Raw genomic sequence first — 283,429 nt, forward strand, 5'->3', positions numbered from 1 at the left:
TCCCAGACACACACACTCTTTGTAGTGCATATGGCAGAGAGAGAGGATTATCACACACGCACACACACTGGTTTATATGTGCAGTATAGAGGGGAGTGTGAGAGCAGACGGGCAGGTGTTGACAGATGGGGTTTGTTGGAGCCGTCCCGTGGTTGGGGTTGTCGTCACTCCCTCCTCTAGCTCATTTTGCAGCTCTGCAGTCTCTTGGGAACCCAAAACGGAGCAGGCCTGATTTTCCTGACAGCTCCCGCAGGTAAATCCCACCGCCAGCCGGCATTTTGTCTGGGCACCTGTGCCCGTCGGCTACACCCCTCCCGCGCTCCCCCCTTTGACGTACCGGGCAGAAATCCACAGGACTCTGGGTAATTATTCTAAAGTAGGGGTTAGTAATGAATTCAGACACGTGTGACCTGAGAAAAAGGTCATCGTTATCACTGCAGTGAAAGGCCCTGTCTTCGCAGTGTTCTGCTGCCTGTGTGCAAACCGGATAGAAATAATGACAGGGCTTCAGCCTGTTAATCAGAACACTTAATGCTTCATCGATGGCAGAGACAGATCTGTCAATATGAATCACTCGGAGCGTGACTGTCCAGTCAATATTTAGAAAATCTGTAATTACTATCACAAATCCGGTTTAACCGAGAGAGAGGGAGACGGGTACTTTTCTGACCGGAGTGCGCACAGTGGATTAAACCTTTCTCACTGTCTCACAGCACAACACAGCATCCCTTCTGAGCAGCCAGTTAAATTCACCTGCACCTTTTAGAAAGAGCCTTACAATAACAGGGAACATTTCTGGCTGGGAATTCTGTAGCAGCAGGGGAAAGAAGACTGGGCCAGCCACGGCGTGGGCGCCCTGCCGCTTGTGTGTAACTGGGACAGAAATAAAAGCCAGGTATCAGGTTGTGTGGTGCAAAAGGACCCATCTATTCCTGACCTGACCAGCCTGTCCAGAATTTAAATGAGTAGGCAGCTGAGTTCACCCATACATTTTAATCATAACCCTACAATAACAAGGAAGCAGTTTTTTTGGCCTGGAATTTAATCTGAGAGCACACCCCGCACGCACAGGAAGGTAGGAATTGAATTGGGAGGCGTGAGTTTGCCCACGCTGGACACCGGCCAATGCGGTCACGCCCTCGACCCCGGGCTCCGCTGTGGGATTGCCAGGGCTGTCCGGCTTGGGTTCAAGGCCGATTGTTCTCTCTGTGAGCGGAGTCAGGCCTTTGGGACTGAGCGTTCTCTGGATGGGAGGGAGCGGACTGACCCCTGTGGCCACGTCCTGTTGTAGCCACAATGATCTTCCCCCCCAAATTCCCCGGGAGTGGGCGGGGCAAGATCAGCGTTTCTGAAGGACTGCGTGAAAGGTATTGTCCTTCTGCCATGTGGTGCGCTGCCTGTTATTTTTGAAAGTGCTGACTCTGGGGCCTGACTCTGAAAGCAGGAGTGGCTCTGTGCGTGCCTGTCGGCTGGTCAGGATGAAGCATGCTGGGTTGTCTGCGCAGATACCACAGTGTTCCTGTGGTTTTCCTTTGGGGAAGAAATTGCATCTTAGCAGGCACCACTGTCCTCTTTCACTGCATGCATGGAGAAAAAAAGTTGTGCTGTCTGATCATAAAAACGTCTCATTAAACGCCCCCCCCCCCCCCCCCCTTTCTTCTTTCTGTACATTATCACATTGCTCTGATGGCTGATTATGAGGACCCATCTAATGGTCCTTATTGCCCTGTGGGAATTCCATAAGGTGCCGCTGACGATTCAGAAATGCTAAGGGACAGAAGGGATCTGTCACTGTGCGTAGTCAAACAGGAGGAGCCAGAGTAGTCCTGCTGAGCGTATTGAAATGGACTCTCAGAGAGAGGCAGAATTTGGTCCATTAAAGACTATTTTAGTCTTCTATTCAAGACTCTGTCTGTCTTCTGCTGACTCCAGATCACATCCAAATACAGGGAATGTGCAGCTGTAATCTATCATAATGAGTTATGATTACATACACAGGGGCCTAAAATATTAGTGGCCCCATAGCTGACTTTGAAATATTTTTGAAGAAGGCTCCCATGAATGTCCTCCTATAGGTGAAGAACAGAAGAGGAAGCAGGTTTGACAGTTTGCTCCGTGAAGGCAAGATGCTTAACGACATTACGGGACCCTGCGGCTGGAGCAGAAAGCTGAGTCCTGGCAAAGGCCTCCGGAGCGAATCGGTGCTGAAGCTGGAGATAACGTCCTGCGTCACCATCGACAGCCGAGGAAGACAAATTCATCTGAGCGATGCCAGGTCAGTTTCCCCCATTGCACTCTGGGAAGAGCGGCCCGTGACAGGGGAAACGATGAGCTGTGGGCTGTGGAATGTAACTGGAGATGGGATCGAACATGCCTCGCATCAGATCCTGGTAATTGCGCTCACCGTGTGACTTGCCGCGGCAGAAATGCTGTGTGAAATTGATCTGTGGAATGTTGGGACCAGCTGGTCTTGACAGGAGATGTTCCTGAATGCCAGACACAGAAGAAGCAGCTTCAGTAACAGTGTTGCGGGGGGGGGGGGGGGGGACATTAGGAGCAATAAACATGGTATGGTTCACAGTGTAATAATTAATGAAGCTGATATCTCATACCATGCTGGGCACTGAAGCTGTTTGTTCTGTTAGTTGTATACATTTTTTGAAATCCTTTCCCAGAGTGTCCCAGAGTGCAAGAGCATTCTTTCCCAAGTTTGTAGAAATCCTTTCAACAACATTCAGGAACAGCAGTAAAAAACCACTGATTGCATGTCCTCTAAACTGTCCACATCACTCTCTCCCCCACATGGCACCGGTCCAGGGCAGGACACACACACCTCTCATGATTACATTATATACTTAGCATTCTCTAGTCACTCTTATCCACAGCAGCTTAGCCAAGTCCTCAGTTTTTACATTACATTACGTTTCATTATTGTCATTTAACAGGCGCTCCTACCCAGAGCGGCTTATGTTCAGTATGTTACAATTTTATCCATTTGTACAGCTGGATATTTACTGAGGCAGTTGTGGGTTAAGTACCTTTCCCAAGGATACAGCAGCAGCACCCTAAATGGGGAATCAAACCAGCAGCCTTTTCTTTGTTACAAGCCCTGCTCCTTACCACTACGCCTCACTGCTACATGTTGTCTGTTCACAGACCTGGGTGTTTTACTGAGGTTATTCAGGTTAATCACTTTGCCCAAGGGTAAAATCAAGCTTGCTCAAAGTGTCACATTGATGACTAGCAATGTTTTCATTATGCACCTGGTGCAGATTTAGTAGGTTACAGCTGTTTTGCCCTATTCTCTGGAGCAGTTTAGATTTTTGGAGGCATGGGGAAACACTTAAGCTCACATGGTAAGCACCCAAAACATGGCCACTTTGAAGCAAAACCCTTACCTGAGACTGGGTTAAAGCCATTCCCTGAACCTGACCACCTAGCTGCTGATGTCATTAAATCCTTGATTGACATTGCACACAGTGAGGCGTATTACATTACATTACATTACATTGCGTTACATTCACTTAGCAGATGCTCTTATCCAGAGTGACTTCTGCCACAATAGAACACAAGTGCATCCATTCAAGTTGAATCAGCAACAGTGTCAGACAGGGCTAACAACACTCCCAGACCAGTGTGTGTGAGCATAACACTATTCAAGCCCTACCCTAAGTTAACTTGTGTAACCTGACTAGACAAGGGAAGCCAGGTATACTACCGTACATCAGTCCCTAGATCACAGAATCCAAAATACAACAAGTAACATAGAATTGCAATACAAAAAGTAAAATAAACAGCAAGTACTAGAGCAAATCTGAATGTAGTATGCACACATTGTCCCAGAGGAGAGTAATGGGATTATTAGTAATAATAAGCTGTGACTGATGAAGGAAGGCATCATGGGATAATTTGCTTGTGGGGGGGAAGGGAACATTGGGTTGGCGAGTTCATCTGCACCCTTTTAAAGAGCGCAGAGATCTGGCTTCCTGGATCTCCGCTTTTGGGAAGGAGACTGAGTCATGGAAAGTTTGCGGTGAGAAAATGACTGCCAGGCAGGCTCTCCAGGCCTGGATGAAAGAGAGTGGGTGTGATGCACCACACGCAATGTGTCTCTGGGGCATGGTGATAATCACTTTGTTTTCAAACTGTTTATCACCGAAGTAACAGAAAACCTCAGAGGCATTTGATCTGCGGCCATGTGGTGAAAGGGTTAACTTTTGCTCTTTGAAAAAACCTGAATGGTCTTGTTTATAGTGCCACTTAACACTGTCTGAGGAATGCCTGTGTGTGTCTTACCTGATTGATAGTCTTAGACAGGACACTTAAATGGGGTATCATCTGACCTACTGCAGTGTCCATTTAAAACAAAGTAGGATACTGAGATAGGCGTAACGACAGAGAAGGGATTTATGGTCGCTTGGAAAACCACCCAAGATTACCTCACAGCTAAAAGATGACCCGCTTAGTCCATCCCTAGAGGGCACAGTCGAGCGGTAACGTCGCCACCACGCTGCGGTAACATTATGTAAACGTTATGTGGCGGTTTCTTTTCCAGGTTGGCGTTGACAGGTGTCGTGACAGCCAGGACACAGTGAGCCGGGGCTTAGCGAGCGCTGTGGCCAGGGTCACGCAAGCTGTTATCTGGCTCTGGAGGTAAGTGCCCTTGAGGTGGACAGCCCCATTCTTCATTCTGCCTAGCAGCATTTAATTAAGGACTTCAGAGGAGTTCTGATACTCCAGGGACCAATAAACAAGGACCAACGTGGCCTGTAGATTTGCGTACTGGTGCAGTATTGGATTCGGATTTGGATTGGATTGGGTCAGATTTGAATACTGGTCCAGGATGGCTTCCTCCTTGATTCAGTCAGTTCAGATCGTAGCCTTGCTTCAGGTCTGGTAAGAGGTGGGTGGCTTCACGGTGGAACGATGTTGAAGCGATGACTCAGTTGTTTGTGTGAAAAAAACAGCTCCCATTTTGGAATATGGGTTTTTTCATCTCTGAAAGGAAGACGAGTGACATTCTGTTTTTCCCTCTTTTTTTATGTGAAGGTGTTTATGATGTCTGCATCAGGGTAGACCATGAAATGCCACATACCTTTACAAAAGCCAGCAGGTAATTACCATCTGCATCACACACTTATGCACAGCTTCTGAAAATGTGCCCCTAACTGTCTCTACCCTCACCTTTCCCAACTGTGAAATGACCTTTAGGGTTTGATGCAAGACCTTCTAGAGTATCAACAGGCAAAAAGGAGATGGACACAGGCACTCTACTCCTGTAAATAGCCCATTGAAAATGCATTTTGCCCACTTCGGAAGCGTGGCTTAGTTCCTGAGTGTCCAGCATGACTCACTTCAAAATTTCCAAAGGTGAAATGTTAACTGTCCTTATGACATTGAATGTATAGACAGTTTTCTTTTTTTATTCTCATTCATCCAGAGTCAACAGGTTTGCAGTGACTCAATTTGGGATGAGAGCCTCACTGGAAACAATGGCAGCGTGTCATCCAGGACTGAAACCCGCAAACCCCCGGCGGCCAGCACTGCCCTCTCATTACACCAGGGTGGTTTAAAACGTCACCATGCGCGGCTGAGCAACAAAGAGCATTGTTGAGAGATGGAGCCTGTCCCAGATCTGGGCCGAGACAAAGGGGACATGGTCGCCGCGGTAATGAGCGCGCTCGTGCTTTGGAACTCGAACCGCAGTTTTTCCACCGTGACTGGTTTAAGTCCAGCTCGTTTACACGTTCGTGACCTGCCGTGTTCTCATTATCTCCCACCCCCTCGCTGGGCTCGCATTGGCCATGTCTTCGCCTGCGCTGTGTGTGTGTGTGTCAGAAAGAGAGATGTGTCAAATGCATCTGTGCCATTGCAAAGACAGTTTGCTGCCCGCACGGATCATGAATCAGACAGTCACCCACCCCATCATTCAGAAAACAGCGGAGGTGCAGTTTATGCAGACATCACTCCCATTCATTCTCCAGGTCTCCTTCCAGAGAGAGAGAGAGAGAGAAAGAGATATTTGGAGAGGTGGAGGGAGAGGAGAGAGGAAGAGGGAGAGACGGAGAAAGAGATTTGGAGAGGTGGAGGGATAGTGAGAGAGGAGGAGGAGGGAGAGAAAGAGTAAGAGCGAAAAATAGAGGGAGGGAGAAAGCGAGAGAGTGGGAGATCGCTAGCGTGGGAGAGGGAAGGGGACAGGGAGAAGTGTGATGAGAGAGTGTAGGTTTTCAGACAGATCTGTCAGATCGGTTTTGCAGGGATGAGACTAGTGCTGTTGTGCCTTCCTTGCTCGCACCAGTGTAACGGTAAAAGTATATATTCCCATCTCAATTGGACCACTTGTACATTTTAGCGGTCACAGGGAAGTATAAGAGTGGAATTGTATGCTTCACCTACCGCAGGTACAATCGGCAATATCAGGAACAGGAGAACATGAGATTGTTCATTCTTTATTTTGCCGTTTTATTTCAGTACATGTCACAGCTCGCTATCCTGGGGATGAGCTCAAAATAAAGGCGAGCGTTAGCATGAGTAACGTCACACGTGAGCGTTAGAGTGCTAAATGTTAATGTTAAATGGCAACATTAGCATGAATGATGTCCTCCCTGGAAATGAATTCTCGGGCACAGGTTGTTCTGTACAGAGGGAACTTGGAGATTAGCCTTTTATGAGAACTCGGCAAAATGGTGTGGCTGGCAGCTGCGTATTACCGCGACAAACCAGGTGACGCAGCAAGAGGACTGGCAGTCATGTAACTGTTCAGTGTGTGTGTTCAGGGGAAGTGAACAGCAGGCTTGGGGAGAGCCCCACAGCAGGGAAAGCAGAACAAGGGAAAAGTGACCACACTTGTCTGATGTACCCTGATGTGTCACACCCCCTCACGTGCCACGTACACGTAAAACTATCTGTATAAACATCATGTAAGAGAGAGAATCAAAACCATAAATGTAGAGGAAAGGTTGCAGGTTCATGGTCCTGGAGGGGTACAGCCGTTGTACCATCAGAGCAAGACAGTTGGGCGCTCTGGCTCCTCTGTGGGTTTGTTCTCACGTGTGTTTATTTTGAGGAATGACGCAAAGGAAGGCCACGCCTCCGGTGAGCACGTGACTTTTGTGCAAGCTCCGGATTGGCTATATTTGTTGCTGGTGTTGGTGATGTCACTTTCACAGGTTGGCGGGGGCTGTATAAAAAGAAACTTCTCGCCTTACTTCCGTCATTCCGTACGAAAACAATATTAGGTGCGAGGAGTTGTAACGTGGCCCCTCGGGTTTCCAAAAAATAGACACCCCCCAGCATCCTGGAAGACTCACTCGCCGAAACTTTCCTTCCTGGTCAAATAAATGCCCAGTATAGGTCTCCGAGAAATAAAAGCGCCTCAAATAAGAGATCATTACCCTGCCGGGGCCAAAAAGGGCGAAAATCCCCAGATAAGGGACACGGATCCTCCTCGTTTTCTCCATGCTTCCCCTTTGTACTCGGGGCAATATGAAACCGGAGATTGTCGCCGCTGTCAGCTTTCTATCCAGATTTCTGCGGATTAACGGACATGTCAGCGACCGACAGCTGCAAATATTCGGGCAGTCTCTTCAGGAAATCCTGACAGGTAAGGTTATCCATAAAATTGCAACATGCAAATACAGAGCGATAAATCACTTTCATTGTTTAATGTAATTAAAAAGGCATATTTCAAGTTAGTTATGGCAACACGAATTTATATAATAAATCGATTTTCAGTCGCTCTCAAGACAATCGGCGTAATGAATTACGAAATAGAATCATAAAAACGACTGAGTACCATATTTCTTTTTTTAGCAAAATATTTTTCAGTCCTGTGCTCAATCATGCACAAATACACAGTGTCAGGGGTAGCACAATAACGCTTCTATGTTCACTGCTGTCATTTCAACCCCCAGGCCATAACAGAAATAATTGAAAGATTAATATTTAATCATACCATTACGTGTTATTGATTAATGACTGAACTTTGTCGACATGCTGGCTACGTGGTCGTATATGCGAGGGCACGAGCGTATTCGTCTTAGAATCTATGATTTATTTGGAAAACGAGCAAAGCCTTGGCTTTTTACACGTTTTGTGTGCCTGACATTTTAAGAAACGTGTTCAAACGCATTGATGAATCTCTCTTTTTTATGTCCATTTGTATAAACTATGTGATTTTAAGTACTCACATGATCAAGCCAGAGTATTTTTTTTTATAGCAGCTGTCGCTAGAAATAGCCTCTTCATCTTCACTACCTTCATAGTGCTCTATTTTGGAACACGACGGTTATAGATGGTACTGTCATTGTTTTCTACATTGTTGACAATATGAATAATTAGGTGCTTGAGGGTGTGCTGTATGTGCACACTTGCTGATGGTTTTTAAATCCAGAAATGGACATTCGAGCAAAAAAAATACAAGAAAATTAAGTTGATTTTATTTAAATGAGCTCCATTACAATTGATCAACAAAGGTGCTGCAGGGAAGAAGTCAAATGTACCTGTATTGTACCTGTACATAAATCATATGCTTTATCATCTCCATGAAAGTGCAGTTGGACTTGTTTCCCAGCCTTCAGAAAACACTCCCTTTTGCATATTCAACCCCTCTACTCACGCACTCATTTACACACATTTATTTGTATGTTTGACCTACTACTAGACCTAGTAGCTGAGTGCTCAAAACTGGGAAAAAAAAAAAATGCCACCACTGGACCACCTGGTACCACCACTGGTACCACCACTAGTACCCTTGAGAGCAGAGAGGTAAACTCTGAAGACGTATCAAGGACAGTTCCTTTCTAAAATGCAGCTGTAGGTCCACTCGGGGGAAAGTCTCAGCTGTGTGTGTTTGTGTTTGTGTGTGTGTGTGCGTGCATGCGCGTGTGTGTGCGTGCGTGCGCACGCTCGTGTATTTACTTGTCCATAAAGCTAGAAAATGCAGAACCGCCCTCCCTTCCCCCTCCATATCAGCTTGGACCATAAAAACAAAAATACAAAGGAATGCCTGAGGCCTGTTTTAATGCTGCAGAGTAGACCTTCGAGTTACCGGCCTGTAACCGCACACTGAATCGGATCCCTGTAATGGGTCCTTGAATTGATACGGGTTACGCAACCTTCGCAAATGCGCGAAAAGCCTGGAGCGTCTCGCTGCTCGTTTGTCCCCCTGCCTGCGTGGGAGGAGGCAGCTCCGTGACCCATCTGCAAAGTGTCCACTCAGGCGATAAACCATCTGGAGCCACTCCGCCGCTTTGGGTGCAGATTTCCTGTCTGCACGCCCTCACGTAGACTCCCATATCATGTTTACACGCAGTGAGTTCGAATGCGTTGGGACGACCATGGAAAACCCCCCCAAAAAGGCCACACGGTAAATAACCTTTATCTATGTGCCCCCACGTGGCGGTTGGTGAACAAGGCAGGGCACGCCTTGCCCGTTAAATCCCCACCCGATCTCCCCAATCCCAGTTTTAAACAAGGTGTCCTGATAAGGCTCCTTATCTTGTTGTAGGTGTGCGGTTGGCCCCTGGGCTGTGGTGTGCCTCTGTGCCTTTAAAAGTGGCCTGTTAAACAAATGTGCAGATAAGTTCTCCTGATATCTTCATTGGACTGTGGGGGCACTTAGTGGGCGTTGCAGGTCATGCTGTGAGCAGGGTCAGTTTAGCACGGAATCCTATGAAAACAGGGGGGGGGGCAGTGAAGACACAGGTGTCATCCGAAGCCGTGTCCCACTGACCTGGCTTATGCACTAAGCCTGAAGCGTGTGAACAGCGGATTGGCCCATGCCAGCACCATGTGTCTAACCCCCTGACACGGTAGAGGGTTTATCCTGAGCCGGCTGCATGTCCATTACAAAGTGGCATGTTTGCCCTGTGTAAAACGCCATGACCAGAAAAGTATAGACGGACAGGAGTAGGCGACTCTAGGAGGTACCAGAAAGGTTCTTCTCTTTGAGGTTTCCAGGAGTCAGCAGAAGTTGAACGGGCACTGAGACCTCATCAGATGAAAGTCAAACTGCCATATTGGGTCACATTGAAACAGCTCTGACACCTCCAAGGCAAGTCAATGCAGACCTGCCTTTTCTTTGCCCATGACTTCAACAACAGAAGCAGCAATGAGCTAAGTGAAAAATGCAATAACCTGCACCAAGTTTAGTTTCGGGATTGCTGAGGGCTTCGGGGACAAATTAAATCGTAATTAGCAATATGCATTGCTGTTTCTTCAATTCAGTGCTCCACAGAGCTACAGCGAAAGAGAGTCTTTACTCATGAGGCGTCGTGTGTGTGGCGTTTTTGAAGAAGAGAGGAAAGGTGAGCAGTGTCACGCGGACGTGCGGGGCGATTTCGGTCACGTGGGTGGGGTGTAACGGCTCAGTGTGTGCAGTGTGAAAGGGCCTCGCCCTGTGTGCACGTATCGCCCTCTGCCCTATTTGTCTTTGTTTCCAGTTTAAGTTGGAACTCGTGCCAAACAGATTGTGCAATCCCCCCCCCCACCGCTCTGCTGCACGTAGGCTTGTCAGAGAGGCAGTTTATGGCTGCTTATCGGAGAAGGGGGGAACGGTTATTTTTTGCAGTGTGTTTTTTTTTTTTTTTGCGTGACATCTCGCGCGCGCGCGCACGCACGCACGCACGCACGCACGCACGCACGCACACACACACACACACACACACACACACACACACACACACACACACACACACACACAGAAACACAGAAACACACAGGTTCTATAAAGCTATGCAGTGAGAGCATGGCTGTGTATGCACTGTATAATGGTACTCCAGAGAGTGGGCCATTATACAAAATATTGTAGTGAGCTGGTCTTTTTTGGCGGGGGTGATGAGCTCAACTCATGGCGCTAGGAACCGGACTCTCTCTTCTTGCTCCGCAGCACACTGACATTAACACAGAGCTAAAAGTCCAGATTTCCTGGTGGAAGTGTCCTGCTACAAGCTCTCTGGTAGCGACATCACCAGCCAGAAGAGTATTAGTACAGTTTTGTTCTGTAGTTAATATCTTTTAATATGTCTTCAAAATATTGCAGTCAGGGACACTGTAATGCACATCTGTCCTTTATTTACAAAACCCTGCTGCCTATAAATATTTCCGTTTGTAAGAGTTTATGGGTCTGAGATGAGAAGGTATTTTGCAAGTATGGTGCCTGTCCTTCTGAATAAAAATTGAACCCTATAAGGTGGTGATGACATCACAGTTCTACAGTGCTTGTTGTGGCCAGCACATCGTAACTCCAGTTCATCGCAAAACTTCAGAGTGGACGTTTGTATTACTTGCTCTGCCGTGATGGTAACCCACTCTCTGGATCTCTCCCACAGAGCAGTACAAGCACCACTGGTTCCCAGACCAGCCCTTCAAAGGATCAGGCTACCGCTGCATCCGGATCAACCACAAGATGGACCCGCTGGTGGGCGAGGCGGGCCAGCGCATCGGCCTGTCCATCCAGCAGCTGTACTGCCTGCTGCCCAGCGAGCTGACCCTGTGGGTGGACCCCTTTGAAGTGTCCTACCGCATTGGCGAGGACGGGTCCATCTGCGTGCTGTACGAGGCCCAGCCCGCCGCCCCGGGGGGCCCCCTGGTGGACAGTCACGTCAGCTGCAAGGAGGAGCTGCTCCTTGGAAGAAGCAGCCCCCCCAAAGCCTACAGCATGATGGCTGTGTCCACCTGAGGCCCCCACCCCTCCAACCCAGCCCCCCCCCGCCCAGCTACATTCAAACATTGTGCCGACCAGGAAGAGGGGAGGGGAAGGGTGTGGCCTGTTGGCTGGGCAACAGAAGTCTTGTAGGGTTCTTTTGTTCTGCTGTTCCATTTTTTTTAGTTTCGTGTTGTGATTCTGATGTTCTGAGGGCCCTGATGTGGCACACCAAGAAGTAGCCCCCTCCTGGGGGAAGGGACATGAACTGCCCCTTGCTGCTGGGAACCCAAGAGCCATCAATGGACTTGCACTTTCAAATATCATTGGTTTTTTTTTTAATTAATTTTTTTTTTTTACTACCACCTACAGTTCACACTCGAGGAACTGCTTTCAGGAGTTCCAAGATATTTGTTCTTTGTAATTGCATCTTTTTTCCATTTTTGAGGGTTTTGGAAGGTAAAGGAAGTGGGTGTAAGATCCTGGATGTATTTCCTCTTTACATTTCTTATGTCTAGACACTGCCAGCATCTCTACCAGCCACAGCCTTTTTTATACAAACAAGGTTTTTTGGACCACTGGCCACGCCTTCAGTCTGAGGCAGATTTTGGCCCCCGTTTTGATTTCAGTTCTCCAGTTTTAGCTTCCAGGAAGCTGTTTCTGTTGGGTGGGGTTGTGGGGGTTTACGTATCAGCTGTAACCTGTACCTCCCTGTAACACACTCCTTTTACTTTCCAGGGCTGACTTCCTGATAAATGAATGTCAGCCTGAATTCACAGTCTTGTTAAACATTCCTCATACCAAACAGAAGTAAGAGGTTTCCCGTCACATTAGCCTTTCAGTGCACTTTGATGTTTAGGTTGTGTGGGACGTGTTTACAATGTTATCCATTCATACAGCTGGATATTTACTGAGGTAACCTTTCAGTTACAGGCCCCGCTCCTCAACCACTATGCTACACTGCCGCCCCCGTGTTCATCACAGAAAGTCATGGGAAAGCCTTGGAAAGTGGTCAAATGTCATTGCTGTCTTTTGGGGAAAGAAATCATGGAAAACTGACCAAATCCGAAAAAGTTCTCTTTTACAGTGAGGGGAAATATGTCCATTAGTCCTCATTAGCCTTATTGCCATTTATTGTCATCAGTGTGCTGATATTGCTAACAAAAGTAAAAAATACTAAAAAATACTTAAGTATTTCCCCTACAATTCCAACCTCAGATTAGCCTACTTTGAGTACTGCAGCAATAAAAGTGATCCCTGAAAACACTGAAATGTCAGATAAATCTGTTTTGGTTTCCAATGGTTTCTATACTATCATTCCCAAGGCAGTGTCCAAGCACAGGGACTCACTCTGCTTCCTGATGAAGTCTGGCACTGTGCAGACCATCGTCTGCTCCACCACTAAATGCGCTTTTCAGTTTTGATCGCCGGTTGAACAGTTCCTGAACATTTTTGTCCTTGGACTCGCATTGAACGGGTCAGAATTGGAAGTCTGTTGTATTTGAGACAGGAAGGATGTCACAGACTGAGGCAAAAATGTGAAGGAGGGAGTTCAAGGTCACAGGTCCTGGGGTGGTGGATAAGTGTCTTTTGTTTTCTTGAAGGCCCGACAAGGCAATGGCTTTGAATCTTTGGCCATTTTTTCCACTTCATGGCACTCAAAACCGTGGCAGCGCCACTCTTGGCCAGATGAGGCACTGCAGGGCACACGGTGCCACATATCACCCTCTCCTACCCAGGCACAGGGGCCGGACACCAGTCAAGGGCAGCTAAATTCGCTCCGGCCCCTGACTCATGCCTGGCGGTAGTGAGCTGAGCCAGCACACACACTGTGCGTGCTCTGTAGTGTCCCCTCACTATGACACAGGTGGGCACAGAACATCTCCACGCCCCTCCCCTCATGCTGTCTTGGGCTGTCGATGTTGTGTGTGTATCCTCTACATTTGAGATGTAACTTTTGAGATGTAACCTTTGAGATGTAACCCCACTGTGTTTTTCTTTTTAAAAGTGACCCATCCCAAAAGGAGTTTGCTTCTACAAATCGAATGGATGTGCGTGTGGAAGGGGAGATGCACATGTTCTGCACTGATATGTGAGGGTGGTGTAGTGTGAAATCAGACAGGAGCCAGCCGGGGGACGCACTGCCAAACCCAGCCTGAGGGATCAGACCTTTAATAAACTCCTCTACAAGGGTGGAGACTGGGGAGGGTGCATTTTGCTGGATGGATGTGCTTCCCTGGTATTATTGTAGCCCTACTACAAGTTAACTTGTGCAGGGAAACGACCTGGGCCCCATTCCCAAAAGAGAAGGTTACACCTGTCTGTTACACCTGTCCGCCCCCCACCACCACCTCAGTGATTTCACACCCACACACCTCTGTGCCCCATTTCTGGAGTGTGCTGCAAGTGGGCTGCAAGCTGCTGTAAATTTGTACAGTTCATGTAAATTGATTGTGAGGAAGTTGTACAGATTTCTATATTTTGGAAGATTGTTTTTTTTCTTTCCCTCTTTTGCTGTTTCCTCTGTAATAAAAGATTTGCTATTTCTGCATGACACTGCTTTCTTTGCATTCATGTGCATGCACACACACACACACACACACACATAGTCATGTACACTCACTCTGATAGTTCAATGGAAGTGCTTACCAGTGCATGTCTTTTGCAGTTACCTTATCTAGTCACAGCTACTCGGAAAACATTTTGTTTTAAGGGTTGTTCACTAACAGAAATTGTTCTGGCGTACTGAACGTATGGGAAAATGGATGGAACTTCCTGTTCATCAAACAAGTACCCGCCTGTTCTGCCTGCAAATTTATGTGTCTGTGTTGGGCAAGCCTGTTTGAGGAGTTTTTTTTTTTTTATAAACATCAAAATACCACAGTGTTGCTTCCACCATCATCTTACAGACATACAAACAATCCTACCATGCAGGTTTCACCTAGTTGCTCAGCATGGGTAACCTGTGGTAATCACAGTCCAGCTTGTGAAGCAGAGCAGCTAGCACATTCTTCCTGCCGCTTAAATAGGGCCTCTTGTGTGTGTGTCTCAATAGGTACGTGTGATCAACAAAAAGAGACGCAATGAGACACAGCCAAAGAGGGTAAAGATGCTACCTGATAATTATGATCATGTTGACAACTTCAGAGGAAGTCAATAGTAGGAATCGTTCACCATGGTAACTATACGCAAGTAACTTCACAGGAATGCTCCATCATGTGAACTGCAAATAAAGCAAGTATGGCACTAACGGTCTTTTGCTGCCATGTTGTGAAATGTTACATCTAAGCAGAGTACATGGTTAAATGGTTGAAAGATTCTATAACAGTGTTTCTCTGCCCTGTTTCTGGAGCCCCACTGTCTTTTTTTTCTAGATCTTTTTTACTAGATCTGCTCAGAGGATGGCAACTCAAATCTCCTCTTCCAGGTGCCAATCAACTTCTGGTGGGAAGGCGTCCAAAACCCCCAGGACCCTCACAGACCAAGAGCAAAAGATCCTTTTTGAAAAGTTGCCACGAGCCCAGACACACATTCCAACTCACTGCAACCTGAGAGAAGCCAGGAAACCTGCTGCACTCAGCTGTACCTCAGGTGAATTGAATTACCAGGTAGCCACCTCCAGGTGTGGTCCTGTTACAAACTGAGCCCTGTCTTCATCCCGTCCATCAGCCTCTTGGTCTACTGCCCTCTCACCCCGCTTTACTGCCCTCTAGCTCCTGCTGTGTCCTCAGCTCTCTACTGCCCTCTGCTGCCCGTTTGGGAGCCTCCTTTGGCTATCAAATCTAATGAGAGGGCTCTTCCAGGGTTTGAACCCAGGACCTGTTGTTTGGCAGTCTGGCATTCTGTCTCTGTCCCACCTGAGAGATGTAACATGCAGCTAAGTGAACTAACCTTCTTACATGTCATCATCTAGCATGTTTTAAACAAAAAATGTGAAGATTGAACCCAGGACCCACCTGAGAGACGCGAGCGTTGGAGTTCCGATAGCCTTCTTCCGTATCATTTACCACGTGTAAAACCAAAGAAAGTGACAAGATCAGTGGAAACAAGGACAGATGAGCGGCAAGTCAGAACTCCAGCGGCTGACAGGTGGCGCTGTGGGCTTAGCCGCGTGGGTTTGGCGCGTGAGCTTTGTGGTTCAAGCCCCTGTTGTTCTCTGCTCTTTGCTCTTTGGCGGTCGTCGTTTGTTTTCCAGTCGTTCTCGCAGTTTTATATCTGAGGTCGAAACTGAGCTAATTTAATGCAAAAGGCTGTCTCTTGTCTTGTTGTTCTGCTTTATTTCTAGATATATGAGCTTTAACTACTAAAAAAAAATACCACAGCCTGACCACAGTCACATGGTACAGTGGCAAGTTCACTGCCTTATAATCAGGCCCTGACCCCAGGCACCATGTTGCTTTTGTCTTGGTCGTGGTACATGCTGAGTTAGAAGGAGGAGAAAAGATAAAGGGCACCCATGTGTCTCTCAGGTGGTGCAGAGACAGAATGCCAGACTGCAAAGCAACAGGTCCTGGGTTCAAGCCCCGTAAGAGCCTTCTCGTTGCTTTTGATAGCCAAAGGAGGCTCCCAAACAGGCAGCAGAGGGCAGCAGAGGGCTCAGGTTGTAACAGGAGCTAGAGGCCAATAGAGAGCAGTAGAGTGCTGAGGTTGTAAGAGGGGGTAGAGGGCAGTAGAGAGCTGAAGCCACAGCAGGAGGTAGAGCGCAGTAAAGCGCTGAGGCTGTAACAGGGGGCAGAGGGCAGTAGAGAGCTGAAGCCACAGCAGGAGGTAGAGCGCAGTAAAGCGCTGAGGCTGTAACAGGGGGCAGAGGGCAGCAGAGAGCTGAGGCCAGCGCAGGACTTAGAAGGTGGCAGAGAGTTGAGGGTGTAGCAAGACCACGTAAGAGGAAGCAGATGGATGGGATGACAGATGGGATGAAGACAGGGAAGGGTCTGACCCGGCCCAGTGAGGTGTCCAGAACGGGAGGCAGAGCAGAAGCGGTGTGGCGTGGAGCAGGGTGAGGGTGAGGAAGGAGGAGATGGGGAGGGGGGAAGAGGCGAGGGTGAGGATGAGGAAGGAGAGAAATGACGAAGATGCAAAAAGCCACGCCCACTTTTTCGCTAGTTAGTTCCTCAACTGTCTTAATAAGTTCCTCGTGCGTCGCAACGCGACGCTGCTGCAGCGCGCAGCAAAATTTCAGCCGGCTCTCGCGCCCGGCTGCATAACCCCCAGTTTCCATCGTCCGAAACCTCGGGGGGGTATGAGTTCCCCCCCTTTCCTCTCGCCCCGGGCCGCTGGTCGGATTCGAACCCACCACCTCACTAGTGTGAGGAGCAGATCTTCCTCCGACGCCACAGACACCTTGGCACTTTTCTCCTTTTTTTTTTTGCGCACTTGACAAGCGACTTGGTGAGCGCACAGGGAAAACGGAGAACAACGGGGGCTTGAACCGCAAACCTTCTGCACTGCCCCCTGCTGCCCTTCTGGAGACCTCCTTTGGCCTTTAAAAGGTCAAAGACGGTCGGTTTTGAACCTGGGACCTCTCGCTTCATAGTCCAGAGTTATACCTCTGCGCCGCCAGAGACTAACGCTGCCTGCTCCCCAGGCCGATTCTTTCTACCGCAGCACCTACCATGACCGACAGAAAAGAAGCGCATAGCCTGGTGTCGGGATTAAACTGGGAATCTCCAGGTTACAAGGGAGTTGATTTACCACCACACCACCCAAACATGAATGGGTTGTGAGTGAGATTCTTCTGCTACTTCATTTAATTGCTTAGGGTTTTCCATGGTTAGAAAATGCATTTGCAGCGATCATCATACAAATTGTTTCAGAAGTTAATTGTTTCATTTAATAAAAAAAAAAAAAAAATTAAAAATTTGCCGTGAAACTGTTACCTGGATCACTATGACGGTTTGATGTGCTGTGATAAATTACCCACAGTCCTCTCTGGGCCTGCGCATAATAATAAGTTCACCATCTCGTACTCTCCAGGTACTCTCCATGCACTTGGACACTGGATGCTGTTTAATACACCTCCCACCCCCCCCCTGCACTCCCCATCTGATTCTCAGATAGTGAATCAGAGACAGAGTGTAGGGGGTGCAGGGGGTGCAGGGGGTGCGGGGGGGGGGGGGGGGGGGGGGGGGGGGGGGGGGTATTAAACAATATCAATATCCTCAGCAACAAAGATGGATATTATTCACTAGGTCACTGATTGATGTTTAATACAAACCCCCCCCCCCCCCCCCAACCCCCCACACTCCCACACCCCCACACTCTGTATGATTCTCAGATAGTGAATCAGAGTGCCGGGGGTGGGGTGGGGGGGGCGGGTGCAGGGGGTGCGGGGGGGGGGGGGGGGTGGGAGGAGGTGTATTAAACAGCATCCAGTGACCAAGTGCATGGAGAGTACCTGGAGAGTACGAGATGGTGAACTTATTATTATGCGCAGGCCCATAGAGGACTGTGGGTAATTTATCACAGCACATCAAACCGTCATAGTGATCCAGGTAACAGTTTCACGGCAAATTTTTTTATTATTTTATTTTTTTTTTTTTTTAAATGAAACAATTAACTTATGAAACAATTTGTATGATGATCGCTGCAAATGCATTTTCTAACCATGGAAAACCCTAAGCAATTAAATGAAGTAGCAGAAGAATCTCACTCACAACCCATTCATGTTTGGGTGGTGTGGTGGTAAATCAACTCCCTTGTAACCTGGAGATTCCCAGTTTAATCCCGACACCAGGCACCATGTTGCTTTTGTCTTGGTCGTGGTACATGCTGAGTTAGAAGGAGGAGAAAAGATAAAGGGCACCCATGTGTCTCTCAGGTGGTGCAGAGACAGAATGCCAGACTGCAAAGCAACAGGTCCTGGGTTCAAGCCCCGTAAGAGCCTTCTCGTTGCTTTTGATAGCCAAAGGAGGCTCCCAAACAGGCAGCAGAGGGCAGCAGAGGGCTCAGGTTGTAACAGGAGCTAGAGGCCAATAGAGAGCAGTAGAGTGCTGAGGTTGTAAGAGGGGGTAGAGGGCAGTAGAGAGCTGAAGCCACAGCAGGAGGTAGAGCGCAGTAAAGCGCTGAGGCTGTAACAGGGGGCAGAGGGCAGTAGAGAGCTGAAGCCACAGCAGGAGGTAGAGCGCAGTAAAGCGCTGAGGCTGTAACAGGGGGCAGAGGGCAGCAGAGAGCTGAGGCCAGCGCAGGACTTAGAAGGTGGCAGAGAGTTGAGGGTGTAGCAAGACCACGTAAGAGGAAGCAGATGGATGGGATGACAGATGGGATGAAGACAGGGAAGGGTCTGACCCGGCCCAGTGAGGTGTCCAGAACGGGAGGCAGAGCAGAAGCGGTGTGGCGTGGAGCAGGGTGAGGGTGAGGAAGGAGGAGATGGGGAGGGGGGAAGAGGCGAGGGTGAGGATGAGGAAGGAGAGAAATGACGAAGATGCAAAAAGCCACGCCCACTTTTTCGCTAGTTAGTTCCTCAACTGTCTTAATAAGTTCCTCGTGCGTCGCAACGCGACGCTGCTGCAGCGCGCAGCAAAATTTCAGCCGGCTCTTGCGCCCGGCTGCATAACCCCCAGTTTCCATCGTCCGAAACCTCGGGGGGGTATGAGTTCCCCCCCTTTCCTCTCGCCCCGGGCCGCTGGTCGGATTCGAACCCACCACCTCACTAGTGTGAGGAGCAGATCTTCCTCCGACGCCACAGACACCTTGGCACTTTTCTCCTTTTTTTTTTGCGCACTTGACAAGCGACTTGGTGAGCGCACAGGGAAAACGGAGAACAACGGGGGCTTGAACCGCAAACCTTCTGCACTGCCCCCTGCTGCCCTTCTGGAGACCTCCTTTGGCCTTTAAAAGGTCAAAGACGGTCGGTTTTGAACCTGGGACCTCTCGCTTCATAGTCCAGAGTTATACCTCTGCGCCGCCAGAGACTAACGCTGCCTGCTCCCCAGGCCGATTCTTTCTACCGCAGCACCTACCATGACCGACAGAAAAGAAGCGCATAGCCTGGTGTCGGGATTAAACTGGGAATCTCCAGGTTACAAGGGAGTTGATTTACCACCACACCACCCAAACATGAATGGGTTGTGAGTGAGATTCTTCTGCTACTTCATTTAATTGCTTAGGGTTTTCCATGGTTAGAAAATGCATTTGCAGCGATCATCATACAAATTGTTTCAGAAGTTAATTGTTTCATTTAATAAAAAAAAAAAAAAAATTAAAAATTTGCCGTGAAACTGTTACCTGGATCACTATGACGGTTTGATGTGCTGTGATAAATTACCCACAGTCCTCTCTGGGCCTGCGCATAATAATAAGTTCACCATCTCGTACTCTCCAGGTACTCTCCATGCACTTGGACACTGGATGCTGTTTAATACACCTCCCACCCCCCCCCCCCCCTGCACTCCCCATCTGATTCTCAGATAGTGAATCAGAGACAGAGTGTAGGGGGTGCAGGGGGTGCAAGGGGTGCGGGGGGTGCAGGGGGTGCGGGGGGGGGGGGGGGTATTAAACAATATCAATATCCTCAGCAACAAAGATGGATATTATTCACTAGGTCACTGATTGATGTTTAATACAAACCCCCCCCCCCCCCCCCAACCCCCCACACTCCCACACCCCCACACTCTGTATGATTCTCAGATAGTGAATCAGAGTGCAGGGGGTGGGGTGGGGGGGGCGGGTGCAGGGGGGGGGGGGGGGGGGGGGGGGTGGGAGGAGGTGTATTAAACAGCATCCAGTGACCAAGTGCATGGAGAGTACCTGGAGAGTACGAGATGGTGAACTTATTATTATGCGCAGGCCCATAGAGGATTGTGGGTAATTTATCACAGCACATCAAACCGTCATAGTGATCCAGGTAACAGTTTCACGGCAAATTTTTTTATTATTTTATTTTTTTTTTTTTTAAATGAAACAATTAACTTATGAAACAATTTGTATGATGATCGCTGCAAATGCATTTTCTAACCATGGAAAACCCTAAGCAATTAAATGAAGTAGCAGAAGAATCTCACTCACAACCCATTCATGTTTGGGTGGTGTGGTGGTAAATCAACTCCCTTGTAACCTGGAGATTCCCAGTTTAATCCCGACACCAGGCACCATGTTGCGTTTGTCTTGGTCGTGGTACATGCTGAGTTAGAAGGAGGAGAAAAGATAAAGGGCACCCATGTGTCTCTCAGGTGGTGCAGAGACAGAATGCCAGACTGCAAAGCAACAGGTCCTGGGTTCAAGCCCCGTAAGAGCCTTCTCGTTGCTTTTGATAGCCAAAGGAGGCTCCCAAACAGGCAGCAGAGGGCAGCAGAGGGCTCAGGTTGTAACAGGAGCTAGAGGCCAATAGAGAGCAGTAGAGTGCTGAGGTTGTAAGAGGGGGTAGAGGGCAGTAGAGAGCTGAAGCCACAGCAGGAGGTAGAGCGCAGTAAAGCGCTGAGGCTGTAACAGGGGGCAGAGGGCAGTAGAGAGCTGAAGCCACAGCAGGAGGTAGAGCGCAGTAAAGCGCTGAGGCTGTAACAGGGGGCAGAGGGCAGCAGAGAGCTGAGGCCAGCGCAGGACTTAGAAGGTGGCAGAGAGTTGAGGGTGTAGCAAGACCACGTAAGAGGAAGCAGATGGATGGGATGACAGATGGGATGAAGACAGGGAAGGGTCTGACCCGGCCCAGTGAGGTGTCCAGAACGGGAGGCAGAGCAGAAGCGGTGTGGCGTGGAGCAGGGTGAGGGTGAGGAAGGAGGAGATGGGGAGGGGGGAAGAGGCGAGGGTGAGGATGAGGAAGGAGAGAAATGACGAAGATGCAAAAAGCCACGCCCACTTTTTCGCTAGTTAGTTCCTCAACTGTCTTAATAAGTTCCTCGTGCGTCGCAACGCGACGCTGCTGCAGCGCGCAGCAAAATTTCAGCCGGCTCTTGCGCCCGGCTGCATAACCCCCAGTTTCCATCGTCCGAAACCTCGGGGGGGTATGAGTTCCCCCCCTTTCCTCTCGCCCCGGGCCGCTGGTCGGATTCGAACCCACCACCTCACTAGTGTGAGGAGCAGATCTTCCTCCGACGCCACAGACACCTTGGCACTTTTCTCCTTTTTTTTTTGCGCGCTTGACAAGCGACTTGGTGAGCGCACAGGGAAAACGGACAACAACGGGGGCTTGAACCGCAAACCTTCTGCACTGCCCCCTGCTGCCCTTCTGGAGACCTCCTTTGGCCTTTAAAAGGTCAAAGACGGTCGGTTTTGAACCTGGGACCTCTCGCTTCATAGTCCAGAGTTATACCTCTGCGCCGCCAGAGACTAACGCTGCCTGCTCCCCAGGCCGATTCTTTCTACCGCAGCACCTACCATGACCGACAGAAAAGAAGCGCATAGCCTGGTGTCGGGATTAAACTGGGAATCTCCAGGTTACAAGGGAGTTGATTTACCACCACACCACCCAAACATGAATGGGTTGTGAGTGAGATTCTTCTGCTACTTCATTTAATTGCTTAGGGTTTTCCATGGTTAGAAAATGCATTTGCAGCGATCATCATACAAATTGTTTCAGAAGTTAATTGTTTCATTTAATAAAAAAAAAAAAAAAATTAAAAATTTGCCGTGAAACTGTTACCTGGATCACTATGACGGTTTGATGTGCTGTGATAAATTACCCACAGTCCTCTCTGGGCCTGCGCATAATAATAAGTTCACCATCTCGTACTCTCCAGGTACTCTCCATGCACTTGGACACTGGATGCTGTTTAATACACCTCCCACCCCCCTGCACTCCCCATCTGATTCTCAGATAGTGAATCAGAGACAGAGTGTAGGGGGTGCAGGGGGTGCAGGGGGTGCGGGGGGGTGCAGGGGGTGCGGGGGGGGGGGGGGGGTATTAAACAATATCAATATCCTCAGCAACAAAGTTGGATATTATTCACTAGGTCACTGATTGATGTTTAATACAAACCCCCCCCCCCCCCCCCAACCCCCCACACTCCCACACCCCCACACTCTGTATGATTCTCAGATAGTGAATCAGAGTGGCGGGGGGGGGGGAGGGGGTGCTGGGGGGGCGGGGGGGTGGGGGGGGGTGGGAGGAGGTGTATTAAACAGCATCCAGTGACCAAGTGCATGGAGAGTACCTGGAGAGTACGAGATGGTGAACTTATTATTATGCGCAGGCCCATAGAGGACTGTGGGTAATTTATCACAGCACATCAAACCGTCATAGTGATCCAGGTAACAGTTTCACGGCAAATTTTTTTATTATTTTATTTTTTTTTTTTTTAAATGAAACAATTAACTTATGAAACAATTTGTATGATGATCGCTGCAAATGCATTTTCTAACCATGGAAAACCCTAAGCAATTAAATGAAGTAGCAGAAGAATCTCACTCACAACCCATTCATGTTTGGGTGGTGTGGTGGTAAATCAACTCCCTTGTAACCTGGAGATTCCCAGTTTAATCCCGACACCAGGCACCATGTTGCTTTTGTCTTGGTCGTGGTACATGCTGAGTTAGAAGGAGGAGAAAAGATAAAGGGCACCCATGTGTCTCTCAGGTGGTGCAGAGACAGAATGCCAGACTGCAAAGCAACAGGTCCTGGGTTCAAGCCCCGTAAGAGCCTTCTCGTTGCTTTTGATAGCCAAAGGAGGCTCCCAAACAGGCAGCAGAGGGCAGCAGAGGGCTCAGGTTGTAACAGGAGCTAGAGGCCAATAGAGAGCAGTAGAGTGCTGAGGTTGTAAGAGGGGGTAGAGGGAGGGCAGTAGAGAGCTGAAGCCACAGCAGGAGGTAGAGCGCAGTAAAGCGCTGAGGCTGTAACAGGGGGCAGAGGGCAGCAGAGAGCTGAGGCCAGCGCAGGACTTAGAAGGTGGCAGAGAGTTGAGGGTGTAGCAAGACCACGTAAGAGGAAGCAGATGGATGGGATGAAGACAGGGAAGGGTCTGACCCGGCCCAGTGAGGTGTCCAGAACGGGAGGCAGAGCAGAAGCGGTGTGGCGTGGAGCAGGGTGAGGGTGAGGAAGGAGGAGAGGGGGCGGGGGGAAGAGGCGAGGGTGAGGATGAGGAAGGAGAGAAATGACGAAGATGCAAAAAGCCACGCCCACTTTTTCGCTAGTTAGTTCCTCAACTGTCTTAATAAGTTCCTCGTGCGTCGCAACGCGACGCTGCTGCAGCGCGCAGCAAAATTTCAGCCGGCTCTTGCGCCCGGCTGCATAACCCCCAGTTTCCATCGTCCGAAACCTCGGGGGGGTATGAGTTCCCCCCCTTTCCTCTCGCCCCGGGCCGCTGGTCGGATTCGAACCCACCACCTCACTAGTGTGAGGAGCAGATCTTCCTCCGACGCCACAGACACCTTGGCACTTTTCTCCTTTTTTTTTTGCGCGCTTGACAAGCGACTTGGTGAGCGCACAGGGAAAACGGAGAACAACGGGGGCTTGAACCGCAAACCTTCTGCACTGCCCCCTGCTGCCCTTCTGGAGACCTCCTTTGGCCTTTAAAAGGTCAAAGACGGTCGGTTTTGAACCTGGGACCTCTCGCTTCATAGTCCAGAGTTATACCTCTGCGCCGCCAGAGACTAACGCTGCCTGCTCCCCAGGCCGATTCTTTCTACCGCAGCACCTACCATGACCGACAGAAAAGAAGCGCATAGCCTGGTGTCGGGATTAAACTGGGAATCTCCAGGTTACAAGGGAGTTGATTTACCACCACACCACCCAAACATGAATGGGTTGTGAGTGAGATTCTTCTGCTACTTCATTTAATTGCTTAGGGTTTTCCATGGTTAGAAAATGCATTTGCAGCGATCATCATACAAATTGTTTCAGAAGTTAATTGTTTCATTTAATAAAAAAAAAAAAAAAATTAAAAATTTGCCGTGAAACTGTTACCTGGATCACTATGACGGTTTGATGTGCTGTGATAAATTACCCACAGTCCTCTCTGGGCCTGCGCATAATAATAAGTTCACCATCTCGTACTCTCCAGGTACTCTCCATGCACTTGGTCACTGGATGCTGTTTAATACACCTCCCACCCCCCCCTGCACTCCCCATCTGATTCTCAGATAGTGAATCAGAGACAGAGTGTAGGGGGTGCAGGGGGTGCAGGGGGTGCGGGGGGGTGCAGGGGGGTGCGGGGGGGGGGGGGGGGTATTAAACAATATCAATATCCTCAGCAACAAAGATGGATATTATTCACTAGGTCACTGATTGATGTTTAATACAAACCCCCCCCCCCCCCCCCAACCCCCCACACACCCACACCCCCACACTCTGTATGATTCTCAGATAGTGAATCAGAGTGCAGGGGGTGGGGGGGGGGGGGGGGGGGGGGTGCGGGGGGGGGGGGGGGGGGTGGGAGGAGGTGTATTAAACAGCATCCAGTGACCAAGTGCATGGAGAGTACCTGGAGAGTACGAGATGGTGAACTTATTATTATGCGCAGGCCCATAGAGGACTGTGGGTAATTTATCACAGCACATCAAACCGTCATAGTGATCCAGGTAACAGTTTCACGGCAAATTTTTTTATTATTTTATTTTTTTTTTTTTAAATGAAACAATTAACTTATGAAACAATTTGTATGATGATCGCTGCAAATGCATTTTCTAACCATGGAAAACCCTAAGCAATTAAATGAAGTAGCAGAAGAATCTCACTCACAACCCATTCATGTTTGGGTGGTGTGGTGGTAAATCAACTCCCTTGTAACCTGGAGATTCCCAGTTTAATCCCGACACCAGGCACCATGTTGCTTTTGTCTTGGTCGTGGTACATGCTGAGTTAGAAGGAGGAGAAAAGATAAAGGGCACCCATGTGTCTCTCAGGTGGTGCAGAGACAGAATGCCAGACTGCAAAGCAACAGGTCCTGGGTTCAAGCCCCGTAAGAGCCTTCTCGTTGCTTTTGATAGCCAAAGGAGGCTCCCAAACAGGCAGCAGAGGGCAGCAGAGGGCTCAGGTTGTAACAGGAGCTAGAGGCCAATAGAGAGCAGTAGAGTGCTGAGGTTGTAAGAGGGGGTAGAGGGCAGTAGAGAGCTGAAGCCACAGCAGGAGGTAGAGCGCAGTAAAGCGCTGAGGCTGTAACAGGGGGCAGAGGGCAGCAGAGAGCTGAGGCCAGCGCAGGACTTAGAAGGTGGCAGAGAGTTGAGGGTGTAGCAAGACCACGTAAGAGGAAGCAGATGGATGGGATGACAGATGGGATGAAGACAGGGAAGGGTCTGACCCGGCCCAGTGAGGTGTCCAGAACGGGAGGCAGAGCAGAAGCGGTGTGGCGTGGAGCAGGGTGAGGGTGAGGAAGGAGGAGATGGGGAGGGGGGAAGAGGCGAGGGTGAGGATGAGGAAGGAGAGAAATGACGAAGATGCAAAAAGCCACGCCCACTTTTTCGCTAGTTAGTTCCTCAACTGTCTTAATAAGTTCCTCGTGCGTCGCAACGCGACGCTGCTGCAGCGCGCAGCAAAATTTCAGCCGGCTCTCGCGCCCGGCTGCATAACCCCCAGTTTCCATCGTCCGAAACCTCGGGGGGGTATGAGTTCCCCCCCTTTCCTCTCGCCCCGGGCCGCTGGTCGGATTCGAACCCACCACCTCACTAGTGTGAGGAGCAGATCTTCCTCCGACGCCACAGACACCTTGGCACTTTTCTCCTTTTTTTTTTGCGCGCTTGACAAGCGACTTGGTGAGCGCACAGGGAAAACGGAGAACAACGGGGGCTTGAACCGCAAACCTTCTGCACTGCCCCCTGCTGCCCTTCTGGAGACCTCCTTTGGCCTTTAAAAGGTCAAAGACGGTCGGTTTTGAACCTGGGACCTCTCGCTTCATAGTCCAGAGTTATACCTCTGCGCCGCCAGAGACTAACGCTGCCTGCTCCCCAGGCCGATTCTTTCTACCGCAGCACCTACCATGACCGACAGAAAAGAAGCGCATAGCCTGGTGTCGGGATTAAACTGGGAATCTCCAGGTTACAAGGGAGTTGATTTACCACCACACCACCCAAACATGAATGGGTTGTGAGTGAGATTCTTCTGCTACTTCATTTAATTGCTTAGGGTTTTCCATGGTTAGAAAATGCATTTGCAGCGATCATCATACAAATTGTTTCAGAAGTTAATTGTTTCATTTAATAAAAAAAAAAAAAAAAATTAAAAATTTGCCGTGAAACTGTTACCTGGATCACTATGACGGTTTGATGTGCTGTGATAAATTACCCACAGTCCTCTCTGGGCCTGCGCATAATAATAAGTTCACCATCTCGTACTCTCCAGGTACTCTCCATGCACTTGGTCACTGGATGCTGTTTAATACACCTCCTCCCACCCCCCCCCCCCCCCCCCCCCCGCACCCCCTGCACCCGCCCCCCCCCCCCCACCCCCTGCACTCTGATTCACTATCTGAGAATCATACAGAGTGTGGGGGTGTGGGAGTGTGGGGGGTTGGGGGGGGGGGGTTTGTATTAAACATCAATCAGTGACCTAGTGAATAATATCCATCTTTGTTGCTGAGGATATTGATATTGTTTAATACCCCCCCCCCCCCCCCCCGCACCCCCTGCACCCCCCCGCACCCCCTGCACCCCCTGCACCCCCTACACTCTGTCTCTGATTCACTATCTGAGAATCAGATGGGGAGTGCAGGGGGGGTGGGAGGTGTATTAAACAGCATCCAGTGTCCAAGTGCATGGAGAGTACCTGGAGAGTACGAGATGGTGAACTTATTATTATGCGCAGGCCCAGAGAGGACTGTGGGTAATTTATCACAGCACATCAAACCGTCATAGTGATCCAGGTAACAGTTTCACGGCAAATTTTTAATTTTTTTTTTTTTTTTATTAAATGAAACAATTAACTTCTGAAACAATTTGTATGATGATCGCTGCAAATGCATTTTCTAACCACGGAAAACCCTAAGCAATTAAATGAAGTAGCAGAAGAATCTCACTCACAACCCATTCATGTTTGGGTGGTGTGGTGGTAAATCAACTCCCTTGTAACCTGGAGATTCCCAGTTTAATCCCGACACCAGGCTATGCGCTTCTTTTCTGTCGGTCATGGTAGGTGCTGCGGTAGAAAGAATCGGCCTGGGGAGCAGGCAGCGTTAGTCTCTGGCGGCGCAGAGGTATAACTCTGGACTATGAAGCGAGAGGTCCCAGGTTCAAAACCGACCGTCTTTGACCTTTTAAAGGCCAAAGGAGGTCTCCAGAAGGGCAGCAGGGGGCAGTGCAGAAGGTTTGCGGTTCAAGCCCCCGTTGTTCTCCGTTTTCCCTGTGCGCTCACCAAGTCGCTTGTCAAGCGCGCAAAAAAAAAAGGAGAAAAGTGCCAAGGTGTCTGTGGCGTCGGAGGAAGATCTGCTCCTCACACTAGTGAGGTGGTGGGTTCGAATCCGACCAGCGGCCCGGGGCGAGAGGAAAGGGGGGGAACTCATACCCCCCCGAGGTTTCGGACGATGGAAACTGGGGGTTATGCAGCCGGGCGTGAGAGCCGGCTGAAATTTTGCTGCGCGCTGCAGCAGCGTCGCGTTGCGACGCACGAGGAACTTATTAAGACAGTTGAGGAACTAACTAGCGAAAAAGTGGGCGTGGCTTTTTGCATCTTCGTCATTTCTCTCCTTCCTCATCCTCACCCTCGCCTCTTCCCCCCCTCCCCATCTCCTCCTTCCTCACCCTCACCCTGCTCCACGCCACACCGCTTCTGCTCTGCCTCCCGTTCTGGACACCTCACTGGGCCGGGTCAGACCCTTCCCTGTCTTCATCCCATCTGTCATCCCATCCATCTGCTTCCTCTTACGTGGTCTTGCTACACCCTCAACTCTCTGCCACCTTCTAAGTCCTGCGCTGGCCTCAGCTCTCTGCTGCCCTCTGCCCCCTGTTACAGCCTCAGCGCTTTACTGCGCTCTACCTCCTGCTGTGGCTTCAGCTCTCTACTGCCCTCTGCCCCCTGTTACAGCCTCAGCGCTTTACTGCGCTCTACCTCCTGCTGTGGCTTCAGCTCTCTACTGCCCTCTACCCCCTCTTACAACCTCAGCACTCTACTGCTCTCTATTGGCCTCTAGCTCCTGTTACAACCTGAGCCCTCTGCTGCCCTCTGCTGCCTGTTTGGGAGCCTCCTTTGGCTATCAAAAGCAACGAGAAGGCTCTTACGGGGCTTGAACCCAGGACCTGTTGCTTTGCAGTCTGGCATTCTGTCTCTGCACCACCTGAGAGACACATGGGTGCCCTTTATCTTTTCTCCTCCTTCTAACTCAGCATGTACCACGACCAAGACAAAAGCAACATGGTGCCTGGTGCGAAATGAACTGTGTGGTCTGCCAGCCAACTGAGTGCAGCAAGACCTTGCTTTTTCAGTGAAGACCCCTTGACTATTATTATTTATTATCAATAATATTGATTGAAAATGTGTTCTAAAAGAGGCAAATGCAATAAGATTCATGGCATATATCTCCAAACTAACTCATCTACAAAACTATGACATATGCTTATGACTAAAAAAGCATCCAGGTGTATGTCAGATCTTCATCCTTCAAGTTCCAAAGTAGGGCAGGGCAAAGTTGTATGATCCCAGGTGCATTCCACCACAAGGGGGCAGAAGTTGATGATTACTGGGCATAGTCGTCGGTAAGCTGTCTCACAACTAAGGGGCAGTGGTTTGAGGCGGTAAATGACACTCTTGTAGGTAGCTCATTCTACCACTGGAGGGCCAAGCGCAAGAATGAATGAGAATGAATTTTCTTGTAATTACTCAATCTGCAGTGTGTCCTTATTTCATGATGTTAACCCCACTGTATTGTTTGCCATAATCTTGTGGTGCAGTGAAACAGAAACAGAAAGGCATTGGTGTGTAGAATATTAAACCTCTCTTCTACAGTCCTTGAAGGTTTTTTGTTTCACAACCACATGACCAAGCTAGACTGAGGTCAGGAAGACAAGTGCCCACAGAGGTCCTTAGAGATGTATTTCAGAATGCCAACTGTAATGTAATACAGTAACACATCTGAAACTTTAGCAATATTGAGCATCTTTAAGCACAGCAATGGCAGATCATATTTATTAAGACACAATATTTAAGACCTCATGAAGACCCACAGTGATATATTTGACATTTAGCAAGATGGAAACAGAGTAGGACCATTGTGCTTTCCCATGTCCTCACTGCCCCTGTGGAGGGAGTCTTGTCAATGGGAGCAGTGAGATGGGTCCAACAAGATATGGCCCACAATTCAATGCAGTCTAGCACATTGTGAGTCCTTCGCCATTTGCTGGTCTTGACGTCTTTGTGGAGATGACGAAAGAGCTGCATGATGGGATACATCCCCTCCGTTCAGGGTGCCCATCTTCAAGATTTGCCCAAGTTCAGCCGATACATTTGTTTCCTACACATCATTCAACTGTAGTGCAGGATACAGTAAGTGTACTACATAAAGTGATAAAGTGTTATATACACTATATATACTACTAATATACACTGATCAGCCAAAACATTATGACCACTCACAGGTGAACCGAATAACGTTGATCATCTCCAAACAAGGGCACATGTCAAGGTCTGGGTAGATTAGATGGTAACAATCAATTACCATCTACAATCAGTTACAATCAATTCTCGTAGTCAATGTGTTGGATGCAGGAGAGAAATGGGCAGGAGTAAAGACCTGAGTGACTCATCAGTGCATGTATGTTATGGTAGTATATATATATACAGTATAGTGTATACACTGAAAAGAAAAGTGCTTCACCATAATGAGGACAGAGTATGTTTTGAAATATTTTTTGTGCGTGATATTAACATCTTAAAGTTTAGTTTTAACACACACACACACACACACACACACACACAGAGTCTCTCTTGAAATGCCTGCAGCTCCCAGCTTCCTGTCAGTCTGGGAGCAAGTGGCCGATTTTAAACAGTACTGAGGGCCGAGAGTGTCACGTGGTCAGCAGTAGCAGAGGTAGCGGATGATCCGGTTCGGCAGGCTGAGTTTGGACACGACCTCCTGCGCTCTGGTACCCAGCGCCGCCCTCAGAGCGACCCTGCTCAGGTGCTGCAAACTCAGGGGCGTTGCTATGGAGCGACAGGAAACCGCGAAAGGCTCATGGGATATGGTGACAATGACATCACGTTTTTTATGCACAGCGCTGTTCTGTACCTTTAATTATTATTAATATTAGAGAACTTACATTCATAAAACTGCAGGCAGAGGGCGGGAGGGGAGCCGTGCTTGGTGTAGTCGATGGGCTTTTTGTCGTGCTTGTCTCTGGCATACACGTTCCCCCCGAACTCCACCAACATTTCGATCAGCTCCACGTTTTTCACTTTGGCCGCGTGGTGGAGAGCAGTCTCGTGCAACCTGGCAGCATTCACTTTGGCTCCTTTTGGAATAACATTGAGAGGCGCAGCAAGCACAGTGTTGCTGTGAAAAATTTAACGACTACAATGTTAAATTAAAAACAGTTCGGACACTAATTACACTAAACAAATCGTTTTTGCAGACAATTGAACAACTTTTTTTCACTGGTAGTTGATTCATTGGTAGAATAATCAGATGTTTTGTTCTTATTTTGACTTTGGACTACATGTATTTTCCATAATACATTCCAGCACAAACGAGGTTTACAACAAAAATTAGAATTATAATAGAACTGTAAGAGATGAACTCACAGTAATTCCTTATCCATTGCCTCCAGATTCAAACCCACAACACCCTGAGTCATGTGACGCACACTGGCCAATGAGAGCCCCCTCACCCCTCTCCTCACCTGCGTTGAGCAGCGCCTTGGCACAGTCGACATGCTTGTTGGCGCACGCCACGTGTAGGGGCGTCCCGTAGTACAGGTCGTACGCCTCCAGCTCTGCGCCCTTGGAGATCACCAGCCGCACGCAGTCCGAGTTTCCTACACACACGGAAACACACGCGGTAAGAGCTACCCTGACAGAATGCTTGAAATGCAATTGTGATGAAGGCATGTTTATAACTGCAGAAGCAGCACCCATATATATCCAGTATAATATATATGTATATGTGTGTGTGTGTGTGTATATGTGTATATATAGTACATGGTGTGAGTATCTAATGTATATTATTTCCATGTCTACATATATATTTTTTCTAAACGGTGTACAGTCACGAATCTTGAAAATTACCCCCCCCCCCCGTGCTGTTTTAGTTTGCTATTGGTCTGTGTTGTATTGGTCGTTGTTGTTTCGGTGTTTGGAGGTGCGAGTGTGGCCCGTACCTCCCATGCAGGCCTCGTGGAGGGGGGAGGTGGTGCGGGAGGTGAGGGCGGGGTTCACCGTCGCTCCGCGCTCCAGCAGCAGCTGCACACACTCCAGGCTCCCCGCCGAGCAGGCGTCACACAGCGGCGTGCTGCCGTCCACGTTCCGCGCGTCCACCTGCACGCACGCACACGCACGCACACACTTATGCTGCTGTATCCCATCCAGCAGGAAAAGATGTGGATCCCCAACTTCTTATTACTGGGGTGTGGCCGTGTCATTGTAACCTGTGCTGGGGGTTCAGCCCTGTGTCTCTCATGTGGGCTGGGGGTGTGGCCCTCTCTCTCTCTCACCTGTGCTGGGGGTGTGGCCCTCTCTCTCTCACCTGTGCGCCAGCGTCCAGCAGCAGTCTGACGCACTGGGTTTGCCCCTGAATGCAGGCCTCGTGCAGTGGGGTGATGGAGTCCACAGCCACGATGTTGACGGACGCTCCACTCTGTATCAGCTCCTGTAGCCTCAGGGTGTGGCCCAGTGCAGCGGCTTCGTGCACCTCTGTCCTCTCTGACCAGCATCCTGATTGGGCATCAGAACAGCATCATTCAACACAGTTTGATATTGGGCTCATTGCTTTGCACACCCTTTACACCCCTGCAGGAGTACTGAAGTGAGGTAACCAACAGTTAAATTACAGCAATGTGATGTCAAGAACACTATCATATCTAACCACTATGCTTATCAATTCATATCATCCCAGCACGTCTTACGAATTTGCATCTTCCTCTTCCAGTACTTAGCTATATGAACAGCACTCCTTTTAATAAAATAGCTACTATCAACGGTAGTATGAGCCACAGTACAGCGTCTGCACAAATGCAACATGAAGATCATTTTCGTACTGCTACAAAATACTTTCATTTTGAATACAACAAAACGGTATCCATAACATATAGTCGTGTAATTTGCTTAATTTTGATAAGACATTCAACGCATTTATATAACTATACTATATATTTTATATGTTATATGTATTTTTAATATTATTATACTACTGACTTACGGGAACGCTGCATTTGTGTATGTCGGTAAATTCGTGCTGCTAACGTGAACGCGCTGAGCTTTATTGTGAATATATGATTTCACATCATTTACAAAAAGGGATTTCAAATGTGTGCAAAGGTAGAATACTGTAAAGGTTAATGAGGTTAATGAACACCTTGGCAGACACACTGACAATCGTAACAAGTTAGCTAGCTCATCATCCTCCATTCATCTTATATTTGCATATATGTAGCCTATGATATAGGCATGGACTTAGTAATAGCAGAGTTGCTACATTGAGTCCGTGCCGACGTGCTCCATTTTTTAAAATTAGATACCACTATCTTAATTTGATATTTATATGGTAGGAGCGCCGACATCGTCGTGCGTCTACTGCCGTAAGTGCTTGTAAACATTGCATCGAGTCGAACGAGCAGATGGATTTCTCTCTCACGCAACTCACCTATGTCACCAAAGAAGTAAGGCCTATCGGGCTCGGTATCCATCTCCATTATATATCCTTTACGCTGACCCGTTGTGCAAGACAAGGCTGCCTCATGTACAAAAACACATATGTAGCAAAAACGTGTTTATGTTCTCTGCCCGGCTACATCACGTGCTCGCCCTTGTTTTGACACAAGAGCTCAAGTCCGTGAAGAATTGTGGGAATTGAAGTTTTTTTCCCCCCAGTTGACGTTGAAGTCATTTCCCATATTGCGACACTTCTTAGAAATGTGCTACAGCTTTTACAATGTCTTTTACCAGTCTGGCTGGCTAATCTTGCCAACTCAAACGATCATTTAAAACTGCAAACACATGCAAAATTAAAATACTGTAATACAACATAAATAAGACACTCATGTTTGTGGCAACATGATGAACTGAACTGTACTGTCCACAGCCACAAAGGAAACAAATGGGTGCTTTGACAGACAAGAACAGAAGAGACAGATTTTCTCTTCAATTTCTTTTCAGTTTCTAGAACTCTAAAAAAAAAAAAAAAGCTTAATTCCACAATCACACATTCACACTACAGTATTTGATGTGCATGACATCACTGGTGAACGAAGTGATTGTTCTGTAATGGCAGGATTCAGACAGTCTCTGACACTAGAAAGTTCTGTAGCATGTATGTGTCCAGGACTCTGCAGTCCGAAGAGATGTTCTTCCTAAGACAGCTCAGGCAGGAGAGAGATGTGTGATTAACTGCTGTAGGTGAGGTAGCTGATGATGCGCGGTGATACGTTGAGTTTGGACACAACCTCCAGCGCTCTCGTACCCAACGCCACCCTCAGAGCGACTCTGCTCAGATGCTGCAAGCTCAGAGGTGTACCTATCAATAGACAGCAAACCGCAAAGGCTCATGGGACATGATGACATCACAAACACATAAATACAATCTACACAGGAGGACCTGCGAACTACTTCAGGGAGTGATAAAGTATTTTGTTATGTGTTGCAGTGTTAATATTCATACTTATTTGTAGAATCAATCATTTTTGGAAAAGCTGAATAGTGAAATATTATTTAACAGGGTTATAGGAGCAGGAATATAGGAAGTTACATTCGTAAAACTGCAGGCAGAGAGCGGGAGGGGAGCCGGGCCTGGTGTAGTCGATGGGCTTCCTGCCGAGGTTGTCTCTGGCGTAAACGTTCCCCCCGAACTCCACCAGCAGCTCGATCAGATCCACGTTCCTCACTTTGGCCGCGCAGTGGAGCGCCGTCTCGTGGAACTTGGCACCATTCACATTGGCACCTGGAGAAACAGTGGCATGCTTCATGCTAAATGTGATTTTACGTACAAAGTCAAAAAAAAAGGCAGGCAGTAGGAGCGTAGATTTGTCAGGCTCAGTGATTCACAAATGGGGTTCATGGCCTGCATTATTCTGGTAAATATCCCAAGGATAACATATAAAAATATGAGCTATGTAAGTCTCCCTGGGTAAAAGTGTCTGCTAAGCACCTGATCGTTAAGCTTAGCACACTATTACACACATCCAGAGCCTCTATAACAGTTTATACAACAGATGATTTGAACGCACACCTGTTTTAAGATTTTACCAGGACACAACAGCCCTCCTTTAGTTTAGCAGACGCTACTATATACATCCCGTGCACTTCTAACTTTTCAGTGCAGATGAAAAGATGGCTAAACAGGCATTTTCTTTCTGGGATTTGAACTCACACCGTTCTGAGTGCCTCTCACTGAAACACAGATATGCAGCAGCAGGCTGCAGCCCTCCTCACCTGCGATCAGCAGTGCCTTGGCACAGTCGACGTGTTCTTTGATGCATGCCGCATGCAGCGGGGTTCCGAAGTAGATGTCGAATGCTTCCAGCTGGGCTCCCTCTGCGATCATGAGCTTCACACAGTCTACATTACCTACAGAACCACACACAGAGTCCACATTACCTATAGAACCACACACACAGTGTCCAGATTACCTACAGAACCACACACACAGAGTTGTACTGTATGATTTCCATGGACTCAGTTACCAGCAGTACACACAAATGATTATCTGCCTATGTGGTTTAGGTAGACTGACGGCTGGACGACGTGTCCATGTGTGTGTGTCCCTCACCTCGTATGCAGGCCTCGTGCAGGGGCGTGGCTGTGAGGGCGGTGAGGGTGGGGTTGGCTGTGGCTCCGTGCTCCAGCAGGAGTTTAGCGCACTCTGGGCTCCCCGCGGCACAGGCATTACAGAGCGGGGTGCTCCCATGGACGGATCGAACGTCCACCTGCGCAGAGGACACAACCATACCACCGTGAGAGAACGAGAGGGGTGACCATGCTGTTAGCAGTGGGGATAACTGTACCATAAAAATCAGGAGCTGTGCTGAGGTATGGGTCTGGCTCCTTCACCTGTGCTGGGGGTGTGGCCCTCTCTCTCTCACCTGTGCGCCAGCGTCCAGCAGCAGCCTGGCGCACTGGGTTTGCCCCTGAATGCAGGCCTCGTGCAGTGGGGTGATGGAGTCCACAGTGGCAGTGTTGACGGACGCTCCGCTCTGTATCAGCTCCTCTAGCTTCGAGACATGGCCCAGTGCAGCAGCATTGTGCACCTCTGTCCTCTCAGACCAGCATCCTGTGTGTGGCGGCACATCAAAGCGCTTATCATTTACCATCTGATAACAGCCCATAAAACACAATCACAACTGAAATTCACTACGTGCTGACCACACACATCAGCTCGAGAGTGTACATCTCGAGCATATCAATTCACCTTTTAATTCACCTTTCTGTGAGAATGATGTTTAGTGTCAATGTTTTACAACAACTGCAATCAGTCAATGAAAAAAGGATACAAATAGGCAGTCCCCCAGGATCTGGGGTGAGCTGGTAAGCATTAGGGCAGTAGTGGCATGTATTGAAACTGACTAATGAGCTCATTCTGTGTACTATTAGGAAACAGAAGGGTTCAGACAATTTAATTTTTTTTTAAAATAAGAATAATCAATTGCTCAGGCAATTCATGTATAACACATACACTATTTACTTATAAACAGTATTATTAAACAAGTTGTATTGAATACTGACATTCTTCTATTTTACAAACCCATGAAATTCATCATGGATGTGATGTCAGACAGACATGAAGTTGTTTTTCTTTGATGTATTTTGGTATTATATCTGATTCCTAATCTTAATTTAGAACTTATATGAGATGTAGCAAAGGTCCACACTTTTAGCACTACCCTAAATCACATAGGTCAGCTGTAAGATTTTACAGTCATTACTACACTTCAGAGTAAAGTACTGGCTCAACATAATAAAGGTATATATTTATGCTTTGTTTTTCACTGCTTAATTGCACATTATTCTGTGTAATTGTATACTTATGTGCAACAAGATGCGTTGCTTCTTGGTCAGCTTCTTAGAAAAGAGTCTCGAAATTCCAACGAGAAGATTTTCTGGTTCAACTGAAGAAAAATATAATAATACAGTATAATCATAAACGCCATGGATTTTGCACGCCAGCTTTGAAAACATATGGCAAGGATATGTTTCTGCTTAATTTCACTGTATATTTATCGGAAGTCTTTTTGAACCACTGCAACACATTTTAGGTAATTCACCAAACGACGACGCCTATAAATTAAATTCAACTACAAATTTAAACAGAAGAAAGATTGAGTTCACTCTTCACATACCTCTTACCTATCAAGTACGTAACACAATCTTCATTCAAGCACTGTTAGCTAATTTATAAAACTTCCAATTAATCTCTGGTGTTTAGCAGAGCCACAAAAGTCATTTGACAAGCCACGACTCGAATTTGATATGGGCACCAAGTGCTGACGTTGAGGGACACTGCGGTGCGCCAGTCTGCGATTTCCATTTGCCGGCCATGTAACGATGCTGTAGGTAAACACCGCATCAAATCGGAGCCAGCTGGCTTTCCATTTTTAATACGACTCACCTATATCTTCAAAGAAGTAAGGTCTATCGGGGTCGATATCCATTTCCACTTGCTATACTATATGTATATATTACAGTAACATGTTGCGCAAGCAACAAGGCTTGTGTAGTCAGCAATTCGGGCCAACTGCCACTTAGAGAAGCTGTTGACGCTTCACATGTGGACCGCGGCACTCCTGTTACAACCTTACGGTTTGTGTACTAAGATCGGGTTCTGAAACGCTGCTGACGTCGTTTCCATCCTGTTTACGGTCGCAAAGCAACGTCACGTGCTTGCTGTAGTTTTGACACATGATGGGACATCGATCGAGACAGTCTTGGGAGAATTCTGGGAGTTGTTGTTTTGCTTTTGTAGTCATGACATTTGGGCTATGTCCTTAAACTGTTTGCACCTGACTCATCTGAGCTTGTGTAGCTGTACACCCATTTAAAGGGCAAATTACGGAAAAAGTAATACTGTTGATATTTGTGACCGCATTTAAAATAAACTGAACAGAACTGTCCACAATCAAAAAGGAAACAAATAAAAGAGTACTTAAACAACATGAGAGATTTTCCATTGAAAATTTTTTTGTAGTTTCTAGAACTCAAAAAAAAAAAAAAATTCCATGATCACACATATACACAGTTACAAATTTATGTACATGCCATTACTGGTTAACGAAGTGGTTGTTCTGTAATGGCGGGAGTCTGTCAGTAGTCTCTGACACTGGAACGTTCTGCAGTCTCCAAGTTCTGTCGGCCTTGTAAATCCGCTCCAAAGACATCCGGCCCCCTGGGGGGTCGGGGAGTCTGTTGTCCTAGAGGTAGTTGAGGCACCAGCAGGTATGCTGAGTTTCTCAGCAGTAGCAGAGGTAGCGGATGATCCGGTTCGGCAGGCTGAGTTTGGACACGACCTCCTGCGCTCTGGTACCCAGCGCCGCCCTCAGAGTGACCCTGCTCAGGTGCTGCAAACTCAGGGGCGTTGCTATGGAGAGACAGGAAACCGCAAAAGGCTCATGGGACATGATGACATCACAAAGCACACAACACAACATGAACACACCCTCCGGTAGGGAAGTGGTATTTTAAATAAAAATTTTTTTTTAAAAATTAAAGCATTTTAAGTAAATTCTAATTTTGCAATTTCTTGGAAAAAAAAAAAAAAGGTTGTGAACAGTCAGAGCATTACATAATATTGTAAATGGAATTTAAAAAGTGTGAACATGTGAATGCTGTTGCATGATCCAGGCTACATCAAACAAGAGAAAAAAGTCTTATCACACCCTTATCCCTGTAGGCAACCCCTGCTGTAAAGGGGAGCCGCTGCATTGTCCTGTGTGGAAACAGAGAACACCATGATTGCGCTGAGCTGCAAACAGGCCACACTATCCACTCACACTCATGACTACCTTTTCCTGGGGTCAGGGAATATCCCAGTTTTTTTCTCCAGACTGGCACTGCTTTCTTTTTTATTCCCTCTTTGAAAATAGATAAAGCTGTACGTTCACTGCTTTGTGACCATTTCTACTGTGAAAATGAGCTACCATGAATAGCATTCGATTGCTGGGATTGATTGAGCGGCGACACGAGTGTAGTAGTTTACATTCGTAAAACTGCAGGCAGAGAGCGGGAAGGGAGCCGGGCCTGGTGCAGTCGATGGGCTTCCTGCCGAGGTTGTCTCTGGCGTACACGTTCCCCCCGAACTCCACCAGCAGCTCGATCAGATCCACGTTCCTCACTTTGGCCGCATAGTGGAGCGCCGTCTCATGGAACTTGGCAGCATTCACATTGGCGCCTAAGGAAACCCGTTAAAAGTTAAATCTAATTTTACTTGCAGTGGAAAAATACAGTGCAGGCATGCAGAGTGTGGTGTTGTGGGAAATGTGCTCCAGTGAGGCCTAAAGATTCAGAAATGGGATTTGTGGCCTGGATTGTTGAAGTAAATATCCCAAGGATAACATACAAAAATGTTCCTGCCACACAAGTTAACCTGGGCAAAAGGATCTGCTAAGCACCTCATTAACGTAGCACACTGTTGTGCACATCATGTACCTCTACAACAGAGGATTTGAACTCACACCGTTCTGAGTGCCTCTCACTGAAACACAGATATGCAGCAGCAGGCTGCAGCCCTCCTCACCTGCGATCAGCAGTGCCTTGGCACATTCGACGTGTTCTTTGATGCATGCCGCATGCAGCGGGGTTCCGAAGTAGATGTCGAATGCTTCCAGCTGGGCTCCCTCTGCGATCATGAGCTTCACACAGTCTACATTACCTACAGAACCACACACAGAGTCCACATTACCTGCAAAATCATGCACACAGAATCCACATTATGTGCAAAACCAGAGTCTACATTATCTACAGAACCACAGGGACCATGTTACCTACAGAACCACACACACAGATTCCACATCCTCTGCAGAACCACACACACACAGTCTGTGTTACTTGCTGATCCACACACACAGAGGATGTTTGGCTGAGGAGGTGTTGTATTGCAATAACTCTATGGACTCTTTGTGGTAACACACACAACAGCGCACTGATGAACTGAAGTGGCACAAATGTGAGGTAGACTGACGGCTGGACAGCGTGTCCGTGTGTCCCCGTGTGTCCCTCACCTCGTATGCAGGCCTCGTGCAGGGGCGTGGCTGTGAGGGCGGTGAGGGTGGGGTTGGCTGTGGCTCCGTGCTCCAGCAGGAGTTTAGCACACTCCGGGCTCCCCGCAGCACAGGCATTACAGAGCGGGGTGCTCCCATGGACAGTTCTAATGTCCACCTGTGCACACCCATGAGATCAGGAAAGGGGTGACCATGCTGTGAAAAGCTGGGGGTAAAATCAGGAGCTGTGCTGAGGTGTTGCCCTGTCTCTCTCACCTATAATGGCTTTGGGGCCCTGTGTCTCTCACCTGTGCTGGGGGGTGCAGCCCTCTCTTTCTCATCTGTGCTGGGGGTGTGGCCCTGTCTCTCTCTCTTTCTCACCTGTGCTGGAGGTGTGGTCCTGTGTCTCTCACGTGGGCTGGGCTTGTGGCCCTCTCTCTCTCTCTCTCTCTCTCACCTGTGCTGGGGGTGTGGCCCTGTCTCTCTCTCTCTCTCACCTGTGCTGGAGGTGTGGTCCTGTGTCTCTCATGTGGGCTGGGCTTGTGGCCCTCTCTCTCTCTCTCTCACCTGTGCTGGGGGTGTGGCCCTGTCTCTCTCTCTCTCTCACCTGTGCTGGAGGTGTGGTCCTGTGTCTCTCATGTGGGCTGGGGGTGTGGCCCTCTCTCTCTCTCACCTGTGCTGGGGGTGTGGCCCTCTCTCTCTCACCTGTGCGCCAGCGTCCAGCAGCAGTCTGACGCACTGGGCCTGGCCCTGAATGCAGGCATCGTGCAGGGGTGTGATGTTGTCCAAGTTGACGATGTTGACGGGAGCGCCGCTCTCAATCAGTTGCTGCAGCAGCAGGGCGTGACCCAGGGCGGCGGCCTCGTGCACCACTGTTCGCACCGCCCAAAACCCTGGTGGGGAGAGGACTCACGGTCACGCCGCCAGTGATGGGACAGGAGCTTCTGACTACATTTAATACCACTATCTCTCTGTCAGTCATTGGAATGAAACAACCAAATTTCCATGTTGTAGTTCCATGTTGACAGTAGAGCTTCCTCCACACAAACCTATTTAGGGATAACATCATTCAACAAAATATCATCAATGTAGGGACCTCATGGATACATCTGAACAAAATGGCACCTCTCACAAACCAACCTTGGAATCATGAGTTTAAACTCCTTAAATGATTATTCAATTTGCATTAAAATCTCTTAAATTCTTTTGTTTTCATTAATCGTCAATAAATATGTAGGAGGCTCCACAGACATGCAAATGGCACTGGTGGAAAACTAAGTCACACGTGCTAAGTTACTAAATATTAACTACTAACCAATAAAATACATTTAAAACTGGAGTTAAACGCAGATAAGACGCATATTTCAGGAAAAATGGCATAACAACGATTGTTACAGGAGCACGTTTTAAAAAAAAAAAAAAAAAACTCGATTATGCCTTATATCGTTCCTGTTTATTACGAGTGCAACGTTGTTCTTAAGTCAGCTTCAGCAAGAGAAATCCGTTCTGGCTCCACCCCGTTCCTTTTGAACACCACGCGGTGGGGTGTCATATTTTGCAGTCGCGTCAGAGGGCCACTATGTAAACATGTAAACGTGTCATCAGCTAATGCCTTAGCATAAGCATAATATAAGTGCAGTTTATGCAAAACAGAATAACTCGTATTCTGTGGAACCATGTTGTTGTTTACCAAAGAAAGGTTGCGCAAACTCATTTCGCCACTGCTAGTAGCAATGAGGGGTGACATACGAGCTAAGAAAAAAAGTGTCCTCGCGTGTTTCACTGCTACTGGTGGTACTGCTTCCGCATTATTGGGTGTATAACCACAGAAAACCTCTGTGCTTGCGCAGATTAGCAATACCCCCAAAGTCCTTAGTCAATGTTTTAGTGCACGTTATGCAAATAAAACCATATCTGATGAGCCAGTGTAATTCCGGGCTAAAACCGAGGCATATATGTTACTGAAGTTTGTCGTTTATATTAAGTTGCATCTATAAAGCTTTTAGTCATAACTAAAAGCGACTAGCTCAACGGAATTCCTAAATCCGCAAGATTCACAGTCACTTATTCAGGCTTAAAGATCAATACATTGCTAATAAATATACAGAGGCAATTAATATTTTTCATAATCCGACAGACAGATCCCCGCCTGCATGGACGTTTTTGTCCACACAACAACGTGTGGTTTTAGAGGAAACGCCTGGTACCTAGAGATGCGCTCTAGTTGAACACCCGTCCATTACTAAGCACAGAACGGCTCTTGTCTTGACACGAACGCACGAATTACGAGAAAATTTCAGACCGACAAGATTCCTGATTCGGTTCCGTTTCGCAAGTACAACAACAATGTGCTCCGAGTGATGGGACAGCTTGCCAGTAACTTTCTTTGGCCAATAATAATGAGAGTCATTCATGGCACAATCTTGCCAAACTGTGTATCATACAGTGAAAAATTGGAATGGTGTATCATCTTCAGCTGGTCTTGTTTGCCATGGATGCAAATAAGGTAACTGGATAACGAGCTGCATATTAAGCCTTTGTCTGCGGTGTGACAGTATCTTAAGCCATTCTCTGAAACTTCATTTTCCAAAAAACAGGAATCCAACACAAGACATTAACCGAACGACTCCTGCTTTTTAAAGAAATACCTCATGAAAACACTTGCTGATATTTTCATGTGGAATGTGGACTCACCTAATTCTCCAAAAAACGACGGTCGATGGACTGCTATGGCCACTTCCATTCTGTTTCATTCACCCTGTGTCTTGAGGGGGGAAATATGACTGAATGCACTTGTTAAACATAAAGACATGTTTACACACTGTATTTATAGCTGATGCGCTGTGCGTAATATGTTTTGACATGCGAGGAGGGGCTGCAGGAGAAGCGGAAAATTTCTGGGCATTCCTGTAGCGTCAGCTCGGGGTATGCTGATTAATAAGATTCCATCTCTACTTTAGCTGGACCAAAATAGCTACAAGTATGTACATATACATACACAAACATACATAGCAGAAATATACTGGACTTGCATTTAACAGCCATGTTAAACATGTATATGTGTTAAAGTTTAGTAAGCCTCTTAGAGTGTAAATGCATTCAGCAACGAGGAGCAGTTTCCCCGGAGGCAGCACAGCCGTTAAGCGCTTGGGTGAGAGGAAGTTGAGGTTAACCGCTATTTTACACCCACACCGTACAACTGTACAGTTAATGATGTAGGGGAGGGGGCAGATGGGAACGTGGTCACTTTCACACCTGTTCACTGTATCACTAGATCAAACGCTTGCTTGTGGGGGTTGAGTGTTGGCATGCTTATGTGTCTGTAGGTGGAAGCAGATGACACAGAGAGGGACAAAGAAACCAATTTGATGCTTAGCTTTTTTATAATCCTGGAACTCTTTTTGATTTTTTAAAATCATTTTTATATCAGTCTAAATTTACTGATCATTAGCAGCTCTTCCTTCCACACATTGAATTTAACGGGCAATTATTTTTGGCACACTAAGACAACCCTCCGGTTGCTGTGATGGGGACACTATGTTGTGGAGTTTGTCTTTAAATGTGTTAAACCGAGGTCCTGACTCACTGTTCTAGCTAAAGATCCCACACCGCTCTCTGCAAAAAAAACAGACTTCGCTGATAACCGCAGAGTCCAGGCCAAATTAATGTACTCCTAATCACGCCCTGCTGAAGCCTAGCTGCAGCCAGTCCCCCTCACTCCCTGTATCCACCCTGATATATTAAAGAATAAATAAATGTATAATCTCTGGGTAGCAGAAGAGAGAGCTGATGATCCAGATTGGTGGACTGAATTAGGATATTACCTCCGGCGTCTCTCAAACCCAGCTCCGTCCTGAGAAGGATGCAACTCAGCTGCTGCAAGCACAGTGGTGTACCTCTGAGCAGACAGGAAACCACAACGGCAGCGACATCACCCACAAGCACACAGAGACTTTCCATCATTCAGTTAGGGAATGCTATGCTCTTTCAGCTGTTCCCCCGTGTGGGACAGGGTGTCACTTGAACCTGTGTATATAATCTACAGGGGTTATATCTGCATTCCAGCAAAACCATGGTTGTGAGGTACCACAAGAATGCATCACTCCCTCTCACATATACCTTTTGGAAGAGTCCAGACTCCATCTAGTGGTGGTTTGAATTGCTGACCTAGGTATTATCAGTGCTATGTACTCTAATAGCACAACTTAGCATATGTGTCTAAATAAGATAATATGGCTCCATGATGTCTTTGCAGTAGTTTTATGTTTTTGATTCCTGAACATCATACTTGGCTGTGTGTTTCACTGGCCATTTTCAAACACACATTCATAAAACTGCAAGCACTTGGTGTAGCCAACAGCAGCAAACTCCACCAGTATTTCAATCAGATCCACATTCTTAACTTAAGCAGTGCGGTGGAGCACTTGCGCCGTTCACATTGGTACCTTAGAGGAAACGAAAATCATGATCATCGGTGGGGGGGCTGATGGTGGTTGCAATGTGGTCTCCGCAGTGAGGCTGACCGGTCACAGTCACGGTCAGACACTGCAACTCTGCACTCCAGATGTGGAGTATACCACAACTAGTACACATTAATAATAACAGCCTTAGGAGCTACACTAACTCTAACCCTGGCTAGGGACCTCTGTGAATGATTTGCTTTGTGTCTGCCTTCATCCCAGGCGACTTACATAACTGGCATTTTAGCTATCGTTCATTTATGCATCTGAAAACCTGAATTACACAAAAGTAAAGTACCTTATGTAAAGCAAATGAAAGTGACTCCGTTTTTCTGAAGTCAGTAAAAGTTTGATGCATGAAGCACAGGATATAAAGAGGAGGATTTCTGCTTTGAGCAGTCATGGTTCCTTCCACAGAGAGGCACCATACAGTGGACTCACAGTTTACTTTTAACAGGTCATGGAACAGGGAGAGCGCTGAGCGCAGATAGGGAGGTGTGCAAAAAAAAAAATCCACTTTTTTTCCTATTCCAGCCCAGCACTGCCCTGGTGGCCCTTTGTAACTTTTCATTATAAATAATATTAAAAAAACAAAGGTAAAAAAGTGCTGTCAGGAAAAGACACAAACACACACACCTGCTTTAACAGAGCACCAGCAACTGCCAACTCTCTATGCGTGGACCATTTAAAACACGTCATATGTTATGATACGTTTATAAAGGTTATACAATGAATAATTAGTTTATACAAAATCATATTTTCAGTTCCCTTCCAATATTTAACATTTAAGTCTTCTGAATAAACATATTTCACAAAGTGAAGCGTTCAGGGAAACAAACTACAGTTGTGCTCAAAAGTTTGCATACCCTGAAAGAAACTGTTAAACATTCTCCTGACTCCTTTTTGAATCATAATGAGAACTGAAATCACCCAAACAGCCCTGATCAAAAGTTTACATATCCTTGAATGTTTGGCCACATTATAAACACACAGGTTGACACACACAGGTTTAAATGGCTATTAAAGGGAAGTTCCCACACCTGTGACTCATTGAAATTGTAATTAGTGTCTGTGTCTGCATATATAGTCAGTGAGTTTCTCAGCTTATGAGGTGATACACTGACTTGGCTGGATACTGCACCATGGGGAAGACAAAAGAACTGCCAATGGACTTGCGTACTAAGGTAGTTGAACTTTATAAAGCAGGAAAAGGATATAAAAATATATCTAAACACTTGAAAATGCTAGTCAGTACTGTTCAAACCCTGATAAAGAGGTGGAAAATAAGAGGTTCTGTTGATACTAAGCCACGGTCAGGTAGATTGAGAAAGAAGAATTGTTCGGGATGCAAAGAAAAACCCACAAACAACGTCGACAGAAATACAGCCTGCTCTGGAAAAAAGTGGTGGTGTTGTTTCAAGGAGCACAATAAGGAGGTACTTGAACACAAATGACCTACATGGTTGAGTTGCCAGAAGAAAGCCATTACTGCGCCCATGCCACAAAAAGGCCCGCTTTCAGTACGCCAGACAACACCTAGACAAGCCTCACACCTTCTGGAGCACAGTCATTTGGAGTGATGAGACCAAAATTGAACTTTATAGTCACAAACATACACACTATGTTTGGAGAGGAGTCAACAAGGCCTACGGTGAAAAGTACACCATCCCCACTGTAAAGCATGGTGGTGGATCTCTTATGTTATGGCTGTGTGAGCTCCAGTGGCACAGGGAAGTTAGTCAAAATTGATGGCAAGATGAATGCAGCATGTTATCAGAAAATACTGGCAGACAATTTGCATTCTACAGCACAGAAACTGCGCATAGGACGGTCTTGGATGTTCCAACATGACAATGATCCGAAGCACAAGGCCAAGTTGACCCTCCAATGGCTACAGCAGAAAAAGGTGAAGGTTCTGGAGTGGCCATCACAGTCTCCTGACCTCAACATCATTGAGCCACTTTGGGGAGATCTCAAACGTGCAATTCATGCAAGACAACCTAAAAATTTACAGGAACTGGAGGCATTTTGCCAAGAAGAATGGGCAGCTATACCACCTGAGAGAATTAAGGACCTCACGCACAATTATTACAAAAGACTGCATGCCATCATTGATGCTCAAGGGGGCAATACACGGTATTAAGAACTAAAGGTATGCAAACTTTTGAACAGGGATTATTTCCTCATTTTCTTTGTCATGTTTTGTTTGATGATTGTGCTATTCTGTTATACCTTACATATGAACTTGAGTCCTATAAAAAATAAAATACATGTGTTTTGCCTTCTCACTCATATTTCTTTAAAAAATGGTACACATCTTGCAAATTCTCCCGAGGTATGCAAACTTTTGAGCACAACTGTACATCACATATAGGCCCAAATAGCGATATCAATAAAAACGCTACAGAATTTGATTCATTACACATACTTAGAAGTCGACAGGCTGGAAGTATTAATGCGAGTTCTTTACACGCTGTATTAACAGTTAAATTTTTAAAAGGCACATTAACACGGGGACGCATTAACAAGGTGGTTGTCAGGCAGGTACTGTTCTTGGTAATTACAAGTATTTGGTAATAAAGTTATCAGGTTAGTTTGATGACTAAAGATTTATACAGAACACTAACATATTTTATAATAGTGAATACGTCATGGTGGAAAGTATAGACCGTACCCCGCTAGACTGAGAAACAGATAGCTACTACTAGTGGCTACAGCACGGGTTCTCGCTGATACCTCCAAAGAGCGACGATCTACGAGTAAACCCCATCAGCAATGCACAGTATGCTCTATATAAGTTTCTTGAACTAAAATTATGGAATGACAGACAAATTTAATTGCTTGATGCACAATACTATATATCCAACTGCGTCTGTGATTACCAACCCGCCCTACCAACCGCAGTCATGTGATTCAATGAGGATTATGGGATATGCAGTTAAACGTTTCGTATTTTATCGTCATATCCTGATTTTACAGCCACGTCCCAAGTTTCATTTTTTAATGGGAAGTCAGATGACTGGGCTGGTTCCGCCTTTATCCAGCTGTACGTTTTATTAACAGATCTGAGGAAGTGTGTATATCTGTGGGGAAAATATATCCCCGCTCTACAAATATATGCAATTTTCTGTTCCGTACAAACGCATTTTTTGTTTTAACACCGCTCCACTGCATCACTGCAACATAATTACACCATCATTACTGTTACGCAATGTGGAAATGAATGTGGCATATTACATAATCATGTTTATCCACAAAACAAATTTGAAGGACTATAACCACGTGTAAATCGTGTGTATGGTTGCCTCTGTGTGTACGCAACATTTTCTGCTAATCATTCTTTTGTATGGTTCAAATACCACTGTAGTATGGTCACTTGATGTGCTGAAGCAGCCAACCAATGAGGGATACTATGTTTCCAACGACAAAGGACCTCCTTGAAGGTTACAGACCTGTCCATGAGGAAGTGATAATGGATGCAGGTGTTTTATTCACCAAACGTTTCACCAGTGTATCTCTGGACCAATCACCGCCAACAACTAAGGATCTTATCCAATGAGAGTACAGGCGGAGAATCCGGTAAACAGCCAGGGCACTCATTATCCCACTTTGCATTCAGGTTGAGCAAAACGCACACAAAAGAAACCACTTCTGACACCTGACAGTTTTTTTATGATAAAGATACTTGTCAGCTGAAATGAGGACCTCCCACCAGCAGCTGATTCCTCATTTTGTATACTGTAACATAGTGGTGCAAATTACATGTCATAATTTTTCATTACATCGAAATATTTGGTTACATTAAGATTGTAAAAAAAAAAAGGTATCAGACAAAAGTAACTTATCTGCTTTGCTTGTTTGTAGCTCACCAGCCGCTAAGCAATTTACTTATAAAAAGTATTTTAAGTATACATTGTAACATATGCTAGTGTAACTTGGTAGGCAGGATGTTTTTATTATTTTAATCTGCAAATTGAATCTAATCAGTGGTTATCATTGCTATATAAAAATCCTAATTTCTGTTTATGCATTAAATCCGTAGGAATGTCAGACTGGAATGGCTTGACTGAATGGCACGGTGTGCTATGCCAGTGAAACCAAAAATGACGACTCTAATTTGTTATTCAACCCATTAGAATATACGTTTATGGCTACCTGCGGAGGTGCACCATTTCACAAAACAAAATTTGTGTTACCCGCTTTAGGCTGCAGCGACGATATCCTGTATTTTCAGGAAACAGTATGAGCGCTCAGTTGCGTCTACTAGCGACGCCTGAGCTATGCAGCAAGAGGAACCTTACAAAATGGATGCGTCTAAACTTTCTGTTTCTATTTCGTAAAGCAGCACCGATCAGTCGCTTGCGCTCGCTAACGAAGGGATCCTGGACATAACCTGTACTCACATGGCGACTTGTTGGAGAGGCGGATTTTTACTGCGGCTGGTGAAAGTCACCGAAAACAGAGTTCAGCCTAAAACGTCGGAGGGTTGATGACTTTATAGTTCTTCCTGGTTGCAGAACACTTTTCCTGACTATAACCATCGACGCTGGCAATGCTCGCTGTGTGTCTCGCTTGGTGAAATACTTGGCACAGAATCGCATGGAGCATTAACATCTTGTTCGAGTTTGTGGCGATCGAGCAGGCGAAAGTCCTTACAGCCACGCGTCGTAAGGACCCAACAATGCCGTTTTTCAAGAGGAAAAAAGGGAAAAGACTGACCAAAGAAAAACAATTTTCAGCGATGGAAAGCGAGAATGCTGCGTCCGAAGCAGGTGACGACTGTAATCAGGCACCTATTGGCACTGTATTAAAACTCGTTCTAGGTTATTCCACTTCGAGCTGCCATCTGCAAACTAGATAAATAAGAAGCTACCTTGGCATCTTATTAAGATGGTTAGTTACCATTTTACAAGTCGACAGCACATACCAGAGCATACTAGTTGGTGGGTGCTGATCGAATAGTTAAAAATTATCGATGTTTTTACGGTTAGTTCTGTGGCACGTGGTAAAACATATTACCTAATACAGTATTAGAAACATGGATTATTCCATAAAAAAGCATTCGATCGTGTAATAACCAGTGTAATAGAAGAGTGTCCAAATCGCCAGGTACAGTAATTAACAACGAAGATTTTGAGCAGTTGACAGAGGGTACCCACTTGAACAGTTCGCTAGGCTACGTATCAAGTAAGCTGTGGGAGACCCGATTTCATACATTATTTATTTTCTTAAAATACGCCCTTGCGTTGCAATGGTTCTACGTTTAGGTAGCTGGATATTTACTGCTATAATCGTTGTCTAGTAAAACCGCAGTCCCCTCACCTGGAAACTACACCCGAAGGCTTTGGGTTAATGACTAATCAGCACCCCACGCTGCCACCACCAAATCAACATGCGAATATAACAGTATTATTTCTAGAAGATATCAAGTCTCCACCATCAGGGCTGTCTACAGATCTGTGTTGATTCTGGTTGAATATTAGGGTGTTCTTTAAGATAACTCCACTCTTTTTCCTGCATGCTGCCATTGCCAGTTTTCATATGAGTGTTGACTGGGTTTTGTTATGGCTTGTGTTGATGATATCCATGGTGCTCTGTGGTCAGTGTTTACGTTTGTGTCCCTCTGAAACAAAGTCATTTTCCCATGATTCCAGGCCTTTCTTATCATTTGTGCTTTTTTCGGTTGTCCACGTTGTGTGAAACACATTCAAGCCTGGAGGTTGTGCTTCTCTTTCTCTGTGTCATTGGCCACTTCCTGTAGAGGTCAGATATGGGCTTCCCTGGGCCTCGCATACATCATAAGAGCTGTGTGAATAGCCCTACCCTGTACAGAGAACTGTGTATGTACTGAATATGCACTGTAGTTCTTTTGGAAATGTCAATTAAGACCAAGGTATTAAAATAGCAGGCTTCCTTCCAAACATTAATTTCAATTCGCTTGAAGGTCCAATGATGATTTGCGTTTTTTTTTTTTTTTTGAGTGAATCTCAGAGGAACAGCAGTGTCAGCACGGACTGAACAGAAACTTACTTTCCCCCTCAGCAAGGCTTGAACTGTACCCTGCTGCTTCAGCTGCAGGTGACCAGAATTTCATTTGTTTACAGCCTTTCCCAGTGCCCTTGGCGGCGATATTGACATTTCCCAGCCACCCCTTAGTTCTGGTGCATAGGCCGAGATTTCAGGTTTTCATGTCCAGAGTTTGACGATAAAACGTCAGCAAATTCTCCTGTCACAGGCGTTCTTCCAGATAATTATTTATGGTAAGCTGGCCACTTTCTGTATGGTAACATTTGCTTTCAAGGTACCTACGACTCAACCTATAGGAGCCCCTTGTATCCTGTTAATAACTGGTTAAACAACCAATAGGAGCCTCTGAGTCTGTCTCTCTCCTCACATTTTCAAGGAAAGAGATTTTAGGAAAACAGCCAAATTTCCACAATGGAGCAGGTTTATTCAGATGCGAACAGAGAGTAAACAAAATAATGGAAACGCCAAACATTATACGAATATTTATTAACTAACAAATTGTCAGGCTGCCCTTTGGCTTCAGTCCTACTTGGAATGCTGTTATACGAGTTTTGAGTGTTTCTAGTGGGGTATTGGACCGTTCTTGAAGAAGGAAGGCCTCCAGTTCTTTGAGATTGAAATTAACTCTGCACTTTATGTTCCAGAATTTCTTGTAAAGGTTCAAAGATGTATTTCAAAATAGAAAACATTACAGCTCATAACGTGAAGTAACATGGCTTTTAACATTAACATTAGCTATGCTAGCTAGCTAACTAACTTAACGAGATGAGTCTTCAACATCCAGAGAGCCAACGCCACCTCTTCAGATGCTCAAGCATAACTGATGTGCTCCCATGCCAGGCAAGGTCAGGTTTACAAATATTGCAGTTCACAACCTTCTTGGCAGAGTTAACCCTTTCGTGCGTACAGTCACACCAGTGTCATTAGCCGTTTACTGCGTATGCTAAAACCAGTGCGATTAGAAAACTACATTCAAAAAATTTGAGCTAATTTTAGCTTTGAGGAAACAGCGATTTAACACTAAAAATATAGCAAATGCTAACTGAAAACTATGAGAAGCTTAACGCTAATGAAAACATAAACCATGTAACCTAACGCGCATGCTACATAGCACAAAAAATAAGTTACGTGCGAAAGGGTTAAGAGTGAAATGCTGCCACACTCTTGAGGTCTTTGGTCGTGAAGGTGTTGCCATCTCTATTGTTCACTCCAGTAAAGCAACGTAGCTTAGGCTACATGTCTGAGCATTCCGAGTCAGCACGAAAAACACACAATGACATTACCAACTAATCGACAATTAAATTTGTTGGCAATTAATTTGGTCATCGATTTTAGTCAACTACGTCGATTATTCATTGCACCCCCAATTGTAGACTTGTTTAATTTAGTTGCCTCAATATACGAGTCCTTTTTTCATTTGGTGTTTCCATTATTTTGTCTACCCCTTGTAGTTAATGGTCCGACGTAATGAAGACCAGGAGGTACAGGGTGTTTTGTGTCTGTTTTTTGCTTATTTAAACATAAAAAAAATTGCATGTCACTCTCAGCTCTGGTAGCTTCATAATTCAACAAACAGGATGAAGTCCTCCACACACCCAAACATGCATGGGTTTCCTCCTTACCTGCCTAGTCAGCTGGATCACTGGAGCTCCACCATCCTTCTTAGCATATCTGAAGGTTGGGGGGGGATCACCTGTAGGTTAAGGAATCACCCGTATTCAGTAAAAGCTGATGGACTTTGGCACCTGAAGTTAAGCGTGCCAGTGTGAAAGGCTTCAGTAGTCTGGACAGGCAAGGAATGTCATGTAGACTTAACTGTCATGCCCCTTTGACAGCCGAACCATGCGGGAAACGGGCTTCCTCAGCCACCATTCTGTGTACCTCTTCAGTACAGGGTAGTTACACGGCTGTTGGAATTTGACTCTTATTTTTGTTGCTTAAAACATATTTCCTTTAATTGAGTATGTTCCCCAAGTATGTCTTTATTTACTGTGTCCATCATATCTTGGACCTTTAAGCAAGCGTAAGTAAATATTAAGATGTATAAGTGGATAATTTAAAACGTAATCTCTGACTTTGATAAGAAACAAGTCTTAATTTTTGTGGGGGGCCACATACCGTATTTTTTCTTATTTTTACGTATTTACATGAGTTTAGACTTTCACAGTAGTGGCATACAGAACTCACAATTACCAATGTTACCGAATTATTCACTTCAAAAAGCGGAGACATTGTCGCTGCACTCACCCGAAATGGGAAGAACGGCGAGACGTTAGCGAGGGCTGGACCGGCCGCATTCGTTCGGTATCGGGGTTCACGTTGGGCCAGTGTCGCCGCCCGGTCTGCACGGTCAGCCTGTGTCATGCTAATTCAGCTGCATCTAGTAAACATGGTACAAACTCTCATTCTCCAAGCGAGAATGTAGCTAGCTAACTAGCTAGCTAGCTACTCAACCACAGAAGTCGACATTAGCTAGCTTGCAATTATCGTACTTACCGAAACGTAGCTACCAACTTACTTTATGTTTGCATCGTTGTTTCAGACATATATTGTTAGCGGTTACATATGTTTTGACGCACATTTCTGGCTACCTTCAGCGTGCGACAGGTGGTTAACGGATGTACTGTTTCAGGTCACAGTGCTCGCCACAATTACTAAGGCTGTGATTTGCCGTTCTTCCTGTGGTGGTTGCAGAACCAATCATTCCCACTCATTGCAAGCTGCATGCAATTAATTAATTACACTCACGCCACACGTCAGTATGTAACGCGTTTTCAATTGGCATCATTAACACAAACATATAGTTCTTGAATTTTTCAAGGACCCCCCCCGTGACCACCCGGGGAGTTAGCAAAGTTAAGTTAGCAAGTGAACACAAAATAAACTGTATAATGTTAGGTTGGCAAACACGTGACTTTTCTTTTCCCCCAGTGTCTGACGTCGACGTTTCAAAATCCAACTGGCTATAAAGTTTAAAGAAATGACACAGAACATTAATGCAAAGGCTAATGGGGGATGAAGTCCAACAAGCATTACTATTCAAACTAGCTGTGTATGATACTTCCTAAGTAGATATATTCTAGCTAATTCAGTTTTAAGTGATCAGCTAAGGAGTTTCTGTTTTGCAGCTGGGTGGTGTTATTTATTTATTTATTTTTGTAAAAGAACTCAGACCCATCATTTCTTATCTGAAAGTGACTAGTCCAGGATCTAGTTAATAGCTGTGAATTACTAATTATTATTCTGCTATTTGGTATCGGTATTGTGTTAAACCTAGATTTAAAAAAAAAAAAACATAAATTACAAAAAAAATTCCCAGCCATGTCATCTGCTAACAGTGATTGGGAGCTCACAGCAGTGGAACAAATTGGCTCGGTTTCCTGGTCATACCACTCTGAGGCAGCCTGCTATTTTTCAGGCACCTACGAGTTGCTGTGATGACATCAGTGGAGTAGCGCCTGTCCTCTAATGAGCACCCATACCACTGTGGTACACAGTGTGACTTGGTTGTGCAAAAAAAAAAAAAGAAAACACTTCTCCATATGCAAGCATATCAGAGGATTTAATTGGTCTAGCTTCATTGCTCTTGCATGAACAATAGTTGTTGAGATGAGACAAGTCAACTGTACTGTTGGTGATTCCAAAACTGCTGTAGAAAGGGGAAAGGCATTTAAAAATGCATCAGATTTGAGCAGTTATTCCAATTTTTTTTGGAATAAGAATAACAATTCCAAAAAATGAAAAAAAGGGCTCTCAGCTCCTTCACGCTTGTTACAGATATACGGCTGATAATTGTACATTAGTCATATGCTGATTTTTCCAAGATTGCTGAGATTGGAGAGCATGCAGGAGGATGTAGAGAGCATGTGGTGTTGGAAAACCACGGGCCCCAATGAGGGCACCATTCAGTCGCCTCAGATCAGGGAGTTACTGTGAGGGAGGCTGTGTGGGCATGTCTGTCAGAGTCACTGTCCTTGATACTTAAAAGCAGGCCAATCACGGATGTGCCCACGTGGCGTACCTGTCTGGTGCTGTGGTGTACCTGGAAGGTCTAGCGCAGGGCTCAGCATCTTCCACCCCGTCACCACGGAGACAGTGGAACTGCTCCATGTGATGGTTATCCTGATACATGGTGCCATGCTCCAAGCCTGGGTGCTGGAGTAGTCTGTTGCCTCGGGAATGTTAAAATGTTGCTAGAGCTGACAGTCTTTTTCCACTCTAAGAGGCTCAAAGAAAATGATGCAGAAGGGAAACTCTATGAGGTAGGAAAGACGCGAACTTGGCAGTGCTGATGTATGAGAACATCCACAACATGTCAGATATGTAGCACAGCTACATTCATTAGCATGTCTCCCAGGGTACAGATAACTAGCTGAGTAAGCACAGCCAAGCTTCAACCCTTGTACTTTCTGTCTTGTGGCCAGAAATGGCACTCTTGAATGAAAAATCAGGGGCTGTCTATATTTTTGCTATTGACTTTTCAGCATGGAATATGATTGCCATTGTACATTACATTACATTTATTTAGCAGACACTCTTATCCAGAGCGACTTCCAGCACAAGAGAGCATAAGTGTCCATTCAAGAGCATATCATTTCAAGTTTGAATGAGCAGGGTAACAACACTCCCAAACCAGTGAGTGTGAGCACAACACTATTCAAGACGTACCATAAGTTAACTTGTGCTGACATGACTAGACAGCTGAAAAACTAAGGGAAGCCATGAACACACACTACCGTACACCGAAGTCACTATATCACAGAATCCATAACATGTTGCAATGGTACACGTAAAAAAACAAACAAAAAAAAAACACAAGTAATACATATACTGTGGGTACCAATACAGACAAGCATCGTGTCTGAGAGGAGCAACCCTGTCAGGATTGATCAGTTACAGAGCATAGTGATCTGGGTGGTACATATGTTTTGAAGACTGAAAAAAAAAGTTATTGATTACTCAGTTAATTCTCTCATTCTTTAAAAGAAGCATACCTCCTTGGTTAAATATTCCAATTCTAAGAGTTCCAAAGGCCGGGGGAAGGGGGGGGGGGGGGTCATATTGTACACTCGTTTTTTATTTACATTGTCTTATTTTCCTGGACTCACAAGGGGAGTCCTGCATTTACTGACCCTTTGTACAAGAATAAAACACAAATAACAGGAACACAGCTTTACTTTTTACTTCATGCAGTCCTGTTGGCCCCGGGCCATCGTTGCTGTCAGCAGCTGTGACCTCATTCACCAAGGTTTTCTATGCTTCAGTGTACACCGCGTGCGAGCCAGAAACTCGCCCCGCACCTTTTTTACTCGTGAGAACAGGAAAAACTGGAAAGCGCCGGTTAGGAGATACGTATGCGAAATTCTTCGGGCACGTTTGATTACAGATTTCATATTTATTGGCGAAGGATTTGTTTGATTTGAACTTTTGATACTGTACTGCCTTGATGGCAAAGGGGGTGGGGGGGAGTCTTTAAGGGTTTAAGAGTGAAATAATCGATGGTCTTTGTTGTTGTCATAGTGTCTCTCACATGGCTATTGGAACCAGTGCTGCCGGGCTCCGGAAAATTCCAGGATGACATTCTGCCTGCCCTGCAGAGGTCCTACATGTACTCTGAGTCCAAGACCTGTTTCCGGTATAGCTCTGCCCACCTGATCAACAATGCCGCCCTGCAGAAAGAGGTGAGCTCTGCTTTCACGTGATGCAGTTCCGATGTTGACATACCCCTGGTAAGGCTTCTAAAGCACTGCAGCAAGCCTCAACCCTCGGCCCGTAAGGGTTTTCAGCTGGAATGAATCAAATAAAACATGAAAACCCCAAAAATGATTCTGACCTCTCATGAATATTACACGCCTCTATGTCAGTCATGAAGAAGTGGTTGGTTGGACTGAAATGTTCTCAGCCTCTGAGCTGTACTGAAACGGTTGTGGTCATGTTGTGGCTGTAGGAAGAAAAGAGTGTTGCTAACGAGTTTTTGGGGGGTTTTACTTGACCACTGCTCTTTCCCAAACAGTACCAAGCCTTCCGGGCAGAGAAGAGAGGGAGGGCCTACACTGAAGAGGAGCTGGAGGAGTCATTCGGCTTCCTGCTATTTGACCATGAAGGGAAGGTAAAGACATGATATCAGTAATACAGTGCAGCCAGATGAGCCCCATGCAATCTCTAAAATCACTGAACTCACATATGAACCCAACTAAAATCAAGTCACCAGGTAACCCAGTCAGAATCACAGCAATCACGGTTCAACCCTGTCAGATTCACTGCCATTACAAATCCAGGCAGTAAGCATGAATGAAACTTGCTGTTTAATCCACAGAGAATCACCACAGTTACTAACTGACCAGAAAAGACTGTAGTTGATAATTATCACTGCCAGCACCAGTCCCAAATTCTTTGCTGATCTTTGTGTTCCCTCTGGTTAAGGCAAAGGAACTGTCTGAACGTGGCTTAGTGGTTGGACACAGCACCTGCTCCACTCTTGGAGATCCTTCCAAAGGTACAGTCATTTCTGTTTGGGTTACTGTTGGCTGGATGGGGGATGTTATTTCACATGTGTGTGTATGTGTGCTCATGCAACAATACAGATCACTCTTTACACTAGCTCTGTGTATGCATGTGTATATGTGTATGCATGTGTGCGCGTGTGCATGCACGTGTGTGACTGTGTGTGTGTGCACGTGTCTCTACAGCAGCCTGCCTTTGCCCCTCCATGCTGTTTTTATACAGTGTGAAAGTGAAAGGATCTCTGCACAGAAAACACTTTCAGTTTTTAGCTCCGGCTGCAAAAGTGAAACTAAACGGAGCCACAGTGCAACGGAGCAGCTCTTTTCAATGAAGAAAAAAACCCTTTAATGCCCCTCTCCTTGCCCACATGTCAGTGTACTTTAACAGAGTAATGCTGCAGTACTGTCCCTGCGTAGCTGGATGGATGAATGAGTGAATAAACGAATGAGAGAGTGAATGAAGGCACTGTTAGTTCTGTAGTGAACAACACTCAGCCCAACATTGAACACAGAACACATCTAACCTGGATATACTGAAATGCCATCAGACCTGCAGCTCACACCAACAGACAAGTGGTAAAAACACAGTAAAATCAGTTACTTTACCTGGCTGACATGGCTGTGCTTGTGTCTCTGCCGGCTTTCCTCTCCAACTGAAAGTGAAAGTGTCATATGTAACAGGGGCCAGCTGCAAGGGGAGAGGCAGGGAGGGTGGGGGAGGAAGGGAGGGAGGGGGGGAGTGAAGGGGGGGTACAGAATGAGGGGAGAGAAGAGCTGGGGAGGGAGAGGGGAGGAATGCCAAGATATTTCAGCTGTCTGTGTGCGTGAGAGAAACAGTAATGTTACATTTTTACCTCACAGTTCAGTTATGGGAGAGATGAGGAGCTAGACTGCTGTGTCCCTGTGTCCCTTGCTGTTAAAATCCTCAGGAGGGAAAGAATGGCCTGCACAAATCAGAGAGACGGATGAAAAATACAGAGACGTAGTGTTAATTGTGTTAACATGTAAAAAAGGAAACGGCGAGGAGGAATAAAATCAAAACCAGTGTTCTGTTTGGAACAGAAACGAGAGCCAAGCCCCACAGCAGATGTATGAAGCACATTTGGCTGGCAGCTATGATTGTGCTAGTTTGAAATTCAGGCCCCTTCTCGTCCGGGGTTTTCCCTGGTAGCACGCCGCACCAATCCAGTCAAACAGAGGAGTCTGTATGCGCATGCAGTATGCACTGCACGTGGTGTTGCGCAGTGGAATAATACAGCCTTGGATGACTGCCGTGGGGGTTCAGCATGCAGCTAAGGGCGTTGGGGTTAACTTTGTACTCTGAGGAATGTATTGACAAAGATCATGGCTTTACATAGACAGAGTCAATATTGCTAAATATTCTCTAATCGGTACTGATAAACCTCCGCACCTAGGCCACTTCCTTTTTCTCTTCCACCTTGATAGCAAGCACTGAACAAAGGATTTCCTTCAGTGGCTGTCCTGCAGGAGGAGGAGAATTCTCGAGTCTTCCGCTCAGTCCAAAGTGTTCTGACTCCTCCCAAGTCAGGTCAGGACAGCGGCGCTGTGTCATTTAAAATATTTGGAGATTAAGGTTTATTTATTCGTACAGAAATACCGTCTCGGCAGCTCTCGAGTAACAACTGTGTTGGCTTCCTGTTCCGAGAATGGGAAATGTGCTGGAATGAGCTTCCTCTTTTTTTTTTGCAGCCTTGGTGTTTTGCGGCCTCTTCCAGGCGTTGGTAAAAGAAGTGTTTTGAGTTTGCGAGAGCGGGCAGTTGCCATGGGGAGAAATCTCCCGTTTCTACATGACGAAAGTGCTGAAACCCGAGACGGGGGCAGGAATGTTGTGGAGCATCGACTGGGACAGAGCGTAGGCACACGCTCACCTAAAATATTCAACGTTTTTTTTTTCTCCCCTTTTGTTGAAAATGAAGATCAGTGGAGCTGACACTGGAAATGTGGATGGAGGTTAGCTGAGCTGTGAATGAATATGCAGGTGGCGTCTGGGGGAACTGATGTGTGTTTGCATATTAAAAGCAGTGGCTCTGAGTTGAGTACCTGAAAGCAAAATGGCTGTGTGTCTATAGAATCTAGAAAAAAACCTGTGCAGTTGAGTAGCATATGTAAGGCTGTGATTTTTTTTAATAGGTTCTCATTCTAGTGTTTTTGGGTACAGAGAGAAGGGTCAGCTTTGCCCCTGTGGCAATCAGCCTGAGATTAAACTGTCACTCCAATGTGAAAGGAATTTCTTGGTGCCCTGCGCAAGCTCACAGAGGTGGAAGCAACGGGCTGCATTTCTCTGCACGCTGTCAGTGGTTCCTGGAAAATGGCCTCCTTCTTACAGTTCCTGCCCTGAAGCCAGTTAGGCAGCTTTACGCTTATTGTTCGCACACTTTCCCTCATCCAAAGCACCGTGCAGACCTCACATGTTAAATATCACCCAGGGGTGAACATTCATTGAAACAACACCCTGCTCCCTTCAACAGGAGCAGCATGCGGCCTTCAGGGAGTAAGCCCAACCACCATTGAGTTACTCTCCTATTTAATGTCTGCTCTCTCTTGAGAGAATGTCTCTGAGTGACACCACCTCTTGCCCCACAGTCCCCTATGCTGAGTAAGAGGGGCTGACACCTACTGCTTCCTGTCAGCATCCCAGCGGGGTGGAACCTGTGGAACAGGACTTTCAAGAATATGGGTTGGGACATGTCTCTCCTGTTCAGAGGAGCAGGTTGCATCAAACCTGCCACTCTTCCTCACTGTATGTCTGCTGCAGAGTACACAGCACTGCCCTTTAACACATGAGCACATGTGAGCTGCTCTGCTCAGTGGAGCAAAGGTTCAGATCTCTGAACAGAGAGCTGACGACCTGAGCGTGTGTGCATGAGCCCGGTTTCTGTGCCGTGAAATTGTGGCCGTGTTCATGTGGCCTTTTCCCTAATCCCGCCCTTCTAATGCCAAGTGCCTGTCTGTGGGTCTGTGCCGTAAGGTGGGCCAACAGAGGTGGCCTTTGCTGTTTGGCCAAAGGAATGTTGGGTAAAATCATGGGATAAATCACCTCAAAATCATGGTAGCATTAATTCCCCTCCTTTCTGAAGTGCTGAAATCGCACAAGGGAGGGGCGGGGGGGCGTGTATATTCTCCTCCAGTTGTCCCGATGGGAGCACTGTGATAAAAGCTGTCCCCTCTTCACCTTTCAGGTGTTTACATCTCAAAGTACTCTGACTGCCTGGACTTCAACCCCTGGTACCACGGAAAGTCTGGCTACATCGCCATCCTGAGGCTGACAAAGGTAGACGTCAGACGGACTGAGGAGGCCTGTTCGTGCCTCACCTAAGGGTCAAAAGGTTGCCATTCCGGTTAAGGATAAGAATCACATCCACAGTTAATAGTTCAGTATTTCAATACACAAGCCAACCTAGCATTTTACATCTCTGGTGGCATTTCATTTCTAATTGGTTCTTGCTCAGGGTTTCTGTGTAAAAATCCTCAATTTGTGGCAAAAGACCAGGTGGGTGGTCATGTCTCAAAACTGTTTAACTAATAAAAACAGAAGAAAATGTAATCTATTGCACTGTAATCTATTGCATTGTTTAATGCACTCATTACCTCTACCAGCTAGCTTGTACCTTGCCTGGCCAACCATTGAAACCTGGTCATGCAGCGCTTCTAATATTGTTGACTCCTTACGTTTTTTTTTTTGCTTGTGTTGTACTCTGCCTCACTGGTAAGTCACTCTAGATAAAAGCATCTGCCAAATGAATAAATGTAAATGTAGGTGCGACACTGTGACATTACTTCATTTTCACATTACTGTCACCCTTTTGTGTTGACCTCTTAAAGTGTGACCACGTAAAACGTATAGTGAAGGAGTCCTTTTGTCCATGTGAGCACTGAAGCACCCAGGTTCACATGAGGACCAGGGAAGGGCCGAGCTGTTTGAACACTTGGCAACCGTCCAACAGTGCGCACACACACCCAGACGTGCTTCCTCCCTCCCTCTGCCGCGCCCCCACCCACACACACACACACACACACACACTCCCTGCTTTCCCACTGTGTTCCCTTACAGGGGAGAGTGAGAACGGTGATGGAAAACTACACCCGAAACTTCACCCTCCCATCACCCGGCTTCGACTGCCATGAGTCGGAACAGATCGGCGCTGTGTCGTCAACCACCAGCTCCTTCTTGGCCTACGAGCGCACGCAGGTATTGTCCTCTTGGGCGGCACCTGTTGTTGTTGTCACAGCTTTATCAGATGAAGGAGTCTGTTTATAACACACAGATTACATTTTACTGCGGCAATCCAGTTTAGCTGTAATCCACAGGTACAGTAGCAATGTGTACTGTGACCTCACTGTTCATATATCCCGTGTTCTGCCTGGCCATTCCTCACACTGACCCCATGACCTCTGACCTCTGCCCCTGTGCATGTTACAGTACTACCTGTACGAAGCCTGCGGACAGGGAGAGGGCATGGTGGCACGGCCCAGACATGCCTTGCCATTTGCCATAGTGGAGTTCTCATATGGAGAGACCAAGCCCTGCGCAGAGGTGTTACAGGAGAAAAGGTATTTTTCTGTACTGTTTGCAGCTTCAATGAGGTAAAACCCAAATTGCTGCCCATATGAAAGCCTACATTACTCCCCTACATTAGCCACACAGATTCTAACAAGTTCTAGCAATAATGTGATATTATGTAGCATTAGTAATGTGATATTAAAATATACCAAGCGGTAAGAGTAATGTGATATTAAAATATATCAAGCGGTAAGAGTAATGTGATATTAAGCAGTATCAGTAATTTGACATAAGACGTTCAGTAGTAACAGTCGTATGACATTGTAAGAGATGAAGTTGTAACGGCAGTGTTAATCAGCTTGAAAGAATGATGATTAACACTGTGTTTCTCCCTTCCTTTTGCAGTGTAGAAAAACCAGGTAAGCAGAAAGTCATGTTCAGCTTCTGTCAGGGTAAAGGTGAGGTAGTAGGGCTCAGCAAAGTGCTTTGTATGGCGTACAGGCTGAGGCTTATGGCCTGGTTTGAACACAGTTGTGTCATTTGCTGACAATGGCAGGAAGATTGGTAGATAGATGGCGTGTGTGTGTGTGTGTGTGTGTGTGTGTGTGTGTGGTAGATAGTTGGTGCATATGTTACATGGCATGAGTGCTGACATTCTCACTTTCATTGCAGTGGTTCACTACTACCCTTGGAGGGGCCAGCTCCAGATCCAGTCCCTTATCTACCATGTAGCCCTGAGGTCTAACGCTGGAGCACTGATCCCAGCACAGCTGTGAGTCTGACTGAGCTTCCTATACTACTACTCCACACTGCTGCTAAGGTCCAAAGTTCAGCCCTCTCAGCATTCCTCCATACTCTTAATCGACATTCTTTTCCTGTCTGTTGCTTTCTGATCGAACAAGACAGCTGGTCGGACAGTGTCACTGTTTTCAATAAATAAATGCCGTAGCCACTACTAACTACTACACTGACAGTACTGTGCAACTCTTACCTTGTTTTTTGTTACTTTAGACCTGAGACACTAGCAACTGACCACGTTATGCAGCTCTCAGACCTGAGGAAACTGTTGCCCCAGGGCTTCTTTGAAACCTGCTTTACTGGTGAAGGTGTGTCCGAATTCCTTTCAGTTCTCCGTTTCTCACTTCTTCGAGCATCACAGGTCTCCTGGAACAGAGAGTCCTCTCTGCCTGTAACCTCAAACCAAGGTCATTTAAGATTACATTGCTTCAAACAGCTACGATGACAGTGGTTATTATACTGACTGAAACTTGTGATGGAGCCCTAATGTGCAGTATGTATGAGAAGCACGACCTCTGGTTGCTAAAATTAATAAGGCTTTTCACACTGCATATTCTTAGCCCAGGGCTATCCTTAGTTGACCCTGGGATAATTTAGCCCCTTTTCACACACACATTGTTAACCCAGGGTTGGGTTAACCTAAGTCCAGGGCTATACGATTCACACTGCACTTCTACTAGCCCTGGGTTAAATGTCCGTTGGAACACACGACTAATGTTAACTTTCTGGAATGATTTGTGACTACTCTTTAACAGCAAGCAGCAACGTTAAAATGTCGCCATTAGCAGGGCTTTATGTGAGAGCGGTGTTGAAACCCTAATATTTTGAGCTTTTGTTTGAGTTGTTCCGGCATCCTATTGAAACCTGCCTCGGCTAGCTTCGCTGACAGATGGTGGAAAACCTTTCTGTTGCGGCATGTTCCATCTAGTTTGTCTTGAACGGACTTTTCCACAAAAGGACCACAAGCTCAGGAACAGTGCCGTTTCCGCCTGCGACCAATTTGATCTTCTTAAGTCTTTTCTGGACATATTATTGTTGTTTTAAGTTAGCTAGCTTGCTAGGTACCTTTAACATCTGAATGTTGCCGGTTTTGGTTAGTAGTAGTTACAACATAAATATAAAGTACGCGCGTACTGTAACGACGTGACGAAGAAGTTGTGTGATTGGACAACAAAAACGTGATGCAAAGTCCATTGTTTACTTTAGCCCCGTTTCACACTGGCACCTTTTAGCCCATGTTTAGTTGATTTTCAGGGGATAACCCCGCAAACTCAGGGCTAACCCTGCTCTGGATCAGGGCCAGCAAGCCCTAGATTAAATCAGGGTTAGCCCACTTTGGAATGTGCCAGGATTGTGCCAGTGTGAAAGGTTTCTTAGCCTGGGGCTAACAGCTCCCTTACCTGGGGGCTAAGAAGGTTCTAAGAATGCTTTCAGCCCTGGGCTAAGTGCAGTGTGAAAAGCCTTAATCTTTTCCTTTCCCTGGACAGCAGAAGGTTCACTTTGTACCAGCCACAGAGAGGTGGAAAGTGGTCTCAGTCAATGACTGGGGATCAGTGTCAGTTTATACTGAAAAAAGTTAGGGATAGAATCAGGATAGGATTAGCTGACCCTGGATCAGTGCTTGTGCATAGGAGCGGTACAGAACATGTGGTTGATAACCTTGTGTGTTGTGTTAGTGTCCCTTGAAGGCAGGTTCTACACTGTGTTCGAGGTGGTCACGTTGGTGGCCGACGATGCATCAGTCCGAGTCCTCACCCAGGAGCTGAAGGAAAAAGATCTGGTGAGCTTTAGACAGGAAGGCAAATAACACACTGTGGAATCAAAGCAATCCATCTCCCTCACTGATAGGCTTCAACAGAGTCACGTGGGGATCACAGGGGCCAATGATCTCTCTCAAAGAAAGCCTTAAATAATGATGTTCTGCACTGGTCTGAGTTCACAGCCTCCCCGAGAGTTAGAGGCTGACTACATGAGCATGTGTATGAGCCCAGTTTCTGTACACTGAAATGATGTGCTTGTTCATATGGCTTTCCCACCCCATAATCCTGCTCTTCTAAGTGCTGGGCAGTGATGCAGTATTTTATATCAGTTAGCTGTGGTGTGAACTGCCCAACCTTTCAGAGTCAGAGCGGACCCGCTGTCCACAAGACAAGTGGTCTGAAATCTGCAGCTCCAGCCCCACTACCCGCTAATCTGAAGTGTGGACTTCTGGATCCACTACCAACTGATCCGAGGTGTGCAGTTTTCTGCACCTCTGGATCCAATGAGCTGAGCTCTGCAGCACTGTGGGGATCCAGGATATGGTATGAGGAATGGAGGGCCAGTGTGGATTACCCATCTTCCGTCCATACATATATCCAAACATGGAATATCTGAAGGTTTTTTATGTTTGCTTTGAAGTCAAACGCTAATATGAAGCCACTGTAGGTCAACCATATTGCCTGGAATATTGAGCTGCAGATCCGTATTATTTAACCTGTTAATCAGCATCATTACCCAAGGGATCGTTTGTCCTTCATTTTTTCATCAGTGTTGACCTCACATTCTCTCCATCCACCTTTTCACTGTTGATTGCCACATTCTCCTCACACAACATTGATCCGAGGCTTCAGCCTCATAAAACTTTCACTCAGTAAACAGTTGCTTTACTGTCCATATTAACAAAGCCAGGCCTCACTTTGACAGAAACTCAGCCTGCGCTCAAAGTAAATGCCTTGCCAACTGAGCTGGTTTAATTCCTCCAGTAAGAATTTGTAGTCAAGCCTGGATGATCACACCCTGCTTTTTTGGAGTAGAGGACTTCCTGTTTGAATGGTTTCCTTTGTCTTTCCCAGGCCCTTCTTGTGCAGTTGAACGATTCTGGTTTCCTGGTGCTGTTACACTCCTCTTGCTTTCTTACATATGAAGGTAAGAATATTAAAAGTAAGTGTTAACTATGAAGCATATAAACGTAAACTAAGGGGCAAACTGTTATAATTATCTCCTGCTTCCTCAATTTGCGGCAGCAGTGTGAAGTCCTGTGCTGACCTCTTACCCTAAGAATTGTGGGCTTGATTCTTGGGTGGGGTGCTGCTGTTCTGTTTTCAAAGTGTTTACCCTTGATTACTGTTGTAAAAGTCCAACTCTGTTAAATCACTTTTTAAGTGTGTGAAATGTCTGATAAACTTTAAGAGTCACTTTGGACAAGGGTGTTTACTGGGCAGGCTATACTGTAATGTGATATGAAAGGACCTGTAACTTTATGTTCTCAGACCCCATGTCAGAAAGGACAGAGACACTGCTGGCCATGTTTGTGTTTCCTGACTCAAGAACAGTGCAGAAAGGTAAGAACATGTCTACTGAAATCAGGAAACATCCTCTTCTGAAATCAGGAAACATCCTCTTCTGAAATCAGGAAACATCCTCTTCTGAAATCAGGAAATATCCTCTTCTATATGGTTTTGTACCGTTATGACAATGACTGTTATGACTACCGTTTCTGACTTTGTACTGCTTTGCGCAGTTATTCTTTTTTTCTAAATAAGGGGTTTTCAAGAACAAAACGCCTTCCTTACACCTGCTTCATGAAGACATATTATGATAATATGGTTTGTGATCATCTGACCTGGTTTCTTGAAAAATATCCTCCTAATCTGAATTGACATTTTGTGGCCTGGTGGTATTTGTAGTTCATTAAGACGAGTCTGCTCAGCACTACAGTTTGTTTCAGTAGTAGTGCATGTTGTCTTCCTGTATTGAAGTTCCTTGTTTACTGCCTCTGCAGCAACAAAGATTATGAGGTCCAGCTCCGCCCTCTCGCCAGAGGTCATGCAGATCCTGCCAGGGTTGAACTACGCCGAGACCGAGGTGGAGAAATGTCCTCCTGACCAGCAGGAGGCGCTGTGCGAACTGGTGGAGCAGCGCTTACAAAATTATGCCGCCCTAATCCAGCCTGGAATGTTGGATAGCCCATCTAGGGAGGCGAGTGGCTTTCCAGACCAGTATGACATGCCAGAGGTGTTCAAGCACCTGTACAGCGCCCCCAAGTGTGGGGAAGCAACATTTCGGCAGCTGCAGGCCTACCTGGGCCAGCCAGATGCTTACACCCTGCCTGTTGCCAGAGCTGTAGAGCTGCTGGCGGTGGGACGGGGGGAGAATGATGATGACTCAGACGTTATCTACTGCTGCCTCTCCTCCCCAGAGGAGGTCCCAGCTACCCCTGCAAGTTTCCCTGGTGATGGGAATCCAGAGGAGAGTCAGAGGCAGAGTGACGGCCATGTTGAGGGGGTGGGGATGGAGGGTAGAGCTGTTCCAGAGGGAGACGCAGAGGGTGGAGCCGGTCATCACCAGGAGGGAGAGGAGGAGGCGGCGTTGCCCATTGCAGCGTCCCAGCCACCAATCCCAGAGGTCCATGGGGCACTGGGCACAGCGGTGCTGACCTACGCCGAGCCTTCTGTGGAGGTGACGGAGGCCACGCCCACGCCCATGTCAGGGGACCTGCCCATTGACCTCAGTGCGGTCGCCGCTGGGAACAGAGCTGTGACATCACAGCCCGGTGATGTGCCGGTCCGTGAGACTGGCATGGAAGGGTCAGCACAGGGAGGGGTTTTCACCAGTTTCACTGAAAAGGCTGGTGATTCGCTCGGTGCAAAAGGCCGCCATGCTGCGGAGAGCATATCACTAGTCCAGACATTGCCAGGGGCCAGACCTCCCACAGGTCCCACTAGGAGGACAGCCACCAGGCGGACCAGGAGGAGGAAGAAGAAAATCTCAAATCCTGCACAGCCAAAGGCCCTGGCGAAAGATCCCAGGGTTGAGGAAGAGGCAGCCATGATGCAGCCACAGACCCTGAAAAGGAAGGGCTTCCGGTATGGGCTGAAAACCATTATCACAGACTGTGGTAGGGTCTTCATTCCACATGGCTCAGAAATCCTCCCCAAGGACATCATGTCCCTGACAGAGATGCAGACTGTGAACAGTAAATGTTTGGAGGATGTAGCTGCAGAACCAGCAGGAAACCCTTCCTCACCTGTAGAGACAGCCAATAGACAGGCTGTGTCCACAGAAATGGCAAAAGGACAGGCCCCACCCATGGAAACAGCTGACAAACAGTCCCCACTCATGGAGACAGTGAACAGACAGACCCCACCCACAGACACAGCTGACAGACAGACTACACCCATAGAGACAGCTGACAGACAGACCTCACCTATGGAGACAGCTGACAGAAAGGAAACGGGTTTGTCCTGTGAGCTTCTGGTAGGCACAGTGGTCTCTCCTCTGGTTGTAGCTGACCAAAACAAAGACCCAGAGAACAAAATACCTCCCGATAAAACCGGTTTGGAGGGAACAGCTGTGACAAAAACATTAATTTCACTAGGGGAACTGAGGACGATTCTTCAAAAGGGAAAAAGGAGAAAGGCTCGATCTCTTGATGACCAGACATTTGCGGCTCTGAAAGAGCCCCCCCCCGTTAACAGTGAACCACAGCACAAGAGAAGCAAGAGAGACGCTTGTCCGGAGAATGACCCGCAGAAAGCTAACCGTAACTGTGGAAGCACCGTTTCTCCGGTGGGGACACACCTCTTGCAGTCAGAGTCCAAGCTCATGAACATTTTGGGTTCAGATCCCAAGCTGCTGGAGAAAACACAGAGGGCAGAGGGAAGCCCCAAGGATGGAACGCGGCCGAGGAGGAATTCGCCGAGGAGGAATTCGCCGAGGAGAGCGGATGTCGTGAAGTCCTCCCCACGTTCCGACGAAGCGCTGAAAGCCGCGGCTCCGTCCACCACCGTGGCGGAGCTCGTAAAACTCGTCAAGCCGTTCAAAAAGCGACTGAGGAGCAGAATAACCGAGTGCATAAAGGAGAATGGTAGGTGTTTGAGGAATGGAGTTGTTTTTTTTTTTTTTTATAATGGATGTGCTGTTTGCATGATTACATCACAGTTTACACCATCATTCATAATTAACAGAGATATTAATTTTGACTCATCAGTGTGCCATAACTATGAGAAATTATAAAGCTGAGGGGCTTCCGAGTGGCTCAGTGGTTAAGGCACTCACTTGGAGTACAAACTGAACTCTGAGGGTCAGTTCTGAGCCAGAGCCAGGGTTCGATGATAGCCGTGTCATCAGCTAGTAATTACAGGAAAACCCACAGCAGTGGAACACATTGACTTTGTTCCACTGGGGATAGGGGTGTGTATAGTATGTCAGCAGGCGTTGCTTGTCTCACTGCTTTCAGGCATCCTGCATTTTCTCAAGTGTATACAAGTTGCTCAGACAACATCAGCAAAGTAGTGCCTGTCTTCCAGTGAGCCCTCCCCTCCATTGTAGTGGGACTTGTAGGGGGAAATACAGCTGTTGTTGGCTGTATGCTAGTGTACGGAAGACTTGCATTTTTTCCCCTCAGCAGTTGTAGCAGTGAGACAAGCCTAGTATACATTTGGCAATTCCAAAATAGTGTTGCATAAAGGGGGCAAAATCATGAAAAATAAATTAAATACGCAGACTAAAAGATGACAGAACTGGAATGTTCTGGTGTTTGAAATGGATCCCTTGTGTTCTGTGTCTATCCTTTCTTCTTCCTTTGTTGCTTCTGAAACACATGCTGTCAAAAGACATCATTTGTGTCAGCTTTGATCCGCTCTTGCAGTGCACCAGAATGCACCTAAATTCTGTAAGGTTTTTCATGCCATAATGTCCACTTTTTCCGATGAAAGTTTAAAATCACTGAAATCTGACTGTAAGACCGGACACAGTGAAGCATCGACATCCTGATTTGGAAGATAAGGTGTCAGACAAGCTGACATATCAATAAAAGAAGCATGTTAGTTCTTTCCAACCTGTCGTTATTTCAGACCTTGTTCAACTGGTGACCACTTGGTTTTGGTTGAGGATATTAGTGGGCTCTTTGGCATTACAAACTTTAGGGGATTCAGTACTGCAAACACTGCCTAATGAAGCCTTCCAAATTATTCTGAATTGGTTGGGAAAACAGCAACACCAAAGTTTTGTATTCTCAATACAACTGCTAAACTACAGACAACACTGCATGGCTGTTTCTCATTCAGTTTATGTAATTAACAAAAAGAAAAAATTCATAAAACTGCATTGCTCTGCTTTACATGTCTGTTTTCATGTTTTGTTTTTTTCTGTCTTTCTCTTTCCTTTTTTTATTTTTTTTTTATATCTTACAGGGTGGTTGAATTTTGGCACTTCTGCCTCACAGGACAGTGAAAAAGTAGTCCAGGCTCAGACGCAGTCACTCAGAACTGCCACTAGTGGGCACCGCATGGGCGCTGGCAGGGCCAGCCTCAACTCGGACTGGGGTCCCCCGAGTCAGTGCCAGCCCTCAGACGCGCTCACCTTGTTGGCTGATTTGGCCCTTGGTGGCAGCGGTGACGAGACCATAGAGAAACTCACCCCGGTTCTCGGAACTAAGCTTTCTGGGAGGGGGCGAAGACATCCCCACAGGCGTAAGCTCCCGCCCAAGTCCTCAGAATCCGAGGGCCTGGTGGTTAGCGGGGAGCTGGTTTTGGTGATCTCCAAAGAGCACTCGTACTCACTGCCCCCCTCCTGTCTGCTGTTGGGTTTGTCAGGTGAGCCCCTCCAGGTTTCTCCCCCGGACAGCACGGAAACCTCTCTCCCGTCTGGCCAACAGGGGCCGCCGCAGCACGCGGACAAAGACGATGCCGCCCCGTTGTGTCCGGAGGAGAGAAGCAGAGAGGAGGTGACAAGCTTGCCCCCTGGCAGCGCACCTCCGAAGCACTCGGTCTCGGTACGGCATAAGAGGGGGCGCAGCTGGTTCCGGAGGGTCGTCCAGGCGGGCGAAACAATCCGTGTGACAAGGCTGTGGAAGGAGAAGTACGAGTTCAATCACGACAGCAAGTACACCAATGACCCTCTGGACAAAACAGTGATACGGGCCTTGCACGGGTATGTAGACCATCTTCCAAATACCTCTCACATGTACTTACACATACACATGGCACATACACATGATCTCCTTACATGTTATTTTCATGCAGTGACTAGGCGCTAATGTTAGAATAATATCCTTGCATTGTGAAGTTGGAGACAAAGGGTCAGCGGCTGACGAGCCGTTTCCTTCCTGAGAGGCTTTGCCCTCCGACCAAAAAATGTTACCGTGCACAACTATCACAACAATTTAAGACTTTCAAATTTACTGTTACTGTATAAGTTACCATTTACACTTACACCTGTGAAAAAAGGGGAAGAAAAAAAAACAATACACTTCCCAGCCTAATGGCGATGAGAAGATGAGTAGGGTAGGTCGTATCTGCTGCCGGTTAGCCTGTGACATACCAGTGATGCCTCTGAGCTGGGCTCCATTAGTTTACCTGGAGAATTACAGCATTTGGAAAGCACTCAAAGGTAATTCAACTGCAACGCAATGGTGGTTTGAATTTATTTATGTCATTTGCAAAATACAAAAGAAAACAATAAAAGTCAGGGTAGCTCTTGGCAGTGTGAACCGACACTAAAAGACAATTTTCACATGTTTTGAAAGACGGTTTGATACAGTGAATATGACATTTTGTCTATCATGGCTTCCGAAAGTGTTCAGACTTCTTCACTTTCTTCTAAACTTTGTTGAGTTATAGACTTTAATTTTTAATAAATTTTCAGAAATTTGTTTTTGCTTTGTCATTATGGGATATTGTGTTTAGACTGATGGCCAAAAGAATACATTTAATCCATTTTAGATTAAGTCTACACAACAAAGTGTGCAAAAAGTGAAGGTGTCTGAATACTTTCTGAAGCCGTTGTACATAGCACTGTTCTTGCAGGTGTAATAACATGCTCCTCGCTGTTGTCTCACCCCTTGCCCCCTGGGGCCTTTGGCAGACCGTGGGATTTCCGCATTGAGGAGACTATCGATCAGGCCCGTCTCATTCTCCACATGTGGATCGGGCTCTTCTACAGCCGCTCCACCACCAGGTTCTTCCAGACTGACCCGAACGGACCCGTTCTGGAGGGCCCACCCCCCGCCGAGAGGCTTCAGGAAGAGTCGCAGGTTAAAACTGGGGCACAGGGGGTCACGCCTGACGCCTTGCCCGGTTCTGAGATTGGCAGGGACCCCTCTGAGATGCAACACCATGCCCCCCCTGCCTTTACACCTCCTCCAGAATCTGAGGCTTTGGACTTGAGGGAGGAGAGCAAGAAAAAAGCAGAGCCCTTACTCCCTGCTCCCAAGGTGTTGGACCTGTCACAAAAACGCTCAGAGGTTTTAGACCTCAGTGTCACTTCCAAACCAGTCAGAGAGGCCTGTCCTTCTACCAGCAGCCACACAGATCTTGCCAAAACCCCTCCCCCGCATTCGATACACAAACCTACCCCGAGAAGGTACAACTGGACAATGTACTCCTACTATCCCAGCAAAGACACTTACTTTCATTTCAACAACCAGGTGAGAAAGCATTTATTTTTCGTGCTTTTGTTAGCAATGGATGTACAGCTTGATTTTATGGTAGGAGTTTCAAGTAATAGCAATTTCACCTGTGTTTTGTTGTGCAGAAATTGTCTGTTGAAACCTTTTTTTCTTTGTCTCCAGAAGTACAGAGCAAGTGCTGATATACCTGATGAAACCAGTGAACAGGGAGATGACAACAATGATAGCTGCCTTGAAGATGACAATGACAGATACAACCTTACTTGCTCAGATACAACCGAACCCGTGGAAAATGATGCCATTTATGCTCAGCTGTGTGAGCGCATTGCAAGTGTGCGCATTTCGAGAGGGAAGCTCTTTAACGGAACCCACAGAGCTACGTTCGACTGCCTGACTGCCCAGTTTCTCGACAGAGAAAGAGATGAAACTGGAGGGAGAAGAGAGAGGACTTTGTACGTCCAGCCGTGTAGGTTGACTGACGTCAATTGCACAGCAGCTGAAGCACCTGAGCCGGCAGGTGCCAGTGAGAGTACTTCCATCAAAGGCACAATAACCACAGCAGAGGGTGAACAGGGTCTCTGCGGCGAAGGCAAAGTAAGCCTGACAATGCACAATGAGAAGGATCTGAGTGAGGATGAGGAGCACACGGCCGCACAAACTGTGAATGACATCAGTACAGGAAAGCACAGGGAGGTGCCTGATGGGAACGGCTCCTTTAAATTCAACGTGCACACTGCAGTGAATGATGGGAATGGTTTTAATAATGGTGAGAAGCACACGTCGGTATGTGAGAATGACACTGGGGAAGGTGAGGAGAACAGAGCAGTGCCCAGTGAGATTGCTGTTAGCGCAGGTGAGGAGCATCCAGGAGTGCAAGATGGGGTTGATTTTCATAAAGGTGGGGAGCACATAGTGGATGAAGGGAAAGGTTTTAGTGAAGGTGAGGAACATACAGAAATGCATCATGGGACTGATTATTATAAAGGTGGGGAGCACACAGTAGTGCATGATAGGAATGAATTTAGGAAAGATGAGGAACGCACAGCAATGCATCATGGGAGTGATTGTTATAAAGGTGGGGAGCACACAGTAGTGTGTGATGGGAATGATTTTGGTCAGGGTGAAGAACACACAACAACGCATGGTGGGATTGACTCTAATAAAGGTGAAGAAGACAGAGCCTTACATGATCTTGATGAACTGCATGATGGGAACAGTTTCGGTCAAGAAGAGGCACCCACACAGGGGAATGACTCCAGCCAAGTCCATGACTTAGACACAAGACCATTTGACAACAGAAGCCCTACTCCTACACTGGACGAACTGTCTTGTGACCGTATTCTCGACAGCAGTGAGAGAGAGATTCACACAGCTTTGTATGATGCCAATACTTTCCACAGAGTCTTTGAACCAGCGGAAAACACCAGCCAAAGCTCCACCCCAACACAAGATGAAATTCCCTGCAGTCAGAGCCCTGACCATGATGATAGCCGTTCACTGCCAGACGGCCTACTCCACAATGAGGTTGACCCAAACAGTGAGGTTTTATGTGCACCGGAGATGCAACAGAGTGATCCTGATCCTTGTCTCAGCAACACACACTTATGCACACAGGAAGAACCACATGTTATGGACAGTCCCATTTCCTGCAGCAGTACCACCTTGAACCAGAGCTTGTCAGAAAACAGCTTTGAGCTCCATTCTAGCAGCAATAATGAGACATTAGACAGTGCTACCGCACCTGCCGAGGTTCCAGTCTGTAGAGATCATGAACTACTTCCCACAGTGCCTCAAGTTGACGGACCAAGTCCAAACCACACTTGCTCATCCGATTACGACAGCATTACAGACTCCAAAGAGGACTCTGTCCTTCAGGAACCTACCTGTTCTGACTCACTATACAGAGATCATAAATCTAATAACCATAGCAAACCCACAGGCAACATCCAGAACCCCTCACCCAACGACTATGAGCCTTGTTCCAACAGCTATCATGAACCCGAGCATAACAGCATTGCATCCATAGTAGATCCTCAGTATGGTGATCACGAATCCATTCCTGCATCTGCTGATAATTTGCACAGTGATCAGAAACCAGCTCTTAATGGCGTCCATGCAGCTAAGCTGGACACAGAGTCCTGCCAACAGCCGTCCAGTCCTAAGCACAACACCACAGAGTTCTCCCTGTCCGGTACAACCAGTAAGAATGTGTCTTCAGGGGAGATGCCACAACAGGGTCAGGACAGTAGCTGTGACCCTGCAGAGGACTTATGGCAGTGTCATCACAGACCTTCCTCAGGCAGCAACGACAGGAACATAGAGGACATGCAGGACACTGACTATGCGGCAGTTCCAAATCATAGACATTGGAGGCTAAGCTCAGAGCTCTGTAAGACTGTAATACCTCCCAAAAGCAATTATAATTTCAGAAATGACCTAAAAACACTTTGGTCAGATGGAAAGGATAAATCTGCAGAGAATGTGTGCCACAGCAGTTCTGAAACCTTTTCCAAGAATAAGCACAGCCCCACCCAAAGCTCACCTGCTGGCCTTTGCTCAGACAGCAGCTATGCTTCAGTGCAAGACTCATTGCAAAGAACACCTGAACCCTTGGATGCCTGCAGTCAGAGAGGAAGCGTGCAGCACGGCTTTCGAGATCACAGGTCGTGTAGCAGTCATTCGTCCGCACATGATCCACCAGCGCACCGCTCTCGCAAACCCAGCCCGAGCAGCAAGCAACCCATCATGGCCTTGAGGCCGTGCAAGAGCGAGGTGCCCGAGGGAGATGGCGTTAGCGTGCTGCTCGAGGCTGACAAAATGAAAAGTCCTGATAGCGTGGAGGGATCCTATGATGCAGCTGCCAAATACGCAGGCAGGCTGAGAAAAAGGCGTCACCAGCAGGAGGAAGAGTATGAGGAGGAAGAGTACGGCATGCGAATTTACAGGGAAAGTGTGAGTTCTGGAAGCCTCTCTGCTGAAATCAATGGTGATGAAGCCGCAGGAAGTCCCACTGCTGATAACGTAAGTGGGTCAGACTCGAGTCGTCAGTGGAATGACCAGGAAGCTGATGATGTGTTGGGGCACACTACCACACAACCCTGCACAGGCTTCCCTTACCAGAGTAAGGATGAATGGGACAATCATGAAATGGTGGAAGCATTGGACTACAGCAAGACTAGACCAATGAGTCTCAACTCTAATGAAAGTGAAGGCCTGGGAATGAATCGGGTGTCATTTCTGGGCCATCGCACAGAAAGCAGTGCAAAGGAAACGGACTGGCTGTCCTATCGCAGAAGTAGGAAACGAGAAGGTTCGAGTCAGAGCTGGGTATGCAAGAAAGAGGGGAAAAGTGACAGCACTGCCATGACACCTTCCATCATCACCGTGCTGGATCACAGAGGAAACCGGAAGACTTACGAAAACTACCCCATTGTGAAAACCGTGTCCAGTGAGCACACCAGGACAATCCAGAACTCCAGTAAGGGGAGCGGTCACTTTTACAGCTTCTTCCAGAGATGGGACGAGCTGCATCACTCAAAGCCTGATCTCACCCAGTCCTCCCTGGACCTCGAGTACCTCATCTTCTCCGAAAAAATGAGCCAGATGCTCAAGAAGGACCAGAGAATAAGCAGCTGCTCCAGTTCCACGCGCTACCCCTGGCGGAAGCGCACCGCATCAGATGCAGACAGCGCCCCCTGTGACAGCCCTATGAGAGTGCAGTTTTCTGGACTGAAGGATTGTATCTCAGAGGGTCCACACGATGCCCCGATGTCTCTCATTAAGCGGAAGATAAAGGTTGACATGCCTGAGAGGGCGGGACTGAGGGTGCCCAAACCCAACGACTGCTCCTCTTCTGCAGCCTCTGAAACACCCCTGCGACTGAGACTGCCCTATGCAAACGGCGTTGTGGAGCCCTGCCCTGCGGTGTCGAACATCGTCGCGGAGTGCACCCGCACGTACCACGGCATGATGAACGACGTCTGCTCAGGCACGAAGCTCCAGCGAGAACCTGAGAGGTTCAAGAAGGAGAGGAGCTCTGAGTGGCACAGTGCTGACTTTTGCAGTCAGACAGAGGACATGACCATCACTCTGCACGACGACCTGAACACCATCGTCAGGCAGTCCTTTAAAGTCAAGTTTCGGTTCTATATCCTGGTGACGTCTGCAGATGCATTCTTTGAACAGACAAAGGTGTGTATTCCTGTAAGGATAATGTGTTCTATCCGCAAACAGATATTACAGGGCTAGTGGCTCCTGAATGGCTCAGACAGTAAAAGCACTAGTTTCAGTGCAGGCTGAGCCTTACAGCCTGGGTTTGATCCTGGCTGTGTCATCAGCCAATGATGACCGGGAACCCACGGTGGCATTGTTCCACCAAACTAGCAAAGTAAACTAGCAAGTTTAGATGGCAGTTTAGAAGAAGTTTAGAAGGGCTCCACCTGCACTTGAAATGGTTTTTGTTTTTGATGGAGGTCTTCTTATCTGCAGTGTTCTAACCTAAAAAATAATAATGTGTTAACAATACGCATTACCCCCAGGTAGGTAACAAGTAAAGAACACAATGTGGAGAAATGTGATTAAACCACAAAAAATCATTTTAGAACATGTATATCAATATTACTCATCAGTATATAAACTTTACTATCAGCCATTTTCTTGGAAAAGTGGAAAAGTACAAAAAAGCTAAAGTTATTATCGATGACTAATTTATGCCAAATTGATGATTTTTGAGATGTACTAACGCATCAGTCACATCTAAGTGATCATGTGACCTCTGCGTCATGCTGATCCAATTGAAGGGGCGTGTCTGACAAGTTATTTGCCTGGCAGGAAGAGCTGGAGGCGGAGGGCCATGTGTGTGTGGAGCCGGAGCAGTTTGACCTCGGCGGACGGAGTTGCCACACCCCTCTGCTCATTATCCTGCGCAATGAAGACATCGCTGAGCACGTCAGCGAGGTAAGACCACAAAATCTCGCCAAATATTGAGAACCTGGTGGCAACCAGTTGCTCATGCAATTAAATATTAATTAAACACAAATAACAGAGCTCAGATTGAACTGAACCTAGCATACAAATGGTTGAGGAAGCATGAGGATTGAGAAATCCTGGAACAAAGAGGAGAAAATTTCCCAGCGGCACATTGCGTTTTTTCCAGTAGCATGTGCATCTGAAACTTCTGCTGCTCTGTGAAGTAGTGTTTAGGAAACCAGAAGGTCAAGGGCTCCAATCCCGGATGGGAGAGCGCCATCATTTTACGCTGGCTTTGAGCAGCTGGAGGGTTTCTGACAGGATGAGAGTGACTATGTCTCTGACCCGGTTCAGATTCCTCACCTGCTGGAGCTCAAGAAGACCCCCAGCGTGCTGTTTGCTGGGGTGGACCGCCCAGACGATGTTCTGAACCTCACCCACCAGGAGCTGTTCAGCCGGGGGGGCTTCGTGGTGTGTGACAGGGTAGCACTGGACACTCTGTCTCTGGGTATGGATCACATCACAAAAGATCACTCTGGCTCTGTAATAGGGTCTCACTGGGAATATTGGTGTGGTGACAGAATGTCATTTGGTTGAGACCACACTGACCAGACCATGACAGTGTGCAGTGGTTGAGTAATTTGTGACCATCTTTTTGTGTGGTTTTTACCAGGCTTTGTATGGTTAAGAATGAACTGTCCTTGTTCGTTTATCAGACAACATTAAGACGTTGGTGGGCTTCCTGGACGACCTGAGCAAGAAGGGGAAGTGGAAATGGTTCCTACACTACAAAGACAGCCGACAGCTTAGGGAACGCGCACGGTACGGCAACGCCCTCGCCCTCACTCCCTCCCTCTCTTCCTCTCTCCTCCTCTAACCTCTCCCTTTGCTCTCTCTCATTACATTACATTACATTCGTTTATCAGACGCTCTTATCCAGAGTGATTTACAGCACAATAGAGCATAAGTGTGTCCGTTCAAGTTGAATGAGCAACAGTGTCAGATCAGGCTCCACACCCCTCACAGACCAGTGAGTGCGAGCATAACACTATTCAAGCCCAACCACAAGTTAACTTGTGCAATCTGACTAGACAAGGGAAGCCAAGCACACCACCATATATCCTACCACTCTCAAATTCATATTCTCTGGTCTCCTCCTCCCTGGAGTTCAGCTGAAAGATGTGAAACCGTCCTGTCATAGGTCAAGCTCAGACGCTCGGGAGCTGAAACAATTTGTGGACTACTGCCAGGAGGCTGGGCTTGTAGAGGTCTTGCCCTATCACGAGTGTGATATCATGTCCCAGGACCGGCCCGACTACCTCCACTGCCTGCTGCGTCTGCAGGTCCAGAATGCCATTGCACGCTTCCCTGTCTTCATCACAGGTGAGCGGTCAAGCGCACACATGCGCACACACATGCACACACACACAAACACAAACTCACACACGCGCGCACACTCACACACATACACGTGTAACACATCCACACTTTCAGTCTCACTCATTTTCACTGATATAATTTTAAGTTCAATTTTAAGTTCAAAGTTAAGATATAAGTTTAAGTTCAAATTATGCTATTATATTTTTTTATACTTACGTGAGTAGAATATGTGTGAAGAATTCTATTCCTGTAACTCCCACTGGATGGAACTGTATTTAGAATGGAGAGATGTTAAGAGAATCATGCTTCTACACCATAGTTCCCCCTAGTGGCGAAGATAGTAGTCTGGGTTTTTTTTCCAGGCAGTTCTTTTTTTAGTACAATGCAGGTACAGTAAATGCTGTTCAGATGTTTGTCGTTCCACCCAGTGAGTTATGTCCTTTGAGAGAAACGTGATCTGAAATATGTTTGTTCTCATATGCACAGTAATCTTTATTTTCATCAGTATCCCCTGATAGGAATTTCAAATGAGCCATGCAGAGTTGCTCATGTTAGATTCAATCATTTGTATGGTGTGTGTGTGTGTGTGTGTGTGTATGTTTGAGTGTAAATTTATGAAATGTCCCTTGTTATTTTATTAAATCTGCAATTCTGTGTTTATTTCCAGACACACCGGAAGATTCTTTTGGAAAATGTGGGATTTTTGCAATGAACATCAATACGTTTTTACGGATTTCGAAGAGTGACACCTGCACAATTTTGTGAACAACATTCAGGAATTGTATTGACAGCTTACATGGCGACTTTTAAGCCACTGTCTTTCATATTCCTTACCTTTTAGTGCCTTTTAATTACTAATGGTCTCCTAGGACTGTTAGTTTAGCCATTTAACCCATGAATTGCTGAGGCAATTGCTGTTCTTAATTTAGAGACAGAAAAGGGGCGTCAATAAGTGGAATACTCACTGAATTTTGGGGAGGGTTCCAGTGTTTCGCCTGTTTAACAATACTAATTTAGAGACCCCTGCTGTGTCTTAAGATCAGATCCACAGGAATGTGTCCACTGTGCTCAGACAGTGCATAGAGGGACCTTTGTCGGAAAGCCTTTTCAGAAGATTGAAATTTTATTTTGAGTTGAAATAATGCTGAAAACCCATTCTGTACTTTAATGAGATATGCCTCAGTTCCCCAGGCGTATTGTTACTCATAAGTACAGTACTTTGTAAGAACTAGCTCACATTTTAGTACAATGTACTATATTTACACATATTTATTTTTCCTATTCTTCAGGTTTTTTGTATGTTGTTGTAAATATAGCTGCTGGACTGTAGTACAGCAAAAAAGTATACCCATACGAACTTGACAGTACTTAATAGTTCTAATTGGACCTCATCAATCAGAGATCATGACAAGGGAACAGATCCACCCGTTTGGATGGGAGCAATCTTGGAGCACGACAATGAGAAGATTGCGCCCAATTGGACAGGACCTCTTCATATGGATACCCTTGTTATGTTGTCAGAAATTTTAGCCTTTAAAAGGTGATGACTTCTCAGAATCCGTTTTTCAGTTGGATTTGTTCCTGTAAAATGTTCTTGCCATCATTTAAATAGTTGCGTTTTTACAAATGCTTTTTGTGTTGGAACTGCCCGTTACTGTCAGCGTGTAACTCTGATGCCAGTGTGAATTTCGCGTCAGCTTGGGCCTTCTCGGCTGTAGGTCAGCAATACCTTAGACATTCCCACAGCAAACTGACCCAGTGTAGTTTTCCCCAAAGCTCACTTGAAGGAAGTGGAGGTAAGTCTTTATCCAGTGTAAAATTTTTTGTACTTACTCACCCAAGATAGGCGGCACAGTCTTTTTCACAAAGTATAATCAACAGGTGCAGAGGAAGCAATGTTTTACCCCTGGAGCTGCACATCAGATCTGTGTATAAATAGCATCCTTCGCTGCCTGAAATGTTTGTCACTGTAATGGGAATAACAAAAAGTCAGAATTGCCTCCATTGGAAACTAACAGAGGTTGCACCAATGTGGTAAAATCTTCAAAGAAGTGAAATATAAGTAGGGGTGACACCTCTGATGGATGAGCAAGACATGCTTTTGGTTTTCAGTCCAACCAAACCCTACATCTGGTAGCTGGATTAGGCTAAAAGTCAGGTGACCACATGTGCAAAGTAGTCATTATTTAACTGCTCAAGGACATAGAGAGACAGGTTAGGATTGTGACTCAGAAATCAGGGTTGACCTCCCCATACCCCAAATTCAGGAGAATGAGCACCACACATCATCTTGAATGGGACATCAAACACACACACACACACACACACACACACACACACACACACACACCTCTTAACAATAACAACACAGGTAGGCTTTCACAAAGTCTTCTTTTACTTTCCAGTACAGAAATCAAAATGTAGCAGTTTGCCTGGATAAACCCCAGACCACTAAAGCCATTTGGTCCTAAAGTCACAGTACAGTCAGTTTAAACCCTGCGTTGCACACTTTGATCCATTTGGTTTACTTGCAAGTTTCCTTAGGTGCAATGGTTTAAAACTGATCATTCTGTTCCAGCCCCTCGGGGCTCAGCTGAAGAGCGCCACATGCTGCTACACAGGGTCAATAAGTCAGTATGTAGCATCCTTAACATACTGCAGTTCAGTTAAAAGGTAACCCAAAGTGCTATTCATCTTCACTGTCATGTTGCTTAATGCATATCAGTGTACCTCAGCTGGAGGTTGCCAGCCCTTAGGAAACCTAAAACTCAATTTATCAGGCGCCCTCGCCTGGAATGTCCGCAAAGCACGTGCTGAGCCAGTCAATCACTTTCTTTGGGTTTCCCCAGCCACAGTTTGACAGGGACACGCGATAGTAAGGTCAAGTCCTGAGCATGTCTCAACCAAGTGCCACTGCTATTCCACACCTCAGGAAAAAATCAAAAATCACCAAGAAAAAAGGATGTTTTAGTGAATGAAAAAGGTGGACCACGAAACTTCATTACTGCTACTACTACTGTTCCCTTCCACCCTCAACACAGTCAAGAAAATGTGGGCCACTCACATAAGACTTCCTAAAGGTAAAAAACATATATTATTTAACAGTGCTGAATATTCCCCATATTAACCACTGGAATAAAACCAATTTGTTTAGCATCTTTGGACAAAACGCCCATTTTTGTCACGAAAGACCTGGACGAGTGTCAGGCCAAATAGCAGGCATTTACCAACAGTCAGTGCAGTGCTCAAAATTAGGGTATAAACTCCTATCCCTCTCCCTACTTCACCCCTACAATACAAAGTTACATTGTCTATTCACCTCCGTTATGGGCCGAACATACGCCTGGATCATCAGTCAGCTACAGTTATTAGATGATTAGAGTCATTTGTACGTATGGGGAAACTCTGGGGTGGTCTAAATGCTTTTACTGGTCACCGGCATCGCCGAAGATGTCGTTCTTCTTGCGCTCCATTTCCGCAAAGTCAAAGTCTGCGCCCGTCATCCTCTTGTAGATGTCTTTGATGTCGTCGCAGGTGGTCTCGAAATGAGTGGTCGCGTCGTATGAGCGGGAGATGAAGATCTGGCCAAAATAAGACAACCGCGCACACACTCTTCGTCATCAAGACGGCACAAGCATGCAACAACATACCAGCAGAGGGCTAGGCCTAAGCACTGCCTGCATGTTATATTATATTACACTACATTACATTACATTACATGCATTTAGCAGGCACTCTCATCCAGAGTGACTTCCAGCACAACAGAAGGTAAGTGTACCCATTCAAGTTAAAGTATTGTGCCAACAGAAATGTTGTTTTTCAGTCTGTGAAGTGGTTGCCTAATCACAAATGCTGGCAAACGATTTGGACATTCCCTTAACTGGAGGACCGTCCCACCAAGGGAGGGAGAGGACAGACTTAATTTCCATGATTTTAGTCAGTGCTCACAGAGAATTGGGCTGGCCATCTTCAGAGCATCACTCACAACACATGCAAATAATCCTGATACAGGTGTCTGATAAGCATTTTAGTCTTGGCTTGACTGACATCAGTTTAAAACTGGACAATTCATTGACGGTCAATCATAGGGTGTGCTTTCTATGAATCAATTGCTCTCAATATAATATGCAATGGTTTGCACTGTGCATTTACCCTACTAGTAGATTCAATGTAATATAATGCTAGTCCCAACTGAAGGGAAGGCAGGAGACATCTAGGCTGTACCAGTCCCTATAATCTACACTGCATCAATGTCAGGGCAGGACAGAGCCTTAGTCAACTATAAATGATGCTTCCTACATCCTTTGCTCTAAACAGACTGAGCTCGCACACAGGCAAATCTGTTACTAACCTGGCTTTCAGCACCCAGGTCGACGGGCCCATACTGATCACTGATGCTCACAAACCTGAAACAGAGGAACACCCAAATGAACACACATATACACATATATGCGCATACACACACACACACACACACACACACACGGGCACAAAGGAAGAGGCTCATACTTCTGTTCCACAGGCTCCAGCAGGTCCAGGGCGGGTTTAATCTCCTTCTCCGGGTCACCGGTCTCCACCGTGGTGCTGGCGATGGCTATGTACTTGCCCTGGGCTGCCACGTTGTGCGCGTAGGAGATCATGCACACATAGATGTCTGCAATCACATCACAGACAGGAGGTCACAATGCAGTGCTTCAGCTCACAGCACAGTACACACACACTTGTCCATACGATGAGCATGAAAACAAGTCAAGAACTGTTCCGGGTTTGTTTCTCTCTTCCTCCATTTCAGAAGACAGGTTTCCACTGAAAAGAAGTTCATGGGTACTGTTTCACAAAACTCCATGCTGACCAAAGGCCTGACCCTAAGACTGAATCTCTACATTTATACCTGGCTGACAGCCAATCAGTCTAAAGAAGTTTTATTCATGCAGATTGCCAGTCAGATAACCCCCCCTCTATGTTATCTCCCTTCTATGTGATGTCACTTCCTGCCAGACTGACCGTGCTTCCTGTTGACCTGGTTCTGGGGGATGATGATCTGGCAGGAGTTGGCATCGCTGGTGTTCTTGATTGGGTGGTTCATGATGCAGATGACCCTGATCACCTGACCCGTCTTGGTGACACGGTCCGTCACGTAGCTAGGGTCACAGATCAACTGCTTACAGCGTGCAATCTGAGGTAAAAAGCAGGATTCGGGGGTGGGGCAGGGGAAACAAACAGAGAAGGCTGAGACATACAAAAACAGGTAAGGGTACACCCCTCCAATTCATGCCAAATCTTTAGCTGATCACACTACTTCATCTTAACGCTGTTCATTTTGCAGCATATGAACAGCTTCACTCCACTGTGTTAGGAATAGGAGCACATACACCTCACACTCACACTTTTGTTTTGATTTTATCTTCTGCTTGTTTGAGCTGTCATGCACTGCTTACATCATTGCATGGTGTGGCAGAAAAATACATACGACTACATGGCTGAGGTGCAGAAAGACTTTGTTGGTGTTTTGAGCTCCACGGCTTGGAGGGAGACAGGAACTCAGTTGCGTGCCATTTGTGCAGTATTCATTACTTCACTGGTTGGCAGCTTCAGCTCTGATTCAAAAATATTTAATTCTGTACTTATTCAGACATTCCTGCGGCTTGTACCTGCTTGCTGTCATTTTTTTTTTGCAATTTTAGGTAACACCTAAAATTGAACAAAAACCCAGACACAACCGCCACCCCAGCATAAGGCTCCGAAGACTGGATTCTGGATTGTAAGATTGTAAGGCCATTTTTCTTTTCTGTTGGGTTTTGCATTTACACACAGCATGTACATAGGTTAGGCCATATCCCTCTGCAGCCAGCATTTTAGCTTTTAGGTTTTCTAAGGCACGTACTAAAGTTTACTCGGGTTGAACAGAGTCATGACAGCCAGACTGTTAAATGCCAACTGATTACCTGCATGGGTGCTACTGTGATCAGTTCAAACCTTTGTGCTGACCTTTGCTTCTTACTGGAATGAGTGTGTGACTATCTCAAGCACTGTGTTATAAGGAGAGGGTGGAAATCTTACCTCACCCTCAGACTTCACTCCCACAACCTTCCCGTTCTCCATGACAATCTCCTCGACGGGCTTATTCAGCATGTAAGTCCCTCCATATATGGCACTCAATCTGAGAGAGAAAGCAAGAAAAAGAGAGAAAGGGTCAGATATTGAGAGCATATCCATTTTCCACTGTAGAGTTGGAGCTAGTCTGGCCCATTTTACCCCAGTTACACTGGAGAGCTAGAGCCAGCCTGGCTGATTGTTTACCTTTCAAACTGTAGAGCTAGAACCCAGCTGGGTTCCTTATTCAAGTTCTGATTGATTTGTCTTTGTCAGCCCACTTGCTCAAGGTTATGCCAGCCTGGCTCCATCTCTACAGTGGGAAGAATGTGGGGTTCAGAAAGACAGGTGAGAGCGACAGAGGTGATCTCTCATCTCTTACCTGGCTAAGCCCTGTGGCAGCTACACCTTCCCACACCCTGGGTAGAGGCAAGGGACGGAGGAGTAGGTGGACAGGTGTGTCTCTTACCTGGCAAAGCCTTGTGGCAGCTCCCCCAGGCCATAGAGAGGGTAGAGGTAAGGGCTCTTTCCATATCGGGCCAGAGATTCGCTGTACAGCTTGATTCTGTTTATGGTGTCTAGGCATGGCTGATCCAGGTATCTGAGGGACAGACACAAAACACCCATGGTTTCTTAGCAGGCAGTGATGCTTTCAATATAACAATGGTTTCTTAAACATCCTTACATTTCAACAGCTCTCTCTTTCTGGAACCCAATTATAGATCTGGACTTTTTTTCCAGGGTGACTTAGACAAAGGAACAGTGGAGACACACCTGGGAGTGGAACCTCGTCCTGATGCTGACGCATCTCTAACGTGGGGCAAAGAAAACTCTACAGCCACACGATGGTGCTGTAAACAGGAGACCTGGGACCAATCACGCTGAGCGGTGGAAACAATGGCCACTCACTCGTCTGTCCTGTAGAGAGCGAGGGCGTGGCCAGTGAAGTCGATGACGTCCTGGCCGAGGTCGAACTTCTTGTAAACATCTCGCATCGTGGTCACTTTTGGGTCGACACCCTCCATGGTCGTGGGGTCGTTCTCGTCAAAGTTGGCGATGAACACCAAGAACTTTCTGAAGCGTCGCTTCTCGAAGAGCCCCATCAGGTCTGGAAGGGTAAAACATGCTGGTGTTAGTGACATCATCATTAAGCGCCCCAAGATTCAGCATGATCACAAATAATTTTTATCACAGATAACAGATATTATAGCTCTGTCCCAAGTGACCAAATGCTGTCTGCTGTCCATGTCTTTCTGTATCACATTTACTCTGCATCAAGTAGGTAGATGTGTTAAAAGGAAGCCACTCTGGGATGCAGTTAGAGGTCCCCATCATGACTCAGTACAGATATGTGATCACTCACCATAGAACAGATACGGGCATACTTAAAAGGCAAGCTAGATGGCTAGATTCAGTAGCTGGCTACCTAGATTAGCTACATTTATTCAGCTAGATAATAACCAAACCATATACTAATACCTTGCATCTTGCTTGAAACACATGTGTTCAAATAAATCAGCCCAACACAGATAAAAATAGACAAAACCTCTCAACCTGGTAAACAAGTGTCTGGCAAATTACCCATATTTATACATAAAATCATCACTTGAAAATTTACCATTTCCCATCATATTCCCCAAACAACCACAACAGACCAGCCTATCATATGCAGACCTGCTGTTCACTACATAACTCTCTAAATATAAAGCACTGATTAGCGGGTGTGACTCAGCCCATATCAGTCCCACACAGATAGTATTAACATAAACCAATGTGAAATGCCTTTGAAGAATTAGTTTATCCCAGTGAGGGCATTTACACACTGCATTTGATCCACAGAACGACCATCACAAACAGCAGGTGCCCGTTTTCTGTTTTATTTTCCCCTTGATGAGTGGAGGCGTCTTAAGATGTTATGACATGAATTGTCAGATCCAAATTCAGCTCTTTAGGCTTTTCCTTCCCTGGGGGTGTCACTCACTGGACGCCAGGGCCTCTGCTTCTGTGGACGGCACTTTGTAGATGCTGCCCTTCTTGTAGACAAAGCTGCCCTCGATGACCTTGAAGTCCAGGTAACGCGTCACCTGTGTGATCAGCAGCATCCGGACCAGCTGGCCTGGACAGGAGAGGAACCATCAGTCTCTGTCTTCTCACTATAACACACCTGTACAGATTCACAACACTAGACGCTGCTATTCTGTGTTTTATTATTGATCAGCTTCATCGTATGGAATTAAAGCTTAAAAAGGAAAACCACAAGCTCACCACATTATGACAAGCACATTAAATGTCACATTAAAACTAAAAATAACTACATTTTCCCAATAGCACGCTGATATTGTAACTACTCTGACAAAATATGCAACAGCAGTCTGACACATAAATGCAATCAAACCTTTTCCAGCTCAGGTCACAGAACTCACCAAATGGACAAGAAAATGCTCAACATCAAAAAGTCCTACCCACAATGCAGAGCAATGAGAGCACTCCAACATAAGTGCCACACAGTCTTGCTGTAAACTGACAATCAGGCTCGGCGCCAGGAGAAAATACAGAGGGGCGCAACTGCAATCCATGGTGGGGCCACAAAAAGTCATAAATACTATGTAGACATCAGGATATAAGGAGACAAGTAGGGATGCACTGAGGCTCGTCTGGGGGTGCAAGCACCCCTAAGCACCCCCATAGCGCCGGGCCTACTGCCAATCCCTGGGTTGCAGCGTCAGATTCCAGCCCTGACGCTGTGCTCGGATTCTGCTGGCAGTTCTTACCATTGGCCATCAGGAATTTGGGGATTAGGTCCACATTCCAGTCTCTTCCCCTTCCCATGGACTCCGGGGGGCTGCCGGGCAGGCTGAACCGTTTGTACAGCTATGACACACATGCGAAGAGCCATCAGCTGAATGAACAAACACATTTTGTTTCAGATTCCAAAAAACCCCTCCAGTGGCTATGAGTGACTGGTTTAGGATTTTGTACATCAGGGAGTTTGGGTTTGGGGGGGGGGGGGGGTTGGCAGCATTTACCATGAACACAGAGAAATAAGTAAAATGTGTGATACTCCTTTACACCTTAAGAAACACTCAGGGTGGGCATGTCTTATGACCGCAGTAGGACCACGCCTGTGTGTTTTTGAGCTTTGGTCACATTGTTCCGTCTCCGATTGGCCGTCAACACAACCTAACTGAATCTGGTCACAGGGAGAGACACATGCAGGAGGTCAGCAGGGAGAAAAGGTGTGGGTCTTACATCCTCCAGCGGAGTGATGGAGGCGCTCTCCGCCCCGTAGTAGGAGTTCCGGTCCATGTGCAGCACCTTCTTCCCCTTCACAGACATGATTCCGGACAGGATGCATTCCTGAGGGGGACAAGAGGAACCTCAATCCCAGCATGCATCTGAGTGCCACATACCAGCCATTATTCTCATACCTATGCCTTCCCCACACTGCGGCTGCACACCAGAGAACATTTTTCCCCCCCACACTGTCTCTGTCAGCATTTGGGCATCGTTTTTTAAAACAGCTCCGATTGAATAAAATTCTTTTATTGTTATTGTATCAAGGTCATTTTTCACTTTGAATGCTAACTCCATTCAGCTAGCAATTTTAATCACAAATGTTACACTTGTTATAGTCATTGTAAGTGCAACTAAGGCTTTACTCCACATGTACACAAAGAACTAAAGAATTCAAAATTACATCTATTAAAAAGCGTATCTAACAACAAACACAATGACCACCATACTTAGAATACTTATATATGCAATTGTTTAAAGTCTTTGAAGGGAGATGTGAGGGAGAAACTTGGGTTCAAATCCTGAATGGGGAACTGCCTTTGCAATCCCCCTCAGTCCCTGCTCCACTAATAAAAACTGATAACATGATTTAAGAGAATTTAGCTGGATCTGCTAAGCAGATCCCCCTTGCAAATCTTAGCAACAACAGAGTACTGATGCCAATCATCCCTTGACATCATTAAGAAATTCATTGTAATGGACATCGTTGGGTAACATTTAGGGATAATGCTGAACACTCGCTGTAAATATAAAGCCTTCTGGCTGCTGTCTGACTGTCCCAAACTCAGACACCTACCATACCTGCCAATATCTGAATTAGCGAGGAGAAATCTGATTGGCTGGGCGGCTCTTGTTAGCCAGCAGCCTGATGTGGCGATACGGGTCTTGTAATCCAGATTATCCCTCTAAATTTGACAGTGGATTGGCAGGGATGGAAATGGCCAAAAGTCACAGCGGCCAAGACGTGGGACAAATTCGCAAGCGATAGGGACTTAGACTGCCTTATGTGGGACAGATTTCGACTTCCAACTCAAACATAAAAGAATGGCCATCTCCCCTTTGTATTGTTAGTGATTTAAACAAGGCCATTTGCAGCCATTTCCTTTCTAAGATCTTGCCAGTTCCCTCAGAGCATGTCTGTGATTCTTTACAACACAAATGGAAGTGCACGCCCTATTTTGGCACTGTGAGGAGTGTTCAGCCAACCCTAATTACAGTTTGGTTTACATTACTGACAGAACTCTCTCACACAAGCCTCAAACATTAACACTCTGCTTGGAAAGCACAAAGTGCATAATCTTAAAGTGTTGGTATAAAAGAGAGAGGAGACACAGATCATATTTACACCCTTCACACCATAGTGTAATTTATGTTTATGCACAAAATTACCAAAGAAATATTCAAAATTCAAACCGGTACAAGTGATTATTTTACAAAATAACTGAAATTGGTACAGAATGTCTGATCTATCTAGTATAACAAAATCAATGTACACAGAAAATACAGGAGTTCTAACTTGTAACACAAGAATTCTTCACTCATGTCATGGAATGAATTTAAAACCAATTTAGAAAAATCCTTCATTTTGCCTCCATTTTTGACAGAGGATTCCCCTCACATGCACCAAATCTCATATTCAATAATCTTGTGTTTTCGTGATGCTAAATGCCAGTCTGTTACTAGTTTATCTTTTGTGTATGGTATAAATATACTGCAAGTTGTGCAAAATAAGTTGCACCCATTGGTATGCAGTGTTGTCGTTGTTTGTGTATTGATGTTTCATATCCTCCTCCCTTACCCATTCATACGTTATTTGTTTTTTTTTTTGCAATGATGAACTCTTAATTGCTGTTATACAACTGATAACTCTACTTCACTGTGCTGTTTGCTGAGATTGAAATGCCACGAGACTTGCAGGTCACGCAGTGGAGTAAAACTCTGGGGCCTGATCACCACACAGCTGTAATGCCAGAGCAAGGTTATGGTGGCACCTCTGCACAGAACATCAAGTATGCATCAAATCCATCAGGCCGTGTAACTTTATCCCAAAATGGCTGGCTGCAAATCTTCTTCAATTACACACTTATCATTTTTTTGCAAATATGTAAGCTCTTTTTAACCCATAATTTAAATAATGATAAAGTCTTAAGCTGTTTTCTAGGCTTCAATCAAGGTGAAATTATCAACAGAAAAATGTACTGGATCTACCTGGGACTGACTAACAATGTCCTACATTCTCATCTGACACTCTGGGTGTGGAGTATATCATTTCACATTATTCAAAAGACATTCACAAGGAAGCAAAATACAGAAAGGCCATGCCCCACCCTACAGTTCAAACAGCTTGAATTGTTTCGCCCCCTTTACAAAAACACGTCTCTGTGTCACGATGACCTCACCACTCAAGCAAAAAAGACCAGCTTCCTGTCATTTCAAAGTCCCTTTCAACCTGAACTCAAGATGGTGGGATGGGGGAACAGAAAAAAAGGTTCCATTTCCCTTTTTAAGGACATCAACAGAACATGCTGTTCTGACCATCTAAAAAGTACAACTTCTCAGCCACCAACTTTAACAAGGTTAAGTACTTATGAGTGAATTGCTTGCCCTTGACTTGAGGAGTTTACTCAGATATAATTGAGCAATAAATAAATGTGCAATCTGAATGATTGATTCTAAAAGGCTGATCATACTATGATGGCCTTATGGCTAAAACCTGTTTTGATTAGGATACATTCACTGGAAGTAAAAGACTACTGACTTTTCAAAAATGGACTGTATTCCTACTTGGAGCGCAGGGATCTATAACTTCTTGACAGTCTCATGGAAAATAAGAACTAGAATGCATGAAGCATTGACACATGCAGCCAAAAACGCACGCAACAGACCATGTTTTGAACACCAAACTGACACCTACGAGTGCCCGCTGACAATGCTTAAAGCTGGGGATATACACACCTGACGATGGGCCAAAACCGCTGGCGGCTGCCCACTCCCTACCCCATTCCCCATTCAATCAGCCTCAGCTAACAGTGAGAGTATTTATCAGAGACTGTCAGCAGATCCTGACCGACTATACCATTGGCACATCTCGCTCAAACATCAGGCGTGTGTATCCCCAGCTTCAGAGCTACAGTATCGCAGCAAGATGACCCAACTGCACAGAGTATATGAGCTGGATGTCCCTGAGTGAAGCTCCCTTGCTAAGGACTCTCCTCATGACTACTAGAAACACTGCACTAGTGGCACTGGTGCACTAATCATCTATATTAGTCAGCCACTCTTCTGTTCATCTCCACCTGTCACTTTAAAACTTCAAAACATTTCCCCAAAAGTACTGGTTCTGTTTTAGTGCTTAGTGGGACAAGCAGTAGTAGGACACTGAGAATGTGTGTCCTAAAAAAGACCTACATTTTTGCTAAGGCTGTGGAGGACCAATCACGACTTGAATATAACAATCCCTCCTGACTCTTTTATAACAGTACAAATGTGAGTGTTACCAGAGTGTTACCACAGATTCAACAAAATGTGACAGCAAAATGTAAAACCCTGACAAAACTGTAATGAAAGAAAGGGAGTTATGGATTATTCAGTAAACCACAACGCCATACCAGATCCTAATTTAAGTCAGCTGTGGTGGTAGTACAAACTATAATTCTGTATTCTTCACAATTTTCCTAGTTAATCTTTATTTGTGCTGAAGGCTGAGAACAAAGTGCAGGCTTTATTGTTAAATTTTGTTTAGCGTCAATCAGCCTCATAACTGCTACCAGTGTTTTGAGAAATGCACCAGAGTGCAAGAAGTATAAATAGGTCATGTGGGCACCATTCAGGTTACAACAGAAAAAGGTGATGGTGACACAGACTGCACCCAGAAGACATAACCATTATTCAGGTCAAGTGGTTGACTACGGTAACTAAGGCGGGGTCAGTGACAGTAACACACAGAAATTCCACTTTTAAGGAAGACAAGTTCACATTCTTAAGTGTAACTTTGCCCTCTTTATATAGATATAGGTGAGAAAAGATTCACTTTCCAGACAACGACAAATTGGCTAATGGGTGCAATTCATAAATAACTAACCTTTGTCTGTGATGTACTTCATATAGTGTTTGCTAATCATGAAACACACTATCCAGTATTCAATCGGAAAATGTGACAAGGCTCAATTATATGATTCGCTTGCTGAAAACCAACAAATGCAAAACAGTGAACAGCGAGCTGAATATCCCCACGACTCAGTAACAACTCACTGCTGTGCCAGGAAGGATTCTGGCCCAGCGTTCTCAGCGTGACCTTACTCAACGTCAGTCTTAAGATGGAATTAGTCAAGATGACGTAAGCATTTACAAAGGCATACATTGCATCTGCACTTAAACAGCACCCAGAATCAAACTCAGGGAAAGTGTTTGGGTGGTCAACAAGTACACTGGACACCATCAGCCCTGTCAGAACCATCAGAACCATCCAATGAGTATGGGTAAAAAAAAAAGAACAAAAAAAAAACCTTCCAAGTTATTTCAAAGCTAAACAACAATAACACGGGGGATAAATAGTTATGATATTGATCCTATATCCTGAGACTGTATAAAGGTATTTCTGCAAATTACTTTACAGTGGTTTTACAATGAACAGCGAAGCAAGTCAGATTTTTGCCATCCAAATTTGCATTCTTAAACACACATAGACACAGAAATTTTTGATCTGTCCAATAGATCATTTATGAAAAGTGTGAAGATCAGGTTTATATGAATAGAGCAGCAGGAATAAAATTCAGTGGAGTACACAAACAGTAAATCTAAAATATATATTTATATATACTATAACTAGAGGGGTGGGATGATCAGATGCGTTTCGAATGGTGCTTTGAAGGCGTCTCCATCACTTTCATAATGCAAAACAGCTTGCAATAACAAAACGGTCAATACATTGCATTGTCTTCCCGGTTCACTCCCAAACGTCATCTCTAAAATCCACAAGGATTGGCTAAATCATATACCAAGCTGTCAGAAAACTTCAGACAGGGATGTCGATATGGAGTTCACCGGGGCAACCTGGGGATTAATTACAAGGGATATCTGCAAACTTTGGCTTTGCCAAATGACGCATCTACAGCAGCCGCGACTTTAGCTCGACCGCCGTAACTGCGGCCACGACAATATGGCGTCTTGGGACCAAAGATCAACGTAAACCACAGACTAACACCGGAAAACCGCAAGATTTTACGAGGAAAGTGATAACCAAATTAAAATATTCCACGAGTCCTATCAAATATAATGGGCACAAGTACATACTCCTTATAGTTGACATTTTAGGACAACACAATGATAATAAAAACCAGTGCTTGTACAACCATGGTGAGCTGATGCTGCGCACCAGTTTCTGATTGGTCACACGTACAGTCTTAGCGATACTTAAATCAACGAACTGGTCTTTGAATGGTCTATCGTGCACGCACTCGACTTCTTTTTCTAAGACAGGAAGGATAGTAAATGGCAGGTAAACGGCACTGACATTGTTCATTTAAACCGTGCAATGATTCATTTCGTTGTCAACCAACAACATTCCTGGTAAACGATTTGTTTCTTATAATTAGCAAAAAAAAAAAAAAAAAAAAAAAGAAATATAGACCTGTTCACCGGCTATCATTTGACGTTGAGTTCCAGCACACGCAATGAAGAGGAAACTTGGGTCTCCACCCAAACTAGCTACCAGAGCACTGAAACCACCACCACCGAACAGTTCATTTTACTTGTCATCAGCTACACGCAATGACTTTGATCACTTATAAATGCAATCGTCTGACAAAACAGCTACCATAGCTACACTAGATGCAAGGTGACATCTTAGATAAATGTCGTTAGCAAAGGCTAATAAATGACCCTTAAGGAACTGTTGCCAGCCCATTCAACTGTGTCCACCTAGCTTGCTGTTGTACATTTCAAGTCATTAGCTACCTAGAAATGCAGTTCATAGATCGAGTCTAGATCAGCGAGAAATGCAACTTACAGACATATTGCATGTGTCACGACAGAAACAAAGCAAGTTTTCTCACATGATAGCTAGCCACTGATTTCGACAGATTACACACATTCTGTGTTTTAAGATACACGGACAACAGGCCGACCAGCTTCCTAGCAACCCAATTAACGTTAGTCAGTTTGCTAGACTAACGTTAGTACTAGATATCAGGTTCTGCTCAGGCCTCAATAGGCAGCTACACTAGCTGTAGCACTTTAAAAAACTCGTTTACTTTTAGATAGAGAGAATGTCAAGACAGCATTATTAACGCACATACAATTACAAAATACTGGACTGGACAATCGAACTGACACTGACGACAGAGTCTGAGATTGTTTCCGTTTTTATAATGTGCAGCCCAACCCCGGTAGCTTGCTTGATGCTGTTTTCTCACCGTAAGTCCGGTCCCCAAAACAATAACATCATATTCTTCATTCATTTTCTCAGCTCAAGTGTTTTTTTTTTCCTCTTCTTTGCAGCCTACAAAGAAAACGATGAACGGCGGAGTTTGACGATGAAACGGTCCAATTCCACGTCAAGCGGTTCCAACTCGCACTAAGGGAGGAGCCAGCGTCCAGCCTCCGCCAATCACAAGAGTTAAACTGTCACGTCAAGTTTGTAGTCCTGGCTGAGCATCTCATAATTTCAGCGATTAATATGATTGATAGCAGAATTATTGTCTATATACTCCCATTGTAAAAACATTCTCACACGCTGTCGACTTCCACCTTTTAAATGTGCAATACCTTTCCAAAATCGAGCGCATGTCTATTTTATTTTGCCTCATAGCCGGCGACTTCGTATGGACAGAAACAAGAATCAGCACTCAGAATTTACATGGTGAGAAAGAAAAGCTTGCTGTGCAGCTGTACCTGATGAACAAGCCTCTTATACTTCTGGCTTGATTAATTTGCCTCTGATATTTAATACAAATACGTTTTCTCATCATATTTATACTTGCCTGTAAGCTTCTGTCATGTCAGTTCAATGATACAACGATAATTTCAAAACCCATTATTACACAAAACCCACTGCTATACACTGATAGTTTCAAAACCCAACGGTGCTGGTCATTCAGGGGCGTTCTCCAGTTTAGTCACATCAGGTCTTTCCTGATGAGTGGCACTTGCCAAGTCTTCTATTCAACAGGGAAGGTAAAAACATTTGCATATTTCTACCACCATTATTCGCATAGCAACGGGATTTCTGAACTTCAGATTCATTCTATAACATTCTTTGCAATTCCACATCTGGATGCAAACTATTCTCTGGATCACATATTATTTTCACAACATCTAGCCTCCTTTATCTCCTGTGGCTCTTTAAACCCCCTCTCTGCTATAATTAATGCAAAACATGGAAAGCCCAAGCCAGATGCAGAGGTGTCAAAAAACCTGAAGTGCAATTTAATAGTAGTCATGTGACTCCCAAACGTAAATATATATTTCTGCTTTCTCACAAACGATTTTCTACCAGTGTTTAATACCAGTGTGGTATTGATCTACTCTTCCTTTACAGTCCTTTGCTTGAGTAAGTTTTTTTTTTTATTGTACTTTCTTCCTATAAAAATAGGTCACATGCTGAAGTCAGTATGAAGTATTGCAGCACTTGGATGGTGTTTGTTAAAGTAGGGCAGAAAGTGACTTGCAATTAAATGTGTCAAATGACTGAGAATGAGAATAAACCATAAAAGGGGTGAGAAGCATAAAAAAGGCAACTGCAGTATTTGTGATGATGTTAAACAACTACAACAATTGCAAAAACTAAGGAGAATAAGAAGATAAGGAACGTGAAAATGGTCCAAGTTTGGGCATTAGTTGTGTGGCTGTATGAAACGTAGAATGTGTAAAATGAGGTTAGATCGTCCAGAAGTAAATGTTTGCAATGGGTCAGACAAATGCAATGGGTCATAATGACCCATAATTCCATGAATGACATATGGATTATGATGTTATTTATATAGGAAATCACAAAATGTTTGCCTATCTGTTCGGTGTTGTATATGTATGGGGGATGCCCTGGTAGTCCTTAACTCGCGGATGTCATAAATGCTATCCCAATACAATAACGTTACAGCATTTTGGAATTTGACCATGAACTTTATTGCACACACTCGCAGAATCGCGTCATTCGCTCAGCTGATACGGAGCGTTTTAAAGAATCGGACACCGGAGGCTCCCAGCAGCCACCGCGCTTCCTCTCCCACTGGGGTCTGCGATCATGGCGGACGTGGTGCGGCTGCAGGACCTGGAGGAAAAACCCGAGAGGGAGAAACTCTTGAACGGGGAAGCGGATCTCGACGAAAAAGAGGAGGCGGACCCTTCCGAAGACGCGGCTAAGAAGAAGAAGAGAAAGAAGAAGAAAAACAAAGCGGCGGCCACCGGTAAGAATGTCGGAGAGTCCAGGCCCTCATAGTAACACTGTGCGATTGCAGCGAGCCGCTGTGCAGCACGACCCAGGCCACGCCGAACACGCCTTGCACTTGCGGTGCTTACACTTCCAATAAGTGCACCTGTCATCACAATCCAAGGTAGCGATCAAGCGACGGCTGATGAACCGCAAGCTGATGGGTAGTTAACGTGAGCTGTCGGTTTTGTTAATTTGTCTTTAGTTAGTCTAGCTGACCTTGCTAGCTAGCTTGATTGTCTTGTGTCATGTGTGAAGGAATGGGCATATAATCTATTAGAAACAAGTAAATTGCATGTCAGACAGTTGGCTAGCTTGATTAAATAACCGTTGGGGGAACCAGTTTAATCTTTTAACTTTAACAGGTTGATTGGACTTATACAGGACTACATGGGCAGACGAGAATAAAATATACTAACCTTGCCTGAAGTCAGAAAGGCATTTTTGAAGGTCCCAGCTTTGAAGGCAGTATTCTGTGCATCAGCGCCGTCCGGCTGCATAGTATTTGTTCAGTAGAACCGGCCCAGGGTGAATGCATAAGAAGAGGGTCTGTTTCCACGTGTTTGAGTGGAGTGGACACACACAATATTTTCTGGTTTTAGGTGATCTCTAACACGCTGTGGCTTAGATCCATGTGCACTTGAGCAGAATCCTTTCCACTGCCACATACGATCTCATGACTGCCCTTTAGGTTAGAATCATGAGCTGTGTTCCCTAGAGAGGTGTCACAGAGAGGATGGTGCCGGTCCTATGACATGACCTCACCGGTGTGCGTGCGTGTGTGCATTCTGCATTGTCTGAACAGTAGTCAATGAGACGGAAGGGGATGTCAGCGGCGGGGGAGTGGGCGACGTGACCAAACAGCTGGAGAAGCAGGCCCTGGAGGACAAAGAGAAGGAGGAGGATGAGGACGGTAAGCCATCTGTCAAGTGAAACTTGCCTGAGGTTTTTATACGCGCTGAGCCTGAGCAAAGATTTGCTTTGCTCCTGTATAACACTGTAAGCAAGCCCCCCCCCCCCCCCCCCCCACCCCCCAACGCAGGAGAATATCATGCATTTGGTGGAAATCATAGGCAGTTGAGCATTTTTGAGGAGGAGGAGACTAAATCTGTGGTCAAGTAGCAGCAGTGTTCAACACAGGATTTGAACCCTCAACAGTTTATAGCACAGGTGTCCCCACATGAGTCGCCCACCTCCTCCTTCACCGTACAGTTTAGAATGTCAGCTGTAGCGTCAGTGTGAACCTTCAGCAGTGGTCTCTGTTTCTGGCTGAGGTTTTGTCTATTGGAGACGCAGTTTCTTTCTAGTAGCTACCACCTCATGTCTGTGAGGAGGTCAAGGCCTTGTTTGTAATTGGAATGACTGGATGGTGCACTGTCTGCAGATGGAGAGGAAGGGGAGAATTCTGCCAGCAAAAAGAAGAAGAAGAAGAAGAGGAAGGCGAAAGGACGTAGGTTTTTCTCCTTAAGTGTGAAGAAGTTTCCAAAACACATTAAACTCCTTCACGACCATGCATTTTGAATGTTTGTTGCTGGATCTGATTTACATTTCCTGTCTTCTCTTTCCCTCTCCCTCCCTACCTGTCTTGTATGCAGCTAAAGTGCAGACTGACCCGCCCTCGATTCCAATAATTGATCTCTATCCGAGTGGCGTTTTCCCAAAGGGCCAGGAGTGTGAATACCCCCCAGCACAGGACGGGTGAGTGCTTCACAGACCACATCGCTCACTCACTCTTTTGTGTGTGAGAATATGTCCATGTATTTGTGTGTAGATGCACAAGAAACCATAGCCTTTCAAAAGTCATGTAAAAAAAAAATCGCAATAAAATGTGCTGCTCACCTGGGTGGTCTGAAACGAAAAAAATAATAAATGTGTATGTCCGGGCTACTGATGTGTATGTCAGATGCAATAATAATTGGCTCACTGCAGTGCAATCAAGTTTTAAGTATATAACATACAAAACATTACCCATACACACATTGGTTACCCCTTTTTCGTTCCTGTGTAATCAGGGGTATCAATACATACTGATGGCACTATATACATTGCTGTATATGTATGCGTTAGACATTGCAGTATATTCATTTTACATCACTGATGTCTTACTCCATATTGTATCATTAACCTTTAGTACCCTAAAGTGTCAGGCTGCTACTGTTACCCACCTGGTCTCCCCTGTGCCTCTCAGTACCGGCTGCTCATCTGGGCCAACTCCGTTCCACAAGGGTTGCCATGTCTTCCTAAAAGATTCAGATTTGCTGTACAGTGTATTTGTGCACCTTCCTGTAGGCATAAGCTGAAACATTGCTTCACGCGAGGAGTAGGTTGATAAAAGGACTGTCCTCACCCCCCAGGCGCAGTGCAGCGTGGCGCACCACCAGTGAGGAGAAGCGTGTCCTGGACAAGGCCAACGAGGAGGTGTGGAGCGACTTCCGGCAGGCCGCCGAGGCCCACCGACAGGTCCGGCAGTACGTCATGAGCTGGATCAAACCCGGCATGACCATGATCGAGATCTGGTGAGAACACCTCCACCACCGTCACCACCACCGAGAACTCAACCGTTTGCATTATAGGGGTCTGTGCCGTTTCAGTTCTGCTTTTCTGTGACCGGCGTTAAGGGTAAACTCTCTCTGATGCTGTGTCGGGCAGTGAGAAGCTGGAGGACTGCTCCAGGAAGCTGATCAAGGAGAACGGGCTGAACGCGGGCCTGGCCTTCCCCACGGGCTGCTCTCTCAACAACTGCGCTGCCCACTACACCCCCAACGCCGGCGACCCCACCGTGCTGCAATACGACGACGTCTGCAAGATCGACTTCGGCACCCACATCAACGGTGGGTCCCGGGCCCGACGCACGGGCACAGCACACAGCAAACAGAACCTCTGTGAACCCAAAATCTCATCTGGAGAAACAAAACAAATTACCATGAAACGGACGCTGAAGTTCAAAAGGGATTTAGAACGATACAAAGTGACTGCAAGATTAATTTTATATGTAGAGGTAACCAAGTCAGAGCGAGGGCTCAACCGAAAATGGATCTTTGGGCCAACCTCTGCAGATCCGACAGTGATCACCGAAAGATTGGATTTTGATGTTTAATTGGATTTAACCAGATGGCATAGGAACAAGGGAATTTGCTGACCAACTCTGACCGGAATTTGAAGCTTGTTAATATTTCGGTCTTCAGGGGTAGATCAGTAAAAGCAGATCTGATCACTGCCAGTCATTTTGCCAGATAGCACAACCATCATGGATTCAGATTTGGTTATAAAGTAACAAAGTAATGCGGTTTTCCTTACAGGTCGAATCATTGACTGTGCCTTTACTGTCACCTTCAATCCAAAGTACGACAAGCTGCTAGAAGCTGTGAAAGACGCCACTAATACTGGAATCAAGGTTTGTCAGGACTTGCTCGGTCATTCATTCCCATATTCATAAAGAACACTTAAAGCGCTGTTACACCTGTGGAATATTTCAAAGACACTGATTGGTTGTAGTTTAGGATTCACACACGGCCTTCCTTTAATACTTGGTGCTAGACGACGGGCAGTATGAATACAGATTCTTGGTGTCAGATACTATGCGTAACTCGAGAACCAAAGATAAGAACCAGAGCAAACCCTGGGCAAACTGTAAACCAAGCTTGCTTTCCCGGCAGTGTGCTGGAATCGACGTCCGCCTCTGCGACGTGGGCGAATCGATACAGGAAGTGATGGAGTCATACGAGGTTGAATTAGACGGAAAAACATACCAAGGTAATGAGCTGATAGCAGACTCCATTCAATACTGTATCCTCACCCTAATGCTTAATTTGAAGATGTAATTGTTGAGGTAAACATTGATATCAGATAGTTTAATGTTAGCTTAATGTTTCCTGTACAACAGCAGCTTATTTTAACAGGTTAAACTTCAGCAGAATGCTTCTGTGAGATCTCTTTTGTATTCTTTATCAACGACAATTAAGGGAACACTTGTACTTAGCTTCTATTCGACACCTGGAGAAGAATTAAGCAGCAAATTCTTGTCTCTGTAAACGTTTCAAAGCAGTTTTGTTGTCTCCATCTTTTTAGTTAAGCCTATCAGAAATTTGAATGGTCACTCCATCGGGCAGTACAGAATACATGCCGGAAAGACTGTCCCCATTGTGAAAGGTGGAGAGGCTACGAGGATGGAGGTAGGATTCACTGGATTCACTTCCTGATCCAGCACCATTCATACATTCATAGGGCTTGATTTTTACTTCAGCCTTCTTGGTCTTATTTTTGCAAGATCTAGCTTGTATGTACCCTTTTGTCATTGGTCACTTTGGCTGAATCAGTGATACTGTGTCTGTGGCAATTTAGATGTCGGAATCTCCAGAAATGGGTATGCCGTGAAAGCACTGTTGAAACTAGATGGCATAACTGGAACCAACCATAGTTAATGAAACTATAGCTTGTACTCTGTCTGACCAACCGTTGAACCCTGGTCATGCAACGCTTGTACTATCATTGACTCCTTGTGGTTTTTTGCTTGTGTTGTACTCTACCTCACTTGTAAGTCGCTTTGGATAAAAGCATCTGCCAAATCAATAAAAGTAAATGTAATAAATGGAACTCCTTGTAGAAATGTGCGGTGAAGAACCTGCACATGAACTGGAGTACCTGAGTCTTTGTGTTGGCCCCTTCGTACAGGAAGGAGAGGTGTACGCCATCGAAACATTCGGCAGCACAGGAAAAGGCGTGGTCCACGATGACATGGAGTGCTCCCATTACATGAAGAACTTCGATGTGGGACACGTACCGATCAGGTCGGTGCTGCAGAACGACAAAGACCTTTCAGCAACATTCTCTATAAACATCCTTGCTGCTAAACATACATTTTAACTCCTGAGGTTCCCAATGCTGTGTGCGCAGTTGGCCTGTGAGCACAGCCAACGTGACTATGATAGGGCCATCATCATTACACCATTCACTTAAATTTTACATAATGTAGAGCTCCCAGCAAAAGACTGGCCACAGGGCCCTTCACACCATATCACAAAAAATGTTATTTAACATGAGTAGCACGTTAGCATTACTCACGTAATGTTAAGTGCAATATAAAAAAAAAGATGCAAAACGGGTCAAAACAGGTCCCATGCAGAAAATATATAAAATAAGATCTGAGACGTGCTAGTCATGGCAGACATGCCTGTAACCTAGATGCCCTGATACTGCTATTGTGTGACATTTGGTCTTAAGGGCATACAGACTCACAGAGCATGAAGTGGTACTTGCTTCGGTCTTGCTGTGCAGTCGACACTCACCCTGTGCCCCTTCGACAGACTCCCAAGGGCTAAACACCTGCTGAATGTGATAAACGAGAACTTCGGCACGCTGGCCTTCTGCCGGCGCTGGCTGGACCGCCTCGGCGAGAGCAAGTACCTGATGGCGCTGAAGAACCTGTGTGACCTGGGCATCGTGGACCCCTACCCGCCGCTGTGCGACGCCAAGGGCTCCTACACCGCGCAGTTCGAGCACACCATCCTGCTGCGGCCCACCTGCAAGGAGGTGGTGAGCCGAGGGGATGACTACTAACACACACACACACTCACACTCTCACACACACACACACACACACACACACACACACACACACACACACACACACACGGCCACGTACAGGTGCTCACCCAGTCCAGACCCGCACAGTAGCAGCACTAACACAAGCTCACGCACACACACACACAGACTCAAAACTGTATAAAAAAATGAATTTAGCAAGTTGCTTCATTCTCACCTCTCGCTTTGGCAGACAGCAACAGCAGCAGCAGCAACAGCAACGTTACCACAACGTAACTGAAACGTCTTAACCCATCCGCAGAGCCGCGATTGAGACACACGAGCCGAGGTGCTGCCGCCCTGGCAGCGGCTGCCGAGTGGTGGCTCTTTTTTTTTTTTTTAAAAGAACGGAAAGTGATGATCCAGAAATAGTTTTGTCACTTTTAATACGCTTTCTTGCATTTAGAAAACTCAAAATGATGCAAAAATCCCCCTTCACTGTATGGGGGAGAGACTATAGGAAACCCCAGTGGCTGTAAGTTTGGCTTTTAATGCAACCAGGAGGGCACTTTGCAAAAAAAAAAAAGATTCACAAAAAGACAAAAACAGATCTTGCACTCTGCTCATACAGTATTTATATTTACTTGATACCTCTAAAAGGTCTATGGAATCGCTAACTTCTGTGCCCAATGTAGTGTTCATTTGGAATTCCCTGAAATGTTTTTTTTTTTTTGTAAAAAATAAATATGAACCTTAAAACCTGCTTGATTCCAAATAGTTTTTAATGGTGGAAAGCACCAGTGTTCTTTTCAGGAGTGGTAATCCGGGGGTCTGCTGGAAACCTTGGTAACCCATGTCTTTTCTTCCCTATATTGACATGTTTTGCTTCCAGGTCAGGCTAAGTGTCCAGCTACAGACCCAACAGGTGCGATTGCTACAGTATTATACCGCTAATTATCCAACAGGTAACACAAAGTACTTTACTAGCTGCATGATTCCCAATGGTATGTGACTAGCTAAAATAATATTAGCTCGGGAAGGTATGTTGCTAGTACCTTGGGGTGTCATTAACCATTTAAATATTGTGTTGTATTGGTTGTTATCATATAGCTACCTAGGTTCACACAACATTCCAAAAAGCATTAGCTATGAAAGGGCTGAGAATATTTAAGTTTATAAATTCAAACCATACCAAGTATTAAGAGTAAAGGCACTACGGTGAATTTACAAAGGTGTGTGGAAATAACTGTGTACAATTAGCTTATTTGTGTACAACTGTGGAAATAATTCTAGTTTTGAGTGAAAGAATTAATGTAGTCTTTGTGTTCAACATTCTGTAAATAGCAAGTATAATTTCAATACAGCAGAATTAAATGCAGAACATTTTTGTGAAGAACCGTAAGAAGTTATTCCATCGTACGTAGCGTCTTTTGTTCAAGAAGAGAAAAACAACTTCTTACTGACACACACTGCAGAAAAAGAATTCATAAGAAATCTGGTTTATAAAAATGAAAAAATATTCTCATTTTATTGAGGTAAATTTCTCCAAAAATTGAGGTAACGATTTGCATAGTATTACTTCCATAAATGTACATCAGAAAAAACTTTGTATAAACATAATGAATTTTAAAAATGTTGTGCTTTTGACACCCCTAAGTACATGAGGAAGGTAGAGATATGAAATTAACATTAAACTATTACTTAGCCATTCCAATCCATCAAGGAATAATCTTATTCAAACATCATGAAGATCAAATTGCATCCATTCTGTTGTATATTGGAGAAGTTATCCACGCCCAATATGGCAATAAGCAAAAAAGTTTATACTTCTGTCTCTCAGCCTAGAGGCCAAATGCTGGTGTAGGTGATTATCATTTCTTTCTGTATGGTCAACAATGTGCTGTGAAAAAAATCTCATTACAAAATGATCTAAGAAATTGCATCTTAAACATCAAGTTTTTTGCTTTAGGAACTTGCCCATGACCCTCATTTTTCTTTAACACAATTTTCTAAAGATGGCTTTTTTGCAGTTTAGGTACGTCACCATGGCAGCTAGTTCCTTCAGCCAAAGTACAGCAGTCCAAAGAAACTTTGTACAAACTTCCTTGTATTCTCAAGTTTTTTGCTTTTCACTTAAGAGCTCTAAATCAAACAAGCAGGATGCAATGATTTTGTATGTGGTGATAGATCTGATGTAAGTGGTGGCAGTTTACCAATACCAGTGATGACAGAGCCAGTTTGAGATGGGTGGGAGGGACATCAGGGAGTCTGTGATCCCTGTTCTTCAATCAAACAGCTATAGTGGTTTTGGGGTGAGAGGGGGTGTTCCCTGACTTGTTAAGGTCAAGGTCTGTACATTCACCCTGCCAGAACCAGTCCCAACTGACTGCAGCAGAGTCCTATGAGATCAAAAGGTGAACATTTATAAGTTTTAACTTGACAATCTAATGGAATATTCCAACTCCTGTATATGCAAATACATTCTAAATTGAAGAGTTCACCTTTACACAGATTTTCCTGTGGTAATGGGATAGGCGAGTGACACTAATGACAACATCCACCCCGCTGCATGAGCACTTTAACTACACTGAATCAAAGTGTATTGCTGATAGGAGCAAAGAGTTTTGGTTGGTTCAAATTCATCAGTCAATGACGGTACATAAGGGCTCAACTTGCAATGAAACCTGACTGGCTCATGAAGACATTCTGTCCATTCCCTATTGCAGGGTTACATTTATCAAGGGCATTGAGACGTAAGGCAAATATCTACATCGACACACACACAGGTACTAATATTTGGAGTGATATCAACAACAGAGCATAACAAGACTTAACCTGATCTGAACCGTGACATTTGTCCGAAATTCAGCAAAGCATATTTCTAATCCACTTGTCCCTTGTTTCCTTCTCTAAAAAACCTGTACACTATAACAAAAAAGTTTACAGATTTAAACAAACCTTATAAACACCATGTACAAGAAATTCACAAGGAGTTGGTTGGTAAAAAGCGCAATTTTTGTATCCAGTTCTCAACACTTTAAAAAAGCTACTCTTAAAAATCGAGTAAGAAAAGGTCCCTGAGCTGCAGTGAAGCCTGGAAGGCAGTCTGCTCGCTAACGCTAATCGCTCAGGCTAACAGGACTTCCACTCCAGCTGCTTAAAAAATTTTAAAAAGTCACATCCCATGATAGTCCACGGTGTATACTATACTTTTGCTGTTGCCACACGACTTCCTACCTGCTATGCAATTCACCAAGCTTGCTTTGATTCCCTTCTCATCCCTAGGTTAGAAGTCCGCTGCTACTCTCAGGCCGACCGATGGGCCTTCCCTGAAATTGCTTGTATAGTGCGATTCCAATATGGAAATAAAGAGAGACAATCACGGCCATCGGGAATGCATTGCTGCGGGCTGACTTTGGTTTGGCAGCCCCGTGAGGCCCAGAAGGCCGTTCCCTAGCACGCTGGCACTCAAGGCTACCTGACGCTGCGTGGGCGCTGCTGGTGTCTGGGGGGGTAGACATTCTCCTCTGCAGCTGCTGGTGCTGATCCGGGGGCGATGGGGTCCAGCCCATCGGTGCCCCCTGGTGACAGATGACGGGGAGGTAATGGCCCCTAAAGAGGCTTCCCTTTGTCCTGAGAAACTCGCTGGGTGTAGAAGAGGATGTAGGCTTGGGCCTTACACACATCCTCCACTGTGCAGATGTTAAGCTTGGAGTCATTGCAGTGGACCCAGAACTCTGAGAGGGGGAGAGACACATGATATATGAGACAAGCTATGTGCACGCCATATTTTCCATATAAGAGCGCTAGGGAAGACGACCTGGCCATTTTCACACCAAAAATGGTGGCAGGAGCACAGCATAGCAATGCTAGTTTTGCTCACTGACACCCCATTCACATCACTGCCAGAAGAATTCCACCACATTGCTTGTTAATGTACACCAGGCAAAAGCCATGACATTCCCCTCGGTAGATGTCAAAATGACTGACAGCCAGTGTCCCGTTTTGCCATGTGCATATCAGTTAACCTTCACTTTGACCAACCTAATCTTTTGTTGTTTGTAATACATTTGACCAACGCCTTTATCCACAGTGGGAAATTATTTCATTTATATTTTTTCCAGTAACGTAGAGTAATGCCTGCCTCCACTGTAATGAAGAGTAATGCCTAATGCCAGTGACACAGAGTGGAGCAGAATCCCGTCTGTTTTATTCCTGAGTACTGACCTCAGATCAGACTGGCTGATTACAGATTACTATGAGGATACAATGATACAGATGTCATGTATGACCCCCTGATCTGATTTTTCTCCCTGTGGAGTGATGTACATTAGAAATCCAGGCTTATGCTGTGAGGTGTGGTCAAGGGTGAGCCATTTTAGGGCCAAAGAGGGTTTAACACCAGCAGCAAACTGGGAACCCAGTGACACTCAAACAGCATCTAACACCTAACTTCAAACAAGAAACAGATTCTTTCCAGATATTGTGTATATGAGGCTTGCATAAATCATGTAAATGTTACCGTACTTATGTATTAGGATAGATTGTGGTCTCAGGTTCAAAACGCACAGCGAGTCTCACCTCCATCTGTATTGTAGCAGAAGGCAGTGTAGTGCCCGGATCCGAAGCCCTTCCCATGATGCATCACGACGGCAGACAGCTCATAGAGGAAGCGCTCGGCGTGCGGGGAGGTTGTGGAGGCAGGGTCCCTGTAGCAGTAGGGCTCCATGTTCAACACCTGGTCGAAGTTGACGTGAACCCCTATCTTCTCCCGGTGGTTTCGCCCAGACCACCTGCACGGGAAGATACGACCGCCAAATACACCCGGAGGGTCAGATGAGCCTAAACTTATTCATAGCCACTGTGGTCCCAGCAGACACCCTCAACACCACTACAAAGTGAATGGGGACAAAGTCATTATGATGAGAGAAATACATTTAAGTGAGAGAACTTGTGTAAGTTTTAACTGCTGATGTGAATGATCTTTTTGTAACTAATCTGATGCATTTTGTTGTGTAGAGGTGTACAGATCAATTTCAAGGTGTAGGGGTGTACATAACCCAAACCATCTGAGGAATCCAGGTGCGAATGACCTGAAGCGTTTGACGTGCGGAGGATGAGGTTACCTGAAGCGTTTGAGGTGCAGGCGGAGGACCTGAGGCAGTTTGTGAATCATGAGCTGCTTCTGGGCTTCAGTGCGGATGACGGGCTTGGAGGACGACCTGCGCCGCTTGCCTGGAGGTGTGGGAAGGAGGGGACAGTCAGTGCTGTAAACGCTCATCACATTGTCATGCTTATTCACAACAGCCACGCAGGGCACGCTACTGAGATTCACCACCGGGGGGGTGGGGGTGGGGGGCACCTGAGGTTCCACAGGATCAAAGAAAACGATCTTTGCAAATATTCACTTAATATCAATATTTTTCATGTTAAGAGATGGGAGACTACAGGAGTTAAAGGTCAAGTATAAGGGACTTGGGCACCTCACAGTCACACATTTGCACTGTAAACCTGTAAAGACTCACTGATATACTGTGAGCATGTAAAGACTACCTGTTGCAATGGAAGCACGCAAAGACTCACTATTGCACTGGTCGCAGGCGTAGATGCTGCCCTCCAGGGCTTCCGTCTCGGTGAACTTGGCCAGCATCTCGGTCAGCTGGCAGGAGACGTGGGCGGCCGTCTCCTTGCCGTTGCAGTGGTATCGCTCGGGGAACTCCAGGGAGAGGTCCCAGAAAGGCTCAATAGTGTTGGATTTGTGGTCACAGGCCAGGCAGGTTACCTAATGGAGGAGACAGCATGATGGGATGGGAGGTACAATTGCGGCTACAATGTTTTTTCCCTTACTAATTTAATTGGTGTTGTAACATCAGAACAGGCGGTCAACAAAGATGTGACACATCTGGGTTGCGAACGCTGCTTGTTTAAAACTTTCCTTTTGCCTTGACACATATTTGTTCAAGCGCTACTTTAGCTTTAAGTGTACAAGTAGCATTCTCATTTACTTTGCCCAGTGAGGAGAGAATATAATGATGAGCTAGGCCTACGGTTAGCATTTTGTACAGTTCGTAAATACGTACAAGAACACAGTTGTTATTTGCCCCTGTAAAATGAGGCATCTCCTGTTAAAAGGCTATACCAACTGTCTGAAATAAAGTCATTTCATTAATGCTTCATGAATCAACATTCTTTTCCTCTCACTGGATGAAAAGGACGTGTCCGTTTCCCACCTGGCTGAGCAGCTGGCCGTGGAAGATGGTGTTGACCACGCTGAGCACCTGGCGGATGAGCCTGCGCTGGGCGGACGGGGCGCTGGCGGGCGCCTGGGTGCCCGTGCTCTCCAGCTCGCGCTGCACCTTGTCCAGCAGCTCGCACAGGAACTCCTGGGCGTCCTGCTGGGCGTAGCCGCGGAAGGCCGGGATCAGCTGCCACACCGAGTGCAGCATGGCGAAGGGCGACACCAGCGCCCACTTGCCCGACCACATCACCTGGAAGAGCGTGTGCAGCTCGTGGCACAGCGAGATGTGCTTGGAGCTGGGCTCCTTGGGCTGGACCAGCTCCATGCTGCCCGCGCGGGACCCGCCCCCGCTCAGCCCCGCTCCCTTTTTGGAGGCCTGGGGGGAGGGCGGTGGGAGGCGGGGGAGTTTGGCTCCACCCCCGCCGCCACACGCCACCAGCTTGCCGTTGACGGCGCTGGCCAGCAGCTCCAGGGCCTGGTTGAGGTCCAGCCGCAGGAAGCACTCGCGGAAGATGTGCAGGTGGCTCAGCACCTGCAGGATGGAGTTCATGTAGCACGTGTTGCCAAGGTTACGGAGCCCCGTCACGCCGGGCGTCACCGTCGGCCTCCTCTTCATGGGCGAGTCGCCGCCCTTGGGCGCCGCCCCCCTGGCGTGTACGGGGGCGGGGGCTTTGAGTGGGGCGGCTCTGGGTTTTGCCAGGCGTGTCTTGGGTGGGGGCGGGGTCTTTTCTACGCCCCTCTTCCTGGGTGCGGGCCTGGGCGTGACGGGGGCCTGTGAGGTCCTCCTGGGCGTTCTGGCCCGGGCCGGCCTCGCGGCCTCCACCGCCCTCTGGCTCTGCCGGCGGAGCCGGTGGCTCTTTCTGGGCGGGGTGCTCTCCAGCTCCTCCCTCAGCTGCCGTTTGAGCTCCAGCCTCCTCTCCCGCGCCTCCCTCCGCCGCTCCTCCTCCTCCTCCCGCCTGCGCTCCTCCTCCAGCCTCCGCCGGCCGCCCGCCGTCAGCCCCAGCCACGTGCGGAAGACACGGCCGATGAGGGCGCGGCGCCGGTGCCACAGGGCAGTGAACATGCGGTCCTCGGCCCGCAGCTGCAGCTCCAGCGCAGCGCCCGGTGGGGGGGCGGTGTCCCCCGCGGCGGCCGCCGAGCGCAGGGTGCGGCCGCTGCGGGTGGTGCACTCGTACCGCTGGCTCTTGATGGCGCTCAGCGTCCCCCGCAGCAGCTTGAGGTCGCCGGTGGCATTGTCGTTCAGCACGTAGTCGTCGCACAGGTAGCAGAAGACGTACAGCTCGTTGACCTCCAGGGCCAGCGGGTGGCGCTGCTCCAGGAAGTGGCGCAGCGCGTGCTCCTCGATGTAGCGGCCGCAGGCCACGTGCGAGCAGCTCAGGCAGGCCCACACCGACTCCGTGGTGTTGCAGTCCGCGCAGTGCCACTTCTGCGGGTTCAGGATGGAGTGGTCCTGGGCCAGCCGGAGCCGGCCCACATGCTTGCACTTGTCCATCGTGCGGGTGCTGCCCACTCTCACTTCAGATCACCATGGCAACTGTGGCAGGCGGCGGAACGGGCCCCTCCCACATCATGTTTCATCTGAGGGAAAAACAGATGGAACTGAAGAGATAAACAACAGGTAAATATGCAGGTTGTGAGACCATTTTGGAGCAATTCCCCACTTTAAAACAGTCTTCACACTTTCTTGATTCATATTAAAACTAGAGTGACAACATTAATCAGAAAAATGTAAAGAGCCATTATGATTCAGTGTGATACAGTTTCACGAATCACAGGAGACAAAACTAATTTAAGAATTCAACAGAACTCTTTAGTGACATTTACAGCACCCAGGTGGCACAAATGAACACACTCATATGCATATATTCTTTTCCTTTTAACATCAAAAAATAAATGCACAAATGATACATCTATCAAAACAGAACATCTGAAAGATAGCAATATAATGGAATATAATGGAAATACTTTCCCTCAAGGAAAATCTCAATTCCAGCTATGCAGGTAACTTCTGCATAAAAGCAACTTTTGGAAGCCAGTCTGAATTCTTGGTAACACTCGGGCACACAACCATTAACTTAGTTAATACATAAGATACAACTCCCGTACTTAGCTCTCCTATTTTCCCCTCTGGCTAACCAGCTATAACTTTGGGAATATATAAACTGAAGGCTTGAATCTCGCTTTAATTACGTTAGCTCGTTCGTCTTACCACGATATCACTCTATAAAAAATTACACCGCAGTGTTTTTGCTAACGTGTTTACGGAACACTAGCAAGCACTCCATCAAGCATGAAGACAGTTCACCACCCCCCATCACATAAAACCAACGGATCAACATAGCTAGCCTACTGCTAACGTCAGAGGTCTTAATTACTCTGCTAATGAGAGGCTATCGGTGACAGTGAGTAAACAAACTATTTAAATCATAGCTGGGCAGTCTCGACGCGTCAAGATCAGTGACGTTAGCCGTAAACCGCATAAGGGGCTAGCTTTCTAGCTATGACTATAACGAAAATCGAAAGCAGTAAACACAGGTACATACTCGACAGTCCGAGATATAACGTTACTGCGTGTTAACAGCAATCACAAACGTGAACAATACTTTCATCACCTCGGTCCTCGGACTAGTTTTGTGTGATCCAGACTGACAAAACGCAGTCGAGTTGGCCGGACAGCAAGTCCGTTAAGTTTGAATTCCCACGTTTCCACGAGCTGGTAACGTTACAGTGATCACGCTTTAAACACCACTTGTAGCTGCTCAGTTACCAATCGCTACATTTACTATGCATAGCACTCCATCAGATCTGCAACTGTTTTCTGTGCGATCTTCTGGTTTTAACAAGCAAGCCAAACACAGGCTATTCTATGTAGATGTTAAGATACATACTTTTGCCAGTTATATGATAGCTAAGCTTATTCCCAACAGCTGCTTACTGCGTCCCGCTGAAGTTGCTGTGTACAGCTAGCTCGCTAGCCACTTGCTGCTCAACAGCGTGCCAGCCCTTGATTGCGCAGATCCAACAAGTTCAACTAGTCCTCCCAGCTAGCTAACGTTAGCCAATACTAGTATCTGTACGGGCTAGAACCGTAACCCAATAGTTAGCAGTTTTACCACGCTGAACTGACACGAATTTGTGCCGATAGGTGTCCCCCACAGCTCGGTCACGTTCCTCTCAAACCAAACTCCGACTAACTGTGATTGAAAGCCCAGAAAGAATTATACAATTGTGAACGTACCTATATCACACCCTATCACTTTACTCGACTGGTACTGTTGCCGTCGCCATCTTGTCTACTTTTGTCGCGTGGAGTTCGGCTCCTTCGCGTCCGCGGATGACGTCAAAGACCGATCTGCGGGACTTGCGTGACGGAATCGCCTACTCTCCCATGGCTGGGCTGGGTTGGGTTGCTTGCAGTGTTTAAATACATGGAAATATTTGAGTTTTGTTTTTCCCCCTACTCCAAAGCCCGGAACAACAAAGTCATTCAGGAAAGCGCCGTATTTTTTGTTGATCAACGTAAGGTGTAAAGTGGCCATTCGGAAATTTTGTACAGACCAAACATGGAGACACACTAGTTCACTATCAATCAAAGTGGTCTTGTTGTAGCGCAGTTTCTGCAATGAAAATTGTCAGTTTGCAAGTGCTGAACATTGTGCGTCGTACCAGAAGCAATAATAAATAAATAAATACATATTCGGGAAGACGTATTCTATGATCAGGGGGAAGGACAGCCACGGAGACATATGGGGGAAAAATTAATTGAGGAATGTCATGAAAATGCAACATCTTATTGCGTCAGCATAGGTCTAGAGGCATTTTGAGATAACATTATTGTCATTTAACAAACACTCTTATCCAGAATGATTTACATGGGTTACAGTTGTATCCATTGATACATCTTAAAATTACTGAGCGTGTTGTAGGTAAAGTGCCTTTGCCCAAGGGCGCAACAGCAGTGCCCCAGGGGGGAATTGAACCAACATACTTTTGTTCCGAGCTCTGCCCCCTACCAGAGATAGCAAAGTAAGTGTACAAAGAAGCAAAGTAAGTTTCAGTTAGTTTTTTGAAAATGATTAAGAATAAAAAAACGTATCACTGGAAATAGTGGGAAGGTACGTGCACAAAACCAACACATTCAATTCAACTGTTTTAGTAAAATAGGTTTTACAAGATGTTCAGCTGCGTACGACCACAAGCCTAAGCACGATGAATAGTTGTGATGAAACAAGTGATACCTTGACATAAAAAACTATAACACCTAAGTAGACAAATAGCAAGAGACCAGTCATTTAAATATAGAAAATAAAACCCCCACTGCAGCCACGCACACAAAATCAATCAGTGGAAACCGTAAAGTTTTGCATCATTTGGTTTTGTGCATGCATTCAACCGCCAAATTCCACGGTCTGAGAAAGTTGTGAAAGGCTTCCAGCAACAAGAAACTAATATATTAACTTTCTGACGCCAGTTGCCTTCCATCCAACCGAGAGCAGCCGTACATTTGCTTGACCAATTACAGAGTCATATCTCCCAGGGTGAAAGTTTACGGGTCAAAGACGAAGCGCTTCCTGTTGTCGTTCGTGAAGCGTGTGAGTACCGGTGTTTTTAAAGCGTCGGAACCCCCTTGAAATACTGTACCTTAATACTCACCCAAGGAAATGGTAAGTTTTAGTCCAGAAATTAAATTATGAGCCTTGTCGTGGGATATGGGAACCTATCTTTAGCTGAAGCCCCTTAATGTCATTTTGCTGTAAGGTAGCGATCTACTAGTTAATTCATTTGGGTTTGCCGGTTGACTAGTATGACTATCTGGATAGCTCGTCCTCTTGGTGGTGTGTGTATCTTGCACTTTGTGGAAATTATTTTCAGTTAGATTGTGAAATAAAAATCTTGTGTAATGCAAGCAAAGCGGTATTGACTGTATGCATAGTTCATAATCATAATTTGTTCGGTGGCTTCCTAGCTAAATATGCTAACGTTAGCTCGCTTAAAAAGGCAACTATTCAAGCTAGCTACTGTCAGCTAGTTACTCATGGATTCGAATATAATTATCTGTCTGGCTAATAATATCTAACTGAAGGATAACACTAGCTAACTATCAATTCTTCTTAGAAGTTTTATAACTACAAGTTTTTCCCACAATTATTAGTGAAACACTAGATGTGCGCATTGGAACTGTACCTTAAAACCTTTGGTCGGGGAGGCCAACATGACCTATAAGTGGGGCGTGAATTTACCAGTATCACTGTTAATAATACTAATCGGGATTTGTACTAGGGTTAACAAATCCTAAATTCACGTTTTCCCCCAGAGTTTACCCCTAAATCCAAAGCCCTTCCTTAATGGTCTGACGGGCAAACCTGTCATGGTGAAGCTGAAGTGGGGCATGGAGTATAAAGGATACCTGGTGTCTGTGGATGGCTACATGAACATGCAGGTGGGTGCACGCCTACCTTGTGCGATTGAAATTCTACAGCGACGGTGAAAATGGAAGCATAATTAATGTGCACGCACAGTCCCAAGTGCTTGTGAGGTGGTGGTGACGGAGCGCGACGCACTGCAACGCGTCCGTGCTTTTGTTAAAATTGTCTTATTAAAGTTTTTCAAGAACATGAATTTGTCAAGGGTATGAATTTTGAAGATAGTTTGGTATTGAGGGCATTGCATTTAAGTAGTTAAATATGGACACAAACACGCATGCACTCTGATGGCTAACATCTATGTGCACACAAGCAAAGTATCATACATGTTGTTTTTTCTTAAAGTTGGCGAACACTGAAGAGTATGTGGATGGAGCAATGGCAGGCCATTTAGGAGAAGTGCTGGTCAGGTAAGTGAAAGAATTGATTGGAAGTGCCATTTTGTCACACTCAGATTCTCAACGTTTGCACCACTATGGAATGTTTACATTAGAGCATTATCTCTTCGCTTCCACCAAGACTATATGAACCTGACATATTAAGTATTGCAACAGGGACTCTCAGCTGTATGTAGGTGCTGTGTGAAATGTAATTGATGATCTTCTAATAATGTTTCTACTGTCAATTTCTTTGTGCTGCTTTTTCACAGATGCAATAATGTCTTGTATATAAGAGGTGTAGAAGAGGAGGAAGAAGACGGTGAAATGAGAGAATAAAGGAATTGCCCTGGCTCAGTGACCCTTGACTCCTTCTGGATTTATGTATTTGTTACAAAAGGAGGGCAGCTTACGGTTTCCAAAGGTGTAAACACAAAGCATCTGCCGTTAAGTGCACAGAACAAACGCATTTATACTCAAGGCCACAGGGCACAGTGGAATGTCCTTCAACACCTAGTCCTCAGGCTGTTGCTGAAATGCATTGTGGGATGGTATGAGTGCCTAGTTAGTGTGAAGAGATTTGTTTTTTGCATAGATATGTTCTGCAGATTTTCTGTGTCTGTGGAAACTGGAGTACACTGAAGTGAAAGGTTGCTGTCCTTGGCATTCATGTTGTCTATTCTGAGCTGCCTAGCTGTTTAACTTTGAATATTTTTTTTAATTTACACTATGGTCATTACTGCTGAGTTGTATGGTCATAATGTTGCAGAAACAATAAAATTGTGCATATTGCACCTTTCATAAAGTCCTTGTGGTATTTGATTTATTTGAAAGAAAATCTTCTCAAGGTTGGTTTATGAAGCATTCAAAAACAGCCACAGAATTTGTATATTTAAATAGACTTGTACATAAACCTCATCTATAAGGTAACATGAAGATGGCTTTATGAGTAAATCCGTTTAAACCAAATTAGACAACGCCCATCTCATCTCACTGGAGAATAATAGCAGCTGGTGTCATGGAGAGAAATACTCTGCATCCTTCTCTTCCTGCCGATCTTTGCCTGTTAGGCGGTTTTTGTCCTTTTTCTTAATTTTTGGAGGCTGTGAACGGACCATCATTTTTCTCACATTCTGTGGGAAAAAGCAAGGTTTTTGGTCAGGGGGTGAAGGTGACTTCTGTTCACTACGTTGGGTAGCTGCTTTGCACCTGTACTCTCCCTGAGGCTGCCACACAAGTCTTGTTTCATTTGTTAAGCTTTTAATATTATGTATGACTAAGTTACTGCATTCAAATGAAATGCATCAGGAAGGCACACATCCTGTCAAGGATTCAAACATACAACCTTCTGACCATAAGCTGGACACAGAGACGTAGCCATTATCACCACAGCTGTACTTAGCTGGGCTTTGACCCAACAGCCCTCTGACCACAGACAGTCTGCAGAGGCATATTCATCACCAGACTGGTGTCTCTGGGTGCAGGATATTTTGTGATATTAAGGTGTATGTTGTGTTATGTGGTCGTTATTTTAAGACTGGATAAGTTAGCACCGTTGTGAATTTTCTTATTATGATTGCTTGTACCCGATGCTGTAAAGGATAAAATGTCTTGTAAATGACCTTATGAAGATAAGGGTAATGTTAGAGGCAGGTTCAGGTACAGACCAGTTTCTTGATGTCAGCCAGAGCTCTCTCTGTAGCCCGTCTCATTCTCTCCTGCTGGGCCTGTTTCTCCATCAGCTGCTTCATCTCCTGCATCCTGCAATAGAGGAAAGGCTTAGATTAATGTCGCCCTGCCTCACTGTAGCTGTCTGAGGTTCATATCACCCTGCCTCACTGCTGCTCTGCCTCATTGCCGCTCTGCCTCAGGTTGATATCGCCCTGCCTCTTGGCAGATCTGCCCCAGCGCTTGTCTCGGTGCATCAATCTGCTACTAAAATGGGGATGAGCTTTCACATTTGAGATCCTCCACCCCGGCAGGGAGGCCTCATCTTTAAGGCAAGTCGGGTGTTAAGGCGAAAATAAGGGCGGTGTCTCACTTTTGGCGCCTCTCGGTCTCGCGGGCGCGCTCGATGGCATCAGCCACACCGGGCGGGAGCTCCTCGATGCGCTCGATGATGTCCTCCACCTTGTCCTCGATGCTGGTCAGCATGCTCAGCGTGCTGGACTCCACGCCGTCCACACACTTCGCATACACGTTCTTCACCTTGTCGTGCAGGCATCGAATCATTTTATCCTGGGGGCAGGGAAGGGGGAGAGGTCAGACCAAGGGAGGGACAGACTGTTGCAACTGCAAATTTGTGAGGACCCACAAAGTTCTCCCTAATATGGCACTACGTAGATTCAGTCAGGCATGATTTGCACCTATGTGTTACCACATCTGTTATTATCATATGTGTATATGCTAATGAGGAAAGGAAACATTGAAGTCAAAATTTTGCTCGAAGTTTAATCAATGAAGAGAACAAGGATGGAAGTGGGTAAGGAAATGGACCACTGTGTCCACCCATACTTATATTTGGATGTGCTGTCCATATTTTGGAGGACCCGAAGACAAACCACAGACTGGTCTGAAGGCTTTGTGCTCCGAGAGGTGGAATCATGTGGCAAAGACAGCCTTGCTGCACTGCAATGTGTGAGTGGCAGCGGCTCTTGTTACCTGGTTGACATTGTACTCCCCGTAGGAGAACAGCCTGGACTTCAGCTCCAGGTCTGAGGCCATGTCCTCTGCTGCCTGGATTTCCGTCTTCAGCTTCTCGATCTGCTCGTGCAGATTCTGCATGGTTGTCTGCCTTTACGAGGGAGAGTAACATGCCTCTTTCTCACCACCTGCGGTCGATGGCGAGTGTATCCTAACTGCTGTTGCACAATGCAACATGTTCCGGCTGCTGTATGCTCAACATGGTTTGCACAAGACAAGTGAATGAAGGACTGAAGGCTCTACCAAGAAACAAGCATGCACGGGTACTGCTGCTTGACCAAAATGTAATGATGTTTTGATAATGGCACATGAAAAAAAATTTATACATGATAAAAAAGAGATTACATACAGTAATGATTATGGTAATTTGAGACTTGGTTGATTTTTAATTTAATATTATAATGTTTGACAATTTTTCATCTATTGTTGCAAACTCATTCATGATATTAATACTCACTGCACACTGTAGCATCTTGCAATTCCCAAATGTGTCCTACCATTTGAATTCCCTCATTCTTTCAGTACGCAACTACAAAAATCTATTTCACCGACTCACTGATTCATTCAGTTCCTCCTTAACATCCAGTTCGAGTTCTTTGCCTATGTCAAATGATCAACTCGTTATGAACTCCTGAAGCTGCTTAGTAACAAACTGATCGTTTGAATCAGCTGTGTTGGAGCAGGGAGAGATCTAAAACACGCAGGACAAGTGGCTCTCCAGGAGAGGTTTGAGAGAATCTGGCCTATGTGACTGACTGTGTTTGTTTAGTATATGCATTTCCTCATCTGACCACAGCGTGGCTCCATGACTGTATGATACTGAAACTTACATTTCAACAACATGTCAAACTTAAATTTCAGAATTCACTTAACAATAGATATATTTACTTTTTAGGAGGACTCTCATTGCTATATGTAGAGAATTTATGAAGGAAAACAGTTGTTTCTCGACTTTATTTTATTATCTTTTCAAACACTTGCAATGTATGCCGCTTTATGCTGCTTTGTTCAGTTGGGTAGGAAGTCCCAGTTTCACTGACAATCAGTTTAGTGAACAAAATGGAGACCTTTCAGTGCCTTGCTGCCAGCTGTTTATCTGCAAGTTAGTTTTATAAGGTAAAGAAATGCACAAGGAACTGTAATTTTCTTGGTGAAGCGCTTACATAATGTAATAACATTATATCTGGTATTAGTGTTTTTTGAAGGTTGGAATGCTGTTGAAGTCACCCTCTGTTTGGATAAGGAAACACATGTACTGAACAACATTTTCAGTTAAATACTGAAAACCTGAATGAACTCTGGGAACTGAATGAATGACTACACAGTGCAATTAAGTGTGCTGGAATTTTAATCCTTCATTATTCAGCAAATAATACTTTCCAGACAAAGATATTTCTGCCTTGATTTTTTAATATATCATTTATGTGGTTGGAACATGCCAATATTTTGAATGTTTTCAGGTTCATACGTAGTTGTGGAACATTAGTGTAGTGTTGACAGGGTCACATTGAGTCTTTATGTGATTCACTGTTAAATACGTCTATGTCAGTTTGTCCTGCTTTTTGAATTGAGATTGATGATGAAGGTGCTGCAGATTTAAACCCTTACGTATCTGTCTCTGTCTGGTGGAGGACTTTGTGAATCCTGGTCATGTCCTCCTCAGTATCCTGGAAGTCCTGGATGTGGAACAGGTCCTCCTCCATCAGCTCATCCAGAGCAGTCATGACCTCCATGGGGTCTGTGAAATAAATCTCAGGCTCCTGGGGAGAAACGCATCGGGGGGTGAGCCAACACTCACGGCATTTCATTTTACACAGGGAGGTATAACGGCTATTTCTAAGTGACATTAAGGACGTAGAGCTGTTCACTTGTTGACTCTCCACCCAGTAATCTCCGTTTACAAAAACTTCCATCGCAGAGACGTTATAGACCAACCAAGATGGATACAACTTGACACTTTCTTCCCCAGAGCAGTGACCGCAGTCAGCTCAATGGACAAAGCCTTGCAAAGTAACCTCCAGAGACAGAACACCAACAAACATGCACTGTGCACTTTAAACGATGTAGATGTACATAATGTTTAGGAGGTGTATGTTTTCCCCTCTGCCTCCCAACAGTCTTGCACTTATACCATATACACTGATTGTGCATCCTCCTCTTTGTACATGATTACGGCTGACTGTTGATTTTTTTGTGTTATTTTTATGTGTTAGTTTATCGTATTGCTGTGGATTGTTGCATCCTGTTTATATGAATGTAAGTAGCACTAAGAAAAATTACTAGAACTTTGTGTGCCTAGCAATGGCATTTTCTGTTCTATTTTATGTTAGTGGGATATCGCTCCATTTCATTTGTACAACCAAATGCCTTCCCTCCGAAAATACCTGTCTTAAATACCTTTGTGTTTTCAAAAGTAAATAAAACATGTAAATAAATGAATCAGTGTTTCAGCCCAGCTTTCCTTTCTGCCCTGGGAGGTTGTGAGAAGAGCGAGTCCTGACCTCATCACTGTCTGACTTCTCTGGCTTGGGAGCTTCTGGGGCAGGTTTCTTCTGTTCACAGCCACTTTTCTTCACACTGCAACGTTTCAGAGATGGGAGATTTAGCCGCTGATTCAGACTCCTGCCCGGTTGAGTTTGGGATGTAGACGTTTGGTCAAAATGAGGATGCTTAAGAAAGTAAATTGTGCCGTTCTGACCTTTTCTTGTGGTGGTGCTTCTGTGGGGGTTTTTTGGTCCTACATGTAGATTTGAGAGGACACTTTGTCGTCTTCCCCTCTGTATTGAAAAGGAAAAATAAAAAGTTTTACGTTCAATTACTTATACCTTTCCATTAACGTAACCCTGTTTGGAATTGCCAATTGTACATTACACTCATCTCTCCAGAGGAGCACTGAAGCCAAGCATCCAATGATCTCTCACACTGTCAACCGATTTTTTTGCACTACAAGTCACAAAATACACCACATTATAGTGGGTGCCAACTGGAGGCTAGGCCCTACTCCGCTGATGTCATCTGAGCAACTTGCAGGCACCTGATGATTGGTAGGTTCCTGAGAGCGGTGATTGTCAGTTGAAGACATGGCTGGCATCCTAGCCTGAGCAGTAGGGCTCAAGAGAGGCACCTTTCTGCCTGAGCCACTTGGAGGCTTTCGTTACAGTTTACCTCATTTCATATTCTGTTTAACATTTAAAATCAACCAAGCATGTGTTGAATCAACAGACCATCACTGAATGAATATTTGCGGTTAACTTTTATTATTATCATTTAGTGGGATTTATAACGCTTAAGGTCCAATGTTCAAGAGTAAACACAAAGTTTGACGTATGGGTATTTGTTGTTAATAAATTAAGAACATATTGCATATACTAAAATAAAATAAAACATATATATGACTGGCCCCTGAAATATGAAAATAAAGAGAAGAGGAAGCAATGTAAACATGATGGCAAACAAGAAAAAAGGATCTAACTAGCTCAGAGGCATAAGGGAGCCGTGGACAGCAATGAGTGATAGACTGCATTTTAAATGATCCAATTGCACAGGTACTACATAAGATTACTGATTAAACCTGTAGCAGTGTGGCGTAGCGGTAAGGTAGCTGCTTCGATTCCCTGCCAGGGCATTGCTGCTGTACCCTCGGGCAAGGTACTTAACCCAGAACTGTCTCAGTAAATGTCCAGCTGTGTAAATGAATAAAATGTCGTTCTGGATAAGAGCGTCTACTAAATGGCAATAATGTAATGTAATGTAATTGTGGATGCGCTGCTTACACCAGTGATTGGTATTGGTTGTGGTGGGCTATGGGCAGTTTTCCATCACAGCTCATTATCGTTCATACATCATCTATAGACCTGTCGCTTTCCTGAAGACAGCCTTGCACACGGCTGTCCAAGAGAATCACTTTGAGATCAATGGATCGGAGGTGCTGTTTTACAAGTGATGCTTAACGAAATGGTAATTTCGCCTTGTTTTCCCACACCGACCTTTAGCTGAGTCTGCCTGCTTGGTCTTCTGTGCCTCCTCCTCCTTCGGTTTGGGTGCCCTCCTCTGTTCCCGCTTCATCTTCTGTTCCTCTCTCCATGTCGCAGGGGCCAGGCCCGTAAAGAAGTCCTTGTACTGCGTGTACTCAGTCAGCTTCTCCTTGTAACTCTCAATGTCACTGCGGAGGGAAAACTGCCACAGGTCATCACCCACGGTGGTGTAAACAAAACCACACAGGGATCAGACTACTGTCCAAAAGTGTCCACAGAGCTAGTCTGCTAACACTGTTCATGATTGGTAAAATGCCATCCAGTGTTGAATAAATAGATGTTATAAGCAACTTTACAAAAACGAATTTTGTAATCTGTAGATTCACAAAGCTGAATATACTTTTAACTTGAGCTTTAACTAATTTAGAAAAGTAAAAGTTAAAGTTAGAAAAGTTAATTTAAGTGTTGTATACCCATAACTTTGTTCATCTGTTGTATTTCGTGTTATTTAAATCACTTTTGTACAGGTTTCTGTGCTTAATAAACTTGTACAATATTGTGGTGATCACGCCTGTCAGGCAGGGGGCTCTTAGAAGGAACAGGCTTGGTAGCAGGACTTTGAAGGAGTGTGGACTTTATGGTTATATTACACACCCTCCAAAAACCCTCTTCAAAATATCATCAGTGCTGAAACACTGAAATTGCCTGATCCTTGTACTGAGAACTTCTCCAAGCATATTTCTAACATTTATTCTCTTTTTAAAACATGTTGATTGAGAGGCCTTGGTTCACCCACCACATGCTATAACTGTAACCCTTTTGCTACCTTCTCAGTTTCCTGATTTCAGCTGTCCTTTTTTCAAATTCCTGTGTGACTTCAGTCTTCACTGCGGCCAAATTCTCTGCTCTGTCAGACATCAGCAGCAGCAGCAGCAACAACAAAAATTCATGCAAATGTGTTAAATTCAGGGACAAAATAAGGAATGAGCTGAAAATAATTCTATAGTATATGAATCTTTCGGTTACCCAGCATGATTGAAGTGTTTTAATTGGTGGGCTTACAGGTCAGGCATGTTTGCACCTGTTTGTCATACCAATCTAGTTGAACTTGCTGGCAGCCAGGCCTGGCGCCAGGAGAAAATACAGAGGGGTGCAATTGCAATCCACAGGGGGGCACAAAAAGTCATAAATACTATGTAGACATCGGGATATAAGGAGTCACCTGGGGGTGCACTTAGGTCCATCTGGGGAGCACCCCCATAGCACCAGGCCTGCTGGCAGTCAATATGATTCTTTGATCAGCGATTCCAAAAAGCAGAGTAATAACTCTTACAGCTCGAGGGCATCCGATAGCTTCTGCTCCTTTTCCTTGATGATTTCCTGAAAGAACAGTTCGTCCTCCTCCACGTGAGTCTCAGCGTAGCAGATCTTTTGAAGCTCCAACTCAATGTCCTTTTGCAGCTTACCGTTTATGTCTCGTTTCACAGAGTGTGAATACTGTGGAATTAATGTTACAAATGGTTAACACTCTTACCACTCTTAGTGCTATTACCTCAAAATAAGGTAGCCATGCATGACATTCTCCTGTCGATTTAAAGTGTCCTGAGAGAGAACATTGTTTTACCATTGCATTATACTGTGCGTGTATGTGCGTATATAATTGTGTGCGTGCAAAATTTGAACATTGTCAACACATATTTGCTCTTCCTTGCTGTGCCACTGTAGCAAGAGGAACAGGAATCATTGGTGCAGTTACACATTGTTTGCTGTTCCACACGTTATTCCAATTCTGACATAATGCACTATTTATTTTTATTGCTTCGTTTACCTTACCCTAGTGTAAACCTTTTGCCGTTGTGCCGCCAGGTAATCAGCAATGGTCAGCTTCTCTAAACATCCACCTGTGAAGAGCGAAGAGGAGATTCTGCACACGCGCTCACTGGGTCACGCACGTTCACACTCTCACACGGGGTCGTGTGCTCTCTGCCCACCGGTGTTGACAGGGGCGGACGTGATTGGTCCCTCCGTCTCTGACTCCTGCGCCTCTGCGGACCGGTCCGGGACAAACCTCTTCGGGCAGGTCCTGACCCGGGACATCTTTGTGCTCTTCATGTAATGTGGCTGGCCGCTTGGTTCCTGGGGTGGGGGCGGGGGCAGGGGGTTCAGGTCTCCGTGTTACAATGCTCCAAGTGGCAACAGTTAGCAAGCTTTTATTAATTCTCACCTATCCCTTCTAATGTCTAATAAATACATACAGCCAACAATTCCTAGATATGTACCGGTTTCTACACTGAGAGCTTATGTTTGTCTCAGTTCCCCAGCTGTTCTCATTCCCCTGACAGCTAATAAAAGTTTTTACAGCTGATAGTGTAATGACAGCCTGGTAACATGGCCAATAAACACACATATGACATATTACATTGTCTGGTGGTTATTACAGTATCATATACAACAAACACTGAATAAAATTCAGTATTCTGGGCAAAACATTGCAATGTTAACCACTGATTTCTGTATCCCCTGAAATATGCTCATTTTCGAGCATGTCTGATCTTTACTGTTGAGTCCAATCATTTTTGTTATTCCCCGCAAATCGAAGTTTCGATGTGTCATGTTTTCTGTATAGTTTATGATTTAATCAGACACCTGTTGTTGGACATCGAGGCCTTTCCCCTTCTCTCTCAGGAATTCCTCTCTCTTCTTAGAGAAAAGCACCACCGGGCACATAAAGGAGCTCTTGTCTTTTTTATCTTCTCCTGATTGTGCAAAACATCAAGCTCATCAGAGTCACTTCACCTTCACAACACACTTCTAATTTACTCAGATTTATTTAATCAATTAAAACCCAAACAGGTTGAGCTATGTACCTGTATATAATTCAGTGGAGTATGTATTTATTTTGCAATTTAATGAGCAAAGTGAAAACTTTTTTCTTTTCTTTTTTTTAATAATCACTATTATCATAAGGTTCCCTTAAGCCTTTGTCTTAGCTCTAATGGACAAAATCAATGGCAGATGAACACATACAATTAGGCTTGTTCTATTCTTAATATACCCTTAGTGCAAGCAGCAGCAGTGATGGAGGTATTAATAGCAATAATGTTATGGAAGAGTATACTTCACCATCTTTTTCTGCGGCCATCTTTTGTCCTCAAGAGCAAGGCACTATAGTACACAAAAGCTTTCACTCATGAGCCAGCCTGTGGAGGATAACCAATCAGATGGTTCTGATAGGACATTTTACTGAAAATTCTGATCAAAAGCTCAACCGAGAATGATCAGTTCCAACTCCATTCTAGACCCTTTGTGACCAGAATGTTTCTTCAGTGATGTCACAAAGCCACTGTGGGTTTTGGTTGGAATGCAACGCGGAGAGGTTTAGTGACTCATATTATCACAGAACCAGGAGCCTCATCCTGTTCAGAGTTCTGCAATGTCCCAGATATATTCTAGCAAGGTTCTGCCAGGCAGAGATCTGTTAGCTGTGTGTTCTGAAGTCTGAAAAGCAATCGACACCCATGGATTTGGGTGCCTTTTAATAAAAAATCTTTTTTCCCCACTAATAATAACAAGTGGTACTTCTACATTGCCAGTAAATTTTGCACCACATTACGTAAATGATGCTGCATCATCATGACAGCGTGGATGGATATGTCTCCCTGTTGTAATGTTGTAATGCTGGAGATTGTTTTGAAACCAATAGTAAGTTGTTAGATCAGATTTGGGACCTGGCTTGAATTACTTTTGAAGGTTTGTGTGTATAAAATTCATTGTGAACAATATGACTGTGTTCTGTGCGAAAGGCACACAAAAAAAAACACGTTTTTGACTAGCGTCAGGCTTCTCCTTCATACGTTATTGCACATTTGGGTAAAGCTTGGCACTCTCATTCTCCTCTGTGCAATTTTGTTGGTAATCAGCCAGCTGATACGAGAAATAATCTTGGGATTACAGGCCTTTTAGAAAATCAGTAACATCCCTCAGGAAATGTATGCAGACGAGCATTCTATGCAGAGCCCCCAGCATTCCATTTAAGCCTTTGTTACTGTACACACAATGGACAGCTGAACAGTCTATTGTGCTGAAAACATACCTTTAGACTCAAACAGACATATAGGCCCACCGGCCACAGGCCACCCTCCTGCCCTGTGAGCATCTTTGTTAGCCCTGTCCATTCCACCACACCACTGTAAATGCTTTCACTTCATAACTGTGTATGTCTGTATTTATACTCATACGATTTGTTGTAAATAAAGCCCACAAGTATAATTACATTTACATTTTGTCATTTAGCAGATGCTCTTATAAAGAGTGACTTACAAAGTGCACGTATGCTATGCTCAAATAGTGTCTTCTGATTATTATTGCTGAACAACACTAAATATGTACATGGGGTCTCCCTATGTAAATAATTTTGTCTCCCTACCTTGAAATCAGAGGGAGATGTCTTTGTGAGCAGCTGCTAAACCACACACAGGTCATTTTTGAGAGGAATTACTAAAGTGGTGTGCATTTGGGCAGTCTATGAAAGCAGTTATTAAAGTGGCACGCTGATGAGTAGTTGTTGCTTTGCCTTAGTGTGCTTTTAAAGTGAAAGCCTTACCCATTTCAGACATTTCTTACCTTTTGTGCTATTTTTGTGCATTTTCATTCATTTCAATGATTTCATTGAACATATTTTAGCAACACATGGTGTGTTCTGTTTAAATCCTGCAGATGGAGCTGTAGCACAACATCAAATACTACCGTATACACAGAAAATTCAGTGAAGTTATACCAATGCTGCTACTTTTAAGATGACGTTTTACATCTAAAAAGTGTGACTGCAAGAAGCATAAATATAAAGATCGTTTTCTCAATCAAGCTTTGGAACTATATGAGAAATCAAGTCCACTCAAGGAACAAAATGACATTTCTAAAATGAATTTTCAAACAAGTAAGTTCAATTTAACCAGGAGGCTCCTTGTTCTATCAAGAGAAAGAGGCCTGCACACACACAATGTGGAGTCAGCTTATATGCACAGCATTTTATTTGCGATTCGGGTGAAATGCACACGGCAGGATAGAACAAAAGAAGAAATGCCGTCTCATACATGGATGCAGGGATGTGAGGGAAAAAAAGATCCTGTATAAAAACATCCAAGCTTTTTCCCCCTCCCCATACCTCACTGTGTAAAAAGAAGTGCTGAAAATGTACTGTACTTGAAGTGAAGGGTTTCTACAGCCTGAGATGAGTACAATCTTGTAAAAATCTAAGCGTGTTCCAGAGGAAGAAGCAGCTGGTAGCCAGTGGCTTTGGTATGGCTTTGCAATGTGTGCGCGCGAGAGAGAGTGAGAGAGAGAGAGGGAGAGAGGGAGGAGTGGTTCCCCCATCCTGAATGGTGTATCAAGGCAGCAGGGGTGGGGTTAGAAGCCAGTGCTCTGACCCTGGTCCACCTTCAGATCCTTGGCCACCAGGAAGGCAGTGACGGGATGCATGGCTCCTCTGTACTTGATGAAGGTGCTGACCGCTTCGTCTCGGAACTTATCAAAGTTATAAACCTCTCTGGAAAAGGAAACAAAAAATATGGAACCAACAGTTGCAACGGAAATGCCATCGGTTGTGTTATACAGATGGCGAGGGCCTTGGTTTAAAAAGCACAGCAGATCTACCCCCTGTTACCCAAATGGGGAAGCTGACTTCAGCTGCAATAATTGTGTAAAACAGATTAGGCTCAACTGACCAGGACAAACTGACAGTTTGTTGTTTTAAGGGCTGCAGTAATCTTGCAGTAACCACAGATACGGTTGCCTACGGTTACCTGAAGAGGGGCCGTGTGAACTTCATGCGCCCCTGCTCAGTGGCCATTTTGAAGGCCAGAGGAACTGCCTCCTCCCACTTGGACCTCACACACAAGCGCAGCCACCTGGAACGTAAGAGCAGTGAGACACACACACTCCTGGAAACATAACAGCTGTGAGTCTAACACACACACACACACACACACACACAGAACACAGCAGAGGGAGACACACATACACACACACACATACACTCCTGGAACATAACAGCAGAAGGAGACACGCACATCTGAAACATAACAGCTGTGAGTCTCACACACACACACCCACACACCCACACACACACACACGCACACACACACACACACACACACAGAACATAGCAGAAGGAGACACACATACACACACACCTGGAAGACAACCGGAGTGAGAGACACACATACACCTGGAACACAACAGAGTCTCACACACACAGAGCACAAAGCAGACACACACACAGTCTTGTAATACGCTTTTTCTCAGCACTTTCTTAGTAACAGCTAAAAGTAATCTATTTTTTCTTCATTCAACATGCAGATCTCAGAGGTGTGGTAGTCAGCCTTTCCCATCTTACACTGACCTGAACTTGATCTCAGCGTTTTTGACAGCGTTCAGGTTGTAGACTTCCTGCATCCTCTTCACATGTGACACTGGGATGGGTTCCTGGGGGAACATCAAAGAAAGACAGTGTGGCAGACATTCCAGCACAGCGATTCCCACAATGACCCGCCCACCCGCCAATCAGCACTGTGATGACACGATGAGTGACAGCTCTCTTAGCCTACCTCCTGCAGCAGCAGGGCCAGGAACTCGATGACCTGGTGAGAGGAGAGGGCCTTCAGGTCGGCCTCACTGAAACCTGCAAGGTCTGCCTCCTTCGCCTAGGGAAGGGAGATACGAGACCCACCTTTTACCATCAAAAACAGTCAGTATAGCATGGGTACACCCCCCACCCCCCTAAAAATAAATTAATTAAAAAAAAAACCCTGCAAATTGCAGCACACAAAACACAGAACACCGGTGAAAACTATCACCAGCCTACATCAGCAGAAAGATCATGTATGAATTGAATGAATGAATTCATCATCCAATAAAAATCAATAAGAATGCTAACAAGTTCAATATCAGCAGCATATTAACGAACACACTGTGAATACAAAACAGACACAATGTATTAATTCTCATCTAACTAATAAAAACAATCAGTGTTTTGCAGTTACTAAGGCCCCATTAACACACTGATGTATACAGAGGCACACAGCACCTGGGTCCAGCGCTTGCACAGGTTGATACAGGCGTCCGCCAGCGTGGTGTCATACCTGGGGAGGGACGGGGGGGAGGGGCATGAATTTCAATGTGGCGTGTGTCAGTAAAGCCCTAGCGCTCACACTTTAGCACCAACACACAAGTATCCAAGTGCAGGACTTCGCTGGTAGGCTAACGGCAGAGACAAAAGAACCCAAATGGGACTCAAACCCCTGGATTCCGCAGTTAGCCGACTACATCAGTGATGAAAGGGAATGACTTCATGTCCCTTATCAGATGTGCAGCCATACAGTCACTCGCTGACAGGCAGAAAAGTGGTCTGATTGGTTCAGCTAGTGACAGACAGCAAACAGCAGCTCCACCCAGTAAGGCATCTGTGAAGCATCCAGTTCTCATCACAATACAGGACTAAAGGGTCCATGTCTGTGAGTCACAGTGGCTTGACCAGTATATGTGTATATGAGTCATAGTGGATTGACCAAAATATGCCCTTTTGCTTCACTATGGTTTGTCTGGGATGTGTGTCAGTGACTCACTGTGGCTTGATGTGGATATGGGTCTGTGACTCAGTGTGGGTTGATCAGAGAATGTGTTGTCTGACTCCCTATGGTTTGAGATGGATGTGTGTCTGTGACTCCCTATGGTTTGACAGCGATATGTCTCTGACTCACTGTGGCTTGACCGGGGGCATTCCTGGGGTGTTCATCCACCCGTTCCAGTCAACCTTGTTCAGGATGTCCACCTGAGACACAAAGCACAGGGATGAGGAAGTGAAACCTAACATCAGTCTGTCATACGGGCCCTGGTCTTTTATATTAATGAGGTCACTGCGTAGGTGAAGGTTTACATTAATGAGGCTTCCACGCAACTGAAGGTTCACCTTGTCTTTGAAGTAGGTGAAGAGGTAGTTCTTCCACTCCTCCGTGGTAATACTACTGTAGGCAAACAGCTGAATGTACGACTTGACAAAGCCCATGAACACCTCTGGGAGAAGGGAAAAAACACCAGTTGTTGGAAACCAGGGAAACAGAGAAGAACAGGCATTCATTGACCGTTATACCTCAAACACTTAGTGCTCCAACCATGTGGCAACCTTTCATCTCTACAGACTCCACTCAAACATGATCCAGGAGGAGGAATCAGTCTCAGAGAGTCATGTGTTTAACACCTCCTGTCCTGCGTGCCTCCCCCAGGTCATGTGTTTCAAGGACATGTGTGTGAGGGTGTGTAATGTTTGCCGATTAGGTCTATGGAGGTGTCTAAGGGTGTGTGATGTTTGCTGCTTAGGTGTGTGGGGGTGTGAGGGTGTGTTTGGGAGTTACCCGGGCCCCCCATGAGTTCCTCCAGGTGGTAGAGCAGAGCGAAGCCCTTCTCGTAGGGCACAGAGGAGAAGGCCTCGTCTGTGTCCACCTCCTCCAGGCTGGGGACCAGGTTGGTCAGGGGGTTGTTCGCCCCAAACGTGTTCACCTGCACGACAGACACAGAGCGTTCAGGTAGAAGAGTCACACAAGTGTAGCGTTCAGCTAGGAAAGTGTTTCTCAGTCCAACTCCTGGAGGCCCACTGTCCTGAATATCTTGTATCTACCCTTGCTGCTTGATTAAATCAGGTGTGCTCAGCTAACCAAAGGTGCCACCGATGGGTTCAGTCAGGTAGGTAGAGCAAGGATAGACAGAAGATATGCAGGACAGTGGGCCTCCAGGAGTAGGTTTGAGAAATACTGGGCTAGGATATGAAATGATGTTCAGTCCGCTTTATTTAACACTTGTAAAAATTAAAAAACCTCAATCAGTTTACCACTGACACTACTTTTGTGTAGATTAAAAACATTAAGTGTGTTGAGTCTCCATGATTTATGTTTGATTCCTGGAACCAGTCTTGTTGCCCTTCTCTGTACTTTTTCAAAAGCTTCTATGTCGCCTAACAGTATGGTGCCCACAACTGGACACAGCACTCCAAATGTGGCCTGGACAAAGGACTTACTGTATGTAATAATAATATAAACTCCTATAAGTTGTAATCAATACTTTTTACAAGATATCCCAGCCTCCCATTGTGTTTTTTATATAGATGAATGATATCATAAACGTGATTTCAGTCAACACAGTAGCAATGTCCTTGCAGAAGTCCAGAAATGAGAGTAATCATATTCTGGTATGTGTTTGTGTTGTCTGATCTGCAGGGTGTCTGGTCTCCCTGCTGGTCTCACCGATTCCTGCAGCTCCTTCCAGCCCCCCATGGCTTTGAACTGCCTGAACTGTTCGCTCTCCATGCTCCTGCCGATCATCCTCTCCAGATACACGGTGTGGCCCTCGTTCAGCCTGGCGACACGGGAACGGCACGAGCACAACGTCAGCACAACGTCAGCACAACGCTCACCGTACTCACAAGACGACCAATGTGGGTCAGTAGAGCACATGGACCCAGATTTGGCCTGGAGGAAAGTCTGGGGTGTTAAAACACGCCAGTCACCCACGCTTTTTCATAGCGGAGGGAAGGTACTCTGCCCTATATGCAAATTAATCTCTCATAGGGAGAGGAACCACAACAGTACAAACCTTACAGCCTCCAAATCTCAAATACTCCTTCGTATAAGAGATATATCAGTCATTGCGCATGCAGTATAATAATTCTACCATTCCAGAGTAATGTGCCATGAATATTAAGCAGCTGATAAATTTATGGGGAGCTCAGACTGTACTTCTTTTTACTTTGGGGTGTACTCAGTGTACCCCTTTTTATTTTGGGGTAAGCAGAGATGCACACATAGCTTGCACTGAAAATAACATGCACTATTCTCACTGCTGGGGCAACATCTTTAACATTACCAAAACATCACAGAAACGTTGAGCATGCCGCATTAGGGTTGGGACGTACCAGAAGTGCTCCCAGGTCTTGTTGGTCACCAGGTTTCCTGTCCAGCTGTGGGAGATCTCATGGGCAATGACCTGAAGAGGATGACCAACATTCACACCTCACAGAACATTCAAACGTACAGACATGTATCTGTAAAATGAAAGCCAGCCCCCAGGACTTACGTTGGACAAGGATCTGTCACCTGCCTGAAAGACAGAACAAGGAAGCAGAGATTAAAAACAACCCGACACCATCACGCGAATCAGTTTAGTGAGCAATCGTTTGGCTGATACCGACTTGAGAATATGATGCTTCGGAGAGAATTCTGTGTTCTGTAAAGAGTGTCAGCACAGTGATGTGTGGTGAATGACAGCTGACAGGTTGCATCTGAGTGATGTGGGACAGGTGAGTGCAGGGGTCACAGGTGAGGTGTAGCATGAGTGGGGCCTCACCAGCAGGGTGGGCGTGGCAAAGGTCAGGCAGGGGTTCTCCATGCCTCCGTAGGGGAAGGACGGGGGGAGCACCAGGATGTCATACTGCCCCCAGACATAGGGTCCCGCCAGTTGCTCTGCAGTCTTCAGCATAGTCTCCGTCTGAGAGGACAACACACACACACACACACACACACACACACACACACACACACACACACACACACACACCAGTGATTCTTGGTTCAGAAACAATAATCACTGTGATTATAGAGTTAGAGATGGTGACAATTGCTGTTCTAGGGTCAGAAACCATAACTGGAGAAAGGGGACCCACCTCTGCAAACTCATACGCTGCCTGATCCACCAGCTCCTTCTCAGACCATACCCGAGACCGAGGCCCAATCTCTCTGTCTCACACGCACACACATACACACACACACACACACAAAAAAGCACACATCAGTACATCAAAACACTGTCACAAATACCGCCTCACAAGTTCAAAGGTCATTGAGAATTCAGGGAGGCAGAGCTGAGTGCAGTCCACCTCTTTCACAGGCTGAGTTCAGAGGAGGTAGCGAGAGACAGAGGGACACAGAGAGAGGGGGACAGACAGAGGGACATAGAGAGAGGGCGACAGAGAGAGGGGGACAGAAACAGGGGGAGGTGGAGGAAGACAAACAGTGACACAGAGAGAGGGAGGTGGAGGGAGAGATCAGAGGGCAGCGAAATCAGAGACAGAGACACTGAGAGGGAGGAACCAAACAACAGAGGGCGGAGCTGGGTTAAGTACCTGCTCTCCAGTGCACCCACCACCAGGGCGATCAGGTACGAAGGCATGGGAACCTGTGTATGTGCACACAACGATACATATGCATGCATAAGGAAGGATATTACAGTCACGCCTACCTCAACACCCGCAGCCACAACCACAGCCCTCACAAAGCTGACACTAATTTTCAAACACAGATGAGTTTCTCTCTTAATTAACCCCCCCGCCCATAGCAATAGGTAGTTATTCAGTTCAAGCAGGCAGACCGCTAGATAGCTAACTTACAATAGCTGACTAACTGTTAAGCCTGACTAAGGCTAAACAGCACCATTGCTGTCCAGCTGTGAGCTTTTACAAAAGAAATGACTTGATAGACATTATTAATGATTCTGCTAATTAATGAGTCTTTATTTTTGTACGATACTGTAGGTCTCCAAGTTGCCATATATATATATATATATATATATATATATATATATATATATATATATATATAAAGATATACAAGTTAATTATCTCTTGTAGTTAATTTTTAATGTATTTATGTATTTTTATGTATTTTATGTTACAAATGCTTTGGCAATAGTAACGTAACCTTTCTCATGCCAATAAATCAAGTTAACCTGAATGAAGGCATGAAGGCAAAAACAGACAGACAGATACGCTGAGATAAAGAGACAGAGCGACAGACAGACAGACACGCTGAGATAAAGAGACAGAGCGACAGACAGACAGACACGCTGAGATAAAGAGACAGAGCGACAGACAGACAGACACGCTGAGATAAAGAGACAGAGCGACAGACAGACAGACACGCTGAGATAAAGAGACAGAGCGACAGACAGAAAGACAGACATGCTGAGATAAAGAGACAGAGCGACAGACAGACAAAGAGACATAGACAGAGAGCGAGAGTGAGAGACAGATGGAAAGTGATATAGTCTGAGATAGTCAGAGTCAGACAGTCAGACAGATAGACAGTCAGTCAGACAAATAGACAGACAGATAAACAGTGAGTGAGTCAGTCAGTCAGACAGAGGCAGGGGGACTGACCGCCTGGCGGAAGCGGTAGATGGTTCTGCCGCTGTCCTGGGGGTCCACCTCCTGTCCGTCACGCACAGCACTCATCAGAGCCACCAGCTCCTTGGGGACAGACACCTGCCGAGAAACACATCCATCTCATACACAGGTGCACACTTACCTGTAACAAGAACACCTTCAACATGGCCAGGTTACTCTCTTGTACAGATCATCAGTCAGTATACATACAGAGCAATCTGTGTTTTTTTTTTTTTACATCTCTTTCAGCATACAAACCTGTCATTTTACTACCAGGTCCAAGTCATGTACTCTCCATGTGTCAGTACATACAGTACCAGTCAAGAGTTCTATTTTCTTTATTTTTCTTTACTCTTTTATTCTTTATCTTTGCTACTTTTGCACATTTTACAATAATAGTAAAGACATCAAAACTATGTTACCAAAAAGTGTTAAACAAATCAAAACTTATATTTTAGATTCTTCAAAGTAGTCAAATTCATACATAGGCATCAACCTTACCATTTATATTTGTCTAAGAAACAAATTTCAAGCATTTAAGATCAAAATGCCTTTGAATACATGATTCCCATTATCTTAATCAGATGTGTCCTTTTGACTGGTACTGTACATTGATATCAATATGAATTTACTGACAATATGAACTGACAATTTACTATCCCAAATGAATGCTACCATTCTTTCATTTTAACAGAAATAAGGCTGTAACAATTACTTAATCTAATTAATTAGTCCAGATTCTAAAAACAATGCCAACAATATGGGAACAAGTTTTTTATTTTACTTATTTCATATATTTACTTATTTTAATACGTTATACAATGTATATAATGATATAACGTAAGTATTTTTCAAAATATGCCAACTTTATTTCCTCAACTACAGAACCTGCTTTGTGGTATCTACTTTTCGCTTAGCTTAGCTTTCTATTGCTTCCCCATGCTGATTTCTAACCACTGATCTTTAATCTCTAATCGCTGATCTCTAATCTCTCACCACTGAGACCGAAAAGGCATGTGTATTTCCATTTTCCCTTAATAATGTTCAAAATGTTAAAAAACAACCATTGCGGATGTTAGACATCTGTCTATATATTTAGTAGAGAATCTGTTTTTTACTTCCTCAGTTTCATGGCAAACATTAGCCAAGCAACCACAGAATAGGACATGTTTTGCAATTACAACACATAACACCAATGGCCTGAATTACAGAACACTTGCAGGAGTTTTAATGTGAAGTGTTACCGTGCTATGCCAGCCATTGTAATGCGTAACATATCAGCAAAGCAGACCGATGCATCTGCTGCAGAGATTTGCACATTTTAAATATGGAACACATGCAAACTGCAGCTTACTGCTGGTTCACGTGATTGAATATGAAATTGTAGCTGTTCCCATGGGAAAGTACAAAATAATGGGATGAGAAAATGCTAACAAATGAATGTGCAAACAACTAATGCGATTTAGCTGGGGTCAAAGGTATTATGGGAATGAAATTGCACATGTGTATAATTAGTGTATAATAATGTGTATAACTCAGTCGTCTCTCTCAGGTGCGCTGTCCCTGGTTCTGGACCCCACGTTCTGAACCACGAAACATTCTCAGAGCCATTCACTGCATCCATTTCACACCGTTTCGACACCGATGTACAGGGCATGTGTGCAGGAAACGCTCAACCACCCCACACACATGCACACAAACACACACACGCACGCATGCGCGTACACACACACACGCACACACACATACATGCTTGCTAACATTATGTACAGCTCCAAAGGCGCAATAATAATAATACACTTTTTAAATGCATTGGCCATTTGTATAGAAATGCAGTTGTAGACAGAGCAATATTCACAGATTGTAGCCAACATTTAACACGCATTCAGTACATTACATAAAAAGCAAAAGAAAAATGTGATTTCACTTCCCCACCTGCATGAAAAGTAAGATCCAGTTTGGTTCAGTTTGACAGTACAACTCATATGCCAGGATCCTTCTGTGACCTATTCAGGCGATAAAGCTATCTGCTCCCTTATTTCTGCTGAACGTCGGAGGAACCCTACATTACATTGATTATTGTCTTTTAGCGAACACTTTTATTCAGAGCATCTTACATAATGTTACAACATTTACAAGCTATCCGTTTACACAGCTGGATATTTACTGAGGTACTTGTGGGTTAAATGCATTCCTCAAGGGTACAGCAACAGTGACCAGCAACCAGCAGCCTTTTGGCTACAAGCCCTGCTCTTTACCACAGTGCTACACTGCCGTCCTGTACTGCAGTCCACTGAGTTTGGAGCCGCTTTCCTGAGCAATGTCTGATTGTTGTGCCCCCTTCTCACATACTGGCAATGTGCCGGTGTGACAAGTATCTCGCTGACTGATTTGAAGAACTTGCGGCCAACTTTTTTCAGTCAAGTTCCCAGCCAAAAACACCCAACTGCCTTGTTGCATTTTGCTGAAACACCAAATTGGTGTTTTCACACCCGTCCTTCTCCGCGCTTTGCACATCGACCATAGATCTGCAGCCAGTGAGCGTGGGAGGCTTCATGAAGCTCAGGGCTGAACACATGTCATCTGTACCCTCCACAGTGTAATGTATGCCTTTCTAACTTCTCACTTTTGTCTTTATACCACTCATCTAGCTGACGGTCCCAGTCTGCATTTTCTCTGGAAAGCAAACAATATGTACTATGCATAATTCCAATGTTGATGTGAACCTTTACAGCACATCTTAACACTAACCCAGCCCCAATGTGATGTGATGAGGGCAGCTACATTAAAACAAAGCACATATAGCATAAAATGCATTTGTAACAAATGGTCAGGCTTCAGGATCATTGTGATATTTTTTCTGTAGGACACAAAGGCATAAAAAGGTTTAACAGGTATGAGGGAGTGCCTCTTTGATGCATAACTTGGCAAATGGCATACCTGCCATTCTGTCTTTGCGTGCATGCACGCGCACGCGCGCACACACACACACACACACACACTTGCCCGCTTGAGGCAATATAAGCAGTCAGACCCATCCATTGCAGAGTGACAGTTGCACAGTTCTTCATGAGACAGCATGTCACGAAAGACCAGACTTCTGAGGTTTTGATGGAAGATTAGTATTTGCGGTTTTGTTTTCAGAGGTTTAGACGATACAGAGGAAGAGTGGTTTTCAAAGAGACATGCGTCTCATATTTCATATCAAAGTACTGATCTCTGTGTTTGGCTAGGGGCTGCGAGAGAAGAGTTAAAAGAGGATGAGAAACACCGGCTACACAGCCCACTGAGACTGACAGGCGTCTCACACTAGCCTGCGAGGTCCAAGACCACACTTTGCATTGCAAAGGTGTCCTATCAGAGCTCAGAAAGCCCAGCATTTTCAAACCCACATTCCATGCATATTCAACGCTTAATTATATCAGAGACACTTCTAATAAGTACAGCCAGTTGCTTATTTGGCACAACAGAACTGCTGAGGGCATAGAGAGGAGACAGTGTCAATTTTTACCCTATAGGAGTAGGTACTACTGCACGTGCTGAAGTCGAGAACATTACAGCATCATACGTTTAGTACTGAGAAAAAGCCATTCCATCCAGCTAGGCTCATCACTGTAAATAGCCTACAGTTTCTCTAGTACTGTATCAAGCTCGAACACTTTAAGTGTCACTAGAAAATCCTGTCAAGCTACTCCATGCATTTATAACTCTCTGAGAGAAATATAACTTCCTGGTATCAGTATGAAATTTACCTTTGACTAATTTCTACCTATTCCACCAATCCCCTCTCCTATCTATTGGTATTGCACAGGTTTTTCCCAGCCATCTGGTATTTCACGTTTCAAGGAATTACACAAAGATTTTTGATAATGGCGTCTAAAGTTGAGTTGTTTAATTACTCTTCATTATTTACTATCAGGGCCTGTTGACTTGTCTTTAGTTTTTGTAATTTTTACAGTACTTCAGTCTCTTATTTCAATTGTATCTACTGTATCCTGTGTGTCAGACTTAACTGTGTGCAGGCATGTAGTATGGTGAAGCTCTACAAAAAGACATTAGGAAAAAACACTTCCTTGTTATGAAGGATGCACCTAACTTCCTCTATCTTTCTTTTTCCTACCATGATATTTTAAAAAGTGCTTACTTATTGCATCTTTCACCTTTTGGCCTTCCTCATTTCTATCTTACAATCAGGACATATTTAACAATACACCAACTTGTTACTCTTTAAACTGTCTTCTGCAAGCATTTAATTAGCCACTGTGGAAACTTTTCCTTACTGTTTCAGTGAATTTACTCTGCAGGCTGAGAATTTCCACCAACTCTCATTCACAGTTCTGCAGTCTGGCAGTGTTACCCGGTCAATGCTGACTAGATTTAGACCTTGCCTAAAATGGAAAACCATTAATTTAGAGAAGGCAGCTTTGACTTTCCAACATACCTCTATAAACACCCCCCCCCCCCCCCCCCCCCCCACACACACACACACACACACCTATATACAGAGGATTACAGGGACACATATATTCAGCAAGACAAATGAAGTCCGATTTCCTGCAGGCTAAATGATGTTCCAGAGATGGCTGAAGCTTTGAGTGTTATTCCTGTGGGCAATAGGGCAGGTATGATTACCTGGGCATAGTAGGTGTGCTTCACTGATGGGGTGTCCTGACAGGGTACCATGCTCCTGCAGTGGGTGGCCTGAGGAAGGAGAGGGAAAGGGGGGGGGGGGATAAGGAGAGTCACATGATGCAGAAAGTTCTAATTAAGTTCAGCTTCTTGTTGCAAGCTCAGTTCAATATCCACCCCACTCCAACACGCAGCTCCCACCCCAGCTACGATCTCCCTGTCACTTCCAGTGATTTATACTTCAGTGGATCAAGGTTCTGCGCAGCGAACAGATGTTATCAGATCCCCATTAGACGAGTTAACAACCGCAGCCTTTGCCCTCTCCTCTTGCCATTAACTGACATCAGCAAAAAACATGCAAAAATCCTTTCCATCATGGCGTCAAATCTGAACAGACCAGACATGAGGATACTGGATGCTCCTGGGTTTGTTCTGAGGCATATCTGCCAATGAGTGGTAGCTCTCCAAAAGCTTACAGCTCAGAATATTGCATGTTACACCTATTGAAACATGACTGAAATTACCCTTCATTTCTGTTCAGTTTGACAGGGAAGCTGACTGGACACTGGCAGAGGCTGCACTGACTGTGTAAGGATGTTTCGCAAGTTCACGTGGGCAGGAAAAGCCTTGCAGAGAAGTCACAGCAGAGCTACCACTGTAGCAATGCATTTGCGTGGCCTGCAGACTGTCGACACAGTTAAGAGGTGGTCGTTAGTGCTGACCAGAGGACAGCAGGACTCAAGGAAGTGGATTACAATGCAGCCGAGAGCTAGAGGAGAATATTGCAGCTGCATGATGCAACTGAACCACAACCGATCCTTACGCAGACTGCACACGATTTTTCCTTTTTGTCGCCCTTTACGTTTCAGCGTTAATGAGCCGGTCATTGAATGTTTGATGGCACGGTCAGATATCTTGCCACTATAGACAATCTTTGACCGGAGAAGGGACATGAGTGACTTGGGCAGGTGCATGGTGGGATACCTGGCACTGGCTGAAGAGGTAAGGCTGCTTTTTCCCAGCAGTCTGTTCAGGTGTGAGCCACTGCAGTGCTGATGCCTTGGGAGACGTCTCATAGGTCACCTCCAAGATCATGTGCTGACCCCTACAAACACACACACACACACACGCACAAAACACAGCGCTCAAAGTCGATTGATATCGAAGCCAACCAAACTGTACCCAATCTAAACAGGACACAGATGATTACATTCAATCACGGGGCCCTCAATCTTATATATCCCATTCGACGGCTGGTAACAGAGAAAACAGTGTGAACACATCCCATAATGAGTCGTTAGTCATAATTACTAATAAATTTTGGGAGACTACACACTGTGCAGAAACTGAGCATGGGAGATTACACACTGTGCAGAAATTTAGCGTGGGAGATTACACACTCTGCAGAAATTTAGCGTGGGAGATTACACACTGCAGAAACTCATAATGAGGGAGACTATGCACTCTGCAGAGACTGATAATATAGGAAGGTTAATCCATCTTGAGAGGCTTGGGCCTGACAACCACCATCTACCACTTCTCTATCAGAGGGTGCAAACTGATGAAATGGGTGAACCATTTCCTCCGAAACCTTTTTTTATGCAAATGTACATGGGTTGCATAGATATAAGTCACTTATTTTTAAACCAAGTCAGCCATCTTTGTTTCTGATGTTCCCTGTATAGATGAAGCGGCCCACCAAAAGCCCTCACCGGGAGAGTTCAAAGGGGAGCGTGATCTCCAACGGCGCCCCTTTGAAGCGGTGCTGGGCACCCAGAGTGAATTTAGCCCCCTGCCCATTGGCCGTCACCTTGGCGATCTTCAGGTCCTTCGTGTCAAGCGTCTACGACCAAGGAAGGACAGGGGAGAAAGAGAAGGGGGGGAAAAGAAGAAGTGAGTGAGATGAGGAAGGAGGTGGTTGCTTCGGGGGAACGGAGACAGGGGAAACAGAACGAGACAGGCGAGAAATGAAGCAATGTCCTGTTTTAATTTGCACATTTGCCTCATAGCGAGACAAAATTGCACAGATGCCAGGGACATGCAAATCTATCCACTTGAGGCATGCTCGCGCACACACACGCACACACACACACACACACACACACACACACAAAGTGCCATGCTGGGAGCCAGGTAGGACGCACACCTATCGACCTTTGATCGAAAGTACAAACACGCCCTCCTGGGCTGCCCTGTCAAAGTGCAGACGTGCAAGAAATGCTCCAGCTCGTGCAAAGCAAGAGCCCTACTTACTTTAATGCAAGCACGTTAAGATGCAGAGAAGCTCAAGAAAAAGGTTATGGCTGATCATAACTACAATCCAACACAGTAAGGAGGTCCGTTTCGACGCTCGTGGTCGGTAAATCAGTTTACAAAAGTTCCATTTGGCAACGGATACGTATCTCATACTGTACATCAGGTCACCAGTCCGACAGGCAAGCCTACACTCGGTGCGCCTGCAGTTTGGTATTCGTCGCCGCTTCGAAAACAATAACGGTAGATAAAATCGGAATGATTTCCATGCGTTTGTCTTTCCTGCTCTCTGTAACCAGTCTGACAACAACAGGTCACCACTGAAAGGCACCTGAACGATACATCTGAGATGCGCAGCTCACACCGCTCCGAGCTCTCCGATCGCAACATCCAGCTGACACTTCAGCAACGCGAGACTGCCAAAAGTACCGTCGGTGATACACTGACCGTACTTGGCGTGTTCCGATTTCCACAACGAGCAAATAAAAACGTTTCCACACGGGCAATGAAATAATTACACACTTAAAAAATAAACACTAGCAGGTCCCACATAGAAAATCAACGGTTAATACCAAAATAACCGGCTACCTATGTCTCGGGCTAGCTGACTATATGTAGCTACATTAGTGAATCCCGGGAATATGACACTGAAGCCCTGCGCTATGTAGTAGACTCATTCAAACGCTTTTACTGACAATTTACACACAGCATCGGCGCGCGCAGAGCAAAAGCAAGTGACCACTTTAACACACAGCACTAGCTAGCAAGCAAACTTGCCGATCGGCTGGTTGGCCACAGAATGAAATCAATCAATAGGGCTAGCTTTTAAGCTAACTGATGGGATTGACACAAAGTAGTAAAGTTGGCTACTGTACCAGGCAGGAGAATTTATCTTCCAGCACTTCTACGGTCAAAGCCACCTTCCCCTTGATGACGTGACTGTCAAAATCTACGTGGAAGGTGAGATTCAAGTGCTTGGTAACGCACTTGGCAAAGGAGGAGAACGAGCTAGGGTCAGCACCAGGAGCCATGGTCGGTTCGTTCAAATGCACAATCTGAACCGGGGCAGCTTTTTAGTTATGTATCCACGTGGGAACACCAGTAGTGCTGTATTGTGGGTATTGTAGTTTTACAACGGTACTGCAGAAAAATGAGCGAATACACAATGGAATACATATCCCATGTTGCACAGCGCTACAGTCCGCGCACCAACTCCAACGCAGTTCAAAATCATTTGAGTTTAATTGGGTCTGGAGCGTTGCATTTATAATCGCGAAAAAAACAGAATTCAACGCGTCGAGTTGCTAAAGACATCGCTGTAGCTACGCTGTATTCAGAGGTCGATAAGAAATCATACGACAGTGACGTGTGTGCACTCCGCTGCGCTGTCCTTATAAAGGATCAACTGTACGTAGTGCCTAGCACATAGCAACACTTTTCTACATAAGTTTAGGAGCTTTGCAGACTGAATCGTCAGAAACAGCAGCACTATTTTCCCACGCAAGAAACTCTCCTGTCATTAATTCCAGCTTGCCTTGCTTGAGAAACGCAGTTGAGCGCTGCAGATCTGGCACCGGCACTTTGATCAAACTCTCGGTATAATGGTATTTAGCGTACCGTCTACACAATATAATTGTCACACAACACTTTCTCCGGTCTAATTATTGCAGTGTACAAATTCAGTATGGTAAGTAGCGACAGGTTCTTACATAATGAACATTGTTTTGAAATATAACAACCGCTATCAGTTGCAAATATGATTTTTCATATGTTCAAATATGACGTTTCCATATACCTGTCATTAGTCAAGTTGTTATGTCAGTCGTGCGACAGTCCATGACTTCACGGGTCACAAAATCCTTGTCATTTGATGACACTAGGCTTCACTGTCGGGTGCAGGAGAGCAATACATTAATCATCAAATTGTCCTCGGACTGTAGAACGTATTCCCGAAAAATTCTGAAGGTGATCGTAAAAGTAAACGGATTTATTAATATTAATTCGGACAACAGGCTCCCTTGACACCTTCAAGAAAAACTTAAACTTAAACTCATCTTTTCAAGCTGTATCTCTAGCCTACATATCCATGTCTATCTATCCTATCGATTGCTGTTTTCATTAATATATGCACTGTGGTTTTTCATACTACCATGTGAACAAAATGTGCTTTCGATACGTTTTTTGTTGAAATCAATCCGTGTGAGGTAATGTGGCCCAAATCACGTGACTTAGTTAGATATCAGTGATTTTTGTGGCAAATATATTTTGCAAGTCTGATAAGTTCGATGACGCTGCCTCGTAGTGAACAGTAATTATCTCGCAACACATAGTGTTTGTTACTGCACAAGATATTTCCCCATCCCCAAAAACTACGGCAAGAAACGGGGAGCCGTTTTCTCACTGGGACGAGACGGCTGACAGGAACAGACATCAATCCAGCTAAGCACAGATACACATTTTAAATAAAATGAAACACACAAACTGCAGGCTGAACTCGACAGTGATGCCACAGTACGTCAGAAATGCAAAAGTAGACGCTGAGATGACCGCTAAACTGTTAGAAACAATTTACAGATCCTTTCATCAGTGCAAACACCCCCAAGAGAAAAGTAGGTCACCCAAAACCTCACACATCCAACAACAAGGGTGCAAGTTTTTACAACAACAGGTTCACTGTGCAGATGCTTAAACAAACAAACCATGATATTAAACCTTCAACAACACTCATGAAAAACTGATTACTGTAATCCTAATCGATGCAAAATGAAACCATGTTAATTTAATCGATCTCGCAGCATTCTGAAAGTAGTGCATGTATTCAACCCACATCAGCTGTGCCAGTTGGACACATCACATGGTATTTAGTTCCAGCAGTCGACACTGACTGGAAACTGGAAAAGGATGGTGAGTCTAGGCTTCCATTATGGATTTGGTGGTTGCCAACAACACAGTGCATTCAAGGGAGATCCAGACTGCGAGTATACAAGACCATAATACTTTTCAGAATGTATAGTACCAATCAAGAGTTTGGACACGCCTGATTAATATAATGGGAAACATGCACTTTAAAGACATTTTGATCTAAAGACGTATATTTAAATGCTCTTGTTAAATGTGTTTCTTAGGCAAATATAAATTGTGAAGTTGATGCCCATGTATGAATTCCTTTCCAGAAAAAAAATAATAATAAAAATATTTTTGGCTGCTTTGAAGGATCTAAAATATAAGATAGTTATGATTTCTTTAACAGTTTTGGCCACTGCATAATTCCATTTATGTTATTTCATGGTTGTTATGTTTTGGGGAATATTCTTAAATTTGTGAAATAGTAAAAATAAAGGTGTGTCCAAACTTTTGATCCGAATAACAATAAGTGAAAAGTGCTCATTGCTGCCAAGTCTTGAGTCGTGTCGTCAGCCTTTCACTGTCAGTGTTTCTGCATTTCTTTGTGATATGGACAAAATCCATTTTCAAAATACCAATTTGTAAAAGCTGGTCTTAATTTAAGACAAGCAAAATTATCAAAATTATAATGTCATTTGAGATAACGTGTATTTAACAAGAAACCACTAGAGGGCGTAATGTGACTACAAAACACACTATGACTACGAAACTATGCAAGGAGTAGCTTAATTCTATTTTTTTAAACCGTAAAGAACTGTCAGTACCTGTTTTAACGTAATGGCACTGGAGAATACAGCTGCCATGCAGTATTTGACTTTGCCCTCTTGCCTCTTCAAATGTATCCATTCTGTTTTAAACAGTTATTTAAATTAGTTCCATTAATTGTTTTATTGCACTGGTCTGTGTTTTGTGGCATGCAACTTTGCCTCTTGTACAAAGATCGAATAACCCTCCGTGAAGATAAAGACATAAAGATATTCACTTAATCATCCCTGCATCTTAGCCTGAACTTGAATTAAAAGTCAGAGTAAAACCTGTTAAACATGAAAACATTCTTAAACTACAGTATTTACGGAAAAATGCATTACCAACCTGTCTGGCCCAAGTTCGTGTCTCTCATGTGATCGTCATTGTGCAAGTGAAGCCTTATCTGTGTGTTTGTGTGTATTTGTGAGACACAACTATGTATGTTTTGAGTGCATGTGTATAGTATTTGTGTATGACATAGGAATTTGACATGACTATGTGTGTATGTTCTCTTTGGGTCAGGGTCTAGCTATGTTTGTGTGAGTGTGTTTTCTGGGGCAAGGGTCTAGCTATGTTTGTATGGCTGTAGGTATATGTTTTCTAGGTCAAGGGTCGAGGTGTGTGTGTGAGTGTATGAGTGTGTCTGAGAGTACACGCGGGTATGTGTGTTCTCTGGGTCAGGGTCTAGGTGTGTGAGTCCAGATGGCTATGGGCTCCAGTTTCCTGCATGGTGGAGGATATCCCTCCAGGAAGGAGGGAAGATGGCTCTGCCCCTCTGGGGGACCATCTCTCTGAGTGCACTGCTGCGAGATGTACATCTCCACCCTGCTGCTGTGGTGGATTAAGATAGGTGAGCTCTTGCACAGAAAAGCTCTTGTAGGGGAAAAAAATTATATTGTACATATGGAGTAAAATACAAAATGTTAAAAATGTAATTCATCACCATACAAAGATAAGGACACTATTTAAATGCATTGCAACTGTATCACTGACAGTAGAATGCAACCCATTTCTTCAACTATTATGTTTTGAAATGTTTAATAAAGCATTTAAGAAACATATTGAACTTCATTGTTATAATTTTTGAACAACAGACTGAAAGGGTACTTTGTAGCTTGCTCACAGATATTTGTTTGTCTGTAAAATAAATTAAGAAATTAAGAATGGGTTCTCCAAGTTTGACGTTGCAATCCTCATAGAATATGAGGGCGGCGGTGGTGGTGGGATATTCATAACCATACAAAGACCTGATAAATCCAAAATGCAAGTGTGTGCATACATCAGTGGGTGGGTAACTGTGTGTATGTGTGTGTCAGAAAGTGTATGCACGCATGTATTTGTGTACAAATTTCACTTGCATTGGTGAAACAATTTTGTGACACTGCCTACCACACTGACCCCAGCACAGAAGGGAACAGGTGACCTGACATTGGCTGTCAGTCTGGGCAGCCTGCTTATGCTCATGGTGCCTACAGCTGGCAGATTTTTCCACGGTAAAAATCCTCTGTTATTATTTTTCCGAGTGACTCCAGAATCCGACCGTGCACTGCACTTTCACAACCATGATCTGAAGGTAAAACCGCGAACAAGCGTGACCTTACCTTTCAGCAACAGTTCAACAACAGTTCATTGTATAGAAAGCGCACACTTGCGCACGCACGCACGCACACACACACACACACACTCGCGGGTGCTTCATGTGGAGGAAGGAACTCGAGCTCCTCCCAGCGGTGCTTAACAGGAAGGCGATGACGTCATCGGGAGCCGTTCTGCTCGTAGTTAGAACCCCACGATATTACTATGTGTGTTATAATAGCGCTATGTCGGGCGGGCAGAGGGAGAAGAGCGGAGGAAAAGCCTGTTTACACAGACGGCAAACCGCCTGGGGAATAATGCGGGAGAGGAAGTGAGCCGACTCTCTGTCTGCCTGCTCTAACTTCCTGCTCTGAAGAAAGAAAAAAAATCAGGATCCCATTACACTGGGGTAGAGCAGTTTAGACGGCAGCAAGCATGGAACACCGGGGGATTTTACTAAATTCTTATTAAAAAGTATCAAGGAGGGGGAAAAAAATCACACACTGCACGCTTGGGTACGTGGAGGCATGCTTTTCGTCTCTTTTCAGCATAACTTTTGAGAAATGTATTGCTTGTAGAATCGTGTGATATGTTTTAAAAAGGGAGATATACAGCACAGATCAGTTTGTCTAATTAATACAACTCGTAGTGAACTTGGAATTTTAAACATGTAATTACTGTATAGGTTTAGTGACGGGTCTATAGAAATGTAACTGAGATATGCGTTCATCTTATCTATCAACTGAAATAAATTAACAGTTTTTTTAACTGTTAATTAACATTTGCGCTATTGCACAAGTGGGTTTTTAACAGAACATATTTGCTTTTATTTTTGCCTGACACGTCCTCTCGAGCAAACGCTGGAATATAACAAACCTGCTTGCGATGTTATAAAACAGTTCATTACAAAATTGAATGCTTTGTTTTATTTTGGGAAAAAAACAACGTTGGTTTACAAGAAGTGGATAGCACGATGTCGGGAGGAAAAAAAGCGTGTATCCCTTTAAAAAGCACCAGTAGAGTTTCTGGTTTGTCTGGAAACAGCAAGACTAATTGCCATGCGCTTCCGGTTTGAAGCTGGCAAAGGACAACATCTTGAAAATGAGTCATTGGGGCAAACAAAGAAACCGTTGAGCTATCCAGATTTTCGTCTGCGCGCATGTGGTGTTCGTAATAAATTTTCAATCACTCTGAATGATGAATTAATCTGTTTTTTGTATTTAGTAAGAGTGGATGGAGGTAAAGTTTGTACAAGCCTGGAGAGAGTTTCATCTTTTAAAGGATGATGCTGTGAAGTGAATGTGACTCGCTAAAGTTACCTGGCCTCGGCTCGCTGAATTTTCCACCGCAATAGCGCACAGGAAGACCGGCAGATTTAGTCACGGCGAAGTAATGTCTGCACACACTAACTAATCTCATTAGGTGTTTCCGTTCCCCAACACTGAAGGGTTTTGTGCGCGGCGCAGCGATACTTTAAACCTCAGCATCTGTAAAGGAAACGGATCACATCTTTATTTACAGACGGGCTGACTAAATGGTTGCCTTTGTTTGTACATTGCGTAGAGCTGTACAGCGGCTGAGTGTAACGATGTGCGTGAAATCAGGACTAATTGTTGGAACGTGCCAGTGTCACGCTTAATCTTGATTTCAAAACACCCAAACAAAACATTTTTTAATAGTTACTACCATGATTACCATCGCTGCCTGCATTATTTCAGTGTTATACTGATTGCATTCAAGTACCCATTCACACACTTGGTTTGACACAGGGTACAACAGTGGAGTCCCAAATGGGATCTGAATCCAGAATGTATAGCAATAGGCCCACATGCAACCTTTCGACAGTAATATTTCCCAGACTGAACTGCAGTTACGTCCGTAGCTAAACAATATATATTGAATCCCGTGTTTTGCATGTTTTATCATGATAGTAACAGATGTATTCCCGGGGAATTTGACAGCTCAGGCATATTATTTAGGCCTTTTGGCATATGTGATAACGAGACCATGTCAATCAGTAAATCCTCTGAATGATCAGTGCACGGTATCTACATCAGTCTACAGTGCAGCCGCAAACCAGCATCCACATCAATGACAGGACAACAGTGTCCACAAAAGTTTACAGTCACAACAGGATAACAGCGTCCAGTTCAGCGCACAACAAAACAGGAGGACAGCATCCACATCAGTTCAGATCAAAACAAGACAGCATCCACATCAGTTCCCATCCTACCAGCAACAGCAACATTCAGAAAAGTCCACATCACAACAGGGTAACAGCCTTCAGGTGACCATGTCAGTGTACCCATCCAGGTAGAGTGGCAAGTGGGTCATGGATGAGGGTGGGGCCTGGAGGTCCCTCAGGTGGACGCTGTAGGTCAGGGCAGGAGGACTGACCTAGAGTGGATCCAGAATTAACAGGTCATGAGATAAAAATAGCCTTAAAAATGTATCTTGAAAAGGCCATTTTAGCGTTATGCTTTAGTACAAGGTCCTGAGTGTATTGCTGGAGTACTGTTTCCCCTGTAGTCTTTGCTGTAGTCCAGAGCTTCTGGAAGGTTCCTTGAGTTCTGCTCTTGTTTTTTGGTTGCCTTTGGCTCCAGACATTTTCAGTAGGATTTAAGCTGAAGCACTGCGATGGCCAAATCATTAACCTCAATTCCCTCCTCAAAGCCACCCTTCACACTGCCAGTACAGTAACAAGTGGGGTTATCCTGTAATCCTTTGTCTAAATATTATGTCCACTAACTGTGGGACAAATCACTTGTGTGGTTCATCTTATAAAGCACTGCACACTATGGATATGCATTCTTTCTCACTGCTAGTGGACCTCAGTTTCAGGCATGGCACCTATAATCCATTGAATGTAACAGCAAGGCAGTGCATTCTGGTCTTGTTATGAACCGGTGCAATTTCCATATCAGAAGCAACCAGCTCTGCTGGCAGAATACCATGCTAATATAATTCAGTAAGTTTGCATTTCAACTGATTCAGGCCTAGTGCTGCTGGACCCAGGACATCCATATACAGAGATTATATCTTCAGAGGTCTGCCTGTGGCTGCCAGTCTTGTGTTTGCTGGCGAAAGCATGAGCAATGTCAGTAGCAGTGTTTGTGTGATCGTCTGCTACCTTCTCACAAAGGAAGAAATCCTGATGCTTTTGCTTTTGTTACTAACATTTATCTCATTTTTATGGATCTGTCATAGTGTGCAACAGTATATTTTACTGCATGAACAACAGACAGAGATTGTGCAAACAAGAACAGATTGCATAGATGGCATAAGAACAGACTGCATTGGTGGAAAAAATCATTGTTAAAAAGACATTATAGTTATGGTGTTTTATGCAGAATAACATGCTAGCTTGCGCTGGATTTACCTGGGCTCAGGGCAAACCTCCTGTCATATCTGAGGTTGGTGAGCATACTGTCTGCATGGGTTAATTTGCTGTGGAAAGACCTCCTGCTTATCTCAGGTATAGCTAAGCTATAAGGCAGGTTAGTGCAGACCCCTCAGGTACAACTGACTCATAAGGTAGGTCAGTGACAGAATAGCCCATGCCTCAGACTAGGCCAGGCGTTCAGGCAGCTGATTGGTTGTTTATGGGTTCTTGGTTTCTGGTTCCAATATCTTTGTCTGCGGAGTGAGCCACTTTGACAGTGACTCATAGGAGAGTACACAGTGTGAATGGCACTTGGTGAAAAAGGCCACAAATAGCTGCTTTCAGGGTATCTATCTCTCTCTCTCTCTTTGTGCTGGGATGAAGCGCACCAGACAGTGAGTCAGTATTATTCTCAAAAGATCGAGTTTCCTCAGCGGAACCCGTCTAAATATACACAAGATCCACTCATTGCGCCAGAGTGTTCCCAGAATAAGTGTGTGCGATTTTATGTTTAAACAAACACACGGATCAGCAAAGCTTAACAAATTTTCTAAAATCGCCAAGCTCAAAAGGCAAACATGTCCTATGTAAGTTATTCCTGGATTAACGTATCTATTGCTTCTTCCAAATTTACACACTAATAGCATTGCACCTGGTCTGAGATTAACCACAGCTGCTAAAAAAGTGATTAATAATGATAACAGCATTGTTAAAACAACAATGGATTAATTGAAGTGTCTTCATGTGCCTCTCTCTCTCTGGAGCTCCTTGATAGCAGATTGTTTTATTTCCAGATCATAAAAATATTTATCCGTGGAACATATGATTCAGCCTTGTGTTTTATTTGTATGATTCACACTAATATATGACAGTGAACAAAGTATCCACAGGACATAACAAACCGTTTCCTCCTGAAAAAAGGAGCTAGTCATTAGTTTTCCATATGTGCTTGAGGAAAAAGCAGAGCGAGTGTTGTTTTGTTGCCGTTTGATTGTGGCAGAGAAGCAGGGAGGAAATCTTCTATTTAAAAGAGGCTGTGGGATCTCTGCATTTCGGGTCACTCTCTGTGACAGGAATTCCTACCTTTCAGCTGGAAATGGCCTTTTTTCAGGAAGACGCCCTTCAAAGTAGAATTGGAGGAAGTCCTGATTTAGACAGTTTTATAGTGTGTCGATGCTGATGCAAAGCTCAGAGGATGCGTTTGGCAGGAAACGGATTTTATCGCTTCTTGTGGAAAAAAAATAAAAAAATAAAAAATCTACACCGCTCCACCCTCGACTGGCACGGGCTCTCTGAAATTCAGCGAACCAGTGCCTGGTGGGATGGAGGAAGACCCCTCACTGTGGGTCAGTGGAGTTAATGATGCGACCACATAGAGAGAATGAGTCATACGTCAGATGGAAAAAAGAAAAGGAGAGTGTAACGATGGGAGCAGAGCACTCAGACCCTCTAGCCTCATCACTCTGCCTGTAGTCCAGAGTGTATGGAGTGCTGTGTCAACCCTCGTCCTGAAAACCCCAGGTTATTTCCTGCATCAATAACTCTGCTCTTCCCAGTGTTTGTGCAAAATATACCTGTAACTAATATCCACCTAATCTCTATTTGCATACTCTGAGAGAGAACTCAGCTTGCAGCAGGCTGTTTTACACTTTATAATTTCCATTAATATGTCAAAAAGAATGCATTCAAATCCGATGTCTCCTTTTCATGAGACCAAAAAGATGAAGAGTACTAAATCTCTCTGCATGCGTCATATGTTTGATATCTGGAACCAGTGCTGCACTCTTTCCAGCAGCTTCTGTGTTGTTCTCAGTGGTGGCGCCCCCATCAGACGCAGCTCTGAGTGTGGTATGGCAAAGATATTGTAAAACATTACCTCCTTTGGTGTGTAATCAGGTCCAGGGAACCGAGCTCTGCCAGCTGCTGCTGCTGCTGCACTCGAAATGCAACAACCTCCCGATCCGCTGCGAACCGGGACCGTGTGAAGGTACCGAGACCGCATTAGATGCGGACGGTGGAGTGTTTGGGCTCCTATTTGGAAACTCTGATGAGGAGCTTTAAATCTGTCAGGCTGAGGAACGGGAGAGTGGTCCGCGCCACGAACGGCGGCCGGGCTGGATTTACGATCCCCCACGGCAACCCGGTGTGAGAGCACGCTCAGCGGTATGACAAATGCTTTCCCAAAATAAGCGGGTCCCGTAGGCAGGGGGAGTTCCCCCAGCTGTTAAACGCCCCCTCGCTGTTCTTCATCACTGAGACACACTCTCTCTCTGTCTGGGCTCTCGCTGTTACAGTCCTTTCTCCTGTCATTGCATTACATTACGTTACATTACATTCATTTAGCAGATGCTCTTCCCCAGAGCGACTTCCAGCACAATAGAACAGAAGTGTATCCATTCAGGCTGAATGAGCAACAGTGTCAGACCAGGCTAACAGCACTCCCAGACCAGTGTGAGCGTAACACCATTCAAGCCCTACCAGAAGTTAACTTGTGCAACCTGACTAGGCAACAGATCCCAGGCACACTAGAACACAGAATCAAAAATACATCACAATACTACACATAAGATAAACATCAATCCTAGAGGTAGCAGGTGTTAGGAGGCGGGGATTGCGGTGGAACCGACTGACATCTGTCTCTGTGTCCTCCTGGCCTCTGCTCTGCAGACATCAGTGTGCAGAGTTACATACAGCACAGTTCACCATGCAGCTACAACTTAAAGCACACTCTCCATAAAGCATGCTCTCAAGCAATATCCCTGCAAAGCTCAAAACCTTCAATGGATAATTAGCTGTATGACTGAGTAACCTGCACCAGCGACAAACAAGCAGTGTTCATTTCTGAATGAGGGATTCTGGTTTTGTTTGAATAGGTAACAGGGCTGGACGGTGGCCCGGAGGGGTCAGCTGCGCGTAGTAGCGGCGGTGCGTTTACTTTGCACCTCTGGCGGTTAATGAGAAGAGGGTGTAATATATCCGGTGTGACAGCGTACGTTTCAGCGTACAAGCGCGGTGTGTTCATAAGCCTCCGGCTCCTGTTGAAGCCGCCTGCTGGAATCTGGGCGTCCCCCTCGGTGCCTTCGCCGAGCTCAGGGTGGGTGACCGTAGCTGCGCTGTCCTGGTCTCGGCCCGACCCTCTTCCTGTGCAGCCGGGGGCCCGGTGGACCACAGCATATTTCTGGCTGGAGTTGTCCTCCCCCTGTCTCTCTCCACCCCACGCCCCTCCGATGGGTTTGGCAGGGCTCCCAACCTTGACTGCTATCCCGAAAAGCCACCTTTTCCATCGTCTCTGGAACAGGAATAGGAGCCCCTCAACTGGTGACTGGTGTACGCCGTCCTGCTTTGACCTGATCAGTCTCTGTCAGAGACACTGACTCAGGATCAGGAGGAAAGCAGCATTGATCCAGGATCAGGAGTAAAGCAGCACTGACCCAGGATCAGTAGAAAAGCAGCACTTATCCAGAATCAAAAAGAAAGAGTGCGTTGGCAGAATGGCTCACATACTGCATCGTTGATGGTTTGAGTCAAAGAATTTTTCATGCCTTGTAATTGGAAACATTCAACCATGTTAGAAGCTGAACAAAGCCCCTACTGTCTGCTAAAATTTGAGAGTGTTGTTCTGTATAACTGTAAATTACTTTCGGATCATGTAATGGGTATTATGATTTGACATGCGGCTTTTTAAACATTTGTTTAACTGAGATACAAGCATAAACGAACCAATGACCAAAATTGCATCTTATAAATGTGTATCATATATTTCCTTTCAAGGATTTTGGAGCCAAGTCGAGTAACTCACCCCAAGCCGTCACCACCCTGTAGCCCCGCCTGGATGAACCAGGAAAGACCAGAACTCTCACCACATACAGAGCAGCTGACATGGAGAGGTCAGGAAAACTGAGGCATGATTCAGTGGTCAGACTGAAAGGGGCAGATGAGGAATTTGGTCAGGGCACCGGAGAACCACCTACTCCCTTGTGATAAGTACCCTGTGAACTTACACGGCCACAGTGAGTCAGGAGCTTGTCCTGTTACTCCCGAATCAAAAGCTTTTAGGAGAGGGACTGACTGGACTTTTATTTACTGCCCAAAATAACATAATTTGTTGACTCATTTTTTCCAAGATGGTGAGGCTCTCCCCAGACCCCAATCTCTGCATCTGCTGTTGTTTTCTGTGAATCATAGTTCCCAAACACAAAGGACTATGCCTATATACTGAATAAAAGTTACACTGAGACGATCCACTCTGTCAAGAACCTCGAGAGACAATGACGGACTGCAGCTGATGTCGCATACTACCTGAGGGTCGATCTGTCATTACAATTCCCCAGCTGTGTTAAAGCTAAGGTTCGGTGTATTTACAACAGCTTGGGGACGGCAAAGGAAAGCAGACTCACCACCTTAATGGACCTGCAAAGAGATGAAAGGTGTGGCAGTGTGGGCCACTAACATTCCAGAAGCTTCTTTTAAACTTCCAACAAGCAGAATGTTGGTGTAGAGTCAGATTTTGCTTTGAAGATGAAAGGTTTGAGTAAATTTGGCTCTTGTGTGTTCTGCATTAAGATATATTTATTTGTGAACAGTTCAATGATATTAAGGTGTAACTTTTTAAATAATTTTAAGCAGAAAAACTATTCAATATACATACATATTATAACATAAATGTATAATTTTTCATTTAAAGCATGTTCTTTGCTCCTTATTTAGGCAGGGGTATGAATCAAAACTGAGGGAACCAAATGTCCCTGGGAATCGCTCTCTCTGTTCTGAGCCAGGTGCATTAACCTCTTCTACCTAATTGTACTGCTTTGGTGTGGTGTGGTGGTTACGGACATTGACTGTTAATGTAACCACAAGGTTGTAGGATCACCACCACTGTACTCTCGAATAAAACACTTGAGCTGAATCACCTCACTAACCGTCCAGCTGTCACGCGTAGGCCCGCCAAGCCGACGAACAACTGATCTAAGCAGCAGACATCACTCTCGTCCAGGGCTGGCTCAAGGCGAGCGGAAAAGGAGGAAGACAAAAGGAGAAGTCGTAGTGACACATGCTAAATTTTACGGCTTTGGCCGCATTCTGAAGGAGGAGAGACACGGCTCTGCTAGTGTCAGTGACAGCTGCAGAGGCTGCCCTCATTCATAAATGCAGTGTTTACTTTGTTCTTATCTCCGCTGTGGGAAGGCCGCCAACAGCAGCCGAGGGATAGCATTGCTCTCTAATGCCCCCATTCACTTGTTTATTTGGGTGGTTCATGCAGGGTTGCAGAGACCCTCACGGTCCTCTCTGACCACAGAAACCCGTTATTTCGCCCCGGTCCTGCTTTTTGGCCGTCCTCCACTTAACGCCTGGCCGAACGCTCTCCCGGACCGCAGGAAGCAGGCTGTAAACAGTGCACTCCTCACCTCCGAGAGCCTCCAGCTCTGTCCTCAGTATCAGTCTGCCAAGTCCCAGTTTGCTTTTATAAAGTCCCCTTTCCAAGTGACTCGGCTGGTTTGTGTTAAAATAGTCAAATCTTTTCAAAGCATAAGCTCAACACGGCGAACCTGATATTTGTGAAGAATGTGGTGATAGTGTACGGATGGGTGAAATAAATCTTTAGGCTTGTGGTAAAAGCTCCTGCTGCTTCAATGCATGTTTTGAAAGTAACAAAATGAGGAAACAGGAATGTTTGGTGGTTATTCCCCTCCCACCCCCTCCAGACTCCCTCAGGCCTGCTGCTAGCGTTTCCTCTGAGCACGTTTTCATGCTGGGTAATTTGCCACCGACTGAAAGTATGGTTTGGTGGCTCCTGGGTGGCTCAGCTGACTAGATGCTCATCCCGAGCAGGCTGTGGTTTACGGCCTGGGTTCCACTGCCAACAATGAACGTGAGCCTGCTCTCAGACACGCTGTGTGTTGCTCAGATGATGTCAGTGGAACAAAACCTTTTCTCCAGTTGGCACAAACCTCGCTGTGGTGCACTATGGGACTTGTAGCGTGAGAAATAGCCGCTGGCTGCTTGCCAGTGTATTGGACGATTACATTTGTCTCCTCTTCTCGTGTGGATACAAATGTGTAAAGGGCGATTCCAAAACAGGGTTGCATGAAAGAAAAAAGTATGAAAAAATGATATATGGTTTGAATATCGGAAATACGGGAAAAGCTGCTTCGGCTGTACGACTTCATCCTTCACAAAGAGTCCAGATTGATCAGAACCTCTCTTAATGAGCTAATTACATTAATTGCAATTACATTAAATAATCAGCACAGGGATGGGCTGCACCGGTGGTCTGTTTCTTGAAGGCCGTTCTGTTAATCAGGAAGAGGAAAGGAGCGGTAATGACAGCAGGTCCAGCACTAGCACAGTGCTTAGTGTCTCATAATTACATCCACAGCCATATATCAGAGCTAACGCCCATAGCCCAGCATTAGAGAGGTGCTGAAGGCAAGCTTTGGCTCCTGATTGGATGGCACGGCTGTGGCCAGGAGCCTATATTATGTGAACAGGGTGACTGAGGGGGCTGTAGTCTGACTGATGGATCCTGGACTCCTGAGGATTAGAATTATGACTGTTATGGTCATGCAGTCTTGTGCTGACTATGGTGATTATTACGGTCATGATGGCGGTCTCATGTTGATGAAGTTGATGGCCTTATGATATCTAAGATAATGATGATGATGTCATGATGATGGCGTCTGCTTTGCCTCAGGTATGGAGAGCGCCATCACTCTCTGGCAGTTCCTGCTGCAGCTGCTCCTGGACCAAAACCACAAGCACCTGATCTGCTGGACCTCCAACGATGGCGAATTCAAGTTGCTCAAGTCCGAGGAGGTGGCCAAGCTGTGGGGCCTCCGCAAAAACAAGACCAACATGAACTACGACAAGCTCAGCAGAGCCCTGCGCTACTACTATGACAAGGTGAGTCTGTACACACTCACCGCCAAAATCAAACCTAATGTTATAACCTTGTTTTATCGGATAAATCTTTCATCTGATCAGTTTTAAAACAAGATACATTTACTCAACAAGTTCTATGCATGACTTTATGACTCGTTTTTAGAAAACATGCCATAAAATTGAACTTAAGTTAATAAGATAATTTTCATACCTCACTGGTGGATATTTTTGCATGGATTCAATAATAAATGCCTCCAAACAAGCACAAATATCTGCCAGTACAGTAGGAAATCTGATAAGATTTAATTTTTTGCAGTGCTGTCTGTTATCATATCATCAATATCACTGTTCATCAATGCAATGCAAAACTGAATTAAAGGTGGAAATAAAAAGAATGAACGATTGTTATCTTTGTATTGTCTCTCAAGATTGATTTTTGAATAAAGCATTTGGGAAAAGGAGACTATAGGAGGAAATTCTAATCAATGCAGTCATACCTGCTGCTGATCATAACTGCATATTCTTATTTGTTTTCAGAACATCATCAAGAAGGTGATCGGGCAGAAGTTCGTGTACAAGTTTGTGTCATTCCCAGACATCCTGAAGATGGACCCCCAGGCGGTGGAGCTGGGCCAGGACGGGGGCGGAGCCCTGCTTGGGGAGGCGGAGTCTCTGAGGGCTGATGGTGAGGAGGAGGAGGAGGAAGAGGAGGAGGAGTCCCCGAAGCTGTCCCTGGCGGCCCTGCGTGCCTCCGCTTGCCGCGGGGACTACGCCCGCGCCGGCCTGTACTCGCCATTCGCCGTGGGCTCCCTGCAGAAGCAGTCGGAGCTGCTGCGTGCAGCCAAGGGAGACGAGGCGCGCACCGTCATCCGCTTCGTCACCAACCGGGCGGCGTCCCTGCCGTCCCCCCCACCCCCCACCTCCTCCTCCTACTCCTCTGCCGAGGTCTTCTGCTCCTCCAAACCCTCCCCCTCCCCCCGCCGGTCCACCTCGCGCAGCCCCTCCCCCGCGGGAAGCCCCGCCTACGCATGCGGCCGGGGGCGGAGCCCTGGGGCAGAGACGGACGACTCGGAGCAGTGCGCTCAGCCCCTCAACCTGTCCGCGGGCCACAGGGACCGCGCCCCCAACCCGACCGAAAAGAGGCCCGGCGGGCCCCCCTCCAAAACCAAGAAGCCCAAAGGCCTGGAGATCTCTGCACCGTCTCTCTTACTAACAGGAAGTGACATCGGTTCCATCGCGCTCAACAGCCCAGCGCTGCCATCCGGATCCCTGACTCCAGCCTTTTTCACTGCACAGGTGAGCCCCACACCTGTCACTCCCAACTCACGCCCGTCTCCTCCGCCTCTCACATTCACTACATAAGTGATCCCTATTTTTCTGTCACTGATGTCTCCTTTACCTGTCACATTCATTCGGTGATCCTCAGATTTTTTCACATTTTTTATTCCAATTGTAGAGCAAGGCCGCAATTTAAGATTCCTAAAGACAGGGTTATTAACAGTTTGTCCTGGTTCTTGTGTCTAACCTCTCAACGCCTTCAGGACGCAGTTCAAAAAAGAATAAAATACAGAGCGTCCTTCACAGTTTTAGGTGATCCAACGAAGTACATACAATCCCCTTATTTATTGATGAGACCGACTGAACCACCATGGAATCGCTTACCTTACATTAAGGACCAACTCAGTCATTCAAACTATCCAGCAGGGCTGTAACACAGGGCATAGAGATTCTGCAGAACCCAGATGTGGTCCCGTACCCTCAGCACCAGGGCCTGACGCTTGTCCTCAGCAACACTCAGCCGAAATGACCTTATCAGGAGACACGATTCCCCCGCTCTCCTGGCTTTCGTAATACGAGCCAGCTGCGGGCTAATTGCATCCCAGCTAATTAAATTTTGCATGGGGAATCAGCACCCTCCATATCCTGACTTGGCATCGGCTTCTGTCTGTGAGAAAGCTGCTCAGCTTTTCTCGGAGAGCCGCTGAACATTGGTTGGAAATGGAGGAGATTTCACCGTCTTGAGCAGGCATGAAATTCGTTAACCATCAACATGGTGGATGGAGGGTTAGGAACGGCTTATCACCTACATATCTCCTCCTCTTTCTCTTAAAAGGCTCTTCTATGTGCGGTTGAGTGAGTCAGCTCTTATTAAAGCATTTTCTCTCTCTCTTTCTCTCTGTCTCCCCCCCTCCCCTTTTTGTCTGAAAACAGCATTACACAAGAAAAATAACTAAATAACTCAAGCACATCAGCATATGTCAAAATGATATTATAATCTTCATAAAATATTGGCTAAAACATCACCCTAATTTAAAATATATGATTAATGCCTCGGTACGCCACACATTTTAAAGCACACATTAAGCATGTAAGGGCTCGCTTGATAGTCATTATGCTTTTAAAACTACCAACCACAATTGTGCATGAGTCACACTTGATTTCATGTTGCTTGAGTTTTGGTGTGTACTGCACAGCATCAATTGAGGGGAAAAAAAGTAGAAAGAAAACACATGTCACTGTGTGATTCAGGGAGATGACAGAGGAAAATGTAAGATAAATATTTCTGCAGGCCAGGGTTTAAGGGGAAAGTCCATAAGAAAAACCTTATACTCCTAAACCTGGAAATCATGCACAGGGTGATCTGTGGTCCCCCAGACACGGCTGCCATGGAGGTGACAGGACTGAGAAACAGAGAGAGGAGAGGAGCCGAATTCATTTCATATGCTCCTGTTCAGCATGAATGCATCTTACCGATATTCATGACCCCCCGGAGAGTGACCAAAATCAGCCTTAGGCCCTCCGGATCCCCCTGGTCATGGTGGAAATCCCTTTCCTGCTCTGTCCGCAAGTTTCAACATCAAAGTCAGAGAGATGTGGGGACAGCGTGATGGGGAAACCTCTCTTGTTCAAAATAAAATAAAAAAAGGGCTCACACTGCCTTTTATTGCCTTCCTGTAAAGAATTGCAGTGTGTTTTCGGCTTTGGTGTTGGTCAGTATGGATTGCCCTCGGTGAGGGTGATGGCTCAGGTGTGTTTTCTGAACTGTGCCCCGCCCTCCCCCCCAGACTCCCTCAGGCCTGCTGCTGGCGCCCAGCCCCTTGCTGTCCGGCATTCACTTCTGGAGCAGCCTAAGCCCCGCCCCACCTCTAAGCCCCGCCCGCCTGCAGGGCCACGGCTCCCTCTTCCAGGTAAGACTTTTATGCCCTATCAACAAGGTTAACAACAGAGAATGGGTTTTTTATCTCACAGTTGAAATATAAAAGAAGATGGATAAGTGCATAAGTAAAAGTTAGAAAGTAACAAACTATAAAAGACAAGTAAATGACAGAGCAACGTGTTCAGACTATTTTAGGCTGCTCTTGAAATTGTCCATTTCTCCCGTATTGCTTGTCACTTAGTGCAAATGTGTATGTCAGTTTTAATGGGACTTGACAGCAGTGTGTCTGTAGATTGTGGTGGAGCAATCAAGATAACCATATTCTTCAAAAACAGCTCTAAATTTCTGTAACACACATTTCTATATACAAATGTGACCTATATAAAAAGAGAATAAGAAAATAAGAGTGAGAAAATTATTACCACAATGCTCTCATTGCCCCTCTTTGTTGTTATTAATACATATTAATATATGTATATTAATAAATATTAATATATTTCTTAGTTCCTTAATACAGGTCATTTTATTCATAACCATGTTTGCTTGAATGTTGAGGATGTTTTTTAAAAATCACTATTTAAAAGGATATTACTATTATCTCTTTCTCAATCTCTTTTGTAATCCATTTTATTACAAACAATAAAATAATACAACTCATAAAATATTTCATGTGCAATTGGGAAATGTGGTTTGCTTCAGGCAGGTTTCAAGTTCGTTTTCAATTCTTTGCATTTTTTCAACATGCTGTATTTTCATAACCTGTCCTGAAAAACGTGTAAATGACAGAACTCTGTAAATATGAAATCAGTGTGAAGCTGAGTTTGATTAGGGGGAAGGGTAGCTGAAACAGTTCCACAAACGATGGAGTGTTTGCGCAGCTCAGTTTGTGAAACATCCAAGTCACATTGCAACTTGCATTGAACCGCAAACTGACTTCATGAATGCTGTGAGAATTTTTAAAATGAATTTTGAGAAAAATTCCTGTGATACAGAATGATACAGAATTGGAAGTGGGAAAATAATAATATCTTCTCCTGCTTAACCTGCAATAACCAGTATTAACCTATGATATAACACAGTTGTAGCTTTATAAACAAAAATGATAAATTCACTGTCATTCACCTTGTAATGAAATAATTTTGCTAAAGTATAAAGAGACATTAAATAAACTGTCAAATCACACATTAATTGATAATAAAAATATGACCAAATCATAGCTGAAGAGAACAGAGGTTAAAGAATGAGCCTAAGGTACAGACAGAGGAAGAAAGACAGAGGGACAGAAAAGTCAACAAGTAGACAGGGACGGGAGAGACAGGCAGAGAGAGAGGTAGAGGCAAAGAAAGACAGACAGAGAGAGGGAGAGACAGAGGTAGAGAAATATGGAGAGAGGATGTCCGTGAATACCTGTACAGTCTGACAGGTCCATCAGGTTTCTGATCACCTGCATAGGGGAGGGATCAGGTGATCGGGTAATCAGGTGATCAGGTGGATCTGATTGCTGATAAATGCCATTAGGTAATGAGGAGCTGAAGAGGATTGAGGACGAAGGAAGCGCAGGTACCTCTCAATGAGAAAATCCTTTCTATTTGGAGTCACAGGTGGTTTTGTTAGTTAGCCAGTGAAGGATTCCAGTCAGGTGCTTTAGACTTGGGGTGCAGTGAAAACTAGGGAATCAGTTTGGCCCTGGAAGTGTAGTGGGGCCAGCCCTGCTGTCAGGCTGCACTCTCAGGTATGACTACCTGAACATCCCTGAAAAAAGCCACAGTCCAGCAGCTTTCAGATGACTCTTTAGTCTCCGCAGGGTAAGATACATTGAGTGCTGAATGAGGCCTGTAATGCTGGCTCAAGAAAAATTTAAAACAGAATACTCCTTCCCCACAAATATGTTACACAGGCTGCTGCTATGTATATGAGGTAGTATTACAGGTGTTAGAGGCCTAGTCTTTATGAGATAGTGTTGCAGGTAACAGAGGCCCTGTCTGTATAAGGTAATGCAGAAGACAAAATCAAAATACCTGCTATCTCCCATGTGCTGGCCTAACGTGAGGGAAATGGAGAACAGGGTGAGTTATCCTGTTCCTTCTCCTTCCAGAGAGGGTCGTCAGAGAGGTGGAGCAGTGTCAAACCTGACAGTCCAGAACGTTCTATAATCCTCTTCAGAACACGTGACTGAGGATCTGAGGAAACCAGTTCTGCCCCAATTAAGTTGCACGCTGCTTTCCAGCATTTACAGAGATGGCATTCTGTCACCAGAACATGCACAGTGAGCAGAACACATGAATTACAACAGGAAACAGTTTCTGGTGAACTGCGGTGGCTTGAGGGCGTGAAACTGTCCCTCACCTGTTTTTATTTGTGCTCATAATTTCCCCTCATACATGAAGCTGAGGGGATCATCACCTGCAAGTGTTCAACTTGCATTTTTGTGCTTTTTTTGTTGTTTTTGAGCCTAAACATTTATGAGAGGGTATTGAGGGAGTTGGTGCCTGGGTTGAAAATACACTGCAGATGTTTCCTTTTTGGTTTGGAAAGGAGGGAAAAAAAACAACTTCCTGTCAGGGGGCCATAGAATGGTGCCGGTAATTCTTCAAGCCGCACGCACTGGGCTTCTTGGAGGAGGAAGTCTTTTTCCCAGCATTCCTTGGGTGTGTGTTTCTTCAGTAAGATGGCCATGAGAGAGACCATCTGTACACTTCTAAAATGCACAGGTTAATGTGAAATGGTTACATTGGAAAAAAAATTATTCCAATTTGTGTCCTTTTCACAGACAGATCCGAGAAATTTTCAAGGTAATAGGTGCATTTAATTATTCAGCAGTACCCTTGTATCGTAAGGTAAAAATTGATGCCCTATGGATTGTATCCTCTGTGTTGTTCTGTCTGTTCGCAGTTTCCTACCTTACTCAACGGGCACATCCCGCTCCCCATCCCAAACCTGGACGGCTCAACCTCACCCCTGCTGCTGTCCCCCAGCGCCCAGAAGTCCTGATCCTGGTTCCTGTACTCCAACTGTGCACCGTCCAACCCCCCCCCCCCCCCCCACCCCAAACCTCAATCCTCACAAAGGCCACACCTGCCCGAATCCTCCTGCTCCTTCAAAGAGTGGCAGAGGCTCCCACTTTCAATCAGAAGTCCTGATCACAACCAGGGTGTATTTTTTGTGTCTTTTTTTTTGTTAACTCGTTTTAGACATTGTTTCTTCTCTCAACTTCTCTGAAGTTGGCAAGGCCCCCTGGCCTCGTCAACTTCATAGTGTTAAATGCTCTCCTCGTTTTCAGCCTGGTTCTTCTGTCAGGCTCAGAAGTGGAGGAGCACGGTTTCTAAGCGGGCGAGTTTAGCTACAGCGCAAGTGGAGATACAGGTGTCTGTGCTACAGGGTCACCTGCAGTTCACTTCAGGCACCGTTGATTAAGGACTGTGCTGTAGCTAAACTGTGTACTCGTGTGTCCAGAGCTGCCTCTTTTCAGAGTAAAACGCTTGTAGCACAAGCATCCAAACCAAAGACCTCGAAACTATCCGAACGCTGTTGTGACGGAAACAGCAGGCAGAGGCGCAGACTTTTATGAGGCACAATTTCAGAACCAGCCGTCAGCCATCTCCCCAGCAGGTCGCGAACCCTCTCCCACCTCCAATCAAGTTCCGCTTTGTGAATGCGCAGGCTTTAAACTTTCCATGATGCACCTCGTGGCATGAGAACTCTGCAAGAACAAGGGGTTCATGGTCTTCTTCTCCGATCGTGTGATCGTATTGTGTTTTTGTTTTTGTACTTTCATCCGAGGCTGTGAATCTGGTTCTGGTTTTCTAGTGTTTTGTATTATTGTATTGTATTGTATTGTATTATATTGTATGCACTGTGCTTAAAAGTTAGTACCGGCTGTGCCTTTCCCAGTGTAAGAATTATGTATTATTTACCAGCTTTAAGAAAATACCCTTTAAAGACGAAATTCCAATACAATATTGTAAAAAAGCTTAGTAATAGCTTTTTAATTATTTTTTCATAAAGGAATTGATACAAATGTATTCTCATATTAATTTTATATTTGCGCTGTTTAAGAGTTTAGAAAATATGCCTTATGTTGTTTTTAAATAAACTTGAAGCATTGAATGCTACACAACACTTGTCTCATTTTCTCATTATAATAATTAACTGAAGACCAAACAGATTATTTAACTTCTTGTACGTGTACTAATAGAATCAGTGACAGTTGGGGAAGCAGGAAACCTTAATAATTATCATATACCTGTTTTGGATTATGCTACTAGATAAACCAGAGCACCTGTTTAAATTAAAGGTGCCCATTAGTGATCTCTTTCATTTTCGATTGCACCGATTGTGACAGCTCTGCCACTGAGAACTTCACACACAGTCAGTGTATTTACAAAGAAAGATTCTACTTGCAAGAGACAAATTTCCATATAACATGCACTGAGTTCTCGAATGTCAGAGGCACAGTAATCTCTCTAGCATTTGATAGATTGGCAGATCTTTTACATATAATTTAATACGGCATGATTTGGCAGTGTCTTTTACATATAATGCAATACGGCATGATTCCATTAATTAGCAACAGCACTTAGGAAACACATTACCTTCTCTTTATCCAATGTGAACCCCAGAGAGCCACCTACATTCACCCCCACTACAAAATAAGGACAAGTGGACAGGTCTGTATGAAACGCACTAAATTTACTTAAATGTCTTTTTATGAGAAATAAATAATTCCAGTAAAAAATGTTAAATGGTTGACAACAGATGGCTGTCTGAGTCAGTATTCCAGAGGAGGAGGTTAACCACCAAACAGGCAAGATCTGGTTGTTCTCAGCTGGGGAAATGTACAACATTACAAAATTAATACGTTACAGTCAGTTGAAAACAGTGGTTTGTTACATCGGAAATTTCAATTTGAATTTTTCAAAACTTGTATAAACACTGGAAAAGAAAGCAGTGGTCAGATGCAAACTTAAACAATTGTTTCCCTATTTCAGTCTGAATGGATTTTTTTGTGTTCTTCAAAAAAAAAAAAAAGCACAAGAAAGTAGGAATGCATCCCCCTGTTATTCCACAACACAATGATTCACAGAGCTGAAATGTAACATAGCAAAAGGCTCTTAATACTGCTGAGTAAACTCCAACTTTCAGTCTCACTGTGTGCCCTGAAGTCCAGTACACCGGCTCTTCTTTCTCTACAAGCAGCTTCAGCACAGACCTACCCACTGGAGACAGAGACATCATACTGTTTTAACGAAGAAGCACAACACAAAGACACGGTGGCAGGGGGAGTGGGGAAGTCCTTACAGCCACGGATCTCTGTACAGGCCGTTGTGAATCTGTAGGCGACCATACCTGAACCCAGGTGATGCCGTAAAGCTGTAGTGTTTTTCTTTCACTTTGCCCCTCATCTTTTCATTGAGCATAACACGAACATCTTGGAAAGCAGTGAATCATCATGTGGCCGATTGATGGACACAGTCTTTTGCGCCAAGACTCTCCATTGTGGACAGAGTACAGTCAGAGTGCTCCCTCTCAGTCAGACTGTCCCCTTTCTGAATCCTGAAGAGTCTCTGTCGGAGAGCGTGGACCCAATACTGAGCAGCCGCAGTGGCTCCAGTATGGAGTCTACCACAACAGCCATTTTGACATATTCTTCCTCTGAGAGATCTGACACCATTCACTGTTCAGGTCCCTCAACAGCTTTCAGTTAGGCAAGAATCCTTCCAGAACAAACGGTTTGAACAAAATCCGTAAATTTTGCAATGCAAGGAAATTCAAGTTTAGCTTCCTGTGCATGATAAGCACTAAACGTCTGCAACTGACATCAACAACAAGATAACACAAAACTGTAGCAACTGGTTTGTTGCCAAGGGAAACCAAGGTGATATGCTGACACTGCATGTTAAATACAGACAGTAGTTATTTAGCAGCAGATGATTTTCAAATAAATTATTACAAAGGCAAAGTCAGTCTCTTCTCTCTGTCCTACACTAGTAGGGGCTCCAAAGTACTCTGGCAGCATGCCCCCTGTGGAACCCCACACTGTGACAAACCGAGAAAAGGTGGGGTTGGGGGGAGGGGGGGGGCTCAGGTTTGGGGGCCACATGTGGGAGAGGGCAAGGGGGCACACTCCAAAGGAAGGACCCCCCCCCCCCCCGACACACACACACGCATTTCCTCCTCTCTGGGCTGCAGGGTGAGTTTATTCAACACAAAAGAAGTCCTTGCTCCCGTTTCAGCCCCGACTGTCGGAGTAAGAGACTAAAAGAGCATGCTCTGCCGTCTGCTCTTACCGTTTCCTGAGGAAAGAGAGAGAGAGAGAGAGAGAGAGAGAGAGAGAGAGAGAGAGAGAGTAGGGAGGGAATTTTACTTACGTTAGGGTACCACTGGTAGCACACAGTTATTATGGTATATCCTTTTGCATCGTGTAATTGTTGGTAATTTTTAATTGTTGCTTATTAGTTATTATTAACATTTTCTGGTACATGTTTCTGGTGCCAATTAAGAACTATTTAAATTGCAAGAGAGAGGAGCACATGGGTGAGACCAAGTGGGGGGGGGGGGCATGGGTGTGGGAGAGAGGGAGACATGGGTATAAGAAAGAGAGAGAGGTAGAAACCCCACATGCAACAGAAACTCACCATAGGGAATTTTGTAGAAATGTGTACCAAGTCAAACTCTAAATAATGCATTTAGATTCTACTGTTCTGTAGTTTCCACTCACATTTCCAAAAATGGATGCTAAATTTCTGGATGCACCAGAATTTAATGCACTGTAAGCCCAAGATCTGAAACTTGAAAGGGGTCTTCCCAGTCAGCTAGTTTTCAAACACCCTAACCTTGTAAAATCTCCAAATACACACAATGCTCAAACCAGAACAAAAGGAAAGCTCATATTTGGGACGTCTCTTCACTACCTTCTCACTATCAGAGATATATAGCAGAGTCAAATCCTGACCAAGTGCAGGCTTCCCATAAAGCAAACTGAACTGTACAGAATTGAGAGACAGAGATCCTCAGGTAGGGCATGGCATTGGTATAAATGTCAAGCGTGAAACTGACCAGACCCTGTGAAAACATAGCCTAACCTTAACCCGAGCCAGATGAGCGTTCTTTGTGCTGTTGTCCAGCCTGAACCCAAAATCATTTAAAATCTTCACACATGGTCCCGGCAGATTACCACTGACAAATTCTTCATACTTATGTGCATGAAGGAAGAGAGAAAACCACAGTGGTGGTTGGGGAAAAATTTCTGCCTGCCACTTTCGAACTCAAACACACTACTGTGAGGCCGGAAACACCAAACCCAGTATAAACACGGTTGCTAGGTAATCACGGTACACAAATCCTTCCACTCCTAAAATTAGCTTACCAGCTAGCTAAGTAGTACAAGGCGCATTAAACACATAACTGAGAGAGAAAGATTTACTCCAGCATGCAAACATGATATCTACATTCAAGCTAAATAACATGACCACAACCTAGCAGTTAAAGAGGTAAAGACCACCTTTTACTGGTGAATGGTGGTCCAATCCGAAAAAGATCAGTACTTGGGCTGCCTAAGACAGCCACCAATATCAAGTGGAACAAACTTTCAAACTGCTGATTTACTGATCTGGTTTACTGCCACACTCATGGTGAGCTTTCGTTCTTGCTTTTGTGAGCTTTTGTGATTGCATCCAGATCAGTTTTACTGACAAGCCTCACTGATAATGCTCACAGGCATCACAGAAGCATGCTATGAGGCATTAGTCTACTAACTTATTCTAGTCTTGTTTAGGCCTGTCTGAATTAGCGATTTCATGTAAACATATTTAATATATACAAATGTGAAAATATATGTAAATACATTAGCTGCAGACATAAAATATCCACATGACCAGACCAGAGCACAACCTCTAGCACTGGCTCCTTATTGTCCTTGAGGCAGGTACATCTACCCTCTGGTCACGTTGCCCTCTGCTGGCAGGACATGGGCACTGCGTGTGGAGAACAGCTGAGACAGACACTGTTCTCCCAGGTAGCCACACACCTGTTTCTGGGTAGGATGTGCTCCTGTAGCCTGGGTCTCTTTGCAGCTGGATCTCCTTCAGTGTGAATATTGACACATCTGTAGGGGAACAGAGAATTGCGTGAGATTGTGAACAAACTAAAACTCCATGCCCGCACAATACTTCAGGAAGACTCCAAACACATGTATGTGAATACAGGCCAGGTGCTCTGGGGATACTTAGGGGTGCACTGCACCCCCAGACAGACCTCAGTGCACCCCCAGTTGTCTCCATATATCCAAATGTCTGCATAGTATTTATTACGTTTTTTTAAGATGTGACTGTTTTGTGCCCCCCGTGGATTGCAGCTGTACCCCTCTGTATTTTCTCCTGGCGCCAGGCCTGTGTGTATACATCTGTGTGTGTGTGTGTGTGTGTGTGTGTGTGTGTGTGTGTGCATGTCCGCATGCCGGACTCAGCCAGAACCCTTTTTGAGATTTCTGGAATACGTCAGGTCTTCTAGCTGCTGATTGGGGTGGAGTGCACTGCATTCGGTTTAACCATAGCATTCTGGATCAAGTGAGCACTGACTCTCAATCCACAGTGAAGCCTACTGCTAGGCCTCAAAGCCCCGGGCCCCGGTGACTCTGTAGTCCAGCTCCAGACACTCACTCTCTGGCAGCGTGTGTACCCGCATTCCAAGGCTCTTGAAGTAAGGCTGCTTCATGGACTCATCCGCTGAGATCCTTTTCTTGGACTCATACTTGGGGGGAAAAAACAGGGAGCAAATCATAAACATACATCTAATATGTCACCCAAGCTAAATAAACTGTGACAACGTCCAAATTCAACTTCAATTCTGAAAGTAAATACATTCAATACTGTATAATTAGTTCGCTAAACAGGGAAATGGCTGGTCTGCATCCTCTTGGTCAGTTTTGGTCCTGTTCCAGCGAGGAACATGAACATGTCTGAATGTGGGAATGTCCTGTGAGAAAACACGAGAATATGAAAGCACAGTTCCTGAGACAGCTGAAAGTGACTGAAGTCAGGCGTGTAAAACTTACTTTTAAAAACATTAGTAAGAGGTCAATCCCCTCAGTGTCCAGCCTGTGAAGGGGTGAAGAGAGAGGGAGAGAGAAGTAAAAACAGAGAAAGAGAGACGGGGTGGAGGGATGGAGAAAGAATGAGAAAAAGAGGGACCGGTGTCAGTACTATCACGACTGGCTGTGTACTCAGTCCCAAAACAGGAAGATGAAGGTCATGTCACACTGTAAACAGACTACATATGTAGTCACAATATTTTATTCCATACCTCAATTATATTTTTTTCAGGTTTCAGATGCAACTTGTGTGTATGTGTGTGTATGTGTGAGTGCTGCTTAATGTGGGTAGGTGTACATATGTGTGTGTACGTGAGCATATATGGTGTGCATGACTGTGTACATACACGTGTGTGTGTGTGTGTGTATCTCTCCCTCTCACACTCACGCACATACCTTGGTGCATGGTTGATGAGGGGCTGGGCTTTGTATTTAGGGAAGTTGTAAGATTTAAATTCTTCAATGGAGGTTATCCCTGGCCATGTCTCCTCTGTGGGAGTGCCTGCAGTGGAAAAAAAAATTAACAGTGAGTGAGTGTGGTCTTTTCAGTTAACACATAGTCAATGTGCTCCCTATATTTAACACTGGGTCAGTTGGAAATAAGGTGTGATCCCTCTCAGGTACACCAGGGGGCGTTAAAGCCTGCCTGATAAGCCTGGGGAGCTCAAAATGAGCTAACATGGGTCTTCATAGTGAGGGAGAGAATGCCTGCCTCTTAATCATTCACATGAAAAGATAATTAGAAAACATGACATTTACAAATACTACCAATTAATTATCAGCTGTGTAAAACAAGTGAAACTAAAAACAACTTCAGTAATGATACATGCTTGAGGAAAACAGAAGGACACCTTGTGTTTTAGAGTTCTGGAAGTAGGTCCTTGAAATTACTCCACACATGTCATCGCCTTTAATTTATGCTGTAATCCACCTATTCTAATTCTCAGTCTGCTCACTCTGTTGAGCTCTGGAGTTTTAGCATTTCATACTGAACCTGCGGCTCACACAGTTTGCCGCATGTATGTAGTCTCTTTGACCTGAGAGACCGCAGCTGTGACCTTTGACCTGTGACCACGGCAGAACTCACCGAGCATTCTGAAGACCAGGTGCAGCTCGTCATCCACAGTGGACCCAGGGAACAGGGGCCTGCCCGAAGCCATTTCGTAAAAGATGCACCCCACTCCCCTGAAAGCAGAGACAGTGTCACCAGTCATGTGACCTGGAGCAGGACTGCTTCACTACACACAGGATAGAGGACACACCCTGAAGATCTTTTAGCTGTGAGTTGGACATGAAGAAAAACCGAACAAAATGTGTCGACCAACCAAGAGGCACTAAACCCTCAGTTAACCCATCAGAGTCATGTAACTGAGGATGGATCTCTCACCACATGTCAATCTGGGTGGAATACTCGGAGGAGCCCAAGAGGACGTCTGGGGGGCGGTACCACAGTGTCACCACCTCGTTGGAATACGTCTTCGTGGGAACGGACTTGGCCCGGGCCAAACCTGGACAAAAAAAAAAAAAAGAAAAGAAAAAGACTTCACTTGTGTCTCACTGGCGCTGCTGAGTATGTGTGCAGAAGAAACAATTCTACCATGTAGTTTAGTGTGGGAGACACAGGCCAGTTATGGAGGCTGAAGTCCACTCTCAAATTTCCCTGCTTAAGGCCAGCACTGCCTGTGCCCTCTTACTTAAAAGTTTAGGTGTTTGCTTTGTTTCGTGTGCCTTTTACTACTCTCAACATGACTTCACGCACTGATCCAGGATCAGGCAACCCTAACCCTAATTCCAGTCACTATATGAAAGGTGAGCCATGGTGCTGAAACTGGGGAGGGGGGGGTCTCTGTGGGGTCCCTCACCAAAGTCGGCCAGTTTGAGCTCTCCCCTGTCGTTGATGAGCAGGTTCTGAGGCTTCAGGTCTCGGTGAAGCACCTTCCGCCGGTGGCAGTAGGCCAGACCCCGAAGGATCTGGAGCAGGAAGATCTGAAGCGCAGAGAGAAAGAAACACAAAGAACTCAGATGGATTCTGGGAAATTCCAGGATCATCCACTTTTTTATTTTGTTTTTGGGTACCTACCACACAACACATGACAAATGGCAACCATATTCAAATGATATTCAAAACATACCTGTCATTACAGCCAAGTGGTGATGCTATTACAGCTCTGATGTTGTCACAACTCTTTAGTGTTGTCATTATGGCTTTGCAGTAATGCCGTTACAGCCATGCAGTAATGTACTAAAAGCCCTGCCGTAATTCTGTTACGGCCGCTGCTCGATTGGCATGACCTACCTTCACATTGTGCATGCTCATGATGTTCCCACAGTCATCCATGTACTGCTTCAGGTCCTTGTCCTGCACAGGAAATTTGTGTCAGACAGGAAATTACTTCATAAGGAACCATGTATACATACAGCCAATCAGACTTGTGTGCATGCATGAAGCCCCTCCCCCTGTAATGGCCAATAAACTGGAAGAAGATGGGGGGTGACGTGCTTCTCACCAGGTATTCAAAGACCAGTGTCAGGGACTTGTCTGTGTGGACGATGTCGTGCAGCGTCACGATGTTGGCGTGCTTCAGGTCCTTTAGCAGTGACACTGGCAGGAAGAGAGAGACAGAAAGGTCAGGTTCTGTCGAGACTCGTCAGGACGGGATCAGGTGGCAGCGTGTGGGAGCAGGTAAAGGGCTCACACTGCTTGCAGCACTGACAGATAAAAGACGAGCTTGTGACAGGTGACAGGTGAGATGGGCGTGCGAGGTGTGCAGGTGAGGTCACCCCCCTCACCTTCCCGGATGGCGGTGCAGGGGGCCCCCTCCTCGTGCTCCAGCCGAATCTCCTTCAGCGCCACCAGGTTGTCTGTCAGCTTGCTCCTCCCCTTAAAGACAGTGGCGTACGTCCCCTGCAGACAGAGAGGGAGGAGCTTCACCTCACCTTATATTATTATTACATTACATTACATTACATTGCATTACATTGCATTGCATTACTGTCATTTAGCCAACACTCTTATCCAGATAGACTTGCATAGGTTACTACTTTTACATGTTATTCATTTATACAGCTAGATATTTACAGAGGCAATTCTGGGTTAAGCACGTGGCCCAAGGGCACAGCAGCAGTGCCCCAATGGCGAATTGAACCAGCAACAATTTTGGTTACAAGCCCTGCTCCCTACCACTATGCTACACTGCAACCCGTTGTCTGTATTAACACTGATTTTAAATGATCTGGAGCAGCCTCGCTGCTGCTTGACATTTAACTCACATATCTATCCTGAGGCACAACAAGCCCTCATTTGACAGGTAGGTGCTCTTTAAAGGGCCAGGCCCTTGTGCTTTCACACCTGCCTGCCTGACCTCACGGTACACCGAACCACTTTAACTGATCCATAATGCTCAGCCAATGAGCACTCTTCTTTCCTCTTCCCATTACATTACATAACTTCATTTAGCAGACGCTCTTTCCCAGAGCTACTTCCAAATAAATGCATCACGTTGCTAAGAGCATTAAACCATTTCACACTTGGATAGACTTGAATAGACTAGGACTGTTTATTCTACAGGCTAAGATTCGTAACTGTCGCCCTGTAAATGTACTATAAACTCTTTCACATTGTTGCTTGCTTATTCCTGTTTTAATGCTGATGTTTGTGCTTCTTATACGCACTATTTTGCCTCGAGTGTCTGCTGCATACATACATAAGTTTACATGGAAATGTAAGTACATATAAGTGTGTGAAGTACACGTGACTGGTGTGCCTTGCAGGTGAAGTGTGGGTGAGTGTGTGTGCTTTTCAGGTGAAGTACAGGTGAGTGTGTGTGTTCCACAGATGGAATGCATATGTGCATACATTGCAGGTAAGGTACAGGAGTGTGTGTGTGTGCTGCAGGTGAAGTACAGGTCTGTGTGTGTTGCAGGTGAAGTACAGGTGTGTGTGTATGTGTGTGTGTGTGTGTGTGTTTTGTAGGTGAAGAACAGGTGCGTGTGTGTGTTGCAGGTGAAGTACAGGTGTGTGTGTGTGTTGCAGGTGAAGTACAGGTGTGTGTGTGTGTGTGTTGCAGGTGAAGTACAGGTGTGTGTGTGTGTGTGTTGCAGGTAATGTACAGGTGTGTGTGTGTGTGTGTGTGTTGCAGGTGAAGTACAGGTGTGTGTGTGTGTGTGTTGCAGGTAATGTACAGGTGTGTGTGTGTGTGTGTGTGTGTTGCAGGTAATGTACAGGTGTGTGTGTGTGTGTGTGTGTGTGTTGCAGGTGAAGTACAGGTGTGTGTGTGTGTGTGTTGCAGGTAATGTACATGTGTGTGTGTGTGTGTGTGTGTTGCAGGTAATGTACAGGTGTGTGTGTGTGTTGCAGGTAATGTACAGGTGTGTGTGCGGCAGTAGGACACAGCTGGACAATCTGACCTCTCCCAGCTTGTCTAGCTTGATGTAGGTCTCCAGCTTCCCGAATCCAATCTCTGACTAAAACACAAAAGAAAGAGCAGAATTAACAAGCGCACTGTTCCTTTCAGGGCCAGACAGGGTGGTATCCACAGAACTAACGCTTATCACAGTGTAACACGCGTCTGCGATGTGCTCACCACCACAGATATTTGGAACTAATTTCATTTTTGCTCAGAGTAATTTGTCATGTGGACAGGTCATCTGACAAGTGAAGACAGGGTGGTAGTGCATTTCACTGCCCAGCAGGGGGTGCTATTTCACTGTCTTTTGCAGACAGGCACCATGAGGGGAAAGCCAGGGGGGCAAAATGAGGAGCAGCAAGAGCAGACAGAGGCAGGCAATTCAAATGCAAAATATGGCAACAAGGAGAGAGAGAGGGAGAGAGAAAAGGAAAGCAGGGGAGACAATGCGGGACACGGTGTACCATCTCCTCATAGTGCCACACGTTTTCCAACACAACAACTGCCACAACACCAGAAATAAAAACCCTAAGCTGCTTATTTAACACATCTTCCCCGTATTCCATCAGACTGATAACATAAAAATGGAAATGTTATGAATATCTTGAAAACAAATGTCGTACAAGGAGTATATTGTTTTAGCTTGTTTAATATGTGATTGGCTGGCTCTGACTATAGCAATGGATCCACTGTGCTGTGTGGTATGTGATAGGCTAATTCTGCCTATAGCAGTGGATCCACTATGCTGTGTGGTGTATGATTGGCTAATTCTGCCTATAGCAGTGGATCCACTGTGCTGTATGGTATGTTGTTGGCTTGCAGCAGCAGATACCAGCCTTTTGCTGTGTATGGATATCTTTTCCCACTGAAAATATTTTCTGAATCTGTTAGTACCTTCCAGAGTGATTGGATTAATGCTACAGATTAAATAAAGAACAGTTAACCAAAATGCATCATTCTATATCATTCTCTTCCATTCACCTAAAGTTTGCAAATGAATATGTTTCATACAAATAATGATACGAGCTATATACATATGAATTGGGTTTAATCATCTTACTGGCTTACTCCCAAGCAAAAACTGATTTTCGTTCGTATCATAGCACAGAGACCGCTCTGGCGAAGGCAGCACATGCACTCCGACTGAGTACAGATGCAATTAATGCATCAGTTCTTGCGCTTTTACACCTGAGTGGGACATCAGAAAAGACAGAACTGAAAAGAGGGAGAGAACTTTGCTTTTTACACCCGAAAGCTGTGGAAGACTATCACAATACATCAGACCTCTGCCATCAGCCGACATCTTCAAAACACAGCTGAAAGTTTAGGATGCATTTTCACCAGTATATTAATTTTTATTACGGATTTAATTTGACTTTACTGTATTTTTAATTACATATTATCTTCCTCAAAGTGCTATATAAATACAATTATTAAAGTGGCAGCAGTGATTCCCTTGATTGTTTCATAGTGCAGAGTAATATTGGAGATAACCGATCACATCCTTCTTTTGGTCAGATACCCTCACTGCTAATGTACATCCTGAAGAGCCCTTATTAAATGTGTTTCAGTATTCTGTGTTCCGGAAATCCATTATCCTGCTGGAACCAAGAGCAAATTGCCAACATGCTCTTATTCAAGTATTGTAAGCTCTGTCCGCTGGCAAACCTCTCCCACTTTTATCCCTTTAGGTGTTAATTAAATAACCATCTTAACAGCGGTGATCACAATTTTCCCTCCGTGATTTTTCCCTCCAGTAGGCAGACACATTAGTCTGCTGTGAATGCTAAAGGAAAGGAATAAAAAATATGAGTGCATGGTCCGAAGTAATTTTCCATAACAGTGAAAGCCTACAAAGTACGACAGAATCCAAATACCACATGTAACCTGCGTTCTTAAATTTACTTTTGCTGCCTTATCAAGGTTTTGATGTCAGCAACTTCATTGAATGGATCCTAATAGATAAAGATCCTAAAGATCCATTACATGTGAGGGCAAGTGGGGTAGAGTGACCGTGGGTGCAGAATGTGGGTGTGTCTGTGGGGCAGTGTGACTGTGGGCGTAGCAGTTTGTGTGTGGGCAGGGCACTGTTGAGGGGCGGAGCACCATGGAGGGGGCGGAGCAGTGTGGAGAGGGCGGGGCAGTGTGGAGAGGGCGGGGCACACTCACCAGTGATGCCCTGCGTGAGCGCCGGCTCAGGGGCTGGTCGAAGCGGAGGCTGTTCAGCTGCAGCTTCTCCAGATAATCGTCAGGAATCCGGATATCGGCCGGCAGAGACAGACGCTTGTTCAGATCCTGTAAAACACACACATACGCGTGCACACACACACACTCAGGTACAGCTATTGTTGAAAGCTGCATTTTGACAATCAATATATGTTTGCCTCATACAGCTATCTTTCTTGAAAACTCTTTTTTGCCGAGGCCATATTTCATCACAGTTGCACTGTTCATTTTACCTCAAACTCACATTTCACCTGTATGGATCATCATCAGAGCCACATTCAGCCTGCTACCTGTACACCTGTACAGCTGTACACAGTCCATCTTGCCAGGATGAGAAACTCACTCACATTCACAACCATGTCCAATATTTGTCTTGAGCAGCACTAACCTGATTCAGGGCTGAAATATTGCCTGTTCATCTTAACTATTTGATATTACTTTATTCTTATTTGACCTCAGAGTTTTTTGCATAAGTTTTTATTATATAATTTCTTGTCATTATTTAATTTATAGTTATTGTTATTGGCTTACTGAGGTACAGGTACATGCTTTTGGCAACACAAACTTCTATAAACTGTGAGGCAGAGAGGCAGGGCTGCGGTAATGGTCTCTCTCTCTCTCCCTCTCTCCCTCTCTCTCTCTCCCACACACACACACACACAGACCACAGTCGGACCCTTCTATTTAAACAGCAAAACACACATACGCAGCTGCTGAAGAGGAAGTGGTTTAGCATGAGGCAACATACTTTAACAGCCAAGGGCTGCAGTGACGCTACCGCGCAGCCATTTCCTCAGAGACCTGACCTGCAACACACAGCACCAACACACAGACCCTGACACACACCTCTAACACAGACACAGAGAACACACACTCTCCATCCTCATACAGACACACAACGCACTCCCCACCCTGCTACAGAGAGCACACACTCACTACCCTGATATAGACACACAACACACTCCCCACCCTGCTACAGAGAGCACACACTCTCCACCCTGCTACAGAGAGCACACACTCTCCACCCTGATACAGACACACAACACACTCTCTACCCTGCTACAGAGAGCACACACTCACCACCCTGATACAGACACACAACACACTCCCCACCCTGACACGCAAAACATACTTCTTCCTGCTACAGAGAGCACACACTCTCCACCCTGCTACAGAGAACACACACTCTCCACCCTGATACAGACACACAACACACTCTACACCCTGACACACAAACAGACAACACACTCTCTACCCTGATACAGAAAGCACACACTCACCACCCTGATACAGACACACTACACACTCTCCTGAAAAGGTGACAGGTGATGCTTTCACAGTTCCATCGGTGACAGTGGTATTCAGAACGCTCTAAACAGCAGCCATCTAACCCATCCTCTCTTTCCAACACACACCCACGTGGCAGATTCAAACATGAGCGTAGCACCAAACAAATGCTGTGATAAAAATGGGAAGCTGGGCTGTGTTCACAGAAGCTGGTAGGGATGTCTTCACCCAAGCCTGGTTAAAGCACACAGTAACATCATCAGCCCTTGCTTGTGTCTCAGGGGCGTTGCTAGTAACGCCCACTCACTAGCTTGTAAGTAGGCGTTAAGACAGTAAAAGACTGTAAGACAGTATAAGAATATGAGAACTCCAGAGAGTGGCAGTGCACCTCAGTGATTAATAAATTAATTTGTGGAATTAATGTCAACTTGGCGGTTTCTGTCACGGTTCTCTTTGTACCTGTGCGGATAAAAGAACAAGCAACATCCCCCAAGAGGGCACAAAGTGCAACTGCCAACATTCCACGCAGTTTTGAGTCACCCTTTTAACAAACGTACAGTAACGTCTGTAAGAACTCTTAAAAAGGCAGACTGTTTCACCCCCAGAGGTGGGGGGGGGGCAGAGTGACCCACCTCCATGGAGATTCGGCGGTTGGTCCTGTTCCTCAGGCACACGCCCATGGGGGACTGGACCTCGTCGGATGACGTCCCTGACGCCTGGTCGCTCTCCCCGTCCGAGCCCATCTTCAGGTTCTCGTGCACAATGTCTGCGGAGGAGGACAGGGCATCAGAGATCAGGACGTAAGGCAGACATTAAATTACATTACAGGCATTTCGCTGGCGCTCTTACCCAGACTGACTTACACAGGTTCCAGTATTCACATGTGATCCACTTATACAGCTGGATATTTACTGTGGCAATTGTGGGGTAAGTACCTTCCCCGCGGGTACAGCAGCAGCGCCCCAGTGGGGAACAGAACTAACAACCCTTTGGTGACTACAAGCCCTGCCCCTTACCACTATGCTACACTACAGCCCATTCAGCCGTCCGATGAGGAGGGAGAGAGGGAGAGAGCAGGATGGAAGAATGGGTGAATGAAACCCAGACTCATCACTTGAACGTGACCTAAAATGATCTCTAGACATGTGACTGCTGGACTGCAATCATCTCTGCTCCATCTCCCCAGCAGGTTTATGAGGCTTATATACCTTATGACTGCTTCGGCTGAGGATATTACCATGGCGATATCAGAGCATAACTGCCATTCAGAAAAAAAGTATTTAACACTTTGAGTGCTGGACTAATTATACCTTTTAGTAATGACGAATGATGAAGTGTTAATACTGGGAGTGATAGAGGAATGAAGTACAGCTCAAAGGAAGGACTCTCCACTTGTACCCTGCAGTCCAACACAATGGGGCATTTCTGGGTGCTGCTGGCAGATGTCAATGGGATTTCTGAGGGGTTACATCAGCCCCAGAACAGCGGGTCTCTTTCAGAAAGCGTGTGAGAGTATGAGTGTGTCACTGTTTGTTGTGTACGAGTACGTGGGTTTGTGGGAATGCCAGTGTGTGCGTGTGTACAAGTTTGTATCTGATGGAAATGATGAATGAGATCTTTCAGAGGAGAGTGCAAGCCAAGAGAAGCAGTGTGCGCACACACACACACACACACACACACACGCGCACACACACACACACACACACACACACACACACACACACACACACACACACACACTTACTTTTAGCTTCTAGTGGTGGCAAAAATAACAAGCTGCATAGGAAAGCACACTCTCTTAAGAGAAGAGAGGAAATGATGTAGCTGCAAGATTCTAAATAGTGTTTAGAGAGCAGACTCCAAACCTTCTACAGCCATTTCCCCGCCTCCTCTAAGTCTATTGCCCCAGCCCTTCTGTTCTATTGCCCCAGTCTTCTGTTCTACTGCCCCAGCCTTCTGTTCTACTGCCCCAGCCTTCTGTTCTACTGCCCCAGCCTTCTGTTCTATTGCCCCAGCCTTCTGTTCTATTGCCCCAGCCCTTCTGTTCTATTGCCCCAGCCTTCTGTTCTATTGCCCCAGCCTTCTGTTCTACTGCCCCAGCCCTTCTGTGTGTATTGCTCCATTCCCTCAGCCTCTCATCCCTGACACACACACACACACACACACACACACACACACACACACACAAACACAGGTACGGCACTACCCCATACACTAGTGCTGTCCCTGGTGAATGAATTCCTATAAAGTTCAACTCCAAAGCTGTTCTGAGTTCAGCATTACTTGAGACTGCAAATTGCAAATTAGCTGTTGTATAATACCCATAACCTACGGCCTCTTGGGGCTTATTGCTTAAAAAGTGCAGGGTGTAGGGTGTGAGGTAGAGAAATTTAGGGTATAGACTATAGGGTTTAGAGTCTGTAGGGTGTAGTGTTTGAGGTAGAGGAATATAGGGTATAGGGTGTAGGGTGTGAGGTAGAGAGGTAGCGAGTATACAGGAGATCCCAGCCCCCTGAATCTCACCCAATCGGCTGCCGTTGCGGGGCATGGCCATGAAGGAGCCCAGGCTGCCCCCGATGACGCTGTGGGGGCGGCGCAGGGGCGTCTTCTTGAAGGAGCCGGTGTACTGGTGCAGGAAGGAGTGCATGCTATGCGAGGTGGGGGGGCGGCCGTTCCTCACGATGGGCTCTGTGAAAAAAACAGCGTCACTCAGCCAATCAAACACCGCACACACTGAGGAGAGGAGAAAACAAAGAGCTCAAACAGCAGCAACACTTTCCCTCTCACTGTCTCACTCTCTCTCCTGCCCCAACCCACTCACCACTCCAGCTCTCTCACACACTGACACACACAAACAATCACCACTCCAGCTCTCTCTCACACACACACACTGACACACACACACACAAACACACAATCACCACTCCAGCTCTCTTTCTCTCTCACACACTGACACACACACACACACACAATGACCACTCCAGCTCTCTCTCTCTCTCTCACACACACTGATACACACACACACACAATCACCAGTCTAACTCTCTCTCTCACACACACACACACACAATCACCACTCCAGCTCTCTCTCTCACACACACACACAATGACACACACACACACAATCACCAGTCTAATTCTCTCTCATACACAAACACACACACACACACTATGTTACTATGCTTATGTGTGTATTTGTGTGTGTGTGTGTATGTATGTGCTTTTATGTATGGTGTGTGAGCATGTGTGCGTGTATGTGACCTGTGCACATGTATGCGCACGTGTTTGTGTGTGTATTGTGTGTGTGGGTGTGTGTGGGTGTGCATGTGTGCACGCGTGTGTTATCCTACTTGCATCATATGTGTACAGTAGAATAGAGTCTGCTCACAGCCAAGATGAACTCCAATCCCTGCCATCAGCATGAGAGCTTTAACCGAGTGGAATCAGGGACACCAAATCTGTCATTTCAGTAAGCTTCTCAAACGGCTTTCAGACTGGTCATTTAATATGGACTTTACACAGCGCTGTCATGAACTTCAGCACCACAGTACGACACGCAATCAGCCCAAGTCCACCGTGATGGCTCAGAGAGACATTCTGTTGCCCAGAGACAGTGCCTGGTTGACCTGTGAGTCCAGTTTCGCTTCCAGATCCAGCTCGCTATAATTAATCTGAAAGGATTTCTGTGCAAGATATGTTACTCACTTCAAAGTGTTCTAATTCTACTCCATTCGCAAAAGCTCCACAATCAGCTTTTTGAATAAAGACGCAGCTAAACAGTCCAAACATGTTACTTACTGCCTCCCATCAGTGAAATGGTGTTACTCTTCTGGAAACATTTTCATACCACCTAAAACCTCACCACAGTATGAAAAGCTGTTCAGAGGCAAGCTGGCAAACAGCATCCTCGCCGTCCGTAAGGCTATTACCAAACTGTGAAACTGCAGAACATCCAAAAAGAAATATGCATTTTAATTAGAAGTGGACGGTGCTCTCATTTCAGTGTAACAAGTGGGTTGTAATATTGCTGTGTAGCATAAACGAGAGTGACAGGTGGGCCCCTCCACTATGTCTCAGGCTGAGACCTCCGATTTCTACAGGTGTTTCTCTAACTGTCATGGCCTGCCGGTGTGGACGCACCGCATTGGTCTGAACCCCAGCTGAACGCAGCAGGACCCAGCCTGCATCCCTGGGAAACCGCATGAACTACTCTCAGCAGGTCTCTGCTGTAAGGGAGCTGTGGAAAATATAACTTAATACTGGAACCGTTCATTACGTTATTAAATTACATTATTGTCATCTAGCAGACGCTCTTATCCAGAGCGACATAAATTCATTATAAATTTTACGTTATCCATTTATGTAGTCGGATATTTACTGAGGCAGTTCTGGGTTAAGTACCTTGCCTGAGGGTACAGCAGCAGTGCCCCAGCAGGGAATCGAACCGGCAACCTTTCACTTACAAGCCCTTCTCCTTCTCATTACGCTACACTACAGCCCATTCAGCCATCCGATGACGAGGGAGAGAGCAGGATGGAAGAAAAGAAAGCTGTGACAGCGAAGAAGCTAGAGAGAAGAGAAGGAAGTGATGAAGGGATGAAGGATGGGAGAGAGGGAGAAACAGGCAGACAAAGGTGGAGACAGGGAGAGGGAATGATGATGAGCAAGAGATAGATGCATTATAGAACACAAGGAGAAACGTCTGAGATCGTGTCCAGCAGCGAACACCATGGCAATGTCTGCAAACACCATGGAAACTTGTAGCAAACGCCACCAGTCACAGAGGAACTTAAGACTGCAGTGCATAAGCGTATTAACCAGCTGAGCATCCTCTGTGTGTGAGTGTGAGCGTGAGCGCGAGTGTGTGCGAGACCAGCTGCTCTAAAGTCTCTCCCTGCTCTCTTCCTGAGTGTGGGACTCAGCGTCGCTGTGGATTCTGGGGTCTGCAGGGACCCCAGTGATATCAAGGGCTCAGTTGCCAAGCAACCACACCGCAGGGACCTCGCTGTGAGGTGTGGGCACGCTGTGGGCTGGCGCTAATGACCCCGAGGATCCGCCGAGTTACAGCAGCGTACGGAGGTGGATCGCGCAGGACAACCTAACGGACAATCCCCCGGGCTGAGTCACAGTGGCAGTGTCACACGCTCTTCAGCACCGACAAACACATGCCACCATCAGCCCTTCTCTCTACACACAGCAACATGTGACACACCAGAACACGCCGGGTCACATGACATGCCTTCTCACCCTCTGCTCCAGGAACACTCCTTTTATGGTTCTGTGTTCTAGAACGCCAGAGTCAGCTCCCTGTGCTGGTCACATGAAAGGCCCAAGTACCCTGTCTCTATGTACATACTTTACATGCTCTGCTTTTTGACTTATTTGACATTGGCCATTTCCATCTGGACGAATTCAGATTAAACGCCTTGCAGCACCTTGTTCAGGGTCAGGGAAGGAACCCAGAGGAAGGTCTCAGGTCAGAATAAGGTTAGGGGTTTGCACACATAAGGCTGGGTAGCAGTGTAACATAATGGGAAGGAGCAGGGCTCGTAACTACAAAGGTTGCTGGTTCGATTCCCTGCTGGGGCACTGCTGCTGTACCTTTGGGCAAAGTTCTTAACCCACAACTGCCTCAGAAAATATCCAGCTGTATAAATGGATCACATGTAAATACTGTAACCTATGTAAGTCGCTGTGCATAAGACCGTCTGCTAAAAGACAATAATGCAATGTAATGTAATGTTAGGGCCAGGGTGCATGTGTGTGGGTATGTGTGTGTACATCTTCATGGGAAAGGCTGCAGCCCAGGTCAGTGAGGCGAGGGGTCGGAGGTCGTGGAGGAGGAACCCACCGCTGTCCATGCTGCTGCTCTCCTCCACGGTCATCTGCTCGGCCAGCTCGGACAGTGACTCGTCGATGGTCTGGCTCCCGCGCAGCGTCAGGGAGAGACGCCGTCTGAACCTCTTCATCCTCTCCATTGCTGAGGAAGAGGAAGATGAGGGGGGGTCACAGTCACAAACACAACCCATCCCCCTGAAGCCCCAATACAGGTTCACCTGTAAACATTCTCCCTCCAGCCTGTTAAACTCAGTACAGTTGTAACTGTTAAAGTCAGTACAGTTATTAATCCAGTGAAGACTGTCCTTGGGCCCCACACACACGCGCTCACACACACACACACACACACACACACACACACACACACACACACACACACACACACACACAGGATGACTCTCCACTGTGCTTTAGACTCAAAGCTGACGATGATTCACTTAGCTGGGAGAGCTCTGCAGAATTCACAGGACTCAGAAAATTCCGGAATAAAAGGCCTTTGATGAATTCTTAATGATGCACAGACACACAGCTCCCCGCATGCACAACACACTCTCTCTTTCCTATAGCCAGGACCTTTCGCAGCCAGAGCATCATGGGAAATTTCTTCATCTTCCACTTTCATTAATAAATCAAACCAACCACAGTACAGTCAGGAACAGCGATATATTAGAAACATATGCATGAACATATACCCCTTTCACATGACACATGTATGAATTTGAGTGAATGAATATGAGTTTATTGAGTGCCTCCTGTGTTTTTGTTCAAGAAGTTTACATGAAGTTTAATCCTCTAAGAAATAGCCTTCATCACGAGCAGTAACTCTTACGGTTAAATGGAATATGAGGGTAACCAGGTGCGCCTGAATGTAGTGTTTGTATTTCTATATGCTCCATCTCTGATCCCAGTACCCATCAGTGATACACCTTCAGGGACCCACACTCGTTTCCTCTCTAAATAGGGCCCCTAACAAGATGCTCTGAGAGCAGAATGCCACCACTCTGTGTGCTTAAAAACCCTTTCAAATGCGGTGCACAAGATAAATCTGTCCTGAGGGAAACTCTCTCCTCTTGATCTGGATTCCTGGCCTGGTTTTGTTCAGGCCCTCGTTAGGGAATTGATCTGGTTTCCATATTCTGCTACCCAAAGCAGCAGAGAACAGGACTAGGGGTTTTACTCATTTATATATTCATCTAAAAGTGTGTTGACTATGTCAAGCATATTATTATAGTGGGCTGACACTCAGTGTCTCTCAATACTTTACTTAATGTTTATTAGCAATTATCTGAACCACAGTACACATGCATACACACATACTAAATGCAGCTTTCACCCCGACAATAAAGCAATTCAACTGCATAAAGCAGCATAAATCAGATATATACAAGTATATACAAGTCAGGCATACTACGACTGCACATCATTCTGAATGGGAATATACACTCTGTGAAGGAAAAGACCTCTGTCAGGAACAAGGAACCAAACAGTGTGGAGCAGCGGTCAGAGCAGCAGTGTGGAGCAGTGGTCAGAGCAGCAGTGTGGAGCAGTGGTCAGAGAGAAAGAAACTATGAGACCAATATGGCCAACAGAGAGAGGGTATAACAGGCATACCCCTGCATAACCACACACATGCCCGCTTGCATAAAAACACACATGTACACACAAACACAGACACACACACACACACCAACACATACTCTCTCTCACTCGTTCACACTCACACAAGCATGCACACGCACACACACAGAAAAACTCTCACCCGCATACTCTCACACGCACACACACACACACACACTCCTACACATACACACCCTTGTGAAAACAGACCACAGTATAAACACTCTGAACACAGGATAAACACAGTTTCTACATTTAAGCGGATCCTCCAAGCACCAGACTGTGCCCAAACCCAGCCTAAGGACAGTCATTTGATCTGAAACACAGCAGGGACAGTCGTCATAGTGATATCTGAAACACAGTGGAGACGGTTGCCATGGTAGGATCTGAAACACAGTGGAGACAGTCACCATGGTGACATATGAAATACAGTGGAGACAGTCACCATGGTGACATATGATGACGAGACCCCATCCAAACACACAGTGAGGGTGAAACAACCTGAACATGAGGTTCAGTGACTCAAAGTGAGGAATGACCAGGACTTTGATCTGGTCAAATGGCCTGACCGTTTGTCTTCCATGTCTCCATCTAGACAGCTGTAAAGGAAATATGTCTTTACCCCAGCCCCACTACAAAGGCACAAGAGTTGTCACACTGCTGACACATAGCAAACGCCACCTGACCCTTTGACCTACCCACATCCTTTCCACATCCTTGGGAAACAACTTTACTGAGCGAGTGACCAGCCTTCTGTCTACTGCCCTGAAGAGAGGCATATCCACAGAGCCAGTCATTCAGAGAGAGAGACATATTCACAGAGCCAGTCATTCAGAGAGAGAGACATATTCACAGAGCCAGTCACTCAGAGACAGGCACATCCACTTATCCAGCCACTCAGAGAGAAGCATATCCACCGAGCCAGTCAGTCAGAGAGAGAGGCAGAGACCAAGCCGGTCAGTCAGAGAAAGTCAGATACACAGAACCAGTCACATAGACAGAGGCAGAGCCAGAGACAGTCAGTCAAAGAGAAGCATATCCACAGAGACAGTCACTCACTGAGAGGTTTATTGATGCAAAGCATCCCTGACCAAGACAGACAAAAAAAGAAAATCACCCAGGGAGAGTGATTGGTTGGCTACAGCCCCTGACTGCATTCCAAAGTTACCCTTTAAGGCACACACCCAATAATATTAAAAAAACTCTGAAATACCTCTACCAATGAGTGGTACGGTATATAAGTGGAAGGTATAAGTGTTCTGTCATTTTCACACCAAAAAATGAAACATTTTGAGACACTTCTTCCCGAGAAAGGTGCTACACAGCAATCTTTTCAGGATTTTGAGAATGGATTTACCGTAATTTTAGCGATGAGGATGTGATTGGCAGATTCTAACACACACACACACACACACACACACACACACACACACACACAGCTTGGGAATACAGGAGAGGCGACTGCACAGTGGCGGTCTGCCCTATTGCAAGCATCACACAACAAACGGAAACACTACAATCACACCTGCATTCATCGCCGTGGCACTTCACAGCACTCACGTTAACCCTTCACAGACCACCGCCTCAGGGACATCGGCCTAACTAACAGTTACTTAACTGGGTAAGTAGAAAAAGCCTGCAACCTCTCTCTTTCTCTCTCTCTCTCTCTTGATGCAGTACAGGACAAGAGAAGAACGCGTGGTGCTCTGGCTGAGACTGTCCCTCGCCTCTCCTTTTCACGCTATTCACAAGAACAGGGAAATGAAGACACTCTTTCATCACTCCGGAGGATCATGTGCTTTCATGGAAAACACAGCAGGCCAGACAGAGACAGTGTGAACACTGCCGGCCATTGAAGTCTTCATCTGTCTTTGGAATAGCTCCCCTGGGACTTGGCCATAAATCTGCGAGCAAACAGTTGATCCAAAATCCTTAAAAGAGTATTTCTGTAGCAGTAGCTAATTAGCTAGTTAGCTCGACAACATTATTTGGCAAATCAATAAAAAAACTAAGTGAAATATAGCACTAGCTTACAGAATATGATGTGCAGATTCTAAAGTCTTTTTCTATGAATGGGTTACCATGCAAGCATTAACCATTCACTTCACACCATCTATTTAGTTAGCTAGTTCATTTTTACTGTTGTTAGTCTTTTCTTCTTTTTGCAATTTTACTTATCTAGCAAGCGATCAAACCTTTCTTCCACCATGAAAAAGCATTCACAGTGATTTGTCGTACAGAAATAGTTGTGTTAGTTATCTAGGTTCCTGTGACTTCCATCTGTGTTAGGAAAGATGAAGAGTGAAACCTAAAAGTTGAATAAGTCAAGAAAAAAAGTAAATATCACAGTTCAGCAAAGGTCTCCACACCTTCTAATTGTCACTTTTGTTCTTCTGTTCATCCTGCTTTATCAAGTTGCTAGGCAGCAAATGAGGCATAAATTGCAGCACAAAAACAGCTAATTCAGGGATTAAATTTGAACACGCTTGACAATATTCATTGCACCCCTCCACAATAAGAAAGCAATCGAATTATAAGGCAGCCAGTGGAAGAAGCACTCTTTTAAAGATCCCTTTGTGTCTTCAGAGAGGACAGAAGGAGCCAGGGGAGGACAATAGGAAGTGACATATCCCAGCAGTCCTGATAGAAGCCGGTGGAGCCTGGCAACAGCCACATACTAATTACTTTAGCTTTCACGTCTACATCTGCTTACTGTCTCCTAACATACTGTTCTGTGTTAAATTTACAAATGTCAAGGGGGTGAGAGCATCGTATTGCTGGGTGTTCAGGTAAAAGTGAAATAATTTCATTACGTCAATGTCATTTAGCAGACACTCTTATCCAGAGTGATTTACATACATACAGTAGGTTTCAATTTTATCCATTTATACAGCTGGATATTTACCCAACTCTGGGTAAATATCCACCCAACCTTGCCCAAGGGTACAACAGCAGCACCCCAGTGGGGAACCTAACAAGCAACCTTTTGGTTATGAGCCCTGCTCTGTAAAACTACACCACTCTTCTTTCAATAGCCATGACTCCCATAATTCCACCTCTCCACCCTGCTCTCCACAGTACAGGGTTTAGATTCCAGACCTGCCCTCTCTGAGGAGTGATACAAGGACACACCTATAAAGAGATAAACCTGCAGCACACCAGCACAGACCTCTAATGGCTTTGATTAATGGCAACACTCGACATGGCCAGACAGGGGGCTATGTGTTAGCCGCATCTTGGGTATTATGATCCAAAGGGTGGGTGTAATTCCCCATATCTCTCCTGAAGAAGGACTCCAAGTAAACACTTCAAACCTGAGCTCCTCCCCTGATTACACAGCTGCATCTTATTGGTCACTCTAAATTCCAACACAGCCTATGAACATCAACACAGTGTTCTGCAACTGTGACTAGTCAAAACTTAGACAAGGTCTAACTGCTACTCCACACAGACACTAGGGCCTCCAAAAAAACAACATGCGATTAAAGCATTTGCTGTTTTTTCAGTGCGCTTATGTCTACACACCATTTGGGTCTGAGTTCTGTATTGTCTTTAATGAAGACAGGGATACACAATATTTACAAAGCTACGAGCGCTTGACAATTTCACACAACATACTTGGCAAAAAAAAGGGGCCAATATTTTAACAAAAACAAACAGGAGAGCACAGGACTTTAACAAAAATACTCACGGCAGAGTGCGGCTGGTCCTTTAGGGAAGAGCGAGTGAACCAAGCAAACACCAGCGCACCATCGTCACACACAGCGTCTGTGTGCTTTTAGCTCCTTCACAAAGCCCTGCATCACTAATGCACCATGGGGACAGAGGAATGGGGCGTCTTTCTGCTGCGCATATCATCTGCTTGTGACTGAAGGTCGGGCTTTCATCAGAAATAACCTCCGGTGCTATGCGGCCCTCTTTATTTACTTAAATCTGTTACGTAAGTCCCTTTCAACAATAAACCGGGGGAAAATAACAAAAAAAAGGCTACTCATGACGGAAATGTTAGCTAATGAGCAAGACTCCTGGTGACCACTGAAAGTGCGGAAAATGCTAGAACTGCCTCTCTACTTCTGCAGTATCCAAGCCTACAGGCTATAAAAGGCTACTGCAGCCTGTAGCCTGGCTTGCTCTCTCAGATGATTCGTGTTGCGAGCGCAGCTTGCGTGGAGTCCTTTTCTTAGTCATCTTACTCTCCTCTTGTGATTGTGAGGAGGCAGAGTGAGTGGGAGCTGGGCTCGTTTCCCAGAGGGCTGAGAGCTCCCACACGTCAGAGCCTCAGGAGTGACACACGGATCTGGGGAACGCGTAAATGCCACTGTGTCTCTATGTTAAATGTGACTAAAACCGTCATCTGCGTGCGGTTGGACACTGTTCCGCTCCACTGTTGCTGGCCAGACTGAGAAGATGACCGTATGGATTGGCCAGAGAGATAGCCGGTTATGACAGGATCTCCACAGGCAGTCTGACTTGGGGCATTTATCTTTGTGTCTTCTTGAGGGATGAGGGTCAGTTTTACAGTGTTAATTTATGGGGCAGTTCCCCTTGCGGAGCTGATAGCCGCTCATAATGGCAATAATTACCCTGAAGGGCCCGTTTAGGACCACTCAGAGCGCTGCGATCACAGAGCCGCCCCATTAGCATCACAAAAGCGCAGTAATTAGCATGCCATCGTCTGCGGGTTTCATCCGCAAAGCCAAGCACTTCACCCTCCACCACCTTCACCAAACGTCAGGGAAACGTCCCCCGCGGGGTCCCTCTTAAACGGGCAGGTGGTAAGGCCTTGCCGTCTGTCCCTCCTGTAACCGCCACGGCACACCGCTGACACCAGCGCAGCCGCGGACACGCTTCAATCCCCCTCTGTCTGTGCGCGCTGCAGATAAGAGGATGAGCGCAAACCCCCGTCGCTGCGGGGTTAACAGCCTCGCTCACACACAGCTACGCACACCAGTCAAGAGACCAACACAGAGGCCTCCGGGAGCAAACGATTACAAGGGCCCCTTTTCTACAGAGCAACCACGAAGGCATGAATGGTGGGGCTGAGAGAGAGAGTGTGTGTGTGTGTGTGTGTGTGTGTGTGTGTGTGTTGGGGGGGTTGGTGGATTATGCTCAGATCAGGCCACTAAGCAGCAATCTGCAAAGGGGGGGGGATGAAGGAAAGCCTTCACCTCCCCTAAAAACTGAATGTGAGTTTGTGTTAAAATGTCAAATGTTCAAGGGCCCTTTTTCCTCAATCCAATTCAAACCTACTAATAGCAGATCATTTCATCAAATGCATCCTAATCTGTTAGTTGTTAAACGTTTGCCCGTCTGTCATTGTAATTGTCTGGTATGTGAAGCCAGCGATTGGTTAGTTGACCACACCTGTCTGATCAGATACATTAAATACAGGTGTATGGATGCTGCTAGGAGACTCTTGTGAGCAGCTAAGTGGTGCTTGTGTCCAGGGCTTTTTTCTGGAGGTTTGTTCCTTCTGTTCTGTTGTTTTGCGAGACGCGTTGGCCAGCTTCCTCACAGGGGAACAGAGGGAATGGCGTGGGTAGATGGGAGGACTCAGGTCTTCCTGAGAGGGACACCCTGTTTTTCAGAGTAAACAGTAAAGCTCTTCCAGCAGGAGGTGGGGGGGGGAGGGGGGGAGTCCTCTCTAATGCCTAAAGTGTGGGCAGGACAGAGGGTTTGATTGGCTACGTCACTGAAGCATAGGCAGGGTGGACAATCTGATTGGCTGTGTAGCTGAAGCATGGACAGGACAGAAGATTTGATTGGCTGTGTGGCTGAACCACAGAGGAAGGAGACCCACCGAGCACTCCCCCCCTTCCTTTCCGTCATTCTCAGGGTACAGAAAGCTTCACAAATACTTAAATATAACGTACATTTAGGGCAGGAATAAGTCTTTTCATCCTTCTACCAAATTACCTGCCTTTCAAAAACCCTTTCACAACAGCTCTCACTTGCATAACAAATATGATTCAGATGTTCGCAGTTCACCTCCAGGAAAAAAAAATCATTATCTGGCAATATCTGCTGATTTAAAGGGCTTGTGAGTGTAATAGCCCCAAATGCTGTCCTAGTGTTACGCAAGAGTATTTATCCTCTTCATTACACTAAATTAACGTAGTTCCATGCAAACGAGGCACTTCCTGTGGTCCCTAAATACTGTGGCACTAACAGCAGAGCTGGCAGTCTGTGCGTCCTCCTTCCTGTAGGCTCTTTAGGGGAATTCTTAACATTCCAGCAGCAAGACAGAGAAACAAGCAGCAAGGGGCTCTACCAATGACATCTATATAACCGACTATACCTGCAATCACGATTCCTGACTGCAGCCACTCTGACGTGGCGACGCAAAAACCCCAAAAACCTGCCTCACCCGCAGGCTGTCACTAGAACACGGTAAGCTTTGACAATAAATGAGAATATAATTTTCTAGATGCCCTGAAATGTACATTACTCAAATGTATAACACGGACACATAGCTATCTCTTGTAAGGCAAGGCCATGTAGCTAGTACTTATGTAGTTGCCAAGTAGTTAGCCAGCTAGATATGCAGCAGTCAAACTAGCCCATTATGCTGTTTACTCACTAAAAAGCCACTGAATATTCTTCCTTCCTTTAAATAGAAATGCACTCCCAGTGCATCACTGACCAGACACTAGTGCTCAGATTCATCTGACTTAAAACAAACCAATATTATTATTGTCTCCTCATCCTCAGACACACACAGACACAACCACACACACTACATGCTTCCATACACACCTTTGCATACTGTACGTACTTCAGGGTATGGCTGCATGAATATTTCAGGCCTGTTGTCGAACCCCCAGATCTTCACTCCAAGCTGTGGAGGAGAGTGTCCCCCATGTAAAGCATAGTTTCAGAGCTGAGCTGGGAAAGCAGTACAGACCTGTGTGTGTGTTCATGGGTAAGAGGCCCTATTCCAGGACCCCTGGAGGAAGAGAGGTCTATGACTCAGACTCACTCCGAGGTACTTCTGTTCGGACGGTGGTCCAAGTGCAGTCGCTTGTTTCCCACCAGAATGACATCAATCTCTCACCTGACCTGGTCTCTGTACAGTCTCTAATGGCTGACCTCATTAACTACCCCAATGGAAATGTCCACCGACCACTCAGAGTCCTGGCCCAGGCCCGTTCTGCTCCAAGCCCATCCCTCCAGTATGGATGGGCACAGCACTCCAACCACCCCCCCCCACAACCCATCAGCACTGCGTTCAGGCTCCATCCATCACCCATCTCCAGCCAGATGACACTGTCACCGCCAACGGACTGCAGTGGACCTCCACCAATGCTGCAAAAGCGCTGTGCACAGCTCACCACGGCACCGCCAAACCACCAAGGTGGAAGAATGCAGCGGAGACACAGCGGGCTGGATGTGTACACACCAGAGACAGGGCCGTGTTTGAACAGGCTGGGCCGCCAGCCAGGATCCACAGCCTTGGGTGACCAGACGGCTCTCTCAGAGACACACACACACACACACACACTGAGGGGCCTGGATGAGCGTCCCCCCCAGCCGCGTCTGGGCAGGATGGCACCGCCGTGATGGAGCATGACTTAGAAGCTGGGTCCGATCCAGCTGGAGGTTGGAGACAGAGAGGAGAGGGCCTGGAATAAAAGAGCCATCTGGCTGCTGCTTGCCGCAGCACAATGGTCCTCTTCACACCTTGGTTGGAACAAGATGAACCGCCAGGCAACCGTAAGCTCCAGAAAAGGGGGGGCCTAGCTATAGCTGTCCACACCAACGCCTGAGAAGGACTACATAGCCTTGTCTGCTCAAAAAATAAGGGTCTACATTGAGGGACAAAGACGCATTTGCAAGGGGATGAGGTTGAGATATACACATTCCATTGAAACAGCTTCAATGTCATGACAAATACAACAGAGACACAGAGCTGGAACCAGCCTGGCTCATTATACCCCATGGCAAATCAGGCTCAATAAACATGTATTCCATTGTAGAACTGTAACAAGGCTGGGTCATTATACCCATTTTCAACTGCAGAGCTGGAACCAGGCTGGCTCATTATACTGATTTTCCACTGTAGAGCTGGAACCAGGCTGGCTCATTATACAGATTTTCCACTGTAGAGCTGGAATCAGGCTGGCTCATTACGCGTAACTGACCATGCTGTACTGGGACAGTCAGCGCTGGCTGTGTATATATCCAGTGGAAACGGACTGAGCTTTGCTGGGACAGTCAGCACAGGCTCTAGCTCTTGCTAGCCTGTATTCAGCTCAGTATGTTATGGTCCTTTTTTTTGCCCTGAAGTGACCTGTGATTCCAGCTCTGTGGCTGCAGCTCAAAGCAGATCAGCGTCTGGATTTATTTACTGAGCTGTTTTAATGACCATTAATGTCACCTATCATGAATCATCTATGCCATCATTTATTAATGTCTCTATTGGGAGAGGAAGGAAACCAGTTTCAGGCTCTGTATGCTACTCTGTGTGTGTGTGTGTGTGTGTGTGTGTGTGTGTGTGTGTGTACGAGCGATTGTGAGTGGGTGTCTGAGGGAGTCTGCACAGGCACATGTGTGTGTGTTTCTATGAGAATGGGTGAGACTGTGTGTTTCTGTTGGAGTGAGCCAGACAGTGACAGTTTGTATGTGTGTGTGTGGAGTAGGGCTTTATCGCTCTCTTGTTTAAATGTTATTTGGTAATTGACATACACCACAACAAAAGGGCAACAGGACAATAGTTCAGAGCAGATCAAAACTGCGCACTACTAATGTGGCTGCCTTTCAAACAGTCCAACTACAAATGTTTTTGTGGAGTCTGCATGTCTCAACATGACGAGGGTGAGATTTCAGTGCAGAAACTGAACAGTGGAACCGAGTGGAGGCTACTGTTCTTCCTCTTTTAAACAGAAAGAACCATCTGACTGTGTAAATATCACACCACGGGATCAATAATCAGTCACTCTGCAGGAACTCTTATACAGAGGAACTCGCATAACTTGGCTATTTTTAAGTTATCCATTTATACACCCCGATATTTACCAAGGCAAAGTGGGTTAAGCACCTTGCCCAAGGGTACAACATCAGTGGCCCCTCTGAGAATGGAACCGGCAACCACTGTGTTAGCAACCCTGCTCCGTAACCACTCCACCACACTGCAATATTTATGAAGGAGGGCCGGTGAACCATAACAGCAAATATGCACAGCAGCAGGATATTTTGAAAAGGTTCTGTTATGGTTTTAAAGCACTCAGAAAGCTGCAAGTAATACATAGCCGGCGGGCTAAAAAAAAAAGTTGAACTTCCCAAAGCAAATGGACTGTTGAGGTGGCCATTTTAAAGCGTCTCAGATCTGTGATGCAGTAGAACCACCTGGTCATGACTTCATGGATATATTCAAATCTATCAGCGCAAAGGCGAGCTTTGGAAGCTGGTTCATTGTGGGGTATTTCCTATCACGAACAACTAAGGGTACATGGCATGCATCTCAGATTGGAAATCCAACACTGGATTCAGTCAGAGGAAGACAGAGAGTAGCAGCAGCCCCTCCAAACAGAGACCCCCCCCCCCCACCCCCCAGGAGGGCCCAGAACACCATTCCCCATGATGCAACACCATGAAAACGAACGAAAGAGCAGAGTGCCAACAAAACAAAGACAGAAATCAATGAGAATAAGCGGATTCTGTGGTTACTGTAGAGTGATTAGAATCCTACCATGTCATCGGTCATTGGGCCACTTCCTATGCAGCTGTGGTAACATGACTTCCTGTCATTCAGAGTCAAACACTGACACAGGTCAGATTTTCAATCTAAAAAATTCCTCACAGGAATATGAATTAGGCAACCTCATAATTTAAATCTATAATACTTCTAGTACAATTATAAACACCGAATACTCTCCCAACTGTCAACACACCAAACTCCACAAACCAAGAGCTTAAGAGTAGTTTGAGGGCCTGTAGTGAGGTTAGCAGGGGAATTCATTTCTACAATTTTAGACTCCTCCACACTTGAGAGGTAGACAACAGATTCTTCCTGGGGATCAATCCAAGGCCAGATGAGATTAAAGCACAGACATATCATGATTCATTAGATCAGATTAGCCTGTAAGGTACGGCTCCGAGCAGCTTAACCCTCCACAGAACAGTGAGTGAAGAAACATGGTTCTAAATTCAAACATTTATTTCCAAACTTTCCTGGTTCCTGTTTGCTGTTTTTCAAGCCACTCATTAAGACACACTTCCCCTCCCCTGTGATGTAGGATATCATTACTGAGTGTGTTCACCTCAGTGAACCACAATCGCCTCAGTGTAGATCTGCTTTACTGCTGGGTCCCATCATGTTGCAGGATGTCGCCAACTCTGATGTGCTTGGTAGGTATACATATGCATGGATAGCTAATCCAGTGGCCAGGCAGGTGACAGGTAGGCGGGTGAGCCACCTGTGAGGCTGGCAACAGGGATAATGACAGAATGACTTTGTCATTGCCACCCCCTCTCTCACTCTTCCCACCTGCGGGGCTGCAGTCAGTCAGGTGACCCAATGCCCAGGCTGCCACACCCACTCACTCTGCATCAAAGCCACCCAAGATGTAAGAGGTGCAGAAAGCAGCACAGTACCCTGGAGGGAAGCAGCTTTACAACTTCAGAGAATATACAATGCAACATCCCAGTTTGCAACCAAAGCCCTCCCACACCACCCACACACACACAGTGTCATAGACATCAAAATGTGTCCACACAGACACACGTGCACAAACTCATGCGCCTGCATGCACATGCTGCCACATACGTGCAACACCTCCAAGCATGCAGAAAGACCCACACGCGCACCTCCTGCAAAAGCTGCACCTCCCAGACCCAGAGCAGCTTTACCCAGCGCGTTCGAGTCAGGTTACCCCGGCAACCTCGAACCCATACTCGTCACCGAAGTGACAGAGGAAAATAAAGACATGGTGACCCTGAGCTGAGCTGCTGGAGAAAGTGCAGCCTTCCCCCACTAGCCTAGCCTTCTCACTGTGCCACATACCCAAACAAGCAAACGGGTCAGACCTACTGCAGAACAGCAACACCAGCACCCAAAGCCAAAGAGACAGAGAGAGAGAGAGAGAGAGAGAGAGAGAGAGAGAGAGAGAGAGAGGAGGGAAGGAGAGAAAGCTGTCTGGCCCTAAACAGACAGTACAGGGTGGCAGACTATTTGCCCACCATGAGTGATACAAAAACTCAGGAAAACACTGACAACATACACACTCATTGCGCACAGTCTGGCCATAGCAACTGGCCATCACAGACAGGACTGGCTGCCCAGGGAAGACAGGTTGTGCTCACTCTGTCCCCAGAGAGAAGGAGACACAGAGCTTTATTTCTCATAGGAATGCGATCAATATTCAAATTTAAGGGCAGGATTCTTTCACAACATTGTAAAGAGATGCAAGGAGTTTCAAAACCTTTCAGGGAGACTCTTCCATAACCTTGGCAGGAAAATCTGGATAATAATCCAAATAGCCCATGTAATCCAAATAATAACAATAATAATAATTCTGGTTAATATAATATTCCTCATATTAAGCTGAACACTGTGAATGCAATAAGTGCTAACTCATTTCATAACATTCTATTCTGAGCAGTCACGGAACATGTTTTAATTTGAGAGTCAGACAGAGTGTGAGGGAGGGAGAGAGCAGAGAAACAGGGAAGAGAATGAGGAAAGAGAGTGAGAGAGAAGAGAAAAAAAGGGGTGAGAGAGGGAGCAGTAAAACAGAGGAAGAGGTGATATGAAATCAGAGTCAGAGTCAGCTCCAAAGAGCCATCATCCCCCAAGAGAGCGGTTATAAGCGGCCACATATTACCATGGGTGCCACTGTCTGCAGTAGCCTTATGCCTTATTGTGAGCTGAGCATCTGGGTTGATCGCTATCAACACAGTTTTCACAGACCCTGAGATGAACTGGGGAGATGGAGAACAGAACAATGGCATCGCCAGAGAGCTTTCTGCCTGCTCTCTGTCACGCCCCTCTGAAGGTGTCACGCTACTGAGCGCGTGAATCGCGATTTGGGTCACACAAACCAGGCCACTGTCCTCCGTGCGAACACCAGGAACTGAAACACACCTTTTTGCAAAGCCCCAGTACTGTCCATTGGTCAATGTAATATCCTGGTAGGTCCCTGACAGGCCTGGTGCTATGGGGGTGCTGAGGGGTGCACCCCCAGACGGACCTCAGTGCACCCCCAGTTGTCTCCTTATATCTCGATGGCTACATAGTATTTATGAATTTTTATGCACCCCCGTGGATTGCCATTGCACCCCTCTGTATTTTCTCCTGGTGCCGAGCCTGGTCCCAGAGCTGATCTGAACTCAGCGGCCAAGATGATGAGATTTCCAACGTTGAGCTTTCAAGAGAGGGACTGTCTTATGAACGTGTTTTTTTTTTTTTTTTTTTTTGAGTGGCACATTGGTATAAACTAAAGTTAAAGCGGTACATGCAAGATACACAGTATCTCTAACCACAGGCTTTACTGAATACAAACCATTTATAAATTAAGATTAGCAACCTACTTCCTTTGATTTTATTTTCACCTAAATACAAAATATAAATATCATGAGACTATACGTGTTCCTCTCATGACTTTTGCATTTTAAAATCTAACCTTAAATTTAAAATCAGACCGTAAAGTCTGTTCTATTGTATTTCTAAAGACATAAATATTTGGAAAATAAATGTAACGCTCAGATGCTACCACCCTCACACCCCCTTCATCCACAATCGCTGCGTGCATGCGTTTATGCGCGGTTTAAACTGCGATCACACTCCGTTATAAACCGTGCACGCTAATTTCTGTGCACACGGCGCCGTCTGCGTCGGTCACGCAGTTCCCAGCCGCCTGGGAAAACAACGCGTGGAATGCGCAATGCAATTGATGTTCACACACACACACAAAAGGCACGCGGATTTCGTTTAAGCAAACAAGCGGCTCTAGACTTAAATTAGCGTCTTTAATAACGACCTTTTCCCACTCATTGTAATGCGATCTTTTCACAAAACATGATACACTGTACTTGACATTTGGATGAATGGAACGTTTCTGAATATGATCGACAATATTCGATACCTTTATATTGTTCAAGATCACAAGATATTTCTTAACATGAGTTTTTACTCCATTATTTTTGCGGTTCTTCAATTAATTAGATATATCGATTAGTTAGCGAGGCAGTTTTGGTTATGTACAGGGAGCTTCTGGATAGTGGAGTCATGTTTGGTAGGCAACATGTAGCCTGACTTTTAAACATCTGGTTTATGTATGGATTAACAAAAACACATAAATAATACATCTAATAGTATCCTTGCAAGAGCAAGTTGTTTGATGAAAACGAGTCAAACCCAAACAGACCAGCTTGCTTGATGACATTGTGTTGAACTGCATGATCTGTGTTATTTCATTTACGCAGTTCCACTTATCTCAGCACTTTCATAGCAATGGGGTCCCTCTGTTTTGTTACGGTACAGTATCCACACACACAACGTGTTTGTGCTTGCTGCCGTGCGTCCGCGCAACCATTTCAAATTGCGCATAACTACCCAACTACACATACACTAGTTGTCAGCTAGCTAAACTTTTATACAATGCCAATATTAATTATAGCTGCCTTAAACCAGGCAAACGAGAAACATATGAAGATATTACATCAGTGCTCCGTTAAAAACAAGACGATGACATCACATGTAGAGTCACTATATTTCAAAATGAAAGGCAACATTTTTAAAATTTCACGTTGAGAACATACAGTATAAACCAACGAGTATTTTGCTGTGACACCGGTTTGTGCAAATATACACAGATGCTGGCTGGCTACACGACATCAAGTGGAACTACTCATCCGTTACTCGTCTCAGGGCAGAAATTTTACGAGGAAGCAGCAACAAAAACTGAACACAAACGCAACTTACCAGAAACGATGAGCCCCTCCGTGCGGCTTCCTCGGAGGCCGGATGCCGTGCTTCCACCCAGCCCAAATCGAATGGTTTCGTTTAAGGTTTTTCCGCTCGCTGTCCGTTTGGTCACTTAAATTCGCTGAGAAAGCAGTTCATGGTTTTCAAAGGTACTGTGCAGACCCAGGTCAAAGATACGCGGCTCAGTTTCTCAGTTTTACAGTTTAGACGCTGCTGGCGATGTTAGAACAGACCGTAATAATCCTGGAGCGACGCACACACCACGGCTGCCAGCATGATAACGCCTCCGCCTCGGAGTGACATGGTTAGAATTTACTTACCAAACCGTCTCAGCTTGTGTGCTCGGAAAATAGGACAACAGCGGCACCCTGCGGGCGACGGCCGTGTTACTGCATAGATTACCCAGGGCTCTGGCCAATGAGTGATCCAGAGTGATACGCAATGATGTAGACAAATTTGTTGATCTACATCTAAATTGTCCTAGTGACACTAGTGATTTAGTTAGGTTTATCTAGTGATTATACTATATCATAATAACAACAATACAGGCGCACCTTATTTAAAAGACGAAAGAGCCATTACAGTCCCTATAAATACGGTGTTGCCAGTTCAATGCTCCGTTGACATTGGGGTGGCAGGTAAAGCTATGAAAGTTAGACACTTTTTGGAGTTTCCTACAGAAATAAGCACAATGACCCTGAGGTCTGACTTATTACAATCATTAACACCCATGCCATTGAACATTATTTAATCATAAACAATTTGGAAACAATCTCATGTAGCCAGATGATAAATTCTGGCTTGGTCCTTTTTCATTCTCCATCTTAATTTCGCTGCTGCGTTACATTATCAAAAACGCTCCAATATCCTAATGCATGCAACCCACCACTGGTCTCGTGTCATGCTCAGCCAAATGCAAGACATTTCTGTCCTTGGTGGAAATCAGATGAAAACTACCTTTGTTGTGTATGAATAATAGCTAATATTTCTTCTACTATATCAAATTATGTCCAGGAACCAAACACAATTCATTGACATTCTAAACTCGCAGTAGTTAGCTTGCTTAATAGGGAGTTATGCCACTAAACAGCATTCTATTCTAGAAACCAAGGTAGTTTACTCACATTTATTTTCTGCTCTCTGTCGGATAATCGTAGTTGTTGCTAGCTGCTGTTGAGTCATACTACATTAATATGAGATGAGGTCGGGTGCCCTGCTGAAGAGTTTGTGCCATGCAAGTTTGAGCCATGTATCCGGTCTATGAGCTTAGTACACAATATTTTTGTTTTCATGATTAAATGTTAGCAATGAAGGTGGTAAGGTAGCTAGTTTTATTTCTGGTCAGCTTGCTGAATCCTCAGCTAACTGTCTAGCTGCGCAAGGACACCATAAGGCCTGACATCAGGATATTGGATTCAGCCTCCAGCTGTAGGATGTTTGTGTCATGTTGTGAGTCCTGTTCCTGTTTTCATGAAAAAAGAAGTTTTTGTATTGTTGCGACCCTCTAACATGAATTCCCAATCTTTACTGTGTCCTAGTTCACGGGGTTCCACCTGTCAGTCAACATGCTGTATGCAGAAAAGAATGCCTGGAATGTTGGAATGTGAGCACACAATAGCAGCCGCTTCAAAATTGCTCTCATATTTTGCTGCCGTACTGCCGGATAACTGTAGCATTGTGCTACTATCCCATTATCCTACTACTCCACTGTGCTGTACAGTGGAAGTGAGTTTCTGCCCTGGCATTGCAACAGTTTGGAAGGATGTGGTGTGTCATTCTTGCCCTGGCTGGAGTGATCGTCCACAGACAGGAACACGTGGAGCTGAGTGTGGATCACTGAGGGAAAGGGAAGATAAGGCGTTTGGGTCAGACATTTTCTACCGCAATCATTGGGTGAAGAGGCCAAACGGCTCACAGCACAGACTATTGGAAGGATTTGCACAGGTGGAAAAGCGCGAGCACAGAGAATTGCATTTTATGAAGATGTGTGACAAAAAAACCCCACTCCTTCTTCCCGTGCAAATGATTTCTCCTGCATTAAATCAATTTCACTGCTTCATTCGAGCAGCAGAGCATGCAATTAATGCTCCGCATGGTACAAGCACACTGTGGTGTAAAAAAAGTCTCTAATACATTTCCAGTGTGGCGTTTGATAGTTTCCCTCACACATCTACAACTCCACCTTCAATCTGAAAACATTAGGTCAGTGAGGTGAAGCGCCAGTTGTGCAAGAGAAGGAATGGCTAACGTGGTTTATAATTATGTAGGTCAGACGACTGCGGACAGTGGAATCTGCACATTTGCAGGCTGTGGTATTATGAAACCAAACACACCATCCTGGCAACGAAGTATGACCAAAAACAAACGCATAAAATCAAGAGAGTTTTTTTTTTAATTGTATCGAAGTAAATCTGATACCCTATTACAATCAAGCAAAAACATTGTTATAACTGTTTGTAACTGTTTAAGTATTAAACAAGCTGGTGTTATAGGTTGCATATTTTATGTATGAAATAACAATAGCATAAACTCACAGCTGTAATTGATTATTAACGTAAACTGCAATGTAAACCTGTTCACAGTTATGTGCATGTCGACAATTATTGGACGCAGGCCAACGACCGTGCTGCCCGTTATCCATGCAGCGAACTGCTGTCACGTAACTGTCTTGGAAAACTTTGACCCAGTTGGAGCGCAAACAAAATAGACGAACGCTCAAACAGACGAGCGACGTGGTTAAAACAGATCGAGAGATTTCGGGAAAAAGCAACACTTTATTTTCACTACAAAAAATGTCTAGAGCAGCGGACAGACTGAAGGTGGTTCTGAGTCATCTGGACCGTCCGAGAGCGCACGTCGTATCCTTTTTCCGCTTTGCTGCTGAGCGATGGCCGCACAGCAGTTTCGCGCAGCCGCTCCGAGTTCACCGTGCAGCCGTTTCGCCTTGTACGCAAGTCCCAGGCGGAAGGCCAACACTGAATTCCGTCTTGCCATACATATATTGTGACAGCGGTTTGCAGGATTCCGTGTCTTATCGCATTTAAAAATAAAACCGCACTACCATCCACACTGTTTTTTTCCAAACCATATATGAAATGCAAGGCGATCGAGTTAAAAAACATTGCGCGTATCTTTTATTAGTTCATTGCCATATAAATTCTGTACAGTCACTCAGTACACCGACAGTTATTTTACTTGTGGTTTTGAGTTTTCTTTGTGTTGTATTATTTTTGTAATCGTCCATGGTTCAAAGTTGCTGTCTATGTCAAGGTCGAAGATATTAGTAATAATTAAGACGTGGACATGGAAAACATTCTTGTTAGTTTTATTATTGCAGGTTAATAATCATAACTAAATCATAAGAAACGCGTTTATTGACATTTAATCTACTCTCCTTGACGCTACCAAGGTAGCGTGTTCTACGTCTGCACAGTCGGTGTCATATCATCAGCCTCACACATTCAGGTAGGGGTTTTACGGCTTTAACGTTTAATTTTCTCTAACTACAAGTGTTACTATTTAAAGGTGGTAACATGTCAATATTTTTGTAGATTTAAAATGACATACGTGATATTTACATTTGACGTAGACCCGTCCATTTCATGAGGGTGACCTCTCTAGTTGGTCATTTTGTGCGTGCGGGTGTAGTGGGTTTTTATACCTGTTAGTGCTTAGAGTAGTGCAGTTTAAAAGCTCATCTTTGCCAGATGAAATGGATATTGGTAAATTTTGTGTAGGAATATGGTGCAAGTACTGTGTGGGACTGCAGGAACAGCTGTTACTTGGGTATACGGGCAACTACATTGGTGTGAATGTAACACACACAGGTGTGTGTTTGGGCAAGTACTTACAGTATTACCTGACTGTTTTCAGGTACACATTGGACAATGATGTCCTTTCCCCTGAGCAGAGGCTGTCTTATGAGGAGAATGGCTTCATTCTCATCAAGAACCTGGTGTCTGAGGAGGACATCGACAAGTTCAGGCAAGGGAGCTCCAGCGCCTCACCCACTCCACCTCCATCACACACTAAAGCTTAGAGACCCAGAGCATTTAAAATAAATGCAGGCAATCACTGCCTCTAAAGACAAAACTGACATGTAATTACAAGTGTAGTGACAGAGGAACAGTGATGGATGATCTGAGTAATTATAAACACTTAATTACAACTTTTTAAATGTGATTTTACAGTTGTGCAGCAAATGTTCACATGGATTTTTCTGAAGTAGTTAAAATAAAGGAGGTTCGACACTTTATGTAATCACTGATCTTAATTACTTTATTGAAGTAAAATCAGTCACCTTTGTAGCTTTGATAAGGATGTGTGTTTGAAGCCAATATAAATGTCAGTGTGAACCTTGACACTAAACCACCACCCACCTAACTCCAGACCAGGGGTGGCCAACGCTCTCCTGGAGAGCCACATGTCCTGCATGTTTTAGATCTCTCCCTGCTCCAACACAGCTGATTCAAATGATCAACTCGTTATGAACTCCTGAAGCTGCTGAATAACAAACTGATCATTTGAATCAGCTGTGTTGGAGCAGGGAGGGATCTAAAACATTCAGGACATGTGGCTCTCCAGGAGAGGGTTGGCCACCCCTGCTGTAGACTATGAGAGAGGCTTTTCCAGACTAGTGTCATAGTGTGCATGGGTCCTTTCAGGGCGGAGTTTGAGCGGATCTGTAGGAGGGAGGTGCAGATTCCGGGATTGTTGGTGATGCGGGACATAGCCATCGCGAAGTCAGAGTTTGTCCAGGACGAGAAGGCCGTGTCCAAATTGCAGGACTTCCAGGAGGACCCCGAGCTGTTCCATTACTGCTCACTGCCCCAGGTGTGGATACTCACAGACACAAACACTGACACACCTGAGCACTGACACACCTGAGCACTGACACTGAAGTACAGACAGCAGCATAGATACACCTGAACAGAGACATCCCGACTCGTCCACACCTCAGTGACACAAGCACACAGACTCTGTGTAGTTGATGGATGACTGATGCAAACACCAGTTAAAAGAGCCCATTCCTGTCATCACTGCTGTGTTCTCAGACTTCACACAGTGACAGCGTATGGCTGTGTGTGTCTGCCCTGTCAGATCCTGAAGTATGTGGAGTGTTTCACTGGACCCAACATCATGGCCATGCACACTATGCTGATCAACAAACCACCAGATGCAGGTAAGGCACCTGATGGAGATGAGCAACAGACAGGTTAGACACCTGACTCTGGTATAACAGTCTGGCTCATCACCATCTCTCTGCAAGTTGAACGGGTAAATACACATGGTATTAAGAGCTAACACAGGTGACGTATTTTAAAATGACACCGCTTCACCGGACTGCAGGTAAGAAGACGTCCCGGCACCCCATGCACCAGGACCTGCACTACTTCCCCTTCCGGCCAGCGGACAGGATCGTGTGTGCCTGGACCGCCATGGAGTTGGTGGACCGGCGCAACGGGTGCCTGGTGGTGCTGCCTGGCACGCACCACGGCACGCTGAAGGAGCACGACTACCCCGAGTGGGAGGTGGGTGTCCGGGCCGGGGGAAGGGGGGGGGGTTTGCGCCTCAGATGGAATGGGCCGTCTGTGTCAGTCCATGATTCTGGATTTTCACTAAGACATTACATTACATTACATTACATTATTGGCATTTACCAGACGCTCTTATCCAGAATTACTTACATCGCTTACAGTTTTTTTTTTTACAATGTTATCCATTTATACAGCTGGATATTTACTGAGGCAATTGCAGGTTAAGTACACTGCCCAAGCAGCAGTTGGAACTAGCAATCTTTCAGTTACGAGTCCTACTCCTTAACCACTGTGCTAAACTGCCACCCACAGAGAGACATGACTCTTCCGTTCTCCGATCTGCTCTTCCCCTCTATCTGCACAGGGCGGGGTGAATAAAATGTACCACGGCGTCCGAGACTACAGTCCGGACCATCCTCGGGTGCACCTGGAGATGGAGAAAGGCGACACGGTGTTTTTTCACCCTCTGCTAATCCACGGCTCTGGGATGAACCAGACCCAGGGGTTTCGCAAGGTAAGAGGCGGTGCCCTCCCTTTCACTGCTTAAAGGGAAATTTCACACTGACACTAGGAATCAGTGTTGCACAGTTATTGATACATGAAATGGCTTACCATTCATAGTGTGAGTCTGTGAGGAGTCTGGCCAGCACTTTTCACAATAAAAACCAGAGGGATCAAACTCACAACAGACAAGTAGCGTATTTAAAAGTACACGTTGCTTGAGCCTCCACCAGAGCATGGGATGTTGTTCGATTCAGATGACATCAGTAATTCGATGAGACTTTGTCTTCCGTTCCTGACACCGTGTTTGGAACCCCGCGTGGTCACTTTTCAGGCCATTTCCTGCCACTATGCCAGCGCAGAGTGCTACTACATCGACGTCAATGGAACGACGCAGGAGAACATCGCGAAGGAGGTTAAAGAAATCACTACGCGGAAGTACGCCATGGACACCATCACGTTTCAGGTGCGGCATAACAGGAAAAGACAGTCAGAGCTTTGATGGCTCCTCACTTTTCTGCTTAAGCGCGACTCCTTTTTAGGGCTGCATGTCCAGAGACACTTACGGTGATCTCTGGCAAAAAAAACACTGGGAAGGTTTCTGATACAAGATTGCCCTGAAAAGCAACATTGATAAATATCTGTGCATATGAACCACAGTGCCGTCTTCAGACAACTTGACCAGAAGGTTAAATTAGCGGAATAATTATTCCACGTGAAAAGGAAGCGCCCTTGCTTCCGTGCTAGGTAATGTGGTGTCCTGATGGCTTTGGATGTTGTTTCTCCTGCAGGACACGTGGGCACTGAGGGGCCGTCTGGTACAGGGTGAGAGAACATCACTGTGAACGCGGAAGAGACGCCATCTCACTGTGAACGACCCCTCGCACAGTGGCAGAGCTATAGCTGTCGGTCCTTCATTGGCCGCTCTGATAGAGGTTGATTTTAATTGGCTGCCAAAAGTGTTTTATTAATAAGGGCCAATAATTCTCATTTGAGTGGTTTAATCCTGATTAGCATAATCAATAGCTGCAGTTATATGTGCTGAAAGTGCCTTTTTAAAGGGAGTAATTACATTGTCATTTAGCAGATGCTTTTATCCAGAGCAGCTTACATGGGTTGCAATTTTTACATTATCCATTTATACAGCTGGATATATACTGAGGCAACTGCGAGGTAAATACCTTGCCCAAGGGTACAGCAGCAGTGCCCCAGTGGGGAATCAAACCAGCAACCTTTTTTTGGTTACAAGCCCTGAACCTTACCGTTTTGCTACACTGCTGCCCCTGTGGGTGGAGCACAGTGACACCAGGACCTTGATGACTGAGCAGTTTAAAGTAAGCACTTGAAATGTCTGAAATGAACATGAAGATCTGTCTGAGCTGGTTAACGGAATAGTGGTGGAGTGGGAGGAGCCTGGAGTGGGAGGAGAGAATGTTGGTATGGAAGATCTTGTCGTGGTTCTGCAGTAATAAGCTTCTACACTAATAACAGTTATACTGATCCAGATACTTGAGATTCCGCTTTTTAAATGGTATTGAATGTCCTTCAAAAATTTCTGCTGTGGTCTTGTGCAATGTGCTGTGTCATAATTTCACTGTGAAGAGTGCTACACCAATGCATTTGATTTTATTGACTACAGTTGCTGTCATGTGCTATACACGGTACATTTAATATATGGTCTTTGGCCTGATTAAACCGAATATAGGAAACTATCTTCCTGGTGTTTGGTCATTTTTCTGAGACTGTGCGAGAAGACCATAGAAGTCATTCTGAGATATAATCTATCCTGAATAGCCCCAATGTGAGAGGATAGAGATTACTCACAGATCTAATCTGACTGAGTAACCCTATGGAATGAGAAATTTCTATTGTTCTGTACTAGAGATTTAGACTGCTAAAAGAGAAAAAAAGAATCTTCACACTGATTGGACAGATAATGTTGATTTTCTCAGAGTTTAAAAAATAAATACAATGTGGTGCGTTTCACTATAGCCAACATCAGTGACAATCAGTATTTTCTCTCTACCTTGCACTGATGGTACACATATCACCTCCCCCACCACATAGCGTATGCGTAGGCAGTGTAGCAGCAGTCAGGAGCAGTGACTATGGGGTCACCACAGCCAGTACCCGGGCCCAGCGCTGCAGGGGGTTCTAATACAAAACCACTGCTGTCTGAGCCAAGGCTGCTGCTGACCATCATTCAGGTTTGGATACAAATTTTTAATTCATTTTCATCACAAAAGTATGGACAAGATCCCATGTGAGCATATGGAAGCCAGAAAAGGGGAATCTGATGCTTAACATGTGAAATCCATGTTCACGAGTATAGCAAATTGAAAATCTGAATTTTATGTACAGTACCAGTCAAAAGTTTGGAAACGCCTGATTAAGGTCATGGGAAACATGCTTAAATGCTTGCAATAAATAGCTAAGTTGATGCCTATGCATACATTTATTTCCAAAAAAATCTTTAATTAAAAAAAAATATTTTTGGCTATTTTGAAGAATCTAAAATATACGGTAGATTTGATAGCTTTACTGTTATTCAAAAATGTGGAAAATAGTAAAAACAAAGAAAGAAAAGTGTGTCCAAACTTCTGCATGTTTTCCTAACCTTATTTCAGCCTCCCTCAGAGGAAAATTGAGAGAAATGTGAATACAGCTACATTATAAACAAGCTAACGTATCATATACAAACTGCGCCCATGATAAATGCTCTACTTCTGGCACCACTTCACAGTTGAAGAAGTAAACATAAGCAAGCCACATGAGAGCTGGGCTGCGTGTCACACTGTGTGACTCCCAGCCGTCGGTCAGGTGACCCACAGTAATGCTCCTGCAGATTCTGCTCCTGTCAGAGGTGCTGGAAACGTTCCGTACCCAGTGCCGGTCCGGAGCGTCCGGCGTTTAGCCGCGAAGATCTCACGCATCTTTTCTGCTTTGGACAGACTTAAGTGTTATGTGAAAAGCAGCGATGTTTGCATTTCCTCCCCTCTGGAAGATCAGGCCAAGCAGACACCAGTCACCCGCACAGCCCCAAGATGCATTTGCATTTTGCAGGCCTAACAGAGAGACCAAAGGTCATCCACAGGTTGTACCTGACAAAACAGCCGTTCAAAGGAGACACATCGGCAATGTCAACTCACAACGAAGATGAAGAAAGACTGCTCTCATTACAATAACAAGGAAAAACTAATTTCCATATTTCATGTGCGGCACTGATATTGCCCCACAGCTTGAGGTAAACCAACAGGAGCAGACCTGCAGCACCATCTGAACCCTTCAGACACGCACCAACCAGAGAAATGCATGCTAATATCCTCCATAAATTAAGAATGATAAAACTCTTGCAGTGGCCTTACACCGGCGGTGAACCTGACCCAGAAGAGCTTTTTATATCTCTGCAGGTCGACTGATTATGACGAGGATCACCATAAAAAGGTGACAACAGCATGCCTTGCTAGGTTAAAGAATCAAGTCCCATCCCAACGACACCTGTTTCAACAATGCATTACTGGCATTGACAGACACTCTTTATCCAGAGTGACTTGCTTTTTGTTGTCCATTTATATAGCTGGATATTAACTGAGGCAATTCTGGGTTGAGTACCTTGCCCAAGGGTACAACAGCAGTGCCCCAGTGGAGAATCAAACCGGAAACCTTTCGGTTATGAATCCTGCTCCTTAGCAGTATGCTATACTGCCACCCTAGGAACAAAGATCTAGTGACAAAGGACCCCCTCAGCTGCCACTGTATGTGTAGCTGTTGTTGATATTACCTGTTTGTGTACTGAATGTGTATTACTCTTTGTACAGCTGGTGTTAATGTCATTACTGTGTTGCAGATTGTTGCAGGTTGTGTCATTTGTTTGCTGGTATAATTACTGGGTGCAGTACTGTCCATGTGACGTCCGGAATGTGTGGGTTTTTTCGTGTGTGTTTGGGAAGTGTGCGTGTGTGTGTGTGGGAGAGAGAGAGTGTGTGTGTGTGTGTGGGGTCAGCCCCTTCTCTCTCTCTCCCCAGCCTGCCTCTTGCAGCCCGCCCCTATGGGCAGGCGAAACAGCAGCAGGCTCACTCTCCACTCGCTCACAGCCCTGTGCGGATCAGCTCCCAGACATCCGAAAATGACCTGGACGCGCCCCGTCCTGCTTGCCCTGCTGGCCACCGTCCTGCCTCTGACCCGTGAGTATGACTGTGTGGGGTCATCTTTAATCTGCATGTTAAACTGCTGCTCTCCTTGGGACTTTCTCATACAAACTTCTTTGGGAGTTGCTGGCTTCATGGATGTGCTATTAATAAATCTAAAAATTGAACAAAATCAACATCACTGCAGATATAGCGTTCACATGGCAGAAATGCTGGGCTGCACCTGTCACCTTATTCTTCTGCAGTTAGCGATGGGGTTGAAAGTGCCGCTGTGCAGAGTGATGACACGGACACAGGGACCACTGATCACCAAGGTGAGAAAAACGACCCCCGATCTGCCTAACCCGCTGAGAAAAACCACCCCTGATCTGCCTAACCCGCTGAGAAAAACGACCCCCGATCTGCCTAACCCGCTGAGAAAAACGACCCCCGATCTGCCTAACCCGCTGAGAAAAACCACCCCGATCTGCCTAACCTGCTGAGAAAAACCATCCCCGATCTGCCTAACCCGCTGAGAAAAACCACCCCCGATCTGCCTAACCCGCTGAGAAAAACCATCCCCGATCTGCCTAACCCGCTGAGAAAAACCACCCCCGATCTGCCTAACCCGCTGAGAAAAACCACCCCCGATCTGCCTAACCCGCTGAGAAAAACGACCCCCGATCTGCCTAACCTGCACAGAAACACAACACCTGACAGCCTAACCTGCTGCAAGTCAGCCCCCTCACCCCCTCTGCGCCCGTACCCCCGTCCCGTACTCACCCCACTCTCCCCCCCACCCCTGCAGGCTCAGGGGGGAATATCTTCATGTCCAGAACCGACGCCGCCAGCTACTTCAGCCGCCGCAGCAAGAGATCACCGAGGTCAGTCTACGAGAGTTACGGTAAGGTTCCTTCCTAAATTGGGCAGTGTCCCATTTTGGTGTGGTGTCTGGCCCTCTTCTCTAACATTCCTGACCATGGAGTCTATCTGGAGGCTGGGTCAACATGCCGGATGGAAGCAGGTCTGCTACAGAACCTGTGTGGTCTGCAGGATGGAGGTGCAGTCTGTGGATGTGACTGGATGAATAGAGATTTGCACCTATGCAACACACCTGCAAACACACGCAACACAGACAGGCAATTTCTTACAGAAAAACACACAAATACACACACAGAAAGTTGCTGGCAATGCGGGCATGCACACACACACACATTCAGACACAGGCAAGCACACACACCAACATGCATACGCATTTGCACAGGCACACACACAGTCTCACACATGAACGTGCATGCGCATGCATACATACTGACTGTCTCTCTCACATATGCACCCGCATGCATATAGCCACACGTGCACAAATGCATGCGCTCACAGCCAAACACACCGTCTCGCTCACATACAGGCACATGCATGGTGGGAGATTGTGCTAGAGAGATCCGAGTAGAGGTACAGCTTCTCCACCAATTAGAAACCATCAGCGCACAGCTGGGAGGGTGGAGCCTGTGTGTAAATTTGGGGGGTGGGGGTGGGGGTGGGGGGATGCGTACTTGTGTGTAGGCGAATTCTGGGATTCTAGTAAGTTTCAGGCAAGTGTAGCAAAAATCATGTGCAAAACATGCTTTCTGCTGTTGGTGTAGTTCAGGCAGTTATATATTGGCTTGAATATAAGTCAGGGTTCCCCCCAACACACAAGTGTATGTTTTAAAAATACAACATGCCCTGTACTTTCGCTGTGACGAAAATGGTAATGATAAAGTGGCAAAGGGAGGTGTCATTGGCCAAAGCAACGCTAGGGGATAGCCTGCATTCAGCAGCTGCAGCGTGTAACTGGCAAACCAGTGGGAAAATGGATAAGCAGTCACTGTGTTGAAAAAAAGTTGATCAAAACCTGGGCAAGAGCCAGAGGGATTACTTTTAGAAATGTACATGTTCTTCAAGAGGGCAATCTACCGAGAGGAAACATTCTTTTTTTAAGCAAAGCTATAAAAGCCATAAACAGCTTCACAGCAGCCAAAGTCTCACGCGCACATCACAGAATGAGAGTAAATGAGAATCATTCTTGCTGCGTTTCTGCGTCTCTGGATGTAATAAGCTCACAGCAGGATGGAGACCGGAGGCAGACAGGAGAACCGGGGAAGGCCATGCTACGTGTCATGTGTGGTGTGACGCACACCGTCTTACCATGGCTTGTGCACTTTGCATGGTTTTTGGTCTGCGGTGGCAAACTGCGGTGGCATTTCAAACCTTGTTATTGGGTCAAAAACACAAACTACTGGCCTGCTGACACGTTAGGACAGTAAGAAAATTTACTCATCCCCCCCCCCCATTGACTGCTGAATTACAGAATTTTTGGGGTTTGAAAAATGAATTTGACATTTCTTTTTGTCATTTCAGATTCCTTTGGGGTTTATAAGGACTACCTTATATTTGGGCCAATATAGTACTGACCTATGGTATTTCAGAGAAAGGTGGCATGTTCACAGAAACACACAAACAGACATTGTAACAGACTATCAGAGGAACTGACAATTTCACACTGCTATAAATAACCAAGCCATGATCAGATGAGATGGGGGTGCTGATCGGTTATGGATGATGTCGTAAGGAAATACTCTGTTGGTGGATGGTGGAAGTGATCTCAGCATAGAATTTGTATAAGGGCAATAACCACTGTTTACCACTGCCCATTTGTCTGAGAGATTCTCTGTGGGCTTGTGGCATCTCCATCTGTGTGTGTGTGTGTGTGTATTTGATGCAGTGTGAGAGTGGAGGTGGGCGGTGGGGTGGGGAGGGGTTCTACTTGGACACAGCTTTTGGCAACCCTCGAGAGGGCCCTGCTGTTTGCTTTTTAGGGGTTGTCGTTTGTCTGAAGAGACAGGGCTTGGCAGACCACACAGGGCTCAGGGATGCCAAACACCATTGGGCCGTTACGTAACAGAGCAGAGGAAAAGCAAAAAAACATCAACAACATCCCCTGATCAGCGTAAACAAGGCTTTCCTACATACACAGTGCGACATAACTTTTCCTCTATTCCTTCCACTAACTCAACACACATGCTTGGGGCACCATTGGTCTAAACCCCATACATCCTCGTTTTGACTGCCTGCTCATATTGCTTCTCCAGAGGAGAGCAGAGTTAGGAATTATGGGTAAAACAGTGCAATGTGATGAAGTAACAGACTGAGATGTGGAAGGGGAAGGAAGTGAAACGTTTAAAGTAATGACAAGACACAGAAGCCATGGAAGCTGCTAGACCATAATGCGTTATAACGCTTCATAGCACAGTGCCTTCTCTTGTGTCTCTTGGCAGATAGGGCTGGAGTGTATGCCCATGCTGTGCTGCTGTGGGGGGAGACAGTGTGTGTGTGTGTGTGTGTGTGTGTGTGTATAAACCTGCATGGGTACACGCACATACATTAGCCTGTATGTGAAATAACAGCGTACCACCACTGTGAATGAGGCTTGTCTCTCTCTCTCTCTCTCTCTCTCCCCCTCAGCTGAACGGGTGCAGAGACGGAGAGCGGAAGAGTGGAGGCGAGAGTACTACGAGGAGCAGAGGAGCGAGCGGGAGAACCACATGGAGGAAGAGCGTGACGGTAAGCAGGACCTAACCCTGCGCGGCTTCGGCTGCGCTCTCCTGATGAAAGTACATTCCGCTTACAAGAAACAAGGATCAGCTAAGGATGAAAGGATCGAGGGAATATAGTGACGAATCGAGGAGGCACTGAAAAATAATTAACGTGAATCAAACTGCGATTTTATGCTGAATGGTACTGACTGGGCAGCACAGGAGCTACTTTGCTACTTAGCTACAGAAATTTATAATTATTTACGTCATGTTAATCAGGTTAATTCTACATTTTAGTTCATAAAGGTCTCTGTAAAAATGAACAAATTGTTCCACATTTGAAGAGCTTAGTTAAGGACGTTGGTCAGTTAAAAGAAAATTGGTTAAAACCAGTTTACCTGGGCATTCTGCCTTTAACAATCATCTGCTTACAAGAGTCACAGCTTCTTGGAAGGTTATACAGACCAGAGGATTTACGAGGGGATGCTTCTAAGCAGAGCGCACTATATCATTCCTATGACACAACGTTCCTCACTGGAGAGCTGCAGCCCACAGCCCTCATTTCCATCCGAACGGAGAGAGATGCGCCGTTGCGTTCTGTGATTTGCCCCACGGGGGGGGGGGGAGGGAGAATGATGGTCTGCCAATAAGAGGGCTTCTTGCGGATCAGACGGATGACACCTCGCAATTCTCGTCGACCACAGGGTGAGGCCGGCAGAGGGCTGGCCGTGGAGGGAAGCCCCAAGCGTACGAATTACAGGTTCCGATAATCACTCCGTCTGACCGGATAACTACACAGCGAGCTCGGCCGCACGTCCAGAATAAGCTCTTGTGTGCAAACCTCCGGGCCTTCCAACAGCCTCAAACTGCCACTGGGCAAGCCGCTTGGCTGTTGCCCTGGTCTCCTGTATACCAGCTGTGGAGAGCGCGTACACACACACACACACACACACACACACACACACAAATAAAGCACACCCAAGACACAGCACACAGACCTCAGTATACTCACAGCAAATAAAGCTTCATATAATGGCCCTAAATCACTCAGAATAGACCAACTAGACAGAATGTATTACACGACAGAGAATAGTACAAAAGGGGGAAAGAGCCTAACCATGAAACCAGCCTCTCAAAGGTGTTTATCTATGAACTTGGTGAACCTGAACCACCACCACCCCCCGACCCTGTCTGTGCCCACAGAACAGAACGAGAGGACACGGGAGAGGACCGATCAGTGGCGCCAGTACCACTACGACGGCGTCTACCCATCCTACCGGTACCGTTACCGTTACCACTACTGAGCCCACTGTCGCCCGGGAGACGCAAGGGGGGGGGGGGGGGGGGGGGGGGGGCGGAGACAGAACACAGGAAAGACACATGCCCTGGAGAGGTGTCAAATTGTGTAGGCAGGACTTTGTACACACAGGTAGGATACGTTTGTAATGTAATATAATTTTTGCAAAGTTTCAGAGAGATCATTCAAAGACAACCTTGTAAGCATGCACTTAAACCCAATTTGCATAATGAAGCTTAACCTTCAAATGCATAGATGGAATGTATGTTACTAAAATCAGAGTGCAAGTGAGTTCCCAACTTATCCGGAATGCTCTCTGAACGTAGTTTCAAAACAACATTCCATGGGTGGGTCTTATTTCGGATCACATGTGCTTTGCATTTTAATCTTGAGATAAGTCTGTACCACAAAACACATAATGAATAAACACTATAATCCCAAAAAACATATGGCTTCTGTCTGTCAATGCTTTTATACCCAACTTCCCATGGGTGAAACGTGCCTGGATTTTGGTCTGAAAGCCTCAAAAACATTGATTAGTCAAACATATATTCCCTTTGGTTGGGTTCATTGCTTGATTGAGCTTTCCAAACCAAAAACTAACCCTTGGTTTTCTTCTTTCTTCCATGGCTCCAGAATGAATTTTCTGCAGCCATCAGACGCGCACATGAAAATGTCTTGGTGATATTCTGTGCCTAATTGTAACAGCCAGCGACACAATGACCTTTGTCAAACAGGAAGTTAAAGAAGGTGTGAATTTGAAGGCTTGACCTTGTGAAGGTCATCTTCATGAGGGCACAGGCCAGTCTCACCGCAGCATGTGGCCTCCATTAACCTTGGAATCGAAACAAAACCATCGGCATGTGGACGCTAAATTCACAGCCAAGGTATGAAACCGTGGTGCTTCGAGCAGGACTGGGGGCGGGCTGCCAAGCCAAGAACACAATCTAATACCTCAACTGCACAAGCAAACAACACAGCCCCATGTGTCACTGTTCAGCATATTTTAATCATTCGCTGGGCACACACATACATGAGGAATAAAACACTAAAACACACACAGCATTATCACAAAAAACCTACACCCCACACTGACGCCTCACCACTTTACAGGTGAATAAAGCCCCACGCTGACGCCTCACCGTTTTACAGGTGAATAAAACCCCACATTGACGCCTCACCGTTTTACAGGTGAATAAAACCCCATGCTGACGCCTCACCGTTTTACAAGTGAATAAAACCCCACATTGACGCCTCACCGTTTTACAGGTGACTAAAACCGCATTCTGATGCCTCATCGATGCCTCACCGATTTACAGGTGAATAAAACCGCATTCTGATGCCTCACCGTTTTACAGGTGAATAAAACCGCATTCTGATGCCTCACCGTTTTACAGGTGAGTAAAACCGCATTCTGATGCCTCACCGTTTTACAGTTGAATAAAACCGCATTCTGATGCCTCACCGTTTTACAGGTGAATAGAACCGCATTCTGATGCCTCACCGTTTTACAGGTGAATAAAACCGCATTCTGATTTGCATAATGAAGCTTAACCTTCAAATGCATAGATGAAATGTATGTTACTAAAATCAAAGTGCAAGTGGGTTCCCAACTTATCCGGAATGCTCTCTGAACGTAGTTTCAAAACAACATTCCATGGGTGGGTCTTATTTCGGATCACATGTGCTTTGCATTTTAATCTTGAGATAAGTCTGTACCACAAAACACATAATGAATAAACACTATAATCCCAAAAAAAACATATGGCTTCTGTCCGTCAATGCTTTAATTATAACAATATTTAATTGTAACAGCCAGCGACACAATGACCTTTGTCAAACAGGAAGTTAAAGAAGGCGTGAATTTGAAGGCTTGACCTTGTGAAAGTCATCTTCACGAGGGCACAGGCCAGTCTCACCGCAGCATGTGGCCTCCATTAACCTTGGAATCGAACCAGAAACCTACCTTCAGCATGCCGTCCCTCTCCCACTTGAAAAGGCCACAGTTGCTGAAAGATTGAGCATTGGACTTTTAAAACATCCTCCTAAAGTTGCCGATTCCTGAATTTCAGGTGGCAACGTAATCCGAATTCCCGATATTACGAGTTGGTGTTTGGATCACATCAAAATCAAAATCTGACATGAAGGATTATTTTCAACATATTGTACCTGAATTGGATAGCTAAGATACACTCTGTGAAACAGGATTTAAACCAGAGTGATAAATGTTTCAATGGGTAGCCGTATCCATGAGTTTGTGGCAGCTGGTCCGGTGAGATTGCTCTATAGCCACAGACAGACTTACTTGCAGTGCTTGTGAGGTAGCCGGTCCAGTGAGATGGCCCTCTGCCCACACTGGCAGATGCCTCACCGTTTTACAGGTGAATAAAACCGCATTCTGATGCCTCACCGATTTACAGGTGACTAAAACCGCATTCCGATGCCTCACCGATGCCTCACCGTTTTACAGGTGACTAAAACCGCATTCCGATGCCTCACCGATTTACAGGTGAATAAAACCGCATTCCGATGCCTCACCGATGCCTCACCGATTTACAGTTGAATAAAACCGCATTCCGATGCCTCACCGATTTACAGTTGAATAAAACCGCATTCTGATGCCTCATCGATGCCTCACCGATTTACAGTTGAATAAAACCGCATTCTGATGCCTCACCGATGCCTCACCGTTTTACAGGTGACTAAAACCGCATTCTGATGCCTCATCGATGCCTCACCGATTTACAGGTGAATAAAACCGCATTCTGATGCCTCACCGTTTTACAGTTGAATAAAACCGCATTCTGATGCCTCACCGTTTTACAGGTGAATAGAACCGCATTCTGATGCCTCACCGTTTTACAGGTGAATAAAACCGCATTCTGATTTGCATAATGAAGCTTAACCTTCAAATGCATAGATGAAATGTATGTTACTAAAATCAAAGTGCAAGTGGGTTCCCAACTTATCCGGAATGCTCTCTGAACGTAGTTTCAAAACAACATTCCATGGATGGGTCTTATTTCGGATCACATGTGCTTTGCATTTTAATCTTGAGATAAGTCTGTACCACAAAACACATAATGAATAAACACTATAATCCCAAAAAAAACATATGGCTTCTGTCCGTCAATGCTTTAATTATAACAATATTTAATTGTAACAGCCAGCGACACAATGACCTTTGTCAAACAGGAAGTTAAAGAAGGCGTGAATTTGAAGGCTTGACCTTGTGAAAGTCATCTTCACGAGGGCACAGGCCAGTCTCACCGCAGCATGTGGCCTCCATTAACCTTGGAATCGAACCAGAAACCTACCTTCAGCATGCCGTCCCTCTCCCACTTGAAAAGGCCACAGTTGCTGAAAGATTGAGCATTGGACTTTTAAAACATCCTCCTAAAGTTGCCGATTCCTGAATTTCAGGTGGCAACGTAATCCGAATTCCCGATATTACGAGTTGGTGTTTGGATCACATCAAAATCAAAATCTGACATGAAGGATTATTTTCAACATATTGTACCTGAATTGGATAGCTAAGATACACTCTGTGAAACAGGATTTAAACCAGAGTGATAAATGTTTCAATGGGTAGCCGTATCCATGAGTTTGTGGCAGCTGGTCCGGTGAGATTGCTCTATAGCCACAGACAGACTTACTTGCAGTGCTTGTGAGGTAGCCGGTCCAGTGAGATGGCCCTCTGCCCACACTGGCAGATGCCTCACCGTTTTACAGGTGAATAAAACCGCATTCTGATGCCTCACTGATTTACAGGTGACTAAAACCGCATTCCGATGCCTCACCGTTTTACAGGTGACTAAAACCGCATTCCGATGCCTCATCGATGCCTCACCGTTTTACAGGTGAATAAAACCGCATTCCGATGCCTCACCGATGCCTCACCGATTTACAGGTGAATAAAACCGCATTCCGATGCCTCACCGATTTACAGGTGAATAAAACCGCATTCCGATGCCTCACCGATGCCTCACCGTTTTACAGGTGACTAAAACTGCATTCCGATGCCTCACCGATGCCTCACCGTTTTACAGGTGACTAAAACCGCATTCCGATGCCTCACCGATGCCTCACCGATTTACAGGTGAATAAAACCGCATTCCGATGCCTCACCGATGCCTCACCGTTTTACAGGTGACTAAAACCGCATTCCGATGCCTCATCGATGCCTCACCGATTTACAGGTGAATAAAACCGCATTCCGATGCCTCACCGATTTACAGGTGAATAAAACCGCATTCCGATGCCTCATCGATGCCTCACCGATTTACAGGTGAATAAAACCGCATTCCGATGCCTCACCGATGCCTCACCGTTTTACAGGTGACTAAAACCGCATTCCAATGCCTCATCGATGCCTCACCGATTTACAGGTGAATAAAACCGCATTCCGATGCCTCACCGATTTACAGGTGAATAAAACCGCATTCCGATGCCTCATCGATGCCTCACCGATTTACAGGTGAATAAAACCGCATTCCGATGCCTCACCGATTTACAGTTGAATAAAACCGCATTCTGATGCCTCACCGATGCCTCACCGTTTTACAGGTGAATAAAACCGCATTCCAATGCCTCATCGATGCCTCACCGATTTACAGGTGACTAAAACCGCATTCCGATGCCTCACCGATTTACAGGTGACTAAAACCGCATTCCGATGCCTCACCGATTTACAGTTGAATAAAACCGCATTCCGATGCCTCACCGATGCCTCACCGTTTTACAGGTGACTAAAACCGCATTCCGATGCCTCATCGATGCCTCACCGATTTACAGGTGAATAAAACCGCATTCCGATGCCTCATCGATGCCTCACCGATTTACAGGTGACTAAAACCGCATTCCGATGCCTCACCGATTTACAGGTGAATAAAACCGCATTCCGATGCCTCACCGATTTACAGGTGAATAAAACCGCATTCCGATGCCTCACCGATTTACAGTTGAATAAAACCGCATTCTGATGCCTCACCGATGCCTCACCGTTTTACAGGTGACTAAAACCGCATTCCGATGCCTCATCGATGCCTCACCGATTTACAGGTGAATAAAACCGCATTCCGATGCCTCATCGATGCCTCACCGATTTACAGGTGACTAAAACCGCATTCCGATGCCTCACCGATTTACAGGTGAATAAAACCGCATTCCGATGCCTCACCGATTTACAGGTGAATAAAACCGCATTCCGATGCCTCACCGATTTACAGTTGAATAAAACCGCATTCTGATGCCTCACCGATGCCTCACCGTTTTACAGGTGACTAAAACCGCATTCCGATGCCTCATCGATGCCTCACCGATTTACAGGTGAATAAAACCGCATTCCGATGCCTCATCGATGCCTCACCGATTTACAGGTGAATAAAACCGCATTCCGATGCCTCACCGATGCCTCACCGTTTTACAGGTGACTAAAACCGCATTCCGATGCCTCATCGATGCCTCACCGATTTACAGGTGAATAAAACCGCATTCCGATGCCTCATCGATGCCTCACCGATTTACAGGTGACTAAAACCGCATTCCGATGCCTCACCGATTTACAGTTGAATAAAACCGCATTCTGATGCCTCACCGATGCCTCACCGTTTTACAGGTGACTAAAACCGCATTCCGATGCCTCATCGATGCCTCACCGATTTACAGGTGAATAAAACCGCATTCCGATGCCTCATCGATGCCTCACCGATTTACAGGTGAATAAAACCGCATTCCGATGCCTCACCGTTTTACAGGTGACTAAAACCGCATTCCGATGCCTCACCGTTTTACAGGTGACTAAAACCGCATTCCGATGCCTCACCGATGCCTCACCGATTTACAGGTGACTAAAACCGCATTCTGATGCCTCACCGATGCCTCACCGATTTACAGGTGAATAAAACCGCATTCCGATGCCTCATCGATGCCTCACCGATTTACAGGTGAATAAAACCGCATTCCGATGCCTCACCGATTTACAGTTGAATAAAACCGCATTCTGATGCCTCACCGATGCCTCACCGTTTTACAGGTGACTAAAACCGCATTCCGATGCCTCATCGATGCCTCACCGATTTACAGGTGAATAAAACCGCATTCCGATGCCTCATCGATGCCTCACCGATTTACAGGTGAATAAAACCGCATTCCGATGCCTCATCGATGCCTCACCGATTTACAGGTGAATAAAACCGCATTCCGATGCCTCACCGATTTACAGGTGAATAAAACCGCATTCCGATGCCTCACCGATTTACAGTTGAATAAAACCGCATTCTGATGCCTCACCGATGCCTCACCGTTTTACAGGTGACTAAAACCGCATTCTGATGCCTCATCGATGCCTCACCGATTTACAGTTGAATAAAACCGCATTCTGATGCCTCACCGTTTTACAGGTGAGTAAAACCGCATTCCGATGCCTCACCGTTTTACAGGTGACTAAAACCGCATTCTGATGCCTCACCGATGCCTCACCGATTTACAGGTGAATAAAACCGCATTCTGATGCCTCACCGTTTTACAGGTGAATAAAACCGCATTCTGATGCCTCACCGTTTTACAGGTGAATAGAACCGCATTCTGATGCCTCACCGTTTTACAGGTGAATAGAACCCCATTCTGATTTGCATAATGAAGCTTAACCTTCAAATGCATAGATGAAATGTATGTTACTAAAATCAGAGTGCAAGTGAGTTCCCAACTTATCCGGAATGCTCTCTGAACGTAGTTTCAAAACAACATTCCATGGGTGGGTCTTATTTCGGATCACATGTGCTTTGCATTTTAATCTTGAGATAAGTCTGTACCACAAAACACAATGAATAAACACTATAATCCCAAAAAAAACATATGGCTTCTGTCCGTCAATGCTTTAATTATACCCAACTTCCCATGGATGAAACGTGCCTGGATTTTGGTCTGAAAGCCTCAAAAACATTGATTAGTCAAACATATATTCCCTTTGGTTGGGTTCATTGCTTGATTGAGCTTTCCAAACCAAAAACTAACCCTTGGTTTTCTTCTTTCTTTCATGGCACCAGAATGAATTTTCTGCAGCCATCAGACGCGCACATGAAAATGTCTTGGTGATATTCTGTGCCTAATTGTAACAGCCAGCGACACAATGACCTTTGTCAAACAGGAAGTTAAAGAAGGCGTGAATTTGAAGGCTTGACCTTGTGAAGGTCATCTTCATGAGGGCACAGGCCAGTCTCACCGCAGCATGTGGCCTCCATTAACCTTTGAATCGAAATGAAACCGTCGGCATGCGGACGCTAAATTCACAGCCGAGGTATGAAACCGTGGTGCTTCGAGCAGGACTGGGGGCGGGCTGCCAAGCCAAGAACACAATCTAATACCTCAACTGCACAAGCAAACAACACAGCCCCATGTGTCACTGTTCAGCGTATTTTAATCATTCGCTGGGCACACACATACATGAGGAATAAAACACTAAAACACACACAGCATTATCACAAAAAAAACCTAAAAAGCCATTTACAGCAGAGACACAGCAGAAACTGTGCTGTGGCATTTCTTTATTCACTGGGAGCAGTCAAAAAGGACAAAAGACTAAAAAGGAGGAGGAGGAAGATGATGAAGATGGCGGTCACTTCATGCTGTTGAGGAATTTCGGCTGCTCCTCTCCCCGGGGTAGCAGCAGCTCCCCTCCGATCTTTGGACCCGTTTTCTCCTGGATGCAAAGACAAGGACGGAGTGAGTTCTGTGTAAGGGTCCAGGGCAAATCACAACATTTTAAGAATACTGAAATGGGATTAAAAAAAAAAAGACCAGAAACCTACCTTCAGCATGCCGTCCCTCTCCCACTTGAAAAGGCCACAGTTGCTGAAAGATTGAGCATTGGACTTTTAAAACATCCTCCTAAAGTTGCCGATTCCTGAATTTCAGGTGATCAATCCAGCCCTGGCTGGAGTGGCAACGTAATCCGAATTCCCGATATTACGAGTTGGTGTTTGGATCACATCAAAATCAAAATCTGACATGAAGGATTATTTTCAACATATTGTACCTGAATTGGATAGCTAAGATACACTCTGTGAAACAGGATTTAAACCAGAGTGATAAATGTTTCAATGGGTAGCCGTATCCATGAGTTTGTGGCAGCTAGTCCGGTGAGATTGCTCTATAGCCACAGACAGACTTACCTGCAGTGCTTGTGAGGTAGCCGGTCCAGTGAGATGGCCCTCTGCCCACACTGGCACCTGAAGAAGCGCTTTAGCGCGTCGTGCCAGTGGTAATCGTGCTTCTCCTCCACACACCTGTCCAGCGGCTTGAAGTATGTGTACTTGCACTGTTGACGAGAGAGGAAGTACGTGCCCAGTTCACTTCAGGGTCGCACACTGCCTCACCTCCAAGGCTGGGTGTCCACATGCACACAGCTGTTACTCCTCTGTTTTACCTCTTCCTTTTTTAAAGCCAACAGTCTGGAACGCTCAGCTTTTCTTTTTCTGTGTAGACCATTAGCTCACCGTTACACAGGTGAATAAAACCCCATTCTGATGCCTCACCGTTTTACAGGTGAATAAAACCCCATTCTGTGAATAAAACCGCATTCTGATGCCTCACCGTTTTACAGGTGACTAAAACCCCATTCTGATGCCTCACCGTTTTACAGGTGACCGCTCGGCACTTCATCTCTCGGATGTTCCTCATCTTCTCCTCCATCTGCTCTTTCTTCACCAGGGGATCAAAGTACTGCTCCTGGAGCTGGAACTCAGCCTGCGGTGGTGGGGGGGGGTTGCACACACCAAATATGCAATCAGTACACAGGTTAAGGGCTCACCACACACATCATAGATATACAATCACTTGACTAGTTATGGACTCACTCCACACACCACAGATATACAATCACTAGACTAGTTATGAGCTCACTGCACACTTAACAAATGTACAATCACTGGTTAAACTGATGGTGAGTGAAGTTTTCTTGGACACAAATGGAAATCGGCCACGCACACTGCTACACAAGGGTTCACAACACACTGGAAACACATGCAAGGAATGGAGAACCTGAATCCATCGCTATTATCAAATCTGAAACTTATCTGTCAGAACAGGGTGCCACTGACATCACTGTAGACATGCCCTAGGGCTTCATCAGAACTACAGCCCGTGAAGCTTTAAATCACACGCGCGCGCACACACACACCGCACACGCACACGAGGCGAGATGGTGTGCATTTGAGTGTGATGAACGGTGTGTTTTTTTACATTATGCTATATGCGCTGGGAACACCGCATTCTCAGTGCACCAGGACACGGCTGCCTCACCGCTTGCAGCGCCCCCGTGTGGCGGGACTTGGCGTTGAGGATCTGTTGGAACTCGTCCGACCGCAGGTACTCCAGCTGCGCGCGGCGCTTCTTCAGGGCCGGCTCCTCAGGCTCCGCCCCCGCCTGCTCACCTGCAGACACGCCAACGCAGACAGGCAGCTGTGACCGGGGTGTCACCATACAGGTGGATGGGACAGCAGTGTGGTGCAGTGGTAAGGAGCAGAGCTCATAACGTAAAGATTGCTGGTCCGATTCCCTGCTCAGGCGCTGCTGCTGTACCCTTGACCAAGGCACTTAACCCACGACTGCCTCAGTAAATATCCAGCTGTATAAATTGATAACACTGAAATCTACTGTATACAAGTCATTCTGGATGAGAACTTCTGCTAAATGACTATAATGTAATGTAATGTAATGTACAGCATCCCAAATGCTGGCTTTCTTGATAAGGACAGGGGTGTATCGGTTGCCAGGGGTTGCGGATGACGTCAGTGGAGTAGTGCCTATCCACCAATGAGTGCCCACCGGAGGGATGGAGCTCACTTCCTGTCACATGACTTCCTCTCCACTGTACGCACCTTCTGGTGAGGCCCGATTCTGTTCCACTCTCTTGGCGATGTCAGTGTTGTTGGGTCTCTTGCGCTTCACGGCATTCGGATCTTCCTTGGCGATGGCCTGGCCCTTCTCTCGCAGCTTTCTCAGGGCGGCTAACTGGAGAGAGGCCGAGGCTTCAGTACCACAGGGTGAGCAGACAGACAGACAATCAGACAGACAGACATGCACACACAGGGCAGGCCTGTACCTTGGCAGCCGAGAGGCTGTGTGAGGGAGGGGGCGGGGGAGGGGTGTGGTCAAAGAACAGGACGTCCTCCCCCTCTGTGAAGCCCCGCCCCAGTGTGGGGGTGTGGGGACCAGTGGGGCTGCGCAGCCCCTTGGCGCCCTCACCGCCCGCTTTCAGGGGCGGAGACCCCGCCACCCCCACAGGGCCCGGTCTGGGGGCTCCAGCCTTCCCACAGTTCTGCAGGAATCTAGAGACAGAGAACATGGAGACAGTCACTTAAACAGACCCACATTTACAGAGCCAGACACAGAGAGACAGACAGAGCCAGACACAGACACACAGACAGACCTCTTCTGGATCTCCTCAGCTCGTCTCTTCCTGGCTTGCAGCATCTGCTGTTTCTGCTGTTTGAGGAGCTCAGAGGCAGAGATGGACTGGATTCCAGCCCCTGCAGAACCTGTCGAACCTAAGAGACCACGGCTCAGTTACTACAACTACACCAGGACTAACTGTCCCAATACACAGCCACAGACTGTCTTTAGTGGGCTATGATAACAGAGGATTTGGTGTACATTAAGGGTCAATTTGGCATGTGTTGAGTGTCTCTTTAGGGGTTATGCTACCTGAGGGCTTGGTATGTGTTAAGTGTTTCTTCAGGTTCAGGGCTCCAGGAGTGGGCATAGATAGAAGGCCTTTAAAGTCGTCTGAGCAGCCAGACACCTCGCTTCCCTGCATGGCTACAGAGAGAGAGGCAGAGTGTCAGGAGACTGAAAGCCACTGAAAATGCTTAGTGAAACAAAAGGTCAGGCACACCCATAAAAGATAGCGTTTCCTCCTGTTTGGAAGTATAACGCATTCATTTCCTTACCGATCCTCTTCGCCTCGGTGACGAGCTTATCCGCCCCTCTAACGAACAGATTGCCCAGGGTTGTCTGGCCGGGCTTCTTGGGTTGAGAAGCTGCCCTGCAAACACAACACACCAAGAGTCGCGCTTCAGCACAGCGGTCAAGTAACGGTGTCTCAGAAAACCATTCTGGTAACCTTGTGGTGGGAGTGTTCCCTGCAACACTGCAGTGCCATGCCCAAACCAAGTCACACACTTTAAAAACAGCTAAAAATTGCTTCCTGTGCATTGGGCAGCTTGGGGTGCTGGCGTCCTGGTGTTCTGACCAGGGGACATGCTGTCCGGATGCTTCACACCACAGAAATCAGAACCGTTTACTCTCATAATTTACTTACTTATTAAACATGTTGCAGGTCAATTACCCGATTCTGAGGATCCTTCAGTGACCAAGTGGGACACCCTATTTAAAAACAAGTCCTGCTTGGCGGTACATTCTACCCTAAACACACGATCTAGGATCAGTTTATCTAACCCGCAATCACTCATTTACAAGGTAAGTACTGATCCAGGATCAGCGGCGCGGACTCACAGAGAGGCCGCGCACGCCGCGGAGGACACGCCCCCGTAGTGGAAGCCGCTCTGGCACAGGCGCTCCTTCAGGCTGCCCCGCCCCCCGCCCCGCCCCGGGGCCTTCCCGGAGAAGGTGGACTGCAGCTCCGCCCTTTTGGAGCTCATCTTCTTGTACTGGGCCTTCACGTGGTACTGGCAGAACTGGCAGTCATACTGCAAGAGATGGGGGCACATAAAGTGTGTGCACATAAACACTATCAATAGACAAGCGTACTACCAGCAAACTGGAAGCCATTTCTCCATTATACACACTGCAGTCAGTAACCACACCCAAACATCATTACATTCAATTCCCTCACCTCTGCATGTGTCATTTTGTCATTTAGCAGATTCTCTAATCCAGAGCAGCTTATATAGGTGTTTTATGTTATCCGTTTACACAGCTGGATATTTACTGTGGAAATTATAGGTTAGCTACCTTGCCCAAGGGTACAACAGCAGTGGCTCAGCGGGGAATCGAACCATCAACCTTTCAGTCCCAAGCCCTGCTCCTTACCCCTACGGCTCACAAAAAACTAAACACACAATGCTGATCTCAGATCAGTGCTCTGAGGAGAAACGGCACTCACCAGGTTGACCAGCTGGCTGCAGGGGTCTCCATTCTTCTTGGTAGCCTTGCAGGTGCCAAAGTCCAGAGCCTCTCCCATCAGCAGCACCTTCTGGGGGTGGTCCACCGACAGGCACACCTGGGGGAGAGAGAGATCCCAAAAATCAGAGTGCACCCTAACAGAGGGAGCAGAGTGCGCACAACAGAACAACATTATTAACATCATTATGTCATTAAGAAACACAAACACACACATACACACAGGTAAAGTCCACGGTGATTTGTTAGTATGATGCTCATTGTTAGGAGACAGACTGTGAGAGGCACCATCGAGAGAGGGCCCCAGAATAGCAGAGACTCACCCCGTCCGAGCCCTCCTTGGGCTTCATGGGATTAGGGTTGAGGATGCCTATGACTGTGCCCGGGTCAGTCTTCCAGTGCTCCTTATGCACCTCTCCAAACAAGAAGAGGGACACATACACTTCCAGGTCACGGAGGTCGTTCAGCTTCCAGATGCTGAAGGTCTTGCCCTGAAAGGAAAGAAGGGGACAGTGTCCTTTTTTGAGTACACGTGCTCTCAAGCCATGTTCATGATACTCTAACATGTACTCAATGCTTTGACAGCTTGACATCTTAACAAATACACACAATGAGCCACGGCTCACACTGCACTCACACTGCTGTTGCTCTGTGGCGTGGCCTTGCTCACCACCACGGCAAAGGTGACCCAGTCGCTGTCCTCCAGCTTCTCTCTGGCCAGCCGTTCGGGTAACTGCGAGAGCCGGATCAGCCTGCGGTCGGCCATCTTGCGCTCCATCTCCGTGGAGGACACACGGGGCCTCCTGTCAGGGAACGAAGGGCGGTAGTGTAGCACAGTGGTAAGGAGCAGAGCTTTGACCAAAAGATTCCTGGTTCGATCCACCCTTGGGCAAGGTACTTAACCCACAAATGCCTCAGTAAATATCTAGCTGTATAAACAGGTAACATGGAAAAAAACCCTATGTGAGTCACTCTGGACAGGAGTGCCTGCTAAATGCTATAGGTAATGTAATGAATGACAAGTTAAGTATGTGGGTGGCACTCTCCCACGCTTACAATACCATCAGTAAAAGCCCTCATGGAGCCCCACGGCTCCCAATAGGAGAGAAGATTATGACACCACAGATCCCCCAGGAAGCTGGACTACCTGAGCCTGAGGCCTGAGAACTTCTCCACGGCAACATCCTGTGGAGCAGGTGGCCTGGGTGTGGCCTGCCGTGCTGTGGGAGGGGCCAGAGCTGCAGTGGCCGCAGGAGGCGGGGACCTCAGCATGCTGGAGGCTTTACCGCCGGCCCTCATTGGCTGAGACAAGCTGGCACTTGCACACTGTCCTACTGGGCTCTTGTTCTCTGAAGTTGGGCAGCAAACAAGAAATCCTGAAGGAGAGCCATATGTACATGCATACACATTCACATGAACACGCACAGACATGCATACATGTACACGCATTCACTCATGTGCACTTGCACAGACATGCGCACGCACACCTGCATGAACACACACTTGAAAGCACACATACTTACTTGCATGCACATACCAAGACACACACTAGAGCTGCACCTGGTTACCTGCTTTAACCCTGGGTGAGGGCTGATGGGCCGTCCTCGTCTTGGTTTTCAGCAGGTCGGCGTTGTTCAGCTGGGCGGAAAAGGCGGAGGACTCCTGCAGCTTGGGGGGGTTGCTTCTCCGTGGGGCGGCAGCAGGCTTTTCTGTGTGAAACACACCGTCAAACAGAATGCTGGAGTGCTACTGTATTCTAAACACACATTGTGGGATGCATGAGATGAAACGACATGCAGCTTACTCTCTCCAGCATGACCTGCCACACCAAACAACCTGTGACTCTTTCTGGAAAGCAGGGATGTCACACCCACGCAAGTGCGCGTTCTACCTGGCTGTACTGAGAGGGCCTGTTGGGTGTCAGTGCTGCCATAAAAGGTGTCTGCATGAATTCTGCATGCGTCCGTTATGCTGCATGACACACTAAGTGCAGAATGTGCGCAAATGAAACGCCTTCAGAGCCTCTGACTGAACTCTGGAAAACGCACGCAGGCGTCAGGAAAATATGCCATCACCGACACAAGTTAAAGTGACAGAATGCAAGGAAAGACGACCGAGGAACAAAATTCCAAACCATCGGGGCTTGTGATAGTTAACAGTAATGATAGTAGATAACAAAAAAAGCCTCCATCAAGACCACTGCATGATGCAACTACATACCTTCCAAATCCTGTCTGGATTTGTGAAGGCTGTCGCTGGCTTTGGGGGTGCGGGCTGGCCCTCCAGAAAGCTCATCCTCTTCCTCTAAATCATTCACATCCCCAAACAGCGCAGAGGCAGAGTTCTGCTGTCCACCCGTTTCCTCTTCCTCCTCCTCCGGACCCTCATCGTACTCCTCCTCCTCATCATTATCAAACAAACCCTCGAGGTCGTCCGCACCTTCCTGCCCATCCTGGTTGCCCTCTTCGGCCTCGTTCTCCGCCAGGAGTGACGTCAGAATGTCCAGATCATCTTCGCCTGTCACGGATCAGATCATATAAAATGACTCATTTGAAATGAAAACGACAAGATTTTAGCCGTAAATGCTTTCAGGAGATCGCTGTTTGGGCCCCAGACGTCACACCGGAGTCGGCACAATCGGGGACCACCATTGCATCTGTAGCTAGTAAATGTCAGTGGAAAATATGGCTTAATTCCCTTGAGGACAGTCGCTGAACAGCTATGCACTTGTCTCATCTTTCTCCGAAATTATTGCAGTTAGTTAGGAAAGGCGCTTCGGAAGCAGACTATTACCCAACTACCAACTACTTGTAGCTAAATTACCTTACCTTCCATATTTTGAACTGCAATTGGCAATAGAAGGCGTGATAAGAAGGTGACTTAATATCTGAAAGAACAAAGAAATGACAACACGGTGAACAGTCTCCCTAACACGTCATTATTTGCATAGCTAGCCAGCTGGCTAACTTTAGCTCAGTAAATAGTTAACTATTCGAACCATATTAACAGAGGGAAAAGTAACGACCGGCAGATAAATTCCATTACCTAACTCTGCGACTAAATAATATGTCATGTCATGTCATGAAAATTAGTTCAAATAGACAGATTCTGCTTTCATTCACATTCATAGTTAGCCAACTAAGCTATTCAATCATTTCTAGTCTGGCTAAACAACTACCCCTTTTCCGCACTTGACGTCCCAACAGTCATTTACTAAATGCTGTCTCCTAGAGAACCTAAAGATATGTATGAGGTTTTAATGTCCAGCTTGACTCAGAAAGAGGATACAAATTGAAAACATTATAACTGTCCTTTACCTTCCTTAGTGCAGTAATAACTTCTGCAGGAAAAAAGAACAGCTGAAATGTCGCGCCAACCTCAAGCCCCTACCACAACTTAGGAAGCCACCTCCGCGCCGGTATAAAAAATAAGCTTCAAGATCAGAAGCAACATTTTTTCGGCTGGATACAGATACATTGTAGAATATGACACTATATCTGTGGGTAGGTGTATGACAGTTCTTACTTCTTCAATTTTCCTTCTGCGTCTTTACGGAGATTTCTTCAGGCGCTGCGTAGATGCATAGATGTGTATACTGTCTGGATGGGTAGAAAGTGAGCGCCGGTGGTTGGATAGGTACATTCTGAGTAGCACCATGTCTAAATGATGTTCCTTTTTTAAATCACTATTATGTGTGAGTGTGTGTGTTTTTTTATTTTTAATTTTTATTTTTTTGTCGCCGTGCTTTCATTCAGGAGCACCCAAAACACGTAAAATGGGGTAAATAAACGACTAAGGGTTTAATGATTATTTGGTTGACATTATGGGGGTTATATGAAATGAGATCATCTCTTAAGCGTGGCACTGTATTTTTAGATGAAGTTCAAGGGTTTTGTGGATTTTCAACCTGGTTTGCGAAGCGGTTTGCGAAGACTATAAGTAATTCCCATTTGGACTGCGTTTCACGACACTTTCTCTTCCCTTCATTACCAAAAGAGGGCAGCAAGAATACAATATGAAACAACGCGCACTGCTCTCGTACCCATTCAGACTGCCTTTGAACGGCTGTTGCTTTTACAAAAATGATCACCGAAACAAATCACATTGTATATCTTAATATTAGAAGAAGCAGTTGCGGTGGTTCACCTACAGAAGGAGGGCAGGCCAGTTTACCATAATTTCACAACTTGCCTATAGGATTTGAATAATTTACCATGGCGCATATTTGGCCTGTGACTGTAAGATTCTTTTGGATTTTTGGAACCTATTTGAATATTTCTAAAGGCCTTAATGAAGAATGAGACAAACGGTTTGGTTCCATTTCAATTCTAAGGGCTACAAGTACAGCTTTTATGCACCGATGTCAAAATACCTTTTGAATCTTTTAAACCGGTGTTTCTCAATCCTACTCCTGGAGCCCCCCTGTCCTACATATCTTCTATCTATCCTTAATCCAAACACACCTGATTGAAATTAGTGATTAAATCAGGTGTGCTCAGCTAAGCAAAAGCGCCACTGATGAGTTCAGGCAGTTAGGTAGAGCAGGGAAAGATGGAAAACGTGCAGAGCAGGGGGGCCCCAGGAGCAGGATTGAGAATCAGTGTTTCAAACTGTTAATGACATTAATTTTGAATGTGTTGACACAGGTTGCAGTTTCAGTTATCAGGATTAGACTGCTTGCAGAGGGGAGCCAGGCATCCTTAATTTCCCAGCATACCCTGCAGCTCAGAAAGTGTGCGGTGAGCAGAGGCGGGCCGCGGGGAACAGGCCTGGGAAAACGACCTGCAGGTCATCAAAGGCCCTGAGTGACAAAGTGCCACATTAGCGTTGCGTTACTGGGCAGATGATGACACAGCTGTGAGCGGAAGGAGGGAAATTACACAGTACTGTCTGTGCCTTTGAAGAGAGGCCACCTGAATCTGCCTGCAGATTCCTCATGCTTCCACCTCGAAGAATGCCTCTTGCGCAGTTATTGAGACCTCTGTGCTGCGGCAAAGCAGTGCTTTACTTTTTTTTTTTTTTTGGTACAAGTGTATGTGTGGAGGCTTAAAGGGACCTGAATCTTACTGTATGATTAATCATGCACCATGACCTCTGGAGTGATGCTTTAATGCTGCTGGTCAGTTTTAAACATGGTATGAGCAGGTCTTACTGTGTGTATCTGCCTGTCTGGTTCTGCTGGATCTCCCCTGATAATGAAGTACTTCCATGTCATTCAGTGTATTTGAGGTCAGTAAGCCAAACATTTTAGTAAAATTCAAATATACCTTCACTAAAAAGATGAATGAACGACAAAAATGATCTGTTTTACTAGAGGGAGAAACAGCTCCACTGCCCAGTACATTAAAACTTCACATAGTTTTAGGGACACTGAATGGGTACATTCTACTCTCAACAAGACACCACATATTCCTAAATGAACTGACTACAATCTTATTACCTGTCTGTTTCAGTTATTTCAATTATTATTTACCAACATTTTTAGCTCTGATTACCACTATTAAAATTATTGTTATCATGTATGTTGATAAATTGTCACTGTATTTATTCACATAATTACTGTGTTTGCTATGAGGTATAGTCATGCAAGAAAACATATCTAAACTGACCTGAACTGGAGGAGTGAGGGAGGCCAACTGTGAGGGAGTTGCTGTAAGTGCACTCCTCTAACTGTCAAGGGAATGAAATCCTGGTTCTCTTTGATATCTGCTTCTTCTTTTCCAAATATTATGTCAACAAAAAGATTGAATGTGAGAGGATGAGCCACAGACATTGAGAGAACATTTCCGTTCCGTGCAGAGGCAGTTAACATTGTCATGGTCAGCAGTGGTCTGAATTCCCAGTGGACACTTTATACTTGATTAGCATTTCAATCTTTGACCTGTCAGTGAAATAGGGATGTTGTTTCCGTAGAGTTTATCTGTCCATTCAAATCTGAGCTGTGTCTTTCTGAGCATCTCTTTGGTCGTTTCCTACCCTGTGTTTATCAGGGAATGTGTTTTTCTCTCGAACTCTGTTTTCTTCCATTTTTCCTGCATTCCACCTCAGTGACTGCAGTAATGACCCATTGATTCTCACACTGAAGGGGGACATCATCCACACTGTCATTAACATTCTTCTTCCAAACACCAGGACCACTGTGTGCGTCAGAGACCCACCTGAAGCTGCCTGATCGTCTCTGAAATGTTTGAATGACCTAACACTCAGTTTCCTTCGCATTTTCGAAAAGCACCTACGCCGCTCTCTGCGGCAGGAACACATGAGGCTACGGTGACATAGGGGAACAATTCTCTCGCACCAAACTTTCCCGAAACATTTTCTACCCTCTTTCTAGTACCTGGCTCTGAGGACTCAAAAAAAAGCGGGAAACAAAAGGTCAGCTCAGCTGTCTGCCCAAACAGAGTCAGTTACATTACAATTGTTTTGCAGATGCTGTTATCCAGAGCGACTTCCAGTACTAAATAACAGAAGTGTATCCATCCAAGTTGAACAATGTCATGAGCAACGATGTCAGACCAGGCTAAGAACACTCCCGGACCACAAAGTGTGAGTATAACACTATACGAGCCCTACCACAAGTTAACTTGTGCAACCTGACTAGAACAGAGCACAAATGACTCCACCTGTCCCAGCTTTCATTTCTCTCACTCCACACCTGTTTGTAATCCCTGTGACCCCCCACCCACACTCTTCCCCAGCACTGTACAGCCATTGCATCAGTGCTGGGGAGTGAGCCTCTCCTCTCACAGGAAGCAGGCCTGTATTCTGCAGATCTGAGCCTCAGCTGTAGCTGGTGCCCTTATGATACCAATGCAAATAAGGAGCAAACAAACAAGACATCAAGTTCCTTAAAAGTAAACACGTCAAGAAAAAATAACTTTTTCAGTGAGAGCTCTCTCTATGGTTGTCCCTCTCTCCCTTTCCATTCCTGCCCTGAGCGAAACTGGGTCGTGTGAATATCTCTCATTCTGTATTGTCTCGCATTTTTAGACCCAAAACCCCCCTTTCATCCTTGTAATGGAAACTGTGCGCTGGCAGCAATGGATCATGGGAATGGGGGAATTCCTGCATTCTGATGCTCAGTACAGGATAACCGACCAATCCTAGCAGGTCTCAGCTGAACCTGTGCATGTGTCTGAGCCCGGGTGGCTCGTTAAAGGATATGGTCCCAAATAATTTAGGCTGTGGCATGTAGCAGCTTGGCTTAAGAGTGTACCCATGGGGACAGGACACAGGCCAGCCATGCAGGGGGGCAAAGGGAGCCAGTTCTAAAGTCTTGACCGCCTGGGGAAGAAGTCTACAACATTTATGTGCTGGCAGTTAGTCACACAGATAAGCTGAACTTGAATCCGCAGATTCTTCCGCTGCCCTGAAGTGCTGGGACAGAGAGGGCCTGTGTGTTTTGCACTGTCTGTAGTGTTTGAAGAGGGGCTCCATTCTCTCTGCTCCAAACTCAACCCCTTCCTCCAGTCTGCTACACTGCCAACAAGCCACAAATCATCCATTGATAGCAGAATACAAGTGACACTTGAAATATGTTTTCCCTGTGGTGATGTTGTTGGGCTGGGGGTGGGGGTGGTGGTGGGGGTGGGGGTGGGGGTGTTGGTGGGGGCGGGGGGGTGGGGGGGTGGGGGGTTTGTGGTGGCGTGGTGGCAGCCCTAAATTGAGGCATCTGACATTGTTGAAGTTCACTAGTCAAACAGCACGCTTCAGATCACTGAGGATTGTGGGAGTGATGTTTGTAACTGGAAGTCAGCACCTAACTGGAGGAAGTCCAGGAGTTCCTGACCACATTGGAAATTACAGCCTGGCTTCGTTCAGCGCACGACGGAGGCATCAGCCAGGTGTCACACGGGAGCTTTGATGGACCAGACGTGTGTTCACACGAGAATGTCCATCAGACACAACAACAGCTGATGGAGTGTTGTCCACAACATCAATCTCCTGACTATGGAAAACGTGGTTATAACGACATACAAATCATGATATCATACAGACAACAAAATCAGTCCAGAGTGCTTAGCTGGTTCCCAGGGTTGTGGTCCTGCTTTTTGCTTGTGGTTTGGCCTAAAGCATTTTTCAGAGATTTAAGTTAAAGGACTGTGATGGCCTCTTTCTTAAGGCTGTACCAGAAGACTTTCTGCTCGCAGTCATTTCAAGAAAGGTGACAAATGGTGTATGGTACATATGTCATGGCTTCATTTGTAAATCTGACTCAGGTGTGTTTTTACAAGCCCTTTTTTACCTTGCAGTGTGATGTGCTTCTGCTTGTCTCCTCCCCTGAAGGTTGTGCCCGGGTCTCAGTGCGCACCCCTGATGGCTTGTCCACGCGCTTGCAGTTCCACAGAGAGTCTTCACGGCTCACTTACACACCCTCACATTCCTACGCAGTAAGGGATTATAAAACGTAAACCCATTCCAAACATGAAGCCTGGTTTCCATGGGAACACATGTAGAGGTCAGTGGCCTTAGTTTTGTTTAACAGTATGTAGTTCAGTTTTACAATCCCTGAGTGGCTTTAACATTCAAAGCCGGAGAGTTCATCATCTAATGAAAAGAATGCCTACGTACATCTCTGTAAGAACTGTAGCATATAATTTGTTAAGTGCTTCCATGGACATTCATTATCAAGTATTTATATTATTCTTACATTAAAATGTCTAAATGTCTAAACTCTCTGAGAATTCATATCCAAATGTAATGTACTTCTTAGTACATCATATTTTATTCATATTTTGCTGTTTATGAAACAAGGTTGTTTAAAACTGTGAAGTCAGCACTACCATGACAATATGTCATTATGAGAAAAATGTATGGCTAACTATATTTATGTGTGTTGTTTTATTGTTGCTGTAGTGGAAACGTGAAGCATTAATAACCTGACATCAATCAAGCAATCATTATATATTCATATGTAACTAGAACCTGCTGCAACACATAACACTAAATAATCATCAATTTTAAAAAAATGAAACAAGTTTATTTTGGGGTGATTTTAGAAAGTTATTACATTATCAGTTAAACTTATTACATTACAAAACTTTCATTATGTAGAAAAAGTGTTACCATCTAACATAAAAACTACATGCTAATATAATAAGTTATTACATTATATGTAAAAAGTTATAATATTATCCATCACATTTTTTTGTTATGTGGCAGTTAATTACATTATCCACTTTTATTACATTATTAACATTATAATGAGTTCCGTTATCAAGTGGTTATTACTGTATAAGTTACAACAAAACTTTCCAAACAGTCATTCTTCTACAGAAACCATGCCTCAATAAACCAAAAAAATTATCAGTGTCACAGTGTAGGAGTGGGGTTGTGGCAGGCATGTTGAGTTTGTGGTTGGAGTGCTGGGTTATGTTAGGTTTTTGGGTGTCAGTTTTAATTTCCATTGGTCTCGTGAAGTCCGTTTCCAGTGTCAAAGAGGTGTGGCACAACGTAGTCCTCGTAGTGGCCGTCAATCAGCTTGTCAGCGTTGTTCCTGACAAACCAGCAGTCCACCTTCTGCCTCCCGTTGTAGAGCTTCCTGCTCTTCCTCACCACGGAAACCGTCCGCTCCTTGATCTTCAGAGCAGGGTCAGGGGGCGGGGCGAGGGAGTGGTCTGGCACAGTGTCATTGAGGGGGGGTGTTATTAGCCCCACCTCCTGATAGAGGAATTGACCTGCAGGGAGAAGCAAGGGCTTAGAATTCCGCTGCACCATGGAAAAACTTCTATCGCTTTATTTCTATCTCTGTCCACAGTGAAATGTGAGCAAGGCAGCTTAAGTAATTCCATCAACACCAGAACTCCTTGTCTGCATGACACCTGGACCCCTGAGAAAAACCTCATTCGACACAAATCACAGTGATTTGTTTACTTGCAGAATGCGTAATGCTCAACTGGATTTTACTGCACAAACTCTAAAGTGAGATAAAGCTCTGAGGTGAAGGTCTAAAGCTGATAAGCTGTAGCAGTGTAATGCAGTAATTATTTTGGACCCATCTGCTGATGCTGTCAAGACTCAGGGGCCCCTTGGAGTGCTTGGGCAGGCCCTTACTCAGAAACCCCTCGGGGACATGGGACAGGCCCTTATCCAGGAACCCCTGGAAGTCTTCAGACAGGCTTTTACTCAGAAGCCATGGGGGGACCTTGGACAGGCCCCTTTCCAGAAGCTGTTGGGAGTTCTCTGACAGGCCCTTAAACAGCTGCCTCTGGGAGCGCTTTCCCTGAAGCCCCTGGGATTGCTTGGACAAGCTCTTTCCCAGAGGCCCCTAGGAGTACTTGGGCAGGCTTTTACCCAGAAGCCTCTGGGAGTGCTTAACCAGCAGCCTATGAGAGGGCCTGGACAGACTCTTTCCCCAAAGCCCTTGAGAGTACTTACCCAGCAGCCCGTGAGAGCGCTTGGACAGGCCCTTGCTGTTGGAGATGTAGAAGCCCAGATGGTCCCGCTGGTATGGCGCCGGGTTTTTGTACTGGTGGACCAGGATGACAAAGGCGATGGTTCCCTGCACCGTGACGGTGACGTTGGCCCTGCCCACGATGGCCACGCCCAGCCCGTCGGTTTCCACAGCGGCCGTAGTGTCACACGGCAGTATCATCCGATCTGCGCCGTCCAGGATGACCTTGCGGGGGGTGATTTCAATGTAGGCCCGTTTGGGCCGGGCCACCACCACGGTGATCGTGCTGAAGTAAGTACGCTGCTGCTTATGGCTGTGGGCCGGTGCCGGAGCTCCAATCAGCTTCCCATTCACCGTCACCCCTGGCAACCAACCATCCAGTCCAGATTCATTCAGCAACCTTATTACATTACATTATTGGCATTTAGCAGAGGCTCTTATCCAGAGCGATTTACATAGGTTACAATTTTTACATGTTATGCATTTATACAGCGGGATTTTTACTGAGGCAATTTTGGGTTAAATACCTTGCCCAAGGGTACAGCAGCAGTGCCCCAGTGGGGAACTGAACAAGCAACCTTTCAGTTACAAGCCTTCTCACCACTATGTTACAGTTCGGCCCCATATTCAGGAGTTACCCATCGGTCTTAGCATCCTCACCAGAGTTTTCGTGGTCGGACACCAGTCTGAGGACGTGCCCCGGCTCTCCGTTGATGTTGAAGCACACAGTCAGCTTGCTGAGGGGGAACTCCACCACAAAGTGTGGGTCACCATCAGCTAGAGGACAGAGTCAAACACCATAATATCAGCCTGTGCTAAAGTATTTGTATCAATGCGCTCCTAACCTGCATTTAAGATTAATATTGATTTGATCTCTCGGTGAGAAGGCGCCTGCCTCCCTGTCATCTGCTCAAACTGCAGACCATCATTAGCTTTTAGCCCCATCTCCCCTCCGCAGCGTTTCAGACCTGGCTCCGCTACAAGCCGAGAGCAGTGTCATTTAAACAGTCCCTGATAATTACCGTCTGCAGAGACTCAAAATGACAAGCCTTTCCAGCACAGAGAGCGGGAACACAGTGATGTCTGTGTCTTTTAAGTTTGACATTGAGCCAAATAAGAGACCAGCACAAGAAACAAGCAGAGCAGCTGTGTCCCTCGGCCTCTGCAGCGAGTTCATGACCCTCTGACAGCTCAGATAGGAGAAGAAGAAGCGCTAAAAAAGAATTCACCTGATGTTTTGGAAATGGTGATGGATTTCTTTATCGGTTTCCCCACAGATTTACCTGCAGATAAAACACAGGAATAGGAGTAGAAGCTTTAGAAGAAGATGTTAAAACCCACAAACTGATGTTCAAATTGCTAATAGGTGAATAAATAAATAAAAGATCTTTACAAATCATCTTACATAATTCATGGATATTTGTTTTCCAATGGCAAAAAGGATAAATAAAAAAATGTTATAACGTTGTACTATGGTTGTGCAACAGATGCATTCAATATTGAACACTAAATTGATAGACAGCAGTAGATTTCTTACCTGGTTGCTGCTTACATAACAGTAGATATCACACCTGGTTGCCAGTTAGATAGCTGTAGAATTCTCACCTGGTTGCTAGGTAACAGTACAGCTCTTACCTGGTTGTTCAGTCTTTCTGTGGAGACTCTGGGCTTGATCTCCGATGGTTTCCTCCGACAGGTCGGTGGCGGCGCTGTTTTCAGGTGCGTTGCTTGGCGCGTTGCCGTGGAGCTGGGCATCGGCCATCTCCAGGACCATGCAGGTGAGAGGGGTGAGGAGGTTGTAGGCCAGCGACAGGTTGGCCACCTGCTGGCCCAGCTCCTCCCTTTCCCGGCGGGTCTGGCTGTGCCGCCGAGACCTCAGCCCGTCCTTCACCCTCAGGAGGCCCCACAGTCGCTCCACGTAGCCCGTCGGCCCATCGCTGGCTGCCTGTTCCCGCCCTGCCGGCCCGCTGTCGGCCGCCCGCGCCTGCCTCAGGGTCACGTCTGCCTCCAGCACCAGGCGCCTGCCGCTGCTGCTGGCCGTCACCTCTATGTGCACGGATTCTGAGCTCTGATTGGTCAGCTTGCCCGCGACCACCATTTCAGAGCCGTTGAAGTAGTTGGTGAAATGGCTCCGGGTGACGTTCTGCACAGAGCCCTCGGTGTAGCCCACCTGGATATCTGTCAGAAGCGGCGAGCCAATGCCATCATAGAACCTGCCGAGTGGGAGGCGTCATTAAAACCAAACACTGAGGGGAAGTCACTGATGGTTGTACAGCAATCTGATTATTAACCCTTCAACCCAATTCAAGACATTCTCAAATTCACCATTCACCATTTCCCAGAATTCCTCATTACCGATCTTTCTCTGTTCCCAGATCCCATAGTGCCCAGATGTGTCAGCTGTGTCCCACTGTGTCAGCCCCCGTGTTTTTAAATCGATTTCATATATTACACACGTTTACAGGTACATTTTAGTTAACAAAGTAGCTGTGCTTCCTAAGGTCACTTTGTTGTTAGAGGTTTTGATACCAGAGCCATAAACAATGTACCATATATAGAGGTAATTTCCAGGCTTTCAGACAAAGTAATTTCAGCTATTTCAAGTGCCTTCCTTTGTCCATGTCTTTTTGCCTATGCTCCCATGGTCAAAACCTGGGTCAAGATAGGGAACACTGAATTCAAATAACATAGTAGCAGTACTATGAGGTAAGGGAGAGGGAGAGCATGACTAGCAGTAATGTGGAGTCTGACAGAGAAAGTATAGCCCATGTGAGGTAGACGTGTGGGAAGGGGAAAGAGAGGGGGAGAGAGAGGCTGTGAGAAGGAGGTAGATGACAGTATAGCTCATGGGAGGTATAAATTCATGGCAGAAGGACAAACGTTTTGAGCGTGTCTTTGGTATGGGAGTCATGATGGATGCGGCACATCCTGCCGCAGTTCTCCACAGCCACACGCTCCAGCAGGCGGTAATCCACATCCTTCCCGATGCCCACGGTGAAGACGCAGAACCGCTCCTGCACTGCTGCGCGGGTGTTGCTGAGGATTCTGGGAGACTCGAGTTCGCCCACGGTGGGCGGGCCGTCCGTCAGGAGCAGGATGACGGACACGCTGTTGGGGTGCGCACCTGGGCTGGACACCTGGGCGCTTAGCAACGAGGAACTGGTCTGGATGGCTCCGTTTATGTCAGATCCTGGAGAGGATGGATTAATTTCTTTTATTGTTTGATTCATGAGTCATGATTTAAATTTGCACAGTAGAGAAAAGTACGCTTCTCTCTATCAGGACGTGGAGTGTTCCTTGCACACTGAAGGCTTGCATGTCTGGAGAGAACTGATGACCCACGGTGTTACTCCCTCCTACTCTGACTCTCCAGGAGAATATGATCTCCTGCATCCCTAATCCTGTGACCCTCCTTTAGCTGGTCCATGGGTTTCCACAACCTGTTTCCCTGAGGGGTACCATGTCAGAGACTGGTTCTTTGTTGATGGTTCTCTGAGTGTGTGTTAGATCTGCCGGTGGTTCTCTTTGCCAAGTTAAGGTTAGGCCCTTTAAACTCAGTGTAATTGTGCAGGGAATTGTGCTGTGTTTCAGTGGTCATGAACACAGAGGCAGTGCTTACCTCCACTGGGGGTCATCATATAGATGAACTTCTTTGCGTCTCGGATGTTGTTCGGGGTGACGGTCATCAGCTGGCCCGGCTGGCACACCTTGACCCGACTGGAGAAACTCACGAGGTTGAAGCGGTCATTAGGGTGAAGGTCCCTCAGGATCGCGAAGAGAGCCTCTTTTGTCTACGAGGAAGCAAAAGACATAAACACAGCCTGCGGAAGGGCATTCAAATATGCCCACCTAACCAGAAGATCAGTGGATACTGCAGGAATCTATTTCAGACAGAAAAAGCCAGATTAGTGAGACGATCTCCACACAGGCACTGACAGAGTAATGCAGTTTTAAAACGGCAAAAAGCTTTCAAGATATGTTTGAAAGACTGTCTGTCGAAAGGCTGTACATGGGCTGCCTGGTGCTTCACCCAGTCTGTTTATTCCATTTCCAAACACAAATGTGCTATACCTCCTCTGAAATAAAACACACTGGCAGATGTTGGGATACGTGAGCCTGGTACCGATAAGCACTGACAGACTGGAGTCTGCAGCAGAGAGATCTGGTGGCTAATTGATGATGTTCAGACCGCGACAGAACCTTGAAGCGGAAGTCACCTGTCTGATTTTGGTTCCCATCATGGAGGCGCTGGTGTCGATGACAAGCACCACATTCTTTGGGACCACAGGTAGATTTTTTGGTGCGAGGTAGTGCACGAAATGTCCGTTCAGGAACTGGAAGAGAGCAAAACTGACTGGGAAACTTCTCATGTTGTGGAGTACTCAGTGCAACTTCCATACCCTCATCACCTTCAACACATGCATACACCTTCTACATCTTCTACACACACACACACATCTTTTACATGCTAGTTTGAAGATTACACAGTACGTACACAGATCTGAGATTAGTTTCTAAATGGCTCCTGGATATGTACCTGGATATCGCCAATGCCCAGCTCTCTCTCCACTTCGTAACGCACAATGAAGTCTCCCAGGTTGCCGCTGGTTGCAATCGTAGCCTGCTGAACGATGCTGGGGCTGAAGGTGATCTTGCAGGAGGTTCTATTCCGCTGTATCACCGTGGAGACGGGAGGTGTTAGCTTAGCTGTGGAAAGGGGGCCAGAGTCAGTAGGGACTGAAGTCCCGCGTGCGCGCACACACACACACACACGCACACACACACACGTCAGAGATGCAGTCTCACGCTGATACACCTGTCCCTGAAAGCCGTACCCTGTGCTTTGGCTCCGCTGCTGACCGCGGCAGCGCTCTTCTCGTTCTGCAGCGGCAGCACCTCTAGGCGTGTGATCCGGGCGTGGTCGACGATGGTCACCTGGACGGTCAGCCTGCTGACGAGCTGCTGTGGCCGGAGGCTGGTCACCAGCTCGTACCCGCCCAGCCACCTCTGCAGCAGCACCTCGTACGTCAGCAGGAACACCGCCTGGCTCTTCGCTGGGACACTGACCGCCACGCGGAGCGCCTCCACGTCATCCTCGCTGCACGGGGAAAAGTCGTGACTCTGTCACTCTCCCAGCACGACTGCATTCAAACCAGAGGACCTTGCTTCTAATTTCAAGGTGGGAATAGGTCTCGTCTCCATTATGCCCGACCGTAATTTACGCAAATCAAAAATCTTGTTTTGACATTGGTATGCATTTTGATCTCGACCTGTCAGCATGAATCAGTGACGTCTTTTTCCCATGACACCTTGACATTAATTTATGTGGAAGAAAAAAACTGAAATACTGTATGACCAACTGCTGAAGAAGTGCCTCAGAGCAGCTCTGCTGTAGCTGTACAGAGAGCAAACTGTAACACTGTAACATTGTATGGAAGGAGTGCCACTGCAAAGGCAGGTTAAACGCACAATTTACCATCTCTGTAATCCTGGAGGTAGAATTTGGAGTTGGAAGTAATGTCAGTTATTCAGTCAAAGGGACTCTTGTACCTTTCACCACCTGCTCTCTCTTTTTGAGACTTGGCTCCTCCCTCTTTGACCAGCTTGACCCTCTTCTCCTTGAGCCTGATCTCACCGGGGTAGACCTTCCCCCCAATGATCCTGTGAATAGACAGACAGATCCTCCTTTACCCTTTTCTCGTGCACCAATGGCCTGTGCCACCTTGGATTCTCTAAGTAAGTATGGGTCAGGGCAACAGGAGACGTGTTCAATCAGAGCCCAAACGCATTATGACATCACCCCAGTCGTTAAGACAGTGCTTTATTTTTCTGGTGGGCCTCTAAAAACTGACAGCTTGTCCAATCTGCCAGTCTTATCAAATCACCACACTAAGCCACACTCTAGGACAGGGGTGTGCAAACCTCTCCTGGAGAGCCACTTGTCCTGCATGTTTTAGATCTCTCCCTGCTCCAACACAGCTGATTCAAATGATCAACTCGTTATGAACTTCTGAAGCTGCTTAATAACAAACTGATCATTTGAATCAGCTGTGTTGGAGCAGGGAGAGATCTAAAACATGCAGGACATGTGGCTCTCCAGGAGAGGGTTGGCCACCCCTGCTCTAGGACATTAAAGGTGGTGGAGTAACAGACCAGCTGGCACTACATAAAACATAGACACTATCCAGCTGTACTCAAGTGTTTTGCTTGGAGACACTATGCTCCTGTACACATGTGATAACCTTTGAGACACTGTCCAGCTGTACTCACACAGTGAAGTGGGAGACACCATCCAGCTGTACCATACTCACATAGTGAAGTTGGAGATGTAGGCCGCTGTGGGGATCTGGAAGTGGAATACCCCCTCTGTGGCCGCGGAGTGCCGGTTCAACATGGTGCAGGACACAGAGGTGACGGCATAAGGGGAGATTACAGTTGTTTTCACAGAGAGTTCCTGGATGTGAGGTTTTGTTTCCTGCAGGAAGGAAACACCAGAATTATGCAGTACACCTTGAGCTGCTCAGAGGAAAGGTGAAGATGTATCACCTTCCTCAGCACACCATCTCATGTTCTTGCTATGGTTTACCAGTGACAGCTGTAGCCTTGTACTGCTGAAAGCGATGCATGACTCAACAGAGTGAAACCCATTGTGCACATGTGCACTCAGTGATATTCACTTCTTCCTTACACTGCTTTTAGATTAGTTCATTGGAATCATTCCACTCATTATTACACAAATCAGGAAATGCGTAATCCGCAAGTGTTGTCCTCAGCCTCTGAAGGCTACCTCATCTGCAACACAGTGTAGCCTAGCGGTAAAGAGCAGGGCACTTTGCAAAGTTATGTAATGTACCACACATGAGGGTGCTGCCTTACATACTTCATCCACCACATCGTAGCACATCAGGTCATTTTATTGCTTCTGATTGACATATACTGTTTTTGTGCGCTCTCAGACAAAACGCATCATATCCAACGTGCTCCCGTTACACTGGCCAACTACACAAGTCATGAAAGGGTTACTGGGATATTAGAACAGACGGTATATCGCAGTAAAACAACTCGTACGCATACTGAACAATGCATTTAGCAAAATATTACGTATAATAAATGATAACGATTTTCACATTGAATTAGTAAGACAATAAAAAAAGGATTAACTAATAATGTTATACGAGATCTGATATTACATAAAGCGTAAAAACATCAATATAAAAATATGTCATTTAAGTCGGACCACGTTTACCTTGTTCACTAATGTTTTGATCTGTCGCCGAACTCGGAGAGGAACCTTGAAATAAACAGAACAATGTCAAAAGCCAAAAGGAATAATATCCTAATCCCCAGACATACCCAAGGAAATCACGCAAGACTCACAGTACTCAAGTCCGAGTTGGGGAAGATGTCATCCTCAAAATCAATATCCTCATATTGCCCGGAACCAAACGGAGCAAAACACAGCAGCAAGAAAACAACACTCAACATCAGGTTAATATCCATGTTTCTCACATTGACGGGGGAGAAAACCGCACACACTGCGCGAAATATGGAACTGACTGATCCTGAATTCAGGGGTTGGGGAAACTTCCAGCGGCACGCCTATCTTCACACGCTACACGCCGGGCTTGGAGGTGAATTTTCTCCGGTAGAGGGAATTAACCCCCGGCCTGAGAATCGCAACACTGTAATTACAGCAGAGGCACTTAAACCCACTTCATCCCCGCGCTTTGTTCCTTTCTCCTACAATTAACCCCAAGGCCATAAACTACACTTTAAGGGCAACATGTAATTTATGTTCAGCTGAACATAAATTACAGAAGTAGATACAACGCAGACATATAACATATGTCACTGAATAATTTTCACTGATTCTCAATCCTGCTCCTGCCCCCCCCTCCCACCCCCTGCTCTGCACGTTTTCCATCTTTCCTTGGTCTGCCTACCTGACTGAACTCATCAGTGGCACTTTTGATTACCTGAGCACACCTGATTTAATCACTAATTTCAATCAGGTGTGTTTGGAGTAAGGATAGACAGAAGATATGCAGGACAGGGGGGCTCCAGGAGTAGGATTCAGAAGCACTGGAACTAATGACGCATTTCTAGAACGCACAATCGTCGGGTATAATTTTCCGTCAAACACATCATAAAACTCCAAGGCTGTCAGTTTTACTCCTTCATGAAAAAATCTACTTTTAAAGATACCGTGCAACTGTCTAAGATACTGAAAGATGTATTCGTTAATTTATTTCAAGACTGATGTCTACATGAATGTCAATCGGCAATAATAACCTAACAAGGTCACACGTTTCTGATAACCGGTGGATCAAGCGTGGTTTATTCCACGCACAGTACTCAGGTGATGCAGGTCTTGTAGACCTTTGACATCCGAAATGTATTTACAAATATATTTCGAAAGTATTTGCAGTTAGTTATTTAGGGGATGTAAAGATATGCAATTAAGTAGAAAATACATTTAACTTACATGCAGTTATAGAAAAATGACATAATGGAAATAACGTATAATGATTCTGGAAATATATAAACAAATATACATACACCTGCATACATAGCAGATCTTGGGAAGGAGCCATTGTTTCCATTAACATGGAAATGCATTCAAATGCATTTTGCACTCACGTACTATATTCCTTTTAAGACTGCATGTCAAATGGTCAAATACTGCATGAAGTTGTTAGGACTCGAGCGTTATCACCAGTTTATAAGCCAAGAGCGCCATCTAGTGGATAAATTATATAACAACATGTGGGATACGAATCTTTTCAACATCTCTCCACTTTTCCTGGTGGCAGTTTAGGTTTTGTTTTCATGTCATGCCCAAAATGACAGCTTGGTCAAAAAATCTTATTCAATCAGACAGAACTAAAATATTTCAAAGACACATTGTGCATGCTTGTAGACATGGAAACTACACAAATGCACCAGTTTGGACTTCAACTGTTCTTTCATGCTGATGTACAAAACTCATACCATTAGCTAGCTGCCAGTCAGCTATTTTCCATTTGCTCTGAAACCTCACATACTATTATTCCCGATTTCAGATCTACGTTTGAATGATCAAAACATACACAGTAAAGATTAATGTAGTCTATGCCACCAAAGAACGCGCCTCCCTTTGACCACTCACGAAACCGTCACCAATTTACACGAACACTGTTAGAGTATCGCGAGATTAGGTTCATCCGCGTTACTTGAGGGGCTCAGATCTGTGCGCCTGCGCAGTGAGGCGAGTCTGACCTTCATTGAAGTCACCATGTTCGCCAGGACCACCGCGGCGCTGTTTTTGCCACAATGGTAAACTTTAAAAAAATATGTGTTATAGGTACAGAGCCATGCATTTCAGCTGTAACATTATTCGATGCGTCTTGTAACGTGTAGTTCTTCAGCTGTTTTTCTATCGTGAGAACAAGTGTCGATCCTTGATTCACCGGTAGCTAGGCCTCAGCAGTGTGCGGTGGGGAGTCTTAAGTTCACTCTATAACTGACAGCTAACATTAACTAGAATGCACATTCGGGAGCAACAGGTATCATAAGAGTCAAATTTTCAAAGAATGCTATTTATGGTGGATTTATTTGTTGATGGTAGTTTCCTGCTTTGGTGAAATATCAGATTGCGTGCTTCCATATTCGCTCCTTACAGTGTTTGATAGCTAGCTAGCTAGGACAGTGTTACAACTTTGAAACAAGGCCAGTCATTGGCACCTTAAGACACAAATCCACAGTCGTGTCAGCAATGTCCACAAAAGGAAACACAATATAGATCTTAAGCTACTGTCATGACACTGCTAGTGTAGCTAATAGTACAGCTGATCTTGTTAGCTGGGTGGTCTGTTGGTGGGTGGTTGTTCTGCAGGATTTTGAATTGAGCATTGGAAACAGACTGCACGTCCTTCTGTGTAACATGTCATTTAGGTGTATCTAATTTGCGCTTTTGTTTTTTTAGTGGCCAGGTCAGGAACATGGCTACCTTGAAGGACAGTAAGTATTAGTTTAATTTCTTCTCCCATGTCAGTGGCATGTTTAAACTTCTTACGGTTTGGGGGGGGGGGTGAATTTTTGCCGACCTTGTTTCTGTGCTCGTGGTAATGTAATGTACATGGGCTCGCTGTGAAGTTTAAGGTGGTGTGTGACTCGTCTGTTCCAGTCACCATCCGGTTGAAGTCCATCAAGAACATCCAGAAAATCACCAAGTCCATGAAGATGGTGGCCGCAGCCAAGTACTCCAGGGCTGAGAGGGCTCTGAAGCCAGCCCGCGTCTATGGAACTGGAGCCCTGGGTGGGTCACAGAGTGGCTTTACAGTATTTAACTTCTGTGCAATAGCCTGCCTCCGTAGTGTAGTGTCACAGTCCCCTCCTGTCATTCTGAAAAGATAGGAAAGGCACAGTTTTTGGAGTACAGTGTGACACTAGTGGGTATGGAATCAGGCTTGTAACCAGAGAAGTTAAATTTCAGTGTGGGGCTCAGTTGTCTTTTTGAGCAAAGCAAGTAGACTGAAATCCTTCAGGAAATCTCTTGCTGTCTAAATGGGCAATTTATCAACTGCTAAAATTGCTCCAAATAACCTCATCTACCAAGCAAGTTGGTTATGATGTCAAATGTCAGAGAACAATTTCTCAGATGTTTTTGTGAATACTGTGTGGGATACTAATGCTATGTTGCTTGCAGCTTTAGAGTTGAGGATTTTAGTGGAGTAGGCCTCTCCATCCCATTAGCATTAAAGGATGCTGAGGGGCACTGTTAGTGGGTTTTTACTGTAGCTGTATAACTGATGTACAAAAGCGCATGAAAGCCATCTACTCCGTTATCATAACAAAAAGACCTTCTATATGAGTCTCTGTGTGCTGTGTGATCTGAAATGGTCTAAAGGTGTCAGTGCACATGAGGCTACTAGTGTAGGTTGTTGTGTGTGTCTGCTCAGCTGTGGGCTTAATAGTGGTAGTTACTGTGTATCTCTGTGTTCATATCTTTGGGGTTAATAGCGATGATTACTGTGCGTTTCCGCCCTCAGCTCTGTATGAGAAGGCGGAGATCAAAGCTCCGGAGGATAAGCAGAAGCACGTGATCATCGGCGTGTCGTCCGACCGAGGCCTGTGCGGAGCCATCCACTCCAACGTGGCCAAGGCCATGAAGAGCGAGATCAATAGGCTGGCTGGGTCTGGCAAAGACGTGATGGTGGTGAGCATAGGAGACAAGCTGAGAGGCTTATTGTACAGGTAAATACCCCACTGTGCAGGTACATGCCCCTTTCTGCACAGGTGCACACTTGTTCACTACACAGGTACATGCCTCAAGCCTGCACAGGTGTATGCCTCCTCCCTACACCGGTACACACAGCCCTCCTTGCACAGGTAAACAGACCCATCCCACTGGCACGTGCCCACAGCTGTGGCTAGTGCTGCTCCAGAAGGGCTGCAGCACGGCTGTAATTGCACTGCATAAACAAAATTGCGCTCCATGTTACCCAGGCTACAGAGAGTAGATAATTGCATCATTGGTTGTTCAGTAACTGAGCACAAATCAATACATATAATGTTTCAAATGTCAACAAAGTGCTGATTTGTGCCGAGTTTTGAGCAGTCTGCTGGAACATTCGTTCTTGTGAACCTTTTGGTGAATCTTTTGTCACTGCATGGACTAATTGAATAGATGTGGATCTTATCACACACATGTCCAGCATCCTGTGCAGAATATCGCTCATTGTCCTTTTGTTTAAAGGAAGGGATTTTTCCCTGTTATTCCACAGAAATAAGCGTAGAAACGGCTGCTTCCTGTCGTGCTGTCTGTGTCCTCACAGTGACAGTAAGGAGGAATGTTTCTTCTCCCTGCCAGGACCCACGGGAAGCACTTCTTGATCAACTGTAAGGAGGTGGGCCGCAAACCTCCCACCTTCGCCGACGCCTCCCAGATCGCCACCGAGCTGCTCGACTCGGGCTTCGAGTTTGACCAGGGCACCATCTTCTACAACAGATTCAGGTAACAAGACCCTCCCATACCCAGACAAAGGCACCACACCTCCACTCACTACCGCGGGTTGGAATTTAGCGCAGTGCGCCACACAGTTTTGTTTCCTGTGTTGAACTGATTCATTGTGGGGCTGTAGTCAGTGGTCAGGGCTTGTGTGAGGAACAAATCCAGCGCAGAGTCTGAAAACTTAAGCCTTAACTGCAGTTTGAGCTCAGCGCAGAGACACCTGCAGGTATTTAAATGCTTCCTCTGCTTTCATTATGAAAGCTGATAGAATCAGAATTTTATAATTCCTGGGTTTAACATGATAATCACTAATATGTAAGTGACTAATGTGTGATGATTTTGTTTTGCTGTTGAACAGGTCTGTTATTTCATACAAGACTGATGAAAAGCCCCTTTTCTCCATGGATACTGTGGCAAACTCGGGTACGAAAACCTTCATAGTTTGACAACATGACATTGATGACACGATTGTGTCAAAGCTCAAAGCTCTCAGCTCTCAGCTGAGAACTGTCTCATTGTGGAACTGTACACACCCTGTCCCCGTACTGTCGCTGTACCTACTGTACGCACTTTTGTAAGTCGCTTTGGATAAAAGCGTCTGCTAAATAAATAAATGTAAATGTAAATGTAAAAAAAAGAAAAAGAAAATAACATTTAAGGAAATATTGGGCCAGAAGCAAAATGTATCAATAAGCCGATATCAGTGCTAGCCAGCTTTTATAAATGTGTGTTTTTTCGCGGGCTCAGAGAACATGAGCATTTACGATGACATCGACGCGGACGTGCTGAGGAACTACCAGGAGTTCGCCCTGGTCAACATCATCTACTATGGCATGAAGGAGTCCACCACCAGCGAGCAGAGCGCCAGGATGACCGCCATGGACAGCGCCAGCAAGAACGCCTGTGAGAAGGACATCCTCACGCTCATCTCCCTCACTGCTTTAGAATGTTCCGGAAGGGCTCGGGATCCCTGAGGGGAAGGGTGGGGGGAATGGCCGGTGTTTGGGTCATCGAGTTATCTGGTGCTCTGTTTGGCAGGGTTTTGCGTAGCCGTGGTTTCTTCGCCCGTGCATCCCACGTCAGAGGGTTCCTGCCACAGATTCACTGATCTGCTGAATGTGTTTACAGCTGGCCTTCAAAGGGTTAAATGCCATTTGTAGATTAAGTATTGTGGAGAGGTGTGCTTGCTGTCTGTTATTTAACTTTATTTGATGAGTCAAGGTAATTTATTCAGAGTGCATTTTTACAGTTGAGTGGTCTCAAATCGCTGAACGTACTGCAATTTCCTGGGGGGAATTGACAAAAAAGAAACTAAAAAGTTGAGAAAAGGGGAAACTGAAGGGATTCCTTGACCCTGGGAAAAGCTGTCTGAGAGACAACTGGAAGAACAGTGGCTGTTACCCTTTTAGTTCTGAGAGTTCTCATGGTAACATGCTATCGCTCTGAACAGGAGCACCCTCTGTTAGTCTGAATCTCGTCATACTATACAATCCATTTGTACACGTGAGCAGTGCTGAGGGCAGCCGGACAAACCTAGACCCCCTTTAGGCAGTCTGAAACAGGAAGTGATGTCAGCCGTGCCTAACGAACAATCTGCTCTGGACTCTCTGTAGCCGAGATGATCGACAAGCTGACCCTGACCTTCAACCGCACCCGCCAGGCCGTCATCACCAAGGAGCTGATCGAGATCATCTCTGGAGCCGCCGCTCTGTAAGTGCTGTCGGGGGTCATTGTGATGCGCACGCCGTGTCACTGGCCACGCCTACATCCTGCCTTTCATTTACCTCTGCTACCGCAAAGGGAGGGAGAGGGGCTTAAGCAGGGAAAGTGTGCTGGCTGGATGCGTTGCGTCTGCTTGCTTGGCAGGTACAGCCAAACACTTTCCCTCTGTCGAGCGTGCCTCTCCGTAGAGCTCCCATGTGAATTTCCAGCTTGAAGAGTATATACATTTTTACACGCTGAGGAGGAACTTAGCGTTTTCAGTGGCGTAGCAATAGCCGAACTTTAGCTCTTAGCGTTAGCTCTTTGCATCTCTTGCATCTTGTTGTGATGCTGCTGTAGCCTTGTAATCCTGCCCCCTCCCTTCCCCTCCAATCACATTCTCATGATCATTTACACCCTTCTTACCCCTGCATGACCTCAGGGAATGAACCACAGGTTGTCAGTGTTGAAAATCAGGTAACTCGCCATAGAATAGAATGTATTACATGGTGCTGGAGCTGTGTTAGAATCAGTTTGTAGAAGGCTATAGTTCTGTAAATAGAAGTGAAATTAAGTCTAGTTATGCTCATAGATGGTTTAATATGCTAAAGTGTTTAGTAGAAACTGCAGAACTGTCAGTAATGGTCATTATTTTGTTGTAAATATCGCTATGCTGCAGTGGCAGTTCTGTTCAGAGGATGTCACCTTTACACATTTCTTGGTTTTTCCTTTCTCCAGATGAATGTGGGAATCCTTCTTCCTGTCACCACTGGGGTGGTTCCGGTGCACTTGCTGAAACTCCGTCACTCTTCTGTTGTCTAGAGTTTATGGACATTCATTCTTCTATTTGTAAAATACCTTTGAAAAATAAAGCTCTCATAAGGAAAGTTGTTTTGGAAGTGTCTGTGCTTTGCCGAAATCGGTAGGGCTCAGCGGTGTAGTTTTACTGCACGGAGAGGATTGATAAGGAGAAGAATTAGTCTGAAATGCACAGGAAGCCTTTTGCCTTATACAATCCACTCTTCTGTTGTGCCACAGCACTGGAAACACTGTAAGAAGTGCTGACCATAGCAGGAATACCTTTCAGGGCCTCAGTAAAGCATGCTCCTTTGAAATTCTGGTTGCATTGTGCGCTCAGAATAAATCTCTTTGAGACCAACTAGTCTTTAGCAGTTAGCGCTCCGCCTAAATTCAGAGCTGGCCTGTGTTATGTGGAGCTGAAAGCCGCTTAATGGTGCATCTTCATACATGGTTTCATAATTTTGACATCACATCACACACATCCCTCTTATATTGAATGTTTATTATCTTTTAAGTTGCGCTTTCAATGGCAGGCTGCAAGCTTCTTGGGTGTCCTGTCCATAGTTTGAGGAAAGCGGTGGTTGCTCCTGGCAGGTTTTGGAGGACTTCATGCAGCCGTCCTTTGACCTTTGACCCTGTGCTCAGTCCTGCCTGGAAGCCAAACCATTCACAGCAACTCTGTCACTTACCTTTCACAGGGTGTCTGCGCTTGTCACACACGCCAATCCACTGTTGCTTCTGTGCTGCTAGTGTTGCAGTTACGTTACGAGAAGATCACTGCTCCTCCTGTTAGTGTGAGTGTGTGAAACATGCACTGTGGTGTTGTGCTCATTGGAAAGGCAGCAGGACGCAGTGCAGGCTGTTGGCTGTGGAGTGGAAGCAGGCCTATGGTGAGCCGGCGAGTTCAGGAACAGCAGAGGAGATGTCTTTGTTTCCTTTAATTTCCTGGGGTCCTGCACGCGCTCTGGGGTCAGGCGGTGTGTCAGTAGAAAAAGAGCCAGGAGTTTGAGGTGTGTGTGGAGTCATTGGGCAAAATGACATCCAGATGGTATAGGGGTGTGTGGAATTCGGGGGTCCTGCTCCACATCTGAGTTGGGGGTCCACATATACTCTGGGGGGCGTCAGATAGTGACCCTTCTCTCCTGAGCGGGGCAGTCCTGTACACCTGTCACCTCAGGCCACAGTCGGCCTCCCAAAGAGGAAGAGCCATTCATGATGAGATTATTTTTCTCATGTGGCTGATAAATATATGAAGTTCTGCTACAGCTATGGCAGGCACAAGTATTTTGCTGTGACATCTTTATACATGAGTTGAATAGTTTTTTCTTCTCAGTTTTACTTTCTCTCTGAAGTTATTTGTTTGCATTTATTAAGACAATTATAATCATGCACTATAGTGAATAAAGATTAATTCTATATAATTCATATAAGTTAATTAATTATAGGAGCAAATGAATAAAAAGGGTCTCACGAGGTGGGGCCGTAAAGGTGGTTTTACGCTGTTTCACATCTTGCAATACACCGTGTGTCCACATGTAGGCGCTGTGTACATACAGGTCTCCTTCCCCGCAGGTCGGTGGTGTTATCAGTAGCCCTGTTTACAGGGTAAAAGTGAACCGAGTGTTTGATTACAGTGTGGGGCCCCTGCTCTGGCCCACGGGCAGTGTTAATTATTGTCTTTCTTGCTTGTTGCTGTTTACTCTGAGGGGGAAGGAAGTGTGATTACATCTGAACATTGAAATTACCACAGATCAGAGCCTCAGATACACCCCAGAATGGAGCGCGGCTTTCCAGCCACGCCTCTATTTTGTTTCCCAGCAACAGCAGCAGTGAATATGATGCACTGATACATGCTCTGCTAGGGGACGACATTTCAGTGCAAGGCCAGAGCTTCAAAGGAGTCAGTTTAAAACAATTATTTAGGCCTAACTTGATTTGCTTTACCGGCTTTGTGTTGTTACTGTGTCTAACATTGTTGGAGGTTCTGATCAATACCATATAGACATATATAGCTATTTAAAGAGATGCTGAGTGTGTGTGTGTGCGTGTGTAATTAAGGATGTGTCCCTCTCAACATTACCGCTGTCTTGTGCTCCAAATGAAAAGATGAAGGATTCAAAGACACGCTCCACTGTGTCGTTCCTCTGAAAACTCCGCTCTCGTCGTTCTCGCCTTCCTTTCTTTCCCTCACAAGGCAGAAAATGATTAGAGGAACAGGTGACAATGCGTGAAGAGATTTCCCCAGTTCTGCGGTTATAGAGGGTGTCAGATTAAGTATGACATTAAAAAGGTGAATACGAAGAAGGATTTTTTTCTTCCATTCATGTCCTCTTTAGAAATAAGAGCAGATCCTCTCCCACCCCTTGGCTATCCACGCCTCCGTTAGGCTCGGATTCAAAGCTGTCCTCATGTGGATAACACTCATTACTGACTGAAATTACACACACACGCTCTTTATGCGGATAACACTATTACTGACTGAAATTACTCACACTCCCGCTCTATGTGGATAACATCATTACTGTCTGAAATTACTCACACGCCAACTTCATGAGGATAAGTTATTACTCAGTGAATTAAGCCTACCACATATCCATTTTATTATAATATTAATATCCTTGTATTTTATATCTACTCTATTTACTTACACACACACCTGCTTCAATGTGATAACATATATGGATAACACCGATTAATGTAAGGTGATGTAATGTCTAAAATTACACACACCCTCATTTTGTGCAGATAGCACTCTTTCCTGCCTGACACTATACCTTCCGGATGTCTGTTTTATGTGGATAGCATTCTTTATTGTCTGAATTTCCCAACATGCCCATCCTATTTGGATAACACTCATTACTGTGTGAAGTTGCATGTAGACCACTTTATTTGGATAACACTCATTACTGTGTGAAGTTACATGTAGACCACTTTATTTCTCTGAAATCACAATCATATCCATGTGTATGACTCATTCTTGTCTGAAATATATGGATAGCGCTGTCTGAATTATTGCTGTCTGAAATTCCACCCTTCATACACCTGCTTTATGTGATATCAGTCACTACTGTCTGAAATTATGAACATGCCAGCTCAATGTAGATAAGCTCTTTACTGTCTGAAATGATGTCCTTCTCTCTCCCCCGTATGTAAATAACACCACCCTCTGTAAGCATGTTGTCCTCACGCTTATGGGAAAGAGATCTTGTTTGTCTCCACAGCAGCTGACACTCATCTCTCCTGTGAGTTTGATGCCGATATACAGAATTATCTCACTAGGACTCTTCCTCTCTCTGCATTTCCAACCAAAGGAGGAGCTCTGTGTGCTCTGTACATCTGACAGTTTATGTTGGGCAAGATCAGAGGGGCTGTCTCTCAGATAACACAGGAGGAGAAAACCTGACTGGCATTAACACTGGCCTGTAAATTTGTTTGCAGTTGTTTCAGTAGTTGCTGTTTAGGCTACACGCTAATAGCAGTCAGGCTAAATGTTTCCCCATTCGTTTTCTTTAAAAGCCACTATACAGGGATCCTTGCCTCATTTAACATGCACTGAGCTCCTCCCCTCCTCTCCCAGCTCACACCAATGGAATTAACATGGCACCAAATAAATCAGAGGTTTCCTGTCTGTAAGACTTTATTTGCTGCTGGATGCTGAAAAGTGAGAAATACACTTACATGCAGTGAAACACCCTTTCACACTACAAGTCCCACAGTGCACCTGGAGAGCAGACACTATACAGAGGATTTATGCAACTCCCTGATGTCATCTAAGCAATGTGTACATGCCCAGCAAGTTGCAGGGTACGTGACAGTTGTGAAATGAGGGCACCCTGCCAATATACCCACCCCTACCCAGGTAAAACAAAGTCAGTTTGTTTCCCTTCTGTGGACTCCCACAGATAACATTGCTGCGTTCAAACCTGGGCGACAGAATGAACTTCTTGTCTAACCACTCAGGATCACTTGAACATTTTAACTACGGAAAGACAGAGAATCCACAGAGCTATAGGACTTAGCTGTACATCTAAATGATCGTGCAGATCAAATGGGGTCCCAAGCTATAGATCTATATGACTCAAGGAAAGTTGAGATTATCTAGGAGTCTTAGTCTGTCATAATTACTGATGTGATTATTGTAATAGTTACTGATATGCATCAGCACCATGCCATTGAACAATTTCAGCTTCATTTTGCATTCAAATCTTTGGCAGCAGAAAAAAACAGCCTGCAAACTGCAAACTACAGAAACATTCCTAGAGAGGTTAGGACATTTAACTCGCACTATTTGTGCAGGTTGCCTGTAGGGTTTTCATGCACACAAGTGTGTGTGTGTGCGTGTGTCTGTGTGTATGTGCTGTTGTGTGTGTCTGTCTGTGTGTGTTTGGTGTGTGAATATTTATGTGTGTGTTTGATGTATAGTTTGGGTCTGTGCAGGCTGCTCTACCTGTAGAGATTTCATGTACACAAGTGTGTCTGTGGTGTGCAAGTGTGTGTGGTGTATGAGTATGTATATATGTGTGTGTGTGTGTGTGTGATATATGTATATGTGGCGTATAGTGTGATTGACAGCCTCCTGCTGAACCAGCCAGGCTGGACATGCTGTGTGGTGCTGGAATCAGTGTCCGGGCTACCTGACCCTGGGTCAGCCAGGTTTCCTCTGTTTTCATACTTACCTTGACTAACCAGAACCCAATGTGTGAAACTAACTAATACCTCACGCTATGTCTCTCTCCTCATCTTTCTCCACCCTTCTCTCTCTCCCTCCCCTATCCATCCTCACATACTTTGTGCTCATGGCTTCAAACCTTAGGACAAGTGAAATTACAATAAGTTTAAAATCACAGATCTGCAGATGGTTTGAGATTAGAGATGAAGTGTGATAAATGTTGTAACCTTTAGTGCCAAGAAAAATAATGAGCAGATTATTCTTTTTTTGACAGGTGCCACAATTCATTTTGTTACAAATATCTGTATTTCTTTACTTTTTTGTCAGTTTTACATTTCAATGTACATTTAAATTTCTTGTATGAAATGTAAATTTGGCAGCTAATGATGTTATTTCCATGATCTGCAATGCCTCAGGTGACCTGCTAGGTGATGCTGTCACACAAGTTAAAAAAGCTGAGACTTCCACTCCCAGATAAGCCAATGTGTAAATGAAGGTTGGAAAGCCCTTTTCCCAGCCAGTTCATGGTGTTAGCCCTTTGTGTTTGAATACTGCGGGAAGTGGAGTGGCCTCATATTCTCACATCATGAGCTGGATTTATTCATCATAGGAGGAGCCAGTTGTAACAGTTAATTTTCATCTGTTGATTTGGGAAAGGTTCTCTAAAATCATTTGCCCTGAAGCTTGAAATGAAAACAGTTCAGTGCTTCCTGCCTCTCTATCTGTAGCCTAGTGTGTAATAGTAGAAATATTGGTAACACACACGTTTTCTTTGGATATATGCTTCACATTCCCAATGTATACAGTACACTCCCACTAGATACCCCCAACACGATCACAGTAATTTACAACCAAATACTGCACGTATCCAGACACAGTGTCTTTAGTACTTCTGTTGAACAATTGGAGTTTTAAACAGGCAATGCAGTTTACACAGTGGTTCAGGGGTCTTGTGGTTGGGCCATTTTCCTCCTTTGGTTCTTGTGGCTGATGTCCACTCCAGCTGGGAGATTGTGTGTCCAGTCCCCCAGAATACAATCTGGGTCACACCAGAGGGGTCGCCCTTGTATGGGAGCTTTGTGTGATGAGGGAGAAGCCCTGGCTGTCCAAAACAAACAGGATCAGAGAAGCTGTTGGTTCTGCTCGGCAGGACCAGAAGCAGGGGAGAAAGAGAGAGGAAATGAGGCTCAGATTTTTGCCAGGAGCCCAGCAGCACCTCGGAGAGAGAGAAACAACTGCTGAAACTCCACAGTAGGATAGGTGATTGTATTTACTGAAACAATAAGGGATGCTTCCACACATAGACATTAGTAGTATTATAATATTATATTTATAAATCTAGTAAATTGAAATAAATTATTTTGTAGCAAGCTTTTTGTGTTTAATGTTTCATTTGCACATATGGATAAAACCTAAACATATGATTTAAAAAAGGACACAGACTATACAGAACACTGAAGGATTAAACTTCTGTTGTGTGTATCTAATAACTTTTGTCTGTCCCTCAGAGTTCAGTCAGTCAATCATGTTAATGTAGCCACATAATCAAGATAGCCCTGTAATCATGCAAGGTATATATACCTGGATCAATACAGTGGTGTCACAATCTTGCACTTCAGGTTAACCTGAGATATCTCATCAGATTGGTGTTCTCTGTCTATAAGGGGCCACAGTTTTACAAACCCTGTCCTCACACTGCACCTCCCTTGATAAGAGGAGACCTTTCGGTGTTTCCCAGTTTTGCCAGTTTTGGTGAAATCTGCCAAGAGGTCAGAAGGGGTTACTGTTAAATCTGGAATAAAGAAGCACTCTGGATTTCGATCTATCTATGTGTCAGTTGTTCCTATGGTAGGTATTTCAGATGTAGCACAACAACCCTAAAACATGAATGGCTGTATGGTCCAACAGTAAGTATTAGAAAATTCAGAAAATTGTCGATGCCTACCATGACATTGTGAAAAGAAGGGACTAATGGTCATTAGGGACATGTGTCTAAACTTTTTAAATGTTGACAACACAATGTTATCACAAGCAAAACAGTTCACAAAGATTTCTCTACAAAATAGCTATTCATAATATACAATATACAAAAAAAGATATTACTGGCATCATAAAATTTGTGTCTGGAAACAGAAACAAAGTTAATGTAGCATCAAGAATGTTTTATTCCCTGGCTTAGATCTCTTTCAATTAAAGGACATGTCCTTTGTTTTCTGTGAAATCATTTGATTATTGAGTAATTATTGAGTGAGATATATTTGTGGTGTGAGCTGTTTCAGATCTGGAGATTGTTTTCATTGGTATATCTTGGTATAGTCATGTTAGTAGCTCAAGCAGAAAGATGAAAGAGCATTCTATAGTGTATTTAAAGTTCAGTTATGGCCTTTAGCTCAGCTTGTTGTGGTTAAACAGTGAACCCTAGAAGTAATGGTTAACTTCGGCACTCTCTGTGATCAGCCTCATTGCAAAGCAAAATGGCGCTACTTAGCAACAACGCGAAAATACGGGAAAATATGTCTGCAAGGGGGGCAAATCTGAGAGAAGTAAACTCTCCTCAGCCAGTCCGAAACATTGGAGGAATGTCACCATGGCGTTCCGGGGTCTGTGACTCTCATCTGTGGAATTTCCTCAACACCGTCAGAGAAGATAATCGTGCCATCATGTGGAGACACGCGCATGTAGGCATGTGCACACACACACACACACACTCTTTCCCTCGCCGATCTGCTCTCTCACACAGACATAGACACACACACACACAGGCACGCATCCATAAACTTCTCATGGGAAAGGCAGATTGGTGGCGCCACATATGCAGACAAACACACACACACACGCGCAGAAAGCCGGCCCTTGGAAGTACCCGCTGCTGCGTGTATGTTGAGTGTGCCTCCGTATCGCCGCAGCCATCAGAGATAGAGAGGTATTTACCTTTTGTACAGCACGCCTCACATGCAGGTGCGGGCCACCCTCAGATGGTGCTCGTCTCCCTGCGCTCACTCAAAGGTGAGGAGTTCAAACAGCTCCCCAAAGCTGGGGTCCAGACACGCCCACCCCAAAACGTCTGTCCCCTTCCTGCTGTTATGCGTCTTTCATCCAGAACAGGTTTATGTAGAGGAGTTAAAAGCACTGCATTGGGGTGAGGAACTTGCCACCAAAGAGGGTATACTGGTGTTTAGGAAGTCCTTTGGATCCCTCTAAAGCTTTGTTCTCCACAACTCCCTCTGAACAGAGAGAGAGTGTAGTTCTATGCAGAGGGACAGGCAAAGAGAAATTGTCTTTCTTCACAGAGAGACACATGTTGACAGAGAGAGTCTGCGCAGAGACACAAGTAGAAAGAGTGTCTACCTGCGCTGAGAGAAACAGGTAGAGAAAGAGTGTCTACCTGCTCTGAGACAAACTGGTAGAGAAAGAGTAGCTACCTGCTCTGAGAGACACAGGTAGAAAGAGTAGCTACCTACACAGAGAGAAATGGGTAGAGGTAGGTTCGATGTCTGCTCTATTGGAGCAGGCTGCTGTGTGGTCGCTGCGACCTGGCAGAGACAGGAGCAGACAGGCACTTGTCCATCGGGGAGACATACTCAGTTCTCTGCTGTACGTTCTCATAAGGAAACAGGTGCAATTTACAGTGTTCTCATTTCCTTCGGTTGGTGGAGACCCAGATCACAGGACTCACAGCTGTGCAGCAGAGCAGACAAACTGCATTTCAGGACGAGTGAATCCAACCATTTCACTGATCATCAGCTTGTCACGTGTGAGGAAGTCGAAGGCATCACATAAGTGAAGGATAAAAGTGTTTTTCCCTTAAAATCTTTTTATTGGTCCATTGGATATTCATGTTAATAACATAAACCAATTTACTATAATGGGTTCCAGCATTGTTAATTAATGTACTGGTTGGTAAATATTCAAATAATAATGTAAAGTAATTAATAATTGATCATAATAATTGATCATATTTGTAATAATTGATCATTCAGAAGCCTGTGTTGTAATTTCTGCTGTTTTCACAAAGATAAGAACTGTATTTTAAAAAAAAAAAAACAGCTTTTAAACAGTAATTTCCATGAGAAAGCTGAAGGAGAAAAAGCAGTTTTACTTTCAAAGAGAACCTGCGACCATGTGCCCGTTCTTTTTGTTATCATGCTTTTAGTGTGGCTCATTATAGGCTCTCTCCAGTAGCAGGGCTATCTCCCAGCTAAATCTGTTCAAATGACAGCAGTACGCTGCAGAGGACTGGAAGGCATTAGCGCTAGCCTGAGAGTTAGCCTTCTGAAGACCATTATCGGCGCGAATGCCACATCTGACCTACCGATCCCTGCTAAAACCTGCCAGAACCGCGATAGAGAGTGGCCTTATCTAGTTTGTTTGAGTTTGAGTCTTTCAAACGAAAATGTCCTCTTTAGATGCACTCGGAAAATCTCCCCAGATAAAAGTCAATGGCAGTTAATTGCGTGAGATAGGTACTGCTTACTGTCGCAAACAAAACGGGGTGTAGGACTGGTTGATGTGTGTGTGTGTGTGTGTGTGTGGGGGTATAGTTGCTTGTGTGTGTGGGTATGTGTACGTCTATGTCTTTGTGAGTTTGAGTAGGTATATGTGTGTGTGTATGTGTACTTGCATGTGTGTGGGTAGGAATGCCTATATGTGCCTAGGTATGAGGATAGGTGTGTGTGGGTAGACGTGTGTTTGTGTGAGAGTAGGTGTATGAGTGTGTGGGTGTGTGTTTGTGTGTGAATATGCGTGGGTAGATGTGTGAGTGCGTGTGTTTGCATGTGTGGGTAGGCCTGTACTTGTGTGTGGGTAAGTGTGGGTGAATGTGTGTGCTGTAGGTGTGTGTGCATATGTGTGTGCGTATATTTGTGTGTGTGTCAGAGCAGTCCTGTATTGCCTGCTCCTGGGCCTGTTGTGTCAGAGTCACATCATTGGAGACGGTCACATGCTCCTGAATGATTTTAGGACGCAGAGAGGCTCACTGCAGAGCTAGTCACCCACAGCTGCATTCTTCTAAGAGTTCACAGCCAATTCAACTTTAATTGCTGAAGGACATAATTGTGTCAGTCTTTGAAGTAAATTTGGTATGAATCTGCCCTGAAGTATGAGTGTTTAACAAGTGGAGCCTGTTTTTCGGCTGCTGGAGATGTATAGATACCATCCTTTCTGTGGAGGAAACTTTTTGGTCTTTTGGTATTTGCTTTCATATTTCTGTATTTTGCACATGGAAATTAAGGACAGACAGAACCTTACATACATCTTGACAAATTATCTCTTTCATTTTCATTTTTAGGGACTTTTTTCCTTTTCCTTTTTCCTGATGAATGCCCATTTTAATGAAATGTCCAGTTTTGTCATTTAGATAACCTCTTCCACAGCTACACACAGCCACGTGGTTTACACATGTGTCTACACATGTGATCCACAGCCTGTAATTCAGAACACACTAATGGAGCTTATGAACTCACAGGGCATTTGTGTGTGTGTGTGCACGCGTGTGTGTGTGTTTGGATGAATATGTGTTTCTTGTGTTTCTGGTTTACGGTTCGCTGGCTGGCGCCAGGTCCTAAAACAACGGCTTTGTTTTAGGGAGGGTATGAGTTGCATGTCTTTCGCAATCGTGATTGCAGCCAGGACTCTCGATTTTACAGAATAAACATCTGATATGACACACAGTGCAGTGAAGGAGAGCTGGCTGTAACGAAGCAAGGCTTAAACACCTTTCCCAGCATGCCCTGCGGTTCGGTGCAGACGTTAAAGTCTGCAAGGGCCTTAAACCCGCGGGGCATTGTGGTTATTTCATCTCCAAAGGGCTCAACTCTCATTGGTGCATAGGTATGCGGTGTCCCTCACCAACCAGTTACAAGGCTTGCCTGCCAGTCCAAAAGGTCATTGACCTCCTTTTAATGTCCAATTATTTTGTAGTGACAATGACTTCTTTGTAGCTTTGCTAACATGTGGCCCAGAGCGCTGAAAAATATCATTCTTACTGCAGTTTCCCTTTTCTGTTGTTTTCATCCCAGCGTTTATTATGACACCATAATAATGGGGTTCAGTGCTACAGCTTGATAGAGACCCTCCTTTGTTCGGCAATAAATGTAGGAAATAACCAGAGACACATTTTAACTCAATCCTGCATTAGAGGCAGATGTACGTATGCACACACACAACACACACACACACACACACAGGCATCTACATAAGAATCATTATTTTACCAAAATCAGCAGAGATACCCCAAATCCCCGCTCTGTAGTGGTGGTGTTTGTCAGCTCGGAGAGATCTATATTTAGCTTTTTATTATGGATCTGTTAGCGAGCGTGACAAACCCGCGAGAAACAGCAACAACAGGCAATTTTGCACGGCCGCTTTTAACAGGGAGGGGACTGTGGCTGAACAACGGAGGTGTGCCGTCCTCCTAAGCTCCCCCTCTCATGGCAGCTTCCACACGCTGCTGCCTCTGCCACAGAATTCCCACATTCCTCCAGAAAGAGACGGCAGCCGCTCAGTCTCTCAGACGTTTTCGCGTTTAAAGGAGATATCCAGCCATGTTTTGGGAAGCACAAAGCCCCCCCCCCCCCCCCCCCCAGTGCAGTGCCTTGCAAAAGTCTTCAGACCCTTGACTAGTTCTTACATTTTACTGAACTACAAATGATACATTGAAATTTTGCTCTGTGTGATATTGTATTTAAAAACACTGAAACTCAACGTTAATATTTTAAGACAACATTAGGTTTACGTCGTAAAAATATTTTTAAGAAAAATAAAAACTGACATAGTTACTTCGCTGCACTGGAGCTGGTTGTTGTTAGTGCTGTCAGCCTCAGGATCACCTAGCTTCAATGAACACAAGTGGAGATCCTCTCAGAATCTGGTAGATATACATAAATTAAACAATGTGACTGGTGAGTACAGGGAACTAAGCACCTCCTCACACAGTCTGACAGGCTAGCCATCATTAAATAATTAGAGCAGTCATTATCTTTAATGGAATATGGAATACGCCGAGCTGTGTAGGTTGTAAATAGTACTGCAATGTTTAAGATCTCTCAGTCCAAGAATTTTCAGTTTTTCTTGGATTAGTTTCTGTTCCAATTTAAATAGCATTGCCTTGTTCTTTTGGGGCAAATATTTCCAAAGATTTTTAAGGGCATTTTTTCAGGTTTTACCATTTTGTATGGCTAACTCATGAGCTGTTTTATTTTAATTCTTCTCTATCTGTATACAGAAGCAAATGTAAGAACCGGGCAGTTGCCTCAGAAGGTGGGAGGACAGGGCTGAAGTGAACTTCATCCGAGGCAATTAATCAATCAGCTCATACTTGGGGGCAATTATTCAAAGCTTATTCTTGAATAATTTACAGCTTGAAGGTGCTGAACCTGTTTTCCTCCCTGCGCCTCCCGTGGCGTGACTGGGGTTTAAAAATGAGAGCAGGGACCAGCATGCAGGCATGGCTCTCTGATGTTTTTTTCACACGGTGAACAGCAGGGTGGGCAGCATTACGGTAATGTCCCTTCGGTTCTGTCGGCCCGTAATGAGAGTATTTAACATTCCTCATCGGCAACACTGTGTAGCGTGTTTGAAATGAGGGGAAAAAGAAAATGACTGTGCTTTAAGATGTCTCCAAGCAAGCTGTGGTACCCTCTTGCACGTACACACACGGACACACTAATGCACTTATTAAAACTTCATCAGTTACATTTTTATTGATATGTTTCAAATTGCATATGTTTGCCCACCGTATCCTTTTTAGCTGCAGAGCAGACAGTATGATAGTAAAGTTTGCTCCAAAGCCTTTACTGCTTTCTCTTTTTTGTTTTTTAAATGAGGGAAAACAAAATATTTCAAGCTTGATCATTTTAGTGACCATGTTAAATTTTAAATGTTAGCACATCACATTTTTGAATCGTTGTTTACGCGTTTTAGCAGTTACGGTTTTTCCCATAGCTTGAATAATTAGAACATTAAAGCACCTTATCTGCAGTGCGCTTACCCTAACCTCTTTTGCTTTGAACTGATTTGAGTTGAGCTGCAAGCTTCCACTGTGCTGTCCTTGTATTCTGCTGAGTTATTTTTCATGTACGAAAGCATGGAGGATAAGGTCTGTCTTTGAATGAGACTGAGATTCAATAGTTGAATGCAGCACATAGATACATGTTCTCCTGGGGCGTGGTACGAGTCATTTTGGGTTCCTGAGTGTGTGAGTTGGCTTAGGTCAAGTTCCTGGGCACACGTTCATTCAGGGCCATTGGCTCCTTCCCTCCTTCTCTGGCCATCTCTCTAACCCTCTCTCCCTCTGTCTAGTTGCCTTCCTCTCCTCTTCTCGCTGTCTCTCTCTCCAGTCTTATCTTTTGATTTTAATTTCCTCTCATTGCGTCTACGCCTGTCGCCTTTCTATGGCCCATATTGAATTTGCATTTTTGATCATCGTGCTGTGCTTTATTATTATTATTATTATTATTATTATTTTTGACCCCATTCTGTAAATGACACTGCTGCCAAGCCAAACCCCTCTCTCTCTCTCTCTCCGCCGTGAAAAGATATTAAACACTTTGATGATTTATCATTTGGAAAAACTAAGCAAGCTGTGGTTGAATAGAAGCATCTGTCTTCTCTCCTCTTGTTGTCATTGGAGGATGGAGTCCATGGACAGCAGAGCTGGGAGTGATCACACGCTCTGTAGATACAGCCCCACAATGACACCTCTCCACCACATTGTGTTCCTCCGTTTCTCTCTGACTCCAGTGTCGCCCGTGCCATAGAAAAGGAAAAGAATTGCCATAAATGCAAAATACCACCCGCACCCCAACCCCCCCCACCCCCCCCCTTCAGAAAATTAAATGTCAGAACGTAAAATATCGTCGGTCCAATTTGCCTGCGAAGAGGGATGACAAATTCATATTCTTCTTAAATAAAATTCTTATTACGTCGAGCGGTAATCACAGCAGAACAAATACCCGTGATTAACGATAGCGGTTTATTGAATCTGGGGTGGGGAGAGAGAGAGGAGCGGGGTGTTATCATAATTCATATCATAAATAACACAAAGGAGCCAATCATGACACTCTGCTCATGTCAAGCCAAGTAACCTTTGATAACAATTACCATAGGCGGCAGTCGCAGAATTCCTGAAGTCACTGTGCTATCTTATCCCTATTCTATTGCCAGATAATATAACTGTATTACCATATAGATTAAACTATTTGTAATAGAACTTGTCATACGGGGACTTGCTTGCCTAAAGAAGTGAGATGTTTCCGTTGTTGAGCAGGGAGGGTGTAAGTGTCTTTGGAAAGAGATGATAGCGTAGCCGTGTAGGTAGTATATTCCTGTCATGGGCGAGGCTAGCGTTGAGAGGGTTCACTTGTGGGTGGGGGTGAGGTTTCAGGAGAAGCAGGAGATACTGGGAGTCTCTGATATTGCTACAGATTACTCAGGCACTGAGGGTGTTCTGCCGGCTTTATCTACCAGGAGGATTTGGATTCTGGAGTGTGATATCTGTGTGCTCCTGATTGCCCTAAGCATTCTTCTGCTGTGTGGCATTTTGTGTTGGAGTGCTGTGCGGTGCGCCCTTTAAATCTGTCCCCTGTTTGTGAGTGCTGTGCAGTGCGCCCTTTAAATCTGTCCCCTGTTTGTGAGTGCTGTGCGGTGCGCCCTTTAAATCTGACCCCTGTTTGTGAGTGCTGTGTGGTACATCCTTTGTGTCTCTGAGTGTTGATGGTGTTGAGTGAAAGTGAGGAGAAGGTCAGCGCGTGGCACAGCCAGGCTGTGGCCATGGAGCCAGTGAGATGACAGCAGAGGCTAGGCTAACAAAGCAGTAACGTCAAGTCAATGCTAACGATGACTCCATAGATGCTGTGATTACCAGGACATGCAATAAAAGGCTTGGACCCATTTGTTTTCTCCCCATACTCTGCGTTGGAGAGCTTAGGAGACAAATAATGGCAGTGCATCTGTGATTCAGATTTATATATTTTTCTATTATATGTCTATATATACATATCTACCAAGCCACACAATAGCATGACAGGTGTCTTTCATAAATTAGAATAAATGTATGCCATTAAAACTTTAATATTATAATATTTTAATCTTCATAAGATGATCAAAACAAATCAGTGGAAGTTGAGGTGTCTAGGCAGTTACTGCTGATGTTAATTCATTTTGTGTAGCTTTATGGTAATGGGACCCAAGACAGTTCTATTGCAGAGAACCCAAGCTGTCTGTCTGTGGAATTCAGACATAGCCGATACTGTCAGGGCACTGCGGGCGTTGGACTGTTTTCTCTTGATCCTGCAGACTTAAACATGCATCCCCCTGTGAGCACATGGCCATGCTCCTCGTATGGTTCCCTTTACCTCCCTGCTGTACAATCTCTCTGCTGCTGTCAGACAGCGAAATACATCAGGAATGAATGTGCAGTGCATGAGAACATTTGGGACCAGTTTACAGAGATAGATTGAGAATGTCCAGGTTGTTGCTCCTAGGAGATGGGATTGTGAAACTGATTTTTCCTCCCTTGCTTTAAATCTCTTGATCACTTTAATTTTTTGCAAGGCTGGTTCACTGGTATGGTGGAGGCAAAGAGACAGGGAAGCAGAGAGTTAAGGCTTTATCAGCGAGGACCCCGAGGTGTACAGAGAAATGCCTGTGTCCTTGCAGATTAACCGGGAAAAAAGTGCAGTGTGCTTCAGTTAGGGGCTTATGCCATTGCCTGCGTTTGTTCAGCTGAGAGGAGCATTACCTTTACATACAACTGGACAAATCCACTGTGTGTTTTCCGTCAGGCTTCAATGGGATCTTCTGTCTCTGTCTTTCTCCTCCTCTCCTGGGGGTGGGAAGCTTTGGATCAGTGTGCTTTTCCCCACTAGACAACAATCCAACTTTTAGCCATTGCTGGAGTCATAGCTGTGGGCGTGGTAATGACCATAATGGCGGTTGTTGTGGTGGTCGTCATAGTAGTGTTACAGCAAGAGGAATTGAAGTGTTTTCTTTTTACGTGCTTGATATGATGGTTGTCATTTGGTGTAACATAGCCCAGATGTCAGCATAACAGAGCACTTCTGATTAGTAGTCTATAACCATTGCATTATTACATCATTTCATTATTATTTTAGTATGTATTAAAAAATTAAATCAAAATATTGTCATACAAGAAAACCTCCAGTTTCTGGTTTTTGGCTCTGAATGATTGGAGATAGGGAAGTCATAAAGTCAAACTTAGAACAGTATTGCATGCAACTTCATCAGCTTCAGCACGAAGCTGTTAGCTGTTAGCAGTGTCTGTGCAGCGTGCTTTCTTTCGGGAGGAGGGTACATGGTGGTATGGCGCAGGCTAAGTGGGGAGCGGGGATTCAGGATAATGGCAGTCACCCAGTCTTTTTGTATTAGGTCATTAGCAGAAGCAGATCAAGGAGTCTGTGTGTGTCCCATTCTAACGACCTGAATGTCCCCACCTCCTCCCCCATCCAGTCCTTATTGCACACAAACACCACCTTCTTCCTCTCATCTGGTGGCCTCCCTCTTTGCTGAGAGAATTCTGGTTCCCCCTTTGACAAAAGCACATGGACATTCGGGTTGTGATGCAGTCCTCCCCTTCCATAAGGGTCACAACGCACTGTCTCACCTCTATGAATGATTACAGTGCCATTCTTCTGCTTTACCATCATTACGTTTCAGATGTTGCTTGGTGCTGTCAGTAGCCAGCTGCTGCCACTAGGGGTGCTGTTGCAGCACGTTTCAGGGGCACTGGCTTTTGTTTTGTCTCCGTTATCATCTGTGAGTCACTCTACGTATTGAGCACACGGTGTAACCTGCTGGCAAACGCCGTTCCGCACGCTTCATTTTTCTGAAAATGAGGCAAATTGGCAGACATGTTTTTGTGCTGATGTAAACATATTTATTTTTTTGGGTGGGGGGCGGGGTGGCGGGGTGGTGGGGGGGGAGGAGTAAATAAATCCGCAAAGGTTTTGTAATAAATGCAGAGGCAACAATGAAGACAAAAACATTAAAGGGAACAAACAAACGTGTTTCTGTGTTAAATAATTAGTGCCGGAGCATTATCCCGGATCCCTGAGTAACAAAGGCATGACGGTGGCGGGGCTGGCCTGCTGCACAAAGATGGCAGCGCGTCTGCTAAGCTGTAGGAAAGCTACGGAGAAGAGCAGCGCGCAGCTCAGGCCTGCCTGTCTGTACTGCGTAGCTGCAGATACGGAATCTGTCTGTACTGTGCAGTCTCAAATGTGAATCAGTCTGTACTGCACAGTCTCAAATGTGAATCAGTCTGTACTGCACAGTCTCAAATGTGAATCAGTCTGTACTGCACAGTCTCAAATGCAAGTCTGTCTGTACTGCAATCTCAAATGCAAATCTGTCTGTATTGCACAATCTCAAATGCGAATCTGTCTGTACTGCACAATCTCAAATGCGAATCTGTCTGTACTGCACAATCTCAAATGTGAATCTGTCTGTACTGCTCAATCACAGCTGAGGCCTTTTCTCCCTCCCAGCTTGTGTTGTGTGGATGGGGTGTGTGCAAATTCCAAATACGCAGCACTTATTACCCCATTTGCATGGGCAGAACAGTCAAAACACAGTCTCAAACAAATAGCGCAAGCTTCTTTTAGTGTCAAAACAAGCTTGCAGTAATGTATCCGGCCTGCTTAGTCATTTGCATAAAGCACAACACAACATAACATTACATGACAGTAGATCTTTTCTGGAACCGCTTCTTTGAATAAATCATTTTTAAAATAATTGTTGGTTGCACCATTACACATACACACAAACACCCATGAGAGCAGACTGAGTGTCACATTTCACCTCAGACAGACATCCCTCCCACCCACCCCATCTTCTGTGTCCCGAGGCTGCTGTAAAAACATCCCATCACTGTCCAAAAATCTGCTCCAGTCTTTTTTTTTTTGAGTTTGAGGAAACATTTGGTTGCTGGTTGTTATTACATTTCTGCTCTTTGATAGCCTGCATTGCTCCGTCTGAAGACGTGAGGAGTTGTTGAATCATCTTCAGTCAGCGCAGCGGTTATGACAGAAATGCTGCGCTGCGTTCTGTGAATATAATGAAATCTGTTCCGTCCCAGGCGAGTGTTGCACTGTTAACTTTGATCTCGCAATGAAATATCCATAATGGCTAATACAGCATCATTGTGGCTGTATCTGGCTCCGCTGTGATGCTGAGAAAGCCGTTTAGCACATTTTCAGGGCAGCTTCGAGCAGCACTTTTATGCTTCTAGCAGAAAGAGATGCAAAAGTGAGGTACCATGAATCCTGTCCTTCAGGACTCCCTCTGTCTAAACAGGGGCTTCAGCACCTATAGATGCCACGCAACCACAAAAACAATAGACCCTCGTTCTTAAGATGACATTATTTTTCTCAATTATTTCTCAATTTTTCAGAAAAATTCTCAACTCTCAACTGTTTCTCAGATTCATCTGAGCACGAGACACAGCTCAAATTGTCACTCAGATGTAGGCTGGCATATTCAAGCGGCCTCTTTTTGTGCTTTGTGTACAGAAGCGTCTTGCTGCCCAGCCATGAATGCCGTACTCATCCAGGTGACGCTGAATAGCACTTTCAGACACATTGTATTGCGTATCATTTCCAACTGTTGCTTTTGTAATTACATGGTGGCCTCCTGAAAGACCTGCCATGGCTGGGCATACATGCATCGTTTCCCTGGCCAGCTTGTACCAGTAGCCATAAATTTCATCATAATGGACACTAGAGTGGAAAGTGGTTGATTCAGCATTTTGTGAACTCCTTTATAGCCTCTGGTGGTCAATGAGCATTTGCCAGCAGCCTTTGGAGAACTCTCTGACCTTAACCGTGATGCCTGTTTAATGGTTTTCTCCTGCGTTACCTCCTTTTATACTGCAAGGAAACGGGAACCTTTTGGAGAATTCTGTGTAGTTCCAGAAGCGAAACATAATTCCGGAAGATTAGTTTCTCTTGGATTGTATTTAGATTAGTATTACCTGCAGGGATGAACGAATGAGAGCCATATGTTTTCTGGCATAAAATCATTTGTAAACAATATGACTTTTCGATGTGCAGTGCAATTAAGATTAAAAATGAAATGAAAAAAAGATTGAATATGTACATTTTCTTTGTTTTAAGTAATATTTTTGTATTTAATCGGGGGTGTACCAGAATATGGAGGGCAATGTTTGATGATGATTTATGGTTTACAATCTTGATGAATCACCATGGCAACCACCTCTCCTATGACTTTGATTGTCAGATATCTGAGAGTTTGGTATTAAACATTTGATCCTAACATTTTGCTGCCTTGGTGATTTGCACAAACCATGAAAGAATGAGGAAAACTGGAGCCGATAGTGGCTTGGGGTGGAATGTAGATTCCTCAGGAAAGATAACTGAAATTAAAGTCATTTCAAGGGAAGCTCTGTATGTGAACAGAAGGTTGCATTTTTCCATCACAAGAGGAGAGATAATGTTTTCCGTATGAACCAAAACACGAGAATCATTTGATTAAAATTATTATTATTATTTCATGAAAATATACACAGAGCGAGAGAGAAAGAGAGGGAGAGAACTTTCATCTTTCCCCAAAACTAACTAAAAATGTTTTAATTCATTAATAATTGTTTGCTGTTTCTCAGGTAGCTGTGCTGTTTCTACAAGCTTCATTTTCAAGAACTTTAGGCTAACTGTAACTGCGTGTAATAATTGTCCATCTGGACCAGCCATTGGTTAATGAGCCCCACCTGTCTAATCAACAGGAGTGTAACATACAGGTGTGTGGATGGAGAGGGGGAGCTCCTTACAGCAGTAGAATCATAAAAATCTCTTCTAAAAGTACTAGAGGCCAATGCAGTTTTTCATGGACCCAGGTGATATGATCTCTCTTTTTCATTCTTTTTAGTAACCTGGCAGCAGCATTTTGTACAAATTGTTTCTGTTCAATAATGTAACTGGGGAGACCAGAAAACAAAGTTATAACAGTTTTCCATTCAGCACTGAATGATTTTGATAGGCAGTTAAAAGAGCTAGTGCTCTGTTTAAACAACAAAATAGCAGTCTAATGGACCAAGAGATTAGACCAAATTAAAAATCTTACCTGATTAAATAAAACTATTGAATACAATGCATAAAACTACAATATAATCAGCTTTAAACCCTTTAGTGCCTACCTACCTATACAATCAAAAAACAACAATGAAGCCTGTGGCTTCTAAGAAAATCTTTTGTTAAATCTCCATTTTTGCAGATTATATTTGGAGATATTCATGTGTTTTTTTTAAAAACTTTTACATTAGACCAGCTCCATTCCACACCCCCCATCCTGTCACCCCAAAAACACCAAAATAAAGTGATATAGATTAAATCTAAATTATCTGCGGGAATGAAGCAATCTGTAACCCTTATGAGTTCATGAGTTTATGAGTTATGTGATACAGCGTGCAACATTCTTAGAAACAGACAATTGCTATTTGATGCAGATGAGCAGAGGCCAATTATAAGTATCACACATACACACATGCATATTAGTTTGATTTGCAATATTTTCTTATGCTCTAATGCAGTGTTTCTCAGCACTCTCCCGGAGGACCCCCTGCCCTGCATGTTTTAGATCTCTCCCTGCTCCAACACAGCTGATTCAAATGATCAGTTTGTTATTCAGCAGCTTCAGGAGTTCATAATGAGTTGATCATTTGAATCAGCTGTTCCTCCAGGAGAGGGCTGAGAAACACTGCTCTAATGTATATTCAATTCCTTAGATGGCCCTATATAGTCCGTAATATACACTGCTAAAATCCAGCGCTTGCTTAGCACAATCACCATCAAATACCATTGTGAAATATGTGAAAAGTATATTGTACATTATGATATATGTACAATTTAGTCATGTATATTTCTGCAAACTGTAAAATGACGGAGTGGCTTATCTTCTCATTTCATGCACTCATGTTATGCACTCATATTATAACAGCTACAGTTTGAAGCCCAATCGCCAGTCTAGTGTTGGGCAATAAACGTTTTGGACGAAGCTGTTTTGGGTGCAGTCTGAATATTTTACTTCAGACCACACCCCTTGAAGACCGTTCGTATTGAGCCAGCAAACCACACACACACACACACACACATACATACATGCAGCCTCAGCAATGTCAGAAACCGAACTTTAAATATGAAGTGCATTGAGCCACCTATCCAGTCAATACGGGGAAAGTCTGTTTCTACTGTTGCCAGCAATGGCATCACGGCATGAAAGCAACCGAGGGGAATGACAGCTCGGGCGATGCACTAAGCCATATGCCCTTACGATGAAAATGCTGAAGGAAAAAGCTGAGCTGTGCTCTGGCCTGGGACTCTATTGCGGCTTAACAGGCTCTCCTGGGATTTCGCCTGTTGAGATAAGCAAATTAATAAATAAAGTTAATTAGCGACTGCAACATTACACCACAGGTAAACACATTCTTGCACTGCTGTGCCAGACCAACTTTGTGCCATCTGCAGTGCTACAGTTCTGTATTTTCCCGGCAATCCAGTAGTCATACAGTGTACATTATTCTTTTATAATTTTAGGAAATGTATATTTTCTGTATTAAATGTTGGACTCCGGCTGTGCCCAGTCAGTATTCAGTATTCAGGTTCAAAGTGAAGGCATCTCTTTCCATCCTGCCAATAGGAAGAGCACAAAGGCACCTGCGAGAGGCAGTAGCGAGCGTACGCTTTAATCACAAAGGGCAGTCCATCTTCTTTCTCAGAGGCCGCATCGGATGCTGATATTGTTCGCGCGTGGACTGGTTTGTGAAAGAGAAAACGACGGGAGAAAAAGTGTCATCATAAATGTGTATTCTGTGTTGTGGATGACTTTGTGGACGACCTCTGTTGCAAATGGGCTATGCGCGCGGAATAACGGCCTCCTCAATGACTTGGAAATGGCTTAGCGCTATCGCCGTCTCCGTAGCAACCATCTGAGTCCCCATCTCACGGAAAGAAATGAGTTATGAAAAGGCTAGAGCGAAGAAGGGATTAAAACATGAACAGTGTGTCAATCAAAAGCCAACTTAGAAATCTTTCTCTTTTTCCTATCACAAAATTGTATTCTGAAAGGCAGCATATATTTGCTGTCATAGGTGCCACAGACAATTCTATATTTGTATAAAGAGGATACTGAATTTGCACTGTAACTCGTCAGTACCACGTCTGAAACTCATCATTTAAAGTTCTGTTTTCATAGTGGAAGTCTTGTAGCGATGTTTTAATTCTTTGCTTTACTTGTGTATATGCTTGTATTTTTGCATACAAGCCACAGTATAATTCAAATTTACATTTAATTTGTAAATATTTGAAAATATGCGTGGATTGTTGGTGATTCACATTTACATTTGAGTATGTGTAAAGATGATATTCTTAATGTATTAATTCATAAATAAACAATTTTGCGGTGTGTTATGACTGTTTTTAAACCCCAGTTAATCTAGGGTTTGTAGCACATCATATGCTATAACAGCTTTTGCAATTACTGTTAGATAAGATCGCCAGATCTAAACCCTCCGGTAAACATCTCGATGAGTGCAATCGGCTCAACTGCAGTGTTGATATTTTGCTTAAGTGCAAATATCAGAATAATGTTATCGACCAGTTCCATGTATATCAGGCATACCACTCTTACCTGTAATACATTCCATAACTCAGGCTATACTGGCTAGCGCACGAGCAGAGTGACGCCCCCGTTGTTGATCTAAGCTAAATGCGCTGAGCTGGACTCCCAGGCATACCAAGGGCTCAAGGTAGAGAGACGTGCAGAAAACTTAACCAAACCGGCGTGACCCCTCTGCTATTTGATATTTGCCTCTTTGACACTCATTTAGAGGCGCGCGGCAGTAAAGCAGAACGCGGACAAGTCCGGCCTGAAACCGAAGCCCTGTGCGCGCTGGGGGGATCTGGAGAACATGATATAGCTGCAGACCTGCACTCTCCAAAGGCTTTCTGGACATTTTAGCCGGGCTCGGTCGTCCTTGGAGCGCCAGGACGTCGCCAGGCAGGGTGTAAACGTTAAATGTTAGCTATTTGTTCCAAAGATTGCAATGAAAATCTACTCTTTCTTTCTTCTTCTTTTGCCTTCTTTCAGCCACTCCATATCCCCACAAACAGCCATTCACTAAGAAGCTTAAAGAACCCTCCAATAATACTTTAATTAATTCCAGAATGAAGGAAAGGAATGAAAGAATGAAAGAAAACTATTTGCAATCGTCGAGACTGAAGACAGAGTCTGCCGACACACTCAAGCACTAAGGCCTAAGCATCATGCATCGCATTTCAGAAAATGTATGCTGATATTCATGAACGTCACAGCCAGGGCTAAACCAACTTGTTGGAATTATTGCAATACACATTTGATCCATATCTGACTTTCTTTCAGTGCTGTTTACGTCGTCTGGTGGTTTCAGAATATATGGATGGGTCTATGTGGGGGGTCGACTGTGCTGAAACGTAACATTTCACGTAAAGCTGCGCGCACGAGCGCTACACAACGCCAGGTTGTGAAAGGTCGAGCAAACTCACGTAAAATATCACTTCCATTGTCTGACACTCGTGAGAATATTGAAGTATTAATATAAATCTTCCTTTTAATCCATTTATTAAATAATCCATATACTCCCCCCTCTCTCTCCTTATCCCTCTCTCATCTCCCTGGCCCCTGTGCGAGGTCGCACTTGCCTCTAATAATAATAATAATAATAATAATAATAATAATAATAATAAAGCTAAATAAAAACCATACCATCCTCATACCATTTTTTTTCGAAGGTGAAGCGCAACGACAAAACACGTAATGACGATTACATGCATCCACAGGTGCTCGAGCCATTCAAAGAGCAACTGCGCTGGTGCCGCGCTGGTCCCGCTGTAGGTTTTATGTCAAATGATTCAAGTTTTGTCGGAAAATAGACGCAGTCAAAATAAAATAAAGCAGCACCAGAGGCATCCAGAGACTGAAACAGGAAAAGCGTGATGAGAATGTGAATGAAAGCGTAAGAGATGCTCATGTAGGTAATTACGGCTACAGATGGGATACACATTTACCCTGGCGCAGTGAAGGAGCTGCAGTTTACTAGGACATATTACTATTATTAGCCTACTTATACGACATGTGATTGTTAGCCTATTATTATTATTATTATTATTATTATTATCATTATTCCCGATAACTGTAATAATAATTTTATCATGTATTTGCAGATTCTCTGTAATTGCCATTATAAACCAAAAGTAATTGTTTGCATATGTTACTATTTTGGTTTATTGCATAGTAATGAAACATAACCGTGTATCCACTGATTGCAAGGGGCGAGAGGTGCAGTGCATTTACATTTATTTTCTTATCTACATTTCAAATCCTGATAATTTATTGAATATTTCAATATGTTTGCGTATTATGAATAAATATGTTGACTTCATGTGCGTGTCCATTCATAATGCACAGGTGTTGTTAAATTTTGGCCAATCGCACTCACCCTCCCTACTGTGAACACAGACTGCGCGCTGTTACAGTAACATTTCCCCCTTTATCTTTCACTAGCCGTCACAGGATTATGTCCTGAAACTATAATATTTCTACGCATAAAACTGTATGTCCCGTTGTCTGACGTCACAGTGTTTTTCGAATGATTAATCGTCGAACATTACACCTTGGATGTTTTGAGTGGGGTGGAGGTAGGGGAGTGAAAAACGAATTAGCCTCGTAGGATCTTTTTAGATGCAAATAATCCGTTATCTCTGTTTTACGGCATCGTTTCGGCGTTCATGATTAATTATCTCCTCTTCGTGAAAAATACATAATGTGAAAACTGGGGACCTCGCTGCCTCCACCAACGGAGACGGCGAAGGCAGGTCGATCTTGTTAATTTCAGGTTGAAACTGACACACTAATTACGGAGCAGTGTGGTAGAGGAACACTAGCAGGCAAGATTATACCTTCTGCTTTTTTTTATCAGATCCCCATATATTTAACCAATTAAAAATCGTAAAGGCATTTCGCTGCCCCGGGATATAAAAAGCGCCTTCTCCCACAACATTGGCCATCGCCTTCCACCATCAGATTCATTGTGATGTATTAGATGCAATAAATTATCCCATGTAACAAAACATCGCGAGCTGAAAGGCTGATAATCTGGCGCGGGGAGATAAGGATTCATTATTCCAAATCATTACGAATCCAACGCTGGCTGTGACTTCTTTCTTAATCAACCTCTGTGATCCTGGGCACGTGAGGGGAGCAGATAAGCGCCGAGTCGTTTATAATTCTCCCCCCACCTCTGCCTAATATTTTAAAATAAAGTCCAAGGAAGAAAACGCCGTAAAAACACCGAGGCAGCTCGGATACGTGGCATCGAAATAATAAAATACGTTTGGAAATCGCAGCCAGATCGTTGCGGTCATGCGAGATTTGATTAATATTGAGCGCTTCTGCAATCATCACGCTTTAAAAAGCCAGAGATGTTTCTTTTGGTGAAGGAAAACGAAGGAAAGTTGAAAATGGAGACATTTGTTTTAGAATAACCGCTATAGAAATGGACGAATTAAGGTGTGATTGTAGATTTAAACGAGATAATCAGGTTTAAGACACGAATATACATAATTAGTTTCTATGTTACTGTCAAGGGTCGAAAATGATAAGAATAAAACAAACTTGTGACAAATGTCGATTAAAATCTACACACGCGACTTATCTCGAAGCGGTGGATTGCAAAAGGGCGATAAATTAGTGTAGTAAAGCTAAACCGAACGTGAAGGTATAGAATCGAACAATTATCCTCAACACCGCGTTCAATCCGTTTTAACAGGACAAGCGGTTATGTGGATACGCCGCAAATTGATCGGCTCGGGAACGACATTAAAATGCGTATCATAATCCCTCAGTCTATCTGTAGATAAGATTCCTAGTTATAAATAGTGAAGCATAAATAAGTAAATTAGACGCATAAATCCTAAACTCGCAGCATTAAACTGACGGTTTTTCCACTTGGCTCTGAATTCATACTGTCACGCGAGGGCTCACGTCAATTCCGACATAAATCACGCAATTCTTTGTCATTACTAGAAGGCAAGCAAATGTCTGACATTGGACTTCGCCATCCTTAACCAGTTTTCATCGTTGAAAATAAAATTACATGATTGTGGAATATTGTTGCAAACACTGTTACACGTTGGGTGCATAGCCTGTATATTTTTCCCCACAAAAGAATATATTCCATATTAACGTCGAATCCCTTTGTAGATGAATTAACTCTAAAACAGGATAAATTATAATATATTTTGCCGGAGTTTCATCGAACTAATATCAGAAGAGAAGGTGCGCAATTAAAGAGATTCCGTGTTTCATTCTGTTCCCTGAAATGGATCAAATGAATTAATTTGGGAGACCTTTTGCACACTGAACTAATCTTTATTACTGTGCATATAATATGTTATAATCATCTGTGGAATATTCTCTGATTTCACCTTTGTGTTTTATTATATCAAAGGCATCAATATGCTTATTTGTCATATTCGCATATTATCTACACCTTTATATTAAAATGACGAGGGCGTTTATTTTCTAATAAGCACTTTATTTACATGTAAGGCAGCTTATTAAATTATCTTCCGGACGTGCTCTAACCTAATTCTATTAAAAATATTGAAATACTAATTCTATAAACGAAAGCTCCCGTTGCCCTGGAAACATTGAATTATTCATTCTAAGAGATATAATTTGGCTCGTCGCTCCTGTAAGTTTACAGAGAGACGTTTCCCGCCAATTATCTTACATTTCTGAAACATGCTTAATTGAATTTGTTTTCCAATGACAGATATTGGTGTGATCGGTGTGCATCCCTCTGTCGGAGAGTCACAGCGCGACGTGAGAAAAAAACGAGCGGATGACGTCAGCATAATGATTTTTCCCAAGGCAGGAAGAAGCTGTCGCTCGTATTGTTCAGGTGCCGTTTTAAAGGAATCGCGTCAACGGATGGCTCGTGTTTCCAATGAATTCGGTTAATGCCGTATCTGAAATAAACACATATCATTCATGCATTATGGACACTGAATTGCTTCAGTGCTGGCGAACTGTGAGAAACACGTGTCGTGTTTTATATCACTGTTTTGCTCGCATTCACTGAACTGACATGAACACTAAATTGACAGTGTTGACATGGCTGTTTCAAAAATAAAAGGACCGGGGAAGCTTATTTCCAAACGCATGGCAAATCCTACGAATTCCCTCTAAATATAGGAACCCTCCATGATTTAACTGTCAGGGTATGCTATTTAAATGTTTTATATCATTGTTGTACACAGAAATGCTTTGCCTTAGTATTAGGGCACACACACCAAAGAATAATATAATAGTATAGCATATAATGCTGTTAATAATCACTTTGACAGATATATATTCTTACTTTGTGAATGAGAACATGTGAACATTTCTTACAAACTGTGAATCAGGCCATATCTCCGTGCAGGAGAGCGACAGAGCTTTATAAACCCGTAAAACTGTTTAAAGTTAACCCCTCGTTTATGTCATGAAACTCAAACACACAGACAACATAAACGAAAGCGTCAGAATATCAGCATACACACGATCAGATAGCCATACATGCCGGAAAAAAACTGTTTTATTCTTACACTATCGATATGCCTGTTAGGCACCGATTGTACCCTTGTTTGTGCCAACACGTCTTTTAACACATAAATGCGCTATCATTCATCGTTTATCTTTCGTTGTCCTTCTTATGTGTAAAAAAACGGCTCAATAAAATTCTAGTGTTGTTCGTTATGGCTTGAGTGAAGTGTGTTTTCCTCCACGCACACCGACCCGGAAGAGCTCTGATATAGTATACAGTAAGTGCAGTAAGTGGGTGCCTTGCCTGGTCTGCGCCTGTCTGTGGGTTGGGGGGGAAAGAGGACCAGGTTTTTCCCTCACCGCTGCGCGTTCTAAATGCCGTCAGCGCTTCAGTCGCCGTGTCATTTCGCCTTCACATCGACAGCCGCCCGGAAAAAAGACACTATTCAACCTTTGCTCCACAGGTCAGTAAACATTTCGATTTTTTTGCGCATCCCTGTCTGTCTACACAGAGCATAACTCTTAAGTGTGCAGTGTACCGAATTATCTCCTGAGTATGTCTCTACTGTCACTGACTAGCTCCTCTGATTAATGTATTGATAAGTACCTATGTGACGGTGTTTCAAAAGTATCACGAAATGCTTCTTGTAAAATTTCGTTGATATAGAGGCGTAGACCCGTTTTTTTCACTACACAAAGGGGGAGGTCGATTATTCTTTTGTAGATTGTCACATCTGTATGTATGTATCACTCCGTGCTACTAAGAATTGAAATAAACGGCTAATTCGCACGAGCCTCCGAAGGTGCCAAATATCCGCGTTGTTTCTTTATGTCTGAAAATTGGATTTTTGTGTCTGCAAATTCATAGGGTCAGTTTGGCAACGGTTCGTGTGATTGCGTTGCGAACACAGTGAGTTCATTTTTTGTTCCATGAACACGTTTCGAAATTACGGTTGTGTTTATGGCACCAAACACGCAGTTTTTTTTTTTTTTAGAAATTTTCCTTGTCAGTACCAAATACCACGGGTTTATATGATCGATTTGAACCTGGGCGTATGTTAGCTGAGTCGTATAACCTGAGAAATAAATTGACCAGATTTGCTCGAACTGAGACATGAAATGATGTGGCTTTTTTGATCCGGTTTGAATTCATTTAATTTCATTTATATGTCGGTTTGTCTTCAGTATAAGCAAAGTTGATGTTCCAGCAAAAAAAAAAAAAAAAAAAGAAAGAAATTAAAAACATCAGAAATAAATTTTAGTGGATGAATCTATTTGTATACAGTGAACAGTGCGGACGGAATTACGCGCCACCCTGTAGATTTAAGCGGATACATTTTGAACAGTTGCAGTAGATGGCGACGCCAGGGTGTAAACCAGCCCTTTATCAACAGCTGGACGTTTTAGTATTAAGGACGAAACCTGCTCCTATATTCTACAAATTCCTTAACACACTGGACCTGTCGGAATATTTTACTGATTATTAAATGGCTGCCTTTAATTTGTAATGATAATTCATGGGTTGTTCTTTTTTTACTGATGCTAAATGTAAATGCCCAGGGAATGTGTGATTTTGCGGTTTAGCGATTTTGCATAATTTACTTTTTCAGATAATATTTGGGTTAGACTGATAGTTGATTTAAAAAAGTACTGTATTTATTTTAGAAGGAAACGAGGAGGTCACCCAATAATTCCTACAGTCAACGAAAAGTCCGTCATCCTAATCAAGACTGAGAGATGCCGGTCAAAAATAAACTCTCAGCACCCGTGGGTAAAAAAGGAGAGGAGGTCTGATTTTGCTGTACATTGTTTCATTCGAGCTTAAGAAGTATGAAAAGCTGGTAGTTTTAAAATGCATTTCTGTCGTGTCTTTGGATCGTTCCAAGAAGAACACCTCATTTCACGTTTCACGCGCGCACGGAAGAATTTTGCGCCCCCGTTCAGATTCTAAGAATCCGAATGCAAAGCTGGCTCACCGTCCGTTAGCTTTTAGTAATAAAATCACCTTTCATTCTTGAAAGGATTTGAACACCCTAAGATATATTAGTCACCCGTACCAGAAAGTCGTCTATTGCAGTAACGGTTTCAGACCCTGTGCAGCGAGGCCTCTTTCAGTAGACTACACTTAAGTGCACTTAAAGCCATCTTGATTCTTAACGGAAAACTATTACATTTTCGGTTCAGATTTTCCCCATAATTACGCATCAGTCCTGTTTATATATTATTGCTATTATTGTCGTTGTTATTTGTTATAAATGCCATAGTTATTATGTCCTATAAAAGCCACGCAGTCGAAGTCGAGTTGGTTTATCATCCCTAAGAGTATATCTTTTTCCCAAAGAATTTTTTTTCAGTGAAATGAGAGAATAATTGATTCACACCTTATTTTGTGCTGTCTGATTCCCTTTCACGTGACTAGTTGTTAGGAAAAAAATCACATCACGTGAACCTGTCATTTTAAATTCTGCAATGCCACTCCCCGGTGTACCGCCGTTTCCATGATCATCACTTCTAAAGAGGAAAAGTGATGAAGGCCTGCGTTCTTCTGCCTCCTGTTTTTCACCTCTTATTCAATACACTTCACTAAAAAAATCTACATAGGCCTACATCATACTAAACACTCAATCTTTTTCATATTGCTTGATTTTTTTCTTGCACTGTGACTACACACATTCTACCTCTTTCTCTCATTCGCAGACCTTTTCTTTTTCAAGACAAAAATAATGTTAAATTGATGAAGTGACCGCCGCACATTGCCTTTATTTCTCTGCACTCCTTTAGCCACGGGATTCCCGTCTCGCCACGCGGCGTTTACTGAAGACATTCGAATAAAATTGTAATTTTCAGACAGATTCAGCCAAAGTAACATAATCCAAACGCCATCGCTTTGATTAAAGTGACAGTTTCATTTTCCCGAAACAAACCTGCCACGATAGTTTGCATAATATTTTTACTGTCTTCGTGAGGTGATAATGAGTCATGAGAGACATTTTAGAACAAAAATAGTAACACCCGCATTTTAAAATTAAAACTATAACACATCAGTTTCCTTGCTGAATATGTTACACTGTGTAGTAGTAGTAGTAGTAGTAGTAGTAATAATAATAATAATAATGTTATTTACTGATTTATTACAATTAACCCAAGAAAGAGAATATACGAAACAAAGGATGATATAAGAATGAATAAAATAGGAACGAATGAAACGTGGACGGTCACCCGTTATGAAAAGTACATCTTCAGACAGACATTTGATGTAAACCAATAATTAATCAGATTTGCACCCACACTGACATGTTTACTGATTTTAGTGTAGCCTAACAAAATCATTCAAAATGTATCTCCCTTATCTCTATCACCAGGCTGTTCTGGGTACGTTTAATGTATGAATCAGGTAACCTAATTGCCTTGCGGGGGAATGCAGTGCCCGAGCTGCAGACATGATATCACATTTAATTTTGGGCTTCGGCTTTCACTATACATTTACATTTACATTTATTTGTTTAGTAAACGCTTTTATCCAAAGCGACGTACAAAAGTGCATACGTATAGCGACAGTACGGGGACAGGATGTGTTCCACAATGAGACAGTTCATTCAGCTGAGAGCAAAGTTTGTTTGAGGACGCAGTGCTAGCTAATTTATACAACTACAGGGTATAGGGCAACTAACAAGATCCGAATTAAAGAACAGCGTAATGAGTGCCAAAGACGATAACAAAAAACAAACAAAAAAAACGCATATACGCAAGTTTAAGTGTGTGTGTGTGTGTGTGTGTGTGTGTGTGTGTGTGTGTGTGTGTGTGTGTGTGTGTGTGTGCGCGCGCGTGCGTGCGTGCATGTGTGTGTGTAATCTGTATCTGCTATCCCCGAGCATCTTTGCTGTGACACTGGAAGGGATTATAAAGAACATCCAATTCCCCTCGTTTAACAAACTATGCTAACATTACGGCTGGGGAAGCGGCTACCGGGAGAGGTTCCATGTTCTCTGTAAGCTGCAAGACACCAGTCAAGAAACAAAAACATAATCAGGATTTCACATTTCCCGTCATAAGCGGCACGGTGCTACCTACAATGCCTGCTTGCGGGATAATAGCGTACAATACTTCTCAATGGGTAATTACACCTGGTCGCTGACAGCTCGACAATGACAACGGGGTGCTTCAGTGCAAGCCAGTACAACTATTTCCCTCCAAGTTTAGTTTCAGAATCCCTCGCGCTAGAACTGGCTCGTGTATATTCTACGGAGGAAAAACAGAAGGTTACGTTGAAATCATTGAAATCGGTGAAATCATAACAGTCCTCTTTTGTCATACACCGTAACACATGCGGTCGGGTGTGGTTAAGGTGAAACCCACCGATGTCATTTTGTTTTTGGTTATTTAAAATTAAAGAAGGGCACATCGATCGTTTATCAAACTGACATGACAGATGTATTAAAAGAAAGTCAGGATTATTTTACATATATTGTTGTTACGTGTTAAGAAACACACAAATGGGGTCATTTCTAAAAACCAGAGTAACTGTCAGTTATGTGTCCACGTCTTATGTGACAAATTAATCACAATTTATTCTGGCTTTAGAATATGAAGGATTGGATTGATGACCAATTAAAAATCGTGTGCACACATATGGAGGCAGGGAGTGCCAAACGTGCTGCTGCTAGAATATGATGAACGCTTTCGGAAGGATTGAATCCAAACGATTTAATCATCACTTAAACGTTACTCTTCATCTATTCATCCATGCACGTTACTCCGTGGATTTTGCTATAGTTACATAAAGATAATGTCGTTTTCCGTTTTTTTTCCCACAAGCGTTTGATGGTGTCACCACATGCAACAGATTGACAGAGGCGATAATGATTTCTTTGCGTAAGGACAGTGAATGCTGGAACGCTAATGCGACGTCTGAAACTGCTTGCCCGCTCCGTAGAAACCGGACGCACGTGCATGCGCGCACACGCACGTACTCCCCCACTCTCTCTCGCTCTCTCTCTCTCTCTCTCTCTCTCTCACACACACACACACACACACACACACGCACACCACATCCTCCCCCTGCTGCGCTCTACCGAATTTCATTTCCTGGCTGTTTACTCTAGCGGTGACGTCACGCCCAGTGGCGTCGGCGAGGCTGGCCATTTGAGCGCGGCGCACAGCATCAGAAGCGCAGCCCCTATTCCCCAATTACATACTGTCAATCTGGGGGCACGGGGCAGCCAAACTGGGAATTAGACACTAAATACCACCCCACGGGGCAAGCCCCTATTACGGGGCAATCAAGTGGAATAATACCAAAGTACAAGGCAATATGCCTACCTGACACAGGCGCACAAATGATTTTTAGGCGCATTATCAGGTAAATGTATATTAATTCGTTGTTTAAGGTCACGATTATTAAAGAAATAGATCGCCGCTGTAATGCAATGGCCTGAGTGCTTCGTGCTGCATTAAATGTATTTACATTCATTATTCGCCGTTTGTCAATATTGTCTCACATTGCGAAAAACCCAGATGCAGTGCAAAGCAATGGAAGGCGGCTTTTCAGACCTGTTAATACAGCAAAAGACACCGGGGTGTTCTGGGTTTCCATACCTCTGCGGATGCTCTCACCCACCTTGGACCTCTGAGTGTGAAAGTCGCCAAATTTGGCAGCCTAGTCAAGCGTAAGAATCACAAGACTGTCACCGCGAGAGGACGCACTGTCACTATTTTGAGTCCTGTTACAGTCCTGTTACGACCTGCCTTCGCTCTCGCTATTACACAACAGCCTTGGTCGACCTCAAACAGAACTTAAATATGTTTAAACTCAGCTGGCACGAGGCTACTCAAAACAATTGTGAGTGACACTTGTAGACATTTACAGGGATTTGGCGAGTTAAAACGTTTAGCAGATGTAGGATTTAAGTGCATCTCTCAAAGCTAATGGGTTGCATCTCTTCTCGGAACAGAGCAGAGTAATTTTGAGACGCACTACATGAATTTTGTTCAGGCCTCCAGGGACTTGGTTTTTTAGGTTATCGCCTATGTATCTGATTACGTCACACCCATTATATACCAATTTAAATATATTTACGTCATAACATAACATAAATGACATCAATCTTACCAACGTCAACACAAGCATGCAGTCCATTTTTGCCATACTTGCCAAATTTAATAATTGCATTTATGCATACGCAACAACACAACATATTTTTTCTGTAATTTTTAAATAACACTCGAATGCACAACGAAATTTATATGCACAATGCATTTGCATTTATATAAACATGTAACGGATTATACATTATTACACTCTTAAATCTCCCAGTTAGTAAATTGAAAAAATAAAAACAGTGAAAACTTGCCGGAGAGAATGAAGTAGGTGTGTGTATATGTGTGTGTGTTTGCACGTGTATGCACGCGCGTGCTTTACGTACAAAGCTGATGCACACTACAGGCGGAATAACTGTGAAGACTTTCACAAATTCCCACTTTATTCAATTAGGCCGAGCGGGTTGGCCCCTCCCCCGCCGATGACACTGGCCGACCCTCCTTAAGTTGCGTCCCGCCACCGCCGTCTGCGAGCATTGAGCTGCCTGGCGCCACCATGAAAGAATGCCTTCACTGTAAAAAAAAAAAAAAAAAAAAAAACAGAGAGAGAGCGAGTGAGAGAGAGAGGGGGGGGGGGGGGAGTGTGTTCAGAGAGAGAGAGAGAGAGAGAGAGAGAGAGAGAGGGAAAGAGGGAGAGGGAGGCAAGGCAGAGAGTCGCAGCTGCGTATAAGCGCAGAGTTATGAGCAGAGTTTTAATTGAGGTCGGTAGACGGTATGCACTCTCACATTGACTGTGGGCGACGTTGCTTCTAAACAGCATTGCACCAACTTGTTGCGTCCTCTGCACAAAACTTTGGGGGTGAAAAGTTTCTTCAAAGTGGAACTGGATACGACTGTGGACTTACATATGACAGCGCATGACTACCATCATTTAACAGATGTATGTCAATTTTTTTACGGCAGAAATTAATGTAGTCACTTCACGTGGGAATGAATGTGTTTATTGAAAAACGCCGTTACAAATTAATTACATTAATAACAAAAAACAATTTCTCTGACAACAGGACCGACTGTGAAGTTTTCAATTTGTCATATTTGTCTGCAGGTGACTAAATGCAAGTCCTCTGAAAAGTGGGGAAACCCTTGGATTTAACCTCGCTGGAGCCTGGACAGATACTTTTCCCTTTCTCGCTTGCGCTGAGGCACTTATTTTGTGTGTGTATGAACTTTTGCCGTCTTCAATGGAAGTAACTGCGGATCAGCCGCGCTGGATGGGCCACCACCACCCGGTACTGACCGGGCAGCATCCCGACTCTCATCACCCGGGCCTCGGCCACCCGTACATGGACTCGTCTCAGTACCCTCTCGCAGATGATGTGGATGTACTGTTTAATATCGACGGACAGGGCAACCACGTCTCCCCGTATTACGGAAACTCCGTCAGAGCCGTGCAGAGATACCCGCCTCCCCCTCACAGTAAGTCACATTTGACTCTTTGATCAAATTGTCTTCAAAACATGCAAAAAATGTACTTTGGTTAAAGTTTAAGAAAATTTGTTTTAAAATCGGCCGAAGGGTAAACGCGTAATTTTGAACTTATTTTGTTATTATGGTCAATAAACAATGCCGCTTTTTAGCAATGTCAGTGTCGCCACAGCTGTGCTGAAAGGAGCTGAAAGTAGCGACTGCCACAAAATAGCGACGAGTCCGCTTTGTGTAAACTCACCACGCTGTTTTGAGCCTTCACCACTCGTGTTTCGATGTGGGTTACCTTTATGGTTTTATGCCGGTTTCATAACTTTCCAATATTTTTGAAGATTTGTGTTTTAAACGTAGATTCGGTGTGACGGATTTTGGCTTTGCAAAAGAAAATGATGTGGATTAGTCTAGTATAGTACAGCACAGAAATATTGCCAGCAAAACATACTGATTTCAACATAGAGAATATTCCGTTGTCATACTGCCAAGTGCACTTATTTGATACAAAAGCACATTTAAAAGGGTACTCCATACTTTCATTTCTTAAC

At 45.3% G+C, this 283,429-nt stretch overlaps 19 protein-coding genes across 34 annotated transcripts in view; 9 read left to right on the forward strand and 10 right to left on the reverse strand.

Moving 5' to 3' along the window:
* The first annotated feature begins 7,229 nt into the window (after window positions 1-7,229).
* Window positions 7,230-13,201, forward strand: LOC118772076 (protein BTG1-like). The gene is made up of 2 exons (XM_036520327.1): window positions 7,230-7,603; window positions 11,331-13,201. Exons 1-2 carry the CDS (start codon window positions 7,459-7,461, stop codon window positions 11,678-11,680), a joined length of 495 nt encoding a protein of 164 aa, XP_036376220.1. The 5' UTR covers window positions 7,230-7,458; the 3' UTR covers window positions 11,681-13,201.
* Window positions 13,202-30,493: 17,292 nt separating this feature from the next.
* Window positions 30,494-33,360, reverse strand: LOC118771803 (ankyrin repeat and SOCS box protein 13-like). The gene is made up of 6 exons (XM_036519859.1): window positions 33,289-33,360; window positions 32,173-32,360; window positions 31,808-31,964; window positions 31,331-31,465; window positions 30,752-30,943; window positions 30,494-30,635 (listed from the first exon to the last, which is right to left on the reverse strand). Exons 1-6 carry the CDS (start codon window positions 33,335-33,337, stop codon window positions 30,508-30,510), a joined length of 849 nt encoding a protein of 282 aa, XP_036375752.1. The 5' UTR covers window positions 33,338-33,360; the 3' UTR covers window positions 30,494-30,507.
* A 373-nt stretch (window positions 33,361-33,733) lies between these two features.
* Window positions 33,734-37,769, reverse strand: LOC118771800 (ankyrin repeat and SOCS box protein 13-like). 3 transcript variants are annotated; one of them, XM_036519855.1, is made up of 7 exons: window positions 37,246-37,769; window positions 36,662-36,745; window positions 35,723-35,910; window positions 35,410-35,566; window positions 35,073-35,207; window positions 34,390-34,581; window positions 33,734-34,158 (listed from the first exon to the last, which is right to left on the reverse strand). In XM_036519855.1, the coding sequence occupies exons 1-7, from the start codon at window positions 37,286-37,288 to the stop codon at window positions 34,028-34,030; spliced, it is 930 nt and encodes a 309-aa protein (XP_036375748.1). In that variant the 5' UTR covers window positions 37,289-37,769; the 3' UTR covers window positions 33,734-34,027. The 3 variants fall into 3 exon arrangements, with proteins under 3 accessions (XP_036375748.1, XP_036375749.1, XP_036375747.1); XM_036519856.1 differs by lacking the exon at window positions 36,662-36,745 and having other exon boundaries at window positions 33,736-34,158; window positions 37,246-37,765; XM_036519854.1 differs by lacking the exon at window positions 37,246-37,769 and having other exon boundaries at window positions 34,010-34,158; window positions 36,662-36,830.
* A 224-nt stretch (window positions 37,770-37,993) lies between these two features.
* On the reverse strand, window positions 37,994-42,619 carry LOC118771801 (ankyrin repeat and SOCS box protein 13-like). 2 transcript variants are annotated; one of them, XM_036519858.1, is made up of 6 exons: window positions 42,524-42,619; window positions 40,535-40,722; window positions 39,851-40,007; window positions 39,367-39,501; window positions 38,830-39,021; window positions 37,994-38,211 (listed from the first exon to the last, which is right to left on the reverse strand). In XM_036519858.1, exons 1-6 carry the CDS (start codon window positions 42,570-42,572, stop codon window positions 38,084-38,086), a joined length of 849 nt encoding a protein of 282 aa, XP_036375751.1. In that variant the 5' UTR covers window positions 42,573-42,619; the 3' UTR covers window positions 37,994-38,083. The 2 variants fall into 2 exon arrangements, with proteins under 2 accessions (XP_036375751.1, XP_036375750.1); XM_036519857.1 differs by lacking the exon at window positions 37,994-38,211 and having other exon boundaries at window positions 38,640-39,021.
* A 5,942-nt stretch (window positions 42,620-48,561) lies between these two features.
* Window positions 48,562-78,737, forward strand: tasor2 (transcription activation suppressor family member 2). 4 transcript variants are annotated; one of them, XM_036519896.1, is made up of 22 exons: window positions 48,562-49,061; window positions 55,837-55,997; window positions 56,330-56,425; window positions 56,740-56,812; window positions 60,020-60,111; window positions 60,892-61,029; window positions 61,261-61,391; window positions 61,747-61,760; window positions 62,014-62,113; window positions 62,353-62,447; window positions 63,816-63,919; window positions 64,974-65,061; window positions 65,391-65,462; window positions 65,903-67,987; window positions 69,315-70,053; window positions 70,987-71,548; window positions 71,693-75,721; window positions 76,361-76,486; window positions 76,853-77,006; window positions 77,215-77,320; window positions 77,700-77,881; window positions 78,546-78,737. In XM_036519896.1, the coding sequence occupies exons 1-22, from the start codon at window positions 48,971-48,973 to the stop codon at window positions 78,641-78,643; spliced, it is 9,336 nt and encodes a 3,111-aa protein (XP_036375789.1). In that variant the 5' UTR covers window positions 48,562-48,970; the 3' UTR covers window positions 78,644-78,737. The 4 variants fall into 4 exon arrangements, with proteins under 4 accessions (XP_036375789.1, XP_036375790.1, XP_036375793.1 ...); XM_036519897.1 differs by having other exon boundaries at window positions 71,696-75,721; XM_036519900.1 differs by having other exon boundaries at window positions 69,717-70,053.
* A 1,553-nt stretch (window positions 78,738-80,290) lies between these two features.
* On the reverse strand, window positions 80,291-93,823 carry LOC118771900 (rab GDP dissociation inhibitor beta-like). The gene is made up of 11 exons (XM_036520051.1): window positions 93,679-93,823; window positions 87,221-87,328; window positions 86,743-86,842; window positions 85,953-86,087; window positions 84,881-85,079; window positions 84,441-84,572; window positions 83,939-84,038; window positions 82,883-83,054; window positions 82,388-82,532; window positions 82,230-82,284; window positions 80,291-81,459 (listed from the first exon to the last, which is right to left on the reverse strand). The coding sequence occupies exons 1-11, from the start codon at window positions 93,721-93,723 to the stop codon at window positions 81,304-81,306; spliced, it is 1,347 nt and encodes a 448-aa protein (XP_036375944.1). The 5' UTR covers window positions 93,724-93,823; the 3' UTR covers window positions 80,291-81,303.
* Window positions 93,824-95,468: 1,645 nt separating this feature from the next.
* Window positions 95,469-101,967, forward strand: LOC118771866 (methionine aminopeptidase 2-like). 3 transcript variants are annotated; one of them, XM_036519995.1, is made up of 12 exons: window positions 95,469-95,667; window positions 96,496-96,603; window positions 97,075-97,140; window positions 97,286-97,388; window positions 98,045-98,206; window positions 98,340-98,521; window positions 98,990-99,084; window positions 99,347-99,443; window positions 99,759-99,862; window positions 100,362-100,477; window positions 100,994-101,268; window positions 101,301-101,967. In XM_036519995.1, exons 1-11 carry the CDS (start codon window positions 95,505-95,507, stop codon window positions 101,244-101,246), a joined length of 1,449 nt encoding a protein of 482 aa, XP_036375888.1. In that variant the 5' UTR covers window positions 95,469-95,504; the 3' UTR covers window positions 101,247-101,268; window positions 101,301-101,967. The 3 variants fall into 3 exon arrangements, with proteins under 3 accessions (XP_036375888.1, XP_036375889.1, XP_036375887.1); XM_036519996.1 differs by having other exon boundaries at window positions 100,994-101,245; window positions 101,288-101,967; XM_036519994.1 differs by having other exon boundaries at window positions 100,994-101,967.
* An 828-nt stretch (window positions 101,968-102,795) lies between these two features.
* Window positions 102,796-110,755, reverse strand: LOC118772213 (ubiquitin carboxyl-terminal hydrolase 44-like). 2 transcript variants are annotated; one of them, XM_036520518.1, is made up of 6 exons: window positions 110,687-110,755; window positions 107,441-109,026; window positions 106,794-106,992; window positions 106,337-106,445; window positions 105,792-106,003; window positions 102,796-104,947 (listed from the first exon to the last, which is right to left on the reverse strand). In XM_036520518.1, the coding sequence occupies exons 2-6, from the start codon at window positions 108,938-108,940 to the stop codon at window positions 104,823-104,825; spliced, it is 2,145 nt and encodes a 714-aa protein (XP_036376411.1). In that variant the 5' UTR covers window positions 108,941-109,026; window positions 110,687-110,755; the 3' UTR covers window positions 102,796-104,822. The 2 variants fall into 2 exon arrangements, with proteins under 2 accessions (XP_036376411.1, XP_036376410.1); XM_036520517.1 differs by having other exon boundaries at window positions 107,441-109,047; window positions 110,687-110,742.
* A 1,278-nt stretch (window positions 110,756-112,033) lies between these two features.
* Window positions 112,034-113,928, forward strand: LOC118772170 (small nuclear ribonucleoprotein F-like). Its single transcript, XM_036520461.1, has 4 exons — window positions 112,034-112,112; window positions 112,763-112,888; window positions 113,217-113,281; window positions 113,521-113,928. The coding sequence occupies exons 1-4, from the start codon at window positions 112,110-112,112 to the stop codon at window positions 113,585-113,587; spliced, it is 261 nt and encodes an 86-aa protein (XP_036376354.1). The 5' UTR covers window positions 112,034-112,109; the 3' UTR covers window positions 113,588-113,928.
* A 975-nt stretch (window positions 113,929-114,903) lies between these two features.
* Window positions 114,904-122,022, reverse strand: LOC118771663 (coiled-coil domain-containing protein 38-like). Its single transcript, XM_036519671.1, has 9 exons — window positions 121,917-122,022; window positions 121,759-121,826; window positions 121,259-121,422; window positions 119,934-120,113; window positions 118,453-118,528; window positions 117,560-117,711; window positions 115,910-116,042; window positions 115,290-115,486; window positions 114,904-115,009 (listed from the first exon to the last, which is right to left on the reverse strand). The coding sequence occupies exons 1-9, from the start codon at window positions 122,020-122,022 to the stop codon at window positions 114,904-114,906; spliced, it is 1,182 nt and encodes a 393-aa protein (XP_036375564.1).
* A 2,919-nt stretch (window positions 122,023-124,941) lies between these two features.
* lta4h (leukotriene A4 hydrolase) lies at window positions 124,942-140,045 on the reverse strand. Its single transcript, XM_036520230.1, has 19 exons — window positions 139,888-140,045; window positions 138,472-138,602; window positions 137,744-137,864; window positions 136,763-136,831; window positions 132,125-132,229; window positions 131,093-131,145; window positions 130,634-130,706; window positions 130,318-130,458; window positions 130,048-130,071; window positions 129,887-129,957; window positions 129,219-129,330; window positions 128,334-128,478; window positions 127,892-127,995; window positions 127,683-127,753; window positions 127,010-127,064; window positions 126,531-126,626; window positions 126,326-126,408; window positions 125,727-125,831; window positions 124,942-125,470 (listed from the first exon to the last, which is right to left on the reverse strand). Exons 1-19 carry the CDS (start codon window positions 140,041-140,043, stop codon window positions 125,332-125,334), a joined length of 1,854 nt encoding a protein of 617 aa, XP_036376123.1. The 5' UTR covers window positions 140,044-140,045; the 3' UTR covers window positions 124,942-125,331.
* A 4,438-nt stretch (window positions 140,046-144,483) lies between these two features.
* On the forward strand, window positions 144,484-160,683 carry elk3 (ETS transcription factor ELK3). Of its 2 annotated transcripts, XM_036520160.1 has the most exons (5): window positions 144,484-144,753; window positions 154,312-154,520; window positions 155,037-155,795; window positions 157,565-157,687; window positions 160,549-160,683. In XM_036520160.1, exons 2-5 carry the CDS (start codon window positions 154,314-154,316, stop codon window positions 160,645-160,647), a joined length of 1,188 nt encoding a protein of 395 aa, XP_036376053.1. In that variant the 5' UTR covers window positions 144,484-144,753; window positions 154,312-154,313; the 3' UTR covers window positions 160,648-160,683. The 2 variants fall into 2 exon arrangements, with proteins under 2 accessions (XP_036376053.1, XP_036376054.1); XM_036520161.1 differs by lacking the exons at window positions 157,565-157,687; window positions 160,549-160,683 and adding an exon at window positions 156,711-157,350.
* Window positions 160,684-163,725: 3,042 nt separating this feature from the next.
* Window positions 163,726-196,321, reverse strand: LOC118771972 (cyclin-dependent kinase 17-like). 2 transcript variants are annotated; one of them, XM_036520178.1, is made up of 17 exons: window positions 196,040-196,321; window positions 180,515-180,643; window positions 177,187-177,351; window positions 175,296-175,429; window positions 173,320-173,445; window positions 171,152-171,208; window positions 169,535-169,649; window positions 169,252-169,346; window positions 169,041-169,103; window positions 168,607-168,730; window positions 168,132-168,252; window positions 167,832-167,929; window positions 167,141-167,246; window positions 166,709-166,751; window positions 166,314-166,404; window positions 165,683-165,760; window positions 163,726-163,949 (listed from the first exon to the last, which is right to left on the reverse strand). In XM_036520178.1, exons 2-17 carry the CDS (start codon window positions 180,639-180,641, stop codon window positions 163,912-163,914), a joined length of 1,581 nt encoding a protein of 526 aa, XP_036376071.1. In that variant the 5' UTR covers window positions 180,642-180,643; window positions 196,040-196,321; the 3' UTR covers window positions 163,726-163,911. The 2 variants fall into 2 exon arrangements, with proteins under 2 accessions (XP_036376071.1, XP_036376072.1); XM_036520179.1 differs by lacking the exon at window positions 196,040-196,321 and adding an exon at window positions 185,810-185,869.
* Window positions 196,322-198,663: 2,342 nt separating this feature from the next.
* phyh (phytanoyl-CoA 2-hydroxylase) lies at window positions 198,664-203,211 on the forward strand. Its single transcript, XM_036520286.1, has 9 exons — window positions 198,664-198,900; window positions 199,452-199,507; window positions 199,916-200,026; window positions 200,707-200,875; window positions 201,143-201,224; window positions 201,392-201,573; window positions 201,944-202,093; window positions 202,415-202,546; window positions 202,872-203,211. The coding sequence occupies exons 1-9, from the start codon at window positions 198,835-198,837 to the stop codon at window positions 202,923-202,925; spliced, it is 1,002 nt and encodes a 333-aa protein (XP_036376179.1). The 5' UTR covers window positions 198,664-198,834; the 3' UTR covers window positions 202,926-203,211.
* Window positions 203,212-206,175: 2,964 nt separating this feature from the next.
* LOC118771750 (unique cartilage matrix-associated protein-like) lies at window positions 206,176-211,097 on the forward strand. Its single transcript, XM_036519755.1, has 5 exons — window positions 206,176-206,264; window positions 206,474-206,542; window positions 207,016-207,111; window positions 209,712-209,810; window positions 210,986-211,097. The coding sequence occupies exons 1-5, from the start codon at window positions 206,207-206,209 to the stop codon at window positions 211,084-211,086; spliced, it is 423 nt and encodes a 140-aa protein (XP_036375648.1). The 5' UTR covers window positions 206,176-206,206; the 3' UTR covers window positions 211,087-211,097.
* A 7,597-nt stretch (window positions 211,098-218,694) lies between these two features.
* On the reverse strand, window positions 218,695-226,109 carry mcm10 (minichromosome maintenance 10 replication initiation factor). The gene is made up of 19 exons (XM_036520516.1): window positions 226,049-226,109; window positions 225,576-225,737; window positions 225,441-225,524; window positions 224,789-224,929; window positions 224,368-224,569; window positions 223,858-224,023; window positions 223,544-223,711; window positions 223,204-223,320; window positions 222,594-222,787; window positions 222,029-222,123; window positions 221,784-221,897; window positions 221,509-221,617; window positions 221,182-221,407; window positions 220,958-221,090; window positions 220,380-220,510; window positions 219,711-219,824; window positions 219,251-219,396; window positions 218,888-218,930; window positions 218,695-218,778 (listed from the first exon to the last, which is right to left on the reverse strand). Exons 1-19 carry the CDS (start codon window positions 226,053-226,055, stop codon window positions 218,695-218,697), a joined length of 2,436 nt encoding a protein of 811 aa, XP_036376409.1. The 5' UTR covers window positions 226,056-226,109.
* A 6,443-nt stretch (window positions 226,110-232,552) lies between these two features.
* Window positions 232,553-241,113, reverse strand: LOC118772129 (inter-alpha-trypsin inhibitor heavy chain H5-like). The gene is given in 15 exon segments (XM_036520395.1): window positions 232,553-232,897; window positions 233,598-233,975; window positions 234,274-234,390; window positions 234,843-234,896; window positions 235,121-235,150; window positions 235,249-235,826; window positions 236,494-236,803; window positions 237,233-237,404; window positions 237,831-237,947; window positions 238,151-238,320; window positions 238,449-238,742; window positions 239,171-239,274; window positions 239,925-240,088; window positions 240,860-240,904; window positions 240,991-241,113. Coding segments are annotated over 15 exon segments (2,937 nt in total). The 3' UTR covers window positions 232,553-232,616.
* A 1,728-nt stretch (window positions 241,114-242,841) lies between these two features.
* Window positions 242,842-248,120, forward strand: LOC118771953 (ATP synthase subunit gamma, mitochondrial-like). Of its 2 annotated transcripts, XM_036520144.1 has the most exons (9): window positions 242,842-242,928; window positions 243,578-243,612; window positions 243,779-243,910; window positions 244,644-244,848; window positions 245,465-245,608; window positions 245,964-246,028; window positions 246,353-246,508; window positions 247,219-247,315; window positions 248,045-248,120. In XM_036520144.1, the coding sequence occupies exons 1-9, from the start codon at window positions 242,888-242,890 to the stop codon at window positions 248,046-248,048; spliced, it is 879 nt and encodes a 292-aa protein (XP_036376037.1). In that variant the 5' UTR covers window positions 242,842-242,887; the 3' UTR covers window positions 248,049-248,120. The 2 variants fall into 2 exon arrangements, with proteins under 2 accessions (XP_036376037.1, XP_036376036.1); XM_036520143.1 differs by lacking the exon at window positions 248,045-248,120 and having other exon boundaries at window positions 247,219-247,319.
* A 27,538-nt stretch (window positions 248,121-275,658) lies between these two features.
* LOC118771790 (transcription factor GATA-3-like) overlaps window positions 275,659-283,429 on the forward strand; it is a 17,679-nt gene continuing 9,908 nt past the window's right edge. For 2 of the 4 annotated variants that reach the window (XM_036519826.1, XM_036519829.1), the window contains exon 1: window positions 282,061-282,878. In XM_036519826.1, the coding sequence (XP_036375719.1) occupies window positions 282,644-282,878 (235 nt within the window). In that variant the 5' untranslated portion in view covers window positions 282,061-282,643. Of the gene's footprint in view, window positions 275,831-282,060; window positions 282,879-283,429 lie in introns of those variants that run through there. The other 2 variants (XM_036519828.1, XM_036519827.1) reach the window with 2 other exon arrangements.

Source organism: Megalops cyprinoides, chromosome 25 (assembly GCF_013368585.1).
Source record: "Megalops cyprinoides isolate fMegCyp1 chromosome 25, fMegCyp1.pri, whole genome shotgun sequence".
Lineage (NCBI taxonomy): Eukaryota > Metazoa > Chordata > Actinopteri > Elopiformes > Megalopidae > Megalops > Megalops cyprinoides.

Bases quoted from the DNA above. Each gene is read 5' to 3' on its own strand.
- LOC118772076 (XM_036520327.1), top strand. From the start codon at position 7,459: ATGCTTCCCCTTTGTACTCGGGGCAATATGAAACCGGAGATTGTCGCC. The intron at 7,604-11,330 runs GTAAGGTTATCC...TCTCTCCCACAG, and splicing joins TCTTCAGGAAATCCTGACAG to AGCAGTACAAGCACCACTGG.
- LOC118771803 (XM_036519859.1), bottom strand. From the start codon at position 33,337: ATGGAGATGGATACCGAGCCCGATAGGCCTTACTTCTTTGGTGACATA. The intron at 31,965-32,172 runs GTGAGAGAGAGA...GCGTGCGTGCAG, and splicing joins TGCTGGACGCTGGCGCACAG to GTGGACGCGCGGAACGTGGA. The intron at 30,944-31,330 runs GTGAGGAGAGGG...TTATTCCAAAAG, and splicing joins CAAGGCGCTGCTCAACGCAG to GAGCCAAAGTGAATGCTGCC.
- LOC118771800 (XM_036519854.1), bottom strand. From the start codon at position 36,815: ATGTTTTCAAAGCTGGCGTGCAAAATCCATGGCGTTTATGATTATACT. The intron at 35,911-36,661 runs GTATACAATTAC...CGCCACACACAG, and splicing joins ACGCATCTTGTTGCACATAA to GATGCTGGTCTGAGAGGACA. The intron at 34,159-34,389 runs GTAACTTCCTAT...GTCTATTGATAG, and splicing joins CTGCCTGCAGTTTTACGAAT to GTACACCTCTGAGCTTGCAG.
- LOC118771801 (XM_036519857.1), bottom strand. From the start codon at position 42,572: ATGGAAGTGGCCATAGCAGTCCATCGACCGTCGTTTTTTGGAGAATTA. The intron at 40,723-42,523 runs GTGAGTCCACAT...TCTCCCCACCAG, and splicing joins GTCGTTTTTTGGAGAATTAG to GGTTTTGGGCGGTGCGAACA. The intron at 39,022-39,366 runs GTGAGGAGGGCT...GGGTTTCCTTAG, and splicing joins CAAGGCACTGCTGATCGCAG to GCGCCAATGTGAATGCTGCC.
- tasor2 (XM_036519896.1), top strand. From the start codon at position 48,971: ATGCCGTTTTTCAAGAGGAAAAAAGGGAAAAGACTGACCAAAGAAAAA. The intron at 60,112-60,891 runs GTAGACGTCAGA...GTTCCCTTACAG, and splicing joins CCATCCTGAGGCTGACAAAG to GGGAGAGTGAGAACGGTGAT. The intron at 76,487-76,852 runs GTAAGACCACAA...GACCCGGTTCAG, and splicing joins TCGCTGAGCACGTCAGCGAG to ATTCCTCACCTGCTGGAGCT.
- LOC118771900 (XM_036520051.1), bottom strand. From the start codon at position 93,723: ATGAATGAAGAATATGATGTTATTGTTTTGGGGACCGGACTTACG. The intron at 84,573-84,880 runs GTGAGTGGCCAT...TCTGTCCCTCAG, and splicing joins GCTCTCTACAGGACAGACGA to ATACCTGGATCAGCCATGCC. The intron at 81,460-82,229 runs GTTAGTAACAGA...TATTTTGGCCAG, and splicing joins ACCTGGGTGCTGAAAGCCAG to ATCTTCATCTCCCGCTCATA.
- LOC118771866 (XM_036519994.1), top strand. From the start codon at position 95,505: ATGGCGGACGTGGTGCGGCTGCAGGACCTGGAGGAAAAACCCGAGAGG. The intron at 97,141-97,285 runs GTAGGTTTTTCT...TCTTGTATGCAG, and splicing joins GAAGAGGAAGGCGAAAGGAC to CTAAAGTGCAGACTGACCCG. The intron at 99,863-100,361 runs GTAGGATTCACT...CCCTTCGTACAG, and splicing joins GAGAGGCTACGAGGATGGAG to GAAGGAGAGGTGTACGCCAT.
- LOC118772213 (XM_036520518.1), bottom strand. From the start codon at position 108,940: ATGGACAAGTGCAAGCATGTGGGCCGGCTCCGGCTGGCCCAGGACCAC. The intron at 106,446-106,793 runs GTGAGTCTTTGC...CCACACCTCCAG, and splicing joins CGCCTGCGACCAGTGCAATA to GCAAGCGGCGCAGGTCGTCC. The intron at 106,004-106,336 runs GTAACCTCATCC...CTTCCCGTGCAG, and splicing joins CTGCACCTCAAACGCTTCAG to GTGGTCTGGGCGAAACCACC.
- LOC118772170 (XM_036520461.1), top strand. The intron at 112,889-113,216 runs GTGGGTGCACGC...TTTTTCTTAAAG, and splicing joins ATGGCTACATGAACATGCAG to TTGGCGAACACTGAAGAGTA. The intron at 113,282-113,520 runs GTAAGTGAAAGA...GCTTTTTCACAG, and splicing joins TTAGGAGAAGTGCTGGTCAG to ATGCAATAATGTCTTGTATA.
- LOC118771663 (XM_036519671.1), bottom strand. From the start codon at position 122,022: ATGTCCCGGGTCAGGACCTGCCCGAAGAGGTTTGTCCCGGACCGGTCC. The intron at 121,827-121,916 runs GTGGGCAGAGAG...CGCTCTTCACAG, and splicing joins GTCCGCCCCTGTCAACACCG to GTGGATGTTTAGAGAAGCTG. The intron at 115,010-115,289 runs GTGAGACACCGC...CCTCTATTGCAG, and splicing joins GAGACCGAGAGGCGCCAAAA to GATGCAGGAGATGAAGCAGC.
- lta4h (XM_036520230.1), bottom strand. From the start codon at position 140,043: ATGGCTCCTGGTGCTGACCCTAGCTCGTTCTCCTCCTTTGCCAAGTGC. The intron at 128,479-129,218 runs GTGAGACCAGCA...TCTGTCGTGCAG, and splicing joins GGAAGGAGCTGCAGGAATCG to GTGAACACGTTTGGGGCGAA. The intron at 126,409-126,530 runs GTAGGCTAAGAG...ATGTTCCCCCAG, and splicing joins TGGCCCTGCTGCTGCAGGAG to GAACCCATCCCAGTGTCACA.
- elk3 (XM_036520160.1), top strand. From the start codon at position 154,314: ATGGAGAGCGCCATCACTCTCTGGCAGTTCCTGCTGCAGCTGCTCCTG. The intron at 154,521-155,036 runs GTGAGTCTGTAC...ATTTGTTTTCAG, and splicing joins TGCGCTACTACTATGACAAG to AACATCATCAAGAAGGTGAT. The intron at 157,688-160,548 runs GTAAGACTTTTA...GTCTGTTCGCAG, and splicing joins GCCACGGCTCCCTCTTCCAG to TTTCCTACCTTACTCAACGG.
- LOC118771972 (XM_036520178.1), bottom strand. From the start codon at position 180,641: ATGGAGAGGATGAAGAGGTTCAGACGGCGTCTCTCCCTGACGCTGCGC. The intron at 167,247-167,831 runs GTGAGTTCTGCC...TTTCCACTGCAG, and splicing joins CCTGGTCTTCAGAATGCTCG to GCACTCCCACAGAGGAGACA. The intron at 166,752-167,140 runs GTATGTGCGTGA...ACCCCTTCACAG, and splicing joins CTCATCAACCATGCACCAAG to GCTGGACACTGAGGGGATTG.
- phyh (XM_036520286.1), top strand. From the start codon at position 198,835: ATGTCTAGAGCAGCGGACAGACTGAAGGTGGTTCTGAGTCATCTGGAC. The intron at 199,508-199,915 runs GTAGGGGTTTTA...GACTGTTTTCAG, and splicing joins CATCAGCCTCACACATTCAG to GTACACATTGGACAATGATG. The intron at 201,574-201,943 runs GTGGGTGTCCGG...CTATCTGCACAG, and splicing joins ACGACTACCCCGAGTGGGAG to GGCGGGGTGAATAAAATGTA.
- LOC118771750 (XM_036519755.1), top strand. From the start codon at position 206,207: ATGACCTGGACGCGCCCCGTCCTGCTTGCCCTGCTGGCCACCGTCCTG. The intron at 206,543-207,015 runs GTGAGAAAAACG...CCACCCCTGCAG, and splicing joins AGGGACCACTGATCACCAAG to GCTCAGGGGGGAATATCTTC. The intron at 209,811-210,985 runs GTAAGCAGGACC...CTGTGCCCACAG, and splicing joins CATGGAGGAAGAGCGTGACG to AACAGAACGAGAGGACACGG.
- mcm10 (XM_036520516.1), bottom strand. The intron at 222,788-223,203 runs GTGAGTGCCGTT...CATCTCTTGCAG, and splicing joins GCAGCCAGCTGGTCAACCTG to TATGACTGCCAGTTCTGCCA. The intron at 221,898-222,028 runs GTAAGGAAATGA...CTCTCTCTGTAG, and splicing joins CACCGAGGCGAAGAGGATCG to CCATGCAGGGAAGCGAGGTG.
- LOC118771953 (XM_036520144.1), top strand. From the start codon at position 242,888: ATGTTCGCCAGGACCACCGCGGCGCTGTTTTTGCCACAATG. The intron at 243,613-243,778 runs GTAAGTATTAGT...CGTCTGTTCCAG, and splicing joins CATGGCTACCTTGAAGGACA to TCACCATCCGGTTGAAGTCC. The intron at 243,911-244,643 runs GTGGGTCACAGA...TTCCGCCCTCAG, and splicing joins CTATGGAACTGGAGCCCTGG to CTCTGTATGAGAAGGCGGAG.